This window comes from Amblyomma maculatum, chromosome 6 (genome assembly GCF_055883805.1).
Source record: "Amblyomma maculatum isolate TAMU_Amacu chromosome 6, ASM5588380v1, whole genome shotgun sequence".
In the NCBI taxonomy this organism is placed as follows: domain Eukaryota; kingdom Metazoa; phylum Arthropoda; class Arachnida; order Ixodida; family Ixodidae; genus Amblyomma; species Amblyomma maculatum.
In genome coordinates, this window is record NC_139349.1 from 33,657,096 (window position 1) to 33,890,415 (window position 233,320).

At 45.4% G+C, this 233,320-nt stretch overlaps 9 protein-coding genes and 2 non-coding genes across 17 annotated transcripts; 6 read left to right on the forward strand and 5 right to left on the reverse strand.

Moving 5' to 3' along the window:
- The first annotated feature begins 3,896 nt into the window (after positions 1-3,896).
- Positions 3,897-33,755, forward strand: LOC146185449 (glycine receptor subunit alpha-2-like). The gene is made up of 9 exons (XM_084605531.1): positions 3,897-4,048; positions 17,684-17,784; positions 19,104-19,171; positions 25,431-25,684; positions 26,048-26,130; positions 27,312-27,449; positions 29,541-29,810; positions 32,068-32,234; positions 32,834-33,755. Exons 1-9 carry the CDS (start codon positions 3,981-3,983, stop codon positions 33,209-33,211), a joined length of 1,527 nt encoding a protein of 508 aa, XP_084461657.1. The 5' UTR covers positions 3,897-3,980; the 3' UTR covers positions 33,212-33,755.
- Positions 33,756-47,253: 13,498 nt separating this feature from the next.
- On the reverse strand, positions 47,254-47,327 carry TRNAI-AAU (transfer RNA isoleucine (anticodon AAU)). Its single transcript has one exon. It is a non-coding gene; the product is annotated as a tRNA-Ile (tRNA).
- Positions 47,328-54,499: 7,172 nt separating this feature from the next.
- On the forward strand, positions 54,500-64,246 carry LOC146185451 (major facilitator superfamily domain-containing protein 6-like). The gene is made up of 4 exons (XM_084606393.1): positions 54,500-55,374; positions 57,176-58,501; positions 61,964-62,140; positions 63,910-64,246. The coding sequence occupies exons 1-4, from the start codon at positions 55,314-55,316 to the stop codon at positions 64,005-64,007; spliced, it is 1,662 nt and encodes a 553-aa protein (XP_084462519.1). The 5' UTR covers positions 54,500-55,313; the 3' UTR covers positions 64,008-64,246.
- Positions 64,247-91,414: 27,168 nt separating this feature from the next.
- Positions 91,415-155,807, reverse strand: LOC146185452 (uncharacterized). Of its 3 annotated transcripts, none has more exons than XM_084606396.1 (20): positions 155,474-155,807; positions 154,228-154,285; positions 152,083-152,338; positions 147,692-147,835; positions 143,477-143,592; positions 141,487-141,571; positions 134,938-135,101; positions 133,123-133,270; positions 130,721-130,936; positions 128,645-128,727; positions 122,394-122,468; positions 118,529-118,623; positions 114,342-114,435; positions 112,475-112,714; positions 109,336-109,425; positions 106,830-106,970; positions 103,751-103,844; positions 103,127-103,273; positions 101,064-101,179; positions 91,415-94,386 (listed from the first exon to the last, which is right to left on the reverse strand). In XM_084606396.1, exons 2-20 carry the CDS (start codon positions 154,240-154,242, stop codon positions 94,285-94,287), a joined length of 2,421 nt encoding a protein of 806 aa, XP_084462522.1. In that variant the 5' UTR covers positions 154,243-154,285; positions 155,474-155,807; the 3' UTR covers positions 91,415-94,284. The 3 variants fall into 3 exon arrangements, with proteins under 3 accessions (XP_084462522.1, XP_084462520.1, XP_084462521.1); XM_084606394.1 differs by having other exon boundaries at positions 133,123-133,273; XM_084606395.1 differs by lacking the exon at positions 155,474-155,807 and adding an exon at positions 155,021-155,112 and having other exon boundaries at positions 133,123-133,273.
- A 609-nt stretch (positions 155,808-156,416) lies between these two features.
- TRNAV-CAC (transfer RNA valine (anticodon CAC)) lies at positions 156,417-156,489 on the forward strand. Its single transcript has one exon. It is a non-coding gene; the product is annotated as a tRNA-Val (tRNA).
- A 6,716-nt stretch (positions 156,490-163,205) lies between these two features.
- On the reverse strand, positions 163,206-180,114 carry mRpL37 (mitochondrial ribosomal protein L37). 2 transcript variants are annotated; one of them, XM_084606398.1, is made up of 8 exons: positions 179,992-180,114; positions 179,313-179,554; positions 178,694-178,809; positions 173,819-174,056; positions 172,484-172,602; positions 171,221-171,406; positions 166,384-166,532; positions 163,206-163,531 (listed from the first exon to the last, which is right to left on the reverse strand). In XM_084606398.1, exons 2-8 carry the CDS (start codon positions 179,492-179,494, stop codon positions 163,259-163,261), a joined length of 1,263 nt encoding a protein of 420 aa, XP_084462524.1. In that variant the 5' UTR covers positions 179,495-179,554; positions 179,992-180,114; the 3' UTR covers positions 163,206-163,258. The 2 variants fall into 2 exon arrangements, with proteins under 2 accessions (XP_084462524.1, XP_084462525.1); XM_084606399.1 differs by lacking the exon at positions 179,992-180,114 and adding an exon at positions 179,695-179,842.
- On the reverse strand, positions 166,550-171,214 carry LOC146185455 (uncharacterized). Its single transcript, XM_084606397.1, has one exon. The coding sequence runs from the start codon at positions 170,277-170,279 to the stop codon at positions 168,330-168,332; it is 1,950 nt and encodes a 649-aa protein (XP_084462523.1). The 5' UTR covers positions 170,280-171,214; the 3' UTR covers positions 166,550-168,329.
- Positions 180,115-180,272: 158 nt separating the features above from the next.
- Positions 180,273-191,566, forward strand: LOC146185456 (small ribosomal subunit protein eS19-like). Its single transcript, XM_084606400.1, has 5 exons — positions 180,273-180,392; positions 180,648-180,718; positions 180,798-180,898; positions 181,568-181,751; positions 191,446-191,566. The coding sequence occupies exons 2-5, from the start codon at positions 180,648-180,650 to the stop codon at positions 191,531-191,533; spliced, it is 444 nt and encodes a 147-aa protein (XP_084462526.1). The 5' UTR covers positions 180,273-180,392; the 3' UTR covers positions 191,534-191,566.
- Positions 191,567-193,326: 1,760 nt separating this feature from the next.
- Positions 193,327-195,635, forward strand: LOC146185457 (transmembrane protein 218-like). The gene is made up of 2 exons (XM_084606406.1): positions 193,327-193,530; positions 194,731-195,635. The coding sequence occupies exons 1-2, from the start codon at positions 193,418-193,420 to the stop codon at positions 195,011-195,013; spliced, it is 396 nt and encodes a 131-aa protein (XP_084462532.1). The 5' UTR covers positions 193,327-193,417; the 3' UTR covers positions 195,014-195,635.
- Positions 195,636-196,612: 977 nt separating this feature from the next.
- On the reverse strand, positions 196,613-211,756 carry LOC146185458 (uncharacterized). Its single transcript, XM_084606405.1, has 6 exons — positions 211,598-211,756; positions 210,651-210,713; positions 208,286-208,396; positions 201,412-201,473; positions 198,956-199,119; positions 196,613-196,875 (listed from the first exon to the last, which is right to left on the reverse strand). The coding sequence occupies exons 1-6, from the start codon at positions 211,612-211,614 to the stop codon at positions 196,771-196,773; spliced, it is 522 nt and encodes a 173-aa protein (XP_084462531.1). The 5' UTR covers positions 211,615-211,756; the 3' UTR covers positions 196,613-196,770.
- Positions 211,757-211,832: 76 nt separating this feature from the next.
- Positions 211,833-223,994, forward strand: LOC146185459 (uncharacterized). Of its 4 annotated transcripts, none has more exons than XM_084606402.1 (2): positions 211,833-212,163; positions 221,141-223,994. In XM_084606402.1, the coding sequence occupies exon 2, from the start codon at positions 221,148-221,150 to the stop codon at positions 223,395-223,397; it is 2,250 nt and encodes a 749-aa protein (XP_084462528.1). In that variant the 5' UTR covers positions 211,833-212,163; positions 221,141-221,147; the 3' UTR covers positions 223,398-223,994. The 4 variants fall into 4 exon arrangements, with proteins under 4 accessions (XP_084462528.1, XP_084462529.1, XP_084462530.1 ...); XM_084606403.1 differs by lacking the exon at positions 211,833-212,163 and adding an exon at positions 212,221-212,473; XM_084606404.1 differs by lacking the exon at positions 211,833-212,163 and adding an exon at positions 212,625-212,776.
- Positions 223,995-233,320: the final 9,326 nt, after the last annotated feature.

Below are 233,320 nucleotides of genomic sequence, written 5' to 3' on the forward strand. Positions count from 1 at the left end.
CTGTGGACACCTCAACCACGCCGTAAGGGAAGGGAGGAAGGTGGGAGTGAAAGTGGAAAGAGAGAAAGAGGAGCCGTAGTGGAGGGCTACGGAGTAATTTCGACCACCTGGGGATCTTTAACGTACGCTGACATCGCACAGCACACGGACGCCTCTTCGTTTCGCCTCCATCGAAACGCAGCCGCCGAGGTCGGGTTCGAACCCAGGTACTCCGGCACAGTAGTCGGGTGTCTTACCACTGCACCACCCCGGTGGGGCGGACATCTGAACCGCGCCGTAAGGGAAGGGATGAAGATGGGAGGGAAAGTGGAAGAGAGAAAGGGGGAGCCGTAGTGGAGGGCTGCAGAGTAATTTCTACCACCTGGGGATCTTTAACGTGCGCTGACATCGCACATCACACCGACGCCCCTTCGTTTCGCTTCCATCGAAACGCAGCCGCCGAGGTCGGTTTCGTACCCGGGTACTCCGGCACCGTAGTCGGGCGTCTTACCACTGCACCACACCTCCGCTGCCTCGTGCGGACAGAAGAGCAAATAGAGAAGAAAGAAAAAGAAGAGGGAGAGGAAGACGTGCGCCGCAACAACAGCCGTCGTCCACCACAGAAGCGGTGGCCGGTGCAATGACGGCCTACAACAGATAAAAATTCGGTGACTGGCTAGCCCCCGCCGCAAGCGGTGTTGACCTACCGTCCCAGCCTCGTAGGGCTAGGAACTGCCACCCTTCACCGCCTTATTAAGCAAGGCAAAGCGATGCTTCAATATCCTTCTGACAACACCACGTTCGCTTGTACTGAATAATAAGTGCACTCTAAACACGAATCTCTATAAGGGTGTAATAAGGATGTAACATGTACTCTAGCGCACTCTCTAGAAGAGCAGTGTAGACTGCGCAAGCCCTGCACATTTTTTCGGTAATGAAATGTACTTGGTGTTATACTATACTCTTGGAAACAGAGGCATATTTTCTTCACCATTCATTTTAATTTGGTGCAGTTAGCAAGAGAATGAGACTTCTGACCGCGGCTGAAAAGTAGGCCAAAACTTTTATAGATATGCAAGAACTTCGCATGTTTTCAAGACACAATCTGCTTCCGCTGCTGACCTCCTATGTTCGCTGTTTTCTTTTTCCCCGCTGAAAATCTATCTTGGGGCTCAGAAGAATACCTTGCCCCTGCAAGAAATGCGCTAAAGGATATGTTGCACTATTTTTATTGCTTTATAAGGTAATGTGTGTTTGGGGTATGCATACATCAAAAAGAACACTGCTCGAAGTATATATTGCACCTGGTGTCCCTGATGTTCTTAGGTGGCACCTGGAAGAAAAGGACGCCGAAGTTGTTTCGCGTGCTGTGCGCGGAACTTTGCCTGCTGGTTCAGCTTCCTCCCGTCGTCTTAGTCACGTCTAGCCCTGTTGTCCGTGACATATTTTGGTGGAGGTGCTGGGTATGCGGTGGTGTACAAGACGTACTGGGATCGAAACCTAGCGCCGACACCGCCGTTTCATCGCCGATTTTTCCAAAGTTGCCGCCCCCCTGACTCGCCTCACGCGCGATGATACACAGTTCGTGTGGGGCGCCGAGCAACAAGAGGCTTTTGCGGAGCTGCGCAGCCGACTGCAAACAAGCCCTGTTCTTGCGCACTTTCATGAAGACGCTGACACCGAAGTCCACACCGACGCCAGCAATATCGGCCTTGGCGCTGTACTCGTTCAACACCAAGCTGGCGTCGAAAAGGTAATAGCGTATGCCAGCCGCACGCTCTCCCGCGCCGAGACAAACTACTCCACTACGGAAAAGAAATGCCTTGCGGTTGTGTGGGCAACCATGAAATTTAGGCCTTACCTCTATGGCCGCCAGTTTAAAGTTGTCACCGATCATCATTCCTTGTGCTGGCTGGCTAACCTCCGCGACCCATCGGGGCGCCTAGCACGATGGAGTCTTCGCCTCCAAGAATTTGAGTACACCGTTGTGTATAAATCTGGCCAGAAACACGAAGATGCTGACGCGCTGTCGCGCGCACCCGTCGGTTTAGTCGATGAGAGCACGGACGATGAGAGCGGTTTTCTTGGACTGAGTGCTTCTGACATAATGACCCGACAGCGAGCTGACCTGGACCTTCGACCTGTCATTGACCACCTGCAGGGTCGCGTTGCTGATATCCCTCGGCAATTTGCTCGGAACCTGTCTGCTTTCTGTGTCCGGAATGGCGTTCTATACAAACAGAACTCCAGCACTGTTGACCGAGCGTTCCTCCTCGTAGTGCCAGCCGACCTCCGTGCCGATATCCTTTTTGCTTGCCATGATGAGCCCACCTCTGGCCACTTGGGCTTTGCACGCACACTCACCCGAGTTCGTCAAGCCTATTATTGGCCTAAACTTTCTGACGCCGTTCATCGCTACGTCAGAGGCTGTCGTGAGTGCCAACGTCGAAAGGCGCCACCTCTCAAGCCAGCGGGTTTGCTCCAACCTATTGCGCCTCCCCGAACACTGTTTGACCAAATCGGCATCGACCTTCTGGGCCCATTTCCGCTGACGTCGGTCGGTAACAAATGGATTATAGTCGCGACCGACTATCTCACACGGTATGCTGAAACCAAGGCGGTGAAGCGTGGCACGTCATCTGAGATCGCCCAGTTTTTTATGCAGCAAATCGCGTTGTGCCATGGCGCACCGTCCCAAGTAATCACCGATCGAGGCACCGCGTTTACGGCACAACTTATGCACGACGTATTTGAGCTGAGTCACACGAGCCATCGCAAAACCACTGGTTATCACCCACAGACGAATGGCCTCACGGAGAGACTCAATAAAACGATCGAAACGTACATAGACTCCCAGCACAAGACCTGGGACGAGATTCTCCCGTACGTCACATATGCCTACAACACTGCCATCCAAGAGACTACGCGTTTTACGCCATTTCGCCTGCTCTATGGATGCGACGTTCAGACGATGTTAGATGCCATGCTTCCGTGCTGCACGGATAATCCTCTCATCCCAGACGCTGAGCAGTTTGCTCAGCGCGCCGAGGAAGCACGTCAACTTGCCCGCATCCACATTCAGCAACAGCAGGGAAAAGATACGCGCCGCTACAACCTCCGTCATCGACACGTCACAATATTCTCTTTGTTGCCCTATTTTTATTGCTTTATAAGGTAATGTGTGTTTGGGGTATGCATACATCAAAAAGAACACTGCTCGAAGTATATATTCTCTTTATTTTGGTAGCATCGAAGTCGATAAGAAGGACAATAATATTCTCTTCAATTCGCTTAAACATGAGAACATTTCGAATAGAATAATGTTATGTTGTGTTTCTTGTCAGGTGCCTGTGTCGGTGACCTAAGTACCGTGCTTATCTTTCTCTGTTAACATGCTGAATTTAAAAAGCAGGTATTCAAAGGCATTTCTTTATCTTAATTCATTTTCGCCGAACTGCACACTGCAATTCACACATGATAACCTTCATAAGAACTTACAAGTCCAGCGTTTTCTGTAATCTTTCCACAGGACGACATTAAGCCGGCATTACCCAAGAAGGAGTTTAATTCAACTGATCATCGACGCCTGACCCGATACTACGCCATCATCAAAACAGTGGAGTGGAGGGCACTGACTCTTGGCGCCGTCATTGTTTCTCCTGAGCTCGTGGAAGTAGGTGAGTGAGAACTTCACACGCTAACCGCCGCCAGAAGCTGTGGACGCAGTGTCTTGACCGCTGTCTCTAGCGGTAGACGATGCCACTTCTCTCGCGTGCGGCTGGCGAGAAAGAGAGATAGGATATATGGAAGGTGATAAACGTAGCGGTGACGTTGCCAGATAGTGGTGACGTAGAGGCTTATATAAGGGCCCCTGCCGGAACTGCAAGCGGCCATGCATGGGGCAACGATCCCTCCTCTCCGACGCCTCTGCTCTAGAAGCGAAACAGTGACGGGCTCTCTCGGCAGGTGTACTGTTGCCCCTCCGGCTGTTGAAAGCGAAAATGAGCGTCCGAAAGCAAGACTTCGCGCTTCTCTTCCTAGCAACATTCGCTGCGATGCTCGTTCAAAGGTAAAGCACCGCATGCCTTCGTGTCAGTATCATAACCATTTTCGTTCGCAATATTTTAATGCAGACCATCGTCCTATTTTCCCACTTGTTGATTGCTCGACCAATGTGTTTTTGTATGTGTGGTTTCACCGTGAGGTGCCTCATGACTGCCGAATTCTCCTAAATAATAGAAACGTGAATAGTGACAGCCGTTCTGTGCAGGCTTTGGCCAGACACACTGCAGAACTATAAAAAGTTTCTACGACACGAACATTCCTCAGGATATTTCCCTGCAAAGCAGCCTTCGTCGCGTATTCGTAGCTTCCAAAAGCGGACCGGTGCGCACGTGATGCAAAGCGACAGTGACGTGAGGATGCACGTGACAGTGGCACGACAGTGACGGGTTGCATCCAACGTAATTAAACCCACCATGTTATGCCATAAACTCCAGCAAACGCCTGCTTTGCCCAAAAATATTTTAACGGGCTGGTTTTGTGCTAATTATGTTGAGCGGTAATATTTAGGGGTATGTTCTATATGACACGTGGGGTTCCGAGCAACTCCACCCGTATTCTTTGTTTCTACTCAAAATGAAAAGGAGATGTATGTGTTAGGAAAACAGATAATCTACCTCAGGCCTGCACAGCATACTTCAAGATATTTTTTTCTCTTCGGCACAAGACGTAATGAGTTTAGTGTTGACCTAATTATTTCATTTTCTATTTCAATAATATACAGAGCGAAGGAAGATTCAACACAACACCATATCGGGAGACTGTGCAATAAGGAATCAATTTTCAGGTTTCGCTCCCAGCTTACGGTAATGGCATTCATATATACACATATGTGCTGCAAACATCTCAAATTTGACGCTTGGGACATTCAGGGTCACAGCCCAAGAGACTGCGCGCGGTCGCAAGGTAGAATTCAGTGACATGGAATATATCTCAGCTACTTACTGGATTCGATACTATTATATCAATGCGTAAGGCAAGCACTAAATCGATGCGAAATATTCAGATATTTTATTATTGAAAGTTTCAGAACTATGCCTTTCAAACGACTCTTGTCTCACTCGTACAAGTTTTTGCACTTTTGGGAAGTTTTTGCGCCAAAATTGCTCGCTAAATGCCTATGCGCAAAGTGAGATGCGATGCGTTGAATATCCCCCAATTATTTCATGCAACTGTTTGCACGCCTTTTTTTTTTTTTTTTGAAAAGTTTCTCTTGCTTTCTTTTTAGAAAAATACAAGCTCATGTTCGCGTCTCTTACTTGCATTCCCGACTGTCTTCTCCTTCCTATCTCTATACTCGCCTTCCCCACTTCAATTGCTATTGTGGTCTCGCGTCTACGAGCTGCCCCCAATCAATCCTGTGCTTTTCAATTCGGTACGAACGCTGTAATCAGACATGGCATGGTTTTTCGCTTGCATAGACATTCTTCCGCGACTCTTCCAGACGTAAGGTTCGCGACCGGAGGAGCTATCAGCGTCAATGACGCCCATTTCGAAAGCATCCTTTTCTCATTGACAGTGTCGCCAAAGACCGAACTCTTCCACTAAAAAACTCTGGCTTCGCCAGCAATTCTACCAGGACACCTCTTTGCCAATACACACCCTCCCTTCTATACGAAAAGCTTGCGACAGGCTTTCATAGGGCAACACGAGTAGTGCAGGTAACCGAGGACGGATCTTCGATGGGTATATACGATGGACAATATTTGCCACTAATGCACTGTATAGTACGCGTGAGCTGTACCTATGGCGCATATATATATAAAGCGAAATATGGCGACAGCCCCTGGGTTCCAAGCAACTCTGTTCAACGTCTTTTTGGCTAACATATTCATCCGCCAAAAGTTAAGTAACAAATGTTGCACCCAGAGCACAGCAAATTCATTTAATGATTCTAATTTTTGTCAGCAAGATTTCGCAGGCTCTATATGTAATAAATTAATCCCATATAATAAACTTTTCTTGCCAGTCTCGCCCAACAGCACTTTCTGTGTGTTCAAGGTCTTCCATATGGCAACGTTACTTTGCCGTCCGTCACTCGAACCGCACTCAGAACAGAAATTGCAATAGTTTTCTGATAAACAATTTCTAAACGTAGTATTCTTACATATTGTCTAGCCTAAATATGTCCGCAGAGCTTTCCTTGGTAGGCTCCTAGTTTCTGCTATAATCTTCAAAAACGTGCCCTATTGGATATTTACGACTTCTGGCTAGCTCACGACGAACTTCAAAAGCAAGATGTTTCCATGAAACGGAAGCTCAGACAATGTCCATCAATATGTTCATTATAACATTTCACAGTGCCCTCAGAATAAAATAGCATTAAAGCGCACCGCAATAGTTCGCTGTGGAAAGTCTGAATTACTCTGTGTGAGCACATGACAAACACCAGAAGCACAATTTCGCTATGCATTGGAAGCATAAGCCGTTTGTACCAATGTTTTCATATAAGTACCCTACAATGTTTCACAGATGGGGCCCAATAAATTTCAAAAACCCGACTAATTGGTTTTCTATTGCAGTTTTCACTTTACAACAAAATTTTTGGACCCATCAGAAGCTTTCACCAATTTCCATAAACATGTGCACAACAATATCAGATAATATCCCACAGTTGCGTCACGAATAAAATCTATCTCAGAATCCTGGACATTCTCTTCCCGTTGTTCACATGTTCGCGACGATAACCATAACTGCAGGTAGAGCAGTCATGAACCAGATTTCTAGCTGCTGGGGAAAATTTAAAAAAAAAAACAAACAAAAAAACACCATGGTCTTCTTGCGGGTGAAGCTGTGTGCAGTCACCTTCAGTGGCGGATTCTGTGCGTGTAAGTTTTGAGCCTGCTGCCTTATCTGACGCTCCCTTGAGCGTGCCGCGTTATCTCAGCAGTAACAATTAGCTCTCAGCAAAATACGACCCCGACAGTGTCGTCAGGGTGTATAAAGCTTGGAACTGATAAATGAAAGGCTAACCACCGTGCCTGGTCTCAAATTCGCATTTTACCTCGCGCTTTCCTCACTTCTTGCATCCGCAAAGAGGGACACCTTTCCAGGAGCAAATCCGGACAGGTTACGGACTGCAGTGTAGTTTGTTTCTAGGAGAAAAAAATGTATCAAGTGTTTGATGCAATGTACACTTTTATCAACCATTAAGCTTCATGCATTCACTTTGCCAGGGCAAGGAAACTGATTGATTGATTTATTGATTGGTTGATTGATTGATTGATTGATTGATTGATTGATTGATTGATTGATTGATTGATTGATTGATTGATTGATTGATTGATTGACAAAGCTACATTGTTCGATTAGGCACACCCTAGTAAAGGGCTCTGGATTCATTTCGGTACGACTTGAGGTTTCGCATTCTGGCAGCAGTGAAGCTTATCTAAACCAAAATACGGTACAAGGGCATTCTTGCGTTGTAAATTTATCGGATTCATGCTAGGGTACGACCGACAACCTCGGGTTCATCAGGCGAGTGCAAATGTTTCACGTCAGTGGGTAAAGGGCCACAGGAACACGGGCGGGGGGGGGGGGGAGTAAAATCACTGATAAACGTGTTCATTGTGTAGAACGAGTGCTTTTGAGCAATCGCCCAAAGTGTAATTTCTTGAAACGAAGCCAACCGTTTATTATTCATTTTTAAACACGGCTTCTTTTGAAATTCGAGGTAGGGTGCCCTGATGCCTTTCGCCTCGGAGGCGGAAGACATCGAGGCCCCCTAATTCGATGGCAGATAGGGCGACATCTGGTGGTGAACTTTGGGAGTATTCTTGAGACAACTGACGTCACAGGTATCAGGTTGCCATTCGCTGCTGCCACTAGGGCCGGAACGTCACGAACAGACTTTCGGTAGCTGCGAGTCTTCTGCTATCTCGTGCACTGCGTGAACCCCTGAGGTACAGCCTGAGGCATGCGCGAGCAAAGTCAATGCCTTCGCGCACATAGTTCAGGTGCTGTAACACCGCGTAAAGACGAACTATTAGGAAACATGCCGTTGTCGCCGGCCAACAGCTGTCACCCGCTTGCTATCCGGCAGTCGGGATGACGTGGCACGTCGCGGAAACTTGTTGCCGCGCTCTTGTTAGGAAGAGCCGCTCGCTTCGGCGCTATTCGCCCAAATTCCTAAGCTGTGCATTGTGAAAAATTAAATAGCGGAAGAGACTTTCCTTTAGTCTGAACTTGCTTTGACGATGAAAGAGGACAAGTAAATGCTCGTGGGCACAGTACCGATGACGTACCGCTTTGGTGCACAGTTTTAAGCGTTGCTTTCGTGTGTGCGAATCTGCTGATTTTGGAGAACAAAAATCACCAATTTTAGTGAAATAAAATATCCGTTGAGTATAGTTTTGGCTACAGTGAACTAAAATCGACGATTGCTTACATCGCCGGACGCGCGTACAATCGCCACGAAGCGCCGTTGTGTCGTCGGCGATACTTGTGGAGAGCAAACTAGGCCGATTGAGGACGGCGGCCGAACACACCTCTTATCGAGCTTATTTTATTATTAGATAAGCTTCCCATTAATGCGGTGACGAAAGACGAACCTTTGTTACTACGGTGAGGCCACTGACTCGTTCCGAAGTGCTGTCCGCTGAAACCGACTATGCCTAGCGACGAGTGGGCAGGCAAGGAGCAGGCTTAGTCCTGGCGAGCACGCCGAAGGCGCCGTTGCCGAAATCTCCGTACTTGTGCAGGCATACTGCTGTTGCAAGCAGACCTTACGATAAAATTTGCCTTTCCTGATACGAACCTACACTGGGTATCAAACCAAACAGCGTTTCACTGCTGCGCAGTTCCGTGGTCTATAGGCTACGGCGATCAAAATTAACGCCGTCAGCTGACTGTCGGCGCGTCATCTGCGACAGCTTTCACAAATTTTAGTAAATGAAAATTGCGATCGAGTACAGTTTTGGCTACAGGGTGTTATAATCGACAGTTGCATACATCGCAGCATGCGCGTAAAATCCCCTCGAAGCTCCACTGGCCAGGTGCGCCAGACACGCATGCAGCAACGGAGCAAGTCATAATGGGCCGTTTTAGCCAACACAAGCGGTCACCGTACGCACATCTTTATCAATTAACTCATAGTCAATTATCTGATTACCGCTGCCGCATACATTTCTATCGGCGGCTCCATAGCCATTTGCCTGGCGTGTTTTGCGCGTCCGCTGCTTCAGCTTGAGTCCATGTCAAAGATAAGCCCTACTATATACTTCGTTAACTTCGTCTCACAAGCTTTTTGCAGCACTGTGAAGGGCAGGGGCGACCTCGTCTAATCAGGATCATGCGCACTACAATAGGTAGAACTGATGCTTGGGCGAGTTGGTATGCCATTTTTCTGAAGAACAGCGCGACTTGGACAAGGACGGAAGGAAGACAACACGGACAGGCGCTATCTGTGTTGTCTTCCTTCCGTCATTGTCCAAGTCGCGCTGTTCTTCAGAAAAATACAATAGGTAACCGAGTTACTAAACTCCTGTCGCACCGAAAATTGGTGAGGGAGACAGTAGGAGCACAATTATCATTATAGCGCATAGGGGCGAGAGGCGCTTGGCACTAATCACAGTTACATATCATAGTGCAAATGATCCTGAATGGGCCAGAGCTCATCTGATTGGGTGGAGCTGCAAACATCTTGTGCTAAGACATTTGCATCGGGTGGGAGAGTTGTAGAAATTCCTCCTCTCTGGACAGCGGAAACCGTTTACATGACTGTCCAGTGAACAATATGGCAGTGCCCAGGGAGCCCAAAATGCAAAGGAGGCGAACCGAACGGAGCAAGCGTCCCAACCGGAAGTCAAACCAACTGCTCGGTGACATGTTTGTGGGAGGAGCATGTTGCGGCAGTAATCTTTATTTTTGTTCGCTTTCGTTGCGGCGCGCTCCAGCCTATGAATTTTCAATCGCCGCTTAGCTCTGGTTAAAGAGCCCTAGATGGTCGAAATTTTCGAAGCCATCCATGACGACGTCCCTTATAGCGTGAATCGCTTTAATACGCTAAACCCTACAAGCCAGAAACCAATTCCCTCGTTTGTCGAACCACTGTTCGGCATGAACCACATGTGTACACGGTACGGCACGTAACTTGAGCCAAGAAATTCAAAAAAGCAGGACACCGTGGCTGGGTGAAACCAAAGCCATATTGTTTGCCTTCATACGGCTCTCCTCGGGATATTTTATATTTAGCATATTTAGAAAATTACCTATACATAATTACGATTTTTTTTTTACTATTCACTTTAAGGTCAGGTGCATTAAACTGTAAATGGATAGTGGAAATCAATATGAAATGGGCAAGGGCAGGGCATGTAATAGGAAGACAGGATAACCGGTGGTCGCTATAGGGTAACAAATTCGATTCCGAGGGAAGAAAACAGTAGCAGGGGACAGCAGAAAATTAGGAGGGCGGATGAGGTTAAGAAGTTCGCAGGGGTTAAGTGGATGCAGCTAGCACATGACCGAGCTAATTGGAGGAATATGGGAGAGGCATTCACCCTGCGGTGGGTGTTGACCCGCTCGATGATGATGATGACGACGACGACAATGATGATGGTGATGATGATGATGGCATTAGCAAACAACGGATCTAATTTTTTAGCAATTTACCTCCTGCCTGGTCCTCTTCTGTATGTTTTTGTAGCGAAAGCTACACTGCGGTAGGTATTCAAGCCATCGGCGTGGCACCGTGGCACCGAAGAAGAAGAAGAAGAAGAAGATGATGATGATGATGATGATGGTGGTGGTGGTGGTGGTGGTGGTGGTGGTGGTGGTGGTGGTGGTGGTCGTGGTAAAGAGAAAGAAGAAGAAGAAAAGAAGAGAAGAGATAACTCAGTAGTTGGTAGAGGCGAACTACAACCGCGAGTTGCTATGACAGAAGTTTCGTTCGAACATTCTGACGGCGGTCTGCCCTGGAGTTCGACTTAGAGACGATGTCGAAGTCTTCTACACCCGAATGATCAACGACAAGAGGCAAGGTGTGCTCATACGTGAAATGATTCCCCTATGGCATAAATAAAGCTTAAGCCATGGAGTAAACTATTATGCGCAAAAGTCATGTCCTTACTTTGAAGCCGAACCTAAGCGTAGCCATGCAGATTGCTTTCACGTAACTCTAGGTTTAACCACAAGCTAAACCACAGCTAATTTTTTGCGTGTATGTGGCAATTAAATCACGCTCTCAAAATACAAACAATTTCCACATGACTGCGCTCATGTTCTACCGTCTACAGTTCAGCGTCTCCCACCACGTTTGAACGAAATAAACGTGTACGCTGACCGTGACCAAGTGAGCGGCCGGCGCTCAGTGAAACGGGCCGCACAATTACACAAATAAACAAAAAAGGATGCTGCCTTGAACTACACGAGTTCGCTTCTTTCTATTATTTTGTTTTTCTGTGGTATCGCTCAGCAAAAGCTATCTATGAGCTGGCCGTCCGTGTCCTCCTCAACACCTATTACAAACCACGGTGCGAGGCTTCAATTTTCCCTCAAAATGTACTCACACAGTTTCTAAACTATGTTGACCGAGGCGTTGGCCACTCAAATAATAACCCAGCCGTGATGGTGCAGTGGTTAAGGTGCATGACTACTGTGCCGGAGTACCCGGGTTTGAACCCGACCGCCGGTGCTTGTGTTTCGATTGATGCGGAACGGAGTGGCGTCCCTGTACTGAGCGATGTCAGTGCACGTTAAACAACCCCAGGTGGTCGAAATTTCCGGAGTCCTCCACTACGGCGTCTCTCATACCTTGGGTTAATCAAACCAAATAAACCGCTCAAATATTGGGCACAAATATTGGGCCAAGTGTTGGTACAACGCTGGCAACGTACGGGTATTCGTAGCACCGCACATTGACAGCGTTGTACCAACATTGGGCCAAAGGTTGTTCTGCCTGAGACGGTAAGAGCGCGCGCACTTTTCAATTAAACCGCGTTTTGCAAAGCTAAAGCACAGTAGAGCAAGCGCAATGACGTCTCTGTTTGTCATATTTAGTGGGCTTACTTAAAGGTGGAAAAACGAATCAGGTATACGTTGGTATAGAAAAAAAAAAACGGAGCAGCTGTTTTCTAGACCTACTACTTAATGAAACACAAAAAAAAAACTCTAATGTGAATAATAATAATAATAATAATAATAATAATAATAATAATAATAATACTAATAATAATAATAATAATAATAATAATAATAATAATAATAATAATAATAATAATAATAATAATAATAATAATAATAATAATAATAATAATAATAATAATAATAATAATAATAATAATGATGAATTGACAGTTATTCTTAGCTGATGATCTAATTAAGCGCAACCCTATTACATTCAGGAGCGCCACAACTTCGGCGCGCGGGTTTTCTTCCTTTTTTTTTTTTTAACCTTTCGTTCAAGTTAGATGAAACATCCTGTGCACAAACCGAAGTTGCGGAAATAAAGAATATAAATGGTATAAAGCGGTAACCGCATGAGGCGACAACCCCTAGCGATCCGTCGCGCGACGCCGCCGCCAACGCCTGTCGTTGTCGCTGGTGCATACCGCACGGAGCGACTGGGCTCAGCGACAGAGAGGCGCGTTTTCAGCGTTGCTCTGTTACCGCCGCCTCGTCATTCGGTCAAGGGGAATGCAATCACGCTATATCCCATTTCTAACACTAAACAGCATGAAGTACGATAAAACACTGATGAAATTTCTTGTAACGCATCGTATTTTAAAGGGTCACAGCGCAGCGGTGCGCTACTACACTGCGATGCCGACTTGCATTGCAAGCAGCGACTTTCTTCTGCTCCTTTCGGAAATTAATATCTAGCCACGCTAACCTTTTTCTTTCTTTTATTACCCTTCCAAGCTTTACTGAATTATTTCGATGCACTCATATACACACAGATCAGACGAAGTGAGCGCGTGAAGGCACCAGGTTTTTCGCCCAAACCGGACTAGGAAAACAAACTTCGCACGCAATAAAAAGAAAAAAAAAGCCAGAACGGAAGTTGAGCACCCTGAAGCGCTCTGCGATTGGCTGCCTCGCGAGCTGCTTCCGGGCGACACGCGAAATTTTCTAAAAACCCAGAAACCGAGCGACGGCGACGAGCGGCAATGCTTTGGCGGCCCTCAGCCCGTCGCGCGACGGCGTCGCGCGGCATGTCGCCGCGAATTGTCGCCTCATGCGGTTAGCGCTTAAACCGCAAAGGAGGAAGATACCACACAAAACGCCTGCACTATCGGCGTGATCAGGAACATGAGAGTGCGCAAAAGTGCTGAAAACAAGGAGAGTGCGCGCCATAGGTGCCCCTATATATATATATATATATATATATATATATATATATATATATATATATATATATATTGGGTGGTGGGAAGGTTCCAAAATGTGCATTTACTGCTGAGAAAATGGAATTCAAAATAGAACACTTTTTCGCCAGTCTACTCATGCTCGCAACGTCAGAATGGAAAAAGGTTACGTGATCGCTGTTGGAAGCAAGCAGCAGTATATCATAGCCCGAAAGATTCGCGTAAAAGTATCATTTAAGCGCAGTTTGTGGAAACAAGCGCTGTTGCCGATGCGGGTATTTTGTATTTTTGTTGTCAGGACCTAATAGCGTATCGGCATCACTGTCCCAGGCCAATTTTTCCCCACTGTCCTTTAAAGCCACACATTTGACAGTCACTAAACAAACAAAAAAAAGCGCATTTTGTTTTCTACGCTAAAACACTATTTTGAATTAATAATTTAGCTTCGAGCCGGCGCACGAGGAAAACATTACAGTCAGAAGCGTGCACGATTACCTCGAAAGGAGCTTTCATTCCATGTTTAACTTGTTCTGAACAAAAAGAGTGAAAATCGCTATGCTAAAGGGCGGCATGTAAATTACCACTAAGAGACACATTCTGCGCAAACTTCGAATAAAAACCTTGTTCGTCCCAGCTGACGTGCGCAGCTGTTCCATGCATCTTCGCTCCTTCGTCCCAACTTCCCCTGACCTCAGGTCAATCTAAAAAAAGAAAAGCGTATTAAATATAAACTGGTCAATGTCAAACGCCTGCAGGGCGTGCTTTGAACACCCAGCACTTCCTCCTAAACCTGGGGAAAAAAATATGTGCCAGAAATAAGCTGATTTTTCGACGTCTGAGCACAAGTTCTTGCCCAACTGTTTTCTCAGTGCATATTTCCAGCGGTCCGAGATTCCACTCAGCATTTTCACTAGACTTCGCAGTATACAGCCAAACATTTTCTCACGACTAGCCTCAAGAAGCTGCATGAAGCTCGAGTCGTTGAAGCCGGGTCACTTCTGACGCATCGTGCGAACGCAGAAGGAAGCAGTTTACGTTATAAATTCCAAAGTTCAATGACCCGAAGTGACACAGGTGCCTTAGCGGAGGGTTCGTATTAACTTCGACTACCTCGGCTTATTTAAAGTGTGCTGGCATCGCCCAGCTCACGGGCTTCTTGTGCGGTTCATCTCCATCAAACGTGGCCGCCAGGTCCGGAATCGACAACGCAAAACATTCCTCGCTTCGGTTACTTAAGGCGCCTTGTTGCAACAACAGAATAAGCCGAAATAAGCTTCACGGCTAACAGAAGTGGTATTTTTGTCTCCACGCACCACCAAACGTAAGCTCAAAGCAGTAATGAGCAGAATCGGCATAGGAGAACGATCGCAAAAGTCGGTCTTCCATATTGCTCTTCTGGCCTATAATATGCCATTGGTAGCTGTTCCTTGTAATGTCAAGGCCGATATCTGCAGCAATAATAACGGTCTTGACAATAAAGAAACAGAATATTAGCAAAACAAAAAGCAAAAATAATCACTACAAAGTCTGCGCCTTTTCTGTTGTTTCCTCGGCCACAGGTCGCTGCTTCTAGCAGGCGGCCTCGCAACCTACTGCTTCCCAGTGTCGGCAATAAGCGTCAATAAACTGCGCAAGTCATGCAAGGGCACGCCCTAGAGTTTAACCTTTCTGGCGAACACGGTTCATTAGAGCCACCTTATCGTATAATCCTTTGGGCGACGTTAATAACCATGCGGGCGCCCGTCCACTGCATGACCAGAACAGGGCCGCCTGCCGACAAAAGTGGACAGATAGGCTCCGCGCGCAAAGGCCCTTCGTATCACATAGCCAAGCCAATCAAGGCAGCCTCAGCCACCTTAATGACGTAAACGCCTCCTTTCTTTAGTGAAGACCAGCACTCACTTGTTTCCGCTTCATCAGTGCTGCATCGTGAGCACCACATTATACAACACCGAGGCAACAAAGTCAGGACAACTCTGTCGCCTTACTCTGCTCCTTTACATGACATGTTGCGCTAAAGAACAAGTATATATATATATATATATATATATATATATATATATATATATATATATATATATATATATATAAACTTTACCCGACCTTGAGAAGCTACGCAACGAAAGATAGAAGGGGTAATTGCACTTAAGATAGGCAATATTTGAGACTCATGATGCCTCGTGCAAGGTGCACAGGTGGACTTATTGCCCGATGGTGCACTTATTATTGTGTGCAGTTGTTGTTGCTCTCTTACACAACGAAGCTGCACTCTCAGTGTTTTTCTTTTTCAGCCGCGAAAAGAATACCTGATGACGTGTACTATAAAGCACTATAGTCCCCACTTCCCAGAGCTGAGTGCATGTAATACTTGTTTTACAAAAGAAGGTTGCCGTTCTTAATCTCCGCCATAATGTTTGACTTAGTCACATTAATTTTTACATCCTTTATCGTTCCTTAATGCGCAAAAAATCTAACTTCTCAACAACAATACAAATACTACAGCGTCTGTCATAGCCCGGGTCGCTTTGGGACGTTAAATCTCATAAAACAAACATACCAAACCAAACCATTAGTCTTAATCAACAATTTCTAATCATCAATCAATCCTGTGTACGACCCTATAACCGCATACAAACCATGCAACATTTGCAGAATTTTTCAAAACACTTACAGACCCTCTCTCTCAAACTGGCGTATGCTATCACGCAATAACCCGCGTTTTTGCATACTGTCATGCACTGTGTTTCGATTCTTTTCTACTCAGTACATGACATCGTTTCCACGAACAGTACCCTCAGACTGGATGTCACCTGTGGACCGACCGTACAGAGGAGGTGGTGTTTATTTAAAATGAACAATAACTTTGTTCTCGTGAGCGACTATACTCTCTCAAGGAAGCCGCGGACGGACATCTGCATGTCGATTTGAGCCTTGCGTTCGTATCGAACTCGTGCATGTACAGCAGTCACTGTTGCTGTTGCACTGCGTATGCGATTCGGAAGGAGAAAGCGCAAACAGGCGACTTGGAAAAACATTTGCACGACGTGCGTCGCATCGAGGCGCTGAGCTAGCGCAAAGAAGCGACACAATACACTAGGCTATTTATTTCCAACTGCGGGCAACGTGCCACGAGAATGGCAAAACTAACGAGTCGTTTACGTCATGCAATGCGAGGCATCAGGCATCACGGTGTGTAATAGGACATGGTTGCTGCGCTTCATAGAGCAAGAAAGCAATACGGCTAGATAGAGATGATGAATTTTAGTCGACCAGCCGCAATATATGCTATGCGAGCAGATAAACAACGCCGCGTGATTTTCAGGCGTAACCAGAACGATGGTCGACCACCATGGTGGTGCAGCCACTGATATCGTAGGGAAGAACAAGAATAGTTTTCTGTCCTTCCCCGGTAGGCAGAAGTGGCAGTACAATCCTGTATTCTTGAGGTCCTTCCAAAACGATGCTCCGCGGCCATCAGTGGCCGTTACCACAGCTCGCGAGGAGCCAGCCATACTGCGTCTGCTCACTACAGCGTCCAGAAGCAGAGTGACTGAGTGCCCTGTCTTCTTACTCTGATGAGATGAAATCGCTCTTTTCCCTACAAAGTTCGCGTGTTCTTTCGGCTGATTTATCACAGTTCCTTTAAATTCCTAAAGAAATCGACTTTAAACTGTACATATGAAAGTACTGCGTCCGTCATAAGACCGCGTTCAGCTACGAGTTGCCCCTCCCCGCTCAGAGTGCTAGCTGAGTTAGTATTACCGTCACAAATAAATTTTTTTTCTCACCCGACTACATTACCAGAGTACCCGGGTACAAACCCAGCCCCCGGGGGCTGCATTTCGGTAGAGGCTGTGTTGTGCGACATCAGTGCATGTTAAAAAATCACAGGTGGTCGAAATTTCCAGCGCCCTCCACTACGGCGTCTCTCATAGCCTGAGCAACTTTGGGATGCTAAACCCCATAAAGTAAACTAAACTACTTTTTTAGTACTGTTGCTTTCTCTTAATTAGCAAAATGTTTACTTTATTTTCAACTGCGAATTTTTGTGCCGGCAATCAGATCTGGCCCCAAAGACGTGTGTGGATGTTGCTGTACGTACGTAAGTTTCCGCCAACTATCAGCTACTAACACTACCGTTACAAAAGAAATTCCACAGTTGCAGCATTCAGCACATATGTAGAACGCCCTAATGTAGCAGCCTTTCCCACACACACATACACACAAAAAATACATGAGCAGCCCAAAATTCTACTAAGCCCCCGAAAGCACAGTAGGAAAATACGCGATTCAGCAGAAACTCCAAACTGAATTTCTTGGGTCCTTTGTTTTTACAGGCATTGCGTCCAGGCCATGATAGAAGCCCAGGACATCATATTCAGCAACATTACCTCGCCCACAATCTACAACAAGCGGGTGCGACCGTACTACGCCATTGGTGAGCAACGCCTTTTGTGAAACCTGGCACAATAAGAAGTCAATCTCTCTCTCTCTCTCTCTCTCTCTCTCTCTCTCTCTCTCTCTCTCTCTCTCTCTCTCTCTCTCTCTCTCTCTCACTTGTACCGCTTCTTCGGGAAGGCTACTCTACAGCAACAAAAAGCCTGTTTGCTTTTAGATTACCATTTTCCTCGAACAACAAATCAAAGGATAAAAAATTACTGTTGGCCACGACACTGCCTTTGTCGCCTAAGCTGGTTAGCAGATAGCTTTACATCGAATCTGTTAGAAGTACTTATCAGATATCTTCTCGGTCCCTAGTCCCTAAACGAATGAAGGGAGAGTCGATGGGAGTAATTGTCTGAACGTTCGACCCATGCATGTGTTCCATGCAGTAATTACCACATGTAAGTCAACTGCGTCAAAGGGCGTCTTGCTTAAGGCATTTGGTCTGCTCCAGATGGGGTCGAAGATTTTTCCTCGCTGTGCATCATTTGTTTCATTTACAAGCAGAGGGCACATTCACACTTCTTTGCTGCGCTGTGTGAGCTCTACTCCGAATTATAAAATGTGGTGATACAAGAAGCATGGGATAATCCGCAAAGAATACTACCAGCTCGTGTGGTTTGTAATGACTTCTTCAGAGAAATAATTGCTATAAACGATAGTGTTGCTCCAACAATGTCACGCTACATAACTTGTAATGAACGTAGCCTGATATTTTGAGCCTGTAATGAAGAACTGCGCATTGGCTCTTCTCGTTGCTTCTTGCAATTTCGCTTTAGCTATGAAGCGTTCTCAAAGACAATCGGTTGAAAAAGAAACGGACTACACCTCTTGCAATCTGGGGTGGAAAATATAACTAAATGTTCTTGCCCACCGATGTATGGAGTCGAAAATATCAACACACAAGCTCGCACTAATTCACACACAAGTTGGCGCTTCATATAATGTCAAAGATATGACTACAATTACTTATACCTCCGTAGTTATCATTGCCTCCCCGCGCTTCTCTCTCCCCCCCCCCCCTTTCCGCCCTTTTATTTTACTCCTCTTTCCCCGTGAGCAGCGTGGAAATGTACGGCACGCTGGCTCCGAACCTGCCCTCCCCTCTGAATCTGTATGCATCGGCCTATCATCTCTCCACGCACATTGCGGGGCAAGACCCTCTGAATCTGTATACATCGGCCTATCATCTCTTCACACACATTGCGGGGCAAGACCGAGCTCGTATGCGGCACAGCCGATGAGACTTTGCGACTATGCTCACGTTGTGCATTCTCGTAGCCCTCACGACGCGCGTTCAAACTGCTTCCGCAGGTCGCCCCGTCGTCGTCAACACGAGCATAGTCCTCTACAGCATGGCGTCCACCAACGACCTGCACACGGTGAGCGGCTGATACTCGTCATTGCACTTTTTTCTCTTGTTGCTTCGAGAAAGACAGTGTCACACATTTCGGTGTCTCGGACGTTTACCTACACTTGAAACCTTCCACGGTGCTGTGTGCACAGTTATGCACATCATGATTTCGCTCCTTGCTTTAGTGGCGCGTTAGAGCTAGCCGTGCTTTCTTCGACTGGACGAATTTAGCGCTTCTCGTGGCAAGACAGCGGTGTATTTTAAGTGACCGCTTATGCATCTCTTTCAGCCGAGAAGCCTTCGACGTCGTAGTAGCAGTATACTTGTAGTTCTCGGTACTGCGTGTCGGAAATAATCGAGTGCTTCGTAGACATCATATCATGGTAATTTGTGGTACTAGTGATCGATGACTGATTTTTGTGTGACAGGCGAAGGCGAGTTTACGAAATAATTGTAATTAATTGATTATTTGAAGAATTAAGGAAATGAAAAATGGAAAAAAGGAGGGTTAAAAAATGTCAAAAATTCTCAGAATGAAAAGGCAATGTTTCCTGTTGTTAATTAGGAAAATGTAGAGTGTGTAATTGATCAATTAACAACTACAATAACTGAAAAAATTAAAAGTAAAAAAGGGTGTCGAAATGATCAAAATCTAATGCTTTATGTGGCTAATTAAGGAAATTTATCGCACCAATTGGTCAATTATATATTTTAAATGATTGATAAAAATGAAAAATTGGAAAATGGGGGCTTCAAAGGTGTCAGAATGCTGGGAATGAGAAATTTATGCTTGATGATGCTAACTAAGAAAATTTAAACTCAAATTGATAAATTAACTGAATGATCTGAAAAAAAAAACTAATTTTCTAGCGACTGCATGAAAATATCAAAACGGTGAGCTTGCAAATACGTCCCCCGTCAGTTTCACGCGAAAAGACTGACATCCGCATTCTTGACTACAGCATTATAACCGCATTGTTAGATTCCAGCGTGGTATCTGTGAAGCCTCCTTCAAGCAAATGCCCCCCCCCCCAAAAAAAAAAAAAAAAGAAAAAACGAAAACTCAGTGCCATTAGTTCTCAAACCCAGGCGAAGGAAAAAAAAAAAAACCAACTGCTAGGGCCACTGCATTAGAACAGTGCGACATCTCGGTAGTATTTTTTTTTCTTTATTGCATGGTAAAACTTTCTGAAATGAGAAAACCGAACAGCTCATGTCACCAATCACTACGTTTCCTCATGTGCTGAGCTGCCAGCCTTTCACCCTGTGCTACCGATGTCTTCATTTCCTGTGCCAAAGCTGCATTAGGGATTTTAATTAGGCCTCGTTCATCCGAATGAAATCTTGAAGCGCCCGTTAAATACTTCGCTAAACATGGCGAGTCGTCACAATAAAGCAAAACTAAACGAAGCAATAAAAGAAAGCGAGCTTCGATCTCTGGCATATCCAGTCACTGCGATCGTCGCCGCTTTGATGCTGCTAATACTGATGGAAGTGATGATGAGCTGATGACTATTATGCTATAAAAGAAGTAAAAGTTAAATTGAGCAGAACTTAGCTAAACGTGGCAAGGTGTGTAAAACCAAAGCAAAATGAAACAAAATTTAGCAAAACGGGTGCTAAACATTGCCGCTGCATTTCTATCCATGCCTACCCGAGCTAAAACGCCGCTTGATTATTTTTTCTACGTTTCTTCGGTCACACCGATTTTAAACAAAGAAAAAACTTTATTTTTGTCAGTTCTATACATCTTCTTGAATTCGCTGCGCTGTTTCCCGTTGGCCACTTAAGGTGGACAAGAGTGCTTGGCTCTCGGCGACCTCCAAACCTTGTAGCCAACAGTCCGCAGATGTACCGCGGTGTCCAAAGACGCCGCAGCCTCCCACTCCAGAGTATTGTTTACGCGGAGCTTCGCACGTGCTTTGAACCGGGGCAGATGATGATAAACTCTTTATTTACTCCCAAAGAAGGGGAACCAGCCGAATGACTGGTCGCATTGCTTAGAGAAGGTCAGCAGGGATCCCTTGGGACTCTGCGCCTTCCAATGCGCGCAAATTGAGCTGGCGCTGTTGAGCGAGCTCGGTGGTACGCAGGAAGGACTCCCACGCATCCAGTGTAGCTGTATTGTCTGCGTTGTGTCATGTACGTGTCCACACCATGTGACTGAATATGGCCGGTTGTGAGCAGTGTTTGCACGTAGGTGCAATAAGATTTGGGAAAACTTTGCTATATAGCCATGGGTTTGGAAAGGTCCCTGTTTGTATTTTGCGCCACTGGACGGCCTCGCGCCGGGATAGTTCCCGGTGTGCAGGGGGGTATAGACACCTTTCGAGCCGATAATGCTGGAGGATGTCCGTGTATGTAAGAAGGCGTAAATGAGTGCCTTGGTGAGTGTCAGAAGAAGCGGCAGGCTGAGGAGGGTGCTCCGCCCGGTAGCTGAGTACTCGGGCTAGAGCATGCGCCTGTGCGTTCCCGCTGAGCGCCTCACGAGCTGGGGCCCATATGAGAAGACGAGGTGTAGACGGTAAGGGGAGAGATCGGACACAACGCAAGCACTCGCGACTCACAAGCTGGATGATAAGCGGCGACCATCTGATAAAAAAAGTCGTGGCACAACACTGCAATCATTGCAGAAAGCAGCGGCGAACTGGAAGCAACCGGCTTTCTGAGCGCCATCGCCGACAAGCTGCTGTATATTTGATTGCCTCTTCTCACGTACGACTGCAGCAAAGCTGGTTTGGTCTGCCGCGTCGACCTGCCCACGAGCTGAATTCCTCAGCTGATGTTTTAACTCCATGACTGCTGCTTAATTAGTTACCGTTAGTTAGTATTGCATACAGCTGTCAAAGATACCCACTTTGTCATAGTGTCAAAGATACCCACCGCAAACATTGCACAGAGTAGAAGCAATCTGTGCACTATGTATTCAATACTTAAGGTATTAATTACGACAGTTCATATGAAGTCAATTTCGCAGGGCAAACTGCAGTTTAAACCCCCCTTTTTTTTTTTCATCAATCGCCTTTTTTTATTACCAAGCGCCACTGCGTAAACATGCGAGATCGTCCATTTTTGCTTTTACGGTTATAAGCTAGTCTGCTTCTCGAAAATTAACCTCGTAGAGGATTTCCAAGATTTTGCTTTAAGGCCACTTCACGGAAGGCACGACTAGGATGCAACTCAGTATGCGTCGGTAGACGCTTCCGCAACCTGTGGCGCAACCTGTGGCGCGTATACCTTATTCCACGTTAGCGGGGATGAACCGCTGTCGCGGTAGCCGTATCCAAATGAAGACAAAATGCGGAAACGGATGTGCGCTTTGCGATGTCAGTGCCCGATAAGAAACCGCAGGTATTCTAAAGTACCGCGCCTCACATAATTCACGTGCAGATTCTAGACGTTAAGCCCCACTAGCACACAGCATACCGAGAAAGGCCTTTTCATGTACAGCTATCCACGTGTCTGCATGCTCAGGGTTATGCAACAGTGCAGGTTCGGTGCGCAAGCATGACACGAGGCAAGGCATGAGGGCTCTGTGCTTGCTTACTCGAGCCCAATCAGCACGTGTTCAGAACCGTTACGTAAGGAATATAACGCCCACGCCATGTGGATGACGTCGTCTTACCTTATTGTAGAGACTCCCAGCGCGGGGGATGTGCTGACGCAGGCAGTCCCCGGGGAGCCACGCCGCCACGCGCCGAGCAATTGCGTAGTACAAACAGCGCATGCAGGGACTGCTGGGCACCACTGGCTAATAAAAGTTGTCAGATGTCCGCTGCGTCTATCGCATCCAGCGGGCTCCGGTCGGGCGCCACAGTTATTAGGCATGAACGTCAGCGATGCATTTTTCCAAATCACTCCGACGCGTGCAAGCCTTATCTGTGCCACAGTTGGTCCCAGAGGCGCCGGGCCACCTCATGTTTTGAAGGTGCGATAACGCGAACGTGTTTTGGCGCGTCCAAAAGCAGCTTGGAAGAGTGCAGCCCTGGGTACGCACCGATGTTTTCTGTCCGCCACGAAATACTTCTCTGATAAGTCATAGCAAAATGTAGGAGGCTGTCGTCTATCCATGAGCCGTGGTGGATCTCTTGTTTGCTCTCCGGGCGTGCCCTTGTGTGTTAGCGTGCAACAACTTTGGGCTATTATTAATGTTATGACTCCTTAGGTAGCAATCTAATATAAGCTGGCGCCGTATTTTATAACGCTTCGTTCCCCTTCTCTTTGGTCCGCTGTCATTGGTCACGGCCTTCCAATGACGTAGGCGGTGGCGGTCGTCTCAGAAGACAAAAGACCGCTAGAAAGGAAAACTAAACGACGCATTAGGCGGCACATTTCTGGGCTCTTTTATCCCCTGCAAGGCCTTGAAGCCTTCGTTCTCGCAAAGTAACGGACGCTAAGCTTACCCCATGACGGAAGAACGAAGTTCATGCGTGTTTAGTGACGTACACAGAACATAAAACACCATGGTTATCATAAATGCAGCTTCTTGGAAAGCCTGTGACATAGCATAGATAAATATTATCCAAGGTTTGGATTCTATAATTGAAGTCATCATCGCAATAATAATAATAATAATAATAATAATAATAATAATAATAATAATAATAATAATAATAATAATAATAATAATAATAATAATAATAATAATAATAATAATAATAATAATAATAATAATAATATGCCTGCATTGTGGGAGAAAGAAGAGACACGGAAGAATAAGAGGGTTCCGGCTTGTGACGTCAAACTATGACATAGCAACCCGTGGCAGTTGGGTACCACGTGACTCCCCTTGGACGACGACATAACCACATTGGCTATTTCGACGTCTGATTGACTTAATCGGCTCTAATTAACTCATTCTTCTGCATGCGCCCATTTTCCCCAGCGAGATTTTTTCATTCTCTATCTCGTGCTACCATTTGCTTTCTTATCACTCGTTTCGTTCGAACGGAATGCAGCCGACAACTTCTGATGACACGACCCTGAAAACATACCCACTTAATGTTTACGCATTATTAATCTCAGTCCATCGTGCTGTAGGGAGAAATTGCAATTAACTTTGCCTTACGTCAACCGCGGCCAATATGTCCTAATCCTTTGCTCACCCCTTCATTATTACTATTTTTTATTATTGCACGCTCAGTCTGCTAAGCTACCAGTTACCGGTTTTGCGTATGTGTCCACGTCCGTTTCCTGGGCTGTGTTTGATCAAGAATATTAATTCGGTTTTCTACTACTAGCATTCTTCAAGGTCGCGTTATTCTTAAATTTGACTTGAACAATAAATCTCATGGCGACAGTGCGTACCATGTGATCTAAGTAAATTGTAAATTGGTTGATAGGAAAGGTGCAGTATCTGTCACACTTCTCCGTATACACCTGAACCACGCCGCAAGGGAAGAGATAAATGGGGGAGTGAAAGTGAAAATATAGAAAGAGGCGGTGGTAGTAAAAACATTTATTGGGGAAGATTTGCTTATACATTTATGCGAATTATTTGATGATGTTTTTAAGAGACAGGTGTGAGGTTAGGGATAGCAAATTCGTTGTTATGGATAGTGCAGATACATTATGATAAGTGAAAAGACAGAAGGTAGTGCCGTAGTAGAGGGCTGCAGAGTAATTTTGATCGTCTGAAGATCTTTAACATGCACTGACATCGCAAACCACACGAGCGTCTTTTCATTTCGCCTTCATCGAAACGCAGCTGCTGTCGGTCGGATTCGAACCCCAGTACTCTGGTTCAGTAGCCGGGCTTTGACACGGTTATTTCGAGTTAACTCGTACACATATAGTTCATTCAAGTCTAACGCAGCGAATACATCTTGCAGGATCATCATAGTTTATCAGGCGTTACCCCTGAACGTTGCTGTAATATTTATTCATCCTCTCCCGCCGTTAATGCGCTCGCATTTCGAGGATTGGCATTGTTCTTACACAATCCTGCTAATCTTCTTTAATTAGTTATTTTCTAGTATACATTCTTCACGACGTACTGACCACCCTCAATGACTCAATAGCTTTGGCGCTTAGCTCCGAATCCCAGCGGTGGTGACAGAAATTTCAAAGAGGCGAGATGCAAAATCATCTATGTACTGTGCGATGTCAGCGCAGGTTAGAGAACCCCGGGTGGTCTAAATTAATCCACAGCCCTTAATTAAGGCGTCCCTCGTGTAAATATGTGTCCCTATATAATACACTTAACACCCACCACATGCACGCAATCTGCACGACACGCCCGTTTATTCCACTCACTTAATTCCCCTTTGTCTCCCGCCGCTGCGCAGGAGTACACGGCGCACTTGCGGCTGCGGCAGACGTGGTTCGACCAGCGACTGGAGTACGACGCCGGCTCGCTGCAGCCGGAGGCTCGCATCCAAGGAGACCGCTGGCACGCCCAACAGCTCTGGCTGCCCAGCGTCGAGGTTTCCAACGTCGTCAACACCGGAGCAGGGCAGCTGGACTACACTGGCTCCTTGCCAGCCTCCTCTTCAGTGCTGGTCATCGTGCTACCAGACGGAAAGGTGCACCTCAGCCGCCGGTACGCTGCAGTTCTTCGTTAGATAACCTAATATAGTGAGGCCTCATTACATGTCGAGGATATATCATACGCCAGGATCACCAAATCCAAAAAGACAGTCCCAACACGTTGTGGAAGACGGCTGTTATTTCCTTCCTTTGTTTATAACATCCTGTATAGTCACTCTGATAGAAAAGACAAAGAGTCTCATCTAGGTATTGGCCGCAACGTTACCAGTAAACTCAGTTCCAGTGTGACGTATACAGCTGTATCCTTAGAACAGTGAAAGCTGCACGAAGTACAAAAATGTCAGGAAGTAGACTTTGTGTTGCATTTCTCCCTCACGAAATTTGAACTACCCCAATTCCTTTCTTTCCTGGCCAGGCTAAACACGAAGCTAACATGTGAAATGGAATTCCACAAATATCCACTCGACAAGCAGCGATGCAGCCTAAAGATTCAAAGCAGTAAGTATATCTCGCAGAATTTTCAAGTTTTCAAGCATTTGTGCCCGGGCTTACTTTCTTCATTTCGTTTCTGTTCCATGCTCCAAAAGTTCGGTTAAATGTTCAAAAGGTTAGAGTAACTCTGGTGAAATTGTGACTAAAAATCAAGACTGTATTTATTTCTCCAGTACCGACTGTTGCTGCGGCTGGAATCTTGTTGAAGTTGTTTTGCTTCTACCGAGAAAAAGCAGGTATCAAATAATCAGCTACGTCACTTTCGCGAGCTATAGGCTTTGTGTCAACGTATATACCACCAATATGATATCAACTGCACGTCCATATGTCTGGCGCTAATCTCGTCACCCTGAATCTTAACTATCACGGGACAAGATAGTGACAGTTTACACTTTGAATTCATAGAGGAAGGTTCTAAACGAAAGGCTTTGCTACAAAAAAAGATGTTTTGGTTTGGTTTACGGGGTCTAACGTCCTAAAGCGACTCAGGATACGAGAGACGCTGTAGTAGAGGTCTCCGGAAATTTCAGCCACCTGGAGTTCTTTAACGTGCGCTGACACCGCATACGACACGGGCGCCTAGCTTTTCGCCACCATCGAAAAGCGACCTTCGATGCCGGAATTCGGTCCCGCGTCATTGGGCACGGTAGTCGAACGCCCTGACCACTGCGCCAGCAAAGCGGAGCGCAAAAAAAAAAGGGGGGGGGGGGGGGAGAAGAATTACGTGTCTGCACGAAAGAAACTTCTATAATTCAGCCTTCTTTTTTTTTTTTTCAAAAATTTTAGGTTTAAAAGTTGCGCTACCCATATCGCATGAAAAGTGGAATTGAATGAAAGTGCAAGAAGATGGCGGATAAAGATATTAGGATCAATGAAGAGCAGTCACAAATGCTGTATCAGTGTTCAGGGAGTTTAGTGAAATCTGTAGACACACGAACAAAGCCAAGACGGCAAAACGCTATCACTTGGTGTTGCTGCTTCCGTCTACCGTCATGGTATGCATTCTGCACGCGTTTATAATTTCTTTAGAAGCATAAACAGTCAAGAGCAACCTCATTCTGATCGCCTATTTCTTTCTCTCTCACAATCGGGAATACGAGCCTGGCTATATGCGTGTGCGTCGTAAATGACAGCTGTGTGATTTCAAGCCGCTACATCTGCAAGCCTTTGCATCTCTCGTTCGACAGGCACGCTGTCAACCAACAACATGGTTCTAAACTGGGACCCGGAAGAGTCGCTGCAGTTCAGCGAAAATTTCGCAGTAACCGGCTTCCAGATGCTCGACTACAACTGCACCAGCCACGTCACCGATTACGGAAAAATAGGTAATCGCGTCTCCAGCACGCATCGTGTCTCTCAGTTGAAACCTATACAAGTAAACGAGGCAGAAAATTCAATTGAAAAAAATTTTGACTAGCTGACTATGCGGCCTAATTACGGCCGTCTTATGTACTGTTTCACTTCAAATAACCTGAAAAGAAAAAAAAACATACGTGCTTTGCGTATCTGCACAGGATGTTCTGTCCTTAACGCACAGGAAAGAAAATTTCTAGACGGTTTAGCTTAACTGTCGAAATGCAAGGTATGGACACTAGCACGTCACATTTCGTTATTCTGCTTTTGGTTCTAGTCCTCGGTTTTAAGTTTATAGGCTTCTGGCAATGATCCACGAATTCGTTGATCAGGACCGCTTAACGAGACTTAAGAGGGCAACACAATAGCTGTGTGTTGTGGATCTACTGCACTCGAATGAAAGCTGATGAAGACGACGGCATGTAATGCACTGTGCGAAAGAAGGGAAGTTTAACAGACGGAGTGTTCGGATGCGGCTATAGCATAGTGCTCTCGGGCGCTGGCCAAAGAAGCTGATCTGTTCCCACCGCCACGGCTTCAAAACCCTGGCTTGGCACAGTTCGGCCTTGTCTGTTTTATTTCTTTCTGCGAGTCCAACTGGCTTCAAACAAAAACACACATCGACTTATCGCCGGACTGGGTCCTAGCACTAACTCAGTGTTGGATTTTCTTCGTTCTTAGCTCACAAGGAGTTCGCCTGGGATGCGAACGACGAAAGGTGACAACGGACCATACGGCATTCACACAGTGCTCTTTAAAAAGAGTCCGGCTCATGACGTTGATACTTTATGATAAAAACCGAGAGATTAAGGCAAGTTAGGTCAGGATTCTCACATCAAGTTAGTCCACTTCTCACAAAGAGAAAGCATAGCGCACCATGTGTACAACAGCAGTTCAATTCCAGCAGTAAACAATACCCCGCATTTCAGCACCTCTCCAAAGCAACCTGTCTCAAGCACCATGGAAGTATGACGAATGATTTACTATACAGATGAAGGTCCCCTTTTATGGCATAGAAATAGATACACTATCCTACTTACTCTGCGCGCACCTCGAACTGTCAGAGACGACACAAAATAGTGTGTTCTGACTTATCAATATAGTTCTAAACATCCAAACTGAAGTCACACTATATGCACATATATAATGTTCTACACATATTCTACACCTCCTTCTGGAAGCATCCGTGAAAGCATAGAATATACTTCAAGTACCGACGTAAATAACTTTACCTAAGCTCAGCTGTAAGACAACCACAAATTGGTTCGATAGAGCCGGCACGTTGGTGTACACAGAAATACTGAAAAAATAACGCAATGATCAGTAACTTTGCGCCAGTGTCATCTACACCGATAATGCCTGAACTCCCTAATCGGTTGTTCGTTCAAACCAGGGACATCAGAATTACTTATAATCGGTCATGTACTCAGTGGTGCGTTTATCCGCTCATCTCTCGCGAAGTGCTCACAATCTCTTATAATTATTCCATCGTTGCATCATTTTCACATATCCGCTGCATGCAAGGCGGTCACGCAGAGCAAGTCTCATTCCTCAAACATCTCCTCCCCACCCCTCTCCCCTCTTATACAATTCTCATCCACCCGTTCCTCATCATCCTTGAGCAACCGATGAAAAAAACAGCAAAATTGGGATATTCTAGCGAAGCTCCATACTAGCACAAATCAATTTCGTTTGGAAGGCGCTTATACCACTTTTAATGTGCTTATCAACCTCTCACATTTTCTCTACTATGACAGATCAAAACGTGTTTTTCTGCTAACATTTCAGTTTTCTTGTTCGCTGTTCATTTGTTGAGCATAGCGCATGTATTTATACACTGCAACTAGTCCCAATAAATTTTTTCTCTACATGACCGGACATGATTATATAGCCATGTTTCAAGGATCAGAAAGGCAAGGACACGATTGCCCTATTATTTGCAGCGCTATTCTTCGTTGTTTACATAATTCGCGTTCTCGAAGTTGAATGTGAGATGTCCTGACACATCAAAGCACGCCGTGGATACTCACTCCATTTCTCCCAATTTTTTGCTCTTTATTCAGTGGGGGCAGGCAATTTCTCGATGATCATGTGCGAGTTCACCCTGAAGCGGGACTTCGGCCCTTTCTTGCTGGAGATCTACATTCCGGGCGCCACGTTCGTCATCACCTCGTGGTTCTCGCTATGGATCGACATCCCGGCAGCGCCCGCACGAGTCACCATGGCCATGACAGCCTTCCTAACGCTGGTCACGGGCGGAAAGTCCATCCGAGAGAAGCTGCCCAAGGTGCCTTACGTGCATGCCCTCGACGTCTGGTACCTCGCCTGTACCGGTGAGTGTGCCACAGGCGCAGCACACAGAGGGCTCCGTTCCCACGCTTGTGCTGCTCGCTCTCCGAGCGAGCTCGATATGATAAACATTTGAACGCCTTGACCTAGACAAATACAAGACTGTCTTGTCCACTGATCTCACACTGTTTTAAATGAAGGATAGCAAATATACAGACATATGGTTTTTCTGCTTTTTTTTTTTAAATAATGAGAAGCTACTCGCACGAAGAATAACGAAACTGCTGGATCGCTGAGTGGCGAATAATTATATCGTTACCTAAGAAAAGTTCCGGTAGGAAATGCAAGTATTGTTTTATATCACAGAATGCATATTGTTCTCTGAAATTTCAATATCCTAACCTACAACTGTCCGCAAAACAGACACAAAGCCCAGGTGCGTGAAGAGCTGCTCTCCCTCACTAAAAGTTCAATAGTTTCGCTCAAACACCGAAAGTTGAGAATTTTCCCGTATACACTATCAAATTTAGAACGCATATTGAGAACATGACATTAGCACTATTTTCTAGTGACTCACATCGTACATTATCAGGGAGACGTGATACTAGGGAACGTATTTTACGCGAGAGCGTTAAAGGCAGCGTTCACCAAAAAAATCAGGCGTTGGCATTGAGGTGTTTTCGGCATTGTGAGCGAAAACAAAAATATGGCATCGCCTCTGGCAGGTAGAAGTTGTCAAGGGCATGGTCGGAACATTGAATAATCGTCGGGTTGTATGACGTCAAGAAACCACGTGACATGATCGAGTTGGCAGGCCTTCGCCTCTGAGATGGAAAGATTAGATGAGAATTCAGCCTTCCAAGACAATTGCATCCCGAGAGGGACTCGCTGTCCCTAGCTTAGCCACGCAACCACATTCGTACGGCTTTTTTTAAAGGAGGGTTTAGAGCTACGTCGGGAGGTCTTCCACATAATGTGGCACGTATCTGACGACTTTATACATTGCTAATGATCATACATGGGATGGGATAATGCAGGTAGAAATAAAGGGCTACTGAATAAACGAGTAGCAAACTGATCGGACTCTATGCAGGATCCGCAAAAGGAATCGGCAGACAGGGTTCGTTAACACTGCCGCGTCATACTCTTAAAGACGGAGCCTAAGTGTCTCCAGTTGTCTTTTTCTAAAGTTAATGCTACGTAAATGAAACATGTGCCACTTACAAAGCTTAATCTCTTCTTCCCAAGTCGTTTTTTAGTTCTAAGATAGATTCTCTAAGTGTCGTGCACTAGTTGTGCATGCTGGTGCAGCCACTGGACGTAGCCATAAACACTACAGAGCAGCGCAAAATGTTTTTTGGAGGGGGGTCTCTAAGCCTCAGCAGTGTAAAAAGAGCAAATCAACGTCATTTATCGAGCATGCATCATCCCGGAACAATTTTATATCCGAATGTTCCTGAACAATAAGGAAAGTTCATTCCTAAAGGCATCACAGATTGGTTGTAACTAAATAGCTGCATTCCGGACACTTTAGGGATTATACACGCGACATTTGGTTTTGTCTTTACAAAAGGAGGTACATAAACAGTTGTGTGCGAGCGTAATGGTCAGCTCAATATGGAAAATTGAGAAATGTACGATTGAAAGTTGTAACCTTTCACATATGTGCATAAGCCTGACCACGGGCGGCAACGTGAGGTAGGATATTCACTTCTAACATTCGCCAGGAGCACTTTAACCGAGCTTTTTAATAGTTAGCAGATAATTTCTGGCTCTGATAGCAAAATGGAAGAGGAGTGATTGAGGTTGTTCAAACAAAATACAGAAAGCTCGCTTTAAAAAAGAACTTTTTCGCTTTTCGCCATACATGCCCCTTAAAAGACCGTGTCTGTGTCCTCATCTGTCCATGTCTTTCTTTTGCGCTGTATTCCTTCATTTCGTACATAACAACGGCGACAGAGCCTGAGTGATCTTTCATTCCACTAGATTAATAACCCGAGTTTTAACTGTAACGGGCGCATCGTAAGGCCGCAGTCTAATCTCCTTGTTAAAGACTTCCAAAGGCAACGTCAGTAGATCAATTAGTTAAAATAGGACAACTGCGTGGAAGGGAGGTATCTTGAAGTAATTAGCTTGCACTGTCGTCACATGCACCCCAAGTCTGAGCGCAACTGGCATTGCTAGACTATAGCAGCGCTATTCTAATGCAATACTGAAACATATACCACAACATGAATTCTGCGTTCTTTCTGGCTGACGCCAAAAAAATCCCGCTATTTTTCCTTCTCTGACCGCGAACAGCGTTCGTGTTCTTCATCCTTCTGGAGTACGCCATGGTGAACTACATATACCACAAGGACAACCGGCGGCGCCAGGGGGGCATACGGCGCATAGACAGCCAGGCCTCACTGGCTTCGGCCGGTTCCATGAACGGAAGCACCTACATCAACGTCATCAACGCCCTTGAGGTGAGGCAAATTGATTCTGGAAATAACATGTAGAATTCGGTAAAGTACGCGCAGGGCGTCGTTTGAACTTACATAGTGTCAGGTAAAGGAGGCAAGTGTTTTCTTAACAGAAGAGCTCGCTCGGGGGACCATTTTATTTCCTATGCCGAACGCTTCCCGAAACACAAGTTAATAGCGCATATGACCGTCATTATTTCAATCTTAGGTGGGAATATATACGTCCATAGAAAGAAAAAAAGAAACGCGAAAGGAAATTAAAGCTCATTAAGTCCCTGTACAACCCTCGACTATATATGTTATTGAAACTGAGTTGCTCAAATTCCTGATGTCATCTCATTTCTGCCATACGCTCTACGAATCTGTAATCACCGCCTGGTCATAGCCAATTCCCTTTGTAGATACGCGAAATTTTTATGAGTGCAACAAAAATAACGTAAGGCGCACCCCGCGTCACATATGAACTAAACCCTACTCAAACGTGAGCTTGTAGACACGTGTAGCTAAATCAGCGCACGAGAAGCACTATATACGAGCACAGTATGCTCTGCAAGGGTCCACTCGGTAACAGTGACGTATATTTGTCTTCACTGTCCTCGCAGCAAGGCCAGCTGCCGCAGCAGCAGCAACCCCAGCACGCAGGCCTATTTCCGGGCCAGAATGCCAAGGGACAGTGTTCGCTGCAGGTGAACAAGTACAGGAGGAACAACAACGCCGGCGGACTCAGGCCAGGAGGGCCCGCAGTACTCCGGTTGTCCGATCTCGATTCTCACTCGCTGCCTGACCTACCGGATACCCCGCCGCGCTCCCCAATGTCGGTGCGGTCGTTTGGAGGCGACGAACCCTTCGTCTGCACGCTCATCACGCCGCTGACACCTCGCGACATTGCCAACGGCATCGATAGGCACTGCCGCTACATATTCCCGCTAGCGTTCATCCTGTTCAACGCCATCTACTGGGCAGTTCTCACATCTACTTGAGCGCATGCAACGGTGCGGTGATGACGTGGACAACGCACGCGAGTTTTCCCAACTGCCGTGGCCAACAGCGATCGTGCGAACAGTTAAAGATCGCCGCGAAGATCGTGCTATGTGGCGTGCACTGGGACGCTTTCATTGCGGCAAAACTGTTCAAGGCTTTGAAACGCCTTCGTACGACCGCAAACAGTTTGTACAAAATGCGCTGGTAGATTGTTGTTTCCATGACAAAGCGAAGTTTGTGTACAAAACTTTTGATGATGTGGAAACCGCGAACTCCTCGGGAAAGAGTCACTGGTTTCATCACAGCGGTTATCTTGTTACAAGCACATTTCCTATTTCTCATCTGGTGGTGCCCGCTATTGTTCGCGCGCGCAAGGCACCGTTTTGTCAGGAAGGTAAAATGGCCGTCGACAGCAGTTTTGTCGATATTTTTTTTTATAAACGGCGACTTCTTAGCGTGCATGACATCATAATAAGTTATAAAGTTATCTTATGACTTTCAATTTCATGAGCTTGCTTTTCCGCAATGAGTGTACTGCGCGCACAAAAGCAGAGCATTAAACCTCAGATGCATGGATTGTTTTAACATGTTACGAAACTATTTAACACAAATGAGACATGAACGGGTTTTCAAAAATGCGGTTTTCTGACTAGCCGAACTAGCCCAGCAAATGGTTTCACGTTACATTTCCTTCTCGTTATCTGACTCTGCCTGCCATTTATGCTGCGTAAAACAAGAGTGAGAAAATGCATTTCCTGTGTCTGAAATTATACTAACGCTGTTAAAACCATCAGTACGTTATACAGCCGAGCCGACTTAGAACAACCGCAGTTATAACGAACACTCTTTATTGAGAGCGAGCTCCGCTATTCTGTCAAAATATATATTATGGCCATCTCAGATGCAAAAAAAAAAAAAAAAAAAAAAGAGAGAGTGAGTGACCGTGCAACTCGATTAGAGCGAACGAGGAAGCGCCGTTAATTCGGTCCCGCAATCGAAACATGCGCGCTTCCCAGCGACGTTGCCAAAAGCGTGCCAGCTTCCCTCACACTCTCGCCACCCTGCTAGAACGCTACTCCAAGTACGCAGTAAAAAGTGGTATTAAAACCGCTGGCCAAACGCTCAACAACGGGCTGCAACGCCAATCGGCGCATGCGCATGTAACGTATCATCCTGAGTCGAAGCAGAAGCGCGGTGGGCTTGAGACAGGGGAAATTTTGAAGGTGAAACTACCGCGCACGGTCGGTGACAGACCTTTGGCAACGATTTCAGAACTTTGAATGCTATCACGTGATATGCCTGGCCAGTCAAGCCAGCCACGCTGTGTGCACACGTCACAGGCGTTTCAAGCGATAAGTTATCCGCATGCGTGCATTTCACTAAATTCTTCGCAGCATTCAACTTGCTCGAAGGTAAAAGACGCAGATCGAGGCCGACCAACCGCCAGTAGCTGTGAGCACTCATTTCGAACTAGTAAAGTAATGTCACTAAACCGGATCCTTGGCACAACGGATCTCGACGAGAGTAACAGGACTACTATTCTTCGTTAAGAAGCGGGCGTGCATAGCCCACATTAAAACAAAATACCACTTTTGCTTGACTTCACATTTTCGGAATTGATTGAGAAAGTAGTGTTACTATGCGAACTTTTGATACAACGAATGCGATCCCAGCGAGACTCGGAATCGTTTTGAGAGGGTCCGAATGTGTAACCGTTAGTTCGTCTAGTGGCACACAACAGAATTTTGCACGCAATAAGCTGCCTCTCAATTCCCGTATGGAAATTCCCATCAACAGCTAGCTAGAATATTTTGAGAAATGTTTTCGTTAAAATTTTTAAATAATAATAATAATAATAATAATTGGTTCACAGGAAAGGAAAGGCGCAGTATCTGTCACAATTGTTTCTGTGGACACCTCAACCGCGCCGTAAGAGAAGGGAGGAAGGTGGGAGTGAAAGTGGAAAGAGAGAAAGAGGAGCCGTAGTGGAGGGGTACGGGGTAATTTCGATTACCTGGCGATCTTTAACGTGCTCTGACATCGCACAGCACATGGACGCCTCTTCGTTTCGCCTCCATCGAAACGCAGCCGCCGAGATCGGGTTCGAACCCGGGTACTCCGGCACAGTAGTCGGGCGTCTTACCACTGTTTTATGTGAGTTCGTTTTGCCAACCCTGATTATGGTAGAGCAATAGGCTGTCTGTTAGGCTGTCATACACCTCATCTATCCATCTGTTTATCAGGCGCGCGCGTGTGTGTGTGTGTGTGGGGGGGGGGGGGGGGGGGGCGTCTGCCTGCCTGCGTGCGTGCGTGCGTGCGCGCGTGCTTGCATGCATGCATGCTCTGGGATTTGGTTTGCCTGAAAGCTGAGAAACTTGGTGACTGCGCAAAAGTTGAGCTTAGTTCATGTGGTTTAACTTTCCAAAGCGACTCAGGCTATGAGAGACGCCGCAATAAAGTGCTCTGGAAATTTCGACACCTGGGGTTCTTCAACGTGCACTGACATCGCACAGCACACGGGTGCCTTGCTTTTCGCCTGCATCGAAAAGCGGCCACCGCGGCTGGGATTCGATCCCGCGTCCTTGGAAAAAGTAATTGAGCGCCCTTACCACTGCACGTGCGCGGCGGGAAAAGAGATTGCGCGAAGGGTGCTGCCAAGTAACGCAGTTGAGAGACTGCTGTTCCCGCAAAACTATGTGAAATCGAAAGGACGCTGTTGTACTCCGAGTACGTCTGTCCTTTGTTTGTATTTGTTCATTTGCACAGCACCTACTTCAAGGGTCCCGGGGTACTCTTTGCCCCGATAAAATGTTCTTTCTAAGGCTCGTATTTTTTGCCTGTGCCATTTATTCGAGGCGGTTTGATAAACTGTGCAAGCCAAATATGCATTTATTATGCGCACAATGCAAATATTCTAGTAGACATTGAGCGCACACACTGTCACTGAAGTGGCAAAACTGTCGTTTTTCCACTCGCAATCGAGCGATGTCAACAGTAATGATCCAACCATTGTTCGCAAGAACGCATTATTAAGGCCCGCCAGATAGTGGGTGATAAAAAAATTCTAGAGGGCACTTTGGACCACTAAAGTGCGATGAGGCGAAGGCCATTCGTTATAGCGCGGTAAATCGTAGCCCTCCACTACTACTCTATCTCCCTCTCTTCTTTCACTCCCACCTTCCTCCCTTCCATTACGGCGTGGTATATGTATCCGTGGATAATTGTGACAGATACTGCGCCTTTTCGATCCTGTAAATTAATTTCAAACGACGCTGACGTAGGAAGCAACTTAACGCGTGAGCAGCTGCGTGGCGAAACACGTGATCGTTGACGTCAATCTCGAGTATAAAGGCGCGCCACATGCCACGGACGGAGGAGTTGTTTCGTTTTGTTTTGTTTTGTTTTGTGGGGTTTAACATCCCAAAGCGACTCAGGCTATGAGAGGCGCAGTAGTGGAGGACTCCGGAAATTTCGACCACCTGGGGTTCTTTAACGTGCACTGACATCGCACAGTACACAAGCGCCTTGCTTTTCGCCTCGGTCGAGTGGTTGCTCCTGGCCCTATGGGGATGGGACCGATAGGTCTCCGCCGTTTGCGGCAGGGGCTAGCCTGCCACCAGCGGTTGTACCTGTTGTAGGCCGTTATTGTTGTGGCTGTAAGAAGAAGGAAATGAAAATGCACGGGCCTGCTACTGGCTCTGTAGCTGAGCCACTTCCGCTGCCGCGTGCAGACAGAAGAGAAAATAGAGAAGAAAAGGAAGAAGGAGAGAAAGACGCGCGCCGCAACAACAGCCGCCGTCCACCACCGAAACGGTGGCGGGTGCAATGACGGCCTACGACAGATAAAAATTATGTGGCAGGCTAGCCCCCGCCTCAAGCGCTGGGAACCTACCTGTCCCAGCCCCATCAGGGGAAAGCCACTGTTGTAGGCCGTCACTGCACCCGCCACCGCTTCGGTGGCGGACGACGGCTGTTACGACGCGCGTCTTTCACTCTCCCTCTTTTTCCTTCGTCTCTATTTTCTCATCTGTCCTCGCACTTTCCACTTTCACTCCCACCTTCCTCCCTTCCCTTACGGCGCGGTTGAAGTGTTCACAGAAAACAAGTGAGACAGTTACCGCGCATTTCCCTTCCTATAAATCAATCAGGCAGAGCCAGTAGCAGGCGCATGCATTTTAATTTCATTCTCACTACAGTACCCTGCGGAACACGATATGCTCTGTCCTTTTTGCAAAAAAAAAAAAAAGAAAAAAAGAAAAGGGCACCCTGCCGCACGTTTTGGCAGAATGCATAAAACTCAAGAGCCCCCCTCTCCTTCCCACGAATACCGGGAGACGTTGACGGGAGACCTTGTTATCCAGCCCCGCCCTATCGATTCAGCTCGCACTGACGGACAGGGGCCAGGAGCTGCTGGGAACATAGAGGTCCCGCAACTAGGGAAGCACCCCATCTGGTGCCTGCATGCGCCACCGATTTATTTCGGGCCCAATAAATGTTTATTCTTCATCACCATCATCATCATCATCCTACAGTCGCAACAACAACGGCTGGAGCTTCACATTAGGTTTAAACGAACCTAAACCACTGCCATTTTTCCCCATTGTTCTGGATGAGAAGCTCCAGTACACTAATGGAACGAAGATCGGAGGATGAACGTGGAAGACGGATTGACCTAGGATGAGGAAGCGTAGGAGGATGAATAAACTTTATTGTCCGACAGATTAAAGTGTGTAGCTCCTACACCCCCTGCAGGTTTGACGCAATTAAACTCGTAATGCAGACCCAGGTGACAACATGCACGGAGAAAGAATAAGATGTATACTGCGTCTTGCTTTTCTTGAAACCAATTAAAATTTTTGCAGCTCCGCCTGTTAATGTCCCTAGTGATGGAGTGTCGTTAATCTTGTAGTGCTTAGCATGACATCAGCTGTTCCAGCAAGTGCGTGGCACCCTGGGGGAGGGGGGAAGGATGTGGGTAATTGAAGCGGGTGAGCGATACACACAAGAAATCGGCCGGTTTACGCAAGAGGCGCAGAAATGGTCGAGGAAACGTCAGGGCATGACTATTTAGCGCGCATCTGGCAGCTATTTGATTATAATCACTGCATACATTGGGTCAGCCAGGAAACACGTTTTCTTCATTTTCGGAGGCGCCCCACTTAGATGCCAGCTTCACAAGACGAAATTCGAGATCTGCGCCTCTTGTGAACGCTTAGGTCACCGGGACGACGTCTGCCGTGCAGCACGCCCTGTATGCCGATGACATAACCCTGTGGGCCACGCATGGCAGTATCGGGGACATTGAAACCAGCCTGCAAACAGCGGCGACGATAGTAGACCGCTACGCCCGCCGCTGTGGTCTTCAGTGTTCCCCACAAAAATCAGAATTTGTGCACCTCCGCCCCTCGCGAAAGTGCACAACTCAAATCACTCTTTCTTTAGACAGTGGTCCCATACACGAAGCTGACGAGATACGGGTACTCGGACTCTACATACACAAACATAGACGGTCAGACACTACATTGGCCAAACTCCGTAAGGTGGGGGACCAGGTGGGCCGCATGGTCCGCCGGGTTTCAAACAAACGCGGGGGGTTGCGAAGTAAGGATGCCTTGCGGCTGGCAGACGCCTTCGTGACCAGTCGGATTCTATATTCGACACCTTATCTCCACCTACGGAAACAAGAGGAGGATGCCCTTGAGGTTATCCTTCGCAAAATTGTCAAGCGTGCCCTGGACCTCCCCATCACTACTTCAAACAGCCTTCTTATGGCCCTTGGGGTGGTGAATACTTTCCGGGAGCTCCGGGAGGCGCACCTTACAAATCAGTACACGCGTTTGTCGCAAACGGAGTCGGGTCGCCGCCTTCTTGCTCGACTCCATATCCAACACACCACACTCATGGAAGACAGGTTTCGCATCCCAGAATTGTGGAGACGCGCCCTCTGCGTGCGACCTCTGCCAGCGAATATGTCACACGAAGATCATAATGGTCGGCGCCTGGCACGAGCGGAAGCCCTAGCCCGACATTATGGCAACAAAACAGGTGTATACTACGTGGACGCCTCCGGCCCTCACCACGGGGGATGGTACACGGCCGCTGTAGTTCACAACAGCAAAACGGTTAACGGTCTCACCTTTAGAGCCCGCAGTACAACACACGCAGAAGAGGTGGCGATTGCTCTCGCGGCCTCTCATTCCGACTCAAAATACATAATTACCGACTCGCGAGGAGCCTGTCGGAACGTCAGACAAGGTTGGACTCCCTTACTAGCCTATAAAATTTACTTAAATTGCATACGGGATACGGACCCCGCACACCGCTACCTTATATGGGCCCCTGCTCATCAGGGTTCGGCAGGAAACGAGGCAGCAGACGCAGCCGCCCGCGCGCTCTCTCACCGGGCTTTCTCCTCCCTACCCGATCAGGAACCCGACGCCTTCAAAGATATCACGACGTACTATCAAAATTGTCATTGCCTTTACCCCAGCCCATGTAAAGGTCTCAAAAAGGCGGATGAGCGGCTCCTTCTCCGCCTTTTCACCAATACATTGCTGTGCCCAGCAGCCCTAAAACATTTTGACCCCTCCTTTAGTGGCAGCTGCCCACACTGTGGAGCGGTGTCATCTGACATCTATCGCATGGTGCGGGCCTGCCCCTCCAACCCGGCTATTCCCCCCCATCCCCAACCCAACCCGGGAGAACTGGGAGGCGGTCCTGCTCGGCTGCCACGACTTACAGGCCCAACAAGCCTTAGTCGGACGCGCCCGAGCGGCGGCAACCGCCACTGGGGTCCCCAACTAGGGACCTCCACCTAGTGCTTGTAAGGACCGGTCCCTTATGGGCCGATCCAAACATACCTCCTGGCCCTTGTGTAAATAAATGTTCTTACCACCACCACCCACCGACCCGACGAATGTCAGGTGCCGTAGGTCCGGTCTTGAAAGACCACCGAAAAACCACAGATGTGAGGCCAAGTACCACTCTGCGGCAAATTTCATACGTTGGGCGATAAAAAAAAATGTCGAGAGACTTTCCGGACTCCACGCATCATCAAAAAGAAGCAGTGGGAACCGAAGCAAGGTCAGGCCGACTCATCGGATTGACAGAGCCAACAGAGAGAGCAGAAGCAGGAGGACTACAAGGTGTGAGATAGCCCTTCGCAACATTAAACGCCATTAAGCCTGCGGAACAAATAGGGCGATCCGGCTCCCAGGCCAACTCCAGGGGAAGAACCCAGTCCAGGAGGCGTTCCAAATCCAGGGAATGAGCCAATCCATGGAAACGAGGTAGAAGATAGGATCGTAAGGGCGTAAGCTTCGCAAAGGTCTCCCAGGCTAAGAAAGATAACAGGGAAGAACAGACTGATCCTTAAAAAAATGGTCGAAAAATTTATCGGAATAATGAAATCGCACATGGTAGAGATTCAAAATATAAATAAACCACAGGGGCCACCTGCCCCTCCCCCGCCTCATCCTCGGCCAGCGGCCCCGCAGCTGCCGTCGAGCGAGGAAAAATGGTTGCCGAGACGACCCTCGCACCCCCGCTGAATCGCAAAATTAAGGACGCGGATTCTATTCCGTTGGAAGCTAGAATCACAAAACTGGTAAACAAATTATGCAAGTTCATTAATCATATGAACACCCAAATTAAAGCCATTCTGGGCGCTATTCAGAAGCAGGCAGAAGGTAATCAGATACGAGATGAGGAGTCTCAGAGATTGCGTATTGAGTTGGTTGCCATTAACATTTGGCAGCATAATATGGAGCAAGTTGTTTAGCAATTGAAGAATGGCCAATCGCACGGAGAACCAAATTTGGCAGTGGAACTGTCGCGGCTTTCGCTGTAAGCGGCCAATTCTCCACCGATATCTTGCTTTACTGGCCATCACGCCACTCGTAATCGTGTTTCAATAGATGGAAGGAACTGCGAAATCGTCAGGATATCAAGCGTTTCATTGTGCCCGGGGCGAGAAAGCGACGGTCACGACGCTAGTGGAACGAAACAGTACGGCGATTAAACGCTATAGTTCGATTTGCGGGAGATTGAGAACATCGTCGAAATTTTAACGAGCAAGAAAATGGAACCCAGACTCTTTCTGTTGAATATTTACAGCTCGCCAAAACAAATGAAGGTGAGGTTCAGAGCTAAGCTCCCCAATGCTCTCAAAATTAGCGGAAACCGGATACTCATGGAGGTAGCATATTGCAACGCGAATCACCAGGACTGAGGGTACCCTAATCAGTGTCCTAATGAGGGGGGTACCTTAATGGGAATAGTTTAGAACATTCAGATCCAACCAGGAAGGGAAGCCCATTCGCGACATCGGGGAATAGGCAGAGCAACTAAGATCGAACGTTAAGGAATTTACCAAAACCTCAGACGGAGAACACGCCCCTGATATTGCTGATAGCTGCCTCCTGCATATGTGAGAGGCTAAGGAAAGCATGGAAAGACGTCTAAAGGAACAGGAATAGAACCCAATCTTCCGGAGAAGGCTGGCGCAACACAATAAGGAAATTAAAGATTGTTCTAAATTACGTGAACAAACTTGGGGCAGCAAATGTAACCATGATGGAGGGCGAAACGAATCTCGCCAGAACGCGGGGTATCCTCCGCCATTTGCTCGACCAGGAAAAGTTGAAAACCGAACGGGAATCGGGCGCGCCAAAGCTCTACAGGCGTTTAACGGCGGTGACGACGATTTCATGCAGAAACTAATGGAAACCTACGTAAATGAAAACCAACAAACTCTTCTTCCAGGCTATGACGGTGCCAACGAGGCGCTCGATGCCCTCATCACAGAAACAGACGTTAGAACGGGCTTAGGCTACGCACAAAGTCTGCCCCGGGTCCTGACGGGATTACAAATAAAATGCTGAGGAACTTAGATGATACCTCGATAGGTTACATAATGCGATACACACCAGAATGCTGGGACAAGGGTGAGCTGCCGCATTGGAAATCAGCAAGCCTCCGCAGCTCGGGATTATGAGGCCCATATCGCTTACCTCGTGCGTATAGGAAAGATAATGAAGCGCGTCATCCAGACTCGATTAATCGGATACTTGGAAAAGCAAGTCCTCATGTTGCATACGATGATCTGGTTCCGCATTACCTGTACACACTGGGTATCATGCCCCAAATTAAATACATCATCTACTCGCAGTCGAAGGAAACGAAGGTGATCTATAGGGATAGATCCGACGAAAGCCTACAACAATGTAAAGCACGAGTCGGTACTCAACGGGCTCAATAATCTAAACGTGAGCACTATACCTGCAATAACGTGCGAAATTTTCATTCTGGCAGGACGGCGGGGACAAAATTCAGTTACTACGCTAACGGCATTACCTGATGGGTCAACGATGGCATGCAGTGACGCGGAAATTGAACAAAGGCTTCAGGCAGCGACCAACACAATTGTAAGGTACGCGGCCGAGAGAAGATTGGCTTGTTCGCCAAGTCGGAACTATTTGTCGACTATCCTAAGCATCTAAGGTGTAAGGCACCGTCAGAAATTCGAATTCAGGTAGCGAGAGCAGAAGTCCCAAAAGCAGTTACGTATTCTCGGTTTAGTTCTTCAGCCTCACGGCCACAACGGAGAGACTCTAAAGCGAATGGAGAGCCAGAGGATGCAGATACTGTGTCTCGTAAGGCTGTTACGAGCATAGGGCGGCGAATAAAAGAACACAATTTAACGGGGATGTTACAGGCATATATATTTAGCAAAGTTAGATACTCTACGCCTTATCGCGGCTTGAAAGTCAGCGGAAAAAAAATGAAAATTGACGGACCAATACGTCGATGCGTAAAGGCACGCGCTGAGGCTTCCCACGTGGACATCCACGGAACGACCTTTGTCGCACGGTTTGCACAACACGGAGGTGAAACTGGTGGATGCGGTGCGAACGTATTAAATTGAGAGATTGCGCGCCAAGAAAATAGGCAGGACTATCTTGGATAAAGTAGGATTCAATCCCAACAGGGGTCGAACCCCGAAGGAAGAAATTAAGGAGGAAATCAGGAGGTGGCTAACTATCCCCCCTTTACCTAAAAATATGTACCCGAGAATAGCAGGATCAGTAGAGAGCAGAGGTCATTAGACTCCAGTATAAGTGCCTGAATCCTTAGCATTATCTGGCCAATTATAAGATTTATTAGTCGCACTTGAAAAGAAGTTGAGATAAACCAATAAAACCCTATTTTTTGCTTCATACTCAGAGCATAATGAATAGTTTGGTATCATTTGGGGCGCACTATCTGCATTTCAAGTCGAGTTATTGATATAAATTGCCGCGTATGTTGTTTTTATTTAAGGCATTGCTAGGCAACAGCCTTCTGGAGGCAAACTTGGAGTTTGTCAACATTCAGTGACCAGAAGTGTATTATGTAGTTATACCTTGTGTTCAGAAAATTATAAAGCATACAAAGCCTTTGATTTCAATTTTCACCTTGATCTTTTTTTAAGATTTTAATTTTTAATCATCTCCGAGGCAGGGCAGTAGAAAGTTAGTATACTGCTTGGCTTAAATCAGCCAGATTGAGCGGAATAGTGGTTTTAGAGGTATTTGGTGCACCTTTCATAGCTCTGGTATACTCGTATATTGAATTGATCTCAGCTCGAAATTCTGATATATTTTCAATTTAAAGACATTTTTTCAAGAACCTTCTTGAACTGTATTTTCGAAACGTGAGTACCTATTGAAGCAGTCTGCGCAGCTGTAGCTCGAAATCAGATATATCACTAGAATCCATGAGGAGATCAGATAGAAAGGAAAGAATGATAAAGAAAGAAGAAAGCAAAATAAAAGGCTGGAAGATTCTGCAATGACTGCAACCGAACGGACACAAAATTCCTTTTTGAAGGAACCCAGGCATCATGATACACCGGACTCGGTCAGCAGACAGAATCGTCCTACTCTCGCACCAAAACCATCTCAGGATCATGCCACCAGAGACACCTGGAATGATTCATGGTCTGAGTACAAGGAGCAGACAGAGGAGGAGGAAATGACAGAATGTCGGGTGTGAAGATGTGGGGTCCTTGAGCCAAGAGGATTTTCCACCTCTCACATCAAGTACAACCGATTCCGCCAGCGAGGCATGGAAAGCAAAGGTCCATTCTCCAGAGAATTGCAGACATTGAAAAAGCACCTTTTAAAGCGGCCTCAAATATTGCGGTTAAAACTCGAGGCAACAAGGAGGTATAAACACATCTGGACTGCATCATTACTCAAGTTACCAAAATGAAGAAGCTCTTGTTGAAGTCCAGCCATAGTGTTGAAAGACTGAGAGGTTGGATTGTGGGAATGCATGAGTCTTTCCACTGAGTAAAGAGAGAACTCGGCAGTAAGGACAGTAGGCCACCTACCGGGCGGGATGAACATAGCAAACAAGACGCTCCCAAACCAAAGGGAGCATTGATGGTTACATCTAAAAACTCATCAAAAGAAGAGCTGGACAGGTTGATAGAAAAAAATATCGATCCCTGATTTCTTACACTGAGAAACGTCGAGATGCAGACGTCACGAGAAAGACTTGTCATCACTGCGAGCTTTTCTTTAAGGAGAATGAGGCAACGAAAAAAAAAGTAGAAACGAAGCTCCTAAGGAAGAAAACGCCACAAATAAAGGTGATGGGAACCTCGGAAGAACTTCCTGAGGGCGAGATAATTTTTCATATTATCAACCAAAATGACTTGAGCTGCGAGCTGAAGGATCTTAGGCTTGTAAGGACATGGCAGGCGAAACAAGGCACAACGGCGGTCATAGAACTCAGTAAGGAGGCTTTCGAAGCTCTAAAAGGGAAAAGCCATATCAACATCCTGTGAAAAAAATACGCCTTTTATGATAACACGTTCCTTTCACGCAGTAAGAAATGTGCCTGGATTGAGCACACTGAGAGGTTTTGCAATGCAGAAGCAAGACACGTACAGTGTGGTGAAAATCATTGAGTGAGGAAATGCAGAAACCGCCTGGAGAAGTGAAAACTTTGTGAACGCATGGGAGTACATGTTAATCAAAGGAAGCATTCAGCACTAAACTTCGGGAAGGCGCAGATACAGGAGACACTACAGATTGTAGCTAAGCTCTGAACTGGCGTGTTTTGCATCGGTCAGCAGGAATTGTCCTAGCTGGGCTACCTCAATCACTAAGGTCTTCGGAATCAGTTTAGCTTGTTCATTCAAAGCAACCCAGCACTTAACAAACAACTAGATTTGTTATCAGTAAGATCTGGCCCTACTACAAGAAACTTACGCAGTAAATAATAATAATAAGATTGAATTTTCATTAAAGTAAAAAAAAATATTAGCAGGCAAAAGCCCCAGATGTGCAATAGTAAAACATGACGACAAAATACGAATTTTTCTTTTACATTTAAACCCAAACTTTAGTAGTCATCATCATCATCATCATCCTCCTCGGCCTGACTATACCCACTGCAGGGCGAAGGCCTCTCCCATATTCCTCCAATTAAACCGGTCCTGTGCGAGCTGCATCCACTTGACCCCTGCGAACTTGTTAACCTCATCGACCCACCTAATTTTCTGCCGCCTCTCTGCTACGCTTTCCTTCCCTTGGAATCCAGTTTGTCACCCTAAGCGACCATCGGTTATCCTCTCTTCGCACTACATGTCCTGCCCATGCCCATTTCTTCTTCTTGATTTCCATTAAAATGCCATTGACTTGAGTTATTTCTCTGACCCACTCTGCACGTTTCCTATCTCTTAAAGTTATCCCTACTATTTTTCTTTCCATAGCCCTCTGCGTTGTCCTCAACTTAAGCAGAACCCTCTTTGTTAGCTTCCACGTTCCAGCCCCATAGGTAAGTACAGGTAAGATGCAACTGTTGTACGCTTTCCTCTTGAGCGATACCGGTAAGCTGCTAGTCATAATATGGGAGTGCTTGCCAAATGCGCTCCATCCCAGTCTTATTCTCCTTGCTATTTCCCTTTCAATTCTCTTAATGAAGTGTTTCATTATTGAATATTGCATAAATGGGTCTTGAAATCTTGCTTTATTTATTTATTTACCTTTTATTTTAAATACTGCGGGCCCCTTTACGGGGCCCAAGCAGGATGACGTACAGAACATTTACATTAAACACACAACACAAGGAAAGTGCACATTGAGGCAATAACACTTGCCTAAATAAATTCGATAATACAAATATTTGAAGGGCCTAACCCAGGAAAAGGGCACAATGTACAAGCGTCTCTTGAAGAGTTTATTAATCAGAAATAATCAAACAATGTTATCGGTGAACAACACGCACGTAACAAATAGGCGCCAAGGCGCGCAAAACTTGACCAGATAGCACTGTTAGTACTAAGGGACCACAACGACAGCGCTGACACCGTCTTTTCTGCGACACAGGGCCCTTGCGCTAGCGCGTAATATTCTTTTCACATAAACCTCCCTCCTGGACTCTGTAAGGAAGCAGTCGGCGGAGTTAATTTCTCGCACTGAAGTTCTGGCCAGCGTCGGTTAACCGTACAGTTAAGTGATGATCCACTACATATCACGGTGAGATAGATAAAAAACGTTGGTATCAGTGAATAGGATAACCGGTCCTGTGTTCTAAAATTGTGCATATTAGAACAGTGCACTCCCAGTTACTGCACGCACTGCCATAGAAGTCCTGCCGTTCTAAGCTCGTCGCGACTACTCCGAATGCGGATGATGAGGAAAGCGGGTAAAGGCATAAGAAAGAGTTAAAAAAAAAAAAAGAAACCTCCTGCATAACATGATGTTCCGCCCTTGGAGACAAGATGTGTGCATTTATTATTTCCATTACCCCAGTCTGCAACAGGGTGTCTGCATTCTTTTTTATACCTTGATATTGTAACCTCTTCACGACTGAAAAGCCTATGATAACATTTGCGAAGACCCGCCTGAACAGCGCACAGCTGCAGACAGCGCTGTTCCGAACAGAGGCAGTAGGGAAAATTTTGGGAGGTAAGAGCGTCCCAGCATTTAACAAGGCTGCTAACAGTCACTACGCACGCTGACAGCGCCAAGTAGAGAAAAAAAAATACTGGCCTGCGCAGGGATCGAACCTACGACCTTCGCGTTATTAGCACGACGCTCTAGCCGACTGAGCTAGCAGGCCGTGACGGCAGTTCCTGGCTTGGAATAGTGTAGGTACCTGTTCAATGCGGCTATGCGATAAGGAGTCCAATAGCGGCGGTCGGAGAGTTTCGAAACAAGGCGACAGATGCTGCCATCGTGCGTCGGACGCCTGCCAAGCGCGCGTGTGCGTGCGCTAAAATCGGTCTCCCAGCAAGCGCGGCCTGGCGCGGCACGAATACGCATTGTGAAAGAGGGCGGCACCCTCATCTTCGCAATGCCAGAATACCTTCAGATTCTTCGTCTCCAGTACAACCACATCCTTGCCCAACGATAAAAATTTTCTTCAATTTCTTTACTTATCGCTTCATTTTGGGAATAAGCATGCATGTTGGGGTTACCATCCTAGATCCACTAAACCTTTATTTACTATTCACTCCGGACTCTTCAAAGTAGTGAAAAATGTGTCTCCTCTTGTTTGCGCTCTACACTCCTTAAATCTTGCGAGCATAGAATTGGTAAAAGCTTTCTTGATCAAGTGAAAAGACTGAGTAATTCTGGTTATCCGCTTTCATTAATCAGTAGTAGATGTGATAAACTTCTGCTGTGGGTGAAGGGCAAGGACACCAAAAGGTGTAATTTGTGCAGCAGTAAAGGAAACCAGTGGTTCTGCCGTACGTGCACCGTTTCTCACATGGGTTGCGAAATGTCGGCAATCGGTATGAGGTAGGCACAGAATGTCAGCTCCCAAGATCGTAGTGGAGGACTGCGGACATTTCGACCACCTGGGTGGTGGTGGTGGTAAAAACTTTAATTTCCAACAGATACAGGGTAGGCGTCAACCTACCGGCCTACACGACGGCCTGGAGGCCTTGGGCCAGGCCGGCGTGTTCGGCCAGTCGGATTACACCTAGTCTCAGGGTGTGAGCTCAACAGCAGAGTTTCCCAAAATTCTTCCGCTTTTGTCTGTTCATTTATATTTTTTTTTTATTTCTGGACACGTGCATATCATATGTACCAGATCCGCCTTATCCTGACATAGTTTGCACCTATCTGAGAATTGCTCCGGATACCACTGACTTAAAGTAGCTAGGTTCGGAAAAGTCCTTGTTTGTAAGCGCCTCCAAATGCTTTCTTGGATCTTATTTAGTGTCCTATCTGCCGGTGGGTATTCTAACGTTTTTAGTCGATAGTGCTCTGTAATCTCTTTGTAGCTGACTAGCCTGTCCCTGCTAAGATTGTACTGAGGATCAGAGCCTACCCGGAAGGTGAGACCGCGGGCAAGCTTATGAGCTCCCTCATTTCCCTGAAGCTGGGAGTGGGCTGGTTATTAGCCGGATTATTCTGTCCTCCTGACATGTTCTCAGTATCCTTTTTGCCTGTGGAGAGACCCTCCCTTCCCTTGAGAAAGTTGCATATTGCTGTTTTGGAATCACTTATAATTGTAGTAGCCATTGTCCCTGCTATTTCAAGTGCAATCGCCACCTCTTCAGCCGTGTGGGCTAAACTCGTCCTAACGGAGCCGCTTTTTCTTAGATTTTGTTCATCTGACACTACTGCCACCATAACATGCCTTTCCTCATACTCGGCGGCGTCGACATAGACCACGTCCTGTCTTCCTTGATATATCTTCTGCAGCGTTTCCGCCCTTTTCTTCCTTCTTTCCTGGTGATGCTCTGGATGCATGTTTCGTGGCAGCGGGGGGATTTTGAGTCGCTTCCTGACTTCCATCGGGACGTCCGTCTTCTGGTCCTCTTGGCTTTCGTATCGAATACCTAGTTTTAGCAGTATGCTTCTTCCTGTCCGGGTCTTAGCTAGTCTTTCGTACTGGGAGATTTGGTTGGCCTCTATCACCTCTTCCAGCGTATTGTGCACCCCCAGCTTCATAGCCGGTTCGTAGACGTACTTATGGGGAGACCAAGGGCTGTTTTTATGCTCTTCCTGATGATTGTTTCAATCTATAGCCTTCTCGCAGTAGGCAAGATGTAAGTACGAGACTGCATAGGCGATCCTGCTGATGACAAAGGCATGTACAAGTCGTAGGAAGTTTGCTTCTCTCATGTCCGACTTTCGATTTGCGATGCGTCTGATTAGACATATCGTTTGTTGAGCACAGCCTTCGAGTTTCTTTATAGCTTCTCCGTGACGACCATTTTCCTGCAGCCACATACCTAGGATCCTAATCTTGTCCACTCTGGGGATGGGAACTCCATCTGCCTTAAGTTCGATTCTAGGTTGTTCTTTGTCGAATCTGCTGCGTGGTGGCTGGTACACGAGCATCTCGGATTTTTCGGGAGAGCATTTCAGGCCTCTAGGGGTACCTACGTATTCTTCAACAGTTTGCACAGCTGCCTGAAGGATGTCTTCAATTTGACCATCACTACCTCCCCTGGTCCACGGTGTGATGTCGTCTGCGTAGAGGCTGTGGTTTAGCCCCTCAATTTCTTCTAGCTTTGATGGAAGCTTGATGTGCACGTTAAAGAACCGCAGGTGGTCTAAATTTCCGGAGTCCTCCACTACGGCGTCTCTCATAGCCTGAGTTACTTTGGGACGTTAAACCCCACAAACCAAACAAACTAACTATCTGGTGTGTGCGATTTAGTTAGAAGAAGAAAGCGAAATGCGTTAAAAGGTGAGCACCGCTGCTGTGTTAACCAAAAATCTAAATATGCACCCAACTATAGTTTACAAATTTTCCCTGTCTTGTCAAAAATACTACATAGGGCAGACTGCCGCAGTTTGAATGTTCGCCTCTTTGAACGTATGAATTCTTTAACCCCCCAAACGCCAGATAGTTTGCCTAAACATTACTCGAAATGTCAGTGCCACACCCTTTTTTCATAAAACTGTCATGCTTGGCACAACGCGTAATCAGCGCACAAGAGAAATTATCGAGGCATTCCATATCACGAAAGGGGGGAACAAGTGTGTTAGCGAAGCATCTATTAACTTAACAAAAAATAAGATTACACACCTTAAGTCAGTTTTCAAGTAGTTTTGCACCTGCTTTGTGTTTTTCCAGACTAGCTTTTTCCACACCTTTCGTCCACTTATCTTCTTTCGTGCTTTTTAGTCTCTTGCATAGTATATATATATATATATATATATATATATATATATATATATATATATATATATATATATATATATATATATATTCTGTTAGGGTTTTCAATAAAAAATTAGTTGTGAGTAAGCGCTCGTGTGTGTTTTCCCCTTTTGTGTGTGTGTGTCCTTGTCTTTGCGCTACGCGTTCTATCGAGCTGCGTCCGGATTTAAACAGTGAACTGACGCTAAGTTTCCAGATGTAAACTTATTTTAAACCGCGCCAGCAGGCCTTAGTGAATTAGTGACATCCTGTCTTACCGTGATGAATAGTACACCGCGTTGCAAAAATGGAGACGGTGGGCAAGTGGCTGAGGTACGCGATCTCGAGTGGAAGAGGCGTTGCAATGGGTCGTCCTGCCAAAGCGACATCGTCTCGCTTCATGAGGCGTGTTGCCCAATGATCAGTTTCCTAACTGTGGAGCGCCGGATGTTTATAGAATGTTTTCAACTCGTGGTGGCCCATGGAGTCCGGCGCCAACATGGTGCATTTGAGCAACTTGTATTTGCATGCGTTTATTTTGTATTGTGGCGCCGCTGCTGTATGGTTGTGGCCTTAAGACAGCCCACCATAGCAATGTATCCAGCGCTGCGGAACCTGCGCCTCCTGTTATGGACCTATTTTTCAGGCCTGTTGAAACTGAATGGACAGGCACAGTTTCTGCGTCGCTGGCATACCAGGTCCATTGTAATACAGGATGCTGGGCTTTTTTTATCGTGTCCTAGATTATTGTCTTCTCTATATCACCTCTATTACTTGCTTTCACTTGTACTTTTGAACTTGCTAATAGGAGAGCTAACTGATATAAAGGAACATTTCTTTTCCTTTTGTTGTGTCTGCTGAAACTGCTACGCGTTCACCAAGTCTCGGTTGTACAGCCTGCGATGTTTTGCCCATGTATGCAGATAATGAAATTTCTCGTCATGGCTTCATAAGCATTGCAATCCTCCCTTTAGCGCAAACTGATTTCTTAAGCAATTCGCAGCTCCCCGATCGAGAACACGTGATCACCCGCCGCAGACCACGCTCAGCGCAGTCACCCGCATTTAAATGACTTTCACATACACGCAGGCCCAACTCGCGCGTCGGATAGACGCAGTTGGGTAGCAAAACTGTTTTCAAACACCTTTCAGACTCTGTGTGCGCGTCTCTGTAGAGTGCTGATACTATTTCTCAATAGTGATCGAACCTCTCGATTTAAGCCGAAAAATTTTGAGGGCACTGAAATCTGCTTCAGATAACAAATGTGAAAGCGTTGGCGTTAATTTTTGCTACTGCCAACGTTCCTGAATCACGCGACACTGTCAAGTTACTCCAGTGTGACGTCATTACATCCTGAAGATCATCCAGAATCAAGCGACTCCGGTGTGACTTCATCACTTTTTTCAAGTCGTCCTGAATCACGTGACATTTCCTTGTGATCTTTAATCACGTACCACTTATGATAGGTTACATGTGTTGCAGATTGGGCAAGAATCTGCAAGCAGAAGGGCGAGGAGGAAGAAGTGGTTTGAGGACTGGGAGTGCGCGAGATAGAGATTGAGCGCCATGTTGGCACATTGACAGTCGTGGGGACAGCCGGGATTAAAATCAGTGAGAGGCGTCCTGGTGTCCGCCCTGCTTCTTCTATAATTTTGGTGCCGAAACCCAGGAGGTAATGTGAGCTCCTCCATCGATCCTTCCTCGATCTCAAAAAAGACAAGGACACAAAAAAGAGGGAAGATACCAGGAGCTCCGCCATCGAACCCCACCGGACAGATACGCCATGCGATACGCCGTGGACTGCATAGAAAGGAAACGCAATAATCAACGAGCTTCTCTGACCCCGCTGTTTCATCAAGCAAGAGAACTTTTGAATCGGAATGCAGAAAATATTCTTGCGCTAAAGCTTATCCAAGCGAGACTAAAAGCATGCAACGACGACTTGCGCGTGCTGAACGAGAAGCTTCAGGCTTTTAAAGGCGATGGCGGCCCTTGTTTCACAAACACAGGAAGAAAGAAATGCCAGTGCGCAGGAAAAGAGCTCGGTGGAAACCAAAAGTTGTGTCAGTGTTGTGCTGTGTTGTGCTATGTTGTGCTAGAGTATGTGTGTTTGTGTGTGAGTTGTGCCAGCACTGACGTCAAAGATGTACATATGCAACTTCGTGCTGAGCTACAAATTTCTAGCAACTGAGGGCTGAGTTGCCTTTTCTCTCAAAGTAGCAGGTCACTGGACACAGAGCAAGTGGTGTCACATCTGATACCAGGAGGGCTGATGCTCTCTCTGGTCTCCGTTAACAGAACTTTAACCCCTGGACATCGTTGCAGGGCTCCACAAGCAAGGGGTGCCACAGGCTGCAGGAAACCTACCCATGTGGTGGCATACATACTTGACTCCTACACGAACCAAGGGATTGACGTTGGGTTGTGTACTGGGGTCAGTCAGCCGACGAATCAGTGCAATCTGTTGCAAAGCGTATGGCAGAAGTATGCTCAAAAGAACTTGGACAGTGTGTGGGCCTGGTGTGTGATTCGATTCTGTGCTGCCGACCTACTGATCCATCGTGTTCTGCACTGTTGGTGTCCTGTTGCTGAAGCCGAACTCGTTTCAGCACACTTCATGAGATCATGTTCTGTGACAGTGCAGTAAAAAGGAAAAGAATGTACTCATACGCTGACAAATTGAGTTCGGCCATACTTGAGTGTGGATTTAGGAAACAGAGAAGCGCGTTCGTAGCAATACTTGAAATTCTTGCAAGAAGAATCTAATAGCGTATACGTAGTGACAGTTCTTAGTACGCTGGCCTTATATAGAAATTCGCGGCATATATACATATGTAGTATTAATTAAGCGTTGTCGTTACCATTATCGTCATGATTAGATACCATTACCATGATTCGCCATTAGTAGCCAGTAGCATATATATCTTATATGCCACATTTCCTGCCAGCAATGCATACCTCACAACGAACGGAAACCCATCTTGAGGAATAAGTATGGAGTACTCTAAAGTGATACCACTTTTTTTTTTACTCAAATTCACTACCACATAACATAGAGATTTGTACTGACTCATTTAATTTTCAAGCGGTACTTCTACATACCTCTATTGATATAAAAAGTCGTATTTTTTTATTAATATGATGTCATTCCTTTTACTGTTGTTGTTTCTTAACCTTATCTACGCATATTCATCATAAAAAATGGTTTCCTCCAATATCTAAGTTTTATTTGTGTTAAAGAGCGCTAAGAATTTTCTACTCAGTCTTTTTTGCGTGGGATGCATTTTTTTTATTCCGTATCACGTCCCCCGCCCCCCCCCCCCCCCCTCCCCTTATTATTTTTGTAGAGTGCCGTACTGCTAATAAATAAATATTATCTAGATTATAGACAGATGTTCGCAATGCAGTGTGTAACTTCTAATGCTGCCCGTTTATTTGGCAAGCCTAGAGAGCATCACGGCCTCGCTGAAAACGCGCCAACACAACGCTGAAAACGCGCCAACACAACGCTGAAAACTGCGCTATCTGTGCACATATGCGCGCGTCTCTCTTATTTTGCACTCTAGACTTTAACGCGCTGTTTTCGTTCAAATCATGCGCCAGCTGGTCCGCCAACTTACCGTAATGCACTATCAACTAAGAAGCTTCCTCATCGACTGTTGTGCCAGCGCCATTTCTCACATAGTTTCTACGACGTCAAATTCACGCAGTGTACTCCAAAGAGACGTAGACCGAAAGTGTAAGCATGTGCCTATTACAGTACCATAGCTGCGCAGGGTTCATCCTTAACGCTTTCTTCAATCCACCTCGCTTACTTTCTGGCGTAGGAACGTACAGTGTCTATCCTGTGTTACTCACCAATAAGGATATGCGTTTTTCGATCATTTGAGGTTGAGTTGGGTTTAATGGCAAATATATGCTACTAATTAATGGCGTCATGCGTTTTCCCGTTATGGTAATCAAACTCAGCTCACGCTTAACAACAGCGCGCCCGCTACAAAGCGCCATCTCGTCGCCGCGTTGCGCTAAGCCGGTACACGCGCTTAGGAACAGCTGACCGGGTACGGGTCTGACGTCGGGAGCGCGTGAAAGCAAGCGGCGACGGCGGGAACGGCAGGAAGGAAGGCCCTCGGGCGAGAGACTGCGCAAGCGTCGTCGTCAGCTGGCGAGAGCCGGGGTCAAAGCGCTGCTGCTGCTGCCGCTAAGGCACGCGTTTCCGCACGGTGAATCACAGCGCTTTCGACTGCCGCACGCGCGCGCTAAGCAACATCAGTACTCTGGCAACATCAAGCTCTGGGCAACTAACAGAGGAGAGTCGGCGCATACGCCAAGAGAAGCCGCGCTGTCTTGGCAGAGTTCAGGAGGGAGTGAACGAGAAAAAGAAGAGGAATGCGAGCAAGCAAACAGCGGAACAACTGGAGACGGCAGACTTGACAGATAACGGCTTGAGAGAGCGCGCGTGAGAGCAGCAGCAGCAGCAGCAGCAGCAGCAGCAGCAGCAGCAGCAGCAGCAGCAGCAGCAGCACGGACGAGGTAATAGACGGCGTGATAAGAAAAGAAGTACCGCGACACGAAGGATGCGACGGTGACGGGAGAGAGCCAGCCAAGTGCAAGGAGTCGAAAGACGCCGACTAATAGGGCGTCGTCTTCTCAAGTCTGACATCCCAACTTTGTTTTCTTGGGCCTTTAGCTTCGACATGGTTCCTCAACCGGGCGCGTCAACCTGTCACAGCCGATTTATCTGCTACGCTGCACCGCCGAAGACGACGCCATGGGCTTCCCATTCCCAGAATCACGTGACGCCCGAGGACGACTCCAGCGGTCACCAAAGATGAAATTATGGATTCCAGTGCATTGTGAAAGGATAGAAAAAGGGAAAGGAAACTTCATCCCATCTCCCAGGCACACCTCCTCCCTGGTGTCGAACGGGTTCCTCTCAAGATGGTGACCGTCAACATGAAGGAGTTGCCAATGAAGGCGCACTATTTCTTTTACTATGGTGGTGAGTGTCTCCAGTCAGCTTTGTAACTTTAGGCTTGCCTGTGTTTACCTCTGGCTCCTTTTTGTGAGGTACTAAAGGTTTCACATCTACCGCGACACCAGTCGCGTCTTCTGATGCTTAGTGGGAGTAGGGGCTATCTCACCATACACGAACGACTACATCCTTCTTTAGCGACCAGTATACTTGCTCTTGCAGACAGGAGGTCGTTAAGATTGCAGTAACAAAATACGGCGATAGCCGGCGAGAAGTAGGTCAAAAATAAGCTCTTGAAGGTCCCGTGCTTTCTAGTACGTAAAATATGCTGAAAGATCACATCAATGAGTTGTTCAGGAAACGGTTCTAGGGTCACGTGCCCTAAACGGCTCGTTGATTTGCTTGAGCAGTGGCTGTCAAATGATGATACAAACGAACAAAATATTTCTGCCGTGCCAATTGTAGAAACAAGCTTCAAGGTAAAGTATTACTTGTTATGCACTAAGTTATTACTGCCGCAACCTGAATGTACTATGTGGCATATGAGTTTGTAGCAGAAGTTTTCCAAGTTTTTAATTTGGCCCGGTTTCTGCGCGTTTGTTTTCGCACATCTCGCGAATATGGGAGGTTGTGCAATGCTAATGCGCAAGCCGATGACAGAAAATTTAAGCCTCAGCAACGAACATCAGATATGTGGATACTTGCAACTAACATCATAGGGCATCCTTTGATTTACCTTTACACGCAAAGTGCCAAACATCGTTGAATTAATAAATAAAACTTGAAATTTCTCCAACCAACACTTTTATTTTATAAAACCCGACGTTTCGGAGCCGGCTCGGCTCCTTCTTCAGGGGTGCAGGACGCGGGGCTGCGTGCAGCTATCTGCACGCAGCCCCGCGTCCTGCACCCCTGAAGAAGGAGCCGAGCCGGCTCCGAAACGTCGGGTTTTATAAAATAAAAGTGTTGGTTGGAGAAATTTCAAGTTTTATTTAGTTATCAACCCAACCAGACAGGCAAATCTGTCGAAATGTTTAGCTTTCAATCGTTGAATTATTGTACGCTAACTGTCCAAAAAAAACTAAGAAATAAATCCGCAAGGAAGCATATGCAGCCAGCCTTTAAATGTCATCGGAAGGTTATATTGCACAACACAGTCCAAATAGTTGGCACGCTTTTCCAGCTTTGCTTACCAGGATATGTGTGTACACAGGACGAAAAAAAAAAAAAAAAAAAGAGGACAGCGCAGACTGGTGTGTCAAAAGAGGTGAGCTAAGGGAGAATGGATGGAAACATCAGATACAAACTGTATATTCGTATGTTGGAGTTCGTGGTATAAAGCTTTGCTGCATCTGGTAGACTACGTCAAGGTGAGGAAAATGGGGTGAACTGCTAGGTCCCTTGATGTATCGAGTATGTCCTGACCACGAAGTAACTTCGTCAGGAGAAGGCATGCTAGTTTTCAGGTGGACTGATGGGGAAATCATTGCCAGTAGTTCTATAATGAGGCTGTCATCAAATACAATAATAAATGGTTATATACAGTGACTATCCCGCTGTGTGCCTGGCTTCAACGTGGTCTCGACAAAGAATTTAACAAACAAAGGTGCTAAGCTATGAACTAAACACACTGCGCACAATCACAATCAATTCTCCAGGTGATGAGTGTGGAATTTTGCAGTTCTACCATGAGACGACGTAGGAAAGCGATAAGGAGCTGCGCTACAGACAAAACAGAGCTTTCATTTATAAACCAGCACAGCTCAATGCTCAAAAACACCACCCTATTTGCTTGTTTTTTTACCACGCCCTCTTTCATCTGCTGCAGCCCTTTCTGGATTCCTGCCCTTCATTGGCGTCCTGATCAAAGACCGCGGGGTATCAGCTGTAGAAGTGGGCCTTATCTACACCGTGGCACCCTTCTTCTCCGCCGCCTCGAAGCCCATCTTCGGCGCTATCGTAGACCACTCCAAACAGATCAAGGTCGTCATTTTCTCCTTCCTGCTCTGCATTACGACAACATTCGCCGCAATAAATTTTCTCCCCGTCGTCTCCCAAAGGCTTGCAGCACACGAGCGTTCCCTCAACTTGTCATTTCCGATAAATCCGGAAGAAGTTCTTGGCACTTCTCTCGTCATACCCCTGGCTGAGCCAAACTTAACTTTGCCAAATGGGATGAAAGTGCCGTGCGACTTGTTCTGCGCTAACCAGACCTTAAAGCATCAGCCAGCCCATATAGACATTTTCGCAAAAGTCAGTGAAATGAATCTGACCATAAGCGTCCCGGAGAAAGTCGAAAATACTTCCGGACCCTGTCGCATACTCTGTCGCCACAGTACGGAGCCTGCTTCTGAATCTGTTCTCATCACAGCAGTGTTTTGGTTGTACTGCATCTTCGTGACGATTAACTACGCGGCTATTGGCTGCGCCAACTCCCTTACAGACACTGGATGCTTCGAGCTTCTCGAAAGCGAAGGTGCTGACTCCAAGACGCGGTTTGGCCTGCACCGTCTATGGGGCACGGTCGGCTGGGGCATATTCGCCGCTGGAAGCGGGTACCTTATCGATGGCCTTAAGGAAGCTAACGGTAACTCGTCAACTGCTACCGACTATTCAGTCGGCTTCTACCTTGCTGCGGCGCTGATGTTTGTGGACGCCCTGTGCGTCTTGTTCTGCGACATCAGAAAAAGCAAGAGCACCAAGAATATTGCCAAAGACGTGTTCCGGCTCGTTTACAGAGACAGCCGTGTGTGGTTCCTTCTTCTGGACGCTACCATCGGCGGCGTGTTCGTGGGCATAGTGTGGCAGTACCACTTCTGGTACCTGGACCACCTCGGTGCTTCATCGGGGCTGATGGGCGCTTCTGTGGCAGTGCGCAGCTTCGCTGAGCTGCCGGTGTTCGTGTGTGCTGGATGGGCCATCGGCAAGGCGGGTCACGTGTTCGTGCTTCGCGCTGCGCTCATCTCGATGGCGGTCTCTTTCGCCTTGTACTCCATCATCGTTAATCCTTGGTTGACTCTTCCCGTCGAGCTTCTGCTGGGCCTAGCACTGGGCGCATTCTTCACGGCCATCCCATCGTACGCCGAGGAGGTGGCGCCACCGGGAACTGAGGCGACAACCATGGGTCTTGTCATGGGCTTCTTCGAAGGAATCGGTGAGAAGAGCTTGAGATCGGAGATATAATATAGGCGAGCAGCTGCGTGCGCTTTCAGATGCTTCATCCAAGTGCACATAGGCTTGTCGCAGTTTCATACTTGTGATATTATGCACCAGCAATTTTACAGCGCACAAGGAATAATTTTATATAAAAATATACTAAAATTGTAATTCATAACCTTGATTGTCGGTGCCCTACAAGAAAGAATACATTGAACCCACGATAGGAACGCGCTCATTGCAGCGGCGGGTTTCTCGCCGGCACGCTGGCAGAGCACACTGGCAATTATTCGCTTGGCATTGCTACAGGAAGCTTTCCCAGATTTGTAAGTAACGCGTGATTGTTTACGTGTAACAAATTAGATTTCCTTTATAAAGTGGTTGATAACCTGTAATAAATTGCATTGCATTTATAACGTAGTGACTGATATTTATAACGTGTGGTGTGCTATGCCAATTTTTTTTTTTTTTTTTTTTTTTTTTACATTGGTGACCGTCAAAAATGACTACTACTTCTCCTCTGCCCTCAACGCTCCCCTAGCCTGCACCCCCCCTCTCCCACCCCCTTCAATCTACAAATTTAGACACCATCCTTAATTTGAATTCCTGAGATCTGGTTACTCTTACCTGCGCCTAAAGCGAACAAGTTTTGTGTGTGTTTTTTTTTTTTTGTAATTTCGGTGTTCTGAAAACTTCTGCGAACACTGCAAAATATTAGATCAAGCAAGTCGCACCATCTCGTATGTATTGCTGTTCTTGTGAAGGATGAATGAAACATAACGCGATACAATCAATTAATTCTCTGTAATTGTTAAGTTACTGAAATTATAGTTATATTTGCTGAAACTATAGTTGTTCAGTTACTGACATTAGTTGTATTTAAGGTGAAGTATTTGTAATTACAATGGGTTACTTGTCTGTAACGCTTCCAAGTCTAGCCTATCCTGCTTCATATCGAAGCCGCAGTGTACGATGATTTAGAACTAGCCACTACCATTCTAAGATGTGCACTGCTAATTGGCAGTGCACTTTCAACGGAATATTCTAATTAAAATTGCTTGTCTCCTCTAGCTTCGGCAGCAAAGCTCATGAAGCACGCCAGACGATAACTGCCGCTAGGTATTGGGTTGGCTTCACCGTTTGACAGCGATCTGGCATGGTAAATAAGTAGAAGAGAACAAAGGCCACCCTCATGCACAACCACGTTCTCCTCGTCACGCAGCCTAGCGCTGCCAGAAGGTGGCCAAGGCCACACAGCGACCGACCTCCACGGACGGTAACTGATTTATCAGTGCCGTTAGGAGAAGCGCCACTTGCAGCTTTGGCATACAGTTCGATATATCGAATGTTCCACTGAATTTGAATTCGATAAACGTGAACAACAGTGCATGCTGTACATCTTTTCACGAGATTTTCAATTGAACGTTTGACTGTTCGATACAAACAATCATTCCGTAATCCAAGTTGGATATATCCGGGCTCGACTATGTTACTATCGCAAAATGTTGTGACAAACGCTCGCTATGTTCCGGCAATCAACTGAAACTAGTCTAGATGCAGCAGAAAATAAGCTATCGATTTCTTTAAGCCGTTTGCAGGAACGGACATTTTGTGACTTGATGGTGTCCAGTGCTTTTGGAAATCATTGTATCACCGTACTCAGGTCAAGGTAACGCAAGACGGCGATCAATCACATACTGTTAAGGCGTAAACAGCTTCGAGAACTCGACCATGATTTTTATTATGATAGCATTAAAGACCCCATTCTCCGAAAAAAAAAAAAAATCCGGCTTGCATTGTCGGCGTTGTGAGCGAGAAATCGCGAGGGCATACCTCTGGCAGGTGGTGGTTGGCAGGTGACATGGCCACGCATGTGCCGATTTGTGTGACGTCACGAGACCACCTGACATGGCCGAGTTGGCAGGCATTGCCAACAAGGGCTTCGCCCTTGAGATGGAAGGGTGACATCGGTATGTGACCTTCCAGGGCCCTTGCACCCAAAGTCAGACACATGCACGTTCGTACGGCTTCCTCAAAGCGGGGCTTCACATTCATGTAGACTGGTATCTCACATAATGTGATATCTTACGACTCTAATGAGTATGTGTAGGATCATGGATGCCCAAACCTACTGGTTAAACGAGTTGCACAGTGAATGTACACTAAGGAGGGTATGCAAAGGGAGCCGGCAGACAGGAGCCATTAACTATGTCGCCTCGTGCCCCCATTCCTCAATTTTCAACGCTAGCTGTAGCCGGTACTCCAGTGCTAAAAAACTACGAGACCAGAGTATTGAAGAGCAGAACTGGCAAGCCTGCCGATGATTATGAAGTGGAGGAGTTACCAGCAAATAGAATGATTCAATACTACGTTTTTATCTGGAAAATCGGTTTACCAGTCTGGTTTCGTCAGCGATACATAAAAAAAAAAACCTAGAAGAAAACCTAAAGACGGGAGACTTCGCTCATGTGGGCATACGACGCCCTTAAGCGTATGACTTATACGGGGTACCAACAATATTCTTGATGAGTCGGCACCTTATTTAATTGCAGCTCAAATCTCACGGTAGTTTGCAACATGCAAGTTGCTAGTTTTTTTGTTTTTTTTTTTTCTTTTTGTCAGAATGTACGTGGAAAGTTCAGCGCAAGATTCATCCCCGAAGTGGCGAAGAATGATTTTTTTTTTTTCAGCCAGCGATAAGAAAAAGAAAGCACGCACTTACAAAAGTCTCTGTTGGGCATAATCATACAAAGTACAGCAGGACTAAATTGAAACACCAAAATGAGCTTTTTAAAAATAATTTCATGTGACTTTAACAGCGTGCTTTCTTTTGTTATTCCGTCGGGAATCTCAACCATAGATATAAACATCGGTTCCGATGAGCTTTTGCCCGGGACCACCAGAAAATCGCGAGGCGAGCGTGTCCGGCACCAAGTCACCCTTGCAATGGCAGCCTTCCTCTATCGGTACGAATAATTACGCTAAAGCAATCGCCAAATTTTGCATTGCCTGTTACAAGCAGTGCTTTATAGAACTCAACAATATTACATGCTCAAATTTACCAAATGTAACGAAACTATATTCGAACTTCACAGTATAATATTTGCCAGTTGGCAGCTGTAGTCGAGCTCAATCAGCTTTAATAATAAAAATAACAGCAGTTCCTGACAACGCGCAGTGATACACGGTGTGTGTATAACTCCGCTAAGGTGTAAACAGAGCCAGTTTTTAATACTTGACAATACCAAACAAGCCAGAGGCACATCAAAACTATAGCGCTTTTATTTTGGTTTTATCGGTAGCTTTTTATTCAGGCAACCAGAAAAGCCTCAATAAAATATTACTTTATGTCGCGGAGGAATCGGTAACTGCTGGCTAGAGTTGTGTCCGGCTATAGGCGAACCGTTTCCCCCTCTTTAACCATGCACTGCTCTCACGCGTGGCGTGAACCGTTTCGCAGGGACCGCCTTGGGTGGCATGGTGGGTGGTGCTGGCTTTGAATGGTTGGGCGGCGCCAGCACCTTCCAGTTGGTGGCCCTGGCGGGCTTCATCTGGTGCGTGCTGGCCTATGCTCTGCATGCAACCCTCGCCTGCATCCTTGGAACAAGAAGGCGCCGCACATCAGTGTCTAAAAAAGGTGAGCTAGTCCCAATCTCGCCTGGTACAGTCGCGTGCAGCACCTCTATCGTAGTAGGCAAGCCATATCATGCCCTTCACAGAAATAGATCAGAAAACAGATCAGACCCAGCCATCGCTAACTGATCGCATGCATGAGCGACTTGCCTCTAGCTGTTTTCTCGCTGTTACAAAACTCTGAAGAGTGGGGCTGACCTTCCTTAATTATCATTATCCGTATAGTGTTGGAACGCTTGTGATGCTATATATATTACACGGTACGACACCAGCTTCTGTAGCGCGTTCAGTGGGCTCCTTACTTTTGCGCAGTTGCGTATACAACTTGGCATCATTCCAGACGTGTCGCAAAAGGTACACACCTGATTTCGTATCAATATTGTGACGCAACTGTTCTTTGCGCATCGTTCGGGGTGGTGCCATACCATTCAGCATCTATCTGATAGTCACGTTGGAGGCTGGTTCGCGATAGGGATTTGAACCTAAAACGTATATAACTCCAATTGTGTACCGTTAACTGTAAGTGTCCACTGAGGAATGAGACAGCTACTGCGTCTTCCTCTCCCTCAAAACCATTTAAAGCGTGTACCCGGCGCGGTGGTGCAGTGTTTAAAATGCCTGACTACTGTGCCGGGGTGCGCAGGTTAGAACCCGACCGCTGCCGGCTGCGTTTCGATGGAGGCGAAACGGAGAGATGTCCGTGTGCTGTGCGATGTCAGCGCACATTAAAGGTCCCTTCTGTTACGGCGCAGTCAAGTGTCCAGAGAAGAAAGTTTGACAAATACTGCGTCATTCCTTTTAAACACTTTACCAAACAGTGCCAATCCTTCAGTGCCAAACCATGCTGAACAGTGCTTTCGTAAGGCTTAATCGGTTTAAACAGAGTAACCCGAATAATTTTACGCGGTAGGTATACCGCTCGTTCCACCGAAAGGACGCCGTTGCTATTGCCTCATATTAGACGCATTTAGCAGTTCGTGTTGCGTGTTGCGGTCTGAGTTACAGGAGTTGCGGAGTCCCTTCCACCGGCAGTGTTCCCGCACTGATTGGTCTCGATTCCGTGGATATGTGCTAAGCTGACGGGCAACTAGTGCCATCTGGCGACCTTCATCGGTCCATGCATCGGGACCAATGAAGCGCGCGCGCACTGCCAGTGAAAGGGATCCCGCAACTCCAGTAACGCAGACGGCAACACGCAACACGATCTGCTAAAGATGTCTATTGCGTCAATAGTCGCCAAACAGGTCGGAAGAAAACACGCGCTATCGTGTAACGACGCTTTTCGATGGAGGCGAAAAGCAAAGCGCCCGTGAGCTGTGCGATGTCATCGCACGTTAAAGAACGTCACAGGTGGTCAAATTTCCGGAGCCCTCCACTATGGCGGCTCTCATAGCCTGAGTCGCTTTGGGACGTTAAACCATATGAACCAAACCAAATCAATCTTAAGCGGACCGTACGCGCCTCCTAAGAGTTTAGGCTGCAAAATATTTGGTTACAATAAAGATAATGTTCGTTGCGGCGAGTTTCTAGCCGTCTACTGTGTACGTGGCTCAAATCTACCGAGACTGACTTCGGTTTTCATGCACTTGCGGAAGCCTCCACCATCTCCATAGTTGCATATTTTAGCTCATATGCCAATACTAAATGACTGGCCATAATTTAGAGCGTCTATCCCAGACATCTCAGTTGCTCCATCTCACTTCAATCTCCTATCAATATTTGTCGAATACACGCGAGCTACACCTGGCGCCTTCTGTTTACACTTTTTTGCAGGAACTGCAGTCTCTGCAGCAGAACTTTCTTCACGCGGCACTGCTTCTTCGTTGGTAAAGCGGACTTATGCCTACACCTCTGTTCAAACGAACGTGTAATAACTGCGCTGTAGAGTGCGCCAATGGCGACAGCAAACAGCCGACCACCAACGGAAGCAATCAATGCATTCTTTGGCCCCTGGATGTGCACTCGTGGCCAAGGTCCTTCGACCCCTCCGTCCAGCCATTATGACGCCCAGGTTCGACCAGTATAGTTGTGCTAAGTACAAATTCGCATGGCATTTTCGCGTACACCACAGTGCAAAGTCTCACATAATAAACACACGCTTCTTCACATCTGTACATCGCACTCTTCTACAACGACGAGAACCCTCAAAACCTTCATGTGAAAGCAATGTCAAGAACCAGACGCATACACCTCCTTGCGGCAACCCTTAAACTGTGCTCCTGCTCTTCATAATAGCCGTCGAGCTCCAGTATGTTGCTTTCCCTCGCGTCTGCTCTGCAAGGCCGGAGGGATTCTTTAAAAAATGGGGCCATGGGCACGACGCCATGGGCTAATGCCCATGTACCCCCCCCCCCTTTTTTTTTGACCCTCTCTTAGTGATATTTCCCAATAACAGCACTATACACTCCTGCAATATACTTAAGTAAAACCTGCACCAAATTAGAAAAGTACAAAGTGCTATAGGATTCGCGCGACACTAATGCATCAGCGTTAGTATTTCTGCACACAGACGCAACCACTAACGTTCGGAAAGGGAGATTTCAGGGAGGTGCACTGTGGAACGACGTCTCTCTTCGAGAACTGGTGAAAGGAAGCGATTGAACTATAGAGGTACGGGGCGACGGTGATACACCACGGCGGGGAAAAGGGAATGATCTCCTCATCCCGAATAATGTCCCCTTGCACATTTTCTAGACGTTGCCCATCTCCCCTTCTGTCGAAGCCACTAAACGGGGAGATCGACTCGAAACCGCAGAAAACTCTTCCTCTATCCATAGCAAGCGCAGATCGCCTCGTAAGAAAGGGGCCTCTAGGTGGTGGGAAATTCATTTTTGTAGGACGTCTGCTGTTGTGCCGGTGGGGTTATCACACAGTAGCCCACCGTCAACAGGGTTGTGCCAAGGAGTTTGTTGCGTAGCGCTCGTCACCCGTTTCGTGAACGAGGGCTGTCAGCTCCCAGGGCGGTAGCGATGAATCCGAGTCGGCGCTGGTGAGATGAAGAAAAAGCTTTATACTCTATTTACAGGCATATACACAACGAGATCGGCTCTGGGGCCGAAAGCTAACGTAGCCATACACGACTGTTCTCGTGCAGCGACGACCGGGGAGATTCCGCCGCGTCCGCTCTCTCAGGGGGCGAACTGCTCCCGATGGACGCTAGCGACGAACTCTCACTCGGATTCTCAAACGGAAGCACTTGAGTGGAGTCTCCGTAAACCGAGAAACCGTTGACGCTCAAATGGTCCAATCCGACGGCAGCACTTTCGCAGGGCCAATGGGAGAGCGCTTGCTGCGCTCTTGCTTCAAATATGCCGCGGGACGAGAAGGGGTCCACCGCGCTCGTTAAAGATTCCCAGGAGGTAGAAATTACTCCGTAACCCTCCACTACGGCTCCTCTTTCTCTCTTTCAACTTTCACTCCCACCTTTCTCCCTTCCCTAACCGCGCGGTTGAGGTGTCCACAGAAAACAAATGAGACAGTTATTGCGCCTTTCCCTTCCCATAAATCAATCAGAAGGGGTCCACCGCCAGAGCCGCGGCGCCGAGCTGTCTGGATGCTCGGCTCGCCTCCAGTACATTTGTGCTTTGCAAAGGAGTATCCAGATTTTGTGAAGGAGGCGTTCGGCGGAGAAGTTTGGCGTCCGGCTGAATTTCTGGGCGGCTTTGGCCGGGTACAACACTACCCAAGTGATCAGGCTAAATGAAGCTACATTTGGCGCGGCCTCATCTCCCCGTTCTAATTTCCTCACTTCATACGTGTCGCTCGAAGTTTCATTATCTGCGGTTTCAAATATGAAGCACGTTGGAATAAATGGACTCTGTCTGCTCCCGAAGGTGACGCCCTGGGCTGCTGCCTCCTTATCCCCCTGTCCTTTCTCGGTAATTCAGCACTGGTGCTCTCTGACTCACTCGCGCATTAGATTAGGAATGCGCTCACTCACTCAGTGAGACGTACAATGAACAACATGACGTCTAACCAGAGTATTAGTCAGAAAGGATCTCAGGCACAAGGCTTGAGATCATTTATGATGACCGGTAACAACGTGTGACCTGTTTTGCGTGACACTGCACCGGGATCATTGTGTAAGTACCACTACCGTAGCTCTGAAACACGTAAATATTTCATTGAAGATCCCTTTTAATTCGCAAAAATTTAATGTTCGAATGTACAGCAGTCATTAGAAAATTTCGATATCCCACGTACGTCGTTCGTTGCAGATCTCAGAAGCAATACACGAATATCAGTCCATAGCAGCAGCTCAAGTTCAGAGGGCTACCATTTTGGTAGTGTTGATACTTGTGGTGTGGACTGGGATACTCTATGCAATTGAGAAGGAGGTCTTCATACTCTATAGAAAGAATACTCTAACGATACTAAGGTGCGTCTTTGGTTGAACAGTAAAAAAACCACAGAACGATCAAGTTGACAGTCGTGGTGATGCGTTGCTGCAGCACAGATGCTGTGGGGAATTTCTGTAATTGAAACGAAATGTCATTTTTTTTTAAGCGAAAACTTCACTACTGCAGGTAGTTCAAGCCATCGAGTATGCACGGTTTTCACCTTGAGGGATATTTAGAGGTCAAAGTTCTGTGTTAAGCCTCGTGGTCGCCATGTGACTTTGGGACCGTCACGCGGGCCACTGTGGCCTGCGACCTGTGACCACTGTCAAGGCCAAGGTCACGTGAGGTCACATGAACTGGTGGTTGCCATGTGACTTTGCGGCATAGCTACGTAGGTCACTTATACCTCTGTCACACGAGCAAATTTAATGTCATTCGTATCGAATGGCATTAGCATCAAATGTCATTATTCCCATACTACACGAGAAAATTTAATGTCATTAGGTTCGAATGACATTCTTCATCGAATGAGTTTGGGGAACTCATTCGCATTCGATCGCGAACCGAATGTGTACTCTTGACGCCAGATACGCAGCAGAAACAAGTAACGCAACAACATGTTCTGCGCACATTGAAATTTAAAAATTATATTCCTGAAGTTTTGTTTTAGAACCTGTTAATTTAGGTATAAAATTATTAGCACTGCAGGCGCTCGCGGAACGGCATTACTCTTGGTCACAGCAGTGGTCCAGTAATGGCAGCGACTCACGATCATTTTGGGCTCTGTGTTCCTTGGTAACCGCATCTCCCCGTATGTTTATCTCGGAACTATTTAAAGTTTTGACTGAGCGCCTCACAGTTTGGACGCCAATTGCATGCTGCACGTGTCTCCGTGCGTCTCCGCACTGTGTATCCGCGCTCCGCTGTGTTCAGCCATATTGTTTGTTTACATTTTTCGGATTTCTGGGTGACTCGATACTTGGCTTGGATTTTTATGGTTAAAGTGCTACAGCACAGCCAAAAGTAATGTTTTTTCGCTTGAATTGTCGCACAGAAATGTTTTGATCAGCTTTAAAATATTACACAGTGATTTCAAACTCCTTTTATGCGCACTGATCGCAGCATTTTTTGTAGCTGATCGTAATTGCTATCATTTGCGAATGACATTATATTTTACCGTGTAGCACCGAAAGAAACCGAATGACATTCGATGCATCGAATGACATTCGTTTCGAATGACATTAAATCTGCTCGTGTGACAGAGGTATTAGTCGACCGTGACCACTGGCAAAGTCAATGTCAAATAAGGTGACGTCAAGATCAAGGTCAAGGAGGGCGAACACTGCTACAATAACGCGTCTGAACATGAAGAAGGCACGTCAAAATGAGGCCCTGAAAAGGTGGCGTGCCGAAGAGCGATGAAGAACGGGCTTTTGGAGAACGCAAAATGTGTTTAATCCAAGCCTGGCAATGAGCGCAGCCAGGTAGAGGAATTTTTCGCTTCCCTCCAGGGTTAGCCGAAGTTAAACCATCAGCTAATTTTTGTGATGAATGGAATAATAAGTTTTACTTAGACAAATGCACATATTTTCTCGGTGACATTTTTCTTCATGGTTATCGCAACATATCAAGCATGTTTATTTTGAAGAATTTTCTCCAGTGAGGCCAACATCTCCTAGTGGTTTGTGAAATGAACGCTTATGTAATGTTAATAATGGCGACAACGATCGACTTTCACCTTGAATCTGTGAACGTCTTTTCCACATCGGAATCTATTGCATAAGACGACACCTCCAAGCCCTGCCATCACAAACTCTTTGGCCGTGCCTGACAGAGCGGGAAGACGTCGATCAAACAAGTGACCAAAATAAAGTATGGATAATCACATACCTGCGCCAGCGTAAACAACTGGCTACCCCCCGCCCGACCAATTGCTAAATTACCTTTTTTTTTACCTTTTATTGATCCTCTCAGAACATGACAAAAAATGTAAACGCCTCTTTCCACTTTCACTCCCACCTTCCTTCCTTCCTTTACGGCGCGGTTCAGGTGTCCACAGAGCAAGTGCGACAGATACTACGCCTTTCCCTTCCTGTGAACCAATTATTATTATTATTTACAAGAGAGGAAACCCGGACCAGAAAAACTTTGCAGGGCTTAAGCCAATTTAAGATAAAAGAAAAGAAGCTAAACGCTCAAAATAAAAAAAACATGAAATTCAGAGAAAAAAAAACAGGGATGTAAAAAAATATAAATATACAATATCATAAAATACAAAGGTAAACAAAGAACACACCTATTTGCAACAAGCAGTGCTATGAAATACGGAGAAAAGAAAAACAAAAACGAGAGAAGAAAAGCACAAAAAAGATGATGAGCTCCAGGAAATGAGGCACAGAAGAAAACGTAAACAACGCTGAAGAAGTCGCCGCAAGCCACCAGCTAACCGCCACTTGGCTCTTCCACTAAGACCCAGTAAGACTACTCCCGACAATAAAGTTCTCCCTCTCTCTCTCTCTCTCTCTCTCTCTCTCTCTCTCTCTCTCTCTCTCTCTCTCTCTCTCTCTCTCTCTCTCTCTCTCTCTCTCTCTCTCTCTCTCTCTCTCTCTCTCTCTCTCCTCTCTCTCTCTCTCTCTTTCGTAAGTAACCAGAAACTGCAAGAGAAGATAGAACAAAATCACAAAAATTGTGCCACAAAAATTAGCCAATACACACAAATATAACTTTAAATCGAGCATGCTAAGCACACTACAGCCTAGAAAAAAAAATCTATCAAGCGGCTACCAAAGTCTGCAATGAAATGAGAAAAAAGTTAAACAGCATTAAAAAGTCTTTGCATACAAAACAAATGAAGGCGCATCACGCATGAAATCCTTGACAGTTTGAGAAGACGTCCATTACTATGATTTTATATAATAAAATTGCGTCTATGTCGGGTGCGCGAAAGCTGTACATTAAGTACACCGAAAAAGAAAAGGTCTGAAATGTGAAAATGTAATATAGCGGCCAACGGAAAAGAATTGGGGTAATATGAAAAGGGAGAATACGGATAAATGTATACATTAAATAAAATGGTGCAAAATGAGGCGAAAAGGGAAAAGAAAAATAGTAAAAACGTTAGTAAATACCAGATTATTTAAAAAGAGAAAAAAAAAGAAAAGAAAAAATAAAGCAACAGATCTCACATCAGAAAATAGTCCATTGCTGCACAAGCAATAGCCAAGTGTAGAATATGGATGAGGAAGGGAGCAGATGCACTGTAAAGGAGATGCCCAATAATAGCCTTTATCGATCTCTAGGGCTGTAGCCTTGGTGAAGAAAGGTGCTTGGTGTCAGTATGACTCTCCCGCAATAAGGCAAATCCGGCTGCGGGAGTGGCTCAGATCTCCGCACCGTATAGTCATCGTGTGTAGCTGTGAAATTCAGCCCGTGTAGTTGTGAATATTGTTGCTTATTTGGTGCACCATTTGGATCAGAACTGTACAAGCAGCGGGATTTCTGATGAGAGAGGGGTAACTATCCTGTGTAATCTCTGATAAGGATAGTGAGTTTAAACGAGAAATAAAAGGAACTGTAATGGAGCAATCTCGGAAATAGTGATGAACGTATTCACATAATATTCCACATGAGCAAAGAGAAATTGACGATAAGTCAATTTTTCTAAACTAAAAAGGGAATCTACCATGCTCAGTAATTAAAGTTATGACAGGTTTCTGGGAGGACAAATGGTAAGAATACCGAGAGTATCTGGGATCCAAATGAATAATTATGTTCCTCCATTATTTTCTCGCCAATAAATGCTCCAAAGAAAACAAGTGATGAATGATGTAAACGTGAACGTACGCAGCGTCGTGACAGAGTAGACGCGTGTAACTGGCCGTACTGGCCGGCGCTTCCAGCAGCCAAATCTGCTAACTCATTCCCATAAATACCAGAGTGGTCCCGGATATGAAACAGAAAAAATGGTGCAAGAGAAGATAAGCGACAGAGATCTTTCTTAATTAAGAGATAGAGAATCAGTGTAGAAATGAATAGGCATAAAGGGAGGATGATTAATAGCATATTCAACAGCAGAATGAAACTCTACAAGCTCAGCGGCGTATGCATAGAAAGTGGTTCTAGAGAAAGACGGTGGACGTATAAAATATTTTATGTTGAGCTAAGTACAACACATGCCGCACCAGCAGAGTGATGAGTGAGGCATCGGTGTAAATATGCAAGGCATGTTTACCAGAATAACAGAGGGCTTCCTGAGAAGTGTGTTGAATAAAAGAAAATTTAAATTTTAATGAGGGATGATCATTCCAGGGATTGAACAAAGGGTCAATTGCGGATGAATTATAAAATATATTACCATATTCTACAGATTGCCGTAGTGTGAAGATTATAAACTCGGCGAATAACTGATCGAGAAAAATTGTCAACGGAAGTACATACATTAGCAAGAACATAGAGAGCTGAGGTACGGGTAGTATCGTAGGCACCAGTAATAGCGAGAAGGGGAATTATTTGAAGTGATAAGACATGATCTTTTAGTCTGAAAAAGGGGCAATGAAACCACCACGCCGGAGCTGCATAGGTAATCGTGGGAAGGATAACCTTGTGATAAATCTGACGCAAATGAAAAGGGGATACACGGAAATGTAAGTGAAACCAGATTAAATGTTTAGTGGTAGAAGCAAGAATTTTAGTTTGTAAATGAATAACATGAGGGATGAAGCTTAGATAAGAGACAAAAACAACTCCGAATCAGACGAATTGTTGGCTTGCGTTTGTGTAACGCGGGAACTCCATTAAGAAATAACACGTAAGAACATTTTTGTGGGTTTAATTTAACCCGATTAGTGCTACACCAGTTTTGGACTAAAGTCAAGACATTTGATCCTCTTGTGGATAACTGCCGACTATTCTTACCTGGTACAATGATAATAGTACCATCTGCATATGCCTGACTGTGGACAGGCGAGGAGACCAGAAGATTTAAGAGGTCATAAATTATAATGTTCCAAAGCAAAGGTGAAATAGACGACCTTTGCGGACTGCCGAGGAAAGAAGAGATAGAGTACATGGAGATTGATAGATTAATTGTCTGTTATGCAAAAAAGAAGCCAAAAGTAAATAGAGGTTTTGTGGACAACGACGTTTCCCCAAAACGTGTAAAACCACCGGGTGCCAAACACTATCAAAAGCGCTTTTGAAGTCCAACGAAATTAAAGTCACAGATACTTGTAGTTGCTTATAGCTATGTAATAACTCCCGTAAATTATAAAGGGCCTGAACAGAACTTCGACCGTGCGTGAGTCCGTACTGATTTTTGTGAAGCAAACTATCTGCCATATAGTAGACTCTCAAGGACCTTTCCAAACGACGAGTTGATGCAAATCGGTCGGTAAGAATGTGAAAGGTGTTTTGGTCTGTTTTGTTTGGGAATGAAAATAATCCTGCCAATTCTCCATGTCTGAGGAAAGTAACCCAAATTCAAGGCAGAATTAAAGATAGATGATTGTTAAACAATGCGACAACAAAGCGAGGAGAGACCAAATCAGAGCCTGCAGAATATTTCAAATTCATCGAGTGAATTACAGCTTCAATTTCCTCAGCATGGTGAACGGTGGATCCCGAATTGTGTTATAAGGCTGCGTGATGTCCCAAACGTGAGAATGAAAAGGGAGGTAAACAGACGAATGATCAATAGCGACGCGAGTGCGAAGTAGGAGCTGTACAGTTCCAGTAAGCATTCTGGTGTATGTATCATCCGAATATTGCAGAGAATATTACCGCCCCGCCTCATCACTGATACCAGCAAGTCTTACAACATCTGTCCCGCCTACGCCACTGCTGTCAACCTGTCACAGCGCGCTGCCGCCGAACTTTCCCTATACCAGCGCCCCAGGCAAGCAATGGCACTTATATATCAAGACCGCCTCTCCAATAAGTGCACAAAAAGTCGCCAAAATTAAAGCAATCGAAGTCAACTATCAGATACGCATTCCGCATGCTGCCACGTCGCCGCGCTCCAATTCCTGCAAGGGAGTAATCCATCGAGTTTCAGTCGGCGTTTTTAGCGCAAACCATACACGTCATATGAGAAAACGAAAGACGCGAGACTGGCACTAACTACATATCTAGTTTATTGCTGAGGAAATATTAAGAATATATAGCCAAGAACACATCCGTCAGCCTAGAACATCCACAGGTGCTTCTGGTGGCTTCCCGGCTACAGCCACATAGGGTCGACCTCAAGCGCTCGCCACCATTCCAACTATGATAATTCCCTATAAGCCTCTTCTTCGGGTAGCCACACTGAGCATCCCAGTAACGTCAGTGACTCTTCAAATTAATAATGCAAACACGGGGGCCAGTTGGTTGATCATTCTGTGGAATACTGCGCTACTTGATATACAGAGACAAATGGAAGACGACACACGAATGAAGCGCTTCATTCGTGTGTCGTCTTCCATTTGTCTCTGTATATCAAGTAGCGCAGTATTCCACAGAATCCTCAAATTAAACGAACACCTTACATAAGCGGCACCCACCTCTAAAATCTAGCCGTCACCACCCTTGTACGAGACGACCCAGCAGGTAAGCCAGCCACCAAACGAAACTCATCCAACACTGCCGCCACCCCTTCGTTCTCAGAAGAACCTGCCGCACTTCATGATCGCCTCACCCCTCCGAAAAACAAATCGTGGCCCTCACTTAACGCGTCACCACTCTCGAAACGAACACTCGCGACATCCTCACTGTCGCCAACCCTTTAGTTTCATGCATTGAATCCCCTGTTCAAGCTGTTTCCTCCCTCGAAGAAACGGTGTCACCTTTAGCCACTGCAACCCTTGTCCATATGTAGGTCACCCTTGACTTCCTTCAGTATAATTGCCGAAGCGTCCGTTCTCCCGCCCCTCTATCAATGGTTGTTCACCCTCCCATCCCTGCCCCATGTAGCTGTTCCTGCAGGAGTCCCACTCATCGCAAAATGTGCCAGGATATCGGGCGCTCCACTTGCTACCGACTGATAGTCCACTCGTCTCAATTTTCATCCGCGGAGATTTACAGTACAAACTCCTAGATTCCTCTTCTTACCTACAATCCCATCTCGCCGTCTTAATTATTCCTTCCCCTCCCAAAGAACCGTAGCTGTCCTAACCTTCTACAACCCTTCGACCGAGTACATCTTATTCAACCCCCTCTTTCAGTATGCCGGCGAGCTCACCTATGGCTTTGAGGTCATTGGACATTGGGTCATGGGGCTATCCTTCGCCCAGGACGAATACTTCAGTTCCGCATCGCACGCCATCGCTTTGCCATTATCAGGATCCCTGACACTCCAACTCAGGAAGGAGTCGGCGTACAACAATCCACAACCCCTGACCTCAATTTATGCTCGGCCCCATTCATGCCACATGGAGTCACACAAACACGCACACACTCAGTGACCACTACATTCTCCTCGCCTCATTTCATCTCAGTGCCAAGCATTGCACACATGCCATCAAACACACCAAATGGGATAAATTTCGAAAATTTCTCGAATTCCTACCTGCATCTACATCCTCCTACGAAAACTGGATCCGCCCTCTTCACAAGGCGCGGAAAGAAGCCACATATACTGAGAACACTACAGCCTCAGCTGACCACCTAGGCCCTCATATTATCCGTTTATGGAAACGCCGCAAGCGATTCCTCTTCCTGCGCATAAGTCAACAACTCTCCAACTCACAGCTCCACACGCAGCTCTCCATACAGCCGTCATAGTGACTCACTGTTCAGTTCTTGACAACACCAACTGGAACCGCATATGTGATCAGATAAGCAGCACCCTCGAGCAGAAATCCTCCTGGGAGCTCCTCCGCACCCTCCTCAGTCCTCAGCCCCCTCCTGCCCCCACTTCAGGCAAATTTCTCACTTAGCAAGGTCCGGCAGTTGACACAAAGGTTGCAGAACCTGTATATCCCTTCCCCTTTCCCTCCATCTGCCCACTATACGGCGGGGACCCCAACCCTTCCCTAGACGAACTCGACTGTTCTTGCTCAAAACGCCAGAAAATCTGGTCCGGGAAGAGACGTCATTACCTATATTCTCCTCATTAATCTCCCTTAATCCGAAAAGGAAATTATTTCCCACATCAAAGACCACTGGAAAGACGGCACTCTTCCTTTAGAGAGGAAATCCTCTAGTGGTGATGATCCCCAAATCTGGCGAATCCCGTCGCTTCAAAAGCTACGCCCCATTTCTATCACCTAGGGCGTAGGGAAGACGATGGCGAGGATATCCTGAACCGTTTCCAGGATCACATAAACCATTCCCTTTTCCGCACACTTTAATGGCTTCCGACGTCATGCCTCCACCCAGGACCTATTCCTCCTCCTGTAGCACACTATCCTTAACCCCAAGATCTCTCCTTCGAGGTTCACACGCTCACGTATCACATGCATGGAGCCATACATACAACCAATTGTGGACAAAACACCTAAATCTACCTGAGAAATTTTCTACAGGGTGCAAGGCTCAGTTTCGACTGAACGGCGCTCTAACTCCACCCACCCGACTGACCCGCGGCACGCCCCAATGGGCCGTTGGTGAGGCAGGCCAAAAGTAAAGAAAAATAACGGGCAGGAGCACATTAGTTTCACCATAGCATATGTCTTCCTGCGCAGCCATAATGACATTCGCACCGATAGTCTTTGCTTGTCTGGTTCAGTGAGTGGCGCTTTGCTCTCTGTGCAGGACTCTTTAGGTAGTTGCCACTTGGGTGTTCTGCCAAGGCCTTTATGATAGTCATGCTCCTGAAAGTTTCTTCAGTGTTCCTATTGACTTGCTATTGACTTGCTCTCCTTTCGCGGTATGCGATGGTTTTTGCTGATCTGGAACTGCCCTCGTGAGGCATCCATAGTGGTGACAGAAACTGAAGAAGCTGCACCGCAATACTTGTTGCTGCTGCCACCACTTCTACTGGAAGCACCGTGCTGTGCACAGCTTCGCTGCGTACAGCGGTAGGTCTGGGCTCGTTCTTTCCCGACGAACTGGCGACGTTTCTGCAACGACTCCATGTCTAGCACACTGACATTGGCAGCAGTGAGACCTTTTTTTTCTGCTGGAATCACCTCATATTCAACCTCCTGCCCTTTCCGGATGCGGCGAAGTTTACGCGAGTGCTGTAACGTGGTGCGGTGGACAAAAATGTCCTCGCCAGTATTTTCGCCAGTGTCAGTGCGGTTGATGTAGTTGTAGCCGCCTATCACGTTAAACCATTTCACTGTTCCACTCATCCGCTCTCGGGAAACAGAGGCTTTCTTTGGGTGCTGCACCGCTTGCTGTTGGTGTTGCATGAGATTAGCCTCAATTTTAGGTTGCTACGCTTTCCTTTTGTTACCCAATTTGTTGCTCTCACCGGCCATCGGTTATGCTTTCTTCTCACTACATGTCCTGCCCATGCCCATTTCTTCTTCGTAATTTCCACTATAATGTCAGTAACTTGAGTTATTTCTCTGACCCACTCTGTACGCTTCCTATCCCTTAATGTTACCCCTACCATTTTTCGTTCCATAGCCCTGAGTTGTCCTCAACTTAAGTAGAACCCTCTTGGTTAGCCTCCACGTTTCAGCCCCATAGGTGAGTACAGGTAAGATGCAACTGTTGTATACTTTCCTCTTAGCGATACCGGTAAGCTGCTAGTCATAATCTGCGAGTGCTTGCCAAATGCGCCCCATCCCAATCTTATTCTTCTTGTTATTTCCTTTTCATGGTGCGGATCTGCGGATACTACCTGTCCTAAGTACCGAAAAAGCATTTGACTCAGTTGAAACTTCAGCGGTGATGCAGGCATTGCGAAATCAGGGGGTAGATGAGCCGTACGTGGAAGTGCTGGATGATATATATAGTGGCTGCACAGCAACCATAGTTCTGCATAAAGAAAGTAACGAAATTCCTATAAAGAAAGGTGTTAGGCAAGGAGACACGATCTCCCCAGTGCTATTCACAGCTTGCTTAGAGGAAGTATTCAGAGACGGAATGGGAGCAGTTAGAGATAAGGGTAGATGGAGAATACCTCAGTAATCTGCGATTTGCTGATGACATTGCCTCCTTGCTAAGTACCTCGGGGGATGAACTGCAAATAATGATTGATGACCTAGACAAAAAAAAAGTAGAAAGGTAGGCTTAAAAATCAATGCAGAAGACGGGTACTCCTCCACAAATAAGGTGAGCTGGAGGCAGGAGGCTACGGGACTGGGACGGTAGGTCAACGACGCTTGCGGCGGGGGCTAGCCAGCTACCGAATTTTATCTCTTGTAGGCCGTCATTGCACCCGCCACTACTTCGGTGGTGGACGATGGCTATTGTTGCGGCGCGCGTCTTTCTCTCCCTCTTCTTTTTCCTTTCTTCTCTATTTTCTCTTCTGTCCGCACGAGGCAGCGGAGGTGGTTCAGCTACAGAGCCAGTAGCAGGTCCGTGCATTTTCTTTTCCTTCTTCCTACAGCCACATCAACAACAACACTGACATAGGCTCAGGATTATAGCGTTGCTAGGAGGGTGGCTGCTCCTAGCACTGATGGGGCTGGGACAGCTAGGTCACCGCCGCTTACGGGGGGGGGGGGGGGGGGCTAGCCTGTCACTGAATTTTGAAGCGCAAAGCTTCACTAGGCTAGCCAACACCGGGTCTGGCGCGCGTGTGATTACTTTTAGCCACAGCTGCCCATGCGCGAGCTCGAGTGACGTCACTAGGAGAAGCGCAGGTGTTTGAAGCGAAAAGCTTCACTACGAGAGTCAGGGCCGAGTTTCGCGTATGCCGTATTGGTTGGTTGGTTGCACAACTTTTATTTCCATCGGAAATGGGCGTCCTCTTCCCCGCCCCCGGCGCGCGTGCCGGGGAAGACGGGGAGTCGTTGGTTTGGTTTGGTAAGACTTTATTTCCCACAGCAGGGGTCCTGGAGGACACTCGGCTAGGCGCCAAGTGTAGAGAGCAGCTCCCACGTCGGCACAGAGAGCCCGAAGCTCTCCGCCGCCGCGCGGGCCTCCTGGACAGCCCGATGCTGATCATGTAGTGAAGCACTTTTTAGCACTTTGTCCCAATGTTCCTTGTTCTTGGCGTAGGCGTCGCTCGATGCACAACCACACAGCATATGTTTTAAGTCTACACGGTCACTGCACCGTTCACACACATGTTGTCCGTCGTAGTCTGGGTCGATGTGCTTCATGCGCCAGGGGTTGGGGTATGAGTTCGTTTGGAGCAAGCGTAACGTGACTGATTGACTGCGGGTTAATTTCTTATCCTGGAGGGGAAATGCTCGTCTGCCTAGATAAAAGTGCTTAGTGAGCTCGTTGTACGTGAATAATTGATCTCTGTACTCGATATGTGGAGTAGCAGGGAAAACCGGAGGGACGCGGTCGATGAGTCCTCGCGCCGCCTCGTGTGCGATCTCATTGAGATTCCGCAGGCCGCCCCCTAAGCTGCCCATGTGTGCAGGGAACCATACGATGGAGTGATCGGTGATGTTACTTCCGCCTAAAATCCGTAGCGTCGTCTTGTCTATCCCGCCCTTGGCGAAAGCTCGAGTAGCTGCTCTAGAGTCGCTGTATACAGTTGTGAAGTCCAAGTCTTTTAGAGCTGGTGCTATCGCTGCTTGTTCAGCTACCTCTGGCTTCTTGGTGTAAAGTGTGAGTGAGTTGCGCGTACGCCCGTGTCCGTCGACTACTGCTACCGAGTAGGCATGCTTTCCCGATATGTACGCTGCATCCACGAAAGCTGTCTGGTCGGGGAACTGTGCCGCGTCCGCAGCGAGGGCTTTGGCGCGGGCGAGCCTTCTTCCTTGATTGTGGATTGGGTGTACGTTTCTTGGGAAGGGGGACACTTTGATTGCTTCTCGCACGACTTTAGGTAACTGCAGGACGTTGTTCTTTTCTACTATGGTGTTCAGGCCGAGCTTAACGAGAATCTCTCTGCCCGCTTTGGTGCTTGATAGGCGTGCAATCTGTGCCGTGTGCTGTGCCTCGATGATTTCGGCAAGGGTATTGTGCACTCCTAGCTGTAAGAGTAGTTCAGTGGAGGCATTATCGGGGAGCCCCAACGCTGTCTTGAAAGCTCGGCGTATGTGTACTTCAAGCCTTCTCTGATGTTCCTTTTTCCAGTTGAGCATTGCAGCCACGTATGTGATGTGACAGAGTACAAAAGCATGGACCATTTGAATAGCGTTGTCCTCGCTCAGTCCCCTGTGCCTATTCATGATGCGCCGAAACATCCGGATCGCGTTTGCAATCTTGATCGTGATGCTGTCAAGCATCGCCCAGTTGGATTCGTTGCTTTGGGTGATTAATCCCAGAATTCGTATTTTATCGACCGTGGGTATGCGATTTCCATCCCTATCGTGTAACTCTATGCATGGTGTGTGGTGTCGTCGCCAGTCGTTGGACGGGCGCTCTGGTCTTGGGGGGTGGTAGATGAGTAGCTCAGATTTCCTAGAAGAGCAGCGAACTCCCATTGGGGCAAGATGGGCCTCGGTAACCGTGATGGCTTCTTGCATGCGCGCTTCCAATTTCGCATCGCTGCCACCGGCGCTCCAGATGGTAACATCGTGTGCGTATATGGTGTGCTCCACATCAGCAATTTCACCCAATGCGCGAGAAAGCTTTGTCATCGCCAAGTTAAATAAGAATGGTGAAAGTACTGAGCCTTGTGGTGTTCCCTCGTGCGCCAGCGGATTAGAGGCTGGCAGGTAGCCCTTGCGCGTATGCCGTATGCCGTGTGCCGTGACGTCACAGCCAAGGCCAAATACGCAACCCCCTTACCAAGCTCTGCCAGCGTTGCCTAGCAACGCGTAAGAGGTATGCGACTTCTCAGCGCTTTGCCGCTGTGGCACGCCGCGGGTCGTAAAGCGCTGCTTATAATTCCGCTTGTGTACCGTGAGGATGACAGCGGGATTCCGCGCGTGACCGATGCTGCGACTGGCGCGCAATTTGAAAGTACCAAAGACTAAAATAGTTATGTCACTCAATTAGGGTGACGTCAAGAATGTGATATCACCCATCTGCCGTCAGCTATGAGGACCGAGCGGGAACGAGTGCGCTCCAACGCCGCCAGGCGGCGCTTCTTGCCTTCCGCGAGTGACAGATGCTGCGCCTTTCCTTTCCTGTAAACGAATTATAGAACGCCGGTGAACTTAGACGTGCTCAACATGGAAGGCAAGGAGAGTTTAGCTGCTGACGAACGACGCAAAAGACTGGAGAAATTACCTTCTTCTGATCCCGAGGTAGTCACTGCTTTTCGCCACGTATTGGCCTCGAGATCGAGCAGAGTCGCCACCTTGCGGCTCAGCGGCGAAACCTACTCAGTGTGGATGCATTTTCGCGTCGCGTGCCAACCCGCAGTGACTTACGCGCGCGCATGCGGCGTGTAATGGAGTGTTTTTGTTTGTTTCGCAGTTCCTGTGAGCTTTTGCTTACCTATATGCCTCTTGCAAAATAAATATGAACAGTCTATAACCCCACGCAAACTCCTCATGCGAAAAGCAGACAAAACAAAGGTACTTCATGTGACATGCGTCGAAGATCTGAGCAGAGTTGTCTAAACAGATGGCATACAATATTTCCTAGATAGAGCAAGCCAGGCTTGCGCACGACGACTTATCTATCTTAAATTGCAACGTACGAAGCATTCGCAAAAATTCTGACAATCTTCTAGCGTACCTGCCACAGTTTTCCTTCAGATATGACGTGATTGCTATCACAGAGGCGTGGTTAAGAGAGGCCGAATCCGTTTTTATTCCAGGCTACAAAATGCTGTCACTATCAAGGTCTGGCAGTACACGTGGCGGTGGTGTTGCCCTTTTTGTCAAAACTGCATTACATTATTGTAGCTCCGATATTAAGAAATACAGCAACGAAGCAATTGAAGCTCTTTTCATTAAACTTCAGTGTGGCCCCGTAATTGGCGTGGTTTACCGTCCTCCGAATTCTAAAATACCACAATTCATTTCTGACATGGAAACTATTTTGATGTCATATGCGAGTATAAAAAATCCCATTGTTATCTGTGGCGACTTCAACATTGACCTATTATCAGACAACTGCAGTGACTACGTTTTTCTTCTTCAATCATTCAAATTTAAAAATGTCATCAACTCTGCAACTCGGATAACCAGTCAAACTGCATCCCTCATCGACCATATGTTGTGTAACCTTGATATGAATTTTCGGGCAGGTGTGTGTGATGTTCTGATTGCTGATCATTGTCCGACATTGATGTTCTTGCCTGTATGTCACCGTCTAGTCAAAATCATCCAAAGCGATCTTTCCGTATTGATTACACGCGAGTTAGAAATATACTTAAGAGCATTACCTTCAGTACTATATGTAATGATGACGACGTAAATATTGAATTTGAAAATTTTCTCTCGTACATCAAAAATGCAATCAGCCAATCAACACGAGAGTGTGTCAAGCGCAACTACAAAGATCCTATATGCCTATGGATAACTCAGGATATACCTGACGTCCTGAAGAGAAAGGATTCATGGTACAATAAATGGAAGAAAAACAAAGTAAATGACTATTACCGAACGCAGTTTAAATATTACAGGAATAAGTCAGTAGCCTTGATCAGAAAATCGAGAAAACTGTATTATGCCAAACTGGTTAGTCAAAACAAAGAGGACACGAAACAACTATGGAATATAGTTAGAAATGTAACTGGTATAGATAAACACAAAGAAGTCACCCCCAATAGCATTTATCTGCCAGTTGCTAATGATTTCAACGAATACTTCACTAACATTAGTAATAGCCTTTCTAGCCAATCCCCACTATCGCTATCTAGTTCATCTGTACCAACGACTGTTTGCAAAAATTTTCATTTTTGCGCTATTACCACTGAAGACATAAAAGCTGTTGTAAGTAAGATGGCAGTAAACAAAGCAACCGGTCTTGACGGCATTCAATCAAGGGTAGTCAAAGATAACATAGATATCCTCTGCCCTTACCTTTGCCACTTGTTCAATCGTTCCCTAGAAAATAATCGCTATCCTGATACACTGAAAGTTGCTAAAATAGTTCCAATATATAAAGCAGGAGATCGTAACCAGCCAGGTAGTTACAGGCCGATATCTGTACTAAGTGAGATTAATACTCGAAAAACTAATAGCAAAACAAGTAAAAACATTTCTTGACAACAATAATATCATTACACCTCAGCAACATGGATTTGTCGAAAATAGGTCAACTTCCACAGCAGTGTTAACTTTATCACAAGCTATTAATTCTGCCCTGCATCAGAACAAAATAGCTGTTGTTGTTTTTTTAGATATTCAAAAGGCATTTGATACGGTATGTCATCCTATATTGTTGCAGAAATTGGAAAGTTACGGTTTTGTCGATAACTCGTCCAAATTTTTTCACAGCCATCTATCTAGCCGTAAGCAAAGAGTACTTATTAATGATTTTATATCAGATGTCAACGATGTAACCTGTGGTGTGCCACAGGGTTCTGTTTTGGGTCCCATGTTGTTCTCACTTTATCTAAACGATCTCCCGCAAGTGCTCCGCTTTTCTCAAGTACTACTGTACGCAGACGACACCGATCTTGTGGTTACTGGGGAATCTCTTCAGGCAATTCAGACGATCATAATGAATGAGCTGACAATGCTGTCTTCCTGGTTCCTCAACAATCGCTTAACGCTGAACATTGCCAAAACTAAGTATATAATATTTCACTCTAGACACAAGACTATTAACAATACATTTACACTTACTCTAGGTAACTCGTTAATAGAACCAGTTTCTTCTTTTAAATATTTAGGGGTTATATTTGATTGCCATTGAACAAATTAACAACGTATGCAAAAAATTAGCCTTTGGGTGCCACACGCTCATTAAGGCGAGATACTATTTTCCTTACGATATACTCAGTTCAGTTCAGGCGTTCAGTCGTGTCCGACTCTTCGTGACCCTATGGACCATGTCACGCCACGCTTTCCGGTCTCTCACTATCTTCTTAACATCACATAGCTTCATCTGCAATGCCTTGAGAATGCCATCTAACCATCGCGTTCGCTGCCTACCCCTTCTCCGGCGACCCTCAACCTTTCCCAACATCAAATCTTTCTCCAGCGACTCCTCTCTTCTCATCAGATGACCAAAGTAGCTGAGCTTTAACTTTAGAATTTGACCCTCCAATGAGCAGTCAGGGTTTATGGTCGACAATATCGACTGATTTGATCTTCTGGCAGTCCAACGAACTCTTAAGAGTCTTCGCCAGCACCACAATTCAAACGCGTCAATTCTTCGGCGGTCAGCCTTTTTCACAGTCCAAGTCTCGCATCCATACATCACAACTGGAAAGACCATAGCACGGGTTATACGGATCTTGGTTGGCAGACTAATGTCTCTGCTCTTTACTAGGCGGTCAAGGCTAACCATTGCTCTCTTTCCCAGAAGCAGGCGTCTCCTAATTTCATGGCTGCAGTCTCCTTCCGAGGTAATCTTGGCGCCCAAGAACAGAAAATCTGTCACAGCTTCCACTTCTTGTCCATTGATGCTCCAGGACTTGACAGGGCAAGACGCCATGATCTTCGTCTTTTTAATGTTCAGTTTAAGCCCAAACTTCTCACTCTCTTCTTGTACGCGCATCAGAAGTCTCTTGAGTTCCACTTCACTTTCTGCCATTAAAGTGGTATCATCCGCATATCTAAGGTTGTTGATATGTTTTCCAGCAATCTTCACTCCAGCTGAAGACTCGTCCAGACCGGCCTTCCTCATGATGCACTCTGCATATAGGTTAAATAGGCAGGGCGACAGTATGCAGCCTTGCCTCACCCCTTTCTCAATCAGAAACCAATCAGTAAGACCATGCCCAGTTCTGACTGTGGCCTCTTGCCCTTCATAAAGGTTCCTGAGGAGACAGATGAGGTGAATTGGAACTCCCATCTCTTGGAGAGCTTGCCACAATCTGCTGTGATCTACGCAGTCAAACGCTTTCGCATAATCAATAAAGCAGAAGTAAATGGGTTTCTGGAACTCTCTTGCTTTTTCCATGATCCAGCGAAGGTTGGCAATTTGGTCTCTAGTTCCTCTGCCCTTGCGAAACCCAGCTTGCACGTCCGGAAGCTCCCGATCCACATACTGCTGCAGCCTACCTTACAGGATTTTTAACATCACCTTGCTAGCATGCGAAATAAGCGCGATCGTGCGGTAGTTGGAACAATCTTTGGCACTGCCTTTCTTTGGAATGGGGATGTAAACTGACCTCCTCCAATCCTGTGGCCACTGCAGGGTTGTCCAAATCTTCTCGTTTTTCCATTCACATATCAGTTACTGCTGTGAATCTTGGGGTCAAACATAAAACATATTTGTCGCCTTTACATCGTCTTCAAAAGCGGGCATTGAATGCAATAACAACTAGTAATTTTGATCAATCCAGCAGCAACATTTTTGATGCCAACAATATACTATCGTACCTAACCTTGCGTAACTACAAAGTTGTGCTTGTGATCAACAATATAATTAGCACTAACTCCCCCCTTTCATTAAGCCTATATGTCCAGCCTTCGCGTAATACTAGGCAGGCATCTAACTGTAATTTTAACCTCCCCAGATGTAGAAATGTATATGGTGAGCGACTGATGGAGTTCAATGGTGTTAAAATATAGAATGAATTGCCGATCGAGGTAAAAGCCGCCAGAAATTTTAAATTGACATGTAAGCTATATTACCAGTCTAATCAAATTCTGCCTGAATTTCTTTCTTAGTGAAATTCTCATATGTAGCCTAGTTTTTGAAACATGCTTTACACTTGTATTTTTTGTTGCACAGATGCAATAGCGTGTGCGCAATAATTTTTGTGAGTGCATCGTGTACTTCGCTTGCACTTTATTGTACTTTGTAACCATATTCTTTCTAATTTTCCTTTTCTTCATTGTAGTACTATTATGCTTATCGATTTTATTTGGTACTCATAATTATGTGGGTATTTTATTTTACTTGCTGTTTGCTGTATTCTTGCCTATGTACGCAACTGTAGCAGTAATGTCGCGTTTATATCATTACTGTTGCTTTCAATCATTGATCCTCTATGGCTGAACCTGAGAGTAATATTTGTATTTGGACCGGCCACTAGCCTACTGAGCTATCGGTCCAAACAGTGTTTGTACATTTTATTTGGTTTTGTCAATAAAGTTCCTTGAAAATATATATATATATATATATATATATATATATATATATATATATATATATATATATATATATATATATATATATATATATATATATATGTCAAAGCCGTGTCAAAGCAAAACAGGTCGTTGCCGCCAATAAAAGTTAATGCAAATGCTCAGAAATCGCATATTACCGTTTCTGTTTGGAATACCGCAGCTACTAAAACATATGCCACCGCAAAATGCTGCATATAGCAGAATGCAGTTTGAACAGACCACTCTATGCCTGCTATGCCGTCTGTATGCACGATAGAGTCGTGTGAGAACGGTTTTTTTTTTTTTTCTTTTTTGCTTTTAAACCTCTGTCGCGGTGTCTCAATGGTAAGGCCGCTGCTGATTTCGAGAACGGGGGATTCAATCACAACTGTTTCGAAAGACGTTCCTCTGCTGTGGGATTTGACTGCACAATAAACAATCCCACGTGTTAAATGTGGTGTTAATAATGAAAAAAAAAAAAAAAAAAAACGACACCAAAACCAGCCTTTGCAATCATCCGTCATAGCCGAAGCCGCTTTCATGCGTTAAACCCGGGCCAATATGCATTTATTTTCTTTTCTTTTTTTTTTTTTTTTGTTTGTTGTTGTTGAAGGCTTCTGTGCATCCGTAAAAGTTTTAGTGAGCACATTTTACTTTAGAGAAATGCTCGAATGTTTGGAAAACATATTTCATGCACCTAATTGTTACCCTAAATATTACATAATACACCTAGATCAATGTACTTTACTGGTAGCTTATTATAATCATTATAATCCCTTTTCGTACAAGTGCTGTCTTCCGAGCAAACTCGTCATTTCTGACAAGGGGAGTAAAACAGCTTCATGCGGGCTTAAATATCAGTGTTTAGTTCCGGAATAAATACATTTTTATAGTCGCATGATAAGATGACCTCCATTTATTTCGGAATAGTTTTATATCCGGCATCTGTTTTGGAAGCAACCCGAATATTTTACTTCGCATACGATTTAGTCACTGCTAAATAATTAATGATAAAGGTTTCAGCCTGTAAAATTGCTTCCCAGAACATGACAGTGCCCATTCGCAGTTTATAAGGATGTCTTCGCAGCGAGTAATTCGTAGCTTGCATTTTAACGTTACTGAAAATTAATCGCTGATTATTGTAAATTCTGTCAAGTGTGGAAAAGTTCTCTCACACGGTGAAATTTATGCGCATTGCAAAACAAAATAATTACACTACTAATTTACCGTTATATATTAACATCACACACATCAGAAATCCCTTATACTTTCCTCGGTTTCAGGAAATCATTTACAGTTAGTGGCGCATGCAGTAAATACACTATCACGTTCTATGACAGTGGCCGCAAAAAGCATCTCGGCAAATTCAATCCACTAAGCGCTGTACACGTGAACAATCAGATTTCCTGTGCGGCGAGGTTTCCTGTATAGAGTCGGGTTGCAGAACATACAATGTTCTGCAACTTTATCGGAACCGTCTTAGAAAATTTTCCCGCCTCGACCGGTGGGAAAATTTTCCAAGAAGATTCCGATAAAGTTGAAGAACGCTGTATATTGCTATAGAAATTCGATGAGACGCTTGCTAACTTTGGCTATAGCGTTTTCAAGTCAGTTTAAGATATTTGCGAAGGTTCGTTCTTATTCTCGTCAGCAGCTTGTGGCATTATAGTCTCTTCGCCGCGCAACGTTTTTATGGGCCCACGCGCTGCCTCCCGCAACCTCCCGATAACTTAATTGCTCTCATTTCTCCGATCACAAAGCTTCCTTCATGACAGTCAAGAACTGTTAGTGGAGTGTTTCTTGAAGGAATATTTGTGAAAAATAAAATAGTTGTCTGTAATTGTACATATACATGCCTTGCTAGAAATCTTTGCCTTAATCTATCGAAAAAGGTGAAATTTATCGTCGTCGTTCCTTTACACAGCTGACGAGCTGCGCTCAAATTTTGCATTAGGAAGTGACGTAATCGTCGACAATTTTTTCTTTATTTTTTCTTCTGTCCGTACGAGGCAGCGGAGGTGGCTCAGCTACAGAGCCAGTAGCAGGCCCGAGCATTTTATTTTCCTTCTTCCTGCAGCCACAACAACTTTATTTTGACCCCACCCTTCATCATTCATAGCATTTTTATGCCCCGAGGCAATAAACATCGCAAAAAAAAAAAAAAAACTGCGCCGCGACTTGAGACAAACAGAGGAAGAGAATAACGGACAAGCGCTGAAACAACTGACATCGCACAGAGCACGGACGACTCTGGTGGCTGCTCCTGGCCCGGCGGCGTATTGCCATATCATATCCCGTAGGCGCACTGGTGCAGACGACGCTTTCAGCGAGTTAAACGGCGATTGTTGCTGAAAGATCTCTCTGAACGCAACGTAATGGTAACATACACACATGTAAACGGTGATTGTTGCTGATGTCTCTGAACGCAACCTAAAGGTGACATACACTCACTGAGGCAGGAAATGATTGTGGGGAAGGTAATTGCTTCGTGTAACTGTTGTCATACCGATTCTTACTTAAAGGTGTCTGTAAACGCAACCTAAAGGTAACATACACTCACTCAAGGCAGGATATAATTACAGTGAAGGCAATTGCAAAAACAATATTCAGAAAAAAAAATAGAACGCAGGAGTCGAACGCATGTTACATGGCATCAGTGAAGAGATGCGCGGTGTTAATCCATTGCGCCACCAAAATTTTTTTCTTTATTGCCGGTCATCACCAACACACAACAAAACCAACAAAAACGCGCTACAATCAAATGCTCACAGCAGAGCGGTTACCACAAGCATGACACTTAATACAGAAGCCGGCAGGCTCATACGAGTTGCCTTTGTCAAGTTAAAATTCCTTCAGCTCGCATAGTGGTTCGACTCTTAAAATCCAGTCTGGCACAGTGGTCTTCAATTTGTGCATTTCAACCAATGCGTGTATACTCTCGCGGAAGTAGAGCCTTGCAGGGCGGGCGTCAGGGTCACAGTGAAAACCCGCCATTCTGGACCGCCATAGACTGTGCAGGCCTATTAGCATAACCGTATCAAGTGGAATCCCATCATTTTCAGTTGGCAGGAATCTAATCCCGTATGAGTCTAATGGCAATTCTTTTTTAACAGTTCGTTGCAGCACGTCCCAAAAATAGACGCCCTCCCAACAGTGCAGAAATACATGGTCTATTGTCTCTGGCTGTTTACATATTAAGCAAAGTGAACCCCATGGCAGATAAAAGCCCTTGCTTTCAAAAAAAGTTTGTACCGATAATGTTCCTGTATATAACTTAAAGAAAAACGTCTTTACCCCAGGAGAAACTGGCATTCTTTTGACACGCTTCAGTACGTCTTGACCTAGACGGCCGCTATACAAGGCTCTGTACACAGGTACAGGGAAGAAGTCGTCACAAACAGCTTTATACAGGTTCTTCTTTTTCACTGAACTTAAGTATTCTGTCGAGAAGCGAGCTGACAGAACAACGGGAACAGTTGGCTTTAAATGTGTTCTTATTTGTTTAGACAATATATCCACTATTTGTCGCCTGGTGGCGCTGCTCAGAGGAATCACGCCTCAGTCAATAAATCATCATCATCATCAACGCGCCAGAGCGTCGTCTGCTCGAGTGCTCCTACGGGATATGGTTTGCTAATACGGCCCCGGCGGGGGCTAGCCCGCCATCAGATTTCTATGTATTGTAGGCCGTCATTGCACCCTTAACCGCTTTGGTAGTGGACGACGGCTCTTCCCTCTTCTTTTTCTTTCTCCTCTATTTTCTCTTTCGTCCGCACAAACGTGTGCTGTGCGATGTCAGCGCACGTTAAAGATGTCCAGGTGGTCGAAATTACTCCGTAGCCCTGCATTACGGCTCCTCTTTCTCTCTTTCCACTTTCACTCCCCCCTTCCTCCCTTCCCTTACGGTGCGGTTGCGGTGTCCACAGAAAACAGTTACCGCGCCTTTCCCTTCCTATAAATAAATCAGGCAGGCAGCGGAGGTAGCCCAGCTACAAAGCCAGTAGCAGGTCCGTGCATTTTCTTTTCCTTCTTCCTACAGTAGCAACAACGCCTCTCCGTTTTGCCTCCATAGAAACGCAGCCGCCGGCAGAGCGTAAAAAAAAAAAAAAAAAAAAAAAGACTGTGGTTTAGCTCCGGTTAAACCTAGTTGAGTTGCGAAAGCAACAGCTGCATGGCTACGCTTAGGATTGGCTCTCTTACTCTCATTCTCTCTATTCGCGGCAGCCACCAGCCAGGCAACCACCTCGGGATCGGATGAGTTTTTCTCCGCTCTTCTGCGAGAAGAGGCCGGGCTCTCCTCGTTGGTCAATTTTGGGCGCGCGCTCTTATACCACACTATTCTAGTCAAGGAGGTTATATAAAAACTGAAGATTTGATATATATAACCTATTTGATTCTAGTACACAGTAACCACACACACCTCTTCTCTACCCAACCAACGGAGAGTGATGTGCAGCTGGCGCCGGCTGTGGTCATACCGTCACTTCTTCGGCACCGGCGGAGTGCTCGGCCGCGACGCCAGCTCCGACATACCACTTCCTCTGACATCACGCGACTCCTCGCGCATGCGCAGCTTGGCCCACACTGTACCACGCGAACCACACTGTACCACGCGCCCACACTGTACCACACTGTACCACGTTTTGCCAAACGGTGATGCAAGACTGCTGAGCGTAATAGACGGAGCATAACATCGGAAACAGGGCATATGGAAGTGTTCAGTCAACAGGAACCAACAGAACAGGATCTGATGGCATGTCACGTGACTGATCCTTCCATTCGAGTTTCCGAAAGTGCATCTGCGACCCGGACATTTGAAGCAGACTTTGTGAGCAATCCGTTTGGACACGTATAGTGTGCGCGAGAGACTGTGGCACCAAATGGACTTGACACCGGTGAGTAAACGAGACTGTGTTTGGAGACTGCCAAATCGTTCATGTTACTTCACACATCATTGGGCAGTCCGTCACTGTCAAGCAAAACGAATAAAAGATATGTGTATACCCAATGTCCCTCATTGCTAAACATACATGACCACAACAAGCTCAGCCAGGGAATGGTGCCGCGGAAAATGTTCATAGAACAGAAATGAGCAATAACTGATTTCGTTAAAATGAAGGGCGTTTGCATAGCGTTCAATGGAGCTTTGGTGGGGGGATTTAATAAAGCTCGTACAACTGAATACTTCGTTTAAGTGAGATTCCTTCAAGTGGTATCCCACTTATAAATATATATGTATAATCTACTGCTGTATTTTTAATCATTATAACAAGTGTAAAAACAAAATATTTTTGTCAAAATGATATATGTTAAAGTTTTTAAACTTAGATGCACCTTTTCTTGGAGCCTATTTATACATTAGGCTCAAATTTCCTCAGAATATATTTCATTCGCAATAATTTAAACAGGAACGAGTTGAAAGCTCTGTTGTTAATGATAACAAGTGAGAGTAATATTAGTTTTTCTGAGCAATGCAAATAGAAACTTCACGTTTCTTTTTACTTAAGTTCAATGTCACTATTATGTGGAATATGCATGCAAACTGTAATCAACATACTAATTTTTAATAAAAAAGATATATATTATTTTATGAGCTGTCTCAAATTTCTACTCAAGTATTAAAAGGGCAAAAACACCTGCACAAAAAAAATTATGACTCATTATTAACACACAAAACTGCACACTGAAATATTCAGCGGTTGTTCAGATGCACACAACTAAACCAAAACCACCCATTCACCCTAACATACCCTCTTATAAACATTGCACCTACTGCAGTAAAGGCAGATGGAAAAAAAAAAACAGCTTCTCCATGCAGCAGCAGCAGAATGGCATTCTCACGCTATAATACAAAAAAAAAAATTCACGTTTACATAAAGTTTTTCTTTCTCCCTCTCCGGACATTGGAGAGCTCTAAAATACACCAGTATGTTCCACACACCATACCCCTTAATGTGAAATCATTGAATGTTCCAAACTTGAAAAAAAAAAAAAGGAGTCATTTGTAGCTCCTGGCTAGCCCACTTAAAAAAAAGTGTGAAATTTTCTAAACAGCCATATTAATTTCCCAATGGCCGGCACCAGCGTGAACTACGTGCAAACTTTCCATTTCTGTGGAAGTTGATGTTGAAACATTGCTCTGAGAATGGCATTTAGAATTAATGTAACAGTGATGGCACTTAGAATTCTCTGCAAACAAAAACATTAGCTGATTAGCACACTGCTCTCCCAAAAGTTTTAGTTCCACTGGAAGAAGAAAGTGTTTGACTTATCACAGTAGGATAGATTACATCTTATTCATCGTGGAACGAAATAATAGTCAAGGATCGGGGGCTCAAGTAATAATTCTTCCTTCAATTTCTGCCACTATCAACAAAATTTAGGTATTGCCTTACTTTTTGGTGCAGAAGATGCGGTTAATAATAATAATTGGTTCACAGGAAGGGAAAGGCACAGTATCTGTCACACTTGCTCTGTGGACACCTGAATGCCCTGTAAGAGAAGGGGGGAAGATGCGTTTTTTACATAAATTGTAGGAGTGCATATACAACAGTGCATCTTATATGCATTTTTTTTTTTCGTTTTGTGCAAAGTTCAAACATGAAACGTGCAGGCAACATGACCAGCTTTAAAGTTATTTAAATTTGTATAATACATTTTTAATTCAGCACAAAAGCCTCTAAATATGAGGGGTGTATCTTACACAAAGCTGCGTGTTATACACAGAAAAATTTAGTATGTGAACATTACGATGACTAGGTTTAAAAAACATTATTTATTCAATACATCCATCTCATTAAAACATTTCATCTCATTAAAACATTTCATCTCTAAAACATAATACATTCAGGAATGAATAAAAATTGCTCTGGCTTGTGTGGTCAAGGCAGTGTTTCCAACTGCTTCAACACAAACAACAAAGAGCAACTAAATTATAAAATTAGCAATGATACAGCACAGTGCTTTTATGCTTTCAACAAACACGCGTGTTTCGGCACAGACACACATTCACATACGTACAACACACAAGCTCAGTCAACATTTAGTGAGAAGAAGGCAGGTCCCTGCAATGCACAAGAAATGGAACAAATTGCACATGACCCTCAGAACAAGGCTGTCCCATTAAAATAGAACTAGTGCAATGTCCATATTCAGTCCATTAAAATCAGAAAAAAAAAAATTATGTTGAAAATGCAGCATTACGACATTTGGCAACAAAGTACAGTGCATTACAACAAACTACGTTCCATTTATAAAATAGATCAAGAGAAAAAAGAAACTCGCAGAGGACACTCCAGCTGAAGCCTGAAAGCGAACAGTAAACACAAGGGAAAGGAAACTTCACCGAAAAACCAGAACGCATGTAAACCTGGCACTTTTTTTGCATGTTGCAGTCCACATGAGCTCATCATACCAAGAATAGAACATGGCCAACCTAAAAAGATGTCAAGGAAAAGGAGTAAGCTATTAAATGCTGAGTGAAAAAGAAGGCAACAGCCAAATTAAAACTATGATGAGCCATGGAAAAAAAAAAAAAGCCGATTTGATGCTTTCATTTCACAGTCAATACTGCTGACTTTAGCGGAATGGGGCCACTCAGAGCATAACAGCAATAATTAATAATGCTGAACCACTTTTATACAGGTGTTTGCAGCTCAGATTTTACATAATATTCTTCTTGCTAAAACTTGCTACTAGATGCAATTTAACTTTTATGATAAAAGTAAACATGAAGACATGGGTAACCCCCCCAACCACCCAGCAACAGAGACAGTGGCAACAGAATACATCAAGAAATAGAAAAAAATACATCAAGCACCAAGCAGTACAGTAAACTGCTACAGCTTGTTGCCTCACAGGACGAGAGATTGCAGAGGTTGCGTAGCAAGCACCAACAAGAATCCCGCCCTCAAATTCTTTGCAGATAACACAAACCAGAGAACAAAAAAGCATAAGAAAAAAAATGCACAGATATTTGATCAGCTAAGCCAAGAGTAAGAAGGGGTCACAGAACAAGTGACCATGAGTACCTGAATGAAAGCTAGCTGCAATACTTTTAGAGTGAATGCAGCCCACCTGCAGTATGCACTTCCCAAATGGTGTCACACACTACGAGATTGATTCTTTCTAGTGTTTCCATGCACTGAGTTCAGGGTTCCACCTTCACCCTCGCCCACTGTTCAGACACTTCTCCACTTAGAAGACGATGTAGCAAGACCCGGTGTTAACCGCCTCCAAGAATGGCTCACACCAACCACTAGAAAAAGACTCAGTCATGCCTCGAACAGTCCAAGAATAAACACCTGCAGTTAGCATTAAACAAAACAAACTAAGCCCAGCCAGTAGTTTCGTAGGAACATTCATTATCGCGTGTCATACAGAAGAGATAAAAGAAAGAGGAAGAGCACCTAAAGGATGTGGTGGCTAACAACCAAGTGTATGTGGAAGCACACAATAAATACAGCACAGAAAACAGCGCAAAAACCCCACACATGCATGCCTGGCTAATAATGCCCCCGTGTGCCGCTGGCATTAAATTTCTGTACACAGCGGCAGCGCTTCCACACACACGTGGTTGAAAGTCGGCACATTGTGCCCTTTGTCCATTTTGGTACCTGTACCATGCAATTATGGAGCTACCAACTTGCCCAACTCAGCAATCTTCAAAAGAAAACTTTGGCAACCGCTTTCACTAGCCTCATTGTGGCAAGTGGATGAAAAAAAAATTAAAAGAGAATGAATGCTAGTCATTCCAGCTTCAAAAGACCGGGAAATATGCATCAAGAGAACTAAGCAACATCAACCTAAAGAGTAACAGAGGATGCTTCGCACCCTCGCTCTTCATCTACCGTTGCCTGAATGCCTTCGCGAAGAGCCGAAATTAGTTCCCACTCGCACAACAGGAATTCGTTGAAAGATGCGAGAGGCTACTGCTCTGAATATAAAAAGCACTGTAACAATGAGAAGTGAACTTCTTCTGATGAATGCTTTCCAGCAGGCAACAAAAAGTACATGCCACTGCTAAGTTTAACCCATGTACTCTTTATATCCGGTTGCACATCTAAAAACCATCCTGTTCTGCCACCTTTATACACTTAGAAACGCATTCACCGAGAAAGGGAATCAGTTTTTCTGTGAATGGAATAGCCACCATTCATAAATGCATGCACGCCAATACATGCACACCGGCATTCACATCTGTGAAAAAAAAAAAGTATGGGCAGCACTCCATATTGGGATGACAGCTGACAGTACTAGTGAACTCAAAATAATTCACCAGCAGAAGTGCAGTGCAGCCAGCAATGGGTGAGAAAAGAGTACTGATCTGATACAGTAACCCACTGGTAGCTGACTGCTTATGGTCCTTGACCTATACAATTTGCTTTCAGTGTCGTCGCTAGTCTCGGGTGCCCTGGCTGTCAGCTTCAACTAGCCCGAGACTGCGAGCTTGAATAGTGAACACCCCTTCGACATATCACTGTAGAACTCCAAGCAAGGGCTTTTGACTTGCACAAACACATTAAGGCCAGTGACAGCACTGGTAACCGCAAGTTGAACTGACAGCCTGACGCGGCAAGCTTCCTTTTGCTTTTGGTATAGGTTCTGTTCTGGATGGCGAAGGCTATCTATCGGTTGGGCATGGTGTATGGCTTCCACCGCAGGCACTCGGGGTCCAGGGTGCGGTCGTGTCGGACCTTCTTGACTTTGGAGGAACTTTCGGGTGCCTCCTGTTTTACCAGAACAAGAACAACAAAAAAAAGTCAAGTGTTGTTCATCTCGCACAACTTCCTTCGTGTGCAGGACGTGCCTCACCTACACAAAGTGCAGAGAGAGAAGAAGCCGTTGGAAGAAAGCACATCACTGAAAAGGAGCATGTTTAAAATGCAAGCCAAGAAGGCCCTGCCTGAAATAAGTATACAGTGCATCCAAGCAGCAAATGCTGACATAATATACATAAACTAAAGGCAGCTTTGCTCATCACTACTGTAGTAAAAAAAAAAAAGCTGCTTAGTATCTGCCAAAGTAACAGCAAATGAAATGATGCAAAACAACAACATGGAGGCAGAAAGACCATGGGAAAAAGTATAGTGAATCAATACAACTGATATGGAAGTGTGTGCATTAGCATTAGTGCTCTCTTCTGGAGGAGGGCCCACTGCCAATGACGTGTTCAGACCATGCGAGCGGGTAGCATGATCCAGTCTGTCATCGTCATGTGAACTGCCATCCTTCCTACCCCAACCTCCCCCTTCTCCCTATCCCATACCTCAACCTGGCACGATCAACCTGGTTGCGTCTCACCAGTAGGCTTTGAGAATGATAGACTCCTTGCGAGACTTTGTACTTGCTAAGAACCTTCCACTGCACTATGTTCGGCAGTTGGATGCCCTGCAGAAAAACATCAGCCAGATTGCCGTGAAACGAACAACGGTTACAAATTATGGGTTCCTTCCCACTACGAAATAAAACATGTAAGTTTCCTCGTCCTCATTAAATGTGTAATTTATATTTTCTTTGTTTTTTTTTTTTTTTTTTTTTTGCCTAACCTAGTTATAACAATATTTCCATGGCACTTCAATATTGTTATAAGTGGGTTTATCTGTATTTGCCGTCGACAACTGCCCGGCACATGGCGACATCCCACATCTCCAGGCCGTCAGGATGGTATTTCTACCTCCTAACACCACTTTGACCTCACAGCCGATAGACCAAGGTGTCGTTCACCACACAGGGAAGATTTATCGGTACCACCTGCTCAAGCGCGTGCTTCTTTGCTACGAAAATGAAAAGGAGTAGCACTCCATCGACTTCCTCGGAGCCATATACCTCATGATGTACGCTTGAAAACAAGTGGAGCTCACAATGATAAGTGGAGTTTTTGAACAAGCTGGTTTTTCCAGCGAAAGTACTGTTGATGCCGAAGCGGACAACCAATGAAGGCTTGACGAAGGAGCAGAGTATCATCAATGCACCGCATCAATGCACTTTGCGCAGAGGACGGCGAGTCCAACATAATTGGCTTTGCCGAGCACCTGCACTTTGAGAATGATGAGCAGACAGGCTATTCGGACTTGGAGAGTGAGGTTACTGCTGTTGTGAACATATGCAATGACCGCAACAATAGCGATGACGACACTGACGAGCTTCCCCGAGCACCTGCTCGGAGTGAAGTTATGGAGTCGCTGAACGTTGACCGCAGTTTTGTTGAGTGCCATGGTGGAAGTTCTGAAATGTTTCAACAAGTTGGCCAACTCAACAATATTACCTTTGGGAGCCGCAAACTACCGGACGCGGCAAGGCTGCATCTCTGATTGCTTAATCTGAAATATGCCGAATAAAGGTAGCGCGTTCCTGAAATTAATTTTTTTGCCTGCGCTGTATTTCTTGGTGTGTTCAATTAATTCGAAAAGCTGCTTAATTCGAAGATTTCTCGCGGTCCCGGTGACTTCGAATTAACGAGGTTTTACTGTACTATGTGAAGTGTACTACATTGTGTACTCGATGTTCTTCAACTCAGCAGCTGCATGACAAGAACTTAAGAAGACCAAAAGCTTACTCTTCCACTTGCACAGATTTCATTCCCATGAACTTGTGCGACAACACCTGAGCATAACAACATATTGCCGCGAATCATTCCTATCTTTATTGGTTCCTTTTCACAGCCGCCAGTATGCAGCCTTATCACTGTGATTGTAGAGCATGGATCGATACTGTACTCATTAGGGCCATTTTTTTAACCTACACCAGCTACACCAGTGTAGCAAAGATCCAATACCTCCAATGGTGTTTTGCTACACCAGTGTAGATTGCGTAGGTTTAAAAAATTACCCTGTTGTTTGTTGATGCTCGTTGTCGCGAGACGTGGCTTTATCACATTTTGTGTAGCGAGAGATGCACCGAGATTTTCCTAGGGTGATCACTCCGAAATACAACTGTTTCTGTATTGTTCGAGATGCTTCCAGGTTCCTTTGACTGGTTATCTAGATCAGGGGTTCTCAAACTGGGTTCCGCGGAACACACAGGTTCCGCGGGCTGTCTTCTTGTGTTCCGCGAGAACCCTCAGAGCTCAGGGCAAGCACTGCTCTCAAAGAGAAATTTAATGGTGAAGGCTTGGTGACATTTTGGATGGGGACTGCTCCACTGTTTCCATGCCTCTTTGAAAGGGCAGTGGACATTTTGCTTCTCTTTGCAACTACATATGCATGTGAACAGGCATTTTCAGCCCTCGCCTATCTGAAGAACAAGCACAGAAGCTGTCTTGGCCCGGCAGCTGATTTGAGACTGGCTCTGAGTGCTACTGAGCCACGCTTTGACTTGCTTTTAAAAGGGAAGCAGTACCACCCATCACATTAGTATTTGTATTAATCTGTGAAATAAACATTTAACTTTTGCAACTCTCTCTTTGCAAAAATGCACTCGACAACATTGCTGGTAAGTGAAAGGGGGGGGATTCCTGGAACTTATTGAAGGCTTTTGGGGTTCCTCCAAGCAAAAAAGTTTGAGAACCCTTGATCTAGATGGTTCTTTGCCCATTGACTTTGCCCACTAAGCACTGACAAATGCAGTGACCATTAATTATTTGACGACCGACGAGCACTCTCCCTGCTATCGTTTCCGCCGAGTTACTTAGTTCTTTTGCGGGCGCAGGTCAGCCCAGTAATGAGTTTATTGAGTCCAACGCCAGTCTCTTCATTTGCTGGTTTCGGGATCGTAACAAACATGTGACACTACAGTCGAAACCGGATATATCGAACTCGAAGGGGACTGCGAAATAGTTTGATATAACAATAATTCGATATACAGAAATCGGCTTGAGACGCTGCTTGCGATCGTGAAAAATGATACCATATTTGTAGCGTAATCAACCCACTCGCATAATGAGCCCACCCTCCACGAGAATTTGAAAACAAAAAAGGTTGGTCGGTGGCACATCCCTTCGCTTCAGCCGTTGTATCCACAGCTCATTTATTGGCAGTGCGCCAAGGTGCTGCGCAGCGATAACGTCACGGAGTGTTTATCTTTTGACTATACGTTTGATGTTAGCTCCTGCAGTGGCGGGGAGCGAACTTGGCAGAGTGCCTGTGATGGCTTGATTGCACAAGCCTGGTTCGATTTATCACACCGCGCTTGGGGCACGCGAATTGTCATTCTGCAGCAACTGAAGTGCCGGGTGACGTCACTAAAAAATAAAACAACAAAAAGGAAGTCAATAGAGCTATATGTTTTTTTAGTATACATTCAAGTGGATAAACTAAAATGCATTTGCAATAAAATAGTTTGCTGGATTAAAATTGCTTGCAGTAATCCTCTGATCATACCAGTTGCGTCCGTCGCGCCATCTTTAGTACGTTGAGTCAAAACGAATAAGAGTGCATTTAGAGACCCTCACTACCCGTCGCTTCTGTGGCGCAATGGATTAACACCACGTTCCTGATTGTTAGACATGTGTTCGATTCCTGTAGGTACTATTCTCTTTTTTTAAATTCATAACATTACAAAAAATTACGACCATATTTCCTGCGGCATGTTCCCTTTAGGTTGCATAAAACCATGTTTTTTGTTCTTAACAGCAGCAAAACCAGCCGCGAATGCAGCCGAGATGTGACGGTATATGACAACGGTTACTCTATTCAGTTACCTTCACCGTAAACAAGTCCTGTATTCAGTGAGTGTATGTTACCTTTAGGTTGCGTTCAAAGACGGCTTTCAGCAACAATCGGCTTTTAACATGCTTTACACTCTTACGCCATAGCGAATTTTCAAGTTAGCTTCTTCAACATCGCAAAGATGGCGCGACGGACGCCACCAATGTATTACGCTCTTTACAGTAACTTTAATCTATAAAACTATTTTATTAATAATGCATTTCAGTTTCCGAACTGCGCTTCAAACTCGAACAAAACATAGGGTTGTGTTTTATTTATGAGTGACGCACCCGGCACTTCCGTTGCTGCAGTTTTCGGGGAATGGCAATATGCGGCGGGCAGAGCCCACTGCCACAAAATCATTGGAAAGCGTGCTAGCTGCAAATGCCGTTTGAAGCGAACAATGCTAAAAGCCGGTTTCGTTATCGCAGCTGATTGCGTGCTTTTGTTGATACATAGATGCAGAGATGGACGACTCCTGAAAAAAAAAAAAAAACTGTGCCGCTTCTTAACGTCCGAAGCGCTACACCACATGTTCAGCACGATGACAAAGTTGGAAGACTCGCAAAAAAAAGAAAAAGAAAAGAAAAACAAATCTGCCTCTTCTTAAAGTCTGCAGCCGCCATATAGCTTACACTACGACGCTCGTTCAACATGACGACAAGGATGGACGACCGTCATAAAAAAGAAAAAATATGTTCTGCCGCTTCTTAACGTTCGCAGCTACCATAGCTTTAAGCTACGTTGCACGTTCAGCATGACGACAAAAATAAATGACTCGCAAAAAAAAACCTGCTATGCCGCACGTTCTGCATAACACAAGACGCGCGTCACACGTCACCCGCCATGCACAAAGGGTCCACAACACACATTGGAGAAAGCCTCCGACGTTCTGTCTGCCACGTGCTGTGCTGGCTTGGCGGCGTATGTGTAGTGCGTGCTGCTGTAGACGAAGACCGGGAAAGAAGGAGGAAGGGGGAGAGAAAGTTTGGCAGAAGAATGGCCGCACCCTTGCGCTTTGCTCTATAGCGTTGTTTCCCCTCTCCCAAACATCACGGCTGCATTGGCTGCGCCTGCTCTGTACTAGCCATTGTCCAACTGGTTCCCTCTGGTTCCTTCACACACATGGCTAACAAACTCACTTGCTGGCGCACGGCAAACGATCACCGCAGATGAGTGCGCCTTTGGGGAAAGGGCGCGCCGCTGCTCTAGACCAGGCGTCGCCGCACTGTTATCTCTCATTCCTTCTGCACGTGGCTTGTAAACGTCACATGGCAAACGGCCGAAGGTGATGTGATCGTCTTTGGGGAAGGTGCACCTTCTAGTGCAGGGTGCGGAGTTCGATATATAGAACGACCAATGAAATTGGAGTTTGACATACGACGTAGCTTTCCTATACTTTTACATGGGATTTTCAAAGGGATATTCCATCAGTTCAATATAACCAAAATTCGAAATATCCAGGTTTGAATATAGTAATACAAACACACTGGATGTGACATGGTAATGCTATGGACACAAAAGCTACTATATACTATACTCGGGGACACTTTTTCTTAGCAATGAGCACCAAGGTAGGGAGGCGGGGCGTCTTTAAACGTGCCACTCCGCCATGTAGTTCAACCGCACAGCTTTCGATCTTCATAGACGTTTTAGATCAATTCCTTGGGTTGCTTCGATAGCCCGCGTTTCTAACTTGATTCGAATCTTGTCTGGTGAAAACGCTTCCAACCTTTGTGGAGTGGACGAAACAGAGCAATCGGACAGACCCAAACGGGCTGCTGTCGCCATTTTGTCTGCAAAGTCGGGGTGTCTCGAAAACCCGCAACAGACGTCAGACGAGAAAACCCGGTGGAACAAAAGTGTTTTAGGCATAACAGCTGCATTCTGAAAACTAGGTTCTGTGATAAAAAATATACCGTAAATAACTAGCGCTATGATTTCCATTTGTTTTTTGCAGAAATTGCTCAGTAATTAGGGGCTATATCGAGCTACGTAGGAAGATGATGCGTTTCGGCTCTGTAGCTTTGGCTCCATTGCCAAAGAAAAAGTGTCCCTGAGTATAGTCCAAATGCTTCAGTATGAAAAGGCCTAAAACAAATGAAATTTTTTAATGTCCTTTCAATCCTCCAACTGTGAACAAGCCAACCCAAGAAAACACTGAAAGTAGAGTAACAATTCAAAATAAGACCACGTCAAGGTCAATGAAATGCACAGACATAGTTTACTGGTATGTCTCCTAACGCACACTGTAGAAAGCTGAATGAAATCACAGACTACATAAATACACGATGAATAATTCCTAAATGTATTTTGCAAGGATGAAGATGACGATAAAAAAGCAAGGCTTTGTTCCATTGCCATCATCAGTCATGCGTGCACGAGACTCAAGCTTGCTCTGAAGGTACCCGATATGTAGGTGCCCGCATCTCATGCTCAAGTCATGCTCAAGAGTGACCCAATGACAGCGATGGAGCATGGCACTGCTGTCTTCCTTACCTAGCCCCATTTACAGTAACTACAAGACTATAGCATTAGCTCTTTCAACTCATTCTAAGCATCGAAGGACCTGCTATAGTCTCAAACTTCCTCCTCCCGCTACATTTGCATTCACATTATTTATGTGTAAATATGGTACATACAAAGTGGTTCATTACAGTCAAAAGCCACAGAACCAACTCGAATTTGTTCAATGTACATACAAAGATTCAATACTAAGGTGTTGGTGGCTAAAAAAAGAAACAAAATGGAGCACTTACTGTGTTGACATAATTTCTGAGCACAAGATGCTTCCCCTTCCAGTACTTCAGCATGCCAAGCGACTGCAGCGTGCTGACAATGTCATATGCACTCACTGCCGTTTCTTGGCTCAGATCTGCATCGATAAAGAATGGGAGGAGGCAGAAAGTGCCAATAAGTGGGACACACAATAAGCACAGTGAAACTGAGTGTGCCAAACGCTTTGGTAAAGCTGAGGCAAGGCAGAAAATTGAAAAAATAATGACCCCGATACAAACTTCCACAAGTGTGTTTTTCCACACATCACACGTGATGAGAACAAGACGGCCGCCCGCTTTGAACAACATGAACAAGAGAGCATGAGTTTTCTTAGATACTTCCCCAACACTTGAAGCCCTACACCTGTAACACTCATTTGAGTCGCCTTCACAATGCTTCTAGCTTAAGCATTTCCTTTGGTCAGCCATGATAAGCAGGAAAGCCCACTTGTCGGATTTTGCATGAAGCTCCCAAAGGCAGGCTGAGCTGAGCTCTCATGAGCAATGCTAATGGTCTCGCAAAAATCCAGCCCACTGTAGGCATGAAGTAATGTAACCCACGCACATGTAAAGTATGTGTAATGGTAGTTGTGATGACGAAAGAAGGGACCCATTTGCTACGGACAAAGCATAGCCTAGCAGCATAGTTTCAGTTCCCAAGCTATACGCCATACATTTGCCAGCAGTCCGAGCTAAATGTAGAACAGTATATTGCTAGCCTTTCAAAAGCAGTCTCACCATTCTGGCACAAATGTGCGTTCCCCTAGCTTGTGTTCCAGTTCTCCGAAACTGCATGCTCCTTGACGACTGCTGCGCAATATAGCTTCCTTAAAAGGCTCCACTGCATTTACGGAAGTTTCTCGTTTTAGGAGGAATGAGGGGAGAGATTTTATAACCCAACCTTTGGATAATTCAAACATTCCTTAATCCAATTTAATTAGGTTTGATAATTATGTTCTCATTTTATGATTAATGATCGTTTAATTATTCTCGTATTTTGTCACTCATTTTGCATGATGACACATTAAAGGCTGTGTACTGTATGCTGTCTAACCAAGCGGTGTATGCTTCTTAGCTTGCCATGTTCATTTCTTTTTTCTTCTTTTGCATGGTGCTGAGTCACCCTAGCTTCATATGTTCTGGTTGCAAATACCATAAACTATAATTAAAAAAAAAGAAGGAGGAAGGGACAACATATGCCTATCTTCTTCTGAAATACTGTTTTCATGCTGAACAAACATTCGATTCCATATGTGAAGGCATTTTTTTTCTTTACATTCCTATTAAAATTTCAATACTAGTGTTTGCACATTCCTGGCAAAGACCACAAGCTGCAATCTGTGCAAAGGAGTGTGGTTTACTCCGCAATAACATTTTCGCTGGCGTGCAGAACTGCCCCCAAAGCACTTATGTTCTCCCACAAAAGACCGGTTTCACAGAATCAATTTTATGCCCAGAGCGATAGTGCGCTGTGGCTCACCAAAAATGTGGGCGGTATATGACATAACTTGCAGTCAGTGATAAAGTATACAAGAGGAGAGAGCAGGAGAGACGTGAGCAGTGTCACATGCGCAATGCACTCAGCTGGAATTCTTAACAGATTCCACAACCCGTCTCTTACAGATGAGGTCCCATTTGAGGAGCAAGGCAGGAGTTGCATGGAGACCAGCACTTGCAGCCTGTATTGCAGCCTGTCACTGTCAAGTGCTCCTAAGTGCACTTAATGTGTACTCTTCCTCAGCTGCACATCATTTGCAGCATTGGCAGTATGTTTAATTATCTACAGCTGCAAGGGTATTCTGCTCAAAGTCCGTAACATTAGATACATGTTGATGTCACTGCACGCAGAACTTCGCACAATGAAGGTGGCACGCGGAGCAAGCGCACCCACCAATCCTTTTCGCACCATGCCCACTCAATATGGCCTATTGAATCCCTCATGGCAACGGTGGCTTAAGGATGTATCGCACTGGCTCAAAATTACGTGCCAGCAGTGCACGCGCAACATCTCAGCTGCAACAAAGAAAGGAGAAGACAGAACTGACCCTTGATGGAGAGCTCTTTGCCCTGAAAGCGACGAAGGTAGTCAAGGACCACACTCTTCCAGTAGCTTCGATATGAGATCAGACCCAGATCCGAGAGGGGCTTTTCTGGGGAACCCACTTTTCCTTCTACTTTGCTCAGCAGATAGCCTGCACATATACAATGAGCATTTCACTGAACAAACAAAATTCAGCAATGAAGCTGCCACGGACACTTGGAATGCCGTTGTCAGCTGTGTTCACAACTCAAAACAAAAAAGAAAGGTAGTAAACATTTCAACACATTCCCACTCAAACTCAAACCACGCAGCAAGCCCTCAATCCTTGCTACTACAACAGACAGTTCAAAAGAAGCCCTTTGTCCACAAATGAAATGTTTATCAGTGAATGCCGCGTTCATGCTGCACAAACAAAGGTTCCAGCGTGACAGTTTTGCCCTGCCTTTTTAGGAGAAACAGGAGAGAGCAAGTAGCCCTTTAAAGCATGCCACACGTGTGTCACACTTTGTCACCCATGTCACATTATGAAAATATGCCAGCCGATGCTCGCATTTCGAAACCCGACACAAAATGGCAGCAGCACCAGCGCTCCAGAAGCAGGCTGTCATTATTTGCAACTAAGACTTACTGAAGTCAATCAGCATCCTTCCATAACCCTGCCGCTGGTAGGGTGGCAATGTCAGGATGCAGGACACATTGTAGTTGAGGAACGAGTTCTTCTCCTGATAAAAAAAAAAAAAAAAAAAAAAAAAAAAAAAAAGAAGAGAAAGACCAGCACAGTAAAACTGAGTGATGAGTGTAAAAATATACTCAGAGAAAATTTTGGAAAAACATCAAAAACAAAGTGCTGTGTGTTAGACACAACTAAAGTCTCAATGTCTGATGCTGATTTCTTAGCTTCTGTGAGACGAGCTTAAAAGCACTTGTCAGTCATGATAAAATACCACCTCTCTCTTGGAAGAAGGCAGCAGAGCAGGTAACAACACAAAACATAAGAAACACACACAAACATCACCACCACCTGTTCTTGCTACTGCCCACTAATCATCAAATTTTGAAGGGTCAACTGATGACACAACCAATGTGTAATGAAAAAAAAAAAATCCCGAGAGCACTGTGAAATCTGCAGTGGAGAAATGAAAAAGCCTCAGCGTTGCTGCTGCACACAGTACTATGCCACGCACCCCTTGTCGAACACAACCAGCATCCCATTGAACGTATCAAAGTTCACCAGCACTCTATAATTGGTTTACAGGAAAGGAAAGGCGCAGTATCACTCGCAAAATCCTGCCTACACATCCCGCAGACAACACAGCAAAGCGTAGGCTTATGCATTTCTCCAGTGCAGATTCTACAGTGATCTCGGAAAATAATTTTTCTGATGATGTCATCGAGATGAATGACAAGCGACACATCAGCGCACAGATTTTAGAAACAAGAAAACAGAACTAATGCAGAAAAAGTAACGCTTAATGTTCTGTCTTTCATTAGGACTCCAGATAGGCTCACAGTGATGTTTTGCATATAATAGCCGTAAATAGAGAATATTGCATTATTTACATCAAAGGCACCTATGTAGTTACCGGCAATTCGGCTCACAGATTTATGCATTTTTTGAGGAATTATGAGTTAACATTCATGTTCTCTTTTCTGATGCTGATGCTGCTACAGACTTCAATAGGAATGACAGTATGATGAGGCAATGACTACACATGTATTACCTTGCCTGAACGAATATCACATGATCGTAAAAGAGCATTGAAAATTCTATGGGATATTAAAGCAAACATTATTACAATTATAATGCAATCTCAAAGTGTTTATGCCTGGCACTGCAATGAGTCCACTACACACCAAATACGCGACCATAACAAAAACTGGCTCCTTCCCAGTGGCCCTCAAGCTTGTAAGGAAACGGAAAAAAGAAATTCATGCTATATTCATACCCCGATTCCAACGTAACACGAGGTGCATTCTTAAGTACTGCATGATGTCTTCACGAAGTTTCTCGTATTCCTCGTTCTCGATTCACAGAATTCAAATTTTTTTTTTTCGCCACAGAAAGGAGTCTTATATATGCCTGCTTCAGTCAAAATAAAAGATGGGCTTTCCTTGAAACAGAGACATGGAAGTGAAACAACTATTGATTTACTGAATATAACACCAACATGCACTTTAGTGTCCCTACACAATGACAAACTGGCAGAACAAAGATGTGGCAATTTCGTGATGTTTCAAGTCGCATGAGAACCTTTAAAGTCCGGGTTGCAAGGATAGCTGAAATCGACCAACTTATTTTTTCTTGTGTCCTGATGAACTCTGCATACAGACTGTGAGTGAGCCTATTTATGTAGTGCAGCTCTCTGCATGATATAGAGTAGAACTTCAATGATACATTCTCTTTTGATACACTCAGAATAGCGGGCAGTAAAACACCTTCAATAGAGTTACACTATTTTTCTACTGATTAGTATGTTCCCGGAAAACACGATTTCCTAGTCACTATGTTAGAAATTTCAACAAATTGTGGTCTTTTAATATGTTTTGTGATCAACCGGACATGTGCTAGCGAATGCTCACGACATGACAAAGTAATCAGTAGCGCTTAACCGCTATAGTTGCTTCCCTGCGGTGCCTAGATGCAACGGGGCAAAGCAGAAAAAAAAAAACGATCCAACATATGCGCCGGTTCCCGCGGAAGCATGACTTCATGAGAAGAAACACGGTGGCTTTTTTGCATTGCCTTAGGGACATAGGGATGAACCATTTCATAACTACAGCTAACCGCTTTCGTATGAACGGGCTGGATCTGGAAGACACAGCATGAACAAAAATGTGGCGACTGTAAGCCACTGATGGCTTCTCCACATGTCACTGGTGTATGGGGGCGAAGCATCCCGAAACAACCAAGGCTTGTTGCCTTCTACGAACCGGATTTTTTAAACTGAATATCTTCCACGCTTAGGACAATGCAAATAAGGACTGAAATCTGCGAGAGCTAGAAAAGGACCTATGCATACTTCATGTTCATATATGCTAATCTACGCTTTTATGCAGTGAAAGTCTCAATTCTAAATGCCTTTGTACCTCAATCAGCAGTTAATTTTTTTTAGTATTAGGCAGTTTGGATTGTTTCACCAGATGATACGTTTTTTTCCCGCATTTCTTTAAAAACGCAACAACGAGGTTTTACAGTAAATGATTTGGCCCAAGAGGACAAAACAGTTTTATCACTCGAAGTCTGGAAGTAAAAATAAAAGGGGGTTGGCTACTGTAGTGGCCCACAACTGGGAGCAAGCCCAGGGAAAACACCTAAGATGTAGCAGGAGGAGGTGAAAATTTGGGGAAGGGATTGAGTTGTTGGGTATGTGTTATGGGAGTTAGGAAGGAATTGGGACAGTGTGGGAATTATTCCAATGACCGAATTAAGTCAAAATCAGGCCTCTGCGGAAAAGACGAGCACTCGACTTAGCCAAATGTGCAGACTAAAGAACCATTTGTTTAACCTACACCAGCTACACCAGTGTAGGAAATCTATACCTACAATGGATTTTTGCTGCACTGGTGTAGCTTAAAAAAATGGCCCTTAAGTCTCCAGGCACAACTACCAATCCCTGTTCACCGGGCTGCCTACCATCTGAGATGAGTCAATTAATAGAGACAGAGAAAACGTAGAGCTACAGCAGGCATGTGGGAACCAAACTTGCCTTTGAGAAGTATCCCACTATGTGGCATCCTTCTGAGTCGGCGTCGGTCATCACGTAGAACAGAAATGGCTCAACATCAAAGTAGAGGGTCTTGTGGTCAAGGAAAAGCTTTGCAAGCAGGCACAGGTTCTGGCAGTAAGCCTGTGATATGGGTAGAAGACAGAGAGGGGGGGGAGCAAAATTTCATAAAAAATTATGGCACACTGACTTGATTTTTCGTACTCCGCTGCACAGGGCAGTCGACAATCGCGTAGTACTGTTAAAGAACCGGTCGGGTATACGTCATGGGAACATGTACACACTGACGACCAATATTTCACTTTTTTTTTAGTCCAAGATTGATTTTTTGGACTGAAACAGATGCCAATAATACTGTGAGGATTGTTTTTTTGACATGAGTTGATTTTTTTCCTAAGCCAGGTAAAAACAGACTACACTGTCACAAGCAACTTGCCCTTTACCACAGAGAAAAGCATATTTAGCACAAAGTTTGTGATTTCTGAGGCCAATTTTTTTGCAGCAAAACGATCTTCTTGAAGTTCAAAAACTTTTCGCGCGGTTCAGTTGTTTATATGCTTTCTTGGGTCCCATCAAATCCAAAAAGTAAGTCGGCTGCTTCAAGTAAGTTTGCTGCATTGCATAAAAAGTGCTAACGTGCAGTGCCCCTTATTGTCTATAATGCCTCACACCACTTTTATATCCAAATCGTGACATCATTATTCTGTCCTATCCACACCACTTTGCACTGGTTCATGAGTTGTACACTAGCGTCTCCCTTTAATCAACTGTGCCACCTGTTTGCTTAAAGACGAGTCAGCATGACGTAAGGACCTGTGCACAACCTCATTGATACGTGGAGCATTAGCACATATGCTCTTCATACCACCTGTTCCCCTCCACTGCAGTAACAACTGTAGTGTAGCCACACTAACTCCTCGCCTCCCTGTCAACTTCCTCCTCATCCCCTCACTTGAACCCATCTGCAAGTCAACGTTTAAGGAAGCGCATTTTTCCTGGAAAGCAAGAGACAACATCTATCCCAAGATCTAAATCTTGTGGAAAGCCGCCACTTCTTCAAAACATGGCAAGACACCAGCTGTGACAGCACTACTAAAACCTATGGTCACAAGACGGTCACGTGCTTACTCTCAGTTCTGTGACCCCATCTCACAATCACGATGTCAATCAATGGCGCTACTTCGATCACCTTTCAACAGCAAGCTTTACAATGTTATATGCTTTTTGGCAAAGTTTCAATAACAGCTCAGCAACAAGTTCAGGCGGGTTTCCAGCCTTCTCTTGAAGACTTTGGTATAAAATTTACTGCTGGCAAATTTCAAAATCCCAGCCCAGCAGCACTGTATAAGCTTAACATGTGCTGACTGCACCAGCAAACCTTGCGGAACGATGACCCAGAACGAATTAAAAACCTCCCTGATTCGCTTTCACTGTGTCTTGGCGCTGGGCACGGCAACCATTTTTAACCACAAAAACCTAGAACACTGGAGTAGTGAAGCCTTTAAGCTCATCATTAACCAGCAACAGTGAGTTGCAAGTCCCGGAGATCAGGCAGCTGCCGCTGCTTCCACTGACCCCCTCTGCATCTCTCCGTCTGGCCTTGTATGCTATGTTTGCCATATTTTCTGGTGTACAGAATGGTTATATAATTTTTTTTACAAATGTTTTGCTAGCGCGTCCTATGCAACGGTGCATCTTATGTTTTTCACAATATTTCTAGGTGAACCTTATTGTGAAATGACGGCAATTAGGACCTCTACAATTATGATACCTATGGTCGTATCACGGGCCTGAGCAATGATAACATGAAACGCCAAATGATTGCGACAATCACACTGATCACCCGCCCACACTGCCAAGACAGGCGACTTTTACAGTCGTTATTTTTAACTTTGTTTGGTGGTTACCGCACGTGTGGTTTAGACCTTCTGCGTGTACTGCGCCCGATGCCCCGAGCAAGGCACAATCAAAATTCTAATTGCAAAGAGAATCAATGAACTTATTGAACCTTTGAAGTCTCCGAGTAAAACCAAAGCATTACTGTTCTACCTGTGCAAGAGCATTTTTGGACATGCTTGTCACCTCATTTTTTATTTTTTTAATCATTTCACGCCGCGTAAAGCGCAGAGCATTTCGTGATGGCCGTGTAAGCATGTATGGTTAAGTCTTGTTGCCATAAATGGATAAATTTCGGTGCGTCCTACGGACGGGTGTGCCTTATAAAGCAAATTCTTTTTTAAAGCTCTGAATATGTGGAGCGTGTCTTATAGTACATAGAAAAACATGCTAGTTCCCAACATCTCAAGAGAAACTACTAGGAATTCCAGAAGAAACTCCACTGTTCAGTAGCCCTTTGAAGAACGCTAAACCACACAAATACGTGCTATGATTTCACAAAACGTGAGCTTGGGCACAAGCCAGCAGCAAGCCCCTTCTTCAGACACCCAGTGTCATAGCATTGCTTGCATCAATAATAATGAATGCACACCTTGTTCTTGGCACCATCCACTTCAAAGAAGGAGATGTTGCCCTTGCGGTAGATTTCATCTCCAGGAGGGTGCCTCCACACACACTTGGCCTGAATGGAGAGAGAAAACAAAGAGGGAGGGAGGTAGAGAGTGGGAAGAACTGCTGCAGAAAGTCATTTAGAAGTGCTTATAAATGCTCCAGAATTCTACCGCGGCTGCCTACTACTATACTTCCTGTACTTCCAGACACCTGGATTGAAAATTGGATTGCCTATCCTTTCGCCTCTATGTAGCCATATACTGTCATGTGGCAGGACTACGGATCAATTTAATCGCGGTCCCCCTCAGCAAAAACCCTGCTCCCAGCAGAGGTCCTACCAAGTGCTACTTTTATACAGAATGTGTAAGACCTGTGCTGATCTTTTTGAGATTACCACAAAAAGAAATGAGTTTTACTTGAATTCCAGCACAAGTTAAATTAGTACAGGGTAAAGGCCGTACTATTTGTAAGACTCAAATAAAACAGCTAAAAGCAGAATGTCTAAAAAAAAAAAGAAGAAACAAACAGTCACACAATTCGTTTTTCACAGTCATAATAAAGCAAGTGAAGTAATGCTACATTACTGAACTGCGTAGTGTTTAGTGACTATCCCAGTTCCTGCTAAACCACCAAATGCAATTGCAATGATTACTACCACTACTATTCCATAACAGCCACCCCTTGAATGGCTAGTTAAATACAAAAAAAAAAGCGTGCATTTCAAAACATGATGCAATGATAGCAGAATATCATGTCACTGAGGATTTCAGTTTACACTCACGGGTGAGAGGACACACGTAGATCAGAGCATTTTAAAAATATTGTGACCGACAAAAACGAGACGAAGCAGGCCATGGCACAGGAAAGAGCGCTCGTGCTAAGCCAGTAGCCATTGAATTATCTCATCATTATCTAATCATCACGTCTAAACCTTCAGCTTGATCTGCCGAGTGATCTGTGTGAGCTGTGTGATGTTGACTTTTCATGTAGAACGTAGCATTTCAACCCTTTTATTTTTTTTTTCCTCTCTAGCACGCCACTTTATTGCATCTCAACTCAAACTCCCCAATCACATTTGTTTGTCTATACTTTTCTTTTTTAAGCCTTAACCATTCCCTGCATCTCTGCCCTTCCATCTTTCCCCTCCCAAATCCTTTCCTCAAGCAGAGCAGCAAATTAGCAGATTGAATTGATGGCTCAATTGTCTGCTTTTTCATTACAGGAGTATAGACACCAATTTCCGAAACACCAAAAGGAATACAACTGCCTTCCTGGTTATACAGAGATGCTCCCCAAGCTATCCCAACCTCTCACATCGCCCCGAAGACATTTTAACTTGATTTTAATTACAAGCCAGGCAAAGATCTCGTTTTTCAAAACCTATCGAGAGTGACATCTTCATGATGAAAAAGTGTACATTGGTAAACATCATGACGTCATCGAAGAGCTGTGACGCAGAGTCATCAGAGCAAAAAAAAGCGACGGCACAGGATAGCTTGCCATGTCTGTGTAGATTGCGCATCTTTGGTAACTTCTGCGCTTCTGCTCGCTTGACTCGATCGCCTTTCACGCTGTCTGTGTTGGTGCATGTTACAATTAGTTCACCTGGCGCTGATTTTGTGGTTGTGTTTAGTGAACGCAAGGCTTAGGTATACTTTGTGCGCGCAAACCTCGCAAAGGAAAAGCAGAATTTAGGATTTGGCCGTTTCACTTCACGCTGAAATCATACAACTTGAACCTACTGTACATGATGACTGACATATTATACTCAGACAATAATGCCATGCCTGCACACATGCGGAGCTTTCAGCAACAGTGCAGAACTGAGCTGCGACCCGCATGCCCTAGATGTTGCTAGGCCGGGCCGATTTCCCATCTAAGCGGCAGCAGACATAGACACATCAGAACGCGCTAACGTTGAAAACAAACCACTGGTATTTCACATCGCTTTACTGGAAAGCACATCTCATAATAAAATTTCTTGATTTGGTGGCTGAGGGAAAAAAGCTCACTCATATTGCTGTAATCACTTCTGCCTGAGCATCCCAGTATTGGCCAAGCAAAATTATTCGTTATTTAAAGTCCTCTAGAAGGGATTGTTACGTTCACGAATGAACAGCGATCCATACATTAGAGATAGCAGAGGCTATGGCTTTGCAAGCCCAGATCGCATTGACGGCACCAGAAGGCGCCACATACTTGGACGGCAGCATGCAGGCCAACCGCTTTAGGACCAATCAGCTCGTGAGCACAGGACCTGTACACAGTAGCCGTGCAATGTAGCAGGTCATGGTGGCTGAGCGCGGGCGGATCGCACTATGGTGGTACTAAAGTACTAAAAAAAAATGTACTAAAGCACTTTTTCTGACGCTGGCTTAGCTGACAGCGCTTACAAACAGGGCTGAGGAAGCAGCACCTTCCTTTGTTCAACATGTCTTACCAGCTGACATTCCCAGCATGCCAACCGACCGAGCTTTCGTCGCTGCTGCTTCATGCTTCAACAATTGAGTAGCTGGTGAGCAGGTCAAAATCAAAGTGCCTGGCAATGTTGGCAACATCCGCGTCAACGGGAAAATAATGTTGATGTCCGAAGCTACGCGGACACGCCTCGGCAACGATATTTCCTTGCACGTGCGATCGCAAGTAGACGAAAAACCCTACCAGTACGCGCCATTAGATTCCGTGCCCACATGATCACCAGTCTTGCCAGTAGGGGGTGCTCGTGTGGCATTCTTGCATCTTTGACATCATCACGCACTCATGTTCGGAGAGATCGAAACTGAAACTGGTTTTCATAAATGCCCCAATAATTAATTAACTAAGCTGTGCTGAAGCTTTTCGGGTTGCAGTCCATGTTTTGGACCATCGGGGATCGATTAAAGCAAAAATATTGAAACAGAAAATGTATGTGTCTATACTCCATCAAAGAGCTTCACTCTCTCTTTTTGACTTTTCATAAAGGGTGCACATATCTACTCTTGTACTTGATCATTGTGTCCTACTTTAAGCTTTTTTTTTTGCGTGCTAGTCACTCACAGTCTGTAAGCTCAGCTAATAAAAGCATACACACCTCACTGACAAGGCCAGAGCAGGGTCAAAGCAAGGCCAGCCCTACTCACGGTGTGTCGGCGCAGAATGGTGGGGCTTCCCATGTACTTGAGGCAGAACTGGCACAGATAGAGTTTGGGCAGCGCCTGGTACTCCTCAGGGTAAGGCGAGCTGTACCACACGTCCATCTCGTACCGGCCCATCTCCAGCACACGGATGCCATGGTGGTTGTGGTGGTGCTGCCGGCCATGGCCACTGCTGGATGCTCGCGACGGAGGTGGCGACACCAGCGTAGCTGCCCGCTGGACCTCCTGCGCATGACACAGCCCATAAATCGAGGTGAACAGTAACAGCCGCTAGCCTAAGCCCCTGGGCTGCGCCATGACAAAAGAGGGGAAGAGATAGTGCAAGGTAGGGCAGATTGAGAGTCACTGTAGTGGAAAGCAACCGAAGTGTGCGAGCACAAGCACATAGTGTGCAACCGTAGTATTCAGGACCTTAACGAACTGGAAAAAGGTTCAAATTATCTGATTACAGGATCACTGAATGGGTATTTAAAAAAATCTCAAAGCAACTGCTTCATGCCACAGCTACTTTAAATGAAGAAAAAGATAAGCAATGGCAGTCTGCTGTGACAATAATTTTTTGACAATTCTGTTTTGCTGTACTGCACGCCTGTTGTCGAGAATATCGAAGAAAAATTGCTCCTAAACAGTGAGCAGCTTCCTTACAGTGGTATCCATGTAAGGAGGGTTTAGTACCACACTCAAAACAAGCAACTTGTGATAACTGCATATTTTCGGAGCGCAAACTGCAAGACGCCTTCTAAAGGGCTCACAGGATGGTCACGACTGCGTAATGCTGAATGTTTGAGAGCCAACTGTGGCACAAAAGCAAACGATTTTCAGAAGCACGTGCCACAACCAGCACCTCTGCAAATGGTTAACATGTAACCAAATTTGCCGGGTAAGCCACCGTAATTTGGCGTGCTGCCCATGAGTCTGCTGTATAAACATGCTAGTTTCCTCCAGAGTGGTTAATGACCACTCCATGCTAGTCAGTGGCTAAATGCACTCAATACAATATAAATGCACTTGACACCTCAGGAATTATTGAGCACTGTTACAGCTGCAAAATCATGATGATACATGAAACACAGGTGATGTTTTACACTGAAAGGCAGTACTGTAAGCTCAAGCGCTGTGCACATGTTCTCAGAAAATATGGGTGTTTGTGCACGTTACTAGTGTCTCTACATCATACGCTTATTGCAAAAAGGTGCATTTTCGTATTGTGCAAGAGCCTCCAAGTAGATGGCAAGCTCTCACTAAGACACACCGTACCAAAGCAGTAACAATTAGCATAAAGCTAAGCTCTGACAGTCCACAAAGAAAATAATAGTAAAAGAGGGGCAGTGTGCATCACGGCGTAAACAGCGCAGCACATCACATTCTAGCCGCAAACGAAACGAGTAAGGTGCTTCTAACCGAGCAGCATTAATTAATTGAGCATTTAAAGCACCAAAGGAACTGAGGTGACTGAATGGCACTGTACGTCTCCCGCACCTCACTACTCCTACGGGGTAAATCTTAAAACTGAATTTCAGCAAATTGAGCAACGTTAAATGAAAGTTGCCTAGGCAGCCGGAATCACTACCACTGACAACACTACAGAAGCTGAAGAGCTTGCCAGAAACTGCACCTGATTTGTAGTGTCAAGCTGTGGCAACCTACAGTTTTGTGCAAATGGCACCCAAAGCTAAAAATAAGCCATAGTAAACACATACTACTTAAATCCTTTCAGCTAGAACACTAAAAAATGTGGGTGTTGTATAATGTGCAGTGCAGAAAAGTATGAAGCTTGGGAAGAAGAGTACGGTATGCTATTCAGAAGCCTGTAAGGCAAGCTCTAACATTAAAGTCTCTGCTCGATGCTCACCATTTCCTCAGCTGCTCTGGCTTGGGCTTCCCGGAACATGTCCAGATCATAGACAGGAGTCAAGCTGCTCAAGTCAGGCTCACGGTCAGGGTTCCTAATTATCGCATGGAAGAAAGCAACACCTACGTGAGCAATTCCCAAAGTCAGCATTGTGAATGCTTCAGCGATGCCAGCAATGAACAACGTTTGCTGCACTCTAATCAACAAAGAACTGAAAAGTGAAAAGGTAAAAAAATCATAATTATCACACCACTTCCCTATTAGGCCCCAATTAGTCCTATCCTGTGCCAGCCACTGACCCTATCCTAGCCAACCTTCCACGCTTCAAGTGAAAGGAAGAGCTACCTAGCGGTGCCATCTGCTGACTGTTTCGATGTTTTAGTTTTCACCATACTAGTAGACCCCGTGACCCTCGCGACCATGGTGCCCGCTACCGGAAGGAGGTTTACCGCACCTCGCACAATGTAGAGAAAGATCACTTGGCAAAGGTCACTTTGCATGGGTCTGTCATGGGCCTCTGCAGCCACACTGGACATACCCGCCATAGCCGGACAGCGGACACTTGATCCGCATTCACATGGAGCGCGTCGGTCACGCTTTCGAGAAATACAGGATACCGAACGTGTTTAGAGGTACCAAAAATACTTTCTACTGAGAGATGACTCTAGAAGGCAGACAATGCACATACCGGACGGCGAGGATCGCAAAAACCACAAATCTGAGAACACTTCCTCGGTGCACGTGCCGCGCATCTGCACGTGGTGCTATACGCTAAAAAAGTGCGAGCATGGCGCACAATGACCAGACGCTCGTACGCTGCCATTCTGCATTTGAGGTGGAAGTGGGCTACTGGTTTTAGGACAGCCGGAGGACATCATGTAGTTTCCCCGATTGATGGGGCAAATTGAGCTGCTCTTCTCACGGTGCGTGAAACTTTTCGATTAAGCATGTCGGTGCGCGAACGAGAGCGAACCAGCACCGGTACATGAAGGTTCGCAGACTATTTGACCTCTGATGCAGGCTTGCGGTAGACGCGAAAGCGCAGAGCATGTATGATTCGCAGGGCAACTGTGAAATGTAGTTCAAATAAATACTTTTGCTGATCTTTCCTCGCTCATATTATACGCAAATGAAAACTTTTTGTTTCCGTTTTTGCTCTTCCGAAATTACACCTCGTATTATACTCGGGTTGGTATCATATGCGGGTTTTTACGGTAACTGCTTCTCAAACTAGAAGCTGCTCACAAATGGAAGCCAAAAGGTCGGCATTATATGAATGTTTTCGTTGTGCTCAAATTCCACCTCGGACCAGTGGTAAGAACGAACAATTTCCCACAAAGTGGTCGGCAAACGAAGATGAAGCAGATGACATCTTTTTGAGAGTGGAAGTACCTTAAGATGGCAGCTTATAGCCAGGAAAGAAAGGTGTGAATTTGCAAGCTCAATTTTAACCGACCAAAGGCAGCTGGGATAATCCAGAGAATGAAATTATTTGTAGTCTGAAGTTTCTAGTTAAAAGAGAAAAAACTGGTTTTAAGTATATGTATTTACAACATCAGGTGATATTACTTATAGATAAAATAACAGAATAAAATGCGGAAAAATTACCCTTTTGATGCAAATTTCAAATTTAGTGACTTCAGCGGGTTTCAGCACTTCCTGCTGCAGGCTTTCTATTTTTGAATTGGCAACATTGCTTTTAGCCCCCCCCCCCCCCCCCCCCTACCTCTCTTTACCTGGTATCATCTGGCTGTGCTTCCCTTCCTTGCCTTCAGGCACTCCCTACTATCTAAACAGTCAAATTATTTTATTTTTCTCATCACACCATCCAATTCCCCTGCCTCCTCTTTACTTCAGCTAAGACATCACCAAATTAAGTTCACTCCTTAGAGGCCTCCCTCCGCACACACATACACACACAATGTTCTATTTCTGCTCTGGGAACAAATACACAAAGAAATTAAGGATGCCAAAATCAATCTGGCTGGACAGACACAACAGCTAGTAAATGACATAAAACAGATGTACAGTAAAAGCTCGTTAATTCAAATTCCACGGGGCCGCCAGGCCAGTTCGAATTAACCAAAATTCGAACTAATGAAAGTGAGCAAAAATGAAGGCGTTTGATGCCCGGAGGGCACGAAAAACATTTATTTAGCAAAAAAGTCTGTTACCATCTTCTGCTTCTTCTCTCTGAGGGCTACCGTACTCACTCGGTCTTCTAGCATGCGAATGCGACGCAGGGAGTCTTCTTCCCCCTCTTCAAAGCTGAAGAAAAGGCGCGCGACATTCAGCGCTCCCATAACTTCTGCCGCGGATGGACGCACGGGCTCTTGCTCCTCGTCGTCGTCCTCGTCTTCTGCCTCTTCTGGGACAGACTGCTCCCCAACAATTTCAGCGACAATGTCCTCATCACTTAGGGCACCGCACACTGCTGCATCGCTGTCTACTCCAACGTAATCATCAAAACTGACGTCCTGCAGCACAGCACGCACAGCCGCAGGCAGAGGCTCCGGACTCCCATCGTCGCCACTTTCTTTCATACTTCCGGCAGCAAAGCCACAGTGGTGGAAGCAGTTTGCAATTGTGGACGGCGTGACCTGCTCCCATGCACGCACCAACATGTGCATTGCTGTGAGCAATGTGATGGTGCTGGTCTTCTGGTTTCCAGTGCACAAAGTCATGCGCTCGATCATGTGGTGCCTATAGAAACATTTGATGTTTCTGATCACCCCCTGATCCATCGGCTGCAAGGCCGCAATCGTGTTGGCGGGCAAAAAGACGAGCCTTGTGGCTTTCAGCTCGGCGTCGACTTTGTGTGCCGAGCAGTTATCCACAATGAGGAGAACTTGACGCTTCCCTAGCTCCATCCTCCAATCGAATTTCAAGAGCCATTTTTTAAACAATTCGCCCGTCATCCACGCCTTGCTGTTGGCGGAGTATTCCGTCGGCAGCGTCCTAATGTTCTTGAAACATCTAGGCTTATGTGCCTTGCCGACAACAAAAAGAGGGACCTTCTCCGTCCCGGTCATATTATCGGCGACCAGAACAGTAATCCGCTCTTTGCTTCGCTTGCCGCCAGCGCAGCTGTCCCCTTTAAATGTTACTGTTCTGTCGGGCTGGAGCTTATAAAACAAAGCCGTCTCATCAGCATTGAATATATCATGTGCCGAGTAGCTTTCTAAGTACTGCTGCAGAGCACCGCTTCGCCACGTGGCACAAGTTTCTGCATCCACTTCTTTGGCTTCTCCAGACAACACCCGGAAGACAAGATTATGTCTGTCTCTAAAGCGGTGAAACCATCCTTCGGAGGCGACAAAATCTTCCACATTCAAGCGCAGGGCGAAATCGGCCGCCTTCGCCATGATAATTGGGCCGCTCAGTGGAATGTCAGCGCTTCTCATTTCTTTCACCCACGTGATCACAGCGGTCTCAATTTCCGGATACTTGGCTAACCGAAGCCTTTTTCTGTTGCTGGCGAAATCTTCGGCTTCATAGGCATCCTCGATGGCCTTCCTATTTCGGACGTACGTCGACAACGTGCTTGGTGGAATCCCGTGCTTTTTCGCGATTTCCACTTTGCTGGCCTTCCGTTCATCCACCTCGCGTAAAATAGCCACTTTCTCCTTCACCGTCTTGGCACAGTATTTCCCACGCGAACACATCTCGCGGACACAAGCTCACAACAAGCGGCGTGCAAAACGAGGGCTCACGAAATGCAACACGAAACCGTGGTCGATAACACTAAAACGTCGTTCCTCGAAGGAGTCGCGGCAGGAAAGACTGTTTAGTACTTGTTCCAGCACTCTAGCGGCGCCCCGATGGTTGTGCCATCTATCGTTCTGCCGTGAAAGCTTCCAACGATGGTTTTTAACAGCGCCGCTTGGCGGCGCGCAGTTCGAATTATGGGTGGCGGCGCCAATTTTTGAGTGAATTAACGAGCTGTTACGCGCATAGACTTCTATGCACTGCGGACCGGACCACGATGACTATTTCGAATTATCCAAAATTTCGAATTAACGAGTTCTGAATTAACGAGCTTTCACTGTATTGGTAGGCTGGCAAAAAACAAAGGGTAATGTTTCTATACCAGTACACATGTGAGAGTCACACAAATACAATGCAGGTTCCATTGGTTAAATATACACATATATTATGCCTTAACATAAAAGTAAACATCCACTCACAGCATTCCCCGGGAACGAGTCCTCGGTGACAGCTTCTCCCTTCGCTGCTCCAACAGCTTTTGGTAGCGCTCCTTCTGCTCAGGAGTCTGCAGAGCCTACAAGTGAACAATTGATCACAAGTGATCAATCTGTTTGGTTTGGTTTTCATGGTTTGATGTCCTGAGCCCTATAGAAACACTCGCTATAAGGGACACCACAGTGGGAAGCTACGGAAATTTTGACCACCTAACCAACAACCATTAAGGGCCAAAAGTTCAATTACCAAAGTAACCCCACTGAGCTGGAAAAGCTGGATACACACGGAAAATGTGCTATGCATTAAAATGAATGTCTGGTATGGGGATAGCCTGTACTGCACTTTTTGTATCACGAAGGTGTGTTGCCAAAACAAAAGCAAAAAGGGCGACAACCTGAGACTAACTTTACTCTACAAAGACTTAAGGGGGGACCCTGGTCTTAAGACAATATTTTTTATTTACTGGTAGATTTTGATTAATGTTGCACTGTGTTTGCAGCTTTTTGTGCTGATTTCAAATATGCACATTAATTTTATGTAAGCCATTTAGTTCTGAAGATATTGAGCACTTTATGTTCTTTGTTTGGAGGTGAGCTGTCAGTAAAACTACAGGAGCTATAATAAAACCTGACGTATTAAATCAATTTAGAACACACAGAGAATGCAAAAATCAAGATTGAATGTCCTGGTTCCATTTTAACCAAAGTTACAGCTTGTCAAAGTTCACAGACCAAAAAGCCACCTTGACACTCCAGAAAACATGAAATTTTTAAAAACTTTCCACATTAAGTACTACAAATTCATTTATATTTTTGCACTGTACATGAGTTTACCTTTCTGGTGCAAAAGGAATTATAGCAATATCATAAGTAGTACCAGAGATATCGTACCTCCAAACATGTACCGTCCTCAATATTTTGATTTTTAGAAATTGAGGAAAAACGTGTTGACAAATTTTTGAAGCACCAAAGCTAACAGTAACTCATTAAAGTTGGTTCTGACTAGCTTCTGATGCCAATGCATCATTTCCCATCGATATAATTCGCCCTCAACGAATGAAATTTCCGGCGAACGGAACGCATGGTCCGGAGGCCGCCACCAAGACGAGTGTGTTTGCATCGTGACCTCTGCAAAAGTTAGTGCCAAGTGCTGGCGCGCGATCGCGATTCTCACGTTCATGCAGTATAAACGCAGTAGGCCTGCAACTAGTGATAAGCGACCGCTGCTCGTCTTGCACCGCGTAGCATTCAGAAGAAAGTTTATTTCGACAAGATTTGGGATTCCGCGCAATCTTTTCTATGTTCCGCGTGTCGCGGGACGCTGCTTTGCGACTGCCACTGCGGCTGGTCGCGGCACTGCCTCACAGGGCGATCTATCCCGCGTTGAAAGCTGCACTTGCTCATCTGCACCCTCACGGTTCCGTACGCGGCAGATCGTGCCGCTCCTCGCTATCGCACTGAGCACGACCGGCTATGCTACGCCGTTATCAGGCCATCGCGGACTCGACGCGGAGCGTCGGCGCTTCATCATTGATTGCAGATAACCAGATGCGGCGATGCAGCATCCCCGGTGCGTTTATCTCCTCTCGCTACTTTGTTTAGGCTAACAACGAAGCGTGAATCTCAATATTGCGCATTTCGCGTTGTGGTTACGATGAGGGAACGGCGCTAGGCCTAAAGGAGAGACCTTTTCAAAATGGCGCCGTACCGCGAGCAGTCGACGCCGCCAGCCAACCAAAGCTCGCCTCTTGCTCACGTGCGATGGAAGTCCAATAGCAGGGCGTGTTTCACGCAATTTTATTCCTTTGTTTTCCGCTTCGGTGGGCTCGCATATGGTCACCAACCGAGATATTGAAATGCCTTGAATCGCGATCTTTCGAACGACATCAAGGTTATGCCCGCAGATCGCGTATTTCTCGAACTGCGGGAGATCGAAATTCAGCGCGATTTGACCTCAGTTTAAAGGGCCATACGCGCAGATTCTCGTCTTTGGAACGCTGTAACACGCAAATTAGGCGATATTTTTCAACGAAACTTCGGAGATAGCTGCGGAAAGATCCCAGAATCGCGAAAACGAGAAGATTGAAAATCCGATTTTCTGACCGATTTTCGGCTGCAAAGACCCGGGTCCCCCCTTAACAGTATGCGCTTGAAAGTGGTAGCTGCCCTGACAATAAAATTCTGTGACTTGCCCTCTTCTTGAAGCTCCGCGGTTTACACTTTGGGCCCTCTATACGTATTCCAGCTTTAGACTTTTCGAAATTTGGGACGGTAGAAATCACATGCTACATTTTAGATAGACATTGGAAGCACATTTATATTTTTCTTTTTTCAAACCCCATTACAATTCAAGTTGTTCTTTTGCCCTCATTTTCCTAAGAAACAAAATACTTTACTTTTCAAAAATAGGCTACGGATGATGCCTATGCCACATTGTATCTTTTTCTTGTAACTTCATTGTAGCAGCTATCACATCTGACAAACACAATTCACAAAACGCATATATATCACCCCGAGATGAATGTCCAGATTTAACAACGAATGTTAAAGAAACATGAAGCAAGCCCTTAGTTTCCCTACCCTTGTCTCCTGAATAGCTTCATGAGGGCCTCATTTTGGCAGTTTTGGTCCCAAAGTAGCCCAACGGGGGTTTCTCACACATCTGTCTACTTCACCGTTAGATCAAGCCCCATGTGGCACTTGCGGTAATATGGGACGTGCCGTGAACACTACCGTGAACAAATGTGACACCAGTGCATGCTTCCAGCGTCCGACACCTCGAAGCGACTCAAGCTATGGGGAACACTGCGGTGGACGGCTCTGGAAATTTCGACCGCTTGGCGTTCTTTAGCATGCATTGACACTACACAGAATATGGGCACCTTGCTTTTCGCCTCCATCTTAACGCGGCCGCCGCGGCCAGGATTGAATCCCACGTCCTTAGATTCAGCAGTCAATGACTCTAACCACTGAGACAGCAATGTACACAACACATGAAGGTCATAAACTCAAATTGCACTAGTGGCCATGCGGTTCTTCTTTTTTTCTACATTCTAAATGATTACCTTGAAGGCACAAAGTGGTTACACTACTAATTTACCACCGATAACACAAAAAGTTAAAAAAATAAGAAAGGAAGTAGATGTCAACGCACTTTCGTTGGTTTTGGCGACTGTTGGCTTCCTTTATACGCGCTATGCCACAACGAGCCTCTCATTTTTCTACCCATCTCTGCACAAGTATTAAAAACATGCATTTAGTCATCAAGAATTCACTGGAAATAATAGCTTTCTCAAACTGGTGATGCCAGCTGCTAGTTTGCTAGCTTTTTATGCTGGCAAACTACATTTTAAGACGGCAGCTTTTGGTAAAGAACTGGATCTAACCAGGATGTGCACAGGTTCTTTGAAAAATGACTGTAGAGAAAAGCCAGGCTTCACCTAAAATTGAAAAGTGATATCTTTATCTGCTGAGTAACACAGCGACATGATTGTGGAAGTGATTTGTTTCAGACAATTTTTTTACGAAAAGTTGACACAACATACATTCATTATTTGCGCCGAGTTAAAGTAAAGGTGCAAAATCGCCCCTTCTTTTTCCTGGAAGCAATAACATTGAGTTGCTTCAATGCTGTCTCGAAATATGTTGGGATGAAGACAGACAATCATCAAAGAATGCTTCGGTGCGAGACACAGTTTGAAGAAGAACGCTGACCTGAGAGCTGAAAGCCTCTAAAATTTATTAATTAATTCATAAAAGGAGAGGTCCCTACAGCACTGTTCCACCCTCCACTTCCTACTCTTACCTTCCCTTCAAGGATCAGGCAAACTGTGAAACACTCGATACTCACAGGCTTCTTAAGTGACAACCGGCCAATCTGCTGATGGCGCTCTGCCTTCTTCTTGGTTCTTGCCTTGTACTGCTCCTGCGTGGGACAAAGCCCGAGTACGAATATATCACATAATGCACAAATCAATGAACCGAATGCATAAATCAATCACGGCATAGCTGCCCCAATGTCACATTAACACTACCACAGCTGCCATACCCCAAAAACGCAGGGAAGCTTATCAACCTAGAATTATCCGCTGATGCTAGTGACATATCTGCCACTGCCAGAACACTAAAATGCTTACAAATTTTAGTAATTTCTTTTGAGTCAGATGCACAGAACAGATGCATCAGATGTGTTTAATGTGGTGTGGCAGATTTACTGTTCTAAAGTAACAAATTCAGTTACCTAACTACCGTCTTTTCCGGTTTATAGGACGCACCTTTTATATTTTGAGGCTTTTAACAAAAGAATTGATATATAAGACGCACTTCAATTTATTCAGGTTAGGGCAATAGGACTTGACTATATATGCTTTCTCAGCCATCGCGTGCTATGTGCATAATGTGAATTTTTTATTTTTTTTTTTCATTCCTGCCCGACTTCCTACAGAGGCAATGCATTTTCATTCAGCTAATACAGTCGAGCCTACTTATAATGGACGCAGTTACAACAAACGCTCGTTTATTGTGAACGAGGGACAGCTATCGCCAAAATATGTATTAGGGCTATGGCACTGCCTCACGGATAAAGCGAGCAACTGTGGTCGCACCACTCGGCTGTAACGAGCAGAGCTAGAGGCGTGCCCGGGCTTGAGCCGGCCCAAAAGCCTCTGCCCAACAGCCCGTGCCCGGCCCAGCCCACAGGCCGAGCCAGATACACTGATTGAGAGTACACACAACTTTAGCGAAAGAGCGAATATGGCCACAGTGCGCTAGGCATCTCATATGCAGAGCAATAAGTGTTTTTTTTTTGCGTCCTCCCCAAGCGACAGCGTCCGAGTTTTCTAGTGACGTCGATCCACATTTCCTCCATGCACCCTCACCATGAACGGATCTTTGCTAGCTGTCAACGGCCGAACAGAAGGGCCACTTGTGGGCGTGGATCCCACTTCGGTCACACCGGCGCAGATGTTTAGATATCTGTTGCGAGATTCACGCCATGCTGTCGCCTCTCGAGCGTATTTACGTTGCGGCTTCCTCCTGGTTTTGACATAGCCTCGACAGAAACGGGACATAGCACGTATCCAGTCAAAACGTCCATGGTCATTACGAGTTTCCTGGTTTCTAGAAAAATGCAATGCAGTGGCGGTGCCTTACCGACGCCGCAAACGACGACCGGTGAGCGAGATGAGCTCGTCGATTTCTTGGTCACAGAATCAGCCCCCTGCTTACAGTGTGAGCTAGCTATCTTTTGGAGGAGCAAGGAAGCTTTGTACCCAAAATTTGCTCCCCTTGCTAAGGACACATTCCAGCCACAAGTTAAAGCAGCAAAAGAAACTTCAACGCTGCCAGATTAATCATCCAGGAGTGCCGAAAATGCCTCAAGTCTTCACCAATGCGTAGCTTTTTGTTTTTGCAGAATAATTAGGATGATAGTCCTGTGTATGTGCTGCATCTCTATATATTCGACAAATTTGTCACCTTAAATGTGAGAAATAAATATTTCAAGACCTTTAATAAGCTCAAATGATATTCTTTCTGCTTCAACTGCAAATACAGCAAGTCAGGCCGGGCCTGGGCCTTCAGCCCGAGCACAGGGCTAGGTCGGACTCGGCCTGCAGCCTACGGCCAGGGCAGGGCTCGGGCTCCAAATTTCGGCCCATGCAAACCTCCATTAAAAGCATCCCACAGGGGCCATACCCCACTGCCAAACAGCCTGTCGACCCTCGTCGCATAAACAGGTTACAAGGCCATCGGTGCAACCCAGTTGAGTAAAGTGCCTAATGTAGAAGAAAAAAGAGTGGTAAGTGTGAGAGAGAAAGATGCAGAGTTGAAGGAGAAACTGCTGCACATGGCCAGTGATCGACCGCCTCCACCGATACAATGTCTGGATACCATTTCTGAGGTAAACCTTCCTTGGCCATAAAGCCCAAAGCGTACATCGCCGGTCGAGTCGGATCTGCCCCTTCTGTGCTGCTGCAGTGTGGAGGCGGTGCAAAGGCAGCAGACATGTAGTACATGCCGCGCACAATGCCCTATGGTAGCACCACCATTGCTTCTAAGCAGAAAATTGAAGATGCGGATGGCAACCGGTCACCAGATACCATGACTGCTTCAATCATATTATTGCATTCATAATGCGGCTTGTACCCAGAAAGTACTTTGGCCACGAGAATATGATCATGCTAGCTGTCTCTGGGAAGTGGAAAGGTAGTGTCTGCTGCAAGAAAACGGTGCCCATAAGCTACTTAATTTTGCGGGCCTTTGCATTTTTTTTTGGCTGAAATGGGAGCCATCCACTTACTAAGAACTTTGGATCGTTCAACTGTACAGTCGCATCTTCACATGGGTTCAGATAATACGACCGCAAAAATATATTCAAAGCTTGCCTTGTTTCGAACTTCCCCCCTCCAAGAGGCAGTGAAAAAGTGCTAGGGAGGGGGCGGGAATAATAGTCGCAGTTAAGAAACCACTTATAGCTAATGTTTCAGTACTTTATGTTTTCATAATGAACCTCCTTTCCTGCTTCTGTTATTAAGAATTTACTTTTTTTATATATATTTGTAGCAGGCTCCTCAGTTCCGCCCTCGTCACTGCATGCAGTGCTGACCCTGTGACCTTGAGCAACTTGCCAAGATGCTTGCAGGTGCCCCGATAACGACTATGTTGAACAGATCACCTATGAGAAGGGAGGGAGGGAGCGTGACCCTCTTGGCAAAGTTAATAGGGTGTCAAGTTTTAAGCACCTTTTGCAATGACCTTTGCACGGTATAGAAGCCCAAAACAAATATGTATACCTTTGCAAGGTATACGTGCTTCGGGCGGGCCGGGCCAAGCTGGATACCCCAATACCGAGCACATGCAACTTTTGCGAAGCGCAAATATGGCCATGGTGCAATAGGAGTCTAGAATGCACAGCACTTTCCCGCGTTCTCACGCGAGAGCTTTTGAGTTATATCCTGGTGTCGACATGCCTTTCCTCCATTCCTCCTCATCATAACCCTCAATGACCGAACAGAGGGGGCCCTTGTGAGCTATTGAGTTTCATGTTTCACAGCTCTGCTTCGGTAACGCCAGCACATCTGTGCTGGCGTTACCGATTAGGTATTATTTTTAGGTATTATTTTTAGGTATTATTTTTAGGTTAGGTATTATTTTTAGATTTGTTGTGGCTTGCTCTTGTTGTGGCTTGCTCCTGCCTCGACTTGGTCTCAGTTGAAGTGTGACATAGCTGAAAGCATCCGCGGTGGTTGAATTTCCTCTTGTTTCTCGGCGCAGACAATGTGGAAGCGCTCTTCCGGCACCGTGAAAAGCACGCGTGGAAGGCTCTCAGTGAGACAGATGAGCTCACTGAGCACTTGGCAACAAAATCAATTCCTTGTTCAGATTTAGAGCTAGCGCACTTTAGAAGAAAACAAGTGCTGCTTACCAAAAAATTGCTTTCCTTGCTAAGAAGGTGGTAATCATTTCAACCACAAGTTAGGGCACTGAAAGAAACTTCAGCGCTACTGGATCCAGGAACACCGTAAATGCCTCAAGCCTTCATCAATGCATCACTTGTTACAATAATTCTATGTATGTGCTGTGCCTCTATATATTCCACAAATTTGTCATCTTAAACATGAGAACTCAACATTTCAAAATCTTAGATAAATTCATCATCCTCAAATTATATCTTTCTATACCACCGCTTCAACTACAATTATAGCCTGTCAGGCCGGGAGGGGTCCAGCACTGGACCGGGTCAGGCCAGGCTCATGCCCTTTCAGTGTCGGGCCAGCCCGCACTTGGGTCAGTAGCATATGGCCCGGACCAGGCTTGGGCCGAAATTTTGCGCACCTCTAATCTTGAGCACCAAGGGGAAAAAAGTGCGTTATGTTCTTAAAACGCTTCGAGATATGATGCAAGGTGCGATCTGGAACCAATGCTCCGATAGGAAAAAAAACTGTTCCATGCATGTAAATGTAGTACGGTGCAACCTCGTTATAACGAACAGTTAAAAAATTAAAAAATTGTTCGCTATATCCATAATTTGTGATATAAAATTTTGTAGAAAATACATGCAAGAGCAGCAAAATTCAATCAGAGAAGGCACAGCAACTGAGAGGGGGCTTACTTGGGTCACATCCATTTATTTACGCGCACAGAACTGTGTTATCGCGGCCTGCTTTTCTGTGTTGATCACGTTCCGTATCACGCCCTGTTTGCGAACACTCAACAAGGGCAAACCCACTGCCCTCAATAGCACTGCAGTAGATCTAATGCAGAAAGCGCTTCTTGTGAAGTCTGAATGTTCTCATCGTCTGCAGGGTCAGCCTAAACCGCGTCTGCGGGATGTTCAGAGACTTCCGCAGCGATTTCGGCGTCCGTCAGTACAGTCATGGTTGGCTCAGTGTCATCGCCCCTACAAAGTCTTCTACAGTCATTGTTGCGGGCATGTCACCAACATGACGGGAAAAATCGTTCCAGGCCTCATCAAGCTCGCAGAGCTCTGCTTCGTCGGGATCGTCCCCATCGTCACTTGATGCACGGGCCTACAAAGTCTTCTACAGTCATTGTTGCGGGCATGTCACCAACATGACGGGAAAAATCGTTCCAGGCCTCATCGAGCTCGCAGAGCTCTGCTCCGTCGGGATCGTCCCCATCGTCACTCGATGCACGGGCCTCTGCTGGAACAAAGCCTGCATGCCGAAAGCAGTTGGCAATCGTTTCGCCTTTCACGCTGTCCCATGCCGCTTTAATGCTCCCAGCAAGTCGATCTTCAAGTCCTGCTTTATACAAAGCTTCACGAGAAGAGTGTCAATCAGTCTCCTCTTGTAAACTGCCTAGAAGGCCCTGATTTTATCTCGAGCTTGGTCTTTAACGTCAGTGCTGCTCTTTTTCACGTTCCACCGCTATCACAGCCCTACGCACACCCACGCAGCAGACTCGACACGACCACTAACACAGCCTCCACAGACCGCTAAGACGGCCACGCCTGACGCCGCTACTAACGCTAAAACGCAAAAGACGCAAAAGGGCAAAAACAACATTCGATTGCGCCGCTGCCGCCACTGCTGAAGCGGCATTGTCAGCGATTGTGAGATGCGAACAATTTCTTTGGCTGTCAACTCTCGATGTCGACGTGGCATCTGTGGCGCTGTCAGCAAATGCGAGGTCAGTCCAGAACGTTTGCTGCGCTGCACAACACACTTGCAGTGCAACGAAGCCTACCTCCTGCTATTAAAGTGAGGTAGTGCTTAGCGTCGCGAGATTCGTTATATCCCTATTATGCCGCACCATGTTCGCTATGGGAAGTTAAAAATACATGCGTTTGACAAACATATTTCGGAAGAGTTCAAAATATTTAATAATTCGTTATATGCGTGTTTGTTATATCAAGGTTTGACTGTACTTTCTGCACCATGCAAATAGCTACAAGACCAAATGTCATTACTAGTACACTGCATCTACTTGGGAACAATGGAAATGATGAGCAATCATAAAAGCTGGGAACGAAAGGTGACGTGTTGATATATGCCTTGGCATTAAGGCAAGTAACACAGAAAGAAAAAAAGAATTACGCCAATCTATACACCTCTCTCTTATTATGTACACTGCTTTCAGAAGCTTTAGCTTCAAGCATCGAACTTACTGTGACATTGCGTGCCTTCTAAGAATTCTGAAATGGCCAGAAGAACATATTAGCATTTTCACATTCTCTAACAAATTCCGGAACTAGTCTCTGCTACAGGACACTACCCTGGAGAAAAGGTATTCATCCTGTGCTTGGTTTGTACATACAAATGTAACCAACACCTCGGCTTAGCACGCAAAAAAAGACGCCTGCTTACAACATACTCCATGTACTAATAAAACCATGACAAACAATAAACTTTTCACCATTTCGCACACAGTGCAATTAGAGAATAAGATTGCTCTGCATTCAACACAGGGACTATACAAAACTGAACACCTATGCATCTAGCCTTCGATTACAAATTATCCATTTTTGCGTACAAGCGAGACTGACACCATGCTGTAACTGTTAATATGTTAACATAGCTGGTGTGTTAACCATTCCTTCAAGAGGCCCACAGCAGGGAGGCATGCACGACCGGCACATACCTCACAGTCGGCAGCCGTGGTGCTGTGGTACAGCGGACAGCACTCCAGCGTGGCGTGCGATGGAAACCTGCCACTCAGGTGTCCTGGGAAAATGATGATGGCCCACAAAATGACTCATACACCTCATGGAATACCAAACTACCTATACCAAGCAAAGTACATCCCTCAACTTGTTCCATGACGCATCTCTCAGAGTAACTTTGACTAAAAAACCCACGTACAATCCTTTAACCCTTTCGCTGTCGGGCGTTTCTGTCCGTGACGCACCCCCAGTGTCGGCTTAGTTTTGGGGAACGAGCATAGCGATTTATTTTTTATTATGATTGCTATACAAATAACATAGTCAACAGAACATGCACATTTCAGTGTTCTGCAGGTGTTAATTAACATCATCATCATTATTAGCCTGATTATAGATTAGATAAATGAAGATAAGAAAAAAAACTGCTTAATACTTCTTGAGAGACTGAATGCGAGCTCAACTTGTATTTATAATAAAAAGAGCCATCGCTCCGGTATGCAGTCGAAAGTCCTGCGCGGTCAGCCATCCGAAAGTAACTGCACGCACGGAGGGTGCACTTTCAGTGGCCCGCACAATGAAGATATATGGCACGTTGCAAAATCAAGATGACAGAAGGAGATTGAAAGAGGCTAGAACAACCTCCTTTGCTGCTGCTAGCTGCAAGCAAGGAAGCGGCAAAAAGAGCGAAAGCAGCGATCGAGTCATGTGTCGACCTATTGGAGAGGCAACGGCGCGAGCCCCTGAACGTGACGCGTCATAGCAGACACGCCAACAGAATAAAAATAAAAACCTGAAAACCTGCGGCAGATAGCAGAACAACCCTTGAACCCGTAGCCGAACGCACGTGCCGCGAAACGAGCGCCACATGATCCCTTAGCGCGATAGAGTAGCGTGCGCGAAGCGACTGCACCCCCATTAAAGAAGGTGGCAGGGGTGGGCGCGGTCGCTCCATACTCTTCAGTAAATACGTACCAACACAACGCGGGGCGAAAATACAAACTTGTAGAAAAATTTGACAGATGGCTCAGCCTGTCCAAGTGTACCAGCTTCGCGCACAGTAGCGAAGTTTTGAATGCATGATAGAGAGCGTACCGGTATGTCGGTACGTACCGGAACGTACTAGTACGTTCATGACAGCAAAAGGGTTAACCCCTAATCATAGATATATACACCACAGTAGTTAAAGCAGGCCAAAATGCGACTAGTAGCTTTATTTTTATATTTTGCAATGCTCAAGATCAGATCAGAAAGCGAAGAACCCAGTGGTGGTCAAAACTAGTGCTTGTAGTTGATCTTTATCTCCTTGTTCCAATTAGTTGGCATTTCATGTTTTAAATTATGCTGATCAAAGCATCTCAGCTGCACTATGATGCTGAGCACAGGAATAAGTTTTCAATTCTGTGCTGCAGCATAGTACAAATACTTCACAAACGGCAATAATGGCAGCCTCAGTATTCTCGGGGCTTAGTGTTAAAAAAAGCACCTCATATGCACTGCAAATAAGTACCATGTCACAGGGTTTGCAGAAAATCCTAGCATCCCTTTCAACTATGGAGAGAGAATCCTGTTGCAGGAAACAGTGTTCAATTAAAAAAAAAGCCAGCTACATGCCACAGTAAGTAGTAGTTATAAAGTCCAATTGGACGAATAGATATTTTATTATTGCCTACGGTGGACATAATTCCAAACAAAAAATAAACTGAATGATGTCAGCCTGATGCTGCAGATTGCTTTATGGTCCCCTGCACCAGCCATCGACTACAATGGGTGCATTTCAAAATTCCATAACACTACAAGCACACAGGACATTCTCATGTTAAAAATAGAGGCAATTCTATCTCTAAAAAGCTTCACAAAGAAATTTTTCGCTGCTCAGCCACTCATGTCAATGAGGGACAGGGAAAAAAACCATCGAATCATTGTGCACGACATGTTTCACGGAACCAAATGCTTTGACTGTTTGCTATGGCTTCAAACACGTTTAACCACTGTACACGGTACTAGCATACCATCACCTACACAAAGTGCACACATCAACTAAGAATACCACTGACCCTTGGAATCACAGCCGGCAAGGGTGCAGTGGGGTTCATCCCCTTCCCTGGGAGACTGGCCGTTGGCAGCAGGCATTTCACGCAGAATGCTTCGTGCACCGCCCCTACCATTCTTGGCTGGCAGGCGACCCTTGGCGGCACGACGCCGTGGAGTGCTCTCTGTACTTGCTACCGCTGGAAGCTCGGCGACAGAAGAATCCTTGCCGCCTGCCTTTCCTGCGTGCAACAGCGTGCCCTTTCATGCTTCAGGAATTCCAACAAACCAGAGGCTCAGCAAGAGCAGCAAAACAACAGCAAAAAAAAAAATATGCAGTAGACTGCATTTAAGGTGAACTTGAAGGGACCAGAAAAACTGTTCATATCGTCGTTCGTTCGTCTTAGGAGAAGTGCCCCTAAAAAAAAAAGGCATGTGAGCATGCTGGTGTCTCCAAATATATGTTACATGAAAAAATGTGGATAAAACACCTTCCACAGAGAAAATATTTGGAACAGCACTTTCTGCACTATGCATAACCTCAGCTGAAGAAAGAGCATAGAACAGCCATTTGCTAACAGGATTATGTGAGCTGGGTTTTCTGTCTCATCTTTCTCGCTGCAGCCCACACTGTGGTTGCTATTTATGTGGTTGCTTTTTTCCTTACTTTCACTTTGCATCCTGCTCTAGATGCTTGTGTGCAGCAGGCAGTCATGCGTCTCAGCTCGCTCCATCTACCCCACCGCCTTTCTGTACGGTGCACGCAATACATATAGCACCAATATCTAGCCATCTCTTGCATCATGATAATGTATGTTGTGACACCACATCAGATAAAAATGCGGCCCCAGAGTTTGTAAGCCTGAAGTCAGTCTGCCGCATGTGACACACACATAGGTGACTCCACGAGAGATCAAAATGCCTAAATATGCCAGGCTTTTAATTTCCTTGATTACTTCACATGTTATGCACACACTGTTCTGTAGGCCAGTAGTGAAATTAGTTTTGTGAGAATTACAACACTGCATCTGTACTTAAAAAAACTTCAATGAGAGAGGTAAGTGTCCAGTCAGCTATAAGCAAACAGTTACCATGGCCCCTGCTTGCACCATGAAGAAAGGAGAGCTGCAAAATGGCACCTTGCACCCCAAAGCAGGGACCCTTTCCAAACCGGCCCACAAGTCTCACTGCCAAGCATTCCACCAACAGCATTCAAGTGTGCACCATACGTTGGCAGCGAACTTTTTCAATGTTCCTTTCTAAAACAAGGAAAAATGGCAGATGTTTTTAGCCATTTTCTTCTTTTAGGGAAATCGGTCTCTTTCAGTTAGCTGTATGGGGCAAAAAAGCGGCAACTGACTGCAAACATTTTCTCACGGTTTACAGAAAGGACGAGAGAAGCAAAGAGCATCAGGTTTTTTGCTTCCCCTGGTACACGCGCTACACGAAGTTGATTGTAGTAATAAGCGTGTTGATTGATGCTTGTTTCAGAGCGTCTCACTTTGAAGATACTCATTCAGCATTAGCACATGATATGTTAAAGGACCTTAGGACAATACAGGCCAGTCACATGCGTGCAGCTTTTAATATTACTGATTACCTCGATTGTAATTTTTTTGGTTTTTGGTAGGGCAGCATATTTTACATAATAAAGAGAACAATTCGCATATGAGATTCTTCTCCGACTGAAAAAAAGCGTCATTCTCACAGACTTTTACAAATATCCTGGAGTTAACACAAGGGTTTTCACCTTTTGGCCTTTCAGTGACAGTGTCAGTGGTGTCAAAAAAATGCAAAACTGAAATGGACATTAATGCTTGAGAAAATTGGCAGAAGCCCAGTAAGAACTCATTATGGGGGCTCACCAAGAGCTTGTTACTTATTATGGCTTTGTCATTTATTACGTCTTGTTCAAGACATAATAAATGACAAAGAGTCTCGAAGTTGTCACTCCTGGAAGCCGTTTGTGACAGCCATAATCCAGTGCTCTCCACTGAGGCAGTCAATGCTGTAGCCCATGAGCTTGGCTAAATCGTAGCTTTTTTTTTTCCGCCGTAGATAAAAAAAAAAAAATATGGTTCCACGCACTGACTAGTAAAATTTGCTACTAATGAGAAAAAGCTTTCCAAGAATCGAGTTGACTGCCTGAATACCCAGGTGCTCAAGGCCAAACCCTCTGCACTCAATGAAAAAGAAAACAAAACATTGCAGTGATAATCTTGGCTGTGGGGTCTTTTTTTTTGAGTTCGTCTTCAGCATTACTACACTGATGTCGACAGGAGTAGAAGAATCTCCTGAATTAAGGTGCACAAATCATCGAAGAATCAGTGCTCAGCCATATCAGCTGCCAGAGCCATGCTCGCGATTTTTTCGCGCAACATTCTTTAACTCTGTCACGTCAAATGCTGAAGGCCAAGCCAGAACAGACCTTTCTGTCGCCCTCGCCTTGAGGGTGTCACATTGCCGCTGCTCTTGGCATCGGGAACCTTGAGACCAGGGCTGTGAGGACCGGAGGCCTTCTGTGGTGTGCAGGGTGCCACTACATCCTGATGCATTGGCTCATTCTGGCATTGGTTCTGCTGCAGAAAGGGCATGAGAAGGCTGTCAGGTGTTTCTTTCATCTGGGAAAGTATGACTGGACTACTAGCCTTCAGTTTAAACTGATATGAAATTCTCAACTATAACGACAGGTACTCAACCCAGAACACCTCTTGCAAAGCATTCTTTTATGTCATAATTTGCCTAAACAAATTATGAAACAAACAAAAAAAGAAAAGGACGAGTCTCCATACTTTGAAAACTCTGTAGACCTATTCACCAAAAAGTGCAAACCAGAAATTGTCAAACAGATGAACAACACCTGTCTGCTTGTAATGCCCTGCTAAAAAACCTTCTATGCCTCTTTTGCCTCTGACAAAAAGTGACCATGACTTCTAAGGTACCATTAATAGATGGTTATGGTTACGCAGACATCCTGTGGATGTCTGCGCAACCTGTACATGTAAATGCAGAGCAGAACTACTTCACTTAAGGTAGGAGGCCACTTTGAAAACTCATTATTTTTGAAGAAAAAAAAAAATCAATTTTTTCAAACTTTATATAATTAAACTGCACAATAAATTCTGAATGACTAGCAAAAAATTATGCTTTTAACTAAGTTATTTAAAAGATACCGCCAAATTTGTAACTCTCTGCGCATTTTGCAAAACAAACAGCTTCGGTTTCCACATTCCAAAATATTTTTTCATGTTTTCATGGCCTTGCTTTTCTTTCTTCGAAATATTTCGATCATAATAATTGCTTCAAAGCATGTATTTCTATTTTTGTTTGCATTTAACGACAAAAATGATCACAAGGGGGATGCATATATTTGACCACGTAGGTTGCGAGTTGATGAACTTGCAGACTAATCTTTTTAAATTTTATTTCATCAATTTATATAATCATTTTTAAATAACAGCAGAAAAATTCTACTTTTGAATTAAACCATTCCAAAGGCAAACAAGTTTGCAACCCTCTGAGCATTTTGGTAAAAAAAAGACTGTTAGCTCTGGTTTTCACGTATCAAAAAATATTTCCCTGTTTTAGTCGTCTTGCTTTTTTTCTGCTTCTTAATTTTTAGGTTTTATAGTAATGCTCCTTTTCATGCATGAATGTCTATTTATGTTTGCATTTAACAACAGAATCTTTCACAGGAGGGACGCATGACATTTGGACCACGTAAGTGATGTACACTGGAGCGTCCCCGCTAGAATTTACCCAGCAAACTTCCGGTTCAGAGCCTTGTGTGCTTCTAAGCTTTCAGGTTAAGCGGTTTAACGACATGGGGAAGGTGAAAGCTTGTTTGAAAGCTTACTTGACAAGAGACGAACAGAGCATCAGAAAAACCTCCCATCACTCTATTGGTAAAATAAACACTATTTTCGCAGAACCACAGAAGTTAACTAAATCATAATTTAATCTGCCAGAAGAATTTCGTTCCAAAATCATGCCAGAAGAATCATGCTTTTAACGCTCAATACTACACGATGCTGGCTAACCTAAAACGCAGAAAATACTGCAGTGCTCGCCCTAAGCATTTCTAGCTCCTTTTTTTGTATGGAGCATTCTCCTTCTTTCATGTGTCTTATATCAGCTCCCGGTGATCTGCCACAAGCTGCATTCAAGTGCAGTAAGAACTCAAGTGCAGTAAGAACCCCACAGGGCATTCTTGGCACAATGAGAAAGGACCAGCCTGACATACGTTTTGAAGGTTGTTGCGCTGCGCATGCCGTGTCATTCTCGGCCGCTTTGGTGTTGACGGATGAGGGCTCTCGTCCCCGCTCTTTTCTTTCTCTGCAGCTTCGGGAGCCATGCCATTGGTCACTGCCTGCTCGGCACTGGTCTCGGTACAACGGGAACACTTTTCTGGGCATACGGAAATGATACAGTGCATATGTCCACACTCAATCTACAATGAGACTTTTGAGATAAAGCCAGGTTTATGCTATTTTCTGGAAAGTGGCTAAAAGTTTGATCAAATACATCAACTCAAATAAACAGAACCTTTTTCTTTTAATACCCTCAAAGTAGCTGGGATTAAGGCGCCAATTAAAATTAATAACAGCAATCCACTGCAGTGCGATACTAGTAGTATAGTCGCAAAGGAAAAGATTTTTTTTTTTTGGCGGAGTAATTCCCCATGATCAGTTCAGTTCAGGCGTTCAGTCGTGTCCGACTCTTCGTGACCCTATGGACCATGTCACGCCACGCTTTCCGGTCTCTCACTATCTTCTTAACATCACATAGCTTCATCTGCAATGCCTCGAGAATGCCATCTAACCATCGCGTTCGCTGCCTACCCCTTCTCCGGCGACCCTCAACCTTTCCCAACATCAAATCTTTCTCCAGCGACTCCTCTCTTCTCATCAGATGACCAAAGTAGCTGAGCTTTAACTTTAGAATTTGACCCTCCAATGAGCAGTCAGGGTTTATGGTCGACAATATCGACTGATTTGATCTTCTGGCAGTCCAAGGAACTCTTAAGAGTCTTCGCCAGCACCACAATTCAAACGCGTCAATTCTTCGGCGGTCAGCCTTTTTCACAGTCCAACTCTCGCATCCATACATCACAACTGGAAAGACCATAGCACGGGTTATACGGATCTTGGTTGGTAGACTAATGTCTCTGCTCTTTACTAGGCGGTCAAGGCTAACCATTGCTCTCTTTCCCAGAAGCAGGCGTCTCCTAATTTCATGGCTGCAGTCTCCTTCCGAGGTAATCTTGGCGCCCAAGAATAGAAAATCTGTCACAGCTTCCACTTCTTGTCCATTGATGCTCCAGGACTTGATAGGGCAAGACGCCATGATCTTCGTCTTTTTAATGTTCAGTTTAAGCCCAAACTTCTCACTCTCTTCTTGTACGCGCATCAGAAGTCTCTTGAGTTCCACTTCACTTTCTGCCATTAAAGTGGTATCATCCGCATATCTAAGGTTGTTGATACGTTTTCCAGCAATCTTCACTCCAGCTGAAGACTCGTCCAGACCAGCCTTCCTCATGATGCACTCTGCATATAGGTTAAATAGGCAGGGCGACAGTATGCAGCCTTGCCTCACCCCTTTCTCAATCGGAAACCAATCAGTAAGACCATGCCCAGTTCTGACTGTGGCCTCTTGCCCTTCATAAAGGTTCCTGAGGAGACAGATGAGGTGAATTGGAACTCCCATCTCTTGGAGAGCTTTAACGACACAAATCATTACAAACATTCGTCTGAGTGCAGCTTTCATAGAAGCTTGAAAGCTGAAGGAATATATTAGTCTTAAAAGTTAAAAGAATATTGCTTGACCAAGAAGAATCTCTGTGAAGTTTTGCGATGCTAATGGCAGAGTTCTAAATCTCATTTTAAAATAAATACAACAGAGCCAAAATGAAAGCGAAGACAAAGCCTGAATGAAAAGTTGCGCGTGAAATTCCAGCACTAACATTTTTTTTTTACGTCGAATTCTGTGAGAAACTATCTGAATTGTCTCACATTGTTTATTCGTCTTACATGAGGATACTGTAGTGTCAAAAATGAGTAGATGGCTTTGCTGAAACATACTTTAAAAGCTTTAGATGCTCCCTTTAACATAAAACACTTATTAAAACATCATCATCATCAGCCGGACTATGCCCACTGCAGGACAAAGGTCTCTCCCATTTTCCTCCAATTAACCCGGTCATGTGCTAGCTGCATCCACTTGACCCCTGAGAACTTCCTAACCACATCCATCTATCTAACTTTGTGCTGCCCCTTACTAAGCTTTCCTTCCTTTGAAATCCAATTTTTTACCCTTAGTGATTATTTGTTATCCTCCCTTCGCAATGCCCATTTTTTTGCTTCGTCATTTCCTTCAGATTCTCATTAACTCGATTTATTTCTCTGACTCACTCTGTCTGCATGCTTTGTACCTTTTAAAGGGGTCATGCCATGGTCATCGAATATGTTACAGTTTTGTAGTCTGGAAGATAATACTGGACCTTATTATTTTACAGTCGTGCCTCGTTAATATGGACACTTTGGTTTCCGACCAAAACTGTCCATAAAGCGAGTCATCCATAATAACGAGTCATGAATAAAAACAAAGAATTTTATTGAGAAAAAGAAATTGTAATTAACGACTGCTTTTGTACATAACGATGTGCACTGGACTCAAAATTTCACAAAACACCGGCAATTTTGAGTGCATTATCCTTGTCACTGTTGTCTTCGAAAAATGGTAGGTCAGTCTGAAGCGACTCGCTTACCATGACACCCGTGATGGTGGGCTTTGTGTTGGTCGAACCTTCGAGTACGAACTCCTCACTGGCCGATGAATCAGCGTCTGATTCTCTACTCACCGCCACTTCCAAAATGGCCTCGTCACTGAGCAAAGTACGCTAAGTAGCTGCTGAGATTCTCCTGAGGCGAGGAGACAGCTGAGCTGTCGATACTAGTCCCTCACGGCTTGAATGACTGAGATGGCTTTTGCCGCTTGTATTCACAGATTTCTTTGCGCCTACATTCAGCTCTGTTCTTTTGCGTTTAACTCCCGCCATGCCAAAAGCCAGACTCAAGTTGAGGGTTATAAGCTCCTGATGCTTTGCACTTTTTTGCCTAGTTAACCTTTCTGCCTTTCCGGTCTTCTGATTTTCTTTTTTTGCCTTGTACTGTTTCTGTAAGGAAGCAAGGGAGTCAAGTTGGCAAGCTGCTATGCAGAGGGCTATCGAACATCCCATCTTCTTGGCGGCGTTTTTATGTGTTCCTATAAAACAAACACTGCAAGCTGAAGTACAGTTTAGAACGACGGCTAGCCGACTACGAAGAGCTCAGACCTTGTCAACCAAATCTGCATCTATGGGTTCAGCAGCCAAGCACTCTAACTACAGAGCCAGCACAATGGGGCCAAGTAACAAAATGCATGCCATTACATTTCCTTCTAGCCTGTAGTTTGCTTCACAGAACTAATGTATACAAGGAAAAGTAAATAGCAAGAAAACACTAAAGGCTGCATCGTTGACTCAAAGCGAAGCCGACATGCGGACTGCCTTGTGTGCAAAATGTAGCAGTTCGGCAGCGCAACAGGGACGAAAACCAGGAGCATGAGAGGGAAGCGCGTCCAGGACGGGACGCCCGGTCCTGGTTGCGTGTTCGTACGTCGCCTTTCTTTTGTCGCTCTACTTTGTGAGTGTGTCTTAACTCTCACCGAAAAGCGTTAACGGCTTCATGGAACACACATTGCGCTTTGGGAAAGAAAGCTTCAGTTCCCACCGCCACTTTTGGCGCTTGTCTTTCTTCCTGCCATTTCTTTCTTACGCTTTTACCGGCCTCTCTGTTCACGTTCAGCAGAATTTATTGCTACCGCATGTTGCTGTTTTCCCGACTGCGGAGGCACTTCCGCTGCACCCAGAAATCTCCTGGTTCCCCTTTTTCGGGGTCTTTCTTACACTGACCCTTGCCCCCCCCTCCTAAAACGTCTTTGGTTCTTTCCAACCCCACAGGACTCCTTCAAGCATCCCGCCGTATCGGCTATCGCGTAGGTTCGCAGGCGGCGCGCCTTTCTTTAACTTGCGTTTGGACTCCTCTGCTTTTTTTCAAGCACTGTCCATATTAACAAGACAAAAATACATGGGCCCAAGTGGGGCGCGTGCATTCTTCCCCCGTCCATTGTCCAAACAGCGAGTTTCCATATTAACAAGGCATATATACATTGAAAAGGCTTCGTCCCCAGAAAAACTGTCCATAATTCGGGTCGTCCATATTAACGGGGGTCATATTAACGGGGGTCATATTAACGGGGCACGACTGTATTTCCGAAATTTGAGCTCGACAGACGCATTTTTTATTTCGAAATAAGTGACTGAAGTTGAGACCACGAAGCTCCTCCCACCAACAGCGATCGCCATATTGAAATTCTTGCTGACGTCACAGACCGACATCGGCCACCACGTCGCCTGCTGATGAGCCATCGCCGATAAGCTGCCGATACACTGTACTGTGTTCACACTTACTCAAAGACCAGCGAGAGTCCCAATGAGTGTACTCAGCATGTTTCTGAAAACAGAACCCAGACTGTAGAGAAAGCATGATTTAGTTCTAGCCACACACATCCACCCTCAGCGTGACCGCCGCCTCGGACCCCCGTAAACACCGCTGCACCGGCCGTGCCTTCCGCAGCAAACCAGCCGCGCCAGTGTTACAGCCTGTCCCAAGTCAGCCAAGTCAGAAAAGCTTGCTGAAATTTGTTTTTCTCGTAATAATAATTGGCCCTGAAAAAAGAAATTTCAGAAATTAATGTTTCGTGAGAAATGTTGACGTATACGGCGGGAATTTGTGTTCACGGTCGAATAGCAGCATCCACTGGAGAGGTGCCCGTGTTATTGTACGCTCGCTCAGATCCTAACACGGCACGAAAAATAATAATTTCCTTCACTACGAAACAGTGAGGTTGAGAGCAAGGAAATTTCATGATCGAGTGGCCCATTAACTATAATGCCTTACTGATCAATTACCTGCTGTGGCTTCAATGCGAGGCAATTTAGAACTTATCTTTTCTAGCGCTTCTTTAACACACAAGGGACATCGTACCTTAAGCATATATATGACATGTAGCTTCAATAAACGACAGTTGAAGACTAGCGTCCGTCCTGTTCTTATGTGTTCCTCCTTCATCTAATGTCCCTTGTGTGCTAAAGAAGCGCTAGAAAAGATGAGTTCAAATGCTTTCCAACTCACCCAAGTTTCCGCCTTATTGAGGCAATTTAGGCCTGCTGACAATCAGGGTGCCAGGCCAGAGCGCTGTCGTCCGCCACGCTCACGGGCAGCACAGTTGCTGTAAACTTGCAACATCCTGTGCTGTAAGCCTCATGAGCTTATTGTCTACTTTCATGATGTGGCTGGGACCAGACTCGGGCCTGACAAAGAGCAGCATAAACGATGTTGCTAAGACGAGACGGTGTATTGGGTGCCTTGATGTAGTGCGTCGCATCTTATACACTACGCTGCTGCTCTATTGGATGGTACTCGAAGATTGCACAAAAGCGCCATCGGACAACACTGTGCATTTTATGTGTTGCGTTTGAGACGTGTTTCAGTGTACAATGCATAAAATGTTCAAGCAGGCTAGCTCAAGCACCTTTCTACATACATCTAAGTCCCGCATATAGACACCTCTACATTTCCCACATTAAAGGCACTAATAGAGATCGAAAAGCTCAGTGTGCGGTAACTGCGGTAAGCGGCATGACTGCTGTTTGGTCCACCACATCGACTAACCACAGCTTTGCGGTAACACGGTTGATGCTACTCGCGCACATTGGAGGTTCACAGAACATGCGGCAGATGACGTGGCGTCTATTTGTGTCGTCACCCACTGTGCCAGTTGCCAGATCAACAAGCTGTTCATGAAGAAACGAAAATACTAGCTTTAAAAATATCTGCAGCTCCGAGGAAGCTGACACTTTGAGGTTTAGTTGCTCGGCACATCAGGAATAAGATGCAACACACAGTTCTCATTCCAAAATTGACCCCTTTAATGTTACACCTACCATTTTCTGTTGCATAGCTCTCTGCATGGTCCTTAAGTATAACTCTTTTGTTAGCCTCCCAATTTCAGCCCCATAGGTAAGTACAGGTAAGATGCAACAGTTGTATACTTTCCTCTTGAGCAATACTGATAAGCCGCCAGTCTGCGAGTACTTGACATATGTGTTCCATCTCAATCTTATTCCCTTATTTATTTCCCTATTGTGGTCCGGATCTGCAGTTACTACCTGTCCTAACTAGACATATTAGCCTACCATTTCTAGTGCTTCGCTGCCTATTGTAAACTGCTGTTGCTTTCCGAGGCTGTTGAACATTACCTTCGTCTTCTGCTTACTACTCTACTCTATTAATAGAAACTCAGGGTAGTAGGCACCTAGTAAAATTGCCCTTCCCCCATCACTATACTGCCATCTACAGCGCTGGGGTAATGTGATAAGTGAATAAATTAAATAAATAAATAAATAAAGTCTAAATGTGCAAAATCCCCACATACAGCATGATACCTACAGCAAAATAATGCAGAGGTGCCATACAAGCAGCTCCTTTTACTTATAAAACGAAACAACAGTGCAAAATATGTCTACAATGTCACAACTACTTATCAATGCATGATTCGAATGTCAGGACAAACCATGTGTGATTCAGAGCACGGCCGCCACACTATACAGAGATGTCTTGTGATGTTGTATATGCTGAAAGCAGTGTTTAGATCACCTTTCCACATGTTTGACACAGAAGGTCACGCTCACCTAGGTATGACCTGCTGACAGCTTGGGAAGGTAGGCAGCTCTGATGGAAGCAACGATCGCAGTTCTTGCACAGTATGAAAAGGGCCTAACAAAGAAAGAAAGAAAAAGGCAGAACTAGCTCCAGCTGTCACCAGCAAAAGAACGACCGACATAGACAGCAATCAGTGCATACAAGAAACGACTAAGTTTCAAGCTTCAAACAACTATTATTTCAAAAGCATTAGAAGCCCCACACGGAGGAAGAGCGGCATCAATCAAAAAGTTGCGTCATACAACCGCCGGCCAACATCCACCTGACATAATCGCGTCAACTAAGCAGGTGGCACAGTGCAGAAAAGGAAATCCCCGCTTTCCTCACACCCTTGAAACAAAACTTCATTACAGCTAAAAGAGCTTTGAAAAAAAGAATATTTGAGACACAAATGAGCTTGAATGCTTTCGTGTTAACAACTCGTAAGGCCCTTTAAGGGGCCTCACTAAGATGTTTGAGATGGTTTGACAAAGAAATATGCACATTTTGAAAATTACAGAGGTCACAAATGACTTCACAACATTGCACTCTTCTGAACATATGCAAGCTACCAGGTTCAGGCTGCAGTTCATTAGTATGCATAAGTACTCCCAAATTCACTTTTTTCCCCCTATGTGTAGCTCCATCAAGTAGTCCCCTCACCCAGTTGCTAATAAGTTATTACATTGCACTAAACGTCATAAGAAGGTCAAATGAGTGCAGTGCATTTTATTTGAGTGGGAAGTTACGTTTCTGCCCCACGGACGTTCGAGCTGGACTTCAAGAACTGCAGCGATTGTGCTAAAAAACCCAAAGGGAGCATAACGCTTTCAATCGATACACAGACACCTCATTAATTGGTTGGGGCCCTAATGCCTTCCACAGGAGCGGAGATTCAAAATGCAGAAGATTGCCCTTATCACTTTTTCTAAGTGCCTCATATGCAAAGAACTGCAGATGGGAAATTGAAGGTCCCTCTGGGATGTCCGTCAACACAGAAAGAACTATTAATTTCAAGTTAAAACTATTACTTTCAACCCATATTTACAGCAGAATAATGGTGATGCAAACCAAGTTGAGACAAACGTTGAGGTGATATGAATTCGTTAAATTTGCCTGTTGGAGTGCATTCTGCAGGACGTACAGAATTTCAGACGCTCCTATACCACTCCCCCCCATTACCAATGACACATATTACCAGTACCAACCGCAAACAGAAGTATTATGCACTCACTGCACACTTTTAACATGACCATCATTCACACTCTGCACACAGGAAGTAGTTTGTGATGACACATAGCTCCCACATCACTGACTCATAAGACTGCCAGTCGGGATGTACACGCAGGGAGCTGTTTGCAGCAGCCTGCACGTTGCTTGTGCCACAACTGTCAGCCTCAATGCATGCACTGTGAGGAATCTGCAGACGCTGTGTGCCCCACAAAACACTGACATCACAATCAGCAGTGATAATTGCTAGCCGCACTGTACATGCCACGAGTAATTTGAGATGGCGCATGGCCGCACATAAATCCTTTCGGCCAAAAACAGATCTGAGTAAATGAATATTCCATGCTTTTGCATACAAATTCTGTTCGTTTTCATGGTATGAAAATTTGGATGACATGAACATTTTTTTTTTTTTTTTGCAATCCAGTGAGGGTCCTATGTATCACTGAGATTTTATTGTATATTTTTTCATGTTACTTCCCCTAGCACACATCAACAACAGCATGAGAGTGACGCAGCCAGCAATATACTACTTGCTGACCTTGACGAATGTGCAATGACTACACATATAAATTAGTCATTGCTCTGTGTGTACTTTAATGACTATGATTAGACCAATGCCTTTAAAAAAAAGAAGAGAATCCAGTATTGCGGTTGTAGCACTGCTACATCATAAAGTACTAATTAGTTGTTGGTTTTTCACCCTGTACACAATGCAAATAAGCAAAACTATGGCTGAGCCCTACTCACATTGGTGGACTCCGGCTGGTGGCATGTCTCGCATACTCTGCATTTGTGGCACTTCCATTCATAAGTGGTGACTACCTTGGCTGCCTCCTCTGATAGCCCCAGGCAGAAGGGGTGTGCTGAAAATCAAATATGTTGCCCTTGCTTTACCCAGAATGCTTGTTGAAACCCCTTATTCCCAGTTTCTAACTTGGTATTTACTTCAAACTACCATATACAAAAATGACCATCTCTAATGTCGAGCTGACCTACGGTATTCACCGTAGCTAAGGTAGTCCTTACCAAGCCATAGGTAGTACTATATGCCCTACACAGGTGCCCGCTCTTGTTAGTAAAATGTAAACAGAATGGCCTTTGCCTTGTGTGATAGATACTAGTGTGAAAGCAGAGTTCCGACAACCTCCAGAGCGTTTTTCCATGCCTTAAATTGGAACTTGTGCGTGGCACAAAGTTGTGTGTGCACAAATTCGTCTTCCAAGAAACACGACACGTGAATTCCTGTTTTGGCTGTCGTGGGCAGTAGGGTGACACCAGACTTATTATACTTGGAGCCAACTTTTTTCAGATAGTAGTAACAGCCACAAGGGTAGCCAGCTTAACGTGGCAATATACGATATGCTGCATTTATAAAATACGTGAAACATCACTGCATAAAACCCAACAAAGAAGTAAAGGAATGCTGTGCATCTGCACCGTTGAACTTGCATTCACTGGCCCCCTTATAACAGAAAAGCACTGTCAAGGATACAGATGCCATTTTATGCTGCAAGATGAATGAAAAACTAGGGCACTCTACTAGGAAAGATCCCTAAAGCGACACCGGCTAGTAGAGGCACCACGGAAAAGGGTATGGGGGCTATTCTTGCAATAATGCGCCAAAGAGCTAGTCGCAGAAGTTGCCTTCTAGCTCTAGCAAGCCAGCCCTAACAATCAGAGCTGTGAGCCCCAACATGCGGTGCGAGAAGTCGCCACTGCGGTGGATTTGGGCCAGAAGGAACAAACCCGAGTTGCCTACTCGAAGCTGGCTTTATTCTGCCCGAGTTTTTATGCACGGAAAGACATAGCACTCAAGAGACAACCCCCGCAGCAAGCAACTGGGAGTAAAAGAAAACCACAGAAAAGTGGAAGTGCACGCAAAAAGGGAAGGGAAATGTTCCGTTCACCAAGCACTCACAGCCCGCAGCGGTAAGCGCGTACGATAACCGGGCGATTCAGGGGACGGTGGCAGTCTCCTCGTCAGAAAGTGTGAAACGCGAGAGTGTGCATTCACTTGCCAAAATACAAGAGGAAATTGTGGGAGGCACACTCCTTTTGGACAGCGGAGAGGAGCCCCCCTCCCTCTGCTATGTGAGGAGGAGAGGGGGCAAGCCGTGGGGGTGGTGCTGCGGGAGACTGGGAGGCAGTTGGGGGTGGCTGGTGTGACCTCCTCTCACCCTCCTCCCTAACAGCGCGTGTAGCCTCACGTGATAATTACGCATGGCCGTTACAATGGGACAGGGGATTGATGTGTATCCCCACAAGAGCTCCGGAAATTTCAACACGAGCTCTTTGCCATGCACTGACGTCACACCCTACACAGGCGCCTTACACTCTACCTCCATCGAAACATGTCCGCCATATCAGAGATCAAACCTGCATGCAGGGGATTAGCAGCCAGCCACCCTAATCCCTGAGCCACCATGATGGAATGGAACCTGTTCTTCATGAAAACATTGCTGTGAGCTGTGTTCACATGAACTACAAGCTACGTTTCCATAAAGTACCCACAACTCAATCAGTAGTCTCTAAATGGTTGTGTGGTTGAAAAATGTATTAATATTATCAATAAAGTGATGGTTTCCCAAAAGAGTAAAAGCACATTAAATGGGACTTCAAGGGATTGAAAAAAAAAAAAAAAAAGAAGAAGAATTATCTGAAAGTCAAATGGCTACAAAATATTTGTAGAGCTAAGCATTTTGGCTCATCACACTATTCACAGAAAGCAGATTTGCATTAGCACATTGGCACTAGTAGACGAGATGTCTAGAGTGGCAGCCAGCAGCCTTGTTCTGGCATTTATTTCGAAGGCGACTGCCCCTGCAGTGGGTCTCGCAGGTCCCTCTTAGCATCTCTACTCTCACGTGCATACTGAATCTTCTTTTGCAGTCATTTTATTTTTGTGCATTATAATGAGCTCTACTGAGGTGTCAAATCTTTGAGCATCGTATGACGCCCTTTTTTTCTAAGCAGAAGAGTGTGTATACTTCCTGGCATGTTAAGCTATGCCTTGTTTACCGTCCAAAGTAACAGTGCCTTTTGTGGCAGTGCTACACTCCAGAAAAAAGTAGTCACGCGTGCACTTCCATTCATCAGTTGCAAACTTCTGGTAAAGTTCCAAGGCAGCGGCATCCATCATGTTAGCACATAGAAACACAAAAGTGAAAGACACTAATTAAACACCATCGAGTTATTATATAGCTCTGATCCAACACCGGCTACTACTCGCAAATAAATGCGAGCGGCAGCACCACCCTGGATGACATAGAGCTACATACTGTGCCGTGATAACTACAACCGTTGCCGTAGCAACCAGCGCAAGCTTTGCCATCTCGTTTAGCCTGTGCATTCTCCCAGGCTTTCATTCTTCCTTAACGTTCCACATGTGATGCTGCTCCGAGGTGTCGTACCGACCGTGCCATTATACGCCCTATACTTGGCTCTTTTACTAAGCTTTCGTTCTTATAAAAATATACCTAACTTTAAAAAACTGCTTTGCAATGCAGCAAGTTCATTTGACGAAAAATTGAGCAACAGTCTGTTTTCAAGCGAGAACTCTGTGGCCATGACAATTTCTCGCAATCCCATAATTCTGCCCTGCATACTCACTACCACGAATATCAAAGCAAAACTTCTTCCAAAACAGTAAAGCCTTCTCAGACTCCTTTATAGGAACAATGAGGTAGCATTGCTGCTTCCTCACAAGCAGCTAAAAACACACAATGAGCACATCGCAAAGAGCACGCGTTTTGGCATACAATGCGTGGAATGAGCGGCAGTGTCAGAAAGCAGTAAGTGGGCTCTTCACAGAGACGGTGCCACATCAACTGTCATCATTACAAGGCAGTGACGTCATGATGGGAGAACGAGGCGGAAGCAGGAGGCCAACTCAGCAGGCAGACTGAACGGACGCAAGACATGACATGCGTGCGCGTTTTGCATATGGGCCAGGCACGAGTCGCAAGTGGACAAGACAGAGCAACTAGAATGAAGTGTGTTACAACAGGACTACACGGAAGAAAGTGATGAGGTCCACATCTGCGCTGGAATGATGCGACGCCTTCTAAAAGAAAAATGACTAGCGATGCACAAATTAACAATCAGCTGGGCCTACACTCACAGATGCACAGCAGACAGCCTCCATCATCTCAGACTGGAAGTAAACTACAGAAAAAAAAAATCTTTGCGGCAGCGCGCCACCCGGGGTAGTGCTGATCTATTGTCAACACGACCTCCATTCGAACCGCGTCCGAGTTAACCGGTTGAAGAGGCCGAATTTTCAGCTCTTGCAGCGTCTCAAGCCTGGCCTAGGCTATCTGACCTCAGCCACCGCTATTTCATGCGCGTTAGGCAGGAGAAAAAGTTTGAATTAGGCAAATTATATAGATATCGGAGTACAAATTAGGTGCCTTTAATATGCACTGAAAATAATTCCCAAACAGAGCTTCTGATCATTGTCTGAATAAAGTGAACACAGTTTACCAAGGTTTGAATTATTGCGAGTCTTCTGTACGTAACAAGAGCAGCACGGTTTTCCCTTTCACTAGGAAAGGCACACGAGCAGCTTCATTGCCGAAGTGCGCTCCATATTACTGAGAACATGGCTGCAGTTGCGAGTTAGCGCTTGTCCGTGTCTTTCTTCCTTCCGTCCTTCGTGTACTTTCGCGCTATTTTCCATCATGAATGTACATTCACCTTTTCAACCAATGATGAAAATGGTAAGAAGTTTTGGCATGCCAATATTAAAACGGCCAAAAGCAGCAGTGGTAGACGAGCTTTCCATCACCGCAGCACCAACCATGGTACAGTTTTAAAAGAGTGTGCGTGTCAGCCGGTAAGAGGCAAAACATTTGACGCTTGGGGCCCGCTACTCTCAATGACAAGAGCGACAGTTTATTTTCCCTCACACTATACTTCGAAACCCAGGCAGAGGTATTCGTAGCAGGAGGGGAGAACACTCACCACAGGTGTCGCACTGAGAGCATGATATGAGTTGCGCAGGGGGGCTGCGGCGGCTCTCGAGCAATGCCTGAGAGCACACGCTGCACAGAGGCTCCGAGGACAGGCGTGAGCGTACCTGCCGGAGCCGTTTATTAGGAACTTCCCCTGCGTTCATGGCGGAGACGATAACAACTCGCAGTGAAGGTACAGTAAATACCACAGTGGCCAGGTCTACAACTGCCATACTAAGAACTTTTCGGTGACACAACTTGTTCTTGTCAGTTACACATTCTATAGTTGGCAACACAGCCTCACTCAATAACAGTAAGTAAGATTGAACAACCGATATCCTTGGCACAAAACAGTTCAAGGCCAGTAATGACAGTAACCAGTGACAGTGTCAATACGAGTGTCAGCAGCATGGGTACCGAGCCGTTCCGATTCCAATGCGCACTGATGTGTCCCGTGTAAAGCCCTGCCGTTGCAAAGCTAAGCAGGGGGAAAGGAAAAAGGAGCATCAAAGCCTTCTGCCAGATAAACTGACAGCTATCCTGCACTAGTGAATTATACTCATAAGACCAAGTGTTGCTTTAGCTACATTTGATATGCTACGAGTTACCAGAAATTTACGTTTCAAAGTTGTCACGATCCACTGCAACCAACCAATACAAAGCCGTGCAATCCTATGTCACTCGTGCCAGCCTCAGAAATGTCTTTTGTGTGTTTTTTAACAAATGCTCATAGCAGCCAAAGCATTGCACAGGATGAGTACAACCAAATATTGCATGAAATGGCTTTTCAAAACCAGTAGAAGGCTGAAACTAAACAAGTGGTCACAGCACCATTTTTCACTTCAAATTTCATTCACATTCTCATATTTGTCGACCGTAATTATTAATTCATTCTTAACCGCAATGAATTCACGCTTTTCCCTACTGCAATGCACAGCCAAACACTGACCAAGTCTGCCGATGGCAATCACAAATCACGTGAAGCAACACATGGATGTACTGTTATTTTGAAAAGGCATGTCATTTAGTGCAATAAAATACTTACGAAACTTCATTTTAAAGCTAGGTTTTTAACATAAACAGGCAGTTTCATTCCTGTTTCATACTACTATACTGCGAGCACATCAAAAGACATCTCCCTGCGCACTTTGGGACGTTAAACCCCATAAGCCAAACCAAACCATTAACACAGACAAGTTCAATTAGTCCTAGCGTTCCTTACACGCACCTTAAAGGAAAACAAAAACTGTTCTGAGCCGAAATTGATTGCTATTGCTGGTATGGCAACATTTGCTCAGCAGAAAAAGACACAATTATGGCTTCGAAACGCGATCAAAAAATTCTTGTGCCTTTAACTCGATGTCTGCATCGCGAAGGAGTGACTGCGGCCGCTTTGAAGTCAACAGCAGTGTAGTTCAACATCTGGAATCTACGTGAAAAATTACAAGCTGATGCACACCGTTTACAATCAGCGGGTAGTGGCAACACACACATCTTGTTTTTGTTTTTTTTTTCTCTTCTTCCTGTAGCTTAGAAATGCTTCACTTGCAGTGAGTTGTCTCTTTGTCATTAGAATGCTGTACAGACAAGCTTCTACTTGTCCTCATGTCCCTTTAACCATTCGCTCCCAAAGACCAGCAGTGAAAGGGCCAAAAGAAAAAAATGGCAGAACGGCATCAGGTGGAAAAAAATAATTATTGCTATCGGTAAATAAGAGATGGTACCACATACTAAGCTCCTTAGTTATGTGGTACCATCCATTTCCATGTCAGACAGTCCGTCCGTCTCTCTCTCTCTGTGTGTGTGTGTGTGTGTGTGTGTGTGTGTGTGTGTGTGTGTGTGTGTGTGTGTGTGTGTGTGTGTGTGTGTGTGTATATATGTGTGAGAGAGAGCGTAACTATGCAGCGCCAGAGGTTTTCAGAGTCATCTAACCAACCAGCCTGCACGCAAGTACTATTGAGGATGTATGCAGAGAAAAATATTTACAGCCCTCCAATGTTCAAGTTGAACATGAGGTTGAGGAGAGGCAGGAGTTTCATGAATGCTAAAGTTGGTGCACTTCTGTTCACTAGAAGCGATTTAGATTGCGACAATCCAGAATTTATAGATGGCTTGTAAAGCAATAATGGTGACAGTGACAAGTCTGGTGCTGGTTGACTACACAAAGGTATGACAGGCATGGTCATGAAGACCAACATCTGGCTTCGTTCCCAGTAATGATGAGATATGACAGAGACTTCATTTACTTTGCGTGACAAATGTTGCTATTTATAACAGTGGCATGCCTGATAAGAAATTGAGCCGAAAAAAAGTCCTACACAGACGGGAAGGTTGATCAAGTTGACCTCATCATTGAAGAGAAGAGACTGTGTTGCAGGGACGCAAGCACAAAGGTAAACAAACTGCAGCTCCAATCGCAATGAATTCAGAGTCCTGCGAATGGGGTAATTTTTCTCGACAGATACCTCCTAACACCACGAAGCGGAACCTATCATGAATCTATCATGCAGGTGCGTCACCTGCAAAGCCCAGAGCAAACGAAGCAAGAGCCGTCGTGCGTGCAAAAAATGAACATCTCGCTTCCCATGCCTGAATGCTTTACAACTTTCCACACACAAAAGAATGTCTAGATCTCGTTGACGTCCACCATATTTTGACAGACAAATAAAACAAAATTTGTTCCCCTGCAACGTTCGTAGTGTGAGGTTTTGCTGGTTGTTTCAAGCGATCCAGATCTCTCGGTATGCTCATGAAGACTGCATGGAACAGTCTGTGAGGAATGCAGCCAAAATGGGGAAAGAGAATGGATTAGTGCTAGCAAAAGTATAACATCAGCAAAATTGTTTGCTTAACTACAGTCAGTGGCAAACCTGCCCACGCAAAAAGTTCCTGTCAGTGCGCTGCATGTGAACGCAGTCACAGTAAACTGCACAGTGGTGACAGCAGCAGTGTCCGATTTTACCGCTGCTACCACTGCGCAAGAAAGAGTCCTGAGTACACTATGTTATCTCTACAGCAAGTGGAACAGCATTCAAACATTCAAACAGCGTGCTGTCACATATTGGATGCCACAAACAGGAGATGCTTTCTCTCTTCATCTGAAGCCTATACTTTCATTCGGAAACATACTGAATGCAGCTTTCACTACCTAGGCTTGCAGTGGCGTCAGCCTAGCACTCACATTTCTGCTGCTGGCGACTCGATCGATTGAAAAATTGTATTTTTTGCTGTTTTTTTCTGGCTCCTTTACACATTTTTTGCCGTTTTAATGCAAAAACACTGTTTCGTTATAACAAATCTAGCGTCAAATTTCGTATTTTTCGTTTCGTTATACAGAAAGAACTTCCACAGAAATAATGCACTGACCAACCAAGCTTCAATTTTAGTTCGTTTCGTTATACAGAAAGAACTCCCACAGAAATAAAGCACTGACCAACCAAGCTTTTAATTTTAGTTCATTTTATCTGGTAATTCACCCTATCTGTGCTCACTATAGCGAGGTTCGACTGTATCAGCCAAAAATCGTATTATTCAAATGAGCTCAAAGAAATCACAAAGGAAGCAAACTTGGAATAGAACTAACCTTCATTACCATATTTGAAATAATCTGTAACTTTATGCTGGAATTTCTCGATGTCCAGAAGAAAGCTCTTCTAAAACTCATAGAAACAGGTAGCACTATTATCGCTTCCCTCCGCACCTGCGACAAAGCAATGAGCAGTGTCTAAAGCTTAACGCTCTGCCAACTTTAGCGAGAGCAGGAGATCTCATCAAAAGATAAACACGCAGAAATTTTACTGATGCACAGCATCTTGGCACATGGCCAAGGACAGCGCTCTGGACTACGAGTACATGAAATTGACGGACATGGTAAGAAATTAAGAGAAGTAAATTTTCAATGACAAAAGTGGAGAGGGTGGGCTCATTACACCGGTAAATGTAGCACCTATCGAAAATCACATCAAATGTAGGCTATGAGCTTTGCCACTGCTGCGGCTACTGTAGCCTCCCACTAAGACCTCATCCTGCCTCTTGGAGCGAAATTCAAAACCATGCGAGTTTTTATCACAGATTTTTATGACCATATTATCTAAGCCCAAGCAGAAATGCGATCGCATCCGCCATACAAAAATTCAATAGAGCGTCAGCTGGGAACGAAGAAAAAAAAAGACATATTAGGCTGAAAAACTCATAAGGCGGGATCACATCAACGAGATTTACCTATAGTATAAAAAAAATATCATGAGAATGTACAGCCTTCTCCGACAGCCTTAATTATAACGTTGTTGCCTCTCTTATTTTCTTTCTTTTTTTCTCAGCAGCTATGCCAATATAAGGCTCTGCAGGTTGCTTAGGTGTCAGCAAAATGATTGTGCACACACAAATATATGTGCTCCTTACCTTCAGAAGGCTCTTTAAACGGAGTCTGAGGTGGTGTGACAGGTGTCACAGGCACAGAGCCGTTGCTGGAGGCAGCAGATGATGGAGCAGCAGGAGCAGAGGCAGCAGCAGTACCCATAGCGGGCTTGGCAGCGGGACCCCCAGTAGAGCTGGTGACCGAAGTCTTGCGCGACTGGCCCCGTGTGACTACATGGGGCAGCTCCATTTCACTCTCATCCGAGCGAGACCCCTCCGAGCTAGTGCTCTTCAGTTGGCGCTGGAAATGTTTGATAGGAACCAACAAATTTAATGCGCAAAAAAGATAGAGAAATTAAATGTCATTTCAAACTACGTGCTCTATACAGAGTGTCCAACCAGAAGCCTTAAAGAACACCTTGACAAATGCAAACAAGATAAAGATGGCATCACTAGTTACGAGCTACACTGTAAAATATGAAAGGAAGGGCCTGTCATGGACTGAAGTACTGTACTTTGCTTACTACATTCATCCCAAGACCAGAATCAAAAAGATGCAGTATCAGTTTTCCGACAAAGGGGTGTGTTTACTGTCCAGATGACAAATACTCAGACTTGAGCCTTTAGTCTTTTACACATTATGACCACCATGGTCATTTACACATTACACGTCACTGTGGCTGCACTCAGATGTATAAAGCATAAGTTGAAGCAATACTGAAGTTAAAATTTGATCCTCATGCAGTCAAAAATTACACTTCGAATCTAAAGTTTATTTTTTATTTTTTGTGATCAGTGATCCCCACATTGCATCTTCCCACTCAATGCAGAAGCAAAACATTTTGCTTCTAAAAATGAGCACAGCCCATTCTTTCACAGTTTGTACTGCTAGTGCCTGCATGCCCTCTCAGTTGTTGACTTAAGGACCTCCTTCTGCATATTAACTCTCGTTACCACGAGAAAATGGGCGTTTTTCATTGGTCTATGAATATATTTTTTTGCCAGCACAAATAATACTGCAGCACACAAAATTGCACGAAATGGAATGCTCCGTCTAAAAACATAAGTTAAAATGCAAAATATTTATTAGGAAACAAACAAAAAAATTGGGAAATTGCCCTTTTTGTGGTGAGTTGATAAAAATAAGATAGAAAAGGCACGATATCTACAGACGCATTATTAACAAATAAAATTTAGAATATAAATTTTGAGGATCAATGACCCAGGAACATTGCGTAAAAAGAAATAAACTATCTACTATCTGTACAGCACCGTTCTTTAGTTATATAAAAAAAAATGCTAATGGTGGAAACAATCTCATTTATTTCTCATGCTATGCGGTGAAGCAGTCCCTAGTTTTCGTGAGGCCCCAAACCAAAACTGCTGTAAAGGCCGGGTATATATGTTAGACATGCAGCGGACCTTCATGAATGCGTTTTCGCGGAATAAAGCCACTCGGACTGAGAGTCAAAGCTCACTACTGAATAGCTGCTGCCATTTTCAGGTAAGTATCACCACTCAACACCATTTGATAATAAAGCCGGCAATATGATTCGATATTTGACTTGCAGGAAGCCTTTTGATCACAAAAAATTGATGTTAATGCTGCCTTACCACGAGTGGGAGGTTTTTTTTTTTTACAAGCTAGGCCACCACGCCCCATTTCACAACAACACATGCACATTAGTTCTCAAAAATGTCTATCAAAAATCAGAACATCGTCAGAGCGGGAAAATTTTAACTGGTTCTACAAGTGTAGTGCCTAGACTAACCACTCGGTGGCGCTAGGTGCCCGAGTAACTATTCCAACATGTCAAAATCCGTGATTTAAAGCATCGATCACCAGTGATCAATTTGAGTAGGCATGGTAATGAAAGAAATCTGTAACCATCAACTAAATGAGTACTAAAATTATGAATCTGAAAAGAGAATCAGCAAATACCTCAAACATAAAAGCTTCTCCAGAGTTTTATAATGCCAACAGCAGATAAGAGGTGATATGCACAAGCAAACTAAAAAGGTTTTTGTCATTTCAGAGCAAAAATATTCTGCTGTGTGTTGGAGTCTGCCCAAGCAGTACCAAACCAAAGTAAAAATTCAAAACTATCAAGCTGTTGATGGGTGCTATCAGGTGTTGGCATTTTTCATAGGTAAAACTTGCAGAGACAAACAGTGGTGAAGAAAACTTACTCTTCTCTTTGGCATGATTATCTTGTTGATGACAAGTCTTCCAAGTTACATGTGACCTCTGCACAAGTAAAAAAATGGCAGCAGTAAGCAGGTTTTCATGTTGTTTTGAGCAACTTTCAGCTGAGACAAAGACGCACAAAGTTCTTGACTATCCGAAATAATTTAAATTTGTTACGTCAAGCTTCCATATAAACTGAAATAACCACTACTACCTTAAAAGCTCTGCCATGACCCTGGGCCATGCAAAAAGGTTTTTGAAGGCGACATTTAACGATCTTCATAAGTGGGCAGGGAAAACTGAGCATTGATTTCGTGCCGTGGTTTGTCGAACAAGCAATAACAATTTTGCATATGCATAATCGAATAATGAACGTCAAATATCCCGTTCCTGCTATAAAACATTCACCACAATTAAAACTGCAATGAGTTACAAAATAGCAACACGATAGTATGAACAGAAGACGTTAACAGGTATAGCTCAAAGATGGTTGAAAGGCAAAATAGATTTGTCCAAAGAGAGCTCAAATATAAGCGTTCGTGTACAGTTACTACATCCTGAGTGACAACACGAGAGTAAACTCCAAAACGCCCAAGCGGCTTCTCCACCAAACGAGGAAGCTCCCTAGAATGTAACCTTGGACCGCGCGTTACTTGGTTTTGAGCGCGCTAAAAGCAAATGAATTTCGCGCCTAATAATCGATTATTTTATCACTTATACAATTACGCCATGCCGGTGTTGAACGACTCGGCAACTAAAACCGCTTTTGGCGTGACGTAACGGTTGTTTACAAACACCGAAGGTAGGTGCCGAGCCGTTATCTTTCGAGGTTGTCGCTGGTGATCTCAGAAAGAAAACCAATGTTTCGGATCGGTGTGGGCGTGCACGCATTTTACAGCTCCGTCTGCAAAAGCACACCTTATCTAATAAAAGTAACGGCAATACAGGGTCGAGCTACGCACACCAGCTACCAATCACTGCGCGCGATTGTTGCCTTGTGGGTACCGCACATGCAAAGCCGCTGTTATGTAAGTCATAATAGCTATCCACAAGCTGAATTACAGAAAACTTTGAAGCTGCTTGATATAATTCTATGCGAGGTAACATGAGGTCGAATGTGGCTTCTTAGCTCTAGAAAAACGATCTGCCACGGCGTCTAGTTGCAGCGGTACTACGCGATGAAAATTCACCACATATGAAAAGAAAGAACATCATGGCACTCAGATGTCCAGAGATTTCAGTACTCACCGTAAAACTACCCAGTTCTCGTCCCTTTGTTCATTTCATTACAGACCAAATTGCGCAGGTTTGATCCACCTACGCTCGCTCATTCGCCGCTAGATCACACAAGCACTCTTACACAAACAGTTAGGCTTACGCGGTCTGCTCAACACAGCGGCGAAGTTGCCCGTAAGGGTCTTAAAGTGTGAATATATACGTCTAAAAAAATAAAAGAGCTTTTGTAGTTTACCGTAAGTCTAAATACAACTAATAGAAGCGATAAAAGTTGGTACGCGTAGTTAGAATGCCATTTCTTTTCCACTATCGCAGAACAAAATAGCAGATAGCGACCCCTGCTGCTTGCAGTAGTAGGAAAACAAAACCGAAACCATTGCATGACTGTCATGGCCGCGCACATACCGCGCACCCATTTCATATGAAGTGCACTGTGCATGCTCAGATCACAGTGCATAAAATTTGCAAGCCTGTATCCGGAACATTTAGCACTGCTTCGTCGCTGTATAAGGCTCCACAGTGATGTCTTATGTATGTACCTTGGTTCGTTGCTTTGTTGGCGGTTCGCTTTTACTCGCGCGAGTGAAGTTAACAGCTACGGAAATCCACGCATAACTGGCGTTGTGATCACATCGTTCGGTTCATGTTTTCTTTGTCAGAGCTGTACAGAGGTAGAGTGAACTACCTCTGTTCACTCTAGCAGAGGTTTCACGAATTTTCAAGAGGCTCAAAAACGGCTAAACAGCGCATCCGTGGTAGAGTAGGAACCATTTCTATAATCATATTCTCAGCTCAGCTGGGCTCTTGTGTGCTTAAGAAACGTGTTGTGAATGCCCACAGGTGATAAGGTGTGCGTTTAGAAGTTTGGTAACTGACTGAACTAAAAAAAATATTCTGCATTTAGACAAAATGCATTAATTAGAAAAGATAACTACAAGACCGCCATGTCAAGCTTGTTTCCGTGGTGTAGTGGTTATCACGTGCGCCTCACACGCGCAAGGTCCCCGGTTCGATCCCGGGCGGAAACAATTTTTTTTTTTTTTTTTTTTTTTTTTTTGCATGTATTTTTTATCACTTAGTTAAACGCTGCTATGTGCCTGTACTCGCAGACCCGCAACCTGGTCTCCGTGGTGCCCTTTGCGCATGTGCACTCGGGATTAACCGCATACTATGCATGCGCTATTCAACGTTGTGCGCTATTTTTGTCACTACTAGCGTCATTTGTTTAACCTACATCAGTTCAGCAAAAATCCATTGTACGTAGGTATAGGAGATTTCCTGGTGTAGCTGGTCAACACGTTTGCGAGAAAAACTACCAACGTAACTGTTTGTAACGAGGTACCGTTTGCGTAGCTCCGAAATGAAAGGGAGTGAAATTTCAAATCTACTACTTGAGAATAGTACAGCACCCCAGATTAAAAAAAAAAAAAAAAAAAAAAAACATCCCGTGTCGCCACCACTCGCAGCAGTTTGGAGTTGGAACGCCTTCTTATATCAGCCTAAGTACAAACACTGTGCGTACTACGGAACAACACGTACAAACGGGTACGAATACATATATCTAAGGCGGTCTCAAGCGCAGTATAAATGCACTTATATAATATAATTCATGGCAGTCAACGAAATCGAACAAATCTATAGGAACATAATCAACTATCATTAATAAAGGAATGGGTCGCCAGAACTTGCAAGATTTCTTTTGATACACCCATTCAAACATACAAATAACACATCTACTGAAACATCGTAAAGTTTTGCGGGAGGTCGTGTTCAGGCGCGACACCCACATTGAAGAATGGAAATATATATATATATACATATATATATATATATATATATATATATATATATATATATATATATATATATATATATATATATATATATATATATATATATATATATATATATATATATATATATATATATATATATCTGTTCTCTTGTCAGCGGCTGGGGCAGGTAGGTCACCGCCGCTTGCGGCGGGGGCTAGACTGACACTGAATTTTTATGTTATAGGCTGTCATTGCACCCGCCACCGCTTCGGTGGTGGACGACGGCTGTTGTTGCGGCGCGCGTCTTTCTTTCCCTCCTCTTTTCTTTATTTTCTCTTCTGTCTCAGCGGAGGTGGCTCAGCTACAGAGCCAGTAGCAGGCCCGTGCATTTTCTTTTCCTTTTACTACAGTGAACTAGAATATCCTAGTTCACTGTACTTTTACGTACAGCCACAACAGCAGCAGCTTCGTGGGACACCAGACAGGAGCGCAACGCACGTTGTTTTTTTTTTTTTTTTTTATCTCTCTATCTCTCTGTGCTCGCGCACCGCCGTCTGCGCCCCGCCGGGGTGGTGCAGTGGTAAGACGCCCGAGCACTGTGCCGGAGTACCCGAACCCGACCTCGGCGGCTGCGTTTCGATGGAGGCGAAACGAAGAGGCGTCCGTGTGCTGTGCGATGTCAGCGCACGTTAAAGATCCCCAGGTGGTCGAAATTACTCCGTAGCTCTCCACTACGGCTCCTCTTTCTCTCTTTTCACTTTCACTCCCACCTTCCTCCCTTCCCTTACGGCGCTGTTGCGGTGTCCACAGAAAACAAGTGAGACAGTTACCGCGCCTTTCCCTTCCTATAAATAAATCAGTAACTGCCGTCTGCATACCAGCCCGCGAGGGCCGCTCCGCCGGCGCTCGCGACACGCAAGCCGTGACGTAGTCACGTGAGAGAAGCGAGCGCGCTCACTGGTCCGTCTTTCGTGGGGCGGAGTCCGTCGTTTGCCGGACGACGACACCGTGGAGCAAAACCCCACGGCGCCGGATTTCGGGGAAACTCCCCTCCTCCGTCAAACGCCGGCGCTACGGCGTTTATATCCTATCTCCTCTTCGCCGCGGCGGCAGAGGAAGGGGACACCGCACGACGGATAGAGTGGCGCGATGTTCAAGCAGAAAGGGACGCCGGACGCCGTCAAACCTGTTCGGGCAGAGCCTCGCTGCTCCCAAGTGACTGTACGTGAGAGCGCTTATTTTTTTTCTTCTGCAAGGAAAAAAAGAAAATTCCGAGGTGGCGGCTGCTTTTCATGCAGCGGTGAAAGTCGTGTGCTCCGCGTCTGTACTGAAAAAAAAAAAAGAAAAAAAAAAGAAACGTGGTGTCTCACGTGCTCTAGTAGCAGTTTGGAGCTAGAACGCGTTTTCATCTCCGCTTCGGTAACGGTACAAACACCGCGCGGAACAACAAATGGATACGAATATATATCAAGCCAGTATCCAAGCTCAGCCTAAATGCGCACTTTATAACATTATTAATGACAGTCAGCGAAATCAAAGAAATTTATAGGAACATATATAGTTAACTCTGCTTACATGGATTTTTATAATTTGCCTTATGGCAGCTTGCGTAATAAAAAAAAAACTGCCATCAATAAAGGTATGGGCCGCCAGCCTGCAAGATTTCTTTTGATACACCCATTCAAACATACAACTGAAACATCATAAAGTTTTGCTGGATGTTATGTCTAGCTGCAAAAAAAAAAACGGCATCTGTTATTTCTTGTCAGCGTGCGCTTCGCGGGGAAGCAGACAGGAGCGCAATCCACGCTTTTTTTTTTTTTTTCTCTCTCTCTGTGCTCGCGCACCGCCGTCTGCATACCAGCCCGCGACACGCAAGCCGTGAAGAGCGGAGTCCGTCGTTTGCCGGACGGCGGCACCGTAGAGCAAAACCCCACGGCACCGGCCACCAGATTTCGGGGAGTACTGGCACCATTAACTCCCCTCCTTCGTCAGACGCCGGCGCGACGGAGGAGGGAAAAACCGGCTGTGAGAATGAGGCCTCAGACGGTGCTGGATGGGACAGCATTGAGGCTGAAATGCGTGACTGTTTCATGGTGGCGGGAATGAGGCGGGCACGTGAGGAGCGACAGATTACCATCGTCTGTGACATCATCCTCCTGCTTTCTCAACCTTTCTGCGGGCCGGGGAGTCACCGAAGCACTTGCCTCACAATCTGACTCCGGAAATTATTGCAACATCGCCGGGATAGTTTCGAAGTGGTAGAAGGAACAATGGTGCAGCAGGCACCTCTTTCGACGCCGCTGAGTGCGCACGGAGACTTCTCAACTTCTCACTGAATTGGTAGACCACGGGTTCTGTCGCAAGCACGCCGGACGCTGTTCTTGAAGCAGCACGGCAGTTCTATTCCACTCTCTATCAAGCTCCCCTTCCAAGCAAAGCTACTTTCCCCTTTGAAACTCCCTCCAATCCACTTCACTTATCAGGAGCTCCTTTGGATGAGACGCAGCGCTTAAGTCTTTCCATAGAAATCGTAGCCCAGGTTCAGATGGCTTGACTATCGAGTTTCATGTCAAGTTTTGGGGGCAGCTCGGGAAGCCTTTCACCACCCTTGTGAACAGGCTCCTGGGTGAGGGGATGCTTTCAGATACTCAAAGGGAAGGGCTGATCACTCTCCTTTGTAAGGATGAGTCAAGATGCACTGACCTGCGAGCCTGGCATCCCATCACGCTTCTGAACGTCGACTACAAGGTCATAGCCAAGTGCCTGTCCTCTTGACTAACCTCGTTCCTTCAGATATTATAGGTCTTTATCAGCCTTGTTGTGTTCCGGGTCGCTCTACCCAACTCCACGGTTTCGGGACTTCTTCCTTTGGGCTCAACACAGAAATCTTTCAGGTATTCTCTGTTCCTACGATCAGGAAAAGGCATTCAATGTGGTTAGCTATCCATATTTGTTTCAAATCCTGGAGGAAGCTAGTATACTAGACTGATTTCCAGCGCGTGGTCAGAGTTCTATATTCTAGGTCAGTTTCAGCCGTTATTGTGTTAGGTCATACATCAGAGGTTTTCGAAGTGAGCTGTGGAGTTTGGCAGGGATGTCCCCTATCTCCTGCTCTCTATGTGCTCGTGTTTGCCTATTACAAAGGCTCTCTCGGAATAGCTCGTTTTCCCTTACCACCAGGTTCTCCGCCAGCTGCCATTTCTGCCTACGCAGACGACCTAACCACTGTCGTCCCAGATGAGGCTGCTGTCTCCTTTGTTCTTATGGTTCATGACTTTGTTAACGGCTCCTGTCTGCAGCTGCTCTTACGGATCAGTGTTCATGTACTATTGGGGACAAAAGTTTCCAGGACACGAGAAAAACAAACCTGGAGCACAAGCTCCACATTCTTTCCTTTCGTGGTCTCTTGATTTCACTAGCTGATGTCACACAACAACAGAGTCCAACTTTCAGATCATCAAGTCTGGTCTCTGGACACCAGCTAGCAACAGAGCTATTGGCTACGATGCCTGATGATAAGTCCTGGAAACCTTTGCCCCTGATAGTACATGCAATTGCATACTGCTAATCTATCAATGTCCACCTCTATTATTTGACACATACGTATTAACATACAGTTTTAAGCTACCACACTGTGCGAAAGACCATTAAACATTGACATAAAGGCCTGCTTTAACCAAGGCATACAAAAGCGTCTGCGTGGCTTAGTGTTAACATGTCTGACTCGGCATCCAAGGGTGCCACATTCGATTCTGATCTAATCTGTACATCTCAAAGGAGCAACCCAAGTTGGCAGCTCTCGCCAACTAGACGAAGTTAACGGTTTCATAACATTACACAATGCACGAACCTATCAATGCCAGGCCATGTCACCTGTCAAAGGCATACTCATGATTTCTTCACTCACAATGCTAATGCTGGATTTTCTGAAGAACGGGGCCTTTAATGCCGTCGCGTTAAAGTTGACAATATCGTAGCATTTTGTTCACTACTGTATGTATCATCACACCAGCCAAGCAAATATCACGTGGATGCAGAAAATGGCTGTTATCACTAACAATACTAAATATCCGAGTATCAGAAAATGAAAATGAATTAACATGAGGGCTGCTCCTTTTCTCAAATAAGTGCTTGGTTAGTGCCTATATGTTACCATCTGTAAATTTCTCGCAGATTTGAAGAGCTGCTTACAAAGTAGGCACCCTTTACTAACAACAGTGCATTGCAATGCCACTGTGATTGCCTTGGATTATTTGGATTGTGGTTCAATATAGGCAAAAAGACAGGCACCTCTGTTGCGTGTCGTGTCAGTGCGCATTAAAAAATTCCAGATGGTCGAAATTTTTCAAGCCCTCCACTGATTGTCCAAATCATTTAGGGACGTCAAACCTTATGAACCTTGATCTGATTGCTGCTTTGTAATGTTTGTTATAGTATCTTACTCTGAGCAATTCAAGAAAAACATTTTTTTTTTTTAAACTGTTTCCATTTTCGTAACAACTGTCAACACACTAGGGTGCCTCCATGAGTACGTCCCTTAACCACTCCGTGGAAAGGACATGTGTACCCAAATTGCCTTAATCATCCTAAAGCTAAAGCTCATCGCCAGTGCACCAAGTGTTTGAAAGGGCAAGCACTGGGCCAAGGCCAATCGCAAGAGGAGTGTAGGCTGTACTCGGCTAGCTTGGTAGTGACTGGGAGAACTTTCACATGTCGCTTCGTGGGTGCACGGCATGAGCATAAAAGCTGCAGTGAAAGGCGCTTTGGGTAAAGCCACTGCTGACCATAAAAGGTCTAATTCTGTTACCGGCACATTATGTGATTGTGGAAGAGCCACTAGAAGTGCCCATTGTAGGGGCATGGCACACAGTTTATTTCATTGAATGTTCCAATGAACGCGAGTTAAAAAAGGGAAACACTGCTATACTTTTTGCGTGGTATTTTCAAAGGGATACCCCAAGGGCTCAATATAAGTAGGCAGTGTAACTTACAGCTTTAACCAAAAACAACTTTTGGCATGCTCATGTTAGCCTAGGACCCATTCCCAGTGAAGAACTTTACTTCCCTTACCTTCAGAGTACAGAAATGAGCCAGCAGACACTAAAAAAAAAACAGTTCAAGGAGTGGAGATGCTCAAGGTTCTGCCGCGTCGACTGCCGAAACACATCTGCTGGTATTACCGTTGTTGTAGCAATGGACCATTTGTAAAAATTTGTAATTCAGCTTCTTCCAACCAAAAGAACTCTTTCCCAGACGATACTTCAGCATTCTTAGTGGAAGTAGTAGCAGTGAGAGACCTGCCAGGAGAGCTGCCAGATAAACTCGGTCGATATGAACAGACCTACAAACTCACAATGCAGGATAAGTGCAAAAGGAATGAGCTCGAGTGAAAGTTCTACAGTTACTGCCAGTACATTGCGAACACTGTTGTCGACCTTCCTTTGTTTTGGAAACGACAGGCGTGTGACTGGCCAACACTACCGCAAGCATCTTTTGAACATTTTAGCTTTCTTTGTGTCAAGCACTAATGTTCAACGAGTGTACTCAAAATTACATGCTGTCAACACAAAGGAGCGTGCTGGCATGGCTGATGGCAGTCTAAGTATGCTTGTATCTACATTTACAATCAGCATTTGCTAAAAGGTCAAAATTTGTGCCTTTCTGCTTCTATAATCTTTTGTGTTTTGAGAACTTTTTTCACCAACAATCAACACGTTTTACTGTTTGCACCGCGCAGCTAGCAGAAAAACACAGACTTAAAAAAAGTATGTAAACACAAACAAACATGAGCTAAGTATTCTAAATCTAAACATCGAAAAGTAAACGGCCTAAATATAGTAAGCAACAATTCAATATACCTGACATCATCTGTAGATGGACGGTGATCTGTCACCAGCATTCAGTGTGGGACTACTTGCTCAAACTGAAACTGGTAGCGTACACGCTTCTTAGGCGTACACGCTGAATCCATGTGGTGCTATACTTTATTAGGTGCCCTAGCATGATGTGGACTTTCATACTATGACTCAGTGGAGGGAAGCTGACTAAACCCGTTGGTGTAGAATGCCAGGAAGCGCTGGAAGACAGCAGGATTGTGCCCCGTCATGCCTGTGCTGTAGCTGCACTCTTCGAAGAGCTTGTGTGGTTCCTCTTCCACCCAGACCTGGTTCTTGATGCCTTCATCATTGGAGAGGTCGAGTGTGTTCAGCTGGTATGCCAAGAAGCCAAAAGTTTCAGCATCACTGTACGTGCACTGCAGTGCCAGAGGCTCCGGGAGGGTCAGCGTGTCCGCCTGTGAGAAAAGTGCCATTTTGCTGTCAGAAGATGGCCCCACACTTGGAATGTGTCCGAGCTAAGCGCCGTGCCTTCGTTCTTGCCAAAAGAAAGGGATATGATGATAGCTGAGTAGATAAATATCTATGTGCAAATGAAGATGATAATAAATATTAAAAAAGAAGATTTTCCAAATTGTGCAGACCACTCTACTGTACAAAACACGTGACAAAATGAGCCTGATCAAAACACAATGCAGGGTTTGAATGCGTCTGCGATCCTTGCACTGGTAAGTTCACATGTCACAGACTGGCTATCCTGTGCAGCCACGCTGTAAAAATATTTAGGTGATGACACTAACCTCTCGACGCGGAGCAGAGTGCGCATAGATTGTGTTCGCCTTCTATAGTACAATGCGCACCGACCACAGCTTTCGATGCTGTTTTCATGCTGTGTTCATCAGGTTTTTATGCTGCAGAGTGCATCAGAAAATGTGAACGTGAGGCCTTGTGTTTCCATGTTCTGGCGTGCGTGAACAGTTTGCTACAACTAGCTATCTGTTTTGAGACCAGCCGCAGTGATCGTTGTGCAAGCACGTGTTGGCGCCGGCCAATGACGCAGATGGTCGTCGGTGCCTTTGTGTTTGGTGGCTGTGATGTGTTATATGCTGTTGCTGTCGCACACTTTAGAAGTCCAGCTGGCTATTAGAGACCTTTAGCAGAGTGGGTTTACATTTCACTCCGCTCCCAGTCCTCAGCGGAACGTCACGGTAGACAAGACTTCTAGCGGCGTGTATCTACTGTCTGCTATACGTCCGCGCAAGCGAGGCGTCGCACTACACCACTTAGTATTCATAATCGGACCTACTAGAAAAAAAATAATGCGTAAGACTCAGTTTCCACATTTGTATATATGAATAATGTTCTCCAATATTTAGTATGCACTGTTTGATAATAACTGTGCACTTATGTTAGCAATGATGATTTTCTGTATGTAAAAAAAGTGCCAGTGTGAGTCAAGCCAAGAATCTACCTGACCTCGCTCGCAAGCCTTTTCTCGGAGCTGCTACGCGTCGTCGAAACTTTTGTCGAGGATTTCGAGTCTGAATAGAGTCCGTGCCTTCAGCGGAGGTGGCTGCAGAAGTTACACAAGTCGCGCTGGCGGCTGCCATATTTGTGTATGTTTGGCCTAAAGCTGGTCGTGGTTCGTCTCCAGCTTGGCAAACGCGAGACCAAAAGGCTTTACAGGGCCTGCTCGTCGTGCCGCTCTAGGCTCCGTATGACTCACGCAGGAGCGGGAACGAGGAGACGTTCCGCTTGTGCGCTTCCGTCTGAGCGTATCGCGCATGTGCAGTAGTGCTCCTGGTAGCTCGCTGAGCGGAGCGGGCGCGAAAGCCAGCTCAGCTATAAAGGCGGTGATATACTCCGAAGTAGCGCGCGCGCGTGCACGCAGACACAACACAGCCACATACTCATCTGATGGCGTCAATACTGAGAGTTCAATACTGAGTTCAATACTGAGAGGCCAATGGTGAAGATTCATGGGCTTTTTAATGCAGACACATCAAAAGAAATGCAATGAGGACAAAAGAAAATGCAGGAAACCGAAGCAGAAATACCTGCAGCTAGACAGGACACACACGCGGGCTTCATCTACACTTCCACAGAGATGTCATTGGAGCTCCGAAGTAAAAATCAACTGCATTAGCATTTAGTCGTCTTCAGCTACAATCTTGTGTCTAGCGTTTGGAGTGCAATATCTGCATTCCATTTATTGAGAACAGCGCAAACACACATTAAAATTAAACGCATTCTCTCATCCAACTCAGGTTCACTCCAGGTTAAGTAGAGATTTTGCGACCGACATTAAATAGAAGGATGTACAGACAAAAATGATGAAAGCTACGCAAATGTGAATGTGTATTAGAGACACTTACACGCCGACAGATATGCAACTGTGCTTATGGCCTTGTACTCTTACTGCATAAATAGTCTTTCCCTTGATCCAATTTTCAATTTCGGTGCAGAAGTATAAATTACAGTCCTGTGTATATAATAGCGAGCATAAAATGAGAGCTGGGTTTAAGATCATGTTATTATTCACCATAAATCCACTTATGTCTGCTAAAGGGCAGAAGCCACTCCCACCAATCTCCAAATGGTCTCCAACTGACCCTGTTCTGTGCCATTTGTAGTCCCTGCAAACTGATACATTTATATTCTCTTGGAATCAATTTTGTTATCCCAAGGAAGAAATGGTTACCAGTCCACTACATGCCTTGCCAATGTCCTGAATCGTACTATAATATGAAAGAGATGCCTGGATCCAACTCAAATTCGGCTGGAGCTCATTTTTCAGACGCGGCTTCTCCGCTGACTGAAGTATGAAGCAGAAAAAGCAGCTGACTTTCAGACTAACATCATTTTAACACACAGACACAAATGTGCTGTCTCCTGCAAGAGCCACCCAAAGGCCAAAAGCCGACATGCAAGACGACACTGCACTAAGTACCCAAGTTCGTATCAGTGAACGAACTGCTTTATGAAAGACACATTACTCACGGCCATTCATTAATATAGGAGTACCAAAAGGAAGACACTGATGCAAGCCAATTCACATAACTGCTGTTCAGGTCAAACTGCTCAATATAACAACTTTTTTACCCGTCATTCACAGTAATTAGCAACTGACTAACAGGAACCATTGACGACTGACGGTAGCAAGTGTCAATTATGTATGTATTCTTTTAAACAATGGGGACTTTACGCTGGAGAAAAATATACATGCACAACAATCTACCTGCCTAGTGTGAGTGTTGCGCGCGGCCTTGCACTGCTGTGGCCACTGGTGAAAGGAGAAAGGATCACTTACCCCATATAACTGCCTGGCCCTGGAGGCTGCAAAAGTGAAGCAGGCCAGGATAGCCCGGGCCAGTTTCTCCTTGGGAAACCAGAAGTAGTAGTGCGGGTGCGTCACATTAAGTGTGTGGGGGTGCTGGTTCAGTGCCACCTTCGGTACAGCTGCAAGTTTGATAGAACAGCTGCGAACTCGGGCGGCCCAGCAGTCGGCAGTGCAGACAGACAAGAGAACCACAGAATCACACCTCGCTCATTCCAGTCTAGAAAGGCAAGAAGAATGGGGACTATATCTAAGTGAAGCTTCTCTGAGCTGAATACATATACCAGGCATTAATACAGTTGAACCCTTCTGTCTCTTTTGAGCTGGGCTCCATGTTTTCAGTATTTTCTGGTGTTCCCAGTGACCGAGTGTTTCACAAAAGAAGGCTTCTATAGAAGGCTCTTGCACAAGTAGCTATTTAATTTCATCTGCTTGACACATGGCGTTTCAGTGAGCTTTTCCACTGCACTGCCACTTACATGTGTTGGCAGTTAGCCCTAAGCAACTTGTGAAAATTGAAAATAGATCTTCCAGGAACCCTCTGTCCTGAGGACTGATAAGGGGGAGGGCAAAGGAACACTGCAACCCCAGCCATGTTCAGGAAGTGTGTTAGCTCCAAAGAAAGCAGGCCGTTTGTGTTGTTGGTCCTCTTCTACAACAAGGCACAATGTAAATATGTGACCTCTTAGGCATTGAAAAAAAAGCACATTTCTTCAGCCTGGTGCAGGCACCCCCCTTTTCTCGCACGTTTTGGGTCTCTCCTCTTTTTCCTACTTGTGTGTAAATTGTGAGCTCGCACTGGATTGAGGATTAGTACAGACCGGTCGTGCAGTCGTTAGGGGATGCACTGAGACACACACATCTAAGAAGGTGGATCGTTGCCGAGGCGAAAAAGAAGCAATAAATTTGCCCTGCAGGGTTTGTTTTGAACTTTTCCAGTGCCAAACATAGAAAAGATATGCGTCTACAAGTGCCTTCAGCGATGGCGCGCTCCCACTCTCGCTCTGGAGCAGCTTCAACCATCGATCGTGTCGTCATTCCTCTTGCCTCACTGGTTGTCCCACGAGACCCCCTTAAACCTTAAGAGATGCAGCTTCACGGTATAAATGTGTAAAGTTCTGCCTAAAACAATTTTGCAGAGCAAACTCTTTAACGCAGATCAAGCCCTCGATCATTCCAGATAAAAGGTATGGTATGACACGTGAGCTTTTAGCTTCCCAAAGCAATACATAGGTTTCTTTCTTGTGCAGCGATACTGCAAAGCACTCGTATGTCTTTTGCATTTCTCCACCACTGAAGGGGAGATGCTCCTCGAAGATACTTTTTTCTTAATGTTCAACCTATGATTATGAAACTTAATCATTGATAAGGATTTTAATGCAGATTCCAAATATGGTCTTAGTTTTTATGTAGCATGCATAGTTTTTGTGTAATAGAGTCTTCAAAAGTAAAATATAGGGCTTTTTGTGCACACTTTTTTGAGGATTAAATTTATGTTTAGAGTAGCTTGCAATAGCTCATTTTGCATCTTAGGTTTAGTAGTATGAGCAAAACTACTTGAAATTTGATTACAATATCCTGTATTTGCAAAAAAATTCACTAACATCAAAAGTGTACATTCTGGGTGCTGCTAGTCAACATTTTGAATTTTTGCCAAAAAATGTAGAAGAGATATTGACAATCCAGATAGATATGCCCATTCTGCATACTTTGAAGAAGCTGTGTGCAAAATTTTATCCAAATCTGAGAATTCTACGCACTTGAAAGTTTGTGCACAAAATGTAAAAAATGCTGAAAATTAGAATTGGAGAAAAACGCATCTGAAAGTTTGAAACATCTGCATTCTTGAAAAACATGACACAAGCACATGAAATTTATTCACAAAATACAAAAATAAGTCTCAGACACAGTCATGTTGATCAGAATTCTCCTGCCCCATACATTGGGCCCTCATGATCTTCGCGAACCGAGTCTGTCAGACGTGCCCTCTTTGCCATGTTACGGCGATGTGCTCGGGCTTCAGCTGTTTGGCGGACTGACATCATCTTCATTCTTCTCTGGTCACGAGAGGTTCCCAGCACAACAAGCTCTTCCGATTGTAGCACACCAAGCTCCTCGAGAACTTGCTGAAAGCTACTGTGTCCCCTGTTATACCATAACACAGCAATGGCAGTTGCTGTCTCCACAGCAGTTCTTGAAGCAAACCTAGTTTTTGGGCATAGCAGCCAGACCTTACTATTCAGGGACTCTGCTGCGTTTTGAGTCTTTCCCTGTAGGCACCGGGTAAGCAACTTTTCATCAGTCAGCCGTTTGTAGATGGGTAGCACTGCCAGCCCTTGCGCCTTGGTGAGAAGCGGAGTGTGGTCTGGTGTGGGCTCTCCTAGTCCTTTGGCTCGCTGGTGCTTGCACCAAGATTCCGCTCCTTCAGGGCAGTATTTATGGCTGTGAGCAGTATCTGTTGAGCAGGAGTGAAAGTATGACGCCCAATTGGCACGATACATTTTCTGGATGCTGCCCCTGTTGCTGGTAATAGCTATGCGGTAGTAGTTTTGTAACTTTTGGATTGCTCCATCCTTCAACTTCTCGCCACGTGGAAGAGGTGTTTTTAGTTTCCGGAGTGCAGTGCCGAGACGCTTGGCTACATGATTTGTGCAGTCTTCTTTCTCGACTGGGGTTCCACCATACACCTTTGCATCGGAAACAGCAGTAAAAGCTTTGCTGTCCCCATCACTGAGGAACTTGGTGAAGCGCAATGGTGTCTTCTGTGAGGATGTCCTCGTCCATATACGTATTGCTGCCTCTGTTTCCATTGCATGAGAGGAACACTCAGTGTTCCTCTCACAAACTGGGCCATGGTACGTCTGCCATATTTCATCCTCGCTTCCGAGGTCCTGGTGTCGACTGCACGCAAGGCAGAAGTTCGAGAGAACCTCAAAATCTAGGCACAAACCAGTGTCTACCGACACAGCTGTGCCAACGCCGTTATGGCTTTTGTGGCCCCGCTTTTGCCAGGTGCCGTCAAACATAACGGCAACATCGGTGTCGCCCACCTTCTCTTTTGTGAGGGCTCTAGCTGTCTCCAGATTTTCAGCCACAGCTTTCATGGCCGCAGCATGAACTTTCTTGCCGATAGCCACGAAGTTCTTGTGACGCAACGGCGTCGGAAAGCCGAGAATCGCACAAAAATGGGACAGCTGCTCGTGCCTGATGCCTATCGCGCACGCAGCCACGGCGACCTTGACGTTCACGGCGAAGCTGTCGCGGGAGCTCCCGCTCTGAAAGCTCCGGCTTCCACTGGCACCATTCGCGAGTCCACCAGGCACAGCACGGCTCGACGTGTATGTAGAAGAAAGTAGCGATGCAGGGCACTCGCTATTTTTGCAGTGAAGTTCAAGAAATGCCGAGAGGCCTTTGCGTTTTTCGGCCGGTTCACGCACCGCAAGGTTGCAAGTACGGCACGTTGGGCAAACAGCCCCGCTTACCAATAACGTAAGCGAGCTGATGTCGCATATCGCGGCACTCGTGGAATGACTGCTCACAGCTGTATCGCTTTCGAAGAGTCCAATCTTCATCTCCGAGGCACTCACAAAGTTCACTGCGGCGTCAATTTCGCCGAAGTGGCCGTTGCCCTGATTAGGGCTAGCTGGCGTCAGGCGAATGTCTTCCGCTGTCGCTTTCTGTCGCGGCTTGCGACGGCGTCCTCTGTACGCTTTTTTCGTGTGAGATTTCCGGGCTCGGAAATCGCGCTTCGTTGTCTTGTCGTTCATTTCGAACCAATTGAAAAAACAAACGCCGGAGGGATCGATGTAGAAGCAGCACAGAGCGAAAGCAGGGATAGCAAAAGAGAGGGCTTCACCGCAGTTGCGCATCGGTCTCGGCCAATGGCGGCTACGCTACAGCACCACGTGATTTAAAGGACCAGTAGAAACGCTTGAAACAGGCGCCGTAAACGTGTTTTTTTTATTATTTACAGCCCGAATACGAAACTGCAGGAGATGCTGTCGGAGAGAAGAAGGCTTACTCTTCCTCTCCAAGCAGACGGCAATGGCGGGCGCTCCCGCGTTCTCGAGAGGCAGACGCGCGAAAGTTGACGATGTGTGCGAAAAATTGCAGTTTCTCGAGTCACCTTGGCTCAATAAAATGGATTTTTTATTAACTTCGCGTTCGAATTTTGCCTTGATTTTTGGGGGGATTGTAGCTGAATGCCCAAAGATAATTTTGCAGTAAAAAACCGAAAATTTAAAAATGTCGTGAAAAACTCGCTTTTTTGATCCCTTCTGTGCTCAGTGTAGAGGCACGGCAACACATGAAACATGGCTGATGAAGAGCATGTCTGATCTAATCGCACAATCGTCTTGATAAGGTGTTTATAGCCTGTGCTGTCTGACGAGAAGGAATGGCTTTCCTCGTGCTCTGTCACTTGAAAGTAAGACTGCATATCAAAATTCAAACATAACTTGTACTTTACTACCGAAGGTTTTCTGCACCCAATGTCTGCAAAAAGAGGTCTGCTTAGTAAGAGAGGTAGAGCAGATCAACAAGCGTGTGAAAATTATCACTTTCTGAATGTCTGTTATAATGGTATGCGATTGGTGGATTCAACAAAAACATTCCACTGTGAAACGTTGCTTCAGTTACACTTGAAATTCTTTACTCCACAACTGCAGAAGGGAGAAGAGGGCGCAAATGTGCAGCATACTTTTCTGCCAAGGAGTTAAAAGTGCACTGGAAATAGGGTGCAGTAAAAATATGCTATCCATTAGTGCAACAGGTCACACTGACATACAGAGCTCTGAAATAATAAACTTACGATAAATGTCGTCCATCCAGTAGATGTTTTTTTTGTCCAGGTCAAGCGTGTACTTGGCAGGGTAGAGGTCAGGCATCACATGATCAGTGGTGGTCTGGACCTCCTGCGGGCTGCTGAAGGCTGGCAGAGGCGCCTTGCTCGTAGTCAAGGTGTCAATTTCACTATTAAACACCAACGTGTTCCCATCTGCCAGCCAAGGAAAGTTGTATGCGCCAGTTGTTCCCTCTTCCTCTTAACTAAACTCTCTCCATACAAAAGGAACTGAGTGTTGAACATTGCCAGCACTAACACATGGTACAAAATGTAGGGTGATTAATGAACCAGCTGAACATGCACCACACTACCTCCATGAAAGTGTGAAGTGTAAGTAAGCAAATTACTTTAAATCAATGAACACATTCAATAAATTTGATTTGTGTTGATAAGCCACAGTCAGGCTAATTACGGAATTGCTAGAAAATTTGTTTGGAGGCTATAGAATGCCGGTGGATCAGTCGAGAAACAAAGTATAAGATGACTTTTCAACAGCTCAAGCTACCTTCAAGCAGTGTCACGGACTAAGATGTTATGCAAAATCTTGCGAACCATACATGAGGCATCAGAAATTTTAATAATATTCACTAGCATGACTAAGGCATAACAAAGCTGCCAGAGGATTCCCTCTTCTTTTGCCTCTCTGAGATGGAGTGCAGAGTAATACATTTTAAGACATGAGCATAGACAAGAAAGCAAGCGTACACAAGTTCTACTTGTGTTTTTCACGGTAATAACTTTGCAAAATACTACTCTTTTATGGCTGTTATTCTGTGAAAATGCTGTTTAGTAAACTGTTTGTTTATTGTTATTTATATGCTCAAACTATATTTAAAACCATTTTAATCATTTCACATGCTCTAATTTGACATTCACACGGCCTTACTTTCCTCAATTTGAACTTTAGCATCCAAATGCTGACTCCAAAAGCTGAAAAAGTACTTGCACCATACCGTTTTAGTACATGCACTATAGAGTGACACTGGTGCAGACGGGAATGTCAAAGCAGATGCCACAGACGCTCCAGCCAGCGTTTCATGTTTGTTGTAAGGCGGCCATAGCCCAGTATATGACCGTACTTGCTTTGAAAGATATCCAAAAATAAGCCGGTTTTCATTACAAAGCACTAACGAAGTCGTTCACGCAGCAGTGAAGATGACCGAGTCCCCAAACAACAAAATCAACAAACAAAAGAGACAGAGAAAGAGCACAGCTTCACTGAGAACACACCTGCCTTTTGGAAGCAAGCATTGCTGATCACTTTGGAGAAGCGGGTTCGATCCATGACCTCTGGAAGCCCGGTCGTCAGCCTGTCGCACAGGTGATGATAGCTGGCAAGCACGTTAGAGCTGCAAGCCAAGAAAAGCAAGGGGCCGACTTTCATGAAAGCTTGAAGCTGGGGTTGTGGCTTAGAACCACCGTTTGTCGGCAATACCACTTCCAGTACTACATGCCAAGAGCAGCATGGATACGCTCTTTCCACCAATGGAGGGTACGAGGAAAGGTGCACTTTATGGCCAGTGCCATTTTTTTCTTCTTTTGGACGTCTTTCATAGGTTGAGCCGCTTTGGAACGTTAAACCCCATAAATTAAATTAATTTTTCTTTTATTTTTTGTTGATGTCAGGATTACAGTCCAGTGCATTGAGCTTTACAATGGGACACATTCTGATATTGTGAAATGAAATGAGAGTGAGTTTTCGCTTTCACTCCCACCTTCCTCCCTTCCCCTACCCCGTGGTTCAGATGTCCACAGAACAAGTGACAGATACAGCATCTTTCCTTTCCTGTGAACCAATTATATTATATAACTTAAAACGAAAACAGCGAAATGAGATTTCAATAGGGGCAACTGGATGCTAGAGCACTTTATTTTTATTTCAGTGGCACAGAGACCGCCACATAGAGCTGTTCATGAAACTTGCCACAGAGACCGCCACATAGAGCTGTTCATGAAACTTGCCTGTACTTCTTCCTCAGCAGATTTCTGTATTCTTGGGTTTGCATTGAAGCTTATCTTTCGCATTTGACTCTAATAGTATAAGCGAATAATGGAGTATTCACTGCAATACTCCAGCGGATACATGACAATGCCAAAAACTACAAGTAGCTGCACTGAGGCACTATGGCTGGCCCACAAGTGTAGGGAGAGAGAAAGGGATAGGGCAAGGTTTGTTTGTGGGGTTTAATGTTCCAGGAGAGGGTAAGGGTGCGATGAACATTTTTCTGAACCTGCTATATGAGCCACAAGTCAAGCAGCAGCCTTCTGCATGTGTTTGGCTCTGTCACCAATACAAAAGTTCAGGCAAAGCCATTTCACTTTCTGTGACAGTTGAGTGAATGCAGTACCACTGTTTTTGATTTGGTGATGAAGGCTACACACACACCACGGATGATCTTGGGGTTCAAAGAAGACTACATGGTTGCTTGGGTTTTCTATACAAGCATATGCAAATCCATGAGGACAAAGAAGGGCGAGATTAATTGCAGTCAAGCACATTCTCAGACTGCAGCTCAGTTTTTTCTGCAATGAAGGAATGACATAGGCGAAGTACAGCGAACTTACACCTTGCGCTGAACTGGCACGCCAAACTGTCGTGGAAACCGAATGTGGGGCTGGCTTAGGTCGAGCTTTTTGGGCAGCTTTATTTGTGTGCAGTCATAGAGATGCACCTGGGCAAGGGCCTCCCTGGCAGCTGCCTGGTGGCTCTCCCCCAGAGCATGCCGTGAAACATGTTCTGCGAGAGGTGCTGGAAGGCCCTCGTACCGGACTGTCTTGGTGAGCAAACACATGTGCTTGTCCCCTGTTGGCAAGGAAGAGGAGAAGTCGCAAAATGGTTCCTAATTCGGGAAGGCACTGTAAAGCTTGTGCAACAGACTTTCCCTGCGACACTTCTACATCTGCACTGCAGTGCTTGCCCGGGTCCGTATTTGAGCAGTGTCAACTAAATAAATGTCCATCTAAATGGGCACAGGTAAAATTGGGCACATTTGCTCGCTCAAAAAAAAAAAAGGCGAATGCTGTCACCACCTCCTCATATCACAATAGTTCCACAGACACAAATATACACAAATCAAAGCTCTCTCATCCTCTCCATCGGGAAACCAGCTTCCCCGTTCTCTACAAGCCATAAGGCTGACGTCGGAGTAGAAAACGACATCCATTGGTCCGTCTCGTTGACCGACAGGTGAAGGATGCGCGTACACCACTAATTGTGTCCACCGCTTTCTGTGCACCTTTCCCTCGCCACGGTCGGACTGAATGCAGCGGCGCGCGCTCCTGCGCCTATTTTTTTTTCCCCCTGCGTAAGCAGGGTACCACGCCCCACCTCCCATCAAACGCGGAGAAGGAAGGGGAATTTAGCTTGCGGAGGCCAGGCGACCGGGCAGGAGAGTGAAAAACCTTTGTGAGGAAACGGGAGGAGAGAAACATGACAGAATCGGGTGATTGCAGTGGCTGTAAATGTGTTATTAATTGCTCTTTTCCAAAACATTTTGCGGCCTTGCGTACTGGGGGCGAAGTCTGACAGTCACAGGGGAAGAAAATATCTTCGACCGGAGGGTGGACAGTGGGCCTTCAAATGCAGCATTCAAAGATAGTTGACTTGATAGTTGATATATATAAGCTGTATGATTTTTTTTTGAAGCTGCAGGGAAAAAATGTAATTATTACAGGCAACTTTAATCTTCCCACTATGAACTGGAATCAACTTATTTATGGACACTGCTTCTTGTAACACGGTTTCAGACATGATGCTGACTATGAGCCTCCAACAAGTTGTGAACGATTGTACCAGAGGAGGTAATATACTAGAATTAGTGACATATTTACAGAGGGAAGGGTACAGGTTGAACCAGGTATTCCTGACCACAAAATGATATCCTTCAGTTAGAACATGTCTTCCGGCGGAGCTGATAAATTTTTCAGTAATAAAATAGTTAGAGACTTCAGCCAAGCAGATGACGTTGCAATAATTGATTACCTTGATATGCACCTCCATATAACCAGTGATGATGTTGACATTTGTTGGCAAATGTTTTGCAAGGTCATTAAACTCTGTACTGAAACCTTTTTCCCTCTAAAGCAGCTCAGAAAGCGGCGAATAAATCCATGGATTACCAGAGATGTTATTCACGCTAAACGTAAAATCAAGAGAATTGGGAAAAGGCATAAAACAATGAAACCACAATTCGCAGAACTAAAACGAGATTTACTAGCTAAAGTGAAACTTGCTAGAGATGAATACTTTAATCACAGTCTTGCAGATTTTATTTCAAGTGACCTGCAGTAATTTTGGTTGCATTTAAGTGAAACTAAAACAAGAAATAGAAAAGATAAAAGTTAATGATGTAATTATATCCAATGCACATAGCACTGCGGAGCAGTTCAACATTTACTTTCAGAGTGTTTATTCACATCCTGAAGAGTTCGAACCTAGTGGCAGGAACAGAGCGTCGATCAACGACCTTGTAATTACCCAGGAGGGTATTTTAGGAATGCTTTTAAATATTGACATATATATATATATATATATATATATATATATATATATATATATATATATATATATATATATAAAAAAAACAACGCCGGGCCTGACAGTATTCTAAATGAATTTTTGAGGCGTTACGCTAAATACCATAGCTGAATTTCTTACAAAGTTTTTTACGATATCATTATTAACAGGAAGAATACACTCTGATTAGAGGAAAGCACAAGTTGTGCCAATTCACAAATAAGGAGACCGTTCACTAGTACCAAACTACCGTCCAGTATCAATCACAAGTACTTGTTCGAAACATTTAGAGCACATTGTTGCAAGATTTATTCATGACTTCATCAGTGATCACAACGAATTATCTGAGCATCAGCAAGACTTCAGGAGAGGGCTTTCTACTGTAACACGACTCGTGACTACAGTACATGAATTTGCACAAATATTAGATATGTCAGGACAAATCGATGTTGTGTTTTTAGACCGTAGCAAGGAGGCACCACATGGAAAGTTAGTACAAAAATTAGAGTGTGTAGGTCTCCCTTTTGACATTATTCAATGGATATGTGATTACATTAGAAACAGAAAACAATTTGTTGTGGTCAGAAATCGTTGTTCTAGTGTTCGCCATGTTATTTCTGGTGTTCTGCCGGGAAGTGTGCTAGGGCCACTTTTATTTTTAATTTATATCAATGATTTAGTAGATGTTATTCCAGAACATCTGTCCATAAAATTGTTCGTGGATGACTGCGTAATTTTTCGGGAAATATAGTCTCTAATAGATCATGATTCGTTGCAGAAATTTACCGAAGCAGTGACTTGTTGGTGCATTAAAGGGGGGATGGAACTGAACAGGAAAAAAACTGTACTGCTCTGCATTACCAGAAAAAAATATCCTATTGCATTCCCTTACATAATTTGCAGTAAATCTGTTTTAGAGGTTGATTAGTTCAAATATCTAGGCATTACTCTTACTAACAATCTTACATGGTCAGCACACATTTCTGATATCTGTTCAACGGCTGTAAGGAAGCTGTGGTACATTAGAAGAAAGCTTAAAGGTGCAGCGCTCCAGTAAATACTAAGATGATAGCCTACAATTCTCTTGTAAGATTCAGACTGGAATATGCAACTGTAGTGTGGGACCCTTATACCAAGAAAGATATCAGTCAATTAGAGCAAGTACAAAGAAAAACGATCCGATATATTTTAGGCAGTTATAAAAGGGCTGATTCAACAACTCAGTTAATGCAAAAAAATAGTATCTAAACATTAGAGATAAGGAGGAAAATCAGCCGTCTTGTGTTGCTTCACAACAGCCTCTCAGGTAAAATTAATATCTAGTTGCCTGACTGTGTGAAAGCACTTAACGCGACAAAAACTAGACATACTCATCACCATTCATTAGCTCCAATTTTCGTCAAAACAAACGCTTATAAGTCCAGGTTTTTCCCGTGAACAGTTGCAAACTGGAATTCCCTCCCCGTTGGTATATTCGAATCGGATGCTTTTATGGAAATTCTGGGAAGCCATTTTAAACAATTTTAGAGTGAACGGGATGCCTGTTTTTATTGTTCTGTTGTACATTGTTCTAGTGTGTTCGCTTGCTATATGTTTTTTTTTATGCAATGCTCCTCCTGCTTGTGCCAAAGTGATGGCCTGCAGTATGTCTAAATAAATAAATAAAACCTTGTATACATACTGATTACTGCAGGATGCTATGTGGCTCAGTGCGAGCCCATGTTCTTCGAACAGTCATAAAAGATAAATACCACGACAGGTGTTATCAAACCTTGCGCCAATTACCTAAAAAATATTCCAATCTTTTTGAGTAATCATTGAAATACACTATCTGGTTGGTTAGAATAATTTAATAGTAGGATATGTGAACCACTATTTGAAATTTTCTAACATCTGCACACCTCTCAAGTGCACAGTTGATGCAAGGTGAATGGTTTCGTCCACACTAAGACGTGGCATGATGTGGTGCCTCTATTGGCAAGCTCACTAAGCACAGTCTTTCCCCAGTGGCTGCAACCAGTGCCTTTCAGTGCACCTATTGCATCTTTTCAGCTGTCTTAGGAAAAATAGACTGCTTTGGAGCAGTTTAATCTGTGTAGGTTAAGCCTGAAGTGATGACCATCAAATTTCATCAGAATGTATGTGCTGATTTGCACAGGCTAGCTTCGAGGGATATTTTTCAGCACAAGAAATTAATTTCCACTGTTAACGCTGAAAGCATTTACTGCAAAACCACAGCATCACTTGCGTGCCTGATCTCTTATCATAGTGACATGAAACGAGGGCTGCATTGCCACCCATTCGCTTTACTGGCACATTTACACCTAGTTGTCAACTGCACCGTGACACTTTTACAGGCCTCATGGTGAGGTTGTGGGGTTGTGTAGCATGCTGTTTTGTACTGTGCAAAAGTGGAGTAGATGGTCATAGGAGAAATGGCTTTATGCAACTAGCGCTACTAAGAGTGAACTTTTGCTGACTGCTGGCAGTCTATTTCGAGGGGTAGAACAAGATATTTGATTTGAAAGATGCAAGTGGTTGTAACTAGCACTTGGAAATGCTGCAAAGTTTGGGCATGAGTTCAGGTGAGGAGGAGGTTCATATTTTCTTAATGGTTCAGAGGTTCAAATACTTAAAATAGTAAGAGGGCAGTGCAACTCCAATTGAATAGCAAATACTATTCGCAAGCTCCAGGTGTATCCACAAAGCCCTATGAATAGCATGAAGTGTTCGGTTAGAAATATAAACAACAGCAGAGAAGAAAATCCATTTTTTAGGTCAAGAACAGCCACATTTTTTTCTTTTTATTAAAATGGTATCCTTTCCTTGCTTTCCACACTACTGCACGGTGAATCCATTTGAAACTTTCACTAATATCCCTGAAACAGTTTCATTGGCTGTCCGACACTAAAGGTACCACTAACCTTCGAGTAGACGGCTCTTCGTATGTACAAGGTACGCCTCCTTGTCATGCCAGTTGGGATTCCTGCTATCATTACGACGTGCATCTGGGATGCCGTGGGGTTCAGGAAGCTCGAACCTGCATCAGTAAAAACACCAGGCACATAGAATATTCTGCAAGAACATTTAGTGCAGCCAGGTCACAACTGCAGTAGTTTTTAAGTGCAAGCCCATATTAGAAATTTAGACTTCTTGGTCTACACAAGCTTGAAGTTCTTGATCCGAAGTAAGTTCATCACGGGTATGAATAAGGCATGCATAATTAATAAACAGAAATAGCACCCAGACAAAAATACTAACTCGTCAAGCTAGTTTAAAACACAAGTTTCAGTTTGCTGTAGTGGGTTCTTAGCTGACTCCAGTTGGAATAAAACTAGGAATTGTGCCATTTTCCAGTCTAACTAGCTAGGATTTTCCCTTTTGAGTGTTGTAAGGTGAATAAAAGGCTGAGATTACAGACCACCCAAAGACATTGTCTCGAATGGTCGTTATAAAGAAGTGCACTGAGACAATGCAGCTGACCTCTGCTACTAAGGCCAAGCTGCTAGCAGGAGGTTACTAATAACTGTGTACTGTACTCACGGCTCTGGCACAAATTCATTGGCCGCGACGTCGAGCGCATCGTGTATTTCGACTCCTTTGTCCAAGAGAGCACTCGGCGTCGCATACTTTATCACCTTCCGCAGGGTTCTTCTGTCCTTCCAAAGCCTCTTGCGGAAGTAGATCTCATTTTGCAGCTTCATTAACAATGCTGTGAGCCTCATCTTGTGCGGGGAGGAACCGTTCCCTTCACTCACGGTCGGGCGGCTTGACTCACGCTCCCTCTGAAAAGCAAACCATGGTTGTGTATTGTTCGAAAACTTTCTCTCGGTGCTTAAATCCAATGGCAATTGCATAAATAAAATACTGCTCTGCACTGCGATTCACAGTACGAAATTTGGAAGAGAACGGAAACGTAAATTACAGATATCTGGGCACAAGTTAAACTGCGTTGCGATGGTCATGGACAACCCGCCTGATGCAAGGGAATGCAAAGAACAGTTCGGCACTATAACAATGTTAAGCACGACAAAGTGAGGTGACATAATATTTTTTTTTTAAATAACATTTAAGGTAGCTGACGGCACACCGTGCTTACAACATGGATCGCATCGAGACGACCACGGTCATGGACCCAAAGTGAAACAAGGCGAGAATACATCTTTACTGCTTGCGAAATTGGCCGGCACGTAAAATGTATTAACATTTTAGAACGATCTACCTTTATGCTTGATTATGATACGATGGCCACCCTCAAATCACTCATGGTTAAGCCGCTGAACTTATGGAGGCTGCCATAATGTCCACTGTTCGTTAGGATTGTTCCTCATCATTTTTAATAAATAATGCTGCAAAGTGCAAAGTGCAAACACAAATGTTTAAATACTGTTTTTTTGCTGTAAATAATACAAATTTATGCTTTTTGTGTTGTTTATTGCAGACCTTAGCGATTCAGACTAGGTGGCAGCTGGGAAGGCAAGGCATATCAGCGATATCAGTCTTCTCAAAAGTGATCCATCCATCCATAGCCTAGGCTATGCATCCATCTATTCACCTACCTTCCCAACAGTCATTGCGCGTCTACACACGTTTTCAGTCCTTTCCCTCTGCAGCGCCGACAAGGTAAGCTTAGGCCTACTGTTGCTCGTCGGTTTACAGTATTTCCTACCGTAAGAACTTCATAGTAATCTTAGCAGGGATGGTTATGGGGCTGTTAAGTTCGTGTTCTTTACGTATTGAGTGACGACAGTGCACGTTATGCGTTCATTCTGGCCAAGTATTGGGTGAACCTGCCATGTGACGCGAGCTTAAGTTTGGCGCTATGCCGTACAACTAATCGCCTTAAAGTAGGGTGCAACTTGTCGTTTTGTCTTTCAGATGCCGTCTGTCGGAGTCAAAGACGTCGAACAGCAAGCATTTGTTCGGGCGCTGTCCGCCTTCCTCAAAAAGTGAGCACTCGTAATGTTCCGGCAACTTAGAGCTTGTGTTCAGGAAGGCTTAGGTACTTCACATGACCGTACTTTTCAGATCTGGGAAACTGAAGGTTCCCGATTGGGTTGATGTCGTGAAGACTGCCATTTACAAAGAGCTGGCCCCTTATGACGAGGACTGGTTCTACACCCGATGCGGTCAGTTCAGCACCCCTAACGGGTGGTGTGCATGCCCATTTGCAACTCCGCGACTAGTGCGGTTCACGTCGTTTATTGAAACGTTCATTCTTTGACTGAAGGTACTGCTCGTATGGTGGGTTCGTGCGTGCTTTGCTGCTGTTTTAGCTAGCAGGCTAGTAGTTGTAAGCAATGCTTACCTTGTCGGGATAAATTTTTCACACTTGACCCCGGTTTGTAAAATTACAGCTGACGTGTGTGTGGACCATTGTAATTGCAGATATTTTTATGTATGTTTTGAACGACATGCCGACTGACTCGTCTTGAATAGGGTGCAGGTGTTAACGCACTGTGCTCAGCGTCTTGTCTCAAAATAGATTTATGGCTGCGCAGTGCTGTTTTGTCGCGTCAGACGTTTTCCAGCCGGCGCTGCGCACTTATTGTAATGTTGGGAAAGACACCGGCTCTATGCCTGCTGCAGGTTGGTTAAGGCTTGTGCACTACCGCGTCAGAGTACGGCTAGCACAGGATGCTGTCACAGGCAAAGCCTGTCATGATGGTGGTGTAGCAATCATGCTGTTTCGTTATGAAGAGTAAGAATCTAGTATGCAGTGGTAAAGGTACACAGATGAGTAGCTTAGCTTTGATTTTGAGTGCTTAGTAACGGAATGTCTGGTTGTGCTCTTGCAGCATCAGTGGCACGGCATTTGTACATGCGCTCCCCATCTGGTGTCAAGTCCATGCGCAAGATCTATGGTGGCCGCTACCGCAGGGGTGTCCGCCCATCCCACTTCTGCCCAGCCTCTGCTAGCGTGGCTCGCAAGGCTCTCCAGGCTCTTGAGCAGCTCAAGCTTGTTGAGCAGGACCCCAGCGGGTGAGAGCCGCCTTTCTGTGAGAGCAGTGCTCAGTGTGTCATGTTGAGCACCTTGCTTTTCCCCTTTGAGACTTGCTTCCGAGACTAGGTGCAAAAGAGGTCCTCTGATTGGGGGAGCAAATGCTGTTGCTACGTTGTGCTTCGCTTGCTGCTATCAGAAAAATGTGCTGTTATTTGCAGCAGATTTCTTGCAAATTTCTATATCTGCTTCGTGTGCTTCTTCAGTCATCTGGGCTCTATATTGAGTGATGTGGCAGGTTCTTTCAGAGGCCAAGACATTTTGCTGGCTTTAGCAATGCTCAAAAATAAGGAATCACATTAAGATAGATGGGCACAGTGCTGAATTGCAGCTGAGCTTTATTCTGTAAGTGCAAACCATATGAGAAGCTAGGTCATGTGATAGTCTAAGTTGAACGTCATATAGCTTTTATTTGGAGGTGACCCAAGCTGAGTCCCTCATAGCCTCGGTTGCTTAAGGACATTAAGCCTCGCATGCTTTCACTGTCCAAACAATGCTCAATTGCAAGTCATCACTGTCTGTTAGTCCTTGTTTTTGCTGCCAGAGTCAACTATAGTTGTCCAACAAAACACAAGGCTTTGACATTTCCAGAAACTGTCTTTCGTGTTTGTGGTGACAGGTTGACATATGGCATACTCCACCAAGGTGTTGCTGTAAGTCAGATATCTGTGGCCCAGCTGCATATGTAGTTGATTCATATATATAAAAAAATCACTTGGTTCGAATGTTTTGATCGTAATGATGCGCTTTAGGGCTATGACGCGAGTTTTGGGTGGCCTTTCTCTGAAAGGGGGGCTCACAATGGACATGCGGCTAGTACATAACATACAATGCACACCACATGGCTGCAACATTTTGCTGCAGATACCATAAAAGGGTTCAAATATAGACATCTCTCTGCAGCTTTCACACTGTAAAGATCTAAACAGAGGCCTGTGGCATAATCTAGGCTTATGTGCTGTTCATGGTCATGCACTAGCTGCAGGCTTTCTCTCACATATTGCCTTCATTGCATATATACCGTATTTACTCTCATAATGATCGCACTCGCGTAATGATCGCACCCCTGAATTTTGAGGTCAAAATTCCATTTTTTAAATTCCCCGCGTAATGATCGCACCCCCGAACATGGAGCCGCCTGGTGGTTGGTCTGCAGTCATCCCGCAGCGAATGCATTCCGACGAGTTCCCAACCTAGTCTAGTAACGTTGGAGTTTCCATGATTCCATGCTTTGCGGCGTTCGCCATTTTGCAATTCGGCAGCGTCGTAGCGTGCTTTGTGTTTTTGTGCGAGTTTACGCCATTTCACCATGGGGCGGTATGCCAGTTACACCGCCGCGTTCAAGCTCAAGGCTGTCGACTATGCACTGGAGCATGGCAACCGCGCTGCTGGTAGGCATTTCGGCGTGGACGAAATGAGGATACGCTATTGGAAGAAGCAGCGCGAGAAGCTGATGGCTACGAACAAGACACGGCGGGCTTTCCGTGGACCCAAAACGGGCAAGTTCCCTTGTGTTGAGGAGGTGGTCCTAGAATATGTGAGGGACCTGCGCAAGGATGGTTGTGCAGTGTCATTAGAAATGATACAGACGCAGGCGCGCACAACTGCCAGGAAGCTGGGAATCGGCGCAAAGGATTTCCGCGCTAGCTCCGGTTGGACGACTCGCTTTATGCGACGGAATGGACTTTCCCTAAGGCGGCGGACGTCGTTGTGCCAGCGGCTCCCAGCCGCTGGCACGACGCTTTGGATGGAGCTAACACTTTGGATGGAACGGAAGATGACTTCCTGTGGGATTGTGAAGATGCTCCCAGCGACGACACTGCCGTTTCCGATGAGTCGTGCAGCAGTGAAAGCGAGGATGGCGAGGATTCAGACTTTGATTAGAGTACTGACGAAAAAAAATAAATGGGCATTGTGCACTCCATGTGATGCTTAATGTGCGTGTTTATTGCAAAGGTAAGCCTTACTCAGCTTTTATTTTTGGTTGTAATCGAGGTATATGTTCTAAGACGTCTGACCTGCAACTTGTTTGCGTTTTCGGTGCTCAAAAATTTTTTGTAGAAAATTTACCCCACGTTGATCGCACCCCGAAATTTGCATCAGTATTTAAAAAAAAAAAGTGCGATCATTATGCCAGTAAATACGGTAAAATAGGAGCAGGACACTCAAAAAGTAGAAAGCAGCTGCTCTGAGTATAAAACTTTATATGCTGCATTTTATGACATAAGATGTGGCATTGGTGCCCGAGTAAACTCTGGGAGTTCATGCATTTTGCACAGCACTTCAATGCATTTCTCAGGAGTAGTAGTTAATGTCTTTGCTGATCGCTGCTTCCTTGGAAGACAAACCGTTACTCATGTGGCCAAGCTGGAGAGTCCTTTTTCTCTGAATTGCACAGCTGCTTGGTGCAAGCATTACTGCCAAAAACTGGCTAATGTAACATGAGAAACGAAAGCCAGCAATGCGGAACATCATTTGCCAAGAATGCTTTACTGAACCCACACCCATACCATTACTGTGCATACCTTATAGGCATTGTACTGCGGATGCAAAAAAGACAAATACAGTAAAAGCTCGTTAATTCAAATTCCACGGGGCCGCCAGGCCAGTTCGAATTAACCAAAATTCGAACTAATGAAAGTGAGCAGAAATGAAGGCGTTTGATGCCCGGAGGGCACGAAAAACATTTATTTAGCAAAAAAGTCTGTTATCATCTTCTGCTTCTTCTCTCTGAGGGCTACCGTACTCACTCGGTCTTCTAGCATGCGAATGCGACGCAGGGAGTCTTGTTCCCCCTCTTCAAAGCTGAAGAAAAGGCGCGCGACATTCAGCGCTCCCATAACTTCTGCCGCGGATGGACGCACGGGCTCTTGCTCCTCGTCGTCGTCCTCGTCTTCTGCCTCTTCTGGGACAGACTGCTCCCCAACAATTTCAGCGACAATGTCTTCATCACTTAGGGCACCGCACACTGCTGCATCGTTGTCTACTCCAACGTAATCATCAAAACTGACGTCCTGCAGCACAGCACGCACAGCCGCAGGCAGAGGCTCCGGACTCCCATCGTCGCCACTTTCTTTCATACTTCCGGCAGCAAAGCCACAGTGGTGGAAGCAGTTTGCAATTGTGGACGGCGTGACCTGCTCCCATGCACGCACCAACATGTGCATTGCTGTGAGCAATGTGATGGTGCTGGTCTTCTGGTTTCCAGTGCGCAAAGTCATGCGCTCGATCATGTGGCGCCTGTAGAAACATTTGATGTTTCTGATCACCCCCTGATCCATCGGCTGCAAGGCCGCAGTCGTGTTGGCGGGCAAAAAGACGAGCCTTGTGGCTTTCAGCTCGGCGTCGACTTTGTGTGCCGAGCAGTTATCCACAATGAGGAGAACTTGGCGCTTCCCTAGCTCCATCCTCCGATCGAATTTCAAGAGCCATTTTTTAAACAATTCGCCCGTCATCCACGCCTTGCTGTTGGCGGAGTATTCCGTCAGCAGCGTCCTAATGTTCTTGAAACATCTAGGCTTACCTTGCCGACAACAAAAAGAGGGACCTTCTCCGTCCCGGTCATATTAGCGGCGACCAGAGCAGTAATCCGCTCTTTGCTTCGCTTGCCGCCAGCGCAGCTGTCCCCTTTAAATGTTACTGTTCTGTCGGGCTGGAGCTTATAAAACAAAGCCGTCTCATCAGCATTGAATATATCATGTGCCGAGTAGCTTTCTAAGTACTGCTGCAGAGCACCGCTTCGCCACGTGGCACAAGTTTCTGCATCCACTTCTTTGGCTTCTCCAGACAACACCCGGAAGACAAGATTATGTCTGTCTCTAAAGCGGTGAAACCATCCTTCGGAGGCGACAAAATCTTCCACATTCAAGCGCAGGGCGAAATCGGCCGCCTTCGCCATGATAATTGGGCCGCTCAGTGGAATGTCAGCGCTTCTCATTTCTTTCACCCACGTGATCACAGCGGTCTCAATTTCCGGATACTTGGCTAACCGAAGCCTTTTTCTGTTGCTGGCGAAATCTTCGGCTTCATAGGCATCCTCGATGGCCTTCCTATTTCGGACGTACGTCGACAACGTGCTTGGTGGAATCCCGCGCTTTTTCACGATTTCCACTTTGCTGGCCTTCCGTTCATCCACCTCGCGTAAAATAGCCACTTTCTCCTTCACCGTCTTGGCACAGTATTTCCCACGCGAACACATCTCGCGGACACAAGCTCACAACAAGCGGCGTGCAAAACGAGGGCTCACGAAATGCAACACGAAACCGTGGTCGATAACACTAAAACGTCGTTCCTCGGAGTCGCGGCAGGAAAGACTGTTTAGTACTTGTTCCAGCACCCTAGGGGCGCCCCGATGGCTGTGCCATCTATCGTTCTGCCGTGAAAGCTTCCAACGATGGTTTTTAACAGCGCCGCTTGGCGGCGCGCAGTTCGAATTATGGGTGGTGGCGCCAATTTTTGAGTGAATTAACGAGCTGTTACGCGCATAGACTTCTATGCACTGCGGACCGGACCACGATGACTATTTCGAATTAACGAGTTGTGAATTAACGAGCTTTCACTGTATTTGTCGCAATCTGTCGGTGAGGAATAATTTGAGCAGTTTGTGTGACCTGTTATCTGTTCACTAGTGCAAGGCCAAACAGCTGTGTTGCAGGTGCCTGTCTGTCAATTGGTAGTGAGTTTATTGTTTTCCAGCCAAGGCAAAAGATTGGCAGTTTCATCGCATCAAAACTTGCCAGTTGGGGCCATAACTTTGCAAGACCAGTGTTGACTCACTGTTACAGTGAGTCACTGTTTGTTACAGTGAGTCAAATTTCGTTACAAGAGACACTCGATTATAAGAGACAATTGGAAATGGTTTAGTTAGTTTTTCTATGTCTGCTATATTAACAACACTGCATACAAGTGACATGGTTACAAGAGGGACTCAGTTACTAAGGGCAACTTTTTTCAGGTCCCTGGAATAAACTCTTCACTATTTAGAAGAGACGCAACTCGGGTGTGCTCTGTAATGCAGCTGAAGCGTACCAACTTGTACATGATGCACTTCAGATTCCCTTAGCTAAATTCTGTTCCATATCAGTATCCTTTTTGTTATGTCAGGAACTGAGGAGTGCTTCTCCATGATTGGAAAGTTAAAACGACCCTGCCGTTTCAGCCATTGGCATCTCATTACTGTCACCTACGAAGCAAATCAAAATGCATGAATGACATCCAGCATTTAACTCCTCGCTGTTAAAATTTGATTACAAGATGAAAGCTCAGAATCCTGATGTCTTTCTCTTTGTGGACATGCTTCTTGCAGTACCAAAGTTCTTGCACTCAAAGCCACCAAAGTAATTTTTTTCCCTCCGTACTCCACACCCTGCCTTCAACCAATAGGCAAAGGGATTAGGCACTCTGCCAAGTTGCTCTACGAAACAAGATTGGTAGAACGCCTGTTGATTGATAGGCAGCAAGACTACAATAGTAATTGATGCGAAGTTTGCTGTTCAGGTGATTTTACGTGCCTGGAACGGCCTGAGAAATGAAACTGTGTAAAACTGTTTCAGACAAGCAGGCTTTAAATGTGGTGACATGATGTAAAAGGGCCCATATGTGGATACTGTGGAAAGCTTCCTTGAAGGTGAAGCTTGTGCGAGCATCCAGAGACAGCTGAGGTACCAGAATCTTTTGAGGAATTCATATCTGCAGATATGAATTCCTCAAAAGAGGTACCAGGAATTCATATCTGCAGATATGGATCTTGTGTGCTCCCGAAGAGCTTGCAGACTGTGCAGTTCTCGTGCAAATAAATGGAAAAGCGTCAGCATCTGAGGGTGACGAGCATGTAAGAGTGCTTCGAAGGTATTAGAGCAATAGGAAGGCTTGCAAAGTGAAGTGCTTTACCTCCAGTATTTGGGAAGGAATATACACTACACTCACAAAAATACATACTAGTATGAATAACTTAAGCTTTCCTGAAAATTTTCCTGTTAACGCGTGTGAATGCATTTATATACTGATGTGCAGTAAACTGATTAACACAGTACTTTTAGAATTTTTGGCTCAAGAGACCTCTTTTTCGGGTCCCTTGAATGCCTTACACGAGGTTTTACTGTAGCACACGAAAGGCATCCCTCAAAAATGGCTTGGTCTGCTTGCTCTAAGGGCACTGTCACATGGCAGTCATGTTTGATATACTGTCAAGCTCACTTATAACAATATTGAAGTGCCATGGAAATACCATTATTATAACTTGTTATAACTGGGTTAGGCCGCAAAAAAACAAACTACACATTTAATGAGGATGAGGTAGTTCACACTTTTTTTTCTTGGTAGGAAGAAACCTGTAATCCGTAAGCATTGTCTGTTCCACGGCAATCTGGCCGACATCATTTTGCAGGGCATCCATTTGCTAAACATAGTGCAGTGGAACCTTCTTAGCAAAAACAAAGTCCCGCCGGGAGCCTCATTTTCAAGACTTCCTGGTGACGCAACCTGCACAGGTTCTGGTTCATAGTCGTCGTCGCTACTGTCACCGTCCTCAGTGCCACTGACTACTGCGATGATAGCCTCACCTTTCACAACTGTATCATCAGCGTGTGGAAATTCGTCCTGGCGTGTCGCCGTCACTACCGCTCACTGTGGACCGAAGTTTGGTCATCGCTTTGTCGGCGCTGGTATCCCCAGTGAAGCCTGCCTTCCTGAAGCAGTTCATGATGGTGGAGGAGCTTACTTCTGCCCATGCTCCAAAAATGAACTGCACTGCTAAGGAGAGATCTTCGAAGTCTGGCATCCGTCGGTGTTCTCGGACAAACGTAAAGGTTCAGAGCGAGCCTGCCCAAAACATGTAGTTGATGCAGTGCCTTGAACCAAGCAATGACGCCTGCACCCATAGGCTGCAAGCTTGTGGTGGTGTTAGATGGAAGAAGGCGGGACACCTGTCGCTGCCGTCCATGCTGGCACACAAGAAGACGTCCACATGCAATTTGCTTTTGCTTGTCGCCCTTATGAGAATTGCCTTCAGCATGCGTCATTGACTGTAGCATCTGGAAAAACAGCCCAGTCTCGTCTCCATTGTACAAAGTCCTGGTCCGCATATAATTCTCGGACCCAGGTCAGTGTTTCCTCAAGCCGCTTCTGCCTAGCGTTGACATCGAACGATCCTGCCTCGCCCACGACTGCCGTGTAGATGATTCCATGTCTCTCCTTGAACCATTGACTCCAACCACCACCAGGCTGGAAATCGGTGTTGTGCAGAAGGTATGTGAAGTGCTTCCCCTTCTCCGCTAAAATCGGGCCACTAAGCGGCAGGTTCGCTGCACGAGCGTTCAAGAACTATTGGTAGAGGGCCTGTTCTGTCTTTGTAGGCCCCATGTTGAACCCTTTTCTGGCCGTCATCAATTGCATGGGCAGCACTGGCATCGCTTTCGTTCTCAATCTTGACCGCTTTGTGGATGATTGTCGATGCTGTCGGTTGCGTCAAGCCGTACTTGCGTACCAAGTTGCACACTTCTAATGCCTTCCTTGTGCTCACGTACAATGTTCCACATAACTTCTAACGTCATTGCTTTTCGCTTCCTCTTCTGTGCTGGTTATGTTGCGCTTCCTAAAGGAGGATCCTCCATGGCTGTTTACAGAAAATCCAGGGCCAGCAAGACCGTGGCAACGAGGTTGGCACACTAGGAGAACCACGCTAGAAAGACACGTGCATGAACGCTGCTGCACACCTGCCACAAAACGTGCAACTGCGAAGCGGGGTCCTGGATAAAGCAAATAGGGGAGGACAGTGCAGTGCACGATTGGTCAACGCACCCTCAGAATGGACTGCTCCACTGTGCAGAGAAGACGAGAGTTCCCTAGGTCACGGGCAGTCTCGAGGGCGAGCGCTCAAAGATTTTCCTCAGAACTATGTGCCTAGCAGCGCCTTACGCCTTCCTTCCTCCTCCGCATGAGGAAGCGCTCCGTCCTCCCCAGCGTTTTCGTGGCATGCAAGCTTCCCTGGCTCACCCGACCAATGCATTGGCTCGACATGCTCTGTCCAGATTTGTTTTGTTTTTTTCGGCGCCTCCACAAATGTGTGCACTTTTGTGGTTGCCGCATTTTCGCATTTTTATTTTTCTTTCATTTGAATGGGAAACCTGACGGCGCAGTGGCTGCCCATTGTTATATCTGACCGGTATGGTATGACTGTAGTGGACTTTTCTTAGTTCTTTGCATGACTTGTTCCACCATGAATAATTGGATTTCAGGCTGGTGTTCTCGTTTCAGTGAAATTCTCGGTATGCCTTCTTGGCTACATACCTCATTTGGACCATGATCAGTAATGGTAGTGTGGTTTCTGATCCACATTCACTCAGTAGTGGGTATTCTACAATGTAGGTTGAGCATTTCAGTGTCTAAACCAGGAAACCGGCATATATGAGATCTGTATTATTCCTTGTTCCCCATATCCTCCTCTAGAATTCCTAAATTCTGTGACGGATTAAACAGTAGTCTGCCTATCATCGAAGATGAGGCAGTCAGCGTTTTGCCACGCATTGCATGCACTGCAGAGGTTATCTGGATGCTGCCTAACCAGTGTGAGACCCATGGTGCCCATTGGTGCCATACCCCTGTAGATTGTAGGTGTCAGAGTTATCATATTTCCGAAGTAACGGGTATCGAATTGAAGAGCGTTTTGAGTTTTGGAGGTCATGCAGAGCAGGCAGCTGCCGTGCTGGTCATAGTGACTTTTTGGGTTTACCATTCTTTATGGTTTTCTCCTTTCTGTAGGCACACAGATTTGTAGCTCTGCTGCCCTATTGCGGGTTTCTTTGACTATGTGCCTAGCGCCAGACTGCCCAGATGCACTTTCAAACTGGCTTTAGAGGTTGGCCGGAGCGGGTAGTGCAGTTTGAATGATCAAGAAATTCAAATCAACAAGCTTTCACTGTATACCATGTGTATTGCATTTTTAAGAATATGTGAAATATTTTTACTGTAGTTATTTCGTAATGCATCTTGTAATAAGATTGTAATTCTCAAATAGCAATCGTTTTCATACTTCTTTATGCCACTTGTGCTTTTTTTTCCTGGGGTCACATGCTTCTCCTTCATTATATCCGTGCAAATACAGTGCTTAGTGTGGGTCCGGATAGCTTTTATCATTTTTTCACAGAAAGAAAATGCAGGAGTTCAGTGCAAATAGACTTTTGTTATAAGAGTGCTGCATAAGTATTGTGAGCCTGTGGGCAGGCTCATGACTGCAGTTACTAAATTATTAGCAGTTTGCTTAGGACACCTTTCCTGGTGTGCTCAGCATTGGTAAAAACTGATTGCATCACTCCTTATGGTAGCAATGGAGGCTTGGACTATTAACGAGTTGATACATTGAAAAAAGTTCACTTGTGAGAAATCTGGAGAAAGATGTTCCAAGGTGTTGAATGCTGGTCCATATCATGAGGTGCTGGTGGAAACAGTGTATGTACGGTTCACTGCTCGCACAATTTTGCAAATGGTGAGCAATTTTTAGTGTGCAAAAGTTCCAGGTGCACGCGGCCTGAACTTGACATCTGCTCAGGACAAAACATGTGATGAGGCACGCTGTCATGTCTCATAGTGTGTTTGACTGCATTTTAAGAAAGACGCTTCACTTGCTGCTGGGGAATGTAGGACCATTTCCTGATCCCTGCATTGTGCTGTATTTTGCAGTGGCCGCAAGCTGACCAGCCAGGGCAGGAAAGATCTGGATCGGATCGCTGCCCAGATTAAGATGAAGACAGCGGCACCAGCGAAGTGATGCAACCAGCCAATAAATGTTTCGACCTCTGTAGATTGTGTTTTTTAACTTTGGTAGGTACAAGATCACCAGATCTTGTACTGCCATGCCTCTCCTTCGGTAGATTTTTGCTTGTGACTGGACGCTCCGACTACATCACAAAAACTCAATTATGAATCGGGACAGGTCTGCTGGTCAGAATTGGTCGACCAAAAGAAGTAAGAAAATTCGAAGACACTTTGGCGACTAAAGTGATGAAAGGCAGAAAGCCTGAGTGCATTCTGCTGCGTAACTGTTGCGCACGTAGCGATGAATGCTGCTATGAGACTACAGCGAGCGACTACTCTCACATTCAGTGAATTCTGCTTAGCAGCGACGAGATCCCGCTCCTCGTATCTTTGTTTACTGTTGTGGTTGATTTTTCCGGGATCGCGGCATTAGTAATTACGCAAATGTCACCAATTAGTAATTAGGAGTACTTCATTAGTAATTTATAAATCGGTACTTATTAATTGGTCATTGGCATATCACATAAGGCACGTATTCGCGCATACTGTGGTGGTGCTTTGTGATTGGTCGAGTATTCCATGGCGTCATACCGTCTCGACCAATCACAGCCGCCGTAAAAGCGTGACACACTTGCTGACACCGGTGAGGCAATAAAAGGTCTCTTCGATTTGGCTTTCACTGGCTGCACTAGTTCTGAAAAGTGCTGCAGCGGTGCCAGGTGGTCACGTGAGCGTGCAGTGCCAGTTCGACACTGGCGTGCGGCGGCAGCTGCCAAAACGAGTACGCAAGTGTAGGACTGCAACCTAGCAGACGCGTGCGCGCATCATGCATCGCGTGCTGTAACGTGATCACGTCCAGTTTCGAAGCCATCGACTGCGCACGATCGTTATATCGGACGGTCTGCGAAGGCGCCATTCATGCGCCTGGGTACGAGAGAATTAACGTTGTAAGCAGTTGCCACGAGTACTAGTTTAAATAATTAAGACTGCCTAACAAGACGCTTGATTGGTTTCCACGAACTTCTGTCCAAAAGCACTAGCTGACGCACGTATGTTTGTACCTCATTGCGTTCTCAGACATTCTATGTGCTCCGTGGGCGACAAGTTTGATGTCGCATAGCCGCTGCGCAAGCTGTCTTGTGGCACACACACTTGGCACAACAGAAACTCGATCGATCGCAACTGATTTCTGTTCGCATCTACCCGTCTTCCGAGGTCACAACGCGATATATATATATATATATATATATATATATATATATATATATATATATATATATATATACTACATAGGACAACGCGCGCAAAGGTGCCGGATCACGGCCACGTACCACTACATATGTGGCCACAACTACATATAATACCGCTCCTCCATCAACAAAATGCCAATCACCAGCATGCATCCCAACTACCTTGTATTCGCAACCATTTGCGGATCCGTTAGCAGCGAACCGTCCGGGTTCTGAAGGAGACGGACGTTACAAAAGCTATGCAGAACGATGCGCAGCGTCGTCTGCTCTTGGCCAAGCGGAGCGTACGCCATGCTGCACTTTTTTCTGCAACTCTTCTGGAGCGAGTGCAGAGTGCGCGAGAACTCGTGCAGAACTAGCCCTGCACCTTGACAAAACGAGGAGAGAAGTGCAGACGGCGCGCGGCACTGGCAAAATGAGGACGGCGGTGCTGCACTACTTGAACTAGTGCAGCTGGTGCAGGCAAATCGAAGAGACCTAAAGATTTCCGCCGTAATAGCCGATAGTTTTTTGACAAATTATCGAGTTATGTGATCAGAGCCCAGCTGGTAGGTAAATTCGTGCGCTCCTTGACCGCGGGAGGCGGCGGCGACAGGTTTTGGTTACCATGGCAGCCGGCGTTCTGTTTACTACGAGTAACTAACTGCATGGCTGCACCGCGCGTATTCGATGTCGGCATTGGCGTTTTCATTCTCGCTGTATTATGGGCCGTGTGTTGCTTGTTATGCGCCTTTTTGTCGAAGACGCAAGGAATTTCCCGGTACGTTTTAGTAGATACCACTAGCACTGAAGCCGTATTGGGGGGCTGGGATGCGCTGTTCGGGCGACGCGTAGCATTCCCATTGCATGGGGCGCTACGCGGCGGCGGTGTAGCGTTGGCATTTGTTGATAGAACTTCAATCGGGACCAATGGGTTCCGCCGTTTTTTTTTTTTTTTGAGGGAGGGGAGCGGACACGTGCCAGAGCCTAGTTGATACACTCCAACCTAGTTGAGAGCAGTGAGCAATTAAATGCATGGTTTTCATGGGAACGCCTCAGTCTTTGTCTGGGAGGTTTCACAATTAGAGTTTTTTTTTTTTTTTTTTTTTTTCTCGTAAATACGGAAAGGAAGTGGGGAAGCTGAGACTATGGGTGTATTGTGCATGTACAGGGATTGGACAAAAGTTTCGGGACCAGAGTTACAGCTGAACACTTCGATGAAAGGCAGAAGTGATTCTCATCGCTGAGAACGTTTACAGCTTTTTGGCTTAATTGTGGCATGAAAACTTAATTTCAACTAGCTCTGTGCCACTATGGCTACAGTATTCTAGCCACTGTATTGTGATCAAATTTTCTTCTCTACCACTTTTCAGTTTTTTTCCCCCTTCCTTTACTCGTCACTAACCAATATTTTTTTGTCTGTCAAAGCGTGGCCTTACGACTGAAGTGCAAAAACCTTAGCTGTACAAATTCCTATAACCAGCACTTAGTATAACGAAACTACCAATTTAGCCTCCGTTCATAGGTAACCAATATAAATGCTACCCCTTTCTACAGATGTGCCTGCGAACACACCGATATCACAAATGAAATGTTGGTTAACAGCGCCTGCAGACTCTACTGCGATGAGGGACGGCAGATTGTTTGTTTTGTGCACTGCGTAAACACTGAAGTAACTCGAATAGCTTTCAAGAATTTACAGCAGTGAAACTAGACTGCAATATTTCAGGTCTTTTGTACTGCTTAAAAGCCAACATCTGGAAGTCATGGTCGGTACAAGACACCCTGCACAGGTGCTTCTGTAGCTTACCAAAATGACCATGCTAAAAACTTCACAATCAATTTTTAGTAAATTGTGCTTCAAGGAAATTGTAGGTGCTCGGAGCAATCTATGATGAAGTACTAGCTATAAAACATCTGAAGGTACTGTTAGTTCAAGTGTAGGCACAATGTTCCATTTTTTGCTTTGCATCATTTCCAGGGCTGCTGTCGTCTTCGCCGTAGCACTGGTGGCAACTGTACTGCTCCTCGCGTTGCCACAAGGAGAGCACCGGAAGGCAATAGACAGTGATGTCACCGACCCACTGTTCATATGGCGCAATGCCCTCACCGTTCTTCTAGGTCTCTGTGCACTGTCGTCACCCGTGCTGATGATCAAGATGCACTGGAGCATGCCCGTGCAAGCCCGAAGCCTAAGTAGATTGAGCAATATTGTGAAGCTTCGGACTGTTGATGCCCAAGGTTCCGACGAAGAGCAGCCATAATCCTGAAGAAACCAGTTGCATTACTAGTCGCTGGCATAGACATAGACACCCGGAGGGTTGGAGCGGTTACTGTTCCCTTCTGCACACTATCTCTAGCTCTGAAAGGCTGTAAAATAAGAGGCCACATATTACTAGTCTTGCACTTCCACTCACCAGCTTCAGAATCTTGCCCCACCTGTGAGCCACACAGCTAATGAACTAGCTCGAATGAGCAGAGTTAACTAGGTGGTCTGTGTAGCATCTAACTCCTTGTTGGGCACCATATATGATACCTGCCAATGGCAATCATAACACACAATATGCCACGTCAGTGCAATAACTGCAAACATTCTACAAGCATGATGGCAGTATTGCATTGAATAACTCCAGCCACTTAGAACAAAGTTCAATCTGCTAAAGATGTGCTAGGTCATTTACAGCAAATGTGAATGATAAAATTGGCAGCCTTTCTACTCAGTAAAACTTTATTGCATGGTGGCTTTACATGAAAAACAATGTAACTTTATGGATGAAGCAACAACTCGCCTTAAATTTCACAAGACAAAGGCACAGTAGTGAATAGAAATAAATAAAAGGACCATTTTTTTCAGTGTTCAGCTTCATAGATGCAAAAAATTTCCATTGCAAAAAATTTCCATGCCAAATAGAAAAACTGACATATCACCAGTGAGTTGCACAATATTACTGTTCTGCAGTAAGACTAGAGCTACGTAATTAGGCATGTTTGTCAACATGAAATCAAGCTAAAACACCGCCATTTAACAATAAAATCCAAAGCTTGGTGTGCACAAATCGAACTTCAAAATTCAGCCCATCTCTTGCTAGCATAGACGTAGAATTCTAGCGTAGATAGCAGGAGAGGCATACATTCTACAACAGCTCGTAGAAATTAGTTTCTCACTGCACCGACTGTTTCCTCAAAACCAAATGTTTCTCCTTTGCAAACGTTCATGGCACAGATTAAGAGACTATCCAAAACAAACCACGAGAGCCTAACATTTAAACAGGTGCACCATGAATATGTACGATATTCGAGTGGTCTATGGCAGCTATGAGTAAAGCTGATCTGTTTGCACAGCAGGAAATTCGAATTTCACAGGCGGGATAAATGCTTTTTTTAAGTCCCTCTCATTCAAATGTCCGGAGACAAATTTGACTTCATGTACCTCTCCAGGATAGGCATTGTGTTCTCCTCCAGGTTCAGATGATTTTCACCCAAGTTTACAGAAAATGGAAGCGAAAAGCACTTCATGCTTATCAGTTGTTTTGAACAGCAGCCACAGCGTCAAAAATGTACTCTAAAATGCCGTGGCAATAGGTTACATTCTGCTTGGAGAGGCCAGCTTAGGCAATTAAAAACTGCAAATTGATTTCGAGAAAGGGAGATGGCACAGTAACTGCCTCACTTCACAATGTATACCCCAAAAGCGCTGCAAAAGAAAGAAGCAACGGAGAGAAAGAGGAGTGAAGCACTGTTTTCAACGCACCAACACGACTTTGCCCAGTGATAAGATGGAGCCCAGTTCCTTCTTTTTAACTGCAGGCAAAAGCAAGTTGATATCAGCTGCAAAAAAAGAAGAATGCAAGAAAGCGGCACAGTTACTGCAGATCTTTTATTGCCCTTTAGCAGATGCCAGGCTGTAACTGTCCCATGCCTTTCTCCTCTGTGCGCTTCTTCCGCCAGTGTGAAAGAGCCTGAATCACTAGAAATTTTAGTTGCGAGAATGGGTGCTGTGGGGGGCGCACTGAGTCTGGGTCTACTTGAAGGCCAACACCGCTCCTGTAGCCAGGCTGAGGGCGATGACAAAGTAGCCGGTTGCGTAGAGTTCCTTAAGGCCAAACCCCAGGCCCAAATCCCAGGCCTGTAAGAACATGGCACTGCATGAACTACACAGTTCACAGGTGGCTGGCTGTACAATAACTGTACTACATATATTGGTAAACATTTCAGGTGATATTCCAGACTACATTTCGATAGAGTAAAAAATGTTCTGTAACAAAAAATAATGCCATATAGCAAATGTAAAAAAGAAAAAACAATTGCAGGACACTAATTAGTAAAACATTTAACTAGACTAATTGATTAGAACTTTGTACAGTGCATTCTGATAAAATCAAACCTTCGGTTCACTCAAACTGACAGCTCTAGTTCAGATAACTTCAAAGGTACTTTTAAAAAAGGCTCCTCCCCTACACAAGTTCGAATTTTTGAGTCCCATTGTTTACCTTCTACTCCATCACATTTAAACACATCATTGTGATTACATGCTAGTTGGTAAATACCAATACAATTTTTATGACAAAGCATTTCTATCTTCCCCTGTGCTGTTGTGCACACAGACCTAGAGCTCTCCCAGTGTAAAACATATTAGTAATACTGACATTGCACCGGTTAGAAATGACACCAGGTTCACATCTCTGATGTTGAATGACGCCGAACGTTGCCAAATGACAACCGTCACCAAATTTTTAGTGTCACTAAATCTGGACGCCTAATCTTTAAAAAATCTGCGCAAGTCAAGTCACATATGTTATATCCCATGACGCTAACTGAGAGACCCTTCTCTAATAAGGACACGACACCCAGCACGCCACAGTTGCAAGGAAAGACTGCACAGTTTTCTCCAGCCATTGTAGCTAAAGAAAAACTTGCCCTGGTCCACAGTTGAACTTTGGGCCCTTCCATCCCTTCTACGATCAATATATCTATTGAATAAGTCAACCAGGATGACCGGTGGTTTGCAGGGCAAAGCCAAATAGACGTGCTAAAACTAACGTGTTCCAGTACAATCACCCTAGCCAAAATGATTTTCATACAATGGAGTAATTGCTGCTAAAATCCTCTTGACTGCAGTCACACAAATGAAAAGAATAGAATAACTTTTTATTCATGCAATTTGACAAAGCATTCTTATGCAACTGCATGGCCGTGGAAGGATGGATGCCAATATAGTATTGGTAATCTCGTTTGAAACTCATTCACCAGATGGGATTCCTGCAAACACATTGTTCCTGCTTCAAGTTGTCAGCTACTTTGGTCTCGCTCTGCCATTGCTAGGCATTCTGGTAACTATACTTGCTGGACTAAGTTCATGTCTCATAAAAAAATTTAACAGTGCACATCAAATAGGACACACAAGTATAAACAACTGCACAAATCCTTTCTGTTGTGTCAGTACGTTTGTTTTTCATTTCCACTCTTAAAGTTATTTTTATAGGCCCTGGCTCCCGTGGAAGGTAGTGACAGCCACAGGCTATGTATGATTGAGAGTTCAAATCTCAGACCAAGACAAGTTCCTTAAGCTAACAAGATTTGAGAAACCTGCGTGGGTTTTCCCTGACGTCATATGGTTCTGCTCAGATGAATATCAACAGGCAACTATGCCACTGCCAGAAAACTACCCAGAAAAAACTATGTGCATCAGAAAAATTTCCTAAGCACGCTGCAATAACCTATTTTGATGCAATGCTTCAAAATGAGCGCCTCGGCAGATTTACACACACAAAAATGGCAGAAAAATAAGTCAATAAATTAAATTTAATGCTATGCTCCTGGAAGTGGCACAAGTAAACTTCTGCACCCTTGAGGGTCTGGCAACTCACTGGCTCACAAATAAAACAAAACATGGACTTTCACACATGTTCTACCACACCACGACGGCCCGGCTTTCTGCTCGTGACATGCCTCGCCACTGCAGCAGCAAAGGCTGCTAACGGCTGCAAACATTTCGCACATGTTGAAGTCTTTGCATCCCAATGTCTGTATGGCATGGAGAAATAACCTGTCACTGGAACACTGGCAATAATTGACAAAGTTAGCCCCACAGCTCAATTTGGGCTTGCCCACTGTCTAAACACAGCAATGTGGTGAAACCTGTCTACATGCAGTCCCTTCCATCTTGACGACCACAGAGTAATTTGCCAAAGGCAGCGTCTACAGACCATGTGGCGCATGCCATTGAAGGTGTGGTAGCAGAGGGCGAAGGCCAGGCCCAGCTTGACTGGGAAGGTGAGCACGGGCGAGATGTGCATGGCGCGCAGGGCTTCCACGTAGTGCGGGAAGTGGTGTGAACACACCAGGGGCATCACTCCCAATCCATACACAACTGGGAATTCGGTTCAAGACCAAGAAATGAAACTGAAGTTAAATGTCTGGTGCTTGCGACGCAACGCTATAAACAGCACTGATAACACACTAGTTTTGTGTATGGCACCTCAATGCCACTAACCGCTACCTACAGTAAAGCCTCGTTAATTCGAAGTCATAGGGACCAATAAAACTATGCATAAAAACGGGTTTCAAATTAACTGAACATCGCAAAAAAATCTGGCCCAGGCAAAAAGTCTCATTGCGAGAACATGCTGGGTGTACATCCCTCCACCCTCAGCCTTCATCTATCAATCATCAATGAAAGCAGGCAATCACTGGCGATCATGACACCAACTTTTAGCAGTGTTCGCTTCAAAGGGCGTTTGCTGCTATCACATGTTCCAATGATTTTGTGGCAGAGGACGGCACATGCCCCAATCACGGTGTGAAAAAGTGCACATACTGAAAACCAGCAGGATTGCGCAACCGGACGAACCGAACTGCCAGCACACCTGTCAGGGTCACTGGCACTCCGCATGAGTTAAAATTATGCAATTGCCGACTGCAACCCATAAATCCATTTGTTACCACAGCATGCCACGAATACAACTAACGAATGAAGAATGCGACCCACATGCAGGCAGCTTCGCAGCATCTCTACGGCAAACCCGGGGTGCACCTCTTGGACGGTCTGCCCTCTCTGCCACGAGGGGGCACGCATATCGCGTCCACAGTTACTCCTGCACGGTGCCCATAGATTGTCTTGCCCATGGCCAGGCTGGAGAGGGGAAGAGTGTGCACACCGCTGTCTCCAGTCTGGCCGTGCCTTATAGTACCCACGGCTACGTTGTAGCGAAGCAAGTCTTCACTTCTGCAGGGGCGCTGTTGTGCCACGGTCATGCCTAGGACATCTGACCACTGCCTACCAGTGTTGTGCCAAGTTGCTGAGCCCACAGCTCTTGCCACCAGTTTTGTGATCTAGAGCTGCTTGCTCCTTTAGTTGTAGGAATGAATCCGAGCCAGCGCCAATGGGATGAACAAAAGGAGACCTTATACACTATTTACAAGGCATTATTTACAGTACAAGATCTGCACAGGGGCTGAAGGCTACCAGCCACACACAACTGTTCTCACACAGCACTCGCTGGAGAGACTATGATGCGTCCCATGCTCATGAAAGTCTCGGTCTCCAGCGGCAGTGCTCTCGCTTATAAAACGTGGGAAAGCGTTGGCACTCAAATTGTCCAATCCGGAGGCAGCACTTGACGGTGGCCTGAGAGGTCTAATCTGTGAGCGCGCTGATCGTCCTCTTCAAATCTGCTGCGACGCGAAGGCATTTTGCCAACAGGGGACCAGCGCCATGCTGTCTGTGAATTTGCGGGCGTGTTTCAGCATGAAGCTAGCCAATGCTTCCTTGTGCGCTGCTGCTTTGAGGTGCAGCACAGGGGCTTGTAAAGGGGCGTAGGAGCGTTAGCAGGAAAAGCTTGACGTTTGGCTCAGCTGGAATCCAAGTGGCTTACCCGGGCACAACCGCACGCTTCGGCGGTCGGCAAGCTGTACCACAGGGTGGTTTTCTGTGCTAGAAACTGTAAGGTTGGCACAATGGCATTTCAAGCATAAGCATCGCTTTGCGGTTTTGAGGTGCCGTCACTCCACTGGTTTGTGGCAAAATCGGGATCGAGCATTCCAACAAAGCACCGAAAACTTCGAATTAACAGGGCTGGTGTCAGCAGCCAGGTCAAACTGTACGTTTAAATTCACATTACAAAATACGGGATTACTGAAATTCTTCGAATTACCTAAGATTTCGAATTATGCAGAATCGAATTGTCGAGGTTTTACTGTACTTGCATGCACACATTCTGAACAGTACCTCATGGCTATGTATCTAGTGAACATGGAAGCATGTGTGGCCCGTGACACATACATTTGTGAGCACCACGGAGGATGCGCAGCTTGTCGGTGGTGTTCCAGCCCATCTGTTAAGAATTCCCCTCCAATGCTCAATCACAGAGCCTTTTTCAGACCATTTTAAGACTGTTGCTTCAATCAGTTTTCATCAGTATTCCATTCAGACAAGTACCTTTAAAACAGTAACAAATGGCCTTTCAAGGCCAGCAGAATAGAAAACTAACATATCAAGCCCATACAAAACAAAACTTTACTACAGAACTCCACTAGGAGGAAACAGATTTTCCTTATTTGCATCAGATAAGGTAAGAGGCAACCTTTGCATGTGCATCTGCTACATGCTTTACCCTTTTTTCAATGCACAGAGTTTCATATGCAAGCTTTGGGAAATACTCACATGCTGCCATGCCACAGCCAGTTGCCCTGTGGGTCAGCGAGAGCATTGAGGTCATCTGGGGCCTGTAAATAAACATACTTAAAGTTGGAGTACTGGTGCTCTGGAAATTTAAACAAAGCCAATAAATGCACAAATCAGGTTGCTTTCAAAACATTCGCCTGCAAGCATTTTCCCAAAGAACATGGCACAACTGTACTTGCAATGAGACTAAGTCGTCACTTTCCACCTTTAAGCAGCTTGTTTTTTTCTAACCATATTGGAAGCAGTAACTCTTGATCAGCCAGTGAATCTTCATGTCATTATGACAAGTCATTATGTAGTACATTCTCTTTTTTGTCAAAATACACAAAACTGATGCACTCAAATGCTTTATTATTACAGTAGAACCCCTTTATAGTAAAGTCACTGGGACCAGCAAAAATCTTTACTATATCAGTTGTTGGTGAAGACATGGTCCTGAAGATGCTGTCTGGTAGTTAAATGGGCACTTACTGAACACGTCTTGTTGCTTAATGAAAAAAAAAAAAAAAAAAAAACACTGAAATACCTTCCATCTCTCCCTTATCATCTCTTCGTGCAATTTTTTTCAGTTATAAGATTTTTTACATCTTGTGGAAGTACCTCTTAAGCATAAATGCAAAGTAGCTAGAAATACAACCAAGTATGATTTAATATGAAAACTAAAGCCTTGCATGAGCACTGTGTCACTGTTTGCTGTTTCTGTCCTTTAAAAGGCAATAAATCATAAATGCGTGTGGCAGTCAAGTGCTGCAAGACCGTAAATGCTGCATCTCCACTTCTTGCCTCCACTGCCTCATGTTTCATGCTGCACAGTGATGTGAATTTTCACCCAGTTCTTCCGTTTCCCTTTTTCTTGCTGAACTTTTACTATCCTTTACTTTCTGAACGGACCGCACCGCCTCCTTTCCATGTTTGTAGACAGCTTTACGGGTTTTTTTTTCCTATGCGCTGCGTGCTTTCCCTCACGGCTCCAAGGCCTCCGTAAAGTAGGCTTCTCCTGAAAGCCTAGTGGTAAAGCCACTTAAAAGAACACTTCGTATTATTTTTCTGTTCTCAAATACAGCAAATCTTTGCCTCCCGATTCTAGGTAGTGCGTGGGCGGCGATGTCATATTGTGGGAGTCGTAGCCGCGGCCAGGTGCACTTTACTATAACCAAATTTTACCAAAAATGTCTACAGTTGAATCCCGCCACAACGAAATTTCCGCGACAACGAATAATTTTTTATTCCCCGCGAGTATCCTATAAGAATTAATGGCCTAAATTTCTCTGCACAACGAACCATTTTTGCAGAGCGTTTCCGCTTCAACGAAATTTTCGCGTTCAAAATCGAAACCGAAACTAGTTTTATTGGCGAGAAGTCCAAGTCAAATCCAAAGCCACATTAAGCATGAAATCACGTGATTGCAGTTCCGCCATTTTGGCTTTGTGTCGTGGTCGCGTTGTTCACTCGCTGCCTTTCTCTTCGACAACGACGAGTTTTCATCCGCAGGACACGATGGCAACGCAAGTGAAAAAACGCAAAACTCTTTCCCTTGAGCAAAAAGCTCAAATAATCGCCCAAGCAGAAAGCGGAAGGAAGAAAGCGGCAATTGCTGAAGACTTCGGAATTCCTGCAAGTTCGCTGTCAACGATTCTAGGCAATAAGGACAGCGTGAGAATGGCACTTGCTTCAGGCACATCCTCGAAGCACAAAAAGGTGACGCGGCCCCTCCATGAAGAGTTGGACAAAGCAGTGCATGCGTGGTTTGTGGAAGCACGAGCCAGCAACGTCCCCCTGTCCGGAAGCATCGTCCAGCAGAAAGCCTTGAACTATGCATGCCTACTTGGCATTGATGATTTTAAAGCCAGCATTGGCTGGCTAAACCGTTTCAAGGCCCGCCATAACATCGTTGGAAAAGTGTTGTGCGGCGAGTCAATGTCAGCAGACGTGCACGGAGCAGCTGCTTGGAAGGCGAGTAACATGGCCGGAATTTTAAGCAACTTCGCGCCTGCAGACATTTACAACGCCGACGAGACCGGGCTATTCTACGAGATGTTGCCGGCTAGGACGCTCGACTTCAAGGGGCAGCGCTGTCACGGCGGCAAACACAGCAAAAAACGCATCACAGTGCTGCTTTGCACAAACATGGATGGCTCGGACAAGCGTCCGCCGTTAGTCATAGGCAAAAGTGCCAAGCCGCGCTGTTTTAAGGGAACTCGTAGCCTACCTGCGCAGTACAAGGCGAACAACAAGTCATGGATGACCCGCGCTATTTTCACCGAGTGGATGATGGCATTCGACCGCGACATGAAGCGGCAGGGCCGTAAAGTTTGCTTGCTTTTGGACAATTGTTCAGCGCATCACTCCGACGAAGTCAAGCTCACTAACACGGAGCTGAGGTTTTTCCCTCCCAATTGCACGTCTGTCTTACAGCCTCTCGATCAGGGCGTGATTCTTAGCCTGAAGCGCGCTTACCGCGGGAGGTTAATTCAGCGGCTGCTTTTTAACACTGAAACCGGCCGAGACACGAAGGTGGACTTGTACGTGGCACTGCAGGTTATGTCTGCTGCCTGGAGCACACTGGGGCTCTCAGTAATTGTGAACTGTTTCAGGCACGCCGGATTTGCCGAAGGTCGACCCGTACACTCTGCTGGCCTAACACCAGGCGTTACAGACGACGACGAAGAGGCGTCACCGGCTCCGGGGATCGCGGCCGCCTGGAAAACGCTGGGAGAAATAGGAACCGTGCCGCCTAATCTCGAGCTCGACGAATACATCGGCGCTGACGCTTGTGTTGTTGTTCACGAAGATGTGAGTGATGAGCAGATCATAAAAGCTGCCCGGAATGATAAGGACTCTTCCGATGAAGAAGACGACGACGTACAGGAAGCGCCGGCTGCGGCAACCGCCGTACAGGTGATGGACGCTTTTGATGTCATCAGGAATTTCGTTGCTGTCCGAGACGACGATGTTGCAATGGGTTTGCTGACCGAGTGCGAAAATCGCGTGACGGCGTTGCTCGCCGTGAAGCGTAAGCAAACCAAGCTTACAGATTTTTGGCATTAAACGCCTTTGCTGCTGCTTGGGCAATTCTTTCTGCGTTTCACGTCAAATTTTTGCGATAACGAAGTTCCGCGAGAACGAATTTTTTTTCGTGCACCGTGAATTTCGTTATAGCGGGATTCAACTGTACTATAAAGGGGGGAAAATGTACAGTTGTCTATGGAAGATGAACTGGGACTTCAGTTTTACTTTACTATATCTGAGTTTTTACTATATCAAAGTTTACTATAATGGGGTTCTACTGTATTATTTTTGCAGCTTTCTAAAAGCCTGAAATATAATGAAACATATAGGCAGTGTCTGCTAACCAGAGGCTAAACTAACAAAGCTGCTTAACAGGCCAATCTGCTGTCAACAGATTTGCTGGCCATTGTTCTGCCCTAACAGTGCATAAATTTTATGATAAGATATTACTGTTGTTTGCCTTTTTACAAGCCGCTCAGTTATTCTCTCCAAAATTGCCCCTGCTGCTGTTTGTGGCCCTTTAAGGCACCCGCTGCTACTAACTGTGCAGGAAGGAACTAGTTACCTTTTCAGCATGATGATCGCACATTCCTTGCTAAAGATGGAGATGTTCAGATGTTACTTTATTAATGTTTCCAGGTCCCTTTATAAATGGCAACACAAGTAATTCACAATATTTAAGCTTCTGCAATAGTCTCCAATTACCTACACATCATCCCACTACTTGCAAAAGTGTGTACCACTGTGACAGGCACACGACAAAAGTGCTCAGTATACAATTCATATTTGTGGGGATCGATCTCCCCTCATTCCCATTAATGTCGGCTTTCCCCCGTGGTAGTTACTCTAGTTATCGCGAGATGGCGCCAGCGTCGTAGCAGCACAAGCGCCACCCCTGTCCTTGTGACTGCGCACGCAGGAAGGTAGGAAGCTCACTTCGGCACTGGAAACTCGACGCGAGCGGATGCTCTCTCGGGGGAGCTCCGCAGTTGCCAGCAAGGCAAAGCCTTGCATGACTTATTCCGCCTAGTCGCCCCGTCTGGCCTCACAGTTTATCTCCTGCCCTGGCGTGGGCGAACATTCGCCTATAAACTTACTGGTGAGTCGGACGACCTAGATTCATTAGTGTGTTTTATAGCTAGCTGGCGTTGTTGTTATGGCAGCAATAAATGCCTGTTTGTTGTCAGCACGTGTTGTTTCTTTGTTCCCAAGAGCACGGCCTGCAGCGGTCGGTGTACGCTCGGTAGCACAAGTGATCACTGGGTGGGGTCGGCGGTTTGGACTGTCAGCTGCGACTAAGCGGGGAAATAGTATTTATCCCCCTATTAAAGCCCTACATAGTTTAGCCTTTTAAAAACGCAGCTAGCAGCAGCTGAGAAAACTATATATGCCCCGTGCACTGCCTATAGGGGCGCCACTGAAAGCTGCCTAGCGGCCGTTTTTAAAAGTCGTTCCGGTAGACGAGTTGCCGCTGCTCATGAATCGCTGGGGGCATTGTCGCAATTCACAGCAGCGATATTTTTTTTTTCAGCTCCTGCCAATCTTTTCTACGGCGGCCTGAAGCATAAAATTAAGGTTGGTTTTAGTGTGGAAGTGAAAACATTGATGATGCTGCAGCCATTCGGGAGAAACTAATGCGTACACGCGCTAGTTGCCCCCTATAAACAAGCGCTAAATAACCAGCTGCAATGTTGAGCCCTTATTTACAGTGGTTATATGCTGCATCTACTGGTCACTATACTTCAACAGAATGATCGCTGTCCTTATTTTAGCCCCTTGACTGTTTCTGCCGTACAGGTACTGTAACCGCATTCCGTCCCGCGGTGTTTTTGCAGTTCGGGTACTGCGCTGAGCGTATAGCGTGTAAAAACATTTGACACTAGGGGTGAATTTTTTTCGAAATATTCGAAACTAAAAGGGTTAATTTACATTCCCTTGCTTTGCAACCTCTTTTAATATGTGCTCATATGGTGACGCCCCTCGATCCAATATAAGGGGCATTCTGCGCCACTTGCTGTTCAAGCTGGTTCAAGCTGAGTAAAGGTAGACCTACTGAATTCGAGATTCAAACGAGGTCCGACAACACAATTGCATTTTGATCTTAATGGGCGATGCTTAAATAAGCAACTCCATGTTTAAAGCACCCCCACGAGCTTAGCTATAATGATGGATTGGATCGTGGCAATGACACGTTTCATAGGGATACAGTCGGAAATGGGTGAAACGTGATAAAGCGGATGCTTACAAGTTCCTCTTCATAAAGCTTATGCGCATAGGTAAAAGGAAAAAATATTTAGAGATGCGGCTCTAACAAGCATTGCTTATAGGCCATAAACGTAGGCACCATGTGCTTGGAGCACAGTGTTTAATTCATTAAATCTTGTACCTGGCGTTCATCTTATCCGTCTTTACTTTGCACTCAGGACTTATGAATGGCTTGGAAAATCAAGTGCCACGAAAATATGGAGCACTGCACTAAGTGAATGAACTGTTATATGCAGTAACCAACATATTTTGTTTCCTGTATGGTGCACCTAAACGCAATCGGTAGCGATCGTCAGAATATTCACAATGATGCACTGATACTGTTTGAAGTGCTTTCATATCGAAAGATATAAAAGCAGGAATGACAAGCGGCTTGTTAATGCAAAGTGAACTCGAACAGTACACTCGATCGTATTGCTTGCTAAGGTGGGACGAGTAATACAACCTTCAAAGTGTTTTTCTTACAGCTTTTGAACATTTACCCAAGGGAAAACTATTGCTGGAAATGTCGCATAGTTTGTGTCACAGTGCACTGGCAGCGAATTCTGTTTATGAAACGTTGCAGGCATCACAGGAAAACGAATTCATCGCGCACGAGGACTGCATAGAAACACAAGTCTAGCAGACGATGCGGCCGGCTCCGCTCCTGGATTTACTGCCAACTCTGCAACCAGCAGTGTGGCCGTCACGGGGCGTATACAATACAGGTACACATTTCAACAGAGGTACGCCTGTGAAAGCATAATAGGGGCATCAGTAAATGTTTGAATTCCAGGGTGAAGGTAACACATGCATCATACTAGGGTCCATATTTCAAGTTTGCGTCGTTTTCAGAAGTGCCACTTTCACCCTGACCTTGGGTCATCAGACTGGTGAAGAAGCCAGAACCAAACATCAGTTTGTTGCCATTACTTCTGATTCCGGCGTTTCTACCAATCAGATGAGGGTCAAAAAACAGCTAAAATGATGTGAATTTGGCATGTGGGCCTTAGAATTTTGCACTAAAAATCGGGGAGTGTGCAATAAAGCCAAATGATGGCAATACAAAACTGCCCTCTAAATAACCTTTAAAAGAGAAAGACAGCATCTTTTGTGTCATGGGATGACTATGCCTGGCTTGTCCACGGCTGTCTCACTACAGAGATATCCGAGAGAGAGATTTCATCAAGTGCGATGCACAGCTTACATCAATTTAACTGACAACCAAATGAACCGCCCCACACGTTGCCATAATGTAGGATGACTACATTAAGCACTGCAACAAGTGAGCACACTCAATCTTTTCTTTTCCACAGCATACTATGTACACCTCCAGGGTAGAGGTAGCACTTTAGTGCCCACTGGCACCATTACAATAAGGCACTGCATCAATGACAACAGCAGCATGAGGGCTTTGGCTAGCCAGTTGTCACTATTAGCATTCATGGCGCAGCAATTAAACACAGATGAAGAGGGGAAGGTACACGAGTGCTAGAGTATGCAGTGATCGTGTACTGTCGTTGCTTCTCCTCTTCGTCCCTGTGCAGTTGTTGCACTAAGGACGTTAGCAGTAACACATTTAAAGAAAAGATTTCCTTACGCATAGATGCTCAGATGAGGAGACAGTGGCCTTTTGAGAGACTTATTCTTGTTGAAGAAGTTGTCAGTTGCTGCCACCTGCTTGGGGCTCATGCCAGACATGGGGGCAAGGCTAGCAACAAAATAGAGAGAGGGAAGATTAACAAGACAACTTGCTTCACCATATCAAAAGGCAGGCCAGTTGTAAATTGAAGAATAGAAGGATAAAAAGGTATTGAACCACTGGAAGCTATCTCACTCAATACCTGGAAGCTATCTCAGTGTCACTCAGTACCATTGTACTACTGGCCAGCAAGATTGGGAATGTAAATTTCCTACAATGCATGCCTCTTGTGATCAAAGAATTTTATTACTGCTCTTTCAAAACTGAAAGAATGATGGCAGAAAGACTATTAAAATGTGACCTACAAGTCCCTTTCATAAGGTTCAAGACTGTGGGCTACTAACAATGACAAAGCCTGCCATAGGTCGCCACTTGCAGGAGCTCAGCACACCTTAATCACCCAAATGTAGCTCATGATGATAAAACTACTGCCATACTACAGTATCACCATGAGACACATTTGAATGCATAATAAAAACACTACTAAGGTCAATGCTTACTTATAAAGACAAGGTTCTTAACTCTTGCAAACAGCTATGCAGCTTTCAGTTTTCAGCTCCTCCCCAAAGCTCAAACTGCGCTTACCAACACTTGGCAATAGATGCGATGAACTGCTTTCAAATACACAGTATGTAGGAGGCAGAGGTCACAGATCAAATAAAACAAAACAGGCAACACAAGAGCATGCAGTACATGCAACATTCAGGCAAATAGTTCACTGTGCCATGAGTACTATACAAATGGCCTCGCATATTACAGAGGCCAAATACTCACCATGAGTTTACGTAAGGCTGTATGCATAAGATGTATGCAACCAGGTGTTAGTGACCACAGTATAATTGTCCAGTTGAAAAAAAAACAAAAAAACAGTGGATCTAGTTGGGTGTTCCTGTGGCAAGGTCCCAATTATGTTTTTGATATCAAATAGAAAGACAAATGAAAACATTTGCTGCTGGAGCATTGCAATTGAATTTATCAACTGGACTGGACAATCTGAATGTTATAATTGGTTTTGACTGTATCCAGTTGAAATAAATTGGTTCAATTTGTGTATTTAGTTGGTAGGTCAATTTGTTTATGGGCTTGAACATCCCAAAGCGACTCGCTATACTCAGGCTATGAGAGACGCCATGTTGAAGGGCTGCATTTCGATCAACTGGAGTTCTTAAATGTGCCCTGACATCATACAGTATAAGGATGCCTTGAGCTTTGCTTCTATAGAAGCATGGGAGCCGCGACGGGGTCCATACCCGAGTTCCTTGGCTTATTAGTCGAGCGCCCTAATCACTGAGCCACCATGACAGCTGTAGTTGGAACCGATTGGACTAGATCGGGCATTCCAATAGGAACAATAGGAGCCTACAAGATTAACCGCGTGTGCAAAACTTAAGTGGGTGCTGCCATGGTGGTGCTGTGATTAGGCCACTCAACTGCTGTGCCCGGATCGAATCACAACCACGATGACCGTATTCAGACGGAGGTGAAAAGAAAGGCGCCCGTGTACTGTGCAATGCTAGTGCACATTAAAGAACCTGATGTGGTCAAAATTTCCAGAGCCCTCCGCTATGGCGTCTCTCATAGCCTGATTTGCTTTGAGATGTTAAACCAAACTTAAATGAACTTCAAGTGGGCCACATGCAGCACGCACGACACATACCCCATAGAGACATTTCATACTTAAGAGGTGACAAAACACCAAATGCTCAGTACGTGTGCATTGAAGTAACTCTTCTCTTCTGATTTTGTGGAGCAAAGTTATTGTTTTTAATTATGACTGAAGTGATGGTGGAAACGATAAAAACAACTCAGCAGATTAAGCTGCCAGTATTTTTTTACAAGCATCTATTATTTCGAAAATAATCCAGCAGACTAAGGTGTTTTCTTCTTCTTTTTTTACAAAAACCTAGTTGTAGAGAGTTATATGCAGATCCCACTTAAGGAAATCACTGTTAATTGGATTTTCCAATTGAAAGCTCCAACAAGAGTGTCCAATTGGACCTAGTTGGATGAGCCAGTTATAACTCTTAGACAGTCCAAATGGAAGTAAGGGAACCAATTCAGCTGCCAACTTGGTTTGCCGGTCCAATTGACTGACCTATTGAGTCCATTTAATTTCTATCCGATTCAAATGGAATGTCCAGTTGGATCCAATGCTTTGATTCTGTCTGGGTAATGATTCGAGACCAGAGTCACATCCAGCATATTTGCACATTGAACATCCTTGTTCGTAGAGTCCATATTTTAAGGTAGAAGTGGAAATTACCAGGCTGTGGGTAATGCCGTCATTGGCCTCAGAAGCGACAGAGGATTTGCTCTCTTGGCAAGCCTGAAAAGCAAGGGCAAGAGTGAATCATCATCATTAGCCTGACTATACCCACTGCAGGGCGAAGGCCTCTCCCATATTTCTCCACTTAACCCGGTTCTGTACTAGCTGCATCCACTTGACCCCTGGGAACTTCTTAACCTCATCCACCCACCTAACTTTCTGCTGCCCCCTGCTACGCTTTCCTTCCCTTGGAATCCAGTTTGTTACCCTAAGCGACCATCGGTTATCCTCTCTTCGCACTACATGTCCTGCCCATGCCCATTTCTTCTTCTTGATTTCCACTAAAATGTCAGTAACTTGAGTTATTTCTCTGACCCACTCTGCACGCTTCCTATCTCTTGATGTTACCCCTACCATTTTTCGTCCCGTAGCCCTCTGGGTTGTCCTCAACTTGAGTAGAACTCTCTTGGTTAGCCTCCACGTTTCAGCCCCACAGGTGAGTACAGGTAAGATGCAACTGTTGTATACTTTCCTCTTGAGCGATACCGGTAAGCTGCTAGGGTTTAAGCTGTTTCAGCACATAACACGTGTTTCGCATTCCAACTGGCTGTCGATTACAAAATGCTTTCAGACGGCCTATAACAGCACGCCTGATCACACAGAAGAGCTGCACCTGGGCACTGAAAGTTAGCACAATTAAAAAAAAAAAAAAAAAAAAAATGCCCTTGCCGCGTAACTGTAAAAAAGCCAGAAGAAAAGCGTAACAAGGCAACCACCCACAAACGCAAAGAAGTTACGATGCATGCATTGTATGCAAGAAGATATCCTCAAAAGCACTGTTCTTGCAGGCTGGTGAGGGCACGACGGGGCAACGACGCACGGACCGGGTACCGGTTGCTTTCACATTTGATGTCTGACATTTTATGCTGACATCAATAACTCACCTCATAGCATATGCCATGACGAGTCTACAAGGACCGGAACAAATGAAAGGTCAACGTTATCCCACTGTTTGGGAACAAACTGAAGTGCAACTGAGGTCAACGAGTAAATCGAAGACCGAAATCAATTGTGGGACAGTTGGATTGAATTGGATTGGATCTGCGTAGATTTTACTTACTACATTGTAGCCAGCAACAGAGATTTTCTCTCTCAGCGTAGTCAGTTTTCTTCATGCATTTTGCAACAGTAACACGGTAACACTACGGAATTATCTCTGTAGGGGGAGATACTAAATATTAAGAAAAAAAAAAGATTTCTGTGTTGCTTTCATTTTGAATTTATAATGTGGCTTTTTTTATTATTCATGATCGAGCCGACTGAGTTACCTTGGACTGAGCAGAGCAGACGAGCAGACTTGAGCAGACAGCAGACAGCTTCACCACTGACAGGATCATTTTTACTCCGAGTCACCGTGCTGCGAGCATACAGAACACTGGATAAATGGTTAGCGCGGTGATAGCGCAAATTACTAGCCAATTTTCCACTGTGTGCCTGTGGAAAGAGATCGGTAAGTGTAGATCTGAACGGATCCGCCACAAGAGTTCAACGTAGCTCTTTTGTCCTCAATGGGTGTGTGCTTTTAGTTTAATCTTAAACTGTCACACATCGTGACATGTTACGACAGCTATGTCATATTAAATACCGGAATGACTTCACGAAGATTCGGTTGAGATTAGAACTAGTTTTATGTACAATTCTATACGTTACTCCTTTGTTCGGTCTTATCGCGTACGTGTGCGTGCGCGCGTGTCAGCTCAGCTCGCCTCGATGATACCTGAGATGCTTCGCCCTTGAAGCCCGGGAGCCGCATCTGCCAGGTAAAGCATGTGATATCCAAGGTCCGTACGCGTACCAGATCTATCTCCAGCTGGCGTCTTCTGGAGCGGGCACGCCTACGGAACGAACTCGCGCTCACTCGCTCTTCACTGATGTTGGTCTCAGATCACAAAATTCTTGAAGTGTGCTGGTATGCGGCGTGTAATTGTGTAACGTAGTCGCACTGTTTGGGGCTGTACATCTTATGTCACTTCACCCGCGTCGGAAGCTGTCCCTGTCTGGAGTCAAGCTGACGTCTAATGAAATTTGTCCCTCCAGGTTCAGGGAAGCTGGCTTCTCTTGAGGTATGTTTCCTCAGTTGCTCCGTGTTGATGACTCTTTCTGATACTTTGCGCAATGTCCAATGTGTACGTTTGATCTTCACTGTGTTTTCGCCCAAAATTTCAGAAGTTTCGTAAGGACTGTCAAACAGGGGGTCGAGAGTTGATCGGGAGCCGTTCATGCAGTATACGATGTCTCCGATCTGAAAGTTAGGTGTCTTGCATCTTCTGTCGCAACGGCAGCTTTCTGGCTCGCTTCAAGGTTCTTTCGCTTGGCCTCTGATCTTGGCTAATTCGTGGAGTCTCGTGGCGTCGCCAAGATCTTCTTCGATGCCTGAAAGGTGAAGTTGTTCAGGATCGAAGCCGAGGAGTGTAGCCATGCATCAGTTTGAACGGTGGGTATTGTGTCGACTTGTGCTTCCAGACCTTTACGGCAAGTACAGCGGTACAGCTTCTGAAAGCTTCTGTACCAGTCGATGCGCATCTCTAGAATCTTTCGAAGTATGTTCAAAACTCCAACTACTCATTCCACCAATCCATTGGCTGGAGGCCAGTATGGCGGCGTTGTGATATGAGCGATGCCAAGATGGTGATGCATGGAGCTGTCTTTTTGTTGATAAACCCTCTTGCTTGATCTGTCACAATCATATTTGGGGTTCCGAATCTTAGTATCCATCTGTTTGACATGCAGTCTATAGCAGGCTGCAGCTGTTTAAAGTACGGCGACTGCGTCGATGTAACATGTGCCGTGGTCAATGTTAACAAGTATGTGCTAGTAACCTTCAATTTCTTCCAATGGACCAAAGTGATTGAGTGACATGACTGTGTTAGAATGGGTTGGGATCCCTCTAGGCTGCAAACATTCCTCCGCGACAGTGGTCCTTCGGTTCACCCTTTTGCAAGTGTCGCAAGACCTGGCATAGTTCCTTACTTCCCGTTGCATCCTTGGCCACCAGTATTTGCTCTGAATTTGACTCAGAGTGCGCTGTGCATGCATGTGTGCTATGGAATCGTGACACGTTTGAAGTACAAAGTCCCTTAGAACTGTAGGTACTACAACCTTAGGTCCCTTACCATCAGCACTGTTCTTCACCAGAATGTCACTTCTCACAGCAAATTCAAGTTTTTCTTTTCAGCTCGTTGGCGTAGTTGTTGACGGACAGAAACCGATTTCTGCAGCTCACATAGGCTATTGCTGCCTTTCACTACTGCCATGCAGAGACCTGTGTCACCTGCCGTCAGGGGAGGTTGGAGAGACTCTGACTCTCCGATGAGACCGTCAAGTCTGGAAAGTGCGTCTGCTTTATTTAGTTTGCCTGGGTGATGGCGAATCTTAGTCATACTCTATTAGGTCCATAGTCCATCATGCAAATTGGCGATTTGTCACTGCTTTTAGTGTCAGATAGATGAGGCTCAGATTGTCTGTCAGTACTATGAACCATGGCCCTCCTTTCAGGTAAATGGCGAATTTCTCTGTGACAGTCCAGAAGCCATACATATTCTAGTAGATTAGAGTGGAGTTGGCTTTAGAGCACAGTGTGCATTCAGAACGCGACTGGCGTATTCAATCACATGCTCCTGCGAGTCTTGCTCCTTAGTCAAAATAGCTCCAAGTCCATGCTGGCTAGCATCAGTGTGCACTGTGGACTGACAGTCACTTCGAAAGTTTGCAAGCACTGGTAGATTAATCAGAGCATGCTTGAGTGCTTCGCATATCTTCCGATGTTCTCTGTCCATTTGAACTTGTTGTTTTGGGCAGTAGCTTTCGTAGTGGTAAAGTCTTTGCAGAGAAGCCTTGGATGAATTTTCTGAAATGGTTTACAAACTGTAGGAGTGGGTAAAGGTGTTTGGCATCCTTAGTTGGCGTGAACTTGTCGATGGCCTCTATGCGTTTAGGATCTGGGATATGTGATACGTCCTTCTTTCAGGAGCACATTACTTAGAAAGGAATTCTGGCTGTGCACAAGCTGGCACTTTTCAATGTCCATTGTCAGGCCATTGATATTATGCGGCCTAAAGCTTCTTCCAGAAGTTCGAGGGCATTTGGGATGGAGCTTGCACCTTGCGCAATATCATCTGTATAGGCAGTCATCTGTGGCAGACCATCGAATGTCTTTCTCATGACAGTTTGCATTGTCTGTGGGGCTTTACAAAATCCAAATGCCATATAGAGGTACAGTCAAACTCAGTTATAACAATATTGAAGTGCCATGAAAATATATCATTGTTATAACCGGTAATTGTTATAACTGGGTTAGATCAAAGAAACGAGGGAAACATTATAAACTACATATTTAATTAGGACGAGGTAGCTTACAATTTTTATTTTGTAGCGGGAAGAAACCCGTAATTCATAAGCTTTGTCTGTTTCATGGAAATCTGGCCGACATCTTTTCGCAGGGCATCCAATTGCTGAACACGGTGCAGTGGAAGGTTCTTAGCAAAACCAAAGTACCGCAGGGAATCTATCATTCTCAAAGACTGCTGATGAGACGCAGCCTGCACAGGTTCCGGTTCATCTTTGTCGTTGCTACTGTCACCGTCCTCCGTGCCAGTGACTGCTGCGACTGTATCGTCGGCATGTAAAAATTTCTCAAGTCCCGACGCGTCGCCAACACTACCGCTCACTGTGGACCAAAGTTCTGTCATCACTGTGTCAGCAGAAGCTTCACAAATTTCCGCGTTGCCAACATCCCCAGCGAAGCCCTGCTTCCTGAAGCAGTTTATGATGGTGGAAGAGCTTACTTCTGCCCATGCTGCAAAAATGAACTGCATTGCCATCAGGAGCGAGATGTTCAAGTCTGGTGCCAGTCGGCATTTTTGGACAATCCTTCATTGCTGTTCACTGAAAATCCAGGGCCAGCAAGATCGTGGCAATGATGGTGGCACACTAGGAGAACCACGCTAGAAAGACACAAAAAAGGCTTCTGATGCGCTCCTGTGACTGACAGCGCCACCTATGCTTTTCATCGCTCCGGCGACCCCCTCGCTCCCATTGCTGCACGCTGAAGACAGCACACTTCTCAATTCTAGAACACTATAAGAAACAGGAGGCTGAATGAAAACCAGGACAGAAACATGCATTGGTTCCAGCGCACTCAAGGGGACACGCTTCCGATTGTCACTGCCGACATCGATGGGAGCACTCCTGTAAGAGCGTGCATTGACACAGGAGCAAATGTTTCCATCATAGACCCCAAGGTGCTGTCTTCCGATTTCGTGAATAGTGCCTGTACAGGAACAGAACAAGTCACCGTTGTGGACAGACTGCTCGTGCCTGAGTGGAAGGCCTGTGTGTCAGTGAACGTAGGCAAATGTGCATCGGTCTGCCTGGAGCCTTTGTTTTGCACCCTTCCACCTACGATGGACATTCTTCTCGGTTCAAACTGGAGGAAAATGGTCGATGTCGATGTTACCTTTCATGTGTCCAACAATGTAACGTTAGCGAAACTTCCAGTAGAAGGTAGTGCAGTCAAGGAGGACCAGCCTTCAAAGCCTGCAGGTGATGCAGAAGCACTTATTTCAGCCTTTGCAACCAAAGACAAACAACAGGAATGCAGCAATACTGCCATGTTTATCACTATAGAGCCTACAGGTCCAGACTCCGAACTTGAAGAAGATCTCAGAAGCAGTTGCACTCATAACATTTGATGCAACCCGAGACGAGCGCAATAGATTACATGAAATCTTGACGACTTGCCACAAAGCACAAGTTAGGAATGTGTTCGCACACAGAACGCTCGATCGAATTGAGAGACTGCATTCCTGTAGCATCACACCCATACCAAGGCTCATATGCAGATCACGAGTTCATGAGGAAAAAGGTCGACGAATACATCAGACTAGAAATAGTCAGACTAAGTCAGAGCGAATGTGCTACACTGACATTCGTCGTAGATCAGCCAAACCACCCAAAGACGCCAAGGAAAATGGTTCATAACTACCACAAACTCAATGCCAAAACAGTGAACCCGCCATATCCGATGGCGTTGATAGAAGGTACTGTGGATGAAGCTTTTGAGAGCCCGCTCACATCATTTCATGGTCATGGATATCTAGTACATCTAACACAGCACATAAAGGAATGAAGAAATAGCTAATCTCTTGCTTCTTTGCATTGCTGAAAAAAAAAAAAAAATTGCTTCTTCTCCCATAATTGAGAGTAAAATTTCCACGTTTGACTCAGCTTAAGTAGTTCTGACGGCGGCGTCAGTTGTTATGCTCAATGCTTTGCGGCTTACACGAACCCCGGCGCAATCGGAGCTTTTTCAGCTCTGCCTGCAAGGACTCATCTGCACGTGCTGAGTGGAGAAGGGAGAGGGAAGGGGGGGGGGGGGGGGGGCGCTAGATGGATGCAGTCACATGTACAGAGGAGAGAGAGAGAGAGAAGCGATGGACATTGGCTGCTGCGACCGCTACTAGCCGATCAGTTTGACAGGTTTGTGACTGTTTTTTAGATGTGATTGTAGCGTAATACGGCCCCTGGTCTGGTTGCGCGTTCATTCTGACGGCGGCGGCGCCAGAGCATTGAAGGACGTGCAGTACCGATGCAGTGAGCTTGGTAGAGATTGCGGCTGTTGTTGAGACTGTAGGAAGGAGGAAGAAAAGAAAATGCATGGGCCTGCCAACTGGCTCTATAGTTGAGCCCCCACTGCTGCCTTGTGCAAACAGAGGAGAATTGAAAGAGATGAGAGAAAGAGGAAAGGAAGAGACCTGCATCGTAACAGCCATCAACCTCTAGTTTTGACGGTTACATGGATGGCCAATCCCCGTCGTGGATATGTGCCATTATCTAAGGGCACAACTATAACAACGACCGCCACCAAAGCGACAGCAGGTGCAGTATGACGGCATACTCAATAGATACAGGTACACCGCTGGCTGAGAGCTTCCACTGCAAAAAGTGAATGCCCCTATACTCTTAGCTCTGGAGGGCCGAGAGCAACCACCTTCTTCGTCCCCGGCAGAGGTAGCAGCGCTGTTTCAATAGCGTATCGTGATCAAGGGCATTTCATTTCTGCTCAGCTATGCGTGTCTTTTCTCGCGCCATTTTTGAGGTGTCCACCAAGAAACGAGATAGTTATGAACTTTCCAGCATTGCGCCTCTCAACCAGAATGCAGTGAGGAGCATTCAGCGTTTGTACGCCGATCATGTATGAGGGCTGAGAGGGTGGAGATTTGGAGAACTCAACTCTCTCTCAGTGCTCGGATGTTCCCATTTCGGTGCCCAGATGTTGGCTCTTGGTTTTATTTCAACATCGTGAACAATGGGAGCTAAAAGTGTTTCATGCTTAAAAAAATCTTCCTGAGAACTAGCCTGCATTGTCGTGTTTCTTGTGGTCTTGATTGGGTCGCTTAGGCCGTATGTTAAAATAGTGTTCACTGTGATTCCGCTTGCCAAAATGACTGTTGTATGTTTGCGACAGTGCTCACATCCATGACCTACAGCACTTCCATTTGGAATACATGTATGTGCACCATTGCGACAAATATGCTGTCTGGTCAATTGCAACAACCAGTGTTGCGAGCTTTCTTCTGAGCTGTGTTATCAGGAAAATCCTGAGCTGCAGGGTGTCCACGAAATAAAATACCGTCTATGAGGCACATACGAAAAAAGTGGAAATCAAAACCAATGTTTTTTCAGTGTCTGTTTCAGCAGTTCGGCCTGGTGAACTACTGAAGGCATGCAAAGCAAGAAAATGCTTACACTGAACTGCTCTTTTGTTTCTTCAGTTTGTGTTTCCTCAGTTCAGTGTAAAACTTTTCTTGGTTTACTAGTGTTTCTTTCCAGACAGACAGAAAGAAAGAAAGAAAGTACGCCTTCAATAGTTTACCGAGCTGAAATTCAACATTTTCACCTGTGTCTTTAGGCTATTCTTAAACAGCAGCACTGGTAGGTATGAGCAATAGAACACGAACAGAATAAGAATTTGATTTACGCAAAAACATTTTCTCCAAAAAGTCTGGCATTGGCACTGCGAGTGAAAAATCATAGGCATGGCTCTTAGCAGGTGGTAGCTGACAGCCGACATTGGCGGGCATTATTGGTCGTAGGAATGTCTAACGTCGCACAAGCACGTGACATTGTCGATTTGGCAGCAGCTGACAACTTGGACTTCTCAATGCAGATTGGAAGGTGAGGGGAATCGAACACTCCAGGCCCCTTGCATTCTGTGTCAGAAATATGCTACCCCAAGCACATGTAGGCACATTTGTATGACTTGTTTAAGTGAGGCTTCACATCTGCAGACAGATATATCTGCGGATGCAAACAGGAGGTGTTACGTCACACCCTTAGAAGCGGAGCTTGTGTCCTCCTTCAAATTTTTCCCCCTCCTCCCCTTTTTTTAGTTTAGAGGGAACTGAGGAAGGAAAGTAGCTTGTTTCTAGACATTGAAGAACTTCAGTTTACAGAATAAGAAAACTATCAAGTCCTGCTTCTCTTTTGCAGGTCAAAAAATAGATGTACTCCTCCCCTAGGTATACTGTAGTGCTTCCTAGCATGTACAAATCGCCAACATAAAACATTTCTGTAATTTTTTTGGGCACCGATTCTCAATACACTGGCTCACCAGAAGAACTTGCCTACACAATTAAGTGCTTCTGTGGAAATAAGTGGATAAGTCTAGTGCATTTAGGGCAGAGTTGTTCACAACACGCACCTCTGCTGTACTTCCTGTTCCCCTATGTACACACTCTTCACTTGTATTTGTTTTTAGAGTATTTGGCAGGGAACAGTGAAGAGAGAAATAGGCTTGTCTCTAGTGGCACGCCCCTTCAGCAGCTGTCAGAAGTATGCTTGCCGGGTTACATAGATTAAGCTACCTTGAATCTTTCTTGTGAAAATTCCCTTCATAATGGTGGGGTGGCCTTATGGCCTTAATATGTGATCACTAGTTAAGAGCAGTGCTGACTTTGCCCAGCTAGAGTAGATAAGTGTTAGTCATCTGTAAGCACACCGTTTATACTGTGCAACATCCATTTAATCTATGATTAAAGCCACAGCGGGCCAGACCACACCTTCTTGCTTGAAGCAGATGCATATATATATAGTGGGTATGCACGCATGTGTAGGTCTTCGAAAACGCTAACAGTGCGCCTTATTAATGTCCCAAGAATTGTCATTTTGTTGATTGAGGAAAGATTGTGGCATAATATGCGTCACTAGTAAACTCCTCTTCCTTTTTCACTTGGATTGATCGGCAGAAATGGTTTTTGAGGAGGCTTGGCGTATGCACAGGGCATTATCGGAAAAGATCTATTAAGAAGAGAACACTTCCAGGGAGTCACTAACAGCGCACCCTCTCTGTTCTTGTTAGAGCGCATTTCGTTTATGCTGTGCAGATCAGAGCTTTGGGGAAAGAAATTGGGCAAGTCTGGGATGAGGGAAACGGACAGCAGTCTTGAAGTGGGCTGAACAGGCAGTTTCTAAAGTCTGGAGTATCACGGGTGAGGAGATCTCAGAGCCTCCACCAGTATTGAAAAGGGGCCTCGCCATGGTTAGTGTGCTCGGCTGCTGAACCCAAGGACACGAGGTGAAATCCCGGCTGTAGCAACCACTTTTCGATGGAGGTGAAGAGCAAGGTGTCAATGTATTGTGCAATGTCAGAGCATGCTAAATTGCCCCAGGTGGTCAAAATTTTCGGAACCCTCCACTACTGCACCCCGCATAGCCAGAGTCACTTTGGGATGTAAAACCCTATAAAGCAAACCAAACCAGAACTGTAAAGGGAATTCAAATTAGGCAAGCTTTTTTCAGTTTCTTGCTGATGGTGGTCTGAACATTTCTTAATAGTTTTGTAAATTTCGTTTTTCATTAAGAGCCATTAACATGGTTTTTAAAACTTGAAGTGGGAAAGAATAAAAAGTTGGCAGACCAAACACAGACTGGAAGAAAAGGGAAACTCTTGTTTTCACACTGTCAGTTCAGAGCTGCCACTCAGCTCCAAGGCTGCACAACCAGCCTGTCAAACTGTTCAGAAATGCTACCTTTCTCATTGATGTCAAAGGATTATAAAATAGTAGTTTCATGAATAACAGTACATGAGTTAAAAGTGGGGACGCTTTGCTTCACTATGAGCTGTTTACGTCAAACACACTGGCAGAGCACAGGGATCACTTGCTTCAGGTCGGTGTCATAAATTGAACAAGAGACACATTTAAAAATTATTGCCTTTGTATAAAACGGCATATAAAGCAGGCTGCCAGTTGCTTTCTGTCTCCCTTCTTGATTTCCCTATCAACCTAAATTCGAATTCCTAGAAACCTTCCCTTAGAAGGAGCCAGATTTTAAGCCTTGTGTGCTGGGCAGTGGGGCATTGAGAGAGTCTGTGGACTTTCTTAAGGAGTTCCTATTTTCTTATACAGACTGCATATGTGTTTTCCCAGGAGCCCAATGGCAACTGTCGAATGGATGGTGGATGTGCTGGCGCCCTGTCATCTTTGCCCCTCGCCAGGTGACTACCGTGAGGACAGGTGCCGGTGCAGTCGCTGTTTAATGAGTCTTCTCCTAGAAATGGCTAGGGAATATGTGCTGAATGATTGTGCGTTTGACTTATTTTCCACATGCACTGGCCCTGGCCTGTGCCCTCTCCTTGAAGTGACCAGCCAGATGAACAAGGTGCTCCACATCTATCCCCTGGAACTTGTGGCAGCTGGCTGTGGTGATGTGTTGGAACTGCGTACAATTTTGTCACGGAAGCCCCGGGAAAAAAATAACAGAGGTGGGCCTGCAAGCAGCCTCCCTGCAGCAGTGGCCTTTGCCCTCCTCCGCTGGCATCGGTGTGTTCAGAAATTTTGGTTTGAGTATGAAGGTGTCCATTGCTTGCACCAAGAGCTCATGGCGGCAGCTAATTCAAGCCCTGGCGTTACAGACCTGCACCTGAGATTGCTGGGCTGGGCGATACAGGCATGCGTGGTGCGTCATTTCTCACCTTTTATCAGACGTCTTTACTTATGCGGCATGAGAGTTGACACGGCAGTTGGGCTGTTTGGGCCACCATCTTCTATTGAACATCTCACTGAGCTCACCTTGGATATGTTGAATGGTGCAGATGAACACTTTTCAACAAACCTCATGGAAAAGCTGCAGGGTACCTCCTTGAAGAAGTTGTCACTGAGGAATAGTAGATTGGAATTAAGCAGCATTCAAATTTTGGCCAAAATTGTTGCGAAGCCAGAGTGTGTCCTGTCTTCCCTGGTTCTCTGGAACTGTGAACTTTCTAGTGCTGCAATGGAGCCCTTTTGGAAAGCCCTAGTGGTTAACTCAAGCATTACTCTCCTGGACATCTCTTGCAACAGCCAGATCCACAACGAAGGCATTATAGAGTTGTGCAATGCACTGTCCCGCAGCGGTCAAGCCATTCAGAGGCTGCTTCTAGCAGCTGTGGGTATTCAGTCTGCTCAAACTTATCAAGCCATTGGTGAAATGCTTGTGACCTACAGAACCCTCAAATACCTGGACCTCTCTGAAAACATGGTTGATGACAAGGGAATGGCGGCTATAGCCGCGGGCATTGGCCAGAGCCCCTCGCTGGAAACAGTGTTACTGTTAAATGCCAAGGGCTTTGGTGTTGCAGGTGTTGGTGCCCTGGCTGATTGTTTGCTGAAGAGCGCAAATCCCCCCAAAATCAAGTTGGGTTGTCTCAGCGTGAATAGACAAGAGGCTGCAAAACTGAGGACCACGCTTGCTCGGCGACCAGCGGCCTGGCAGCATGTGGAGGTGTTTTGGGATATCCAGAGCATTGCAGACTTTGCAGGAGTGGTCAAGCAGGCCAGGCAGCTCAAGGAGGTCAACATTCCATTTGCAGGGAAAATGTTAACCTTTGACGAACATATAGACTTTTATCCAATAGTTCATGCCTCCATTAAATGTCTTATTGAGACTCTTATACTAACGGACAACGTCAGGTCGCTTACAGTGATGAACAGTGAGATGGTTGGAGATGCTGAACTGTTGTCCGAATATTTAGCTGGAACAAAGAAATTGCGTAAACTGAAATTCAAATATGGAACTGTCAGTGGCTGGAACATTCCTGTCTTTATGAATGCACTGTCTTGCAATGATAGCCTTATTGAGCTGGACTTTGGTGACTGTTGTATCACAAGTTGTCCGGAGCTGGCTGCAGCTTTGACACAGAATCGGACGCTCGAGTCGTTCGTTTGCTATGACTTTGATGCCCAAGAGCCAGGGTTTTCCCAAATGGCGTCATCGTGCTCACTGTTGCGCTTTGAGACATCTAGACGTCGAATTCCGTATGATAGCTACCACTTCTACGAATGCCTGAGAACAAATTGGCGCAATGTGCTAGACGCGGCTACTTTTGTGCTGGACGATGCACCTGGCGACACTTGCACAACTGGTAGTCGGCAACGTGCAGCAGCATTTGAGAAAGTTCATCGCAGAGCAGAGCTACGATCTCAGATTGCTTTCAGAACTTCACTGGATGAAGCCGATATCGCGAGACTGATCAGGGTAGCCGAGCATTGCCGAAGAAGAGCTTTCTTTAGGCTGACCCAGGTTGTGAACAACGAACTGACTTGTGCGCCAGCACCGCACCTGAAGCTGCAACTAGACCAGCTGGGCGAGCCGATTCTATCTTGGATTTGTGCGCACCTGAGTGTCACAGATGTCCGTGCTGTGTGACTGATTTGAGGCAGGTCATTAAAGTGTAAAGGCATGTGATAGATCACAATAAGGCAAAAAACTGAAGTTGTGTTTGTGGACTCTTTGCTGGTTATTGCATAGAATGCAGCCTCTGTCAGAAACAACCCACTGTGTTAGCTTTCTGTGCCCTACTGTGATGCTTGTATTGTGCATTGGCAGCAGTCAGAATCCCAAAGTGAGATGGGTCCTTGCGCTTCTGAACATTTGGGCTTTCACTAGCACCAGAGAGCCCTGCAACATAGTTCAGATACGGACTTCTGGGCTATATACTTTCTACAAAGGTTGTATGCTGTGGTTCCTCGCACATGTAAACCGGAAATGTACATCTTTTTTCCGTTATTTGTGTGATTTATCTGTACTCACCTTCTGTGCTCTTCTTGTGTGATAATTACCTGCACTTGCGCTGAAAGTCAGAAAATCAGTTTCATTGTTTGAAGCATTATGTTGCATACAATATGACTGAAATTTATAGTGAAATTTATACTCCTTGTAAATGTTTTGAATTAAACTCTTGTTATGTCCCACTACTGTAATGGCGCCACGGCCAACAGTATTTGCAAATAAAAAAATTATAAAAAGAGACCAAGCTTGCAAAATTCATTGCTGCTGAACTACCCCGTAACAATATTCTTGTGCCTCCCTTGAGTGTCCATAAGGTGAATTTTCTTGGGCCCAGGAAAAGCTGTTTACTAAAATTATAAAACTTGCATGAGCAATAGGTATTCCATAAATACTCTCGGCAGTGCAAAAATTTTTAAGCTAGCTTCATTGGCATCAACATATGAGCAATCGAAAATGTAGCTCCTCCCTTTCCCTCTGAACTCAACCCATCCTGGTGCACAAGAAAAGTCTAGACGGTGCCCCAGCATGCGCTGTCCCACCCGCATAACTTGGAAGCACCCAATCAGTGGGCGTGCCCAGCTGCCCCACTTAAGTCAGTGGGGAGGTTTGCGCGTAGGGGCATGTTGCATAAATCGGCTGCAAGCAGCCACCAGTAGCACTTTTTAAAAATTAAATGTAAATAATCGGTTCCATGCAAAGCTTTCAAATTTGACTCAAATACTCACAAAGACCACCTCTATGAATTGCATTAGAATTTTACCCCAAGCAGCATTTCAGAGGCCCTTTAAGCATGTATTCAGGCTGTAATTCTGAATATACAAAAATTTTGAAAGGCAACAATCCGATTTCAAGGGGGATCCTAACCATGTACTAAAAAAACACAGCAGAGCTGCATTAAAATGCAGCCTTGTAGAGTATTAAGAGAATAATACGGAGCCCTGTTAATATCTTTAAAGTAGTGGAGACATGCAACATGTTCATGGTTTCTTTGTCCCCTTCAATATTCGTGTGTCATAGTATAATCGTGGAATTGAGGCATGTTGAGACCTTGTGTAATTTCCATGTTTGAGTTAAAGTACTAGCATCTGTCTAGCGCAAGCACTGTCACAGAACTTCGAAAGTTGCACAATGCAGTGTAAAAGTGCAGTGTGATGGCGGCATTTCCATCCCATAGTTCATATGCAAGTGGAGCTACTGCTGAAGTTCAGTTTTGCACCCTTGAGGATAAAAATACATATTAAACTCGTGTACTTGCTTGCGTGCCTGTTACATACCGAAAGTACCAGGCTTTGAAAAGAAAGTCACGTGCAATCCTAATACCAAAGTGAAACCAATATTCAGGTTTAGCTATATCTTCTGCTCGTCGTCAAGCCCAGCCATTTTTCCAGGCAAATAATATTTATAGCTATTTGCTACAGCTAGCTTCTTCACGTTGCACCTCTCATCACGGCAACCACGAGAGTTGTGAGATCTATGCCCTCACTATGCGCGGGTTTAGTCAATCAGTTCGCTATCACACGACCATCCCGTCAATTTAGTCGCTACCTAAACCGCAATGTGTGCAAGCCTGCGTAGAGGTCATAATTAAGGCATGGTAGCAGTTTTAGTGTGAAAATAACAGTGACTTCAAAAATGACGTACTAGCTCTAATCACGATTTATCAAACGCGCTTATACTGCAAATTTTTTATTGCCGCTTGTGCAGTGTGTATGTACGCGTCCAAAATGTCCCTGCGAAGCCCCTCTTGAGGTCCTCTTCCAGCTGCTAATTATAAACAGAATTTAATGGCACTAATTTTTAACCCCAGGTGGTCGAAATTATTCCTTCACTGTGGCACCTCTTTCTTCTTTCACTCCCATCTTACACCCTTCTCTTACGACATAGTTCAGGTATCCACCCGATCGCGGTCTCCAATTTCGTGGCCGTACCGCGACGCTGTGAGAGTCATATCTCGATGCGATCCTCTCGGACCCTCCCTGCCAATCGCTTGGAATAACGAGCGTCCTATGCTAGATGGGGTGTACTGTGCTCCTAGTATAATTACCCCTTTAACTGTCCTTGCCGTACGGGTACTGCAACCGTTTCCGTCCCGCGGCGTTTTTGCCGCACGGGTACTGCGCTAAACGCATAGCGTTTAAAAATATTCGACACTGGGGGCGAGTTTTCATTTTCGGAATATTCGAGATAGTCAAAGGGTTAACGAGAATTGACAAGGTTTTACGAAACGTGTAAAATTAAACCGGTTGTTGTTGTTGAAAACCTTTATTTCCACCGAGAAGAAGCTCCATTTCGGACTCCCCGGCACGCAGGCCTGATGGAGCCTTACTCAGGAGCCTCGCGAACTAAGGTCTGGTGAATATGCATTGTTGCTTCACGGCCTCAGCCGCCAGGCGGATGGCTTGCTGCTGCTGAGCGGGGTCCTCGCTTCGCAGCAGGGTCTCCCAGGCGTCTCTATCTATATTTTCTTTAGCTCCTGGGCTGTTGTTACATTCCCAAATAATATGATCTAGAGTGCCCCATCTCCCACATGTTATGCAATGTAGATCCTTTTCATCTTTTGAAATTGTTGCATATACCCAAAAGGGACTAATATGATTGCCCCCTTGTAGTCTCCTCCATGCAATTGCCTCCCCGTTTCCGAGGGAACGGTCTGGCGGCGGATAGACCCTTCTGCCTGTATCCTCTTTATACGAGATTAGGCTATCTTTTATATCCATGCAAGAGGGCTGCTCGGCAGCCGCCCGGTGATAGAGAGCTCGGGCAAACTCGTGAGCAGCCTCATTCCCTGCGATGAATTCATATGCTGGTATCCATATAATTTCCACGTTGCGCTCAAGTGGCCTCGATTCGAGGACTCGTTTAGCTTCTTCTGATATTCTTCCCTTCCCAAAATTTCTGACCGCATTTTTGCTATCGCATAGTATTAATTTAGCCTTGGTACCGACACAAGCGAGCGCTACTGCCAATTCCTCCGCCGCGTTGGCGTCTCTCGTGCGGCTTGAAGCCGATACTACAGGTGTTCCTGTTCCGTCGACTACTGCGGATACGGCTGCTTCTTGCCGTCCACATGCAGCATCTATGTAGGCCACTTGTTCTGCTGGTTGTTCTCCCATTCTTTTCTCGTAGGCTCTGGCTCTATGCCCGCGCCTCTCTTTATATTCGGGGTGCATGTTTTTTGGCATAGGCGGGACGCGTATCCTGGCTCTTATCTCTTCCGGGATATCCACTGTCTTATGAGCAGTGTATTCCGGTTGGATGTCTATCCATTCTAGTATTTTTCTTCCTGTTTCAGATTGGCTAAGTCGCTCCAGCTGAGCTATTCTAACTCCCTCAGCTAGCTCGGCCCATCTGTTGTGGATACCCATTTTCTCAAGACGTTCCGTTGATGTGGATATGGGAAGTCCCAGAGCCCTCTTGGCACATTTCCTCAGTATCCTGTCCAGTTTATCTATGTTCTCTTTGTTCATATTTAAGTGCGGCGTTGCATAGCAGACTCTGCTTGTTATGTACGCCTGTGATATTCTTAGGAGGCTTCTCTCTTTTAGGCCTCTCCCTTTTACTGTTTTCCTTCTGAATATGCCTTGCACTTGATCCGCATATGTTGCTAATTTCTTTATGGTATTGGTATTGTTGCCTTTATGATTGATAACCATACCCAGGACCCTCATCTCCTCGACCTTCGGCACCTCTAGGCCCTCTACTACCACTTTGATGTTTATTGGCTTTTTGTCTCTGCTGTTGGTGGTGTACCTAAAGAGCTCAGACTTCTGCGGTGAGCATGCTAGTCCTCTGTCGGCTGCATACTTCACCACGGCGTCTGCAGCTCTCTGCAGGCTCCACTCAATTTCTGCATCACTTCCATTGTTCATCCAGATGTTAATATCGTCAGCATACATGCTGAACTTTATTCCAGAGATCTCATTCAGCTTAGCTGGGAGGCCTCTCATTGCTATGTTGAATAGAAATGGAGATAATACGGCACCTTGAGGGGTTCCTTTGCTTCTTAGCCTTATGCTGGGAGACTCTGCGTCCTGAAATTTATTCACCGCCCTTCTGCCCTGAAGAAAGTTCTTAATGTATTTGTATGTTCTTTTGCCTACGTTTACTTCCTCAAGACCTTTTAATACCGCGTCATGTCTGATATTATCGAAGGCCTTCGCGAGGTCTAGGCCTAGGATCACCTTAGTGTCTAGCCCTTTCTTGTCTATGATATCATGTCTTAGTCTGAGCATTATGTCCTGCGTGCTGAGCTTAGGTCTGAAGCCTACCATCTCATGCGGCCATAGGTTTTCATCCTCCATGTATTTTGTTAATCTCGCTTGCACTAAGTGTTCCATGAGCTTCCCCACACACGATGTCAGAGAGATTGGTCATAGGTTTTCTAACTTTGGTTCTTTCCCCGGCTTAGGAATGAGAATCACTTCTGCCTTTTTCCATTCGTCCGGTAATTTACTTTCTTTCCATACTTTGTTTATGTATCGTGTGATTGCTTCCACTGAGCCTTCATCTAGATTTCTAAGCATGACATTTAATATCTTATCTGGTCCAGAGGCCGAGCGAGTTCTTAACCCCGCAATAGCTGCTCTGACTTCTGCTACCGTGATATCTGCATCTAGTTTGCCATTCTCTAGACCCCCATATTCCTCTTGTTTAATTTCTGTTGTTTCTCCTATGTATATTTCTTTGAGTCTCTCCATTAGTTGCTTATCCGTCCCATGGAAAGCGTGTCTCGCCTTCACTTGGTGGACGCTAGCTGTCTGTTTTGATTTGTTCGGGTCTAGGAGGTGCCTCAGTAGGTTCCACGTTTTGGCTAAGCTCATATTCCTATCCATTTCGTCACACGTGCTGCACCAGTTTTGCTCGTGTAGTTTTATCGTGTAGGTTTCCATGTCTTTCATATGCCTGGCTAGCGTTCTTCTTAGGTTTCTGTTCCATTTTTGGGATTTCAGTTTTTTTCCAAGTCTCTCCTTCTCCTTCCACATACTCATTAGTTTGCTGTCCATTATTTCCGGCGTGTCTTCCCCTTCGGCAGCAATTTCCGCGCTCTTAGCATCCTCTCTAAGCTGCTTAACCCAGGTATTTATATCCTCGATTTCTTCAATTCCGTGATCTCCCCGAATTGCTCGGAATTTATCTCACTCCGTTATTTTGGTCTTTTTGATCTTCCTCAGTTTCACTCCTTCTCCCACTTTGGTGGCTATTATGTAGTGATCACTGCCCAGGTTCTCCATGGTGTTGCTGCACTCGACTTTACTAGCATTTTTACTGAAAGTGAGGTCTGGCGCCGTATCTCTGGTTACACTGCCGCCGACTCTAGTGGGCGCACACAGGTCTCTGTGTAAGGTTAAGCCAAGAGTTTGGGACTCTTCCAGGATAAGTCTACCTTTTAGGTCCTGCCTTACATACCCCCACTCCTGATGCGCCGCATTAAAGTCTCCCACTATCACCAGCGAGTTCAACCCGGCCAATTTGATGGTTTTCTTGAATATCGTTCCGAATTTGGTTTTCTTTTGTCTTGGGCTGCTATAAATGTTAAGCAAAAAGATACTTTTTGCTTTCTTCCGCCCTGTTATCATTTCTACCAAGACTGCTTCTATGCTTCCAGTGCTAACATCGTGCTCTAAGGTTGCTATGTTTCTCTTGACCAGCGTGGCCACCCTGCATTTTTCTCCCAGACTGCTGCAAAAACTTTGGTATCCGGTCAATTTGACTTGATTACCTCCGGTCTCCTGCAGTGCTATAGCAATCGGTTTGTCGTCTAGATTTTCTAGGTGCTGCTGCAGTAGTGCCCTTTTGCGTCGGTACCCCCGGCAATTCCATTGCCATATGATAGCGTTCTCTTTCTTATTTCGGTTCTTGTCTATTGTTGGAGTATACTATTTGCTCTAGTTTCGTCATCCTATCCGCGATGCTGCTTAGCGCCACAAGGATTTGGTCTATCGACCCCTTTATGTCGCCCAAGGCGTTAAACCTGTTATTGATTTCTTGCATTTGTGCATTTATTCGTCCCTCTAGCTGTGTAAACCGCGTGCTTAGTTCTTCTACTCGCGTTTCTAGCTTTTCAATTTTACTGCCGAATCTGCTTGTTAGTTTCGTTTCGAGTACCAAGAGAGGGTCTGACTCGCCCGCCTTCAGTTTTACTGGTGAGGGTTTAGTTACCTCCGCGTCCATTTTGTCTTCCCCATTTTCTGTTATACCTGTTTCGCCTCTGCTGGTTATTGTATTACCGCAACGTGAACAGGAGGCGCTTCCGGTCTAGATCTGTTATTGATAAGTTCTGCCATCATTTTTCTTAGCTCTGCAATTTCTGATCCTTGCCTTTTTATATCGGCTTCCTGTTTTCCTATTTTTGTTTTTAGCTCTGCGTTTTCTTTTTTTAGCGCTATAGTTTCTGGGCTAGCCTGGGAGGCCTTGCTCGCGTAGCTTACCGCTGCCTTTTGGGGCCCCGTCTTGGGTAGTTTCAAGTCCTCCCTGGAGGGTAGGCATGGGAACTCCTTGTCGTCCGCAAGTACCACACTCGGCCGGGGGTTGGGTTTCACGGATTTGGGTCTCCTTCCAGATGCAGGCCCTCCTTTGGGCACACTCTTAGGTAACGTAGCCTCGCCTTTTTCATCTTCCAGCCTGTTCGTCGACACGAATGGCTTCCTGTATATTTTTCTGCACTTGCTGTCGCCCAGCATGTGGTCTCCCCCGCATAGTTGGCATACGGGGGTGCACGTGTGTCCTTGCTCCGGGTCTTCTTTCTCGCAGCCGCGACACTTTATTTTCGTCGGGTCCGGGCATACGTCGGCTCGGTGTCCGAGTCGGCCACACGTCACATACATCTCCAGCTTCTTCTTGTATCTCCAGCATCTTTTAAATGATCCCAAGCACTTTACCAGGTCAGGCACCTCGCTCCCCTCGAATAGAATCAGCAGCGAGCCGGAGTCCCCGAGTCTCCGTGCGCCTAATATCGGTGGGTTAGCGTCGCAATCCAGCGTCTCTCTGATCAGTTCCATGCTCATGGGAATTCCGTAGATGACTCCTTTTCCCGAGTCTTCCGGCATCGGTGCATGGTTGTTCACCTCCACGGTCTTCCCTTTGATCACCAGTTTCTTGGCTCCTTGGTACTTCACTGCCCTTTCCTCGTTTGCCGACGCTACGAGGATGGTTTGTTGTGTCATATTGAGACCACGTCCTCTCTCATGAGTACCTTGAGGTCGACTCCAGCTTCTTGCGCTAACGCGCCAGCAACTTCTGCTTCTTCTATGTTTCCCCAATTCGCCGTAATGCCGCCCCTCTGTCTGAGGAGCAGCTTTATAGCGCCGCTTGGTAGATTAATCATTTTCCTCTCCACCGCTCTCTCCGCCAGCCTTTTTCCCAGTTTGGGCTTGAACTTGCCTTGACTGGTTAGCCCTTGCGTTCCATCTTCCTCCGACACATATCTTTTGCCTTCACATCGAAACCAGCCGGTTTGAAAGGCCGGCTTATCAGCCTCATCTTCTGGCGCCGTCATATCGACGCATTCCAGTTCTTGTTCCTTTTCTGCTGTGACCATCTTAGCTGGTCTCGGCGTCTAACGCGCGTCGGGTAGCCCCGACCACGTTGTGACGTTAGGCCTAGCGCTAGGCTTAGCGCTCGGCTCCTACGAGGCGACTCAAGGGTGGCGATAAAATCCAAAAATTGGGCCTACCATTGAAAAACCGGTATTCCACAGAAGCTCCGTAGCCCAGGCAATCGCCTTGCAAAGTCTGAGCGCCGCACGGCAGCTGCGTCCCTGTCTGTTGACTGCGTCGTGGTCAGACCCATGCAGAGCACGTCCGCCGGCGTCCGATCAAAATTAAACCGGTCTCTGTGAACCGACCACAGGGGCGGTTGCGTACATGCTTTATCCATTCCGCGATGTTCCCAAAACGTGTTCTACAAGTGCCAAGTCTCTACGGTTCAGTGATTGTTCGAGGCCACTCGTTGATTGCACCGTGGCCCGATGCTATATGACGTGCCGTGCTGCACCACATATCTCGCCCGCTAGTGCTGCCGCGTGAGCTTTTGATGCCATCAAAGAATCACTCTCTTGCCTACCACTAGAGTTACCGTATGTCAATTACACAAAAGACGAGCCAGTCAACAAATGTGATAGTTGTGAAATGCTGCAACTAGTGAACGTCGTTTGGAATTTGCTATCACTGGCCGCGAGTTCAGACACAGATCCCGTTTTGCTATTCATACTGCTAATGGAATTGTTAATGGAGTAGCAATCGCTATTGCATACAATTTCGAATGTTCCGACACACCTAGAAGCCGTGACATATGTGTGGCAAAATAAAATTTCTAGTAAGGTATGTGCTTGCACAATGAAGAGGGACACAACACATTTGACATGCACCGAGTGCTCTGTACATGACATACATGTTTCTCTGTTTTGTGCAGTATTATTTGTGCAAGCACCTTATTAGATAAGAACCAATTCGCCCAAACCAAAGTATTGATTGAAAAAAGAAAAATTGTGTTGTGCTTGCCTGGCATTTTTGTTACATGCTGGTGCAGTTTCGGTCAATTTAATGCTTTTGGCGCAGCAAGGGGCAGAAAACTGTATTTGTACCAAAATGGCATAATTGGCACAGTTGTATGACCCCTGCAAGACATGAACTGTTGACGATGTGATGGATTTTAGGCCACTCTCACCATTCATTCAAGCTGCCAGCAACCTCTCCCTGGGCATCACATTAGATGCAGGCACGGTGGAGGCTGCAGTAGATGTGGCGTTGCGCAAGCTCATTGGATAAAGAGCTCGCAGTGTAGCAATCAGTATCAGTGATCCTGTTAAGTTTAGCCCTTTGCACCCTGTAAAGTTTCTTTACACGAGCTTGCCCTCACAATACAAATGCGAAGCAGTATCAGTGGATGCCTGCCCATTGCAGCACCTGTACTGAGAGGCCCTTTTCTCCATGCCCTTGAGTAGGAAAGGCATAGTAGTGCACATGAAGTGCGAGAGACTCACTCAATAAATTGGGAATGATGAAAGGTGGTGCGAGTGTAAAAGGAGGGAGAGGCAGTGTAGCAGTGGGCCCTTAATGTCGGCTGACATCTAGGGATTCCTACATGCACAGGCATGGCAAAACACGTTTTTTGCTCTTTGCCCCATCGAAATGTGGCTGGGATTTGACGCTGTGGTTGTATGGTGGTTAGATTAGTTTGTGTGCATCAATGTTTTCACTGTTTACAACCTGAGAGAGTGTACGTGTGATCTGTACTGAGCTAAGGCAGGGCGGTAAGCTTTTTCTATGAAATGTGCCAATTGGAAGGTTGCCAAGGCTGCACCCGAGGCATAAATCTGAAAAGATGCACAGGGTGGCCACGGCTGACGCAGAGTTAGTTGGAGACCAGTGGAAAGGGCTTTTGATGACAATGAATGTGAAAGACGATAGCAGTGACCTCCCCCCACTTAAAAAAAGAAGTGATAGAAAAAGCCACATGGGCAGAATTCCATTAATGCAAGGAATCATAATGTCAGCTGCAGCCTGCAACAGAAGCCTGCCAACATTCAAGATTGGCTCCTCATTGCACCTTCTGCATTTAAT

Bases quoted from the DNA above. Each gene is read 5' to 3' on its own strand.
- LOC146185451 (XM_084606393.1), top strand. From the start codon at position 55,314: ATGGTGACCGTCAACATGAAGGAGTTGCCAATGAAGGCGCACTATTTC. The intron at 55,375-57,175 runs GTGAGTGTCTCC...CATCTGCTGCAG, and splicing joins CTATTTCTTTTACTATGGTG to CCCTTTCTGGATTCCTGCCC. The intron at 58,502-61,963 runs GTGAGAAGAGCT...ACCGTTTCGCAG, and splicing joins GGGCTTCTTCGAAGGAATCG to GGACCGCCTTGGGTGGCATG.
- LOC146185457 (XM_084606406.1), top strand. From the start codon at position 193,418: ATGGCTGCACCGCGCGTATTCGATGTCGGCATTGGCGTTTTCATTCTC. The intron at 193,531-194,730 runs GTACGTTTTAGT...CATCATTTCCAG, and splicing joins AAGACGCAAGGAATTTCCCG to GGCTGCTGTCGTCTTCGCCG.
- LOC146185452 (XM_084606394.1), bottom strand. The intron at 130,937-133,122 runs GTCTGTTCTGGC...TGTTGCACGCAG, and splicing joins AAGGCGAGGGCGACAGAAAG to GAAAGGCAGGCGGCAAGGAT. The intron at 118,624-122,393 runs GTGAGTATCGAG...GTTCACTTGTAG, and splicing joins GGTTGTCACTTAAGAAGCCT to GCTCTGCAGACTCCTGAGCA.
- LOC146185455 (XM_084606397.1), bottom strand. From the start codon at position 170,279: ATGCGCAACTGCGGTGAAGCCCTCTCTTTTGCTATCCCTGCTTTCGCT.
- LOC146185456 (XM_084606400.1), top strand. From the start codon at position 180,648: ATGCCGTCTGTCGGAGTCAAAGACGTCGAACAGCAAGCATTTGTTCGG. The intron at 180,719-180,797 runs GTGAGCACTCGT...CGTACTTTTCAG, and splicing joins CTGTCCGCCTTCCTCAAAAA to ATCTGGGAAACTGAAGGTTC. The intron at 180,899-181,567 runs GTCAGTTCAGCA...GTGCTCTTGCAG, and splicing joins CTGGTTCTACACCCGATGCG to CATCAGTGGCACGGCATTTG.
- LOC146185449 (XM_084605531.1), top strand. From the start codon at position 3,981: ATGAGCGTCCGAAAGCAAGACTTCGCGCTTCTCTTCCTAGCAACATTC. The intron at 17,785-19,103 runs GTGAGCAACGCC...CTGCTTCCGCAG, and splicing joins GCGACCGTACTACGCCATTG to GTCGCCCCGTCGTCGTCAAC. The intron at 25,685-26,047 runs GTACGCTGCAGT...TTTCCTGGCCAG, and splicing joins AAGGTGCACCTCAGCCGCCG to GCTAAACACGAAGCTAACAT.
- mRpL37 (XM_084606398.1), bottom strand. From the start codon at position 179,494: ATGAGGCTCACAGCATTGTTAATGAAGCTGCAAAATGAGATCTACTTC. The intron at 178,810-179,312 runs GTGAGTACAGTA...TTACTGATGCAG, and splicing joins AATGAATTTGTGCCAGAGCC to GTTCGAGCTTCCTGAACCCC. The intron at 174,057-178,693 runs GTTAGTGGTACC...CCTTGCCAACAG, and splicing joins GAAGAGCCGTCTACTCGAAG to GGGACAAGCACATGTGTTTG.
- LOC146185458 (XM_084606405.1), bottom strand. The intron at 208,397-210,650 runs GTAATTTCCACT...TTTTGTTGCTAG, and splicing joins ACGGCATTACCCACAGCCTG to CCTTGCCCCCATGTCTGGCA. The intron at 199,120-201,411 runs GTGAGTATTTCC...CCGAATTCCCAG, and splicing joins TGGCTGTGGCATGGCAGCAT to TTGTGTATGGATTGGGAGTG.